Source organism: Dipodomys spectabilis, unplaced genomic scaffold (genome assembly GCF_019054845.1).
Source record: "Dipodomys spectabilis isolate Male_0828 unplaced genomic scaffold, ASM1905484v1 ptg000255l, whole genome shotgun sequence".
In the NCBI taxonomy this organism is placed as follows: domain Eukaryota; kingdom Metazoa; phylum Chordata; class Mammalia; order Rodentia; family Heteromyidae; genus Dipodomys; species Dipodomys spectabilis.
In genome coordinates this window covers 814463-1102820 of record NW_024870932.1, presented here as the reverse complement: position 1 = coordinate 1102820, position 288358 = coordinate 814463, and the positions used below count along the sequence as shown (strand labels likewise).

The window sequence follows — 288358 nt, the reverse complement described above, 5'->3', positions numbered from 1 at the left end:
CGGGGCGCTGTCCCCAAGCTCTTCAGCTTACCACTTGAGCTGCAGAGCCACTTCCAGTTTTCTGTAGGTTCCTTGGAGATCAGAGTCTCCATGATTCCTAATTGGGCTGGCTTTGAACAGTGATCCTTACATCTCAGCCTTCTGAAGAGGTAGGAGGACAGGTGTGAGCCACCAGTGCCCGGCTGATCTGGCCTTTCACCACAATAGACTAGGAGCTCCTGAAAGCTTTTCTTTATTTCATCTGTGCCAGTACGCGGGCTTGAACTCACAGCCTGGGCACTGGTCTCTTAACATTTTCCCTCAAGGTTAGCACTCTACCACTTGAGCCACAGCTCCATTTCGGGGTTTTGGTAATTAATTAGCAAGAAGAGTCTCACTAACTTTCTTCCCCTGAGCTGACTTGACCCACGATCTCTTTCTCAGTCTCCTGAGTAGCTAGGATTTACAGGGGTTGAGCCACCACTGGCATTGGGCTAGAAGGTTTTCTTAAGCAAGCTTTCTTCCTTGCATTTGCCTTGACTCCTCCATGCACAGGAGGTCTGAGGGTCAGGATCTGTGAAAAATAAGCTTCCAGCCACAGGAAATGGCTGGGGTACCTGGTAAAAAGCAAGCTAATCTTCCCCCTGGTCCCCTTTCTGGGACCCAACCGTGTACCCTATGTGTGACTCAAGTACAAACCTTGACCCAGCCTTGAATGTCCTCCCAGACTTGTCTGAAGCCACAGAACCTTCATCCCACCCACACCATCTGCTCTACACCACACCTCAGGACCTTTGCCCATGTTGCACCTTCTGCCTGATACCTTCTCTCCTGAATCCACAACTTAGAACTCCTATGGAATTTTGGCACTGGTTATATCACCTCGTGGAGCATGTCTTTCCTTCCCTTCTCCATCTTCTTTTTAATATTGAGTTGCTAGAGATGGAACTTTTGCAGGCTGACTGACAAATGCTCTATCTTGGTGTGTGTGTGTGTGTGTGTGTGTGTGTGTGTGTGTGTGTGTGTGTGTGTGTGTGTGCATGTGCATGCCAATCTTGGGGTTTTAATTCATGGCCTGCATACTATCCTATCCCTGAGCTTTTTTGCTCAATGCTAGCACTCTACTACTTGGGCCACAGCTCTACTTCTGGCTTTTTGGATGCTTAATTGGAGAAAAATGTCTCATATAGACTTTCCTGCTTGCAATTGGGATCCTCAGATCTCAGACTCCAGGGTAGCTTACAGGGGTGAGCCACCTGCACCGGCCATCTACACTACTTCTTACCTATAACCTCGGTCCTCCTCTGAGTCCCAGAAGAATATGTCTCACCAGGCTCACTTTTTTTTGCCAGTCTTTGAGCTTGAACTCAGGTTCTGGGCATGTTTCTGAGCTTCTTTTGTCAAGGCTAGCACTCTATCACTTAAGCCACAGTGCCACTTTTGGCTTTTTCTGTTTGTGTTTACTGAGCAATCAAACTCAGGGCTTAGTGCGTGCTAGGTAAGCACTCTACCACTAAGCCATATTCACAGATCAAGGCTCACTTCTAATAGGAATTATGAGGATGAGATTGATTGGCATACCCCTTTCAGCATAGATATTGCTGACTATTTCTTATCTTTGCCAAGATTTGGGACCAGCCTGTGATTCAGCATTGAGGAATGATAAATGAGTGATAGCGACCATGCCCCAGAGGTATAGTCTCACATTCTACAGAGGGATAGAGAATATGGAGCCAGAAACTTTGACAACTCCTACAGTATAGGTACTGTGGTCTCCCTGGAAGCAGTGGCTGGCTGCTAGGTGTCCCATCAGGCTTCATTTATTAAATGGCAGAAAAGGATGCTATGTTCAAGCTTCCGGCTCAGACTTAGTACAATTCAAGGCTTGTCCCAGCTTGCCCAGGTTGGAGAGCTGGGCATGGGCAACCTGCTGAATGCTTTTCATCCATCCATCATCCATCCATACACAGAGACATGGAGTTATTGCCTCTATTTTTGGGGTAGGGACAGTTCTAGGTTTGTACTATGAGCCTAGACCCTGTCCCTGAGCTCCTTTCCTCAAAGGTAGTGCTCGGCCCTTGAGCCACAGCCCAATTAATGTTCGTTTGTTTTTTTCCTGTGATCTCTTAGAAATAAGAATGTCTTGGACTTTCCTGTCCTGGTTGAATTCAAATTGGCCTTCTCTATATCTCAGCCTCCTGACGAGTTAGGATTACAGGCAGGAGCCCGTGACTCCTGGGTTTTTTTTCTTCTTGTTCTTTTTTGTAATCATAACAATCTGAAATCTTCACGCTGTCATTCCAATGGTTTGCATTATAAGTAAACTACCCAAGCCTGGAGTTCTAATGCCAAGACTGCCCACAAATTGAAGGTGATCCTGACAAACTCATTCCTATTCATGTGAATGCTAATGGAATGCTATAAAAGTAATAATTAAATTTGCAATTAATTCATGATTCTATTTTAGAATGCCACGTAAAAATTATTGGATTTATATCTTCCATTCTAGCACCATGGTATGATTCCCCTAATGGAAGGTTATTGACTAATTTTTAATTAATGCTTTTATAAGTATTCAAACATGATACTTCATTAAATGGAGGCATAATTTGATAATTAATAATTGGTTATTATATATATAATTTAATATCCTCACATTCCCTCTCTCTCTCTGCATATATATATCTACACGTCTATTTTTTATCTCTCTATCTATCTATCTATCTATCTATCTATCTATCTATCTATCTATCTATCTATCTATCTATCAATTCTTTCTATCTATCTATCTATCTATCTATCTATCTATCTATCTATCTATCTATCTATCTATCTATATTGAGTACTTCTGTGGATTGATCACAGGTCCTCAGAACTTTCTGGCAGCTCAGGTTGCTAGAGGCTTGTGTGCTAAGACTGTGACCCCATTTAAGGATTGGTCATTGTAGGCTATAAGTTGAAATCTCAGCATGTCCAAAAATTTATTTGGAGTAAGAAGTCAATTTTGACACATTTTTTTTCCTTTACTGTGAAAGTCCTGGGTCTCAGTATGATGTATAATCCATATGCAAATATATTCTATGTGATATGATGTAATAAAAGATCTGTTATATGTGTAATAATACTAAATAAATAAGGGTAATAAACATCATATGAACTAAACCCATGTATGTAAATAGATCTCATATATTAATATTATTTTTCCAGTGCTGGGGCTTCATTTCAAGGTCTGGGAAGAGGTCTGAATTTCTTGTCTTCAAGGATCGTGAGCCTTTCCCCTTCATCCACAGTGCCACAAAGTTATCCAGACCCTGAGATCAAATACAAGGCCTGCCAGAAAAATAGTGCAAATTCCAAACAAGGGCATTAATATTATTATTGTTAGCTGAGCACAGGGCTTGCTCTCAGGTCTTGGCACCTCTGCCACAGCCAACCCTTGGATCCTAGAACCTCAGTTCAAATCTTGGGGCTGCTCCTTTTTGTTCCTTTGTATTGTGACCATCCTGGATGTAAATGACAAGGCAAAGAAAGAGTACATGACCTTGCATTGCTGATGTTTGGTGGACTATTAAGGAAGCCATAGCCGAAACTGGCAAGTTAGGTGTGGATGACCACAGTGTACCTTGATAATGACGTTATAATGGAAAAGGAAAAAAGTTTAAATATATTTGAAGCTTTATTTCCCACATTGGATACGTAGTAATAGACAGCGTTGGATTATATACATCAAGAATAACAAGAGGAGAGTTTCAATATCAAGAAATACAATCACATAAACAGGTAGAGACAGTAAAAACCCTAATGTTATTCCTGCAGTCTCTCTAATGTATACTCACTTTTCATGGTGGTATTGTTTTCTTATAAATAAAATTATTTATTTCCACATTTTGATGGACTAAGATGTAGTTTTCAACTTAGTGTGATTAGTTCAAATAACATTCTCATATAGATACTATTCAATAACCAATGTTTTCTAATGATATATTGAAAGAATGCTCAATACAGCTGTATACACATGACATAATTTACCTAATAACACGTTCATATCTGTAGTTGCTTTAAAGGGTCACAGTTCTTAGAGCCAGGAGCTAAAATTTATTTTTATTTCTGCATGAAACAATTTGTGACTTTATATCAGCAAACTGAATTTGACTCTTTCCTTATTTGTAAGCTAAGGTGGAAAATGTAAGGACTCTTCACTTTTCTTTTTTCTTGCTCTAGAAGTCAACAAATATATCCTTCAATAATTCTGGTAGATTACATCCATTTACAGATGAGAAATGTAAGGCCAACAGTCAATACTGAGTAAATAATGATAATAGAATTTGTGTCTGAGCTCTTCACTCTGTGTGCTTACAAGGAGAATAATTTGGTGATGGAGAGGACCAATATGAAAATACTATGGGGAAAAAGCATACTTTGTAAATAGTTGTTTTAGGACTAGGTGACCAGTGATTAGTACTTGAAACAGGCTCGTGTCAGGGGCATAAAAAGAAGTACATAGAAATCATATTAGTGAGAGAAATTGAGAAAACCTTCATCATACATCTGACCTAATGTACGGGAATAGAAGGGTAAGGAGAAATCTAAAGGGCTTCTACATCTCTGGCCAGGCAACTGTGTGAGTGATATTCTTGGTGATAAGGACTACATGTGCAAATGATGGATGCAGGAGGAAAACCCCTCTGATAGTTCTAAAGTTTTTATTGAACAGATGGAAAGATAGGTCTGTTTTGACATCATGAAAATATCCATGACCATGAATGTGAAAAACAGTAATAAAATCTGGTGAATTATTAAAGGGAAGAGGTAAAGGAAAGTTCTGACACAAGTGTGAGCAATATGAGCAACAGTGTGAACAATTTCTAAGAAAGAGATAAATAAGGAAACAAAAATGTAATAAAAACAGATTTACGGAAGTAAAGAAAGGATAGAATTTGCAAGAAGGTATTGGAGGAAATATAATATTTGGATATGAAAAGTAAAAGGACATAAACAAGTTCAATAAGAACAGTGTTTTGGTGAAAGTCGTATTGATAAAATTTTGGGATATGAATATGAAGACATAAAATTCTTGATCCATGAATTCAACAGATCCTATTGATTTTAAGTGTTGGGAACAAATGCTTTTATCCTGACCTTAAAAGAATTATACAGATATAACTCTCATGAACTTTAATTAGAATTATTTTGCGAATATTTTGGAAGACTTTGTTTAGCCACGAGATTATAGATTGAACTACAGCACAAGTGACCCATGTATCCACATTTGTTTGGGATTTTATTGAAATATCTTTAGAAATGTTTGTTATCTTATCAGCCTAGTTATTATAAACGTAGGAAAAGAAACACCAAGTATTTGGTTGAACATACAGCTTTACTGATGTTAATGAAAACTCCTCAAGTTGATTTTTCTTTAGAACAGAAAATGCCACAATAGCCATTGACCCATCATAAGTGCCATACACTCTACTTAAGTCAAGATATTGTTAGAGATATCTCCATACTGAAATAACCCTGTCAATCAACCTGCCAGAAATTATTATATGTAGGAAGTGCTCTTATATACTTCAAGCTTTTACTGAATGGAAGAGTTCAGACATTACCGTCCCCACTAAGATTAAATGCTTAAAAAGGTAAGACATTTTGCTTTAATGCCTTTCTTTCATTTTCTCATACACATTTGCAAGTAAGGAATGATTCTGATGTAATAATAATACAAGGGTGATGTGTATCAACACAACATCTATGATCTAGTCTTAATTTGGTTAGTTACTAATTGGCTCCAAAGTTTGTGGATATTTATATTTTTCCTGGGCAAATTGAGCTACAAAAAATGTCCCAAAGGAGCGTTTCAATTCTAGTATCACTGTTTGTGTCAAACTGCTTTACATTCTACATCCTCTAATGTGGACATAGGGTTATACTGTGGAACTTTTCTCCTCAGAGAGTGAGTACTACTCTATTGCTTAACATGGTCAAAGTACCTTCTTACATAGACTGGGTGTGTGCACACAAGAAGTGGTAGTTGAACCATGTTCTTAGAAGTTTGTACAGATGAAATGGCAATAGGACAACTATAAACTGAAAAGGAATGTATAAAAAAGAAGGAAGGCACAAAGTCGAATGTGTCAAGGAAATGCTGAAGTGTGAATTCAAATAATGTGCTCAGGTATGATGGTGTTTTCAAAGTACAGCTTCAGAAAATGTAGTTGGATACCGTGAGGAAAACTGTTTTAAATTATTCTGAGTTAATTTTACAAATAGAAGCCCCTAACTCTGACTCTAATTAGCCAAAACATCATCAACATAGGGACTATTTTTCAAGTGCAAAGTGAGAAAAAGAGGGCTCATTACAGTTAGAGTTCAGGTTGAAGTAATGACAATCACATAACTTTTCTTATGTCTTCTTTATTTTGAAGCATTAAAGTAGGAAAAAGCCAAGTAAATATTTTGCATGTACCTAAATTAAGTGGGACATATTATATTGGTCTCTTTTTTACTTGGAATTTATAGATTATTTCTTTTGTACTCTAAGTTGGGACAATGATTTGCTGTCAGTTATTTTCTTCTCTCTAACATCTTTTACCCTTCCACTTACATAATTTTTATTTAAAGAGACATACTTGAACTTGCAATTCTAAATTCTTCAAAATTATCTGAATTTCTTCATACTTCTGGCAGCCTCCTATATTTTTCTCAAGGGAATATTCTTCACTACCATTTTTGTCCTATTTGATATTGGATTTCTTTCTGCCTAATTCAGTCCAAGATATACATTAGACTCATGCAGATATCTCAACACTTGTACTACCATAAAATCCTATCTTACTTAGAAATCGTGATTTTAGAACATCTGGAGAAGTGGCATTTCTCATGTTTGAATGACCCTAAGTGACACTTACATGCAATCAGGTTTTACACAAATATGGCACTCAGTCGATGACTGAATTGACAAAATATGATATATACACACACAGACACACACACACACACACACACACACACACACACACACACACACACACACATATATATGTATACATACACATATATATGTACACAGTGGAAAACAATGCTTCTAATTCATAAGGAAATTGAAAGACTTGCAAAAATCCTACTAAGTAAAATAAACAAGACACAAAGAAACAGATTCCATGATTTCTGTCATTTGCAATAACTAGGAAATGTCTAGGATAGTCCTAGCAGATGAGCAGAATATATCAATAGCTATGTATATATAACCATATAAGATGATGCTGAGCAACATGAGGTCCTAGATATGGAAACAGAGTTTTTACTTTGTCGTTGTTCTTTTTAATGTACTATGTGATTTCTTTTTTGTTTTGTGTTTTCCCCTATGGTTTATCCCCTGCTGTATTTGATTTCAGTATTCTGTGTATTTTATATACATTTATCTTAATTTGGCAAGGGAAGAGGAACAACAAAATGGAGAGACAAAGGACAAACCAATACAATAGAAATACAAGACAACATATTGGAAATTTACATTAAAACTTCTGAGGGCTATGAGGTGAGGGAAAAGTGTGAGAAAAATGAGGGAGGGGCAAAATGTTTGACATATTATGTGCTCACTACCTTACAAGTACTGCAACCCCATCTATATATCACCTTGACAATAAAATTAAATTAAAAAATAAGCTACAAATAATTTCACTGTAATGCTATAGTAAATGTCATTCTATGTGTATTAACTTTTTTAGAAAATGAACACTATATGGCTTCTAATTTGAATTAATTACCCCTTTATCAGAGGATCATCAACTTGAATGTTATCTAAGTATACAATATTTTCACAATATATTTGCCATAATTTTGAAAAAAACATTATTTTAATACTGCCTCATACTAAACAGAAAACAGTTCAATTCTATGGAAACTCCTAACTTTTAAAACTGAATAATTGTAAGAGGATAGAATATACGTGTTCTTCAAAATTCCTATGACTACTATTTATTCATTTTCAAATTCTGAACATGCCATACCAGAGACATTCAAAACAGTACCTATTTGCATTTTATTCAGTTCTGCAATAGATGCAGTTTCCAATGGGGCATTGCATATTTAAAAGAGATCAGAAAAAATAGCCACATTCTGGTAGAAGATAAATCTATGAAGTATATATAATAATTAATTCCTCAAGAGCACACATTCGTTCATCAAAGTAAGTTATTATTTCTATGACAATCAATCCCAAGGTTTTATGCCGTAAAGTCAAACTAGCCTAACAGGTTCCAATATGTAAGGTACACCTTAAAATCCCTAAATTCACATCATGACTAGCTTATCACTATTGTGAAAAATTATTACACTTCTCCTAATGGGATGCTGTTCCTTTGGTGGAAAGAATGCTACACTAAACTTTCCTGCATCTCCTTTTCTCCCCAGTGGTATTCTTGAAATCCGAACACTTGCAAATATTATATATACTTAGATATATTTTTTTATCTATCATAGACATTCAGGAGGATAAGATCTGAAAATTATGGTTCAAAGCCCACCGAGGCAGGAAGGTACCTTAGATTCTTATTTCCAATAAACTTCCCAGGAAAAGCCAGACACAAGTGGCACTGAGGTTCAAGTGAAAGAGCAGTACCCTTGAGCAAAAACAAGCTCAGGGATAGTGCCCAGGGCCAGAGGATAAGCCCTAGGACAAACCAAACAACAACAACAAAAAAATAAAAACAAATCCCAAACCTAGCATTTTTTATCATTGTATACAAAGGTACGTAATTAAGGAAATTTCTTCCTGTGTTAAGTGTAGGTAGAAAAAAAAAGATGTCACACAATTACACTCTTCATACCATGTTATACTAAAGTCTCAAAAATTGCTCTTTTTCTAAATTTATAAATTAGTATCATCCATTTGTTGGCAACTCTTGTCTAGATTATCACATTATCATACTATATATGAACTGTTGGAATTATCTATTAACTCAGTTCTAATTATATCTCACTTGAAAGAATATTCTAGGCAAATAGAATGCCAGAATTATTTCTGAATTTGCAAATTAAATCTTTTACTTGAAAAGAATTTTGTATCCAATAGAATATGAAATTACAAAAAAAATATTTATTTTAAATCTAAATTCCAATTAGCCAGGTCTACAAATTCCTACATTAGAGGAACTTCTCTATTTCTCCATGCTTAACATTTTGTAATCCTTCATCATTTCTTTGGAATCCAACAGAATGATACTTACTTTTTCAAATTTTTGGTTGGAAATCATGAACCATCTAGGAATATTCTGTAATGAAGAGAGCATTTAAAACACAACTGAGGATTATATATGAGTTGCATTTCAATAGGAAACTTGACTTCTCAAAACATAATGACAAACTTCCCGACTCTGTATTATGTTCTTCTTCTTTGGTTTGTTTTATTGACACGAAATTATACTATCTGGTCCAGGGAAGGTATCACTTTGTAATTCCACTCCTGTCTTAGTCTGAGTGCTAGAATTCCATACTTGTATCACATTGCCCTGCTATAGTTAGATGGTTTATTTAATCTAGAAACAGACTAGCAATTCTGAATTTCTCTGATGATCTTATCCACTAGACTGACTGCTCAGGATGTTTATGTACAATTTAAAAAAGATGTTCTAACATTTAACACAGGATATTAATATTATCAGATGCACGTGCAGTGGTCTCTGATTCATTCCTCCATGGATGGATCTGATCCCTTATGATAACTTGATTTTCTTACTATCTCTGCGACCTATCTATGTAATATTCTCAACCTTTTTGGGGGAAAGTTCACTTAAGGACTTTTTTTATGTTTAGTTTTTTATATTGTGAAAATACCATAGAGAGGGGTTACAATTACACTGGCAAGGTAATGAGTACATTTCCTATCAAGCATTGTTGCCTCCTACTTGATGACTTTCTAATATTAAAAATTATCACATGTTGTAGTCTTCCTCAGGACAAATTTTCTATCATTTTTTAACATTTATATACATTCTGAGAGTTGTTGCATATATGTGTTTGCACATATAAGTGCTTCTGTTTGTATGTGCATGTTTGTATGTATGTATGCAAAAACCTCAAGCTCTTATTCAGCAATCTTGCTCATAACTAGTACTCCATCCCTTGAGTAATTCTTCCAATGCAGCTTTTGGCTGGTTAATGATAGGTAGTGTCTCAAAGACTGTTCTGCCCAGACTGGATGCAAACTGAACTTCCCAGACCTCTTTAAATTCTTAGGTTTTATTTTTACAGGAGTATCAACTTTTTAACTAGAAACATTTTTGTAAGTGTAAAGTCTAATCTGTAGCACAGATTTTTAACACAATAATTCATATAAAGTTAGATGAACATACACATTACATATCCTGAATGTACATTGTTAGAAATGTGATCTTAAGCCTGGTGCCAGTGACTCAGGCCTAATCCTAGCTACTCAGGAGCCTGAGATCTGAGGATTGCAATTCAAAGTTTCCGAGGCACTTATCTCCAATTAACCACCAGAATACTGGAATTGGCGCTGTGGCTCAAGTGATAGAGAGCTAGCCTTGAGCTGAACAGTGGAGGAACATTGCCCAGGCCCAGACTTCAAGCCCCACAACCATCAAAAAAAATAGGAAAAGGAAAAAAGAAATGTGATCTTAGCAACCAGTTCATTGCTAGTATAATTCCTGCTCTCTCAACATGATATTATTTCCAGTTAAGTCCATGCTCTTATATCCGACATTCGTTGGAACCAGAATTATTCTTCCATTCTTCTTTTTACAAATTTTCATGATTAGCTACCATGATTTAGCCCTGGTAGATGAAAGAGAGTGGCTTCATCCTTCATGTTCCACTTAGTAGTAATGTCTCTCTATATCATTCCCATTAATCAACATACTGGTCTTAGCATTATTGTTTCAAAGTTGTCTTATATGCAAATTCTTCTAAAGTGGATTGAACCATTATACTTAAACACAGAGCTTCTCTTTCTCCTATGATTCCTATTGTTTTTCCTACTGTTAACTTATGTACCCTTGGGAAATAATGCACAACACACACACTCACCCACAAAATATATTTCTGAGAACCTTCTTCCCACTTAAAATTGGTTTTAATTTACAGAGCATTTATGAAATTTGAACATAATGTGCTCCAGGAAATGGTTTTTCATGCTTTTAAAAAAATAGTGTGCAGAGGGGTTAGAGTTACATAAGTAAGTTAATGATTACATTATCTATCAAGCATTGTTACCTCCTCTTTTGTTTTTCCCCTGCCATCCCTTTTCTTCTCACAGTCCCAACTCCCCCCTCCCTTCCCCAAGTTGTAAATTTTCTACATAGTGTCTTGTTCATCTCATTGTTACAATGGGTCATACTGTATCCATGTTTCAGCATTTTGTTATTTACCTTCCCCTCTCCGTATTAGAAAAATTTATATGCAAGGTACAGGTCAATGACATCAAATACAGTGAAAACAGGGGTATACTGTGGAGGAAGAAAATAGAAGAGAAACAAAAAAAATCACATAGTATATGTTAGATACATTAAAAAACAATAGCAAGAAAGAAGAAAACAAGTTTTGTCCCTATCTTGGGGTCCATTTCACTTAACATCATCTTATATGACCATATGTACTTAGATAATGTTTTATAAGCCATTTAAATATCAGATTTCTCCTTGCGAATTTTTTTCTGAAACACGTGTTACCTCATGTCCAAAAATATACTTGAGCTATTTCAGTGAGGCCAGAAAACATTCATTTTACCTGGAGAAGCACTATAGATTGTTAATGGAAGTAAGTGGAAAGAACTGTTACTGCAAGTGGAAACTGAATCCAAAAGAGGAATTGAACATAGAGAAATGACAAATTCCAATTATTTTGTGCTGTCCTTTTACTGTACAAGAAAAGAATAGGCTTGAAGTAAATTCTATCCCTGACTTCTTGGAGTGTGGTTGCTCTTTACTCATATAAAACCTTTCTGTAAATTTCTAGTTGAAAGTATTACTAAAGAAAGGCCAGAATAGGAAAAATGGAAATAACAATGAGATGTACCAGAATTCATGTTGAAAACAAACTTTACAACTTTGGAGGGGGGTGTGGCAGTGGGGATGGGGAGGAAAGGGGAAGAGATGGAAAGGGGAAACAAAGGAGGAGGAAACAATGCTTGATAAGAAATGTACCCATTATCTTGGTCATGTAATTGTAAGCATTCTGTACGGTATTTTCACAATAACAAAAAAGAAAAAGGTGAAAAACAAAACACTCAAAATAAAAAAGTGTTCTACTGCAAAGAAAGAAAGAAATGGTGGTTTTAAAGTGTCTTGTGCATGGATATTTCCCTCCTGAGATGATTCTCTTGTTGCAGAAGTCAGTTGTCCATTCCTTTAGTATGTTCCTGAGTTCTCTATAGTAATAAGGATTCCAAAAAGCAGGATCCAGTAAGTATGATCAACAAAATGATCCTCTTTTCAAACCAGTGCTTTAAGGAAGGTCCCAAAGAAATATGTGGGGGGTTTTTTTGTTTGTTTGTTTAGTTTGTGCTGGTTGTGGGGCTTGAACTCAGAGGCTGGACCCTGTCCTTGAACAGTTGTCTTTCTTGCCCACTTGCCCCAATGCTTGTACTCCACTGCTTGAGACAAAAATCCACTTCTGGCTTTTTTGGTGTTTAATTACAGATAAGAGTTTAACAGACTCTCCTTCCTGGGTTGGCTTTGAACTAAGATTGTAAGAAAGCCAACTGACATCAACTCTAAAGACTTCTCTTTTGAAACAAGAAATATTAGATGAAGTTTATTATAAAGATAATATTTGACAATTTTTAAAAGAAGAGAATACGTTCAGTAAAAAAGGCATATCTTAAATAACTCAGCAAAAGTAGGTGCACTGAATCATTTTAGAATTATATTTTTTTCTGCCTGGAAAGATTACTGTTGACCTTGTTGTTCCTTTTGGGGAAATTCAAAGTCATATTTGCACATTTTAGTTGGTTGTGGGACTTGAACGTTCATCCTGGGCGCTGTCCCTAAGCTATTCAGCTCAAATTGAATACTCTACCACTTTAGCTTCAGCACCACTTCCTGGTTTCTGGGGGTTAATTGAAGATAAGTGTCTCATGGGCTTTCCTGACCAGGCTGACATTGAACCACAATCTTATGGTCTCAACTTCCTGAGTAGCTATTATTACAGGCGTGAGCCACTAGTGTCTGGCTCATATGTCCATTTAGTGCACTTAATGACACTATGAAGACAAAGAATGGAAATTTGAAGCAAAGGATGACATTGCAACTTTTCAGAAAAATTGAGGTAGTAACAAATAAGTCCTCCTTTTGCATGTTGTTTCATTAATGACTCATGAGCTATGAGACTCTTACATTACCATCCTCCACTGTCTGTGTATGTGAATATAGTATCAGATATTGTTCATATAAAAATAGAGAAAAACTGAGATTTTTAGAAAACAAAGTAGATCAGCTATAAAAGAACAACATAGAAGGATATATCATTTATCACACAGAGAAATAGCCTAAGAGATTTAGAATTCTAAAGGCAATGAGGAATAAGCCTAGTTGATAACAAGTTCTTCAATAACCAAAAATGGTTCCCTAGAAGAGTTTCTGGTATGCGTTAGTTATTATTATTATTTATTCCTTCCATCTGGATTTATTCCTTGTCTTCTGTCAAAACTGTTTTTTACCCTCTGATTGACTTTCTTTTTTATATTCATAAGTTTATTTTATTGTGAAAATACTGTACAGAGGGGTTACAATTTCATGAGCAAGGTAATGAGTACATTTATTATCAAGGATTGCTGCCTCATCCTTTGCTTCCCTTTACCATTCCTGCCCACGAATTTCCCCCCAATCCTCCTCCCCCTGCCCTGTGCCAAAGTTCTAAAGTTGCAATGGGAATTTTTAAGATGGCATTACTTTTTCATTCTTTTACTATATGTTATAATTCAGACCAGGTGGTAGATAAGGAAGTGGAAAACAATACTAAGTCCAGTAAGGCTGACATTCCTATCACATAACTAAGGAAATATAGTGTTACGAGCTGCAGGACTCATAGGACTGTTGTATGTGACATTATTATGGAAAACACTATTAACAGTCATCTCCAACATCCATAGCATTCTGCTTCCACTTTCAAAGTCAAGAGTCAAATATCGTAGCCTTTTTATAGATTGGGTGTGTCCTGGGAAGGAAGAAGGAGGATGTAGAAGGTGATGGTGGAAAAATACGTATATTGGTTCCCTATCCACATTTTTTTGCATTTTTAAAAAGGGCTACTGATGAACTCCCACTTACATCTAATTGCCTATGCTCTCTGCACAAGATGCAGATAAATGAAGACATTTATTAATATATGTGGATAGTCACATATATTAACAAAAACAAGTTCTGGAAAAAAAGATATTAGGTAAGAAAATATAAAGTGTTGTCTATAAAATGATTTCCTTTCCTAGCAGAACAAAATGTAGTATTTAAATGCTTACTCCAGCTTTCTAGAGATTTTTTTGCTGCCTCAGTATGCAAATGTTCTCTAATTCCTGTACTAGCCAAGAATAAAAGGCAGGATTTGAAGATCTCAGTACTTTTAGAAACAAAAGTAAATAATATCTTCCTTCCGGAAGTGACATGTTATGGCAAGTATGATTGATTGTATTATAGTTTTCTTCTTTTTCTTCCTTATGTCAAGTGTTGCATAACTTGGCATGTTACTTTATGTCCTGCTTCAGCTTCCCGTAGGTGAGATTTATCTCTACTCTGAAGTGTCAAGATAGGTCATGTGACTTACTTCAGGTTACAAATATAAATGGTGAAAGGGTATTTCTAGGGAAAGATTTCTATCTCATTGTCTGTGTCAAACAGCTGACTTGTTTTCAATTAGCTATAAAAATAGCATATTTCCAGAGGGAGTCTTCTTTCAACTTATATACTGGAAGAATATAGCATGTAAAATTGAGGCAAAACTCAAATACAGCCACATATATATAACAGGCAGCACTAAGCTAATATTAGAATTTGATATTAAGAAGTTAGTTGCGGGGCTGGGAAGGTGGCTCAGCGGTAGAGTGCTTGCATTGCATGCATGAGGCCCTGGGTTCGATTCCTCAGCACCACATAAGCAAAAAAGAAAAGAAAAAAGCCAGAAGTGGTGATGTGGCTCTAGTGGTAGAGCTGAAGAGCTGAGGGAGAGTTCAGGCCCAGAGTTCAGGCCCCACAACCAGACCCCCCCCCAAAAAAAGAAGTTAGTTCTTTACCATTCTTATATACCTTTATGATAGTTGACGATAGCACATCAGAATTTAACAAATACTAAACAAGAACTAAACAAATAGATAACATTTCCTGTTTGATGCTATTACATATTTTATAAATAAGCATTCTTCATGTGATCACTTGTGGGGTTATCTTTTTTCTTTTTTTAATTTTTATTTATTTTTTATTGTGAAAATACTGTACAGAGGGGTTACAATTAGATGGGCAAAATGAGTACATTTCTTATCAAGCATTGTAGCCTCCTCCTTTGTTTCCCCTTCCCATCCCTTCTCAGCATCCCCCACCCACCCTATCCTCCCCCCCACCAAAGTTGTAAAGTTCGTTTTCGACATGACAACTTGTACTTCTCATTGTTGCAACGGGTCCACCTGTATCCTTATTTAAATGACTTGTTTTTCCCCTTCCCCTCCACAAATTATACCGACATCAAATATAGTGAAAGCAGGGGTTATATTGTGGGGGGGACATACAAAGCAACAAAGAAATAATCTTATAAATGCGTTAGAAACAAATGCATGAAAGAAAAAATACATTTGAATACATATCTTAGGGTTTATTTTCCTAACATCACCTTATCTGACCTTTTCTGCTTGACTCATACATATACTAGATATTGTAAATAAGGGAAACCATGGGACCTATGTTTCTTTGGGCCTGGCTTATTTCACTTAATATAATTTTTTCCAAGTCTTTCCATTTCCTAGCAATTGGGGCAATGTCATTCTTTCTGATGGAGGCATAGAATTCCATTATGTTTTTAATCACTCTAGAGCATGTATCTAAAATCCACAATCATTATCCAAACCTTGTGATTGAGATGAGGAAGAACAAAATATCTAGAATTCTCCTTCTCTTTTCCTCTTCTCCTTTTCCTAGTGTGAATTCTCATCCTTTCTCCAAATTCTCCTATTAATAAAGGAAGAATGACACATTGTGGATATCAAGCAAAAGGCTTCACATCAAGAATTTCATTCTTCCAGAAATAGATGAAGTAAATTAGAGTGGCTCAAGGAAGTATAAAAACATGATTTTTTTTCTCTTTCTGGCTTCCACCACAAAGTCTGAACATGACTCTAAATATCTAATAAACCATTTGCCTTGGCTAACTCTTTAAAGCATAGTTTATTTCTCACTGTTTGTTGTCAGTGGTGGGGCTTGAAATCTGGGCCTGGACACTGTCCCTCAGCTCTTCAGATCAAGACTACTGCTCTTCCACTTGGACCACTGCCAGTTTTCTGGTGGCTAATTGGAGATTAGAATCTCACAGACTTTCCTGCCTAGGCTGGTTTTGAACCATGATTTCAGCTCTCATACTCCTTAGTAGTTAGGGTTACAAGCATGAGCCACAGGCACCTGGCTACATAATTATGTTTTAACATATTTACATTTTATATTTTACATATTTACATATTCATTCATATGTTCTGTAATGATCAATCTACATCCATTAATTTCTGCATGTAACTTCTTTTTTTTTTTAATTTAATTTAATTTAATTTGTGAACATACTGTACAGAGGAGTTACAGTTACATGGGCAGGATAATGTGTACATTTCTTACCAAGCATTGCAGCCTCCTCCTTTGTTTACCCTTCACATCCCTTCCCAGCCTCCCCCCTCCCCCTCTAATCCCAATCCTTCTCCTTCCTCCCCCCCCAGCCCCCCCCCACCAACGTTGTAAAGTTCGTTTTGGACATGACAACTTGTACTTCTCATCTGCATGTAACTTCTATTTTTAGTGAGAATTCTCAAAAACATAGTTTCTGACTGTAATGAAATATCTATTCTTAACTAAAATCACTTTGCTTCTTGTGGTTTACAATTAATATATTTACTTTTATTCATGGATGTCTGCTAATCAAAATTATATAAAACATGAATTGTAACGTGAAAAAAATCATGGTTCCAGTACTTGTATTAAGAAAATAATTATGTCTTTTGTTTTCAATTATATTTCTGTGGGAGTGTGTAAAATTAATTGATTTAGCTGTTAAAATTGATAACAGTTACATTATATCAAGATGATTCAAACTTGTATTTGAAAATTTCACACTTAACACAAATATACTTCAACTTTCTTCTAACACATACTTAAAATAACAGTAAAGCAAAGGTTGGTGTTAGCCGTTTATGTGTAGAATCCTAGAAACTCTGGAGGCTAAAACCTAAAGATTTTGGTTCAATGTCAGTCCAAACAGACAAAAATATGAAAACTTATCTCCAATTATCCAGCAAGAAGAAGATGAGGATGTGGCTCAAGGAATAGAGTGTCATCAGCCATGAGCAAAAAATACAAGGGAGCCCATTAAACATTTAGCTCAAGCCCTAAAAATGGCATATACACACAAGATAACAACAAAAACGTTCTATGGATATCAATAATGAAGACAAAATAGTAGGAAAAATCATGAGAAATGTATAATCAAATTTGAAGACAGAAATCATTTGACAGAATTTTGATTCATGAGAGGGAAAAGTCGCAGTCTCATTTCCACAATCTCTTCGTAGTCATTTGCGTTGAAACCTGGCTATTGGGTAATGTGAAAGGGCAGATTGGATTACCTGACATAGCAGACATTCGTGTGACTATGCACCATCCCACTCTGCAATCATGTAAAATCGTGCTTGTTAATTTAAATAAAACCTCATGTTAGAGACATTCCACACAGACTGGGGTCTTTAATTTGAGGCTTCAGACCAGTGCTTTTGTTTATAACCATTCCTGTTTTATTCCCCTTCCCTGGTGCAGATATAGCTTACTTAGCTGGTACCAAGCCAAGACTTTGAACTAGACCCCCCTACCTTAATTCCTCCTTTCTCCAGTTACAATTCATTTCACATGCTACCTCTGTCTTAGCATTAGCTGTTTTCATTCTAATCCCAACCAGAAAACTCTTGCATTCATGTCAACCCACTATAAATAACCTAGATAGAAAAGGGAGTAAGGATTTAGTATTGGGTGAGGCTTTCATCTATAGCTTTGCATCCAAATAAATCTGTGCTACACTATCTCTTTTTTCTTCATTTCTTTTGAGTCTGACAAATAATTGATTTGGTTTGATGTAATCCCATTTATCCACAATTACATTGGAATTTTTGACCAGTGCCAAGGAGCCCTCCTGTTTCCCCTAACTCTTCCTGTAACAATCTCAAAGAATCCGGACTTACATTGAGGTCTTTGATCCATTTGGAATCAATTCTGGTGAAGACGGATATATAACGATCTAACTTCAGTTTTCTGTGTGCAGACAATTCTACCAGAACTCTTTTTTGAAGAGGCTGTTTTTCTTCCATCCTTCATTTCTGCTTCCTTATCAAAGATTATATGCCAATTTCTGGGTCTTCAGTTCTGTTGTATTGTTGGAATTCTGTGCTTTCATTGGAAAGTATGGCATTACCCCATTCTTGAAGAAATGGAAAGCCTGGAAAAAAATGATATTAAGTGAAATAAGCCAGATCCAATTCATTATATGCTGCATGGTTTCCCTCATTTGTAATAACTAGACATGTCCATATATCTACAAGTTAATCCAATAGATAGTAAAAGACAAATAATTACAATTGGACATGCTTAACTAACAGCACTCTAAGCATTCACATGGCAAGAACAAGGGAAGCTATTCTTAGTAGAGGATCACAATGGCTCAGTAGCTCTGTGTATATGACCATATAAATGTTTCTTATTGAAATGAACTCTAAGAATCAATCATACATGTGAAATACATATATTGCTATATAATTTAAATAGATGTCATAAAATAACCAACTTCTCTGTAAACTTAAAACCAAAATTCTAAGTTTAGAAGATAAAATTGAGGAAAAATTTCAACACATAAACTAAAATACATAGGGGGAAAGGTAGGAGAGAAAAGATAAGATGAAAAGTAGAATAGATAACTATTGAAGAATTCATAAACAATTTCTAAAACTATACAAGAGACCTGCAGGTACAGCTCAGTTGTAGAACTAGACTAATATATATATATATATATATATATATATATATATATATATATATAAGTCTCTCTCTCTCTCTCTCTCTCTCTCTCTCTCTCTCTATATATATATATATATATATATATATATATATATATATATGTACAAAGCCATGGGTTCATTCTCCATGAAGGCCTAATAATAAGCTAATAAATAGTAGTAATAAAATAATTACTTGAAATAAATACTTTCATATTAGAAAGGCCTGAATCTAAAAACAGTAAACAAAATACTCTCAATTCTTGTACCCAATGACATGAAACTACAAGAATGAAGAGTAAATAGTTGCCTTTTTTATCCTTTCCTTTCCTTTCTGTTGTCTTCTTTTCTTTTCCTTTGGCACTACTGGTGCTTTACGTTGCTAAGGCTTTAATCACTTTATATTATTTTTCAGGCCAAGCCTCCCTTAAGCAAAGATCTCTTTCCTATGGTTTCCACAAATGTGAGATAACAGGGAAATTACCCTATATCTAGCTTTCTTTGTTTTTAGTTTCTCATGAATTTTCTTTTGTCAGAACTGGCTCTGATATCAGTCTTCTAAATCTCTGCCTTCCAATTATCAAGGTATATTTCAAGCTTGATCCCCATTTATCAATGTAACTTCTGTTTTCTATATTTCATTAAGTTTTATTGAGGTTAGTATGGATCTTTATGATCTTAGAAGAACACAGAGAAATCTTTTGAATACTTTTCCAATTTATTTTAATATTTCTAGTATGATATCACAAGTGGGACACTAATATTTCACAAGTACCTTATGAATACTTCAGTTATTTTAATTATTTTCTAAATATATTAAGTCCAATATAATTTTTATCAACTCTATATGAATATACCATATTTACAGATACGTTTTTTTACCAAAAATAAGTCTGTCTCATGCTTCCCTTTTTATAATTAAACCCACTACTTCTCATTTTCCCATCCCAAACCTGTTTCATCTTGGCAAACAACACATTTTTTTCTTTCTGACTTCTTGATCATGTAATAATTAAGCTTTTAAGATTGAATTCAAATCTATGGTAGATTATTCCCAGTTATTTTATGCTTTAATATTATACTGTATTCTCTGGAGTTGCTTTTTGTTTCTGTTATTAGAGAATGTTGCACAATTCATTTCCCACTCACTTGAAGAAAGCTTGAATTGATTTCCATTTCTTCGACTAGAGTACATAATGCTGCTATAACCCTCTGTGTTTTGGCTTTTGAGTGAGTGTTACATTTTATTTCTATGAGACAAATCCTGAAGAGCTCAATTCCTGTGCTATACTGTGGGTATTTGCATATTCTTCATTCTAGGAACCTGCCAAAACATTTTCAGGAGTGTCTTTCCCATTTCACATTCCTGCCAGGATCCAGTTTCTCTGTTTCTTGGTAGCGTTCAGTATGGTCATTATTGTATTATGTGAAGTAATACTCATACATGACTTATGATGTCATTTTAGTTTTAGTGTGCATTTATTTGATGACTGATGATGCTTCTCTTGTGTTTATTTTTCACAACATGTATTTTGGTGGTTTATACTTGGTGTTCTTTTTAACATTGTTTTGAGAGTCCTATACAGAGTCTAGATTTGAGACATTCTTTAGGTACAGGATTTGCAAATATTTTATCTTTGACTATGGATACCCTTCATCATAATCAACATCATCATCATCATCATCATCATCATCATCATCATCATCATCATCATCATCACTACTATTACTTTTGTACATGCATGTATGCTCCTGGGGCTTGAACTCATGGTCCCTGAGATTTCTTGCAATTTGTTAACAATTTACCATTTGAGTCATGCCGCACTTACAGCTTTTTTGCTGTTAATCAGAGGTAAGATTCTCAGGGAGTTTCTTTTGTGGGCTGCCTTCAAACAGCAATACGCAAATCACAGCCTCCCAAATAGCTAGGATGAGATACATGAGCCCCCAACTTCCAACTTCTATTCACTACTTGCATATGAGCTTTCAAAGACCAAATTATTTTACACTTGTATTGAGTTCTGCTATATCAAGTTTTCCTTTCCTGTAATTTTAATGCCAAATTTAAGAGTGCTTCATCTCCAAAATTGTCGATATCTTTCTTTGCTTTACATTTACATCACTCTTTTTGTTTTATATGCCACATTTTAATCCTGCTTGAAGTTAACATTTGAATAAATTATGTTTAAGTCAATGTTCACTTTTTAATTCCCCCCAATACGGTCTACCTTATCACCACTTATTAAAGAGAATTTAATTCCACCAATGTTTTCTTTTACCCCTTATTAAATATCCCTTGATAATATTTATATGGATCTAATCTGGTGCCCTACAGACCCATTAAGCTGTATAATCTTCCCTTACAAATATAACAATTTTACACTTTCAGTTTTAATATTGGATAGAGAAATATATTCCAGTTTATTTTCTTTGTCAGTGAGCCAAAAATAGCTGGTCAGGTGTTTTTAGAAATTGTCATAAACTTATAAATGAAACTGTGAATCTGGGCAGTATTGCCTAATGCTTATGATCCTAGCTCCTTAGGAGGCTGAGATCTGAGGATTGTGGATCAAAGCCAGCTGAAACAGGAATGTCCATGTGACTCTTATGTCAAATTAACCACCAGAAAACCAGTAGTGACACAGTTGCTCAATGAGTAGAAAACTCACTTTAAACTGAAGAGCTGAGTGAGAGTGCCCAGTACCAGATTTCAAGCCCAATGGATGACCAAAACAAAGGGAAGGGGACAATTTATATCTTTTTTCAATTGTATTATCCAATCTACAAGAATGATATATCTCTATTTGTTTAGATTTTTGCTTTTATGTTCAGCATTGTATAATTTTCAATGACAGAGGGTGAACAACACTATAATACATTTTGACATGTGTGAAGATAGCACAAAGAAGTTCACAGAAAACAGTTGAAAAATAAGGGGCAATGGGAATGAAGAAAGTCAGAAACAAGTTAATCAGGCCTTTGATCAATATGTGAGTGTGTAAAATATTTCAATAAGATTGCCTTTTACAAATAATATACACCAATTAATAAATATCTTCTTAAGGCATTGATATTCATGTATGACATAAAGTATAAATACAGATTCTGTGGTGAAATGAAAGATAGATGAGAAAATACATACTTATATTAATTGTGTAAATGAACCAAGAAATTTGGTCAACATCCTGAGGGCTCATGCCTCAAAGGAATAGAAAGTTATTGGTATCTAAGATAGTAGTAAAATGTTATACTTGAAACAATTTAATTTATAAAATCTGCTTTTTATCCCAAAATAAACAGCATGTAATTAACTGTTTAGTAAATGCAAGTTTGCAATTTTCACTTATCTGCATGTTCTCCATGCATGAATGAAACCAACAAATGAAGGGTCAGAAATAACCAGGTGAATCTCTTTGCATATGTAGTAAATATGTACACAAATGTTTTTCTCATTTTTTATGCATCATCAAATATCTATTTGCAAACAATGTACATTTAATTCTAACTATTCAAAAAATTGATGTAACCAAAGGATGTCAATATATTTAAAAATGAATACTAGTATTTATAGTGCTATTAATATTACAGTTTTCATGTTATATTAATTATAATAAATTTTATTATGTATTTTATCAGAGAAATTATCATCCTCTGATTGTGATGTCTGTGGGAGTCCTAATAACAGACCGAAATTAAAATCAAGGACATCTAAATTTGTTGGCACAAATGAATATTTCTGACAGCAAATAACTCATCGGAGATTATTCAAACACATCAGAAGGGCCTTAGAAAGGCTGTACCACATATAAATGATTACCTATGATGTGATTCAAGAACCACTAAGCAATCATACTTCACTTTGCCATCACTATAATTACTCCCATTGTAAGAAGAATCATTCACATAATTCACATGATATAAACTTGTCCTTAACTTGTTATCTTCTATGAAATAATATCCAAATGACGCACCACACTGAGTTAAAGAAAAAGTTGCAAAGTGTATTGGACGATGTAACTCCTTCCAGATACACATGTTGAAAATCTATTCTCCTGTCTGGTGACATTAGAATCATCCTTTCAGAGATGACCCTGCAATAATGATCTTGATAAAAGAAGTCCAATATAATTACTCTGCCATGTGAAAGTCCAGCAAATAAATTTTAATAAACCAGAAAGCAGGCCCCCATAAAGCAAGGAATTGCTTTGAATAACCATTTTTATAATCAATATTCAACCTTCTGGAGTATGGATAATATACTCCTGATTTTTTAAGTCACTTTGAAATATTCTCTTATAACAGCCCAATGGCTGACATGAAGCAAAGTAGTTTTGATTCTAATTTCACAAATTCTGATAAAAAAGATTCATAATATTTAATTATTTGAATTTTTCTCCAAACTACCAGGTTAAAAATAGTTTTAAATGTGAATTTAATTGAGGTTCAATTCTCTATTCAACTATCATAATTTTTGAATACTTTTATCTTTAATTATTTGTACAAAGGAGTTGCCATTCTCTGAAATAGTTTATGCATACAGTGCATCTTGACCAATGTCACCCCTTTTAACATTCTCATCCACATCTCCCAATCAACCCCAATCCTTATGTATCCCAATATTATGTTATGGAATTACTTGCCATTTAACAAAGCAGTTTATGTGTACAGTGCACTTAGAATTGTGTTACCATTTCAAAATCTTCACTCCATTTCACACTACCCTTTCCTTTGTGTATTCCAATTCTGGGCACAATACAAGGGATTCTTGCCTGTATTCTATCCTTTTTCCCTTCAATTTCCTACCCCTCTCACTTTTCCCCCACTGTCCTCTCCTGTACACATTTACTGGTATTTAATTTGTTGGGCTTTGACTTAGTCTTTTAAGAGAATTATTGTATTTTCACTCTCCATGGACTCTGACACTTCAGATAATTCATTTGTACATCCTTGCATACCATCCAGTGTGTTTACTTTTACATTTATAGGCACTTTCCCTGTACCACAAATGAGGAAAATCATGTAACCTATGTTTCTCTGGGTCTAGTTTATTTCACTTAAGATTAATATTTTGTCTTTCACTTTCGTTAAGAATGGGGAAATATTATTCTTTCTGATGGATGAACAGAAGTACATTATATATGTATAGCTGTATGTTTGTATGTATATATATGTATATAAACACATACACACTTGTAAACAGGATTCAATAAAATAAAATATATATAAATTTATATATATATATATATATATATATATAAATTCTTGATCCCTTTTTACAATGAGAGGCATGTGGGTTGATTCCATATTTTGGCTACAAAAAATAATGCAACAATTAACATGATTGTGCTGGCAGCTTCAGTGTGGCTTTATTTCTACTCTATTGGATAAATGCCTGTAAATGGAATTGCTGGATCATAAGTAGTTGTCTATTCTTTTTTGTGAGCAATTTCCATGGTGTTTCCCAAACTGCTTGAAGAATATTACATTCCTACCAACAGTTTAATAGAGTTTCCTTTGGTCGACATCTCTATCAGTTTCTGTGATTGTTCATTTTTTCAAAAGACATTGTAACAGGGGTGAGATGAATCTCAATGTTGTTTGGATTTGCATTTCTTTTATGGAGAGAGATATGTCTATTTGTCAATTTTCTTCTGAGAAGTTTCTCTTTAAGTGTTTATCCCATATATTAACTGGGTTCTTGTTTATTTTAGGGTTTATTTTCGTTGGGTTTAATTTTTTATCTTTAAATATGGGTTATGTTTGAAAACCCTTGTCTGATGCTTAGGTAGTAATAATCTTCTTCCAGGTGCCTCAGTGGTAGAGCACTTGCCTAGCATGCATGAGGCCCTGGGTTCGATTCCTCAGCACCACATAAGCAAAAAGAAAAAAAATAATCTTCTTCCATTCTGTTGTATTAGAATGTGCCTCTAATTCTACAAGTAAACACACTTGGAAGGTAAAGGAGAAACCATTACACTTGGACATGATAAATTATATAGGATTCTAAACATTTACATAATAAGATCTAAGGAGGATGCCCTTTGGAGAGGATCACAAAGGCTCAATAGCTATATCAATATTATCATATAAAATAATGTTCATCCCAATGATCTCCAGGAATTGGATATGTAAGGTTTTATTTATTATTTTGCTTTTTCCCTTCTGCCTTCTGTTGCTGTTTTCTGTTTCTACACCTTAGGTCGTATATGTCAGTTTGGAAAGGACAATAGGGAACACAGACATAGTGGGACAAAGAGTCAACAAATGCAGCAGTGCAACTCAATAGACACTACATTGAAAATGAACTATACAACTTGTGGGGGAGGGAGGTTGGAAGGGAAAAACTGGGAGAACATTAAGGAAGACGTGCCACTGTTCAAAAAGAAATGTGCTCATTATCTGACTTATGTAATTGTAACAATTCTATACATCAACTTTACACATGAAAAATCGACTTCGTAAACAGGCCTCAGTAGCTATACTAATATTGGATAAAATAGGTTTAAAATTCAAGTGGTATGAAAGTAAAAAGAGACAAAGAAGGACATTAAATATTGATAAAGAGAACTATCCATCTGGAGATATAACAATTCTAAATATTAATGCCCTGAATCCTAGAGATCCCAAATTCATCAAACAAATGCGAATTGACATAAAAACATGCATACATCCAAATACATTGTTGGTTGCTTGAACACATCATTCTTACCTCTGGACAGGCCATCCAGGTCAAAACTTAGCAAAAAACTTCAGAACTAAATAACTGCATTGACAAGCTATACCTAACAGATATCTACAGAATATTTTACCTAGCAGAGTCACAATATATATTTCTCTCCGCAGCCCATGGAATGTTGTCCAAAATAGATCATATCGTAGATCACAAGGAAAATATGTGAAATTCAAAAATAAAAATGAAGTTATTCCTTGCATCCTGTCAGACCACGATGGGACCAAATTAGATCTCAACATCAAAAGGCATCACAGAAAATTGCGAAACTCACAGAGACTGAATAACACATTGCGAAATCATCAATGAGTCACTGAAGAAATATGGAGGGAAGTTCCAGCATTTATGGAATTCAGTGCAAGTTAACACACAAAATTCTACCTCCTCTGTGACACAACAGCAAAGGTAATACTCAGAGGAAAATTTATAGATTTGAGTATGTGAATTTCCCGTTCTTTTTGATATTTCAAATGGCTTGGAAGTAACATAAGAAATAATTCAAGTTGTTAAGAAAATTTAATTTAGAATAAGGAAACAAGTATGAGTCAACTCCATAGCATAACCTTTAGGAAAAATTAATTAAGAATATGGCATGTCCTTTGTAACTTAATATTAGACATTAGGGCAAATGTCAGAAACACTCTACAAGAAGCAAACAGAAGTCTTTGATAAGGTATATTAAAGACAAGTAATTTCACCTACATTTTGTATTTTATGACAGCATATTTTTGTTTGCTAATCAGAGAAACAAAAATATTTTTAAATATGATATGAAAAATGCATCATCATGAATGAATGAAATCAGGGAATAGATAGCTCAGGAGCTGGGTGGTTCTGTTAAATATTCTCCTTTTTTAATGATCAGGTGTTTTTGCATGTTTGGAACTATAAATGTATTTTATGTCTGGGCAAGAAAGTTTGATTATTAGATCATTGTCTGAGACCCAATATCAGGAACCTAACTCGAGTTAGAGTGGTAAATATATGTGTGTGTATGTGTGTGTGTGTGTGTGCGTTTGTGTGTGGGTGTGTATATGCCTGCAAGCATGTATTTAGAAGGAAGAATCTTCTTTCCATCACGATATATACTTAATTGTATTAGTTATACTACATTAATGACAGCAGATAAAGGTAATTAACATTTTTGCCATATGTTTATGTCCTATGATTGCATGAACAAACTAAAAAGTTATGTTTGAAGTATGAGCTTTATGAAAGGTCAGCTGAAAGTACAAACATTTGCAATCTTGAGAAAGATATCAATGGGAATGATTTTATTGTAGACCAATTTTAGACAACACTTGAAAGGATATGTAATCCAATATGAAAATGCAATATTTATTTATCTTTCCTTAGCTACACTATTCTATAAATTTGTAGGAAAACCAGTTAAAGTTGTGGACTGATTCTAATGTACATAATATACTGTGTTTATGTAGAGAATTTGAGTATCCAAAGTTTTAGTATGCCTGTGGTCCTAAAACCAATACCTTATTGATATTGAGTGATAAATACAACTTCATATAAGTACAGAAGTTTTCCTTGTATCTTTTTAATATATATTTTTATTGTAAAGATACAGTACAGAGGGGTCACAGTTACATAACTAAGGTAATGAGTCCATTTCTTACTGAATATTTTTAAGCCCTCCTTTGATTTTCCCCTCCCATCCCTTCTCTTTACACCTCCCCAACCCCTCCTCCACCATCCCTCTGATAGTGTGTCTTGTCGATATCATTGTTATAATGGGTCAATCTGTATCTTTTCCATTTATTTAAGTGAAGAAATAATGGTTTGATTTAATCTGATTCTACTTGTGTAGACAGAAATAAAATCACTCACCAAGTTCAAAAGCACATAAATGAAACGCACATCATTTTTTGTCAATTGCTTTAATTGTGTTCTACATATTTATTGACAGGTTACAAATTATTTTCAAATTTTAATACATTAAAAATACTTACTTTTTTTCTTATATTCTTGGTCAGGAAATCAGCAAGACCTCAGTCAACATTTCTCACATAGGACTTTTCACATGCCTTGGTTAAATGTTGGCCTGAGCTCCAGTCTTCTGAGGACTCACGCATGTGCTTAGGAAATGATGCTGGCTGTTGGAAAAGAGGTCAAGGAAGGATGCCATTTAAAGCCTTATAACTTTATTCTATACCAGGATATTCTCCTGCTGCTTTGGTTGTTGAGAGTGTCTACAAGAGCAAGCATTCCATGCGAAGCAGGGAATCAGCATATGACCTTTACTTACTGAGATTTCTGATTAACTTGCTATCACTTGTACTGAACTTTGCAAGTCAATTTGTCAAAACCTACCAGTTTTAAGAGATAAGAGGAGCGGTAAAAGAACTCTTAGAGACAAATACATCTTCAACATATTTTGTTCCAAGCATTCCATCTAAGGCATATTCAGCAAGTAGTGAAATTTGTGTTGGCTGTGACTATGTGTCTTTCTCCAGGTGTGCATGTATACATGTGTAAATGTATGTGTGTATTTGTGTATATAGTAGCATAAATGTGTACATACATAATGGCATATACACATATATATGCATATACAAATATATATATATATATATATATATAGTGCATATATATGAAATGTTCAGTGACTTAATCTCTAGTTCCCAGCACCTTGCCATTCTCACAAAGTGTTTATGATAAACTGCTATGAGGATCTGTGCTCTATGATGGGCATCCTTTGTAGTTACTTCCCCCATTACCTTGTTCTTCATCCCTGTGAACAACTTCGGTCTAATTTCCATAGGATAGATTTGTTTTCATTACATGTATTTCCTTACTGATAATAAAATAAAAATGATGTTTTTAAAAGAAAAAAGACATTTAGGTCACAGGTTAAAAGTATCTTATCTGTCACAATGATTCCTATGAGATAAAATATATTTTATATAAAATATATAAAATTTATAATAGTAGTAAAAGTGAAAGGGAATTCTTGTCATTTAGAATGGCAAAGAATAATATCACGTCACTGTTACAACTCTCGAAGAATGCAAGGATAACTGATGGTCCCTATCATGTTCCCCCAAAACCAGTGGATCCTGAAGTATAATAGTAGACCAGCAGAAATTCTAAGTAGAAGACATGGAGCTAGAAAGAGAAAGAGAATGAATGAGAAAGAAAAAAAGACAGAAAAATATCATAATACTGAAAGTGCATAATAGATAAGCAAGAGTTGTATGAGAATATTCATACTGCTATCTTTAGACCCTAAATGTACATTTGTCGGTATCTGATGTATGATAACATATCAACATAAAATGTAAAGTGATTTTGATAAAAAATAAAAATGGCTAAGAAGAAATTATAAATGCAAAAACAATCTGCACAGAAGCAAACTCTCAGAGATATTTCATGACTTTGAAAAGGATAAAGTGGCCGTAGTTAATATAAATTTCGAAGTACAACAATTCACAAAAATATAAAAAGAGCTGGGTGCCTGTGGCTCCTGCCTGAAATTCTAGCTACTCAGGAGGCTAAGATTTGAGGATCATGGTTCAAAGCCAGCCCAGGCAGGAAAGTCCATGAGATTCTCATCTCCAATAAACCACTAGAAAACTGGAAGTGGCTCTGTGGCTCAAGCGATAGAGGGGTCGCCTTGAGCTGAAGATCATAAGGACAGTGCCCAAGCCAATAGTTCAAGCACCATATCAGACTATAGATAGATAGATAGATATAGATATATATTCATATTCATATATTTTATTTTATAACCCAAAGCAGAAAGCAAATAATTTTTAGATTATTTTTTAAAACACAGTCTCTCAGGATCTGGGAAGGTTGCTCAGTGGTAGATTACTTGTCTTGCATGCATGAGGTTCTGGGTTTAATTCCTCAGCACCACATAAGTAGAAAAAGATGAAAGTGGCGCTGTGGCTCAGGTGATAGCAGTAGCCTTGAGCTGAGGAAGAGTACCCAGGCCCCGGAGTTCAACCCCAATGATCAACAAAATCAAAATATAAAACAAAACAAAACAGAGTCTCTCACATTTGTGGCTTCAACTCTGTAATACCGCTGCTTCAGCCTAGGGCTAAGATTTTAGGTGTGGACATTTATCAATACTCCTGATTTACACTTTACTTGAAGATTTTTTAATAAATATTTTGTTCTTAATTTTCCTCTTTATAAATTCACATGCACCTATAAAAAATGGTTTTGCCAACCCAGTAACCTTGTCAAAGTATCTCCTGATGACGACTTACAAAAAGTTGTATTATGTTACAACAAGGGAAACAATGCTACAAATAAGGAAAGCCAATGATTAAATATTAATGATTAATAAAATAAAAAAACAAAACAATTACCAGTTTTTTCAGTATTTGATGGTGTACTACATATTAGGTTTTACTATTTTCTCATATTCCTGTATATTTAAAACTGGCTAAGATTATGATGTTCAACAAGAGTTTTATAAGCTATGTGTAGTCTTTAAAGTTACCCACTAAGATGACTATTTATGACTCATCTCATGATTTTTATATGGCTTATATCATCCTTTGTTCCTCGCTAAAATATAAAGTAAGGAAGCCCTAAAGTTTTAACATAAACTGTGTAGTTAACAAAGTCTTAACTCTTCACTCGACTTCTTTACACAAATACTTTGCAACTTCTCATTAGTAAAGTTTCTGAAAATGAACATACTTAGTGGTGTGTCTGCTACCGTCAATCTTAAATACTTTATAGAAATATTTTATGACCTGCCAAACAGTCCTAATTATGGCATATATAAGCAAATTCCCAAAATTAAATATATTTAAAACTTTAAAATTTTTAACAAACCTTACCACTTGCTGCAGTGTCCATTAAGACAGGTGCTTGTATAGAATAGTTGAATTTCTCCTCCTACACATCTCTTGAACAATAAACATCTGGACTTATTTTGTTTTTGTCATGTCAATCTTGCCTTTATTCTCACATGGTTCTAAAATATCACGACTTACTTTTTGATGAATTGTCTAGTTTCAGAAAATCGTACTTTCTCTCAAAACTCACATATCTCCAAAGGCATTAATTGTTGGGGACTTTATCACACTAGATAGATCAACTCGGCAAAAACTCAACAGAGAAAGTGTAGACCTTAACAATTGCATAGATCAACTAGATTTAACAGAAATCTACCGAGTATTTCACCCAGCAGCATCAGCATACACGTTCTTCCCAAGAGCACATGGAACATTTTCTGAAATAGAACACATTTTAGGTCACAAAACAAACTTGTAAAGAAACATTGAAATATTGAAGTTATACCTTGCATTCTCCCAGATGTCAAGGAAAAAAATTGAACTCAACACCTAAAGCCACCAAAGAAATTCCTGTAACAAGTGGAGCCTGAACAACACACTGTTGAGCCACCATTGGGTCATGGAAGAGGTTAGAAATGAAATTCAAGTGTTTATGACATTCAACAAAAATGAACACACAAACTCCCAGCTCCTCTGGGAGAGAGCAAAGGCAGTACTCAGAGACAAGTTTATAGATTTGAGTTCCTACATCAACTAACTGGAGAGATCTAAAACCAATAATTTAATGAGACATCAAGCATCCTTGAAAAAGAGCAGCATGATAAACCCCAATCCAGGAGATGGAAATAAATAATCAGAATTAAATGAATTAAAATCCAATAACAACATAGAACAAATTAAAAAAAAAAAACAAAGAGTTGTTTCTTCGAAAAAATTAACAAAATTGAGAGACGGTTAGCAAATCTTCTTAGAAAAACAAGAGAACACATCCAAATAAACTCAGAGAAGAGAATGGAAACATCACCACAGAAACAAACATGATTCATAACATTATAAGGAAATACTTCTCAAAACTTTATGCTAATAAGTTTGAGAACTTGGCAGAAATAGGCCTTTTCCAAGCAAATATGGACATGCCGAAACTGAAACAAGATGAGTCATGCCATCTTAACAGGCCCATATCAAGCCTTGAAATAAAAACAGCCATAAGAGACCTCCCATCTAAGAAAAGCCCAGGACCAGATGGTTTTAGAGCAGAATTCTACAAGGCCTTCAAAGCAGAGCTCACACCAATACTCCTCCAACTCTTCAATGAAATAGAAAGAGAAAGTTCACTAGCAAACTCATTCTTTGAAGCCATAATCACCCTCATCCCAAAACCAGGAAAGGACTAATTAAAGAAAGAGAACTATAGACCCATTTCTTTGGTGAATATTGATGCAAAACTTCTGAACAAAATGTTGGCAAATCGACTTCAGCAATTACTCCAATAAATTATACACCATGATCAAACAGGATTCAATTTCAGGGATGCAAAGCTGGTTCAATATTCACAAATCAATTAACATTATTCATCACATCAAAAAGAGCAAGGATAAGAACCATATGGTTATCTCAATAGATGCAGAAAAAGCATTTGACAAGATCCAACACCCCTTTATGATGAAGGTTCTGGAAAAATTAGGAATCCATGAAACATTCTTCAATACAATAAATGCTGTATATGACAAACCTACAGCCACTGTTATACTCAATGGTGAAAAACTAAAGCCAATTCCTTTAAAATCAGGAATAAGACAAGGATGTCCACTCTCTCAACTGCTCTTCAATCTAGTATTAGAATGCCTAGCTACAGCAATAATACAAGATGCTAACATAAAGGGGATCCAAATAGGGAAAGAAGAAGTAAAACTCTCCCTCTTTGCAGATGACATGATTTGTATTTAAAGAATCCCATAGACTCCACTCCCAAATTACTCAAGCTGATTCAAAACTTTGGCAAAGTAGCAGGGTATAAAATTAACCTTCAAAAATCAATGGTTTTTATGTATGCCGATAATGAGAAAAGAGTGGCTTGAATAGCAAAGTAACTCCATTCATAATAGTCTCACAAAAAATGAAATATCTAAGAATTAACTTTACCAAAGAATTGCAGGACCTCTATGATGAAAACTTAAAAAACCAGAAAAAGGAAATCAAAACAGAACTTAGAAAGTGGCAAAAAACACGCATGCTCTGTGATTGGAAAGATCAACATCTTGAAAATGGCAATGTTTCCCAAGGCTATCTATAAATTCAATGTGATACCTATTAATATTCAAACTTCATTCTTCAAGGAAATAGAACAGGCAATCCAAAAATTCAAACGGAACAATAAAAAACATGGAGTAGAAAAAAATGATATTTAACAGAAAGAACAGTGCTGGAGTAATATCAATATCAAATTCCAAAATCTACTACAAAGCCATAGTAAACAAAACAGCTTGGAACTGGCACAAGAACAAACCTCGGGACCAATGGAATAGAATTGAAAACCCAGAAATGTACCTACAGACCTGTAGCCATCTAATATTCGATAAGGAATCTAAAAAATAGAACAGAAGAAAGACAGCCTCTTCAGTAAATGGTGCTGGCACATTTGGTTAACTACTTGTAGAAAACTAAAGCTAGATCCTTATATATCACCCTGCACAAGAATCAACTCCAAATGGAACAAACACCTCAGAGTTAAAACAGACAGTCTGAAAACATTACAGGATGCAATAGGAGAAACTCTAAGTCTCCTTGCACATCCCAAAATTTTCTTAATAGAGACTCAGAAACACAACAAATCAAAAAAAGTTGGACTTATTGGATTGCATGAAATTGCAGAGCTTCTGCATGGCAAAGGACATAGCTAGCAAGATAAATAGAAAACCCACGGATTCTGAGATCTTCATTAGCCATACAACGGACAAGGGTCTCATATCTAAAATATGCCTAGAACTCAAAAAACTATGTTTTCATAGCATTATTTACCATAGCTAAGATATAGAACCAACTCAGATGTCCCTCAGTGTATGAATGGATCAAGAAAATGTGGTATATATACACAATGGAATGCTTTGCTTCCATCAGAATGAACGACATTGTCCCATTTGTTAGGAAATGACAAGACTTGGAAAAAAATATGTTAAGTAAGCCAGGCCCAAAGAAACAGAGGTCCTATGGTTTCCCTTATTTGCAATAACTAGTATATGTCTGAGTCAAGCAGGATAGGTCAGATAAGCTGATGTTAGGGAAATATACCCAAAGATAAGTATTCAAATGATTTTTCTTTAATCCAATTGTTTCTAATATATTTATGAGATGATTTCTATGTTGCTTTGTATGTCCCTCCCCCAAGGTTTAACGCCTGCTTTCACTGTATTTTATGTTGGTATAATTTTTGGAGGGGAAGGGAAAAAATATCATTTAAATTGGGATACAGCCGGGCGCTGGTGGCTCACACCTGTAATCCTAGCTACTCAGGAGGCTGAGATCTGAGGATCGCGGTTCAAAGCCAGCCCGGGCAGGAGAGACCGTGAGACTCCTATCTCCAATAAACCACCTGAAAACCGGAAGTGGCGCTGTAGCTCAAGTGGTAGAGCGCTCGCCTTGAGCTGAAGAGCTGAGGGACAGCGCCCAGGCCCAGAGTTCAAGCCCCACGACCGACAAAAAAAAAAAAAAAAAAAAAAAAAAAAAAAAAATTGGGATACAGTTGGACCCATTGCAACAATGAGATATACAAGTCGTTATGTCGTAAAACGAACTTTACAACGTTGATGGTGGAGAGGATCAGGTGTCAGAGCTAGTGGGAGTTTGGGAAGGGAGAGGAAGGGGAAACAAAAAGGAGGCAACAATGCTTGATAAGAAAGGTATTCGTTATTTTGCCCATGTTATTGTAACTCCTCTGTACAGTATTTTCACAATAAAAAGAAAGAAAATGAATTACACTTCATATATAAAAAATGTTCTGTGCTCAATTCAGCAGGAAATACACTAACATTGGAACAATACAGAGAAGATTAGAATGGCCCCTGTGCAAGGATGACATGCAAATTCTTGAAGTGTTCCATATTTTTACAACAGGTGCTGGAGGGTATGATGACAGAAGGGAACCCTACCGAATCCTTGGTGGGAGTGTAAACTTGTTCAACAACTTTGGAAAGCAGTATGGAGGTTCCTCAAAAGGCTCTACATAAAGCCCCCCATGACCCAGCAATCCCACTTTTGGGCATTCACCCAAATGATCAGAAACAAGACCACAATAAAACTAACAGCACAACTATGTTTACTGCAACATTATTTACGATAGCTAAGGTATGGAACCAATTCCGATTCCCCTCAATTGATGAATGGAGCAAGATAATGTGATAGATAGATAGATAGATAGATAGATAGATAGATAGATAGATAGATAGATAGATAGATAGACAGATAGATTCATTCTATGCCTCCATCTGAAAGAATGACATCACTCAATTTGTTAGGAAATGGAAAGACTTGGAAAAAAACTTATTAAATGAAGTAAGACAAGTCCAAAGAAACATAGGAATCCTGCTTTCCCTTATTTTCAGTTACTAATATATGTCTGGGATAAATAAAAAAGGTCAAAAGCTATGTGCATATGACTAGATAAGATGATGTTAAGGGAAATGTACTCCAAGATATTGATACAAGTGGTTTTTTTCTTTCGTGCTATTGTTTTTAATGGACTTACAATGTATGATGTGATTTTTTTTGTTTCTTTATATGTTCCTCCCCCACTTTATAACACCTGTTTTCACTGCATTTGAAGTTGGTGCACCAATATCTTATATATATGCTTCTCTAATTTGGGTAGGGGAAAGGTAAAAACACAATGTTTAAATAGGGATACAGGTTGACCAATTGTAACAATGAGATGCACAAGACACTATGATGAAAAATGAAATTAATATTTAGGCAGGGTGGGGGAGACGGGGAGGAGAGGCTACTTGAGGAGGTTAGAGAGAAAGGATGGTGGGAGGAAATAAAGGAGGAGGTAACAATGCTTTTTAGGAAATGTACTCATTACCTTTCTCATGTAAATGTGACCCCTGTATACGGTATTTTTCCAATAAAAATGTATGAAAATGATCTGAGAAGGAAAAGTTTATTTTCCCCGTTTTCCCTATATAATATCGTTAACAAAGAAATTAATGCAAAACACTGACATGAAAGTATTTTGCAAAAGTGTGTGTGTGTGTGTGTGTGTGTGTGTGTGTGTCTGTGTCTGTGCACACCCGCGCACATGTGAGTACTCGTGCATTTGTGTTGGCATGCTCAGAGTTTGAACTCAGGACTTCAAGGTCTTGCTAGGCATTTCCTCTCTAGATTGATGAGGTTCTATATAAGCTACATCACCATTCCTGGCTCTTTGGTAGTTCATTAAAAGTTTTGAAAAATAATCTTATGAATTTTTTTTTTGCTATGATTGTCTTCCAACTGTTATCCACAGATCTGGCGCTCCTGAGTAGATATCTCAAGTAGACAGGATTACAGGTGTGGCCATCCAGCACAAGGCTTTAAAAATAATTTTAAAAGTAGTAAAATATTTACTTCACGGGAGCCTGTTTTATTATCTACTAATTTTAAAGCATTTTGCACTGATTGTATGTGAATTCATTTCGCTTCTGGATTCTTAAAAACTGTAAGTGATGATATTTGAAAGTTTTATTACTTTTTAAAAAGGAAACGAACTATGGGACAGAAGAAATTTGCCCCTCCTTGGACCTCAATTTATGCGCTCAGTTCTGTGCATGATAAGCCAATGTCACCAAAACAATCTGGGTTGAAGACAAAATGTAACAGAAAAAAATAACCATGGGCATTGCTATGCTATTATTTCTTGGATAACATGAATATTGAATTGAGAGTGTAAGAGAATGGAGAGATTTTACTTATCATTTTGTATTGCTGAAAGACTGTTGGAAACTTTAACTCATTTCCTTCCTCACTGTGTGTCTTTGGGCCATACAATTCGTGCCTTTAATTACAATTTTTCCCAACATTAAAATGGTAATAACATTAGCATTAAAGCAAATTTTTTCTTAAGAATTAAGAAATAAAACTTGTGAAATACTTAACATAAAATTCTATGAATGAGCTTTGAGTTTAGCCAGCAGTTTTTTAAAATACTAAATAGTACGCAATAAGTATTACAGAAACCATTACATGTAGTGAATAACCAGATGTAATGTTATCTATTTACCATGCTCTGCTTCGAAGGAAGCCAGATGGATAATTTCCCATGCTGCACATCAAGTTGATTATCTTATATCTTGGTAGTTTAAAAATATCAGGGACAGAATCATGAAGTAATGTTGTAGATTGAGGTTAAGCCCATATAAAAAAGTACAAACCTGATAAAACATAAACATATCTCAGCAGTATATTGTTTTTTACATCATTTAAGTTACATTGTAAAGATAGGGAAAATCTAGCAGAATGAATTCTCTTTTTGATATATTTTCATAGGTCCTAAGAAGGATGAACTCTTTCCTCACTCTTGTAGAGGCATCATCAGATGAGAGGAAATGTATTTTTTTATTTGCTTCCTTCCATTTATTCTTCAGTTTGAAATCTGAACTACATGAGACTGAAAGAAGCTAAGGGAAATTAGACTCGCAGGCTTTGGAAAGAGCAATCAACATAAAATAAATAAAATACGTATAGCCTTGTAAAAGGTACAACTAAATTGAGTTATATAGTCTCAAGTGTAAACAGAAAACGATTTAAGCAATATCATGTTATTAAAAATTGAAAAATGTTAGGAATTTAATTTTTTTCCTTTCTACTATATTGAATTAAGTATTGATTTTGTATATAGAGATTAAAGATGAGATTAAGAAAAGTTCTGAATAGACCTGTTTTCCAAAAATCCCTGAAAATCACCAGTGGGTTTACAAAGTTGGGTTTAATACCACTTCCATGTTGGCTTAATGCTTTGTGAGCAGAAGTCATTACAGAGAAATGCAATTTAAAATTACTATGATACTACTTCATAACAATTAAAACTAATCAAAACATCAAAGGAGTCAGGTGTGATGGTAAAGGCTAGTAAGTGCAAGCAGTTAGGAGGTTGGAGTAAGAGGATTTGAGTTTAAGGCCAGTCTGGGGTACTGAACATCGTAAAAACCTGCCTTTATAAAAACTCTAAAGGTAATAATGTTGGTGAGAGTGTAGAGAAATAAAATTTTCTTCACTCTTGTTCAAAATACAGGTTAGTATTCTCATTGTAGAAAGTAGTATGCAGTTTTCTAAAGAAATGCAAAGTTGAAATATCATCTGACCCACCAATCATATGATTATTTCTGTATGAGTAACTCTTAAGTATATCTGTATTTCATTGTTATTCACATTATTCACATCAACAGCCAAGATATAAATCGAAGTTAAGTTTTCAACTACAGACTAATAAAACAACTGTGGTACATGAACAAATATATTTTTCTGTTTCATCTTTTAAATAGCAAAATACTTCTCCCATTAGCCACAACTTACAATGACTTGAAAGATGTATTCTAAATGAAGAAAAACGTTGTCTTCTGATCTTTGTAAAACCACACACACACACACACACACACACACACACACACACACACTCACACACACACACTCACATACCCCAACCTCAAACATTAAGAGAGAAATTTTTTAAAAAGTAAAGCAAATGAGAATTGCTTAGGCATTTAGTTTACAATGTAGAAGGTAGTAGATAGACGGGATGACCAAGTATAGATTTGTAATGTACAACATGAGGATAAAGGAGACAACACTGTCCTTACATAGGAATGAAGCTACGTAAGTCGGAGTTGCTCTTCCTAGTAGGGGTTGCTCTTTTAGTTGTTCTTCCTTCAGTAATGGATAAGATGAACGTAATTCTTTAAATATGCCTGCCTGCAGAAATACTAACAAACAATATAGCAATAATGTTGTATGCTCAGCACAGAACAAAATGTCAAATTAAAATGCATGCGATTATCCTTGATGTAAACTATTACAAATAAGGGAAACCAGGGGACCTTTGGTTCATTAAGTCTGGCTTACTTCACTTATATTTTTTCCCAGATTTTCCATTTTCTTTCAAATGAGGTGATATCATTCTTTCCCATGGAAGCATAGTATTCCATGTGTGTGTATGTGTATGTGTGAATGTGTGTGTGTGTGTGTGTGTGTGTGTGTGTGTGTGTAGGTGTGTGTGTCACATTTTTTGATCCATTCATCTACTGAGGGGCAACTGGGTTGATTCCATATCTTAGCTATGGTAAATAATACTGTGATAAACATAATTGTGTTGGTAGCTTTAGTGAGGCATTTTTTGTGGTCACTTGGGTAAATGCCCAGAAGTGGGATTACTGGGTAATAGGGTAATAAGGAGAGCATTATTTTGTACATCAAGGATAATCTTAGTAGATGAGCAGAATAGTTCAATAGCTATGTACATATGACTGTATAAGGTGATTCCAAGTGAAGTGAACTCCAAGATATGTTTTTGTTGTTGTGGTTCTTAATGTGTTATGTGATTTCTTTTTATCCTTTTGTGTTTTCCCCACCTATAGTTTATCCCATGTAGTCACTGTATTTGATTTGATACCTGGATATTGTAAATATGTTGATCTGAACCAGGGAAAGAAAAGGGAAAAAAACAAAATGGTGAGACAAAAGGGGAACCAATGTAACAGTGATATTCACAAGACAATATGTTGGACATAATCTTGGGGGTGGTGGGGGGTGGTGTTGGGAGGGAAGAGGGAAAAAATGGGGGAAAACATAACAAGTGAGAAAAGAAATGAATTCATTACGTTACTTACATAACTATAACCCCTCTGTACTTTACCTTGACAATAAAATTTAAAATAAAATAAAATAAATGAGAGCAGCAATACAGGAGATGGGAGTGGGAGAAATACTATACTATACAAAGAAGAGTAGAACAGCTATGAGAGCAGTAATTTTACTTTAATATAGGAAGCAATAAACTAGCATACAGATTTTCAGATGTCAGTCACTAAAAATGGAAAACAAAATGCACAATCAGTAGACCATGAAAGATAAAATAGAAAACTAAACAATTAAGGTGAAAGAATGACTTGGATCAAGAATATCAAATGACACAATTAGGAAACAAAGAACAAGCTAGTAAGTTTAAAAAATATTGCCCATAATTATATTAAATGTTTTTTACATCACAATTTGTTAGAACTATAGTTCAAATCATAGTTTAATAGTATATAATTTTAATAATAGGTTACTTATTACTGATTCCTTAATATTGAATATTTAATATATAATTTATTAGCTATAGAAAAGAAGAAAGTGAAACTAATTTTAATAATATATTTCATGAATTGAAAAATTGAGAAGCATTAAAATTTAAACAAATAATATATCATTATTGTTTCATTTCTGTGAATTAATGTAATATTTCAAAGTGTATCCTACACTTAGCGCTCATCTTAACATCAAATAATAAATTATTGCACATGACTCTTTGTATTAGATGGGAGGGTTCAGCACTATGGTAAAATTCACACCACATAGTACACGAGGGTATGACTCCTCTCATATCACTTAAGTTATAGAAATTTGATTTCTACTTGCATGTTAAATTCCTGTCTAGGTGACATCGATAAAATTATATACAATTATATAAACGAGGAGTATTTCAGATGAGAGTTAAAAGTCACATTAATTAATTAATTTTTTTTATTATTTTGAACCAAATAAATATTTATAGAGAGACTGAATTTCTGAGTAGATGATGGTGTATGTGTGCCAGAGTATACATTGTTTCTACAATTTGATTTAATTTTTCATAAGGGGTTAAATGTATAATATTAGATATATAAAAGTAAACTGAATGTTTATTCCATTAGTATTTTGCCACGTGTCTAATCCCAATATAAATTATCCATGTGTTTGAAGTAATGAAATTAACAACAGATATAAGCCAGGTGAATCAGTCTGTAGTAGACAAGTATTTTCCCCTTTATTTTGATAGTTAGTCCTCTTTTACACGACGGAATATTCTTGGGAAAAGGTGCTCCAGGCTGACCACGACTGCAGAATATTATGGTTTGATCTATCAAAAGAGAAGGAAGAAAGGGAAACCTTCCTTCCAAAAGTATGCTCCAAGGGATATGATCTGTTCTATGGTGGTGACTTGGAAATGAACACCTTTCACAGTCAACCTTGAAAAGCCACCTTGATAGATCATTTCTGTAAGTGGTTACACAGGATCATTTATGTCTTTGCAAGGAAGCCAGATTGCCTCATTTTGTGACAATTAAAACAGCAATTTAGTCAGCTATTCTTTGTACCCTTAGGAGAAAAACCCCCTGACTCTAAGCCAGGGAATCACTGGGGCCAAGAGAAGCTATTACATTGAATAGTAATCCTAGATCTCTTAAAAACTAAAACTAAAACCAAAAAAAACAACAACAAACCCACAAAACAAAACAGAACAACAACAACAACAAAATTCCGGTAAGCACAGCCAGGCAGTGCTTCCATCACAGCGTACATGAAGTCAAGCAAAAAACAGAAGCTCAGAGTCATGTAGCAGATAACTAAATAATTTTATGAGGCAGACTGAAATGAGACTCGAGAGAGAGTCTGAAAGACTAATCAGAGAGACTAAAATTGGACACTCATTGATTAAAAATAGAATTCCTTGTAGAACAAGTAAATCATAAAAAGCGTGTGTATGTGAGAACAAGACAACAGACCAAATTCCAGAAATGCACATTTTCTTAGAGGTCAGCTTAATGAATTATCAATGGAAATCTTTGAATTCTTAAATATTTGACCATTTGTGAGTAAAGGCCAATTGTTGAAGAGAAAGAAAATGTCATCACTCTGTTAGGAGGTCCAATATCAAATTAGGAATAATCAAGTACATATTTGTAATAAAAAGAGAAAAATATCTTTCCAAATGAGGGTTTCATTTGTTTTGATGTAACAGTTCTTGATTTATGTGGTAGCCATTACCATACAATTGATCCAGTCTCATAGCTGAATTGATATTGACTGCAGTTTTCTCACATGAAGGTAAAGAGAAAATTTACAAATGTCTGATGAAATAAGTTGAGAGTGAAGTGTTCTAATAGTGATACCTGAGGTTTAGACAAAGGTGAACAGGTGGATTTTATTTTCTAAAAATCCCCCATTTTTAGCCTGGTGCCAGTGGATCCCAGCTGTAATCATAGCTACTGAGGAAGCTGAGATCTGAGGATTGTGGTTCAAAGCCAGCATTGGCAGGAAAGTCCCTGAGACTCTTATCTCCATTTTACTACAAGAAAACCAGAAGTGGCACTGTGGCTCAAAAAGTAGAGCACTCACCTTGTGTTGAAGAGCTCAGGGACAGTGCCCAAACCCAGACTTCAAGCTCCTCGACAAACAATAACAACAAAAAAAATCTCCCTTTTCTTGGACTGCCTACATCTTTTCCTGATATTCAACAAAGAGGCCATTTTATCACCCACTACATTTAAGTCCTATCCTAGCTACTGTAATACAATGAATTGGTACCTTATATCAAAAGATTCATCTTTGCAAAAACAAATAATAGCAGTGGTAATTTTTTTCCAGTCCTTAACTTTGGGCCTGGGCCCTGAACATGGTTATGCTGGTAGCTTTAATGTGAGCTTGTTTGTTATTTATTGGATTACTGCCCATGAAGGGAATTACTGGGTCATACGTGAGATCTATATTTAATCTTTTGAAGAAACTCCATACTGCATTCCAGAGTGGTTTAACAAGTTTAATTTCCCACCATCAACGTAATAGAGTTCCCATTTGGCTACATCCACGCCAGCTTATGCTATTGTTAGTTTTCTTGATAATAGCCATTCTAACTGGGATGAGGTAGAATTATAGTTCTCTTTCTTTGGTGAGTTCCTCTATGATTTGGGAATGAGTCTAATTTCTAGCTTCATAGAATGTTTAATAATTCCATTTACCTTTCTATTCCATTGAAGACTTAGATCTGTGTATTGTAAGTTCTTTGCAGGCCTTAATTTCATGGTTCATTCATTGAGTCCTAGATTTTTCCGATATGGGAAGTAGTTTATAGACATTTCATTTTCATTACTTCTTGTGTGTTACTTCTTGGTTCAGATCGAGTACAGGAAAGCATTAATTTCTCTAGGATTCTCCAGGTGATTGGCATAAGGTTTGCAAATACGCTCTTATAACGTTCTCAATTTTGCTTATTTCTGTTGTGATATCTCATTTTTGTCTCTAATTTTCTCTATTTGGGTGAGTTCTCTTATTCTATTTTGGATTTTATATTATGAAGGTGATATACAGAGGGGTGGGTTACATTTACATAAGTAATGAGTACATTTTTAACAGTGTTACCTTTCCTTATTTTCTCCTGCTTCCTCCAACCACGACAACCCACTCCCCCAAAGTTGTAAAGTTCATTTCTAACATAGTGTCTAGTGTATAGCACTGTTGCTTTGGTTAAACTTTTTCCCGCCATTTCTGTGATTTTCCTTCCCTTCCCCAAATCATATTAACTTATGTATAAGAGAAAGGATACAGAAATCAAAAACAGTGAATACCAAAGGGTAAAACTAAATATACATAACTAAAAACAGTTCACTATACAATCATCTTGTATCCATTTTTGGAACTCATTTCTATAAGCATCATTTTATATGGTGATATGCATATAGCTATTAGTGCTATTGTGATCTTTCCTAAGAATATCCTAAACACATTCTAGTTTTTCCAAATGAGTAAAAACATGTACTCTTATGTTTCTTTTGGGCTGGCTTGTTAAACTTAACATGTTTTTAAGTCTTTCCATTAACTAACAAATTGGGCAATGTCATTCATTCTGATGAAAGCATAGAGTTTTGTCGTGAATATATACAAAATTTTCTTGATCCATCATTGCTGCGTCATAGGTGAGCACTATTGAGGAATCTCTGTACTTCTTCACAGATTATTTGAACAAGTTTAAATTTCCACCAATAGTGTACTAATGTTCCATTTTGGCCACATCCCCACAAGCCCAGCATCTGTTATTATTAGTTTTCTTCATAATGGTCATTCTAACTGGCGTGGGGTGGAATCTCAACGTTACCTTGATTTGCATTTTTATGGCCAGAAATGTTGCATATTCATTCATGTGTCTATTGGCCTTCATATTTCTTCTTCAATTAGTTTCCTCTTTAAATCTTTATCCCTCTTATTAACATGGCTGTTGTTTCTGTGAGGATTTGTTTTTTTTGCGGGGGGGGGGTTAACTTTTGGGGCTTTAAATGTATTTGAGTACCATTACCTGTTGCAGAGCAAGTAAAGATCTTTATCTGCTGGCTTTCTATTTATCTATCTATATAATTTCTCTTCTTATATTTGGTAAGGGACTCTCAAGTCTGTTAAGTTATTGAAAGATACAATTCTGTTTTGTTGATTCTTTGTAAGTTTTATTTTGTCTCTATTTAGTTATTTTTGACTTAATTTTTTATTTGTTTCTGTCTACAGCTTTGGGTTTTGCATTGTTCCTGTTTTCAAGGAGCTGTGGTACATAATAAAATATTCATTTGAGATATCCCCAATTGCTTGATGTAGGCACTCAGACCTATAAATTTTCCTCTGAGTACTGCATTTACTGTATCCAAGAGTAGCTGGTATTTTTGACTTCCTTTTTGTTAAATTCCCCAAAATTCCAGATTTCTATTCTAATCTCTTCAGTGTCCGACTGGTCATTCAGCAACGTGTGGTTATCTTCATGGGTTTGAGAATTTTTTTGCTTAAGCTATGTAATTCTAAGTTTATTCTGTTGTGGTCTGACAAGATATGAGAATTCAAATAATTTTTCTTTCAATTTGGACAGAATTTATGTGTGAAATAGATTATGTTCTATTTTGGAGGATCTTCCATGAGCTGCTGTCAAAAATGTATATTCTGATATATATTCTGTAGATGTCTGTTAGGGCTAGGTTGTCAATGTAATTCTTTAGGTCTTCAGTTTTTTGGTTGAATTTTTCCTGGATAGGTCATCCATGGATGACAATGATGTGTTGAGATTTGTTTTCAGGTTAATTAGTATTTGGTTGATGAAGTGGGGTGCTCCAGGATTCAGGGCTAATGGAGTTGCATTTATTAATATGTAATGTCTATTCCTACTAATTTCAATCTGAATTTTATTTTATCTTATGCTAGCAATTCGACTGTGGTCTGTTTATGGTGTCCATTTGATTGAAATTTTACTTCCAATCTTTCAGTTTGCGTATGGGTTTGTTTTTGTTAATAAAATGTGTCTCTTGTAGGAAGTAGATGGATGTGTCTTGTTTTTTAATACTGCTATCTTATCTATGTCTTCTATTTGGAAATTTAAGTCCAGTGATATTGAGAGGTAAGACTGTGAAATATCTGATAAGTCCTGCTATGTTATACACCTGTTCTTAAGAACTATGAGTCATCTACTTACTCTTAATATATTTACCTTATTCTTTGGTAGGGAACATTGTATATAACCAGTTACTGTTCTTGATCTTCTCTATGTAAGATATATTTCATTAACTCCTATACTGTTGAGTTGGTGGAGATACATTTTTTCAAATTTTCTTTGGCAAGAAATATTTTTATATATCCTTTAAACGTAAAGGAGATTTTTGCTTGGTACCATGTTCACATTTGGTAGTTGTTTGCCTTTATGTTTGACATATATCATGCCAAGCTCTGTTTTTACCATATCAGCTAAGAAATCTATATTTATTCTGACTGTATATCCTTTACAAATAATCAATCTTTTCACTATGGCAGGTTTAAAAATGCTTTCCTTGACCTTTAATGATCTTCTAATGGATTATGATGTGGTGGTGGGCTGTTCTGTTCTGGAATTCTCTGTTTGGAGTTCTAAAAGCTTCTCTTCTCTGAATGAGCTTCTTTGGATGTTTGGCCTGATCTCTGCTAGAATTCTGTAATATGTTTTCCATGCATTTAGTTTCCTGCTCTTCTCCTTCTTGAACCTATCTCCCCCAAATTTGATCTTCTGAGTCTTGAAGTTCTGGCAAGATCACTTCATATTTCTTGGATTTGTTCTAAGTGATTATTTCCTCTTTCCTAGTAGACCTATTCTGTCTTTGACCCTTGAGATTATCTTCTATGTCATCTATTTGCTGTGGATATTTTCTACTTTGTTTTTTATTTCCCTGTCTTCTAATTGGTCATTTTTCAGAGCATCTATCTCTTTATTAAAGCTTTGTTTTAGGTCTTGTATGGAATTTCTTTACATCTTTTCTTTGAGTGGAAGGGTTGGGAGGGTTGTTTTATCATATGTGTCTTCTGTTATATCTTTTTTTTGGGGGGGGGGGGTCGGTCATAGGGCCTGAACTGTGGGCATATGCGCTGTCCCTCAGCTCTTCAGCTCAAGGCTAGCACTCTACCACTTGAGCCTCAGCGCCACTTCTGGCTTTTTTCTTTTTTGCTTCTGTGGTGCTGAGGAATTGAACCCAGGGCCTCATGTATGCTAGGCAAGCGCTCTACCACTGAGCCACCTTCTTAGCCATTCTTTTATATCTTTTAAGTAGGCATCCATTTTTTCCTTGGACTCTCTTGACTTCCAGAATTTATTCAACATTTTGTTTGTAGTCACCATGAATATTTTACTAATCTGTGGTTGGTCTCATCTTGTTCACAAATTTCCTTGTAGAGCTTTGTATCTTTTCATTAATCACATTGTTTAGCAGTATTTGTAATGTATTTTGAAAACTATCTTCTATGTTCTTGATTGGGTATTCTAGTGCCTGGTTATTTCCTGTGAATTATACTACCTTGACATCACTTTTCTTGTACTTTTCAGAATAGTTCTCATCCATTTGGAGGATTTATTTTAACGGATCTACGATATTAATAGGTGATTCTCTATGTTCTTGGTTGATTTGCAAGGTGTTGATTTGATATTCTGTTGTGATTTGTTTTTCTGGAATTAGGTTTTTGTCTAGACCATTAAGTGTAGGAATAGAAATCAGTGTGATGTTAATACTTGTGGTTCCAGTGACAGTTCTGACTGTCAGTGCTCTGGTGAATTGTGTCTGTGTTTGGATGGGCTGTCACTGTTCCTACTTTTTTCCCATGTGGCATTTTTATTTCCACACTGCAGTTGTGTTTTTCAATATATTGGCCAACACAGTCACAGCAATCACCTGCCTGCCTGGTCACCTTTTCATAGATTTCTGTTTTCTTGTGAAGACAATATAAAATCTTCTTTTGAATTGTGTATCTATATATAATTATAGCTGACTTGATGTGATCCTCTATAAGTGGAGTACCTGGTAGGACCCCAAATCTCTGTTTCACTAGAGAAAACTAAGGTAGTTTTTTTGTTATTATGCCATTGTTTTTCCTCTTCCTCGGACTTATTTTATATATTGTTGATTTTTTTAGGTAATTTAGGATTGTGATTTTTGTATCAGATTATTTTGTTTTGCTCTTTGTGTTACTGTGAAATAGTGATTTCAGGCTTCTTTGAAGAGACAGAAAGAATATGAAATGTATGTTACTACATTGAAAGAAAGAGAGTAGGCATTTTAAACTATTTGCTACAGGGAAGAATTGTGTTAAAATGTTTTTTCCACATCTTTCTGTCCTCAGAAATTTCAAGTATGTAGCAGATGGTATGAGTTTGCCTTAAAAGATACCTTATGAATAAAGTTGGTATATAATTGTTGCCTTTGATTTACATTAAAACTAGCATGTCATTCTCTATGTCCATCTACGTCAAGTGTCTTTAACCGGTCTGTATATAAATATGTAATCAACTACCCAGGAGATTTGAGAATTCATCTGAGGGATTCAGTCTAGCTCAGATCCTGCCTAGACCATCCTTGCCTCCACCATGGAAACTGGACTGCTGTCTGACTCCATCACACACAGCTGATTTTTGGTATAAGACTGCTTTACATTTACAAATTTAAGACTCTTGTGGAACACACTCTGTAAACCTTACACAGCCTGACCTGAAAAAGCCAGCTATGTTGTTTTGCTATTGAAACATGTGTAAAGCCTCTTGTAAGAAAGCCTCTTGTAAACTTTGATTTTCAGGTTTCACAGGCATCCAAGCTATGCTGAAACTCTCATCCCATCTATTGAGTTGTATCATTGCAGTGTTCTGGCAAGTATTTGTTGATCAATTCTTGACAGGATGCATGTAAGCTATACTTGTTCCCATTGATCTCCTTGTTGCTTTAATTGGAAATATTAAAGGGTTTTTTGGCAAAGATTGCAGTTCAAACCAGCCCTGCAGAAAAATCCCTCTGATACTCTATCTCCCAGCTAACCAGCAAAGAGCAGTCTGGAAGCTGGCTCAAAAATTAACCATCAAAATGCTAAATAGGGCCCTCCAACTCAAAGTTGTAGGTCACTAGCCTCGAGCAGAAGTGCTCAGGGAAAATGCTCAGGCTTTGAGTTCAAAGCCCAGATCCCAGCCACAAGCACCTAGACCACCAGACAAGGTGGAAAAAAGTAAGGGGAGATGATGTCACATCAACCACTTTGTGCCTGCCCTTTCAAAATTCACCAGAGCCAGGAGGTCAATAGAAACAAGTTGAGAAGCTTGTCCATCTAATGTCCATATCTGTGTAACTTCTAACTGGACAGGAATTTATATTCTTGCCTTTGTTACCTGCTATTTATAGGAAATGATCAAGCTCTCTCACCAGGCCCTTATCTACTCCAATTCAGCTCTGGCTTCTGACTAGTTTTCGACTCATGATCCAAATGGAATTTTTTCTGGCTTGTGTCCATGGTGTGTTTTCCTGTGTCACTCGTATCTAGTCCTGCCACCATGTCAGCCTATTGCCTGATCTCAGCATTTTCAACTTTCTCTCTAACAGGATAACAGCCCTCACTTAGACCTGGGACCAAGTCAAGGCCATCCTATTACTGCAGGCAACCAAAGGCTTTGGCTTGGACCCAGCACAGACCTGGACCTGAAGGCCCCGGCCCCAATGACTCCTCAACATTCCCATGCCAGCAGGACTTTGCCAGAAATGACCACAATGACCTCCACATTTTATACTCCAGGGTTCAAAACCATTGGAATCTGCTTTGTTCTCATAACTTAATGATACTCCACTCTCAGCCCAATTCTTTTTGTGTTTCCAAAGATCCTATATGAAGAATAGCCTCTCCCCTCTTGGCCCTATCATTTTATGTATCTAAAAATGGAATATGAGGGATTGACCCCCATCCTTTTGTTCTAGGCTCATACAGATTCCAGGCAAAATTCCAGGTATGTGTGATTTGCTTTGAAGTGAAGGCAGGGCAACCCAAATAGGCCTAGCTGTAAATATGCCATTGTGGGCCCAACTGAAAGGCCCCCACCTTCTTTGACCAAGGGGTTTTTCAATAACCTCTCCTTGCTCAGACCTCCTATAAAAACACAAATCCTGTCCCAGCTCCCTCATACAACCTTCAAACCCTTTGGAATGGCTGTGCCTCTAGCTGTTCCTTAATAAACAATCCTCTCCCATTGATGATTGAGTCTGTCCTATACCTTTTCCATTTTCCTCCAATTTCCTAATAAGGTCAGTCTGTATTCTATGATCCTGCAGAGAGATAATTAGGTAAACATTCTTTTACAGCCTTCTGAATAATTCTGATTCTGCCCACATCAGTTATCTATCCAGACCTGTGCCCGAGTGAGAGGATTTTTAAAAGAATTAAGTGATTTAAAATTTAAACTTAAATGTAGAATAAAATTAGTTCCAATGCATTACATTAAGATATTTATAAACACCTGAGAAACCTAAAGGTGTATAAGATTTTTTTTATTGAAAGTGAAGGAATAGTGGCATTTGGTTCTCTATATTTTAAGAAATTTGCAAAAAGGATTGGCAAAATAAGATTTATATTTGCAGCAGGCTTGACACATTAAATTTTGCATATTGAAAGGAGCCAAACCTCAGTAATATGTCAAGGCTATCCTCTTATTTATTTCTGAAGGTTTATGCTTCTGGTCTCTTAATATTAAAACTTAAAAAAATTAATTTTTAGCTAGTTGTGCAAAGGAGTTTCGCTTCATCATGTCAGTGTTGAATAGAGTATATGTGCATTTCAATATACAACACATCTGGATCATTGTCAAACTTTCTATTTTTCTTCCTTCCCTTACGCCAACCCCATCTATTCCTTCAAGTTTCCTACTTATATTCTCACATGTGTATGATTGTATTAGTCCACCATTTCCCTCTCCATTCTTATGCCCTACTCCCCTTAAGCCCAACTCTCCCTTTTAAGTCTTGTTTGAACTTCATGGTATTTTGTTAAATATCTCTGACTTTGGTATTTGGTTTTGGGCTTGCCACATCCTCTCTTCCATGTTTGGCCTACATGAATGAGGAATTTTCTCCACATTACTAATCTCTGAATGGCTGAAATAGGTCTCCTTTACTATTCACCTTCAGTCCTAAATTCAGAATTGGAGCTTTTTTTCTTCTCTACACACTGAAGATGGAAGGAAAATAATTTCCATGCTCTTAGTATTGTGCTATCCATCATGAATTTCCATTGCTTATCACTTCAGCAACCTAAATTTAAAGTCATGTTTTCTGCATCGTATTCACACAGTTTAAGTGAATATCGAGGGTAATTAACCTAGTATTGAAAGTTTAGGAACGGTCTTCAATTTCTGATGATAGACACTTGAGTAAGTTTAATTATACAGATTCCACTATGTAGTGAGTCCTGTAGTCTTTTACATTTTCAAATAAATTTACAGTTAGTTTTTATTAATAATTACAATCGTTTTATTTCAGTATTTGAAACACTGTCCCAATTATTTTACAACTTTCACATTAAGCAAGACTGAACTTCCCTCCCCCCACTTTCCCCACTACTTCAGGTTAAGTCTCCTTGGGCTTTATTGTTTGAGAGGCCAAAGGAAGAGAAAACAGAGAGGTGATCATTACTCAGATATCTCCTTCCTCTTCTGTTTCTGCTATTCTTGTTGAGAGGAAGACTGGAGCAGGGCACAAGAGTGATGCTTGACTTCACCATACAAAGGAGCATTCCTGGCATGTCAATTATTGTTTCTCAGAATCACTAAAACTGCTTACTCTTGCCTTATCTGTAACAATCTAACTGTGGCGCCCTTGGTGCAGGAGGAAGCACACTAACAGGATATTACCTATAAATTGGTATTTTATATCTCAACATACTACTATCATAAATATAAATCTTTGGCTACGTACATGCAAAGGCACTGATTGTCCAACAGTACCTTAGTGAGGAATAGACAATTCTACTCATCTCCCCAATCCTCTCGTCTCCTCCTTTTCCCTTTCCTCACTTATCCTCCCCTACCTTCTTTCTTTGTGTCTCACTCCTCCATATTCATCTTTACTTGTTCTATTTTCTATTCTAGTAGCAAGTGATTTGGCTTATCAGACAACACATAAATATTTGAATTTTTCTCTTTTTTGTGATTATTTACTCTTGAGAATAGAACCAGTGGCTTACACCTATCTACTGGGTAGCTTCAAATTTGACAATTGATATTCGAAGCTATTCCAAATAAATAAAATCTAAGGGATTCTTTCTTCCACTTTTGATAAAAGGAAGAAGTGAAGGTGTACAGGTGATATAGTCCAAACATTGAGAATTAAAGCCCAGAGCTCAAGGCCAGGAGTTCAAACCCCATTACCAGCTCAATAAAAAAAAAGAATCATTCGTTTTTGAATGGGGATATTTGTCCAGAAATTCATACCCAGGACAATATTCAACGTCAAAGACTCTTTCACAGGCTCTTTCACATCTTAAACGGATTCCTCTGCTTTATTCACCTTATAAAAAATAGGAGCCACACTTCACATTAAAAAGAGTGAGTGAAGTTTCAGAGGAAGAGGGTGGAGGAGAAGATGGAGGCTAAACAAGCTCTCCCATAGAAAGCAGTTTTAGTGTTCCAGTGAACAGTCCTAGGCTAAAGAATCACACCAAGTGTGCCATCACAGTACAGAAAAGTTGGCAAGAGAAGGAAAATCCAGGCAAGGAGACAGATCTGAGCACCTGTCAGTAACCACAGCTGCAGCAGCAGCAGTGGCAGCAGTGGCAGCAAAGGGGCTTCCAAATCTATGGAGAGAGTCTAGAACAAAGGCAGCAGATATGGCGGGCGAGTGATTCTACCCTACACCAGCAAGAACAGACAAGCAGCAGATTCCTTCATCCTGCAGATCACAGACCAGAGACGGCCCAGGGACCAAGACTCTGGCATGATAGAACCCTGACATCCTCCCTCCTTCTCAGGGAGCAGAGTAGGAAAGGCCACCCCTCACCCCCAACACCGGAGATCTCCATCTTTGATACTGACAAAGGCCTGGCTGAGCAACTAGCTCCAACTAAGGCCTCAAGAGTCATTTAGCAGGTCATAAGAACCCAACCTGACCTGGCAGGCTCAGCTCCACCCAGGGGAAAGTCACCCTGCCCAGGCAGAAATAGCTCCGCCCATAGAGGAGTGACTTTCTACACTTGGAAGAGCCAGAGGCTAACACTCCCTACAGCAGCCTGGACAAACTGTTGAAACTCAGTAAACATAAATCCTAAGAATGGCTCCAGCCTGCACTCTGTGAGAGTCTCAGGAGCTAGCCCCTCAGGGATAAGCCACTGTATGCTGAAAGGCCTCAACCCTACCCAGAACCTAGCCTCATCACAGCATCTCCAAACTAGAGGAAAGAGCCATCTCCCTCTTTTGTGACTCAAAGTAGATATCCCTCCCACTGAACTAACCTGGGAGGAGGATCCCAAAATTGTGGGTAATGCAGAGCATTTTTCTGCTGCTCAAACAAATTGACTTAAGAAACCAATCAAGCCAAACACCAAAAGCAGACCAGAGGCTCCACCACGAGACTGGTTATGGATACAGGGGAGATACATAATCTTTCCATCACTCCACCAAAAAAAGCCAAAAATCAAAGAACTCTTTTTTGAACCTTTTTTAAATTTTTATATTTAAACAATTGTTTTCTATTAATCTTTTTTTCCTCTCATAATTTTTATTTTAGCTGTATATGTGTGTGTGTGCTTTTAAAAAAATCTCTTTGGAACTTTTGGTCCTTTTTTGTAATTCTTTTCATTTTTTCCCTTTCTTTTTACTTTGTTGGTTGTTTTTCCAGCTGTGGTAACTTCAACATATGTGTGCATTTTATTTCAATTTTTTGTGTCTATATTTTATTTCATATAACACGAACTACAAAAAGACTTAGTGATTTAGAAATTTACAAATAGAATTCTAAGATAGACACTCGAAATTTTGTTCCTACTAAGAATGGGCAGGTCTTCTTAGTGGAGGGGATAACAGAATAACAGGGACATTGTTTGACATGATTTGACTTCTTCCCCCTTTTGCCTCACTATTTCCAATAGTATTACTTCAAAGACTTTATTGGAAAGAAAATAATTTTTTCTGTGTGAACTCAGAAATTTTGGTTTAATTGGGACACACTACACTTTCATATTTCATGTTAACTCTAAAATCTTCTTTCCTTGATTTAAAATCACAGATATGAATTTATAATGCTAAAATAGCATCTACGAATTTATATGAAATAGTCCAAACTATTTTCACTTCACGCTATATGTAATATATAGTGTAATAATAATAGTGATTAATATAGTCTGTAATAATGGACTTTGGGGAAATCAATTACAGTGGATTTTGTGAGATATTAAATAACAGGAAAATTATATTTGACTCTATTTAAAAAAACTCACAGTTACATCTAAAAATAACTCATAGTTATAAACTAATGCTGAAAAAGCAAGATTGCTTATTGGAAAAAGCCAGAAATTTCAATAAGTATGTTTATTTAATATACTTGGATCTGTGCTTTAGTGGCTCATGCCTATAATCCTAGCTGTTCAGGAGACTGAGATCTGGGGATAGTGGTTCAAAGCCAGCCTGGGCAGAAAAGTCTGTGAGACTCTTATCCACAATAAACCAACTGAAAACTAGAAACCGCACTGTGGCTCAAGTGGTAGAGTGGTAACCTTGAGCTAAATAACTGAGGGACAGTGCGCAGGCCCAGAGTTTCAACCCCACAACCGAGAAAAAAATCTGACATGGACTTTTATTATTTAATGGTTTTTTAATTGTGAAAATGTGTACACAGGGATTTCAATTACATGAGCAAGATAATGAGTACATTTCTTATCAAGTATTATGCCTCCTCCTTTTTTTTCCTCTAATCATTCCTTCCCATCTCTCCCCCACTCCCACCCCCGGGTCACCCCTCCGTCCCAAAGTTGTAAAGTTCGTTTTTGATATAAGCTCTTATATATCTCACTGTTGCAATGGGTCCACCAGTTTCTCTATTTGAACAATTTATTTTTTCCTTCCCCTCCCCAAATTATAGCAACATCAAAAGAGCGCCTATACCATGGGGAAGGGACATAAAAAGCGACAAAGAAATCATCATATAAATATGTTAGAAAAAATAGCAAGAAAGAAAATCCATTTGAGTCCTTATCTTGGGGCTCATTTCACCTAATATCAACTTATCTGACCCTTTCTACTTGCATCAGACATATACTAGCAATTGCAAATAAGGGAAACCATGGACCTTTGTTTCTTTGGGCCTGGCTTACTTCACTTAATATAATTTTTCCAAGTCTCTCCATTTCCTAACAAATGCTGCAATGTCATTCTTTCTGATGGAGGCATAGAATTCCATTGTGTATATATACCACATTTTCTTGATCCATTCATAGACTGAGGGGCATCTGGGTTGGTTCCATATCTTATCTATGGTAAATAATACTGCAATAAACCTAGTTGTGCTGGTAGCGTTAGTATGGTCTTATTTTTGATCATTTGGGTAAATGTCCAAAAGTGGGATTGCTGGGTCATAGGGAAACTGTACATAGAGTATTTTGAGAAACCTCATACTACTTTCCAAAGTGGTTGAATATGTTTACACTCCAACCAACAATGCAACACGGTTCCCTTGTGGCCACATTGCCTCCAGCATCTGTTGATATTAGAGTTCTTGATTATACCCATTCTAACTAGGGGGAGGTGGTATCTCAATGTTGTTTTGATATGCATTTGTTTTATGTCTAGGGAGGTTGAGCATTTCTTCATGTGTCCATTGGCCATTCTTTCCTCTTCAGAAAAGTTTCTCTTTAGTCCACTTATTTATTGGGCAATTGTTTCTTTAAGGATTTGTTGTTGGGGGATTTAATTTTTTGAGTTCCAGGTATATTTTAGATATGAGATCCTTGTCTGTTGTATGGCTAGTGAAGATCTTCTCCCAATCCGTGGGCTTTCTATTGATCTTGCTAGCTATGTCCTTTGCCATGCAGGTCTGCAATTTCATGCAATCCCATTTGTGCTACCTTTCTTTATTTGTTGTGTTTCTGGGTCTCTATTAAGAAAATTTCAGCATCTGCCAAGGAGACCTATGGTATGTTCAATTCTGTCCTGTAATGTTTTTAGGGTGCCTGTTTTGATTACTAGGTCTTTGGTCCATTTGGAGTTGATTCTGGTGCAGGGTGATATATAAGGATTGAGCTTTAGTTTTCTATAAGTGATTCACCAATTTTGCCAGCACCATTTATTGAAGAGGCTGTCTTCCATTCTATTTTTTAACTCCCTTATCAAAGATTAGATGGCTATAGGTCTGTGGGTTCATTTCTGTATTTTCACTTTCATTCCATTGGTCCTGAGGCCTGTTCTTGTGCCAGTACCAAGCTGTTTTAATTACTATAGCTTTGTAGTAGAGTTTGAAATTTGGTATTGATATTCCTCCAGCACTGCTCATTCTGTTAAGGATCATTTGTTTTATTCAGGGTCTTTTATTGTTCTTTATGAATTTTTGGATAGCCTCTTCTATTTCCTTGAAGAATGAGGTTGGAATTTTGATAGATATCACATTGAATTTGTAGATAGCCTTGGGAAGTATTGCCATTTTCACGATCTTGATCTTTCCAATCCAGTAGCATGGGAGTTTTTGCCACTTTCTAAGTTCTGTTTTGATTTCCTTTTTCAGGTTTTTATAGTTTTCATGATAGAGATCCTTCATTTCTTTGATTAATTCCTAGGTATTTTATTTTTTGTGGGGCTATTATGGATGGAGTTCCTTTTCTGATTTCAGCCACACTTTTATGATTGTTGGCGTACAGAAAAGCCATTGATTTCTCAGGGTTAATTTTATACCCTGTTACTTTGCCAAAGTTTTGAATCAGCATGAATAATTTGAGAGTGGAATCAATGGGATTCTTTAAATACAAGATCATATCATCTGCAAGAGGGAGAGTTTTACATCATCTTTCCCTATTCCTATATCTTTTAGGTTTGCATCTTGTCTTATTGCTGTAGCTAGGCATTCTAATACTGAATTGAAGAGAAGTGCAGAGAGTGTACAGCCTTGTCTCATTTATTAGTTAAGAGAAAATGGCTTTAGTTTTTCACCATTTAGTATAATGCTGGCTGTAGGTTTCTCATATACAGCCTTTATTGCATTGAAGAATGTTCCCTGGATTCCTAGTTTTTCCAGAGCTTTCATCATGAAGGTAGGTTGGATCTTGTCAAATGTTTTTTCTGCATCTATTGAGATAACCATGTGGTTCTTATCCTTGCTCTTTTTGATATGATGAATTATATTAATTGATTTGTGTGTATTGAACCAGCTCTGCATCCCTGAAATGAGTCCTATTTGATTGTGGTCTATAATTTTTTGGAGTAATTGTTGAAGTTGATTGGCCAAAATTTTGTTGAAAAGTTTTGCATCAATGTTCATCAAAGAAATGAGTCTCTTTGTTTCATGAGTCCCTGCCTGGTAATGGGATTACATTTATGATGGCTTCATAAAATGAGTTCGGTTTGAACTTTCTTTTAAAATTTCTTTTAAAATTTCTTTGAAGATTCGGAGGAGTATTGGTCTTTTATAATTCCGTTGTAAATTCATCTTGTCTTGGGTTTTTCTTAGATGGAGTTCTCTTGTTGCTGTTTCTATTTCAATGTTTGATATGAGCCTGTTAAGATGGTTTAACTCATCTTAGTCTAGTTTTGGCGTGTCGATATTTGCTAGGAGAAGTTCCATTTCTGCAAGATTCTCAAACTTATTAGCAAGAGGTTTGAGATGTATTCCCTTATAATGCTCTGAATCTTGTTTGTTTCTGTGGTACCGTTTCCATTCTGATCTCTGAGTTTGTTTATTTGGTTGTGTTCTCTTGTTTTTTCTGGTAAGATTTGCTCAGGATCTGTCAATTTTGGTAATTTTTTCGAAAAACCAACGCTTTGTTGATTCTAGGGTTTTTTGGGATTTTAATTCATTTAATTCTGATTTAATTTTAATGGTATTTTTCCATCTACTTGATTGGGGTTTATCTTGCTAATCTATTTCAAGGATATTCAGATGTCTCCTTGAATTGTTGGTTTCAGATCTCTCTTATTTATTGACTGCCTTTGCTGGGTCCCAGAGAAGCTGGTAATTTGTATGTTCATTTTTGTTGAATATCATGAACATTTGAATTTCCTTACTAATCTCTTCCACAACCCACCGGTGATTCAACAATGTGTTGTTCAGGCTCCATGTGTTACAGTACTTTCTTTGGTGGCTTTTTCTGTTGAGTTCAAATTGTATTCCCTTGTGTTCTGTGAGAATGCATGGTATAACTTCAATGTTTCTGAATTTGCACGTTTGCTTTGTGACTTAAATGTGGTCTACTTTGGAAAATGTTTCGTGTGCTGCTGAGAAATATGTGTATTCTGATGCTGCTGGTTGAAATATTCAGTAGATTTTCTGTTAAATCTAGTTGATCTATGCAGTTGTTTAGATCTGTTGAGTTTTTTTTTCTTCTTTTATATAATTTTTTATTGTAAAAATACCTTACAGAGGGGTTACAATAACATGGGCAAGATAATGAGTACATTTCCTATCAAGTATTTTTGCCTCCTCCTTTGTTTCCCCTTCCTTTCCCTTCGTAACCCCTCCCTCCCCCTAACAAAGTTGCAAAGTTCGTTTTTCGACATAACGACATGTACATCTCATTAACATCCTAACAGATCAGCATTCAAATGTTTTTCAAATGAAACTTATTCATAGTTGATGAAGTTAGTTTCCAAAAGTTAAATATAATTTAGCTTGTTATATTTCAGGTGACTGATTTGATGAAGAAAGTTGATAACACCTACATTAACTGATAGTTTAAATGACCTTTGAGCTTTTTTATTTTTTTTATTTTTATTTATTGAATTTTTGCTGAGTTGATCTATCTAGTGGGGATAGTGGTGTCCCAGACAATTAATGGCTTTGAATCTATGTGAGACTTGAAGGAAAGTAATGTTTCTTGGATAAAATTTGGGTGCTCCATTGTTTGGCGAATAGATACTTAGAATTGTAATATCTTCCTGGAGGAGAGATCCCTTAATTAGTATGTAGTGTTTTTCTTTATATTATCTCACTAGTTTTATTTTGAAGTCTATTTTATCTGATATTAGGATTGCAACTTCCATCTGTTTATGTGGGCCATTTGCTGGGTAGATTTTGTTCCAGTCTTTCACTTTCAAAATGTGTTTTTGTTGTTGTTGTTGTTTTCTTTTTTTTTTTAATTTTATTGTAAGAATAACTTACAGAGGAGTTACAATTACATGGGCAAGATAATGAGTACATTTCTTATTAAGCATTGTTGCCTCCTCTGTGTTTCCCCTTTCTATTCCTTCCCACACTCCTCCTCTCCCTCCACTGATCCTCCCCCCCCACCCCCCACCAAGTTTGTAATGTTCGTTTTTGGACATAAAGACTTGTACATCTCGTTGTTGCAATGGGTCCACCTTAATGAACCCCTAGATAAGTATTCAAATGGTTTTTTGTTTTGTTTTGTTTTTCTTTTCCTTTCATGCAAAATGTTTTTGTTTTATGGGCAAGGTGTGACTCCTGAAGGCAGCAGATAGAAGGATCTTGCTTTTTAATCCAACTAGACAGTCTTTGTCGCTGAATTGGAGAGTTAAGTCCGTTAATATTGGAAGTTAGGAATGAGAGGTATTTGGGAATTCTTGCCATGTTATCCACCTTCTTGGGGGTTGCGGCAACTGGGTTCTTCCTATGGTTCTTGGATTCTCAGTTTGGGTGCGGTTTCTTGGCCTTTATTGTGGTCTTTTTGATTTTCTATATGAGGAAATCTTTTGTAGGGATGGTTTGGTGGAGACATATTGTTTAAGATTGTCTTTGCTATGGAAGGTTTTTATTTGACCTCTGGTTATGAAGGAGAGTATAGCTGGGTACAGTATTCTTGGATGATAGCTGTTTGTTTTTAGGGAATGATATAAATCATTCCATTCTTGTTTTAATTGTCTCTGCTGACAAACCTGAGGTTATTCTAATTTATTTCCTTTTATAAATGTTTGATCTTTTCTCCTTGACAGCTCTAAGGATCTTATTTTCCTTGGTCTGAATTGATCCTGTGGGGATTATAATGTCATGGTGGGATATAATTTTCCAGCCGGGTCTATTTGGGGTTCTTGTACCCGAATAGGCCTATCTTTTTGCGTGTTTAGGAAGTTTTATGCTAGGATTCTTTTAAAGAAATTTCCTAGACCATTAATTTCTGTCCGTAGCTGCTTCTCTAAACCCATTATCCTCAGATTAGGCCTTCTGATGATGTATTCCAAATGTTGAATAGATCTATCATATTTCCTGGATTTGTCTTGGATAGTTGTGTGTTCTTTCTCTACAATATCTAGGCTGTCTTCAATCCCCAAGATTAGATCTTCTGCATGGTCTAACCTACAGTCAAGACTTTCTACTTTGTTTTTTACTTCTTTTCCTTCTAATTGGTCAGCTTTGATGGTTTCAAATTCTTTGTTGGAGCTTTGTTTTAGATCTTGTATGAATTTCTTTACCTTCTTAATTTGATGGTCAGTATTTATTCTCAAATTTGATTGGTTATGGTTTCCTTGGACTCTAATTCCTCTTGTTGGGCTCCATTCACCATTGCATTTGGGGTCTCCCAGAATTCCTTCAGCTGTCTGTTTATGAATTCCATGAAAGCCTTGATTGATCTTTTCTAGTCTCATCCCGCTCTCGCAATTTCTGTATTACTCTTTGATTAGCTTCCTCACGTTCACACAATTTCTGTCTTTCTCTTGACTGTTCTCAACCTGGTCACCCATTTTTTTTATTTCTCTTTGACTGTTCTCAACCTACTCACACAAGTACTGTATCAATGTTTGAGTAGCTTCCTCACACTCATGAGATTCCTGTATTAATCTCTGGTTTGCCTCCTCTCTCTCCCTATCATACTCACACTGAGTCCATTACAGGTTTTCAATCATTTCATTCACCGTGTTTACCAGTAGTATTTGAAGAGCTTTTAGGGAACTCTCCCCTGAATTATTAATTAACTGTTCTGTTACCTGATTATCATGAGTGAGAGTTGAGATACTCAGACTTGCCATTTTTTCTTGTGTTTTTCTGGCTTGTTTTGCCCATTTGGTATGAAAGTACCATCAATTTCATGCTAGAACACTATTTTAAGGCAAATGTTACTTACCTTTATCTGCTGTCATTAATGTAGTATGACTAATACAATTTAGTATATACCCTGACGGAAATAAGATACTTCCTTCTAAATAAAGACTTGCACACACACACACACACACACACACACGCACACACACATTTGCCACTGTGACTCAGGTTTGGTTCCTGACATTTGGTATCAGACAATGATCTATTAATCAAACTTTCTTACCCAGACATAAATACTTTCATAATTCCACACATACAAAAACACCAGATCATTCAAAATAATGAGAATATTTAGCAGAACCTCCCAGGTCCTGAGCCATCTACTCCCCGATTTCGTTCATTCATATCATAATTAAAAATATTTTTGAGTCTCTCTGATAAGCAGACAAAAAAATGTTAGCAAATAATGGAAAATGTAGGTAAAATTTCTTGTCCCTAGGTAATCTTTAATATATCCTATCAAAGACTTCTGTTTCCTTCTTGCAGAGTCTGTTTCCAGCAATTTACCCTAATGTCTAATATTAAATTACAAAGGCCATGCCATATTCCTTAATTCATTTTTTCTAAAGTTATACTATGGAGCTGACTCTAATTTGTTTGCTTGTTCTAAATTAAATTTTCTCAACAACTTAAATTACTGTTAATGTTACTCCTGTGCCTTTTAAAATATCAAAAATAACTGGAAATTCACTCTGGCAATGATTTGTGAATGGCAGTAATGTTTGAGGGGAGATGAAGGACTTGAATTATCTAGAGTGCCTTAAAAATGGCATTAATATTTAAAGGGCTGATCGTTTAGTAAGCTTTTAAAGTGTGGTCTTCTTATTTCATTTTTGAAGATAAAGGTATATTTATCATCACATTCTTGACTGCAAAGCACTAGAATTATTTCCTTTCTACAGTTTATGCCCTGCTGCTAGTGTAGTGAAACCCACTTACAACTACAGGGCTGTGTTAGCTGCTCTAAATTTTGAAACTTTCTTCCAGTAGCACTAGTGATTTGAGCCCAGATTGATGGGATAGTCACATAATTCACAATTACAAAGCACCACAATATACAAAGACCATGTGCAAAATGGGGTTTAATTTTTTTCTTTGTTGTTTCTTTTTTTTTCTTATTGGCTGTCTTTTAAGGAGCTAGGGGCTGTTTATTTCTCATTATTGTTGATGTGACTTAAATAAATTTACCAGATTTTTAAAATAAAATAAAGAGATATTTAAAAAAGACATATTTAATCACAAAATAAAGCTAAAAGTTTGAGTGAATTTTTTATTCTACTCCTGTTCTCAGTTATCTTCATATAACATTGAGATAAGCCAAGCATATGTGTAAATTGACACGTAATAATAATTGTGAGGGTCTGACTCTTTCAAAGTCAGACTTGCAAAGAGAAAGTGTATTTGTTTTAGTGTGCATAATAAAAAATGTAAAAAAATATCCTTTATTAATATGTTACATATCTTGCCTAGGACTTGTCATGTTGGAGAAAAGGAAAGGTATGAAAATGCTGAAGATTGACTATTCCCCAATATCATTCTTATTTATCAGCGATAGCAATGGGAGTAGCTTTGGTTACTCTTAGTATCATGATTGTGTACATTTAGAAGCATTATTTGTTGCTGGAGTAAAAGCTGCAAACCCTTGTGTCATTTCCTGACCGGAATGTTGCTGTGTAAACAAAAATAAAATATCAAAGACTTAGCATAGTAGAAACTATTTTCTACCTATATCACAATCTATAGGTGTAGATTTTGTTTCCATTGTATCAGGAGATGCATTTTTGTTAACTTCCTTTGCACTATATAGTGATCCTATAACATCCTATACCATCCTAGGATTGCTGTATCTTTACTCAATTCCAATTGAGTTTCTGTTTCTGTTTTACTTTTTTTTTCTTATTTTAGAAAGTGTAACTCAAAATTATGTAATTTATCTTTATAATATTAGGAGACAGATTTCATTTCCATATCCTTACCCTAGCCTTCTACATAACTTTGGTACTTAGTGATCCCCAAATGTGAAAATAAAGATAGGCAGCTTCTTATTTAGATATTATTTAGAATTTCAAGACTTCATTAATGCAAGGCCCTTAGTATGTACATCATACATGTGTACAATGCCGGTGGCAACTTTTTCTTATTCTCAGAAACAAGGACATGTGGTGTACCTGTACTTGCATCAGGAAAAGGCTGTAGTTGAGTTAGTTTAATAAACCAAATGTACTGTAACAAATTTTTTTATTTTTAATTACATTTTTATTATCTTTTTTATTTTTTTATTTTTTATTGTGAAAATACTGTACAGAGGGGTTACAATTACTTGGGCAAGATAATAAGTACATTTCTTATCAAGCATTGTAGCCTCCTCCTTTGTTTCCTCTTCCCATCCCTTTCCAACCTTCCCCCCGTCCCCCACCCCAACTTTCCTCCCCCCCATCAAAGTTGTAAAGTTCATTTTCGACATGTCAACTTGTACTTCTCATTGTTGCAACGGGTCCACCTGTATCCTTATTTAAACGACTTGTTTTTACCCTTCCCCTCCACAAATTATACCGACATCAAATACAGTGAAAGCAGGGGTTATACTGTGGGGGAGGGACATACAAAGCAACAAAGAAATAATCTTATAAATGTGTTAGAAAGAAATGCATGAAAGAAAAAAAAACATTTAAATACATATCTTAGGGTTCATTTTCCTAACATCACCTTATCTGACCTTTTCTGCTTGTCTCATACGTATACTACATATTGCAAATAAGGGAAACCATGGGACCTATGTTTCTTTGGGATTGGCTTATTTCACTTAATATATATTTTTTCCAAGTCTTTCCATTTCCTAACAAATGGGGCAATGTCATTCTTCCTGATGGAGGCATAGAATTCCATTGTGTATATATACCACATTTTATTGATCCATTCATCTACGTAGGGGCATCTGGGTTGGTTCCATATCTTAGGTATAGTAAATAATGCTGCAATAAACATAGTTGTTCTGGTAGCTTTAGTGTGGTCTTGTTTGTAAACATTTGGATAAATGCCCAAAAGTGGGATTGCTGGGTCATAGGGGAGCTCTATGTGGAGTCTTTTGAGGAACCTCCATACTACTTTCCAAAGTGGTTGAACAAGTTTACACTCCCTCCAACAATGAAGGGTATACAATTAACCCCCCAAAATCAATGGCTTTTCTCTATGCCAACAACGAGAAAAGTGTGGCTGAAAGTAGCATAAAATTTTTAGAGGAAGTTTGTCTTAAGAAGTATATATAGATAAAGAGATAGATAGATCGATAGATATAGATATAGATATAAAGGTTATGTGTAGAAAGCCATACATTTTTAGAGAGAATTGTCATCAGCAATATTTTCATATATCTAAACGTATGTTTAGAACAATGTGCATTATAATGAAACAAACATCTTAAACCATTATTAAAATTTAACAAAATACATCAAACCAAGTTCCGGTAACTCACACATATAATTCTAGCTATTCTGGAGGCTGAGATCTTACAATTGTTTTCAAAACTAGTCCAGACAGAAAATTAATTGTTAGATTCTTATCTCCAATTAACCACTAAAAAACAGGAATTTGCTCTGTGCTTCAAGTAGTAGAGTGTTTTTCTTGGGCAGAAAAAGGCTTAGGTACAATGCCAAGGCTTTGCAAACAACAACCACAACAACAAAATATATCACATTAATTTCGCAAAGCATCTTTTAACTGCTGTGAAAATTTCTTAGAAAAATGAATACATTCCTTTGGAAAATATATTCTAAAAATTATAGAATATTTACGTCTGTGTTAAAGACATGACTAGTTTGTTTAAGATATTTACATAATGATTACAAATTAAGAATAATGATAGGTAGGTAATACATTGGGACTGATCTTTTATTCTATTTTATGATAGTAATAAAATGATATTTGTAATAACTATATAAAATTACTCTTGTTTGGTATTTGTATGATAATAAGTGATAAACATTTTTAAATGATTTCCATAGAAAGGATAATTTTTTTAATGGTATTAATACTTTTGTAATTTAAAAACAATTAAGAACATTTTTCTGAGGCTGGTTTGCTATAAGACTATATTTGTTTCCTTGTTCTAGTTTTCATATGTTCGTAAAAATTAAAATTCCAAAAAGTCAATGGATGTTGGCACTTAGGAACATGTTCATAGACAATAACATTGGAGTCCCTTAAGTGGAATTGTTTTATTTTATTTATTATTTTCACAAATGAATCAAGATGATTGTGTATTTTGTTTCTTTTCACTGCTATTCGTTCTTATCTCGAGAACACATTTTTCCTAGCAAAGTTGACAAAAGCAATTGGATAGAGCAAGTAACATACGTCTTTCATAAAATGCAGATGCATAGATTTGTGTCTTCTGTCATTAGTTAAAGTTTCTTCCAGAAAATATCAATTACTTATAAGCGATACATAATTCCTACATATTCCAGTCATCACATACCCTTGTTGATTGAGTTATCTCTGTATACATTCAAAATAAACAGAATCACAGCTTTGTTTCAAAAACTGTAGTTGACAAATTTTTAGCCAACATAGAAAACATCTTTCTAGGTATTCTGATTTTGTGTGGAGTATTTTTAACAACAGTTTTTTTTTGGTTGACATGTAATTCACATAAAATATTTTATATCGTTTTATTATATACATTTTAGAACTTTGGAAGTGAAATGTAAAATCATAGGTTTTCCAAGCCTATTTTTCACAAACAGGCATTTCTTCACATAGAAATGTTGTAAACTTTAGAACAGACATTAAAATAGATATAATTCTTTTATTTTTTTTGGGGGGGGGCCAGTCGTGGGGCTTGAACTCTGGGCCTGGGCACTGTCCCTCAGCTCTTCAGCTCAAGGGTAGCGCTCTACAACTAAGAACGCCACTTTCGGCTTTTTTCTTTTTGCTTATGTGGTGTTGAGGAATCGAACCCAGGGACTCTAGCATGCAAGGCAAGTGCTCTACCACTGAGCCACCTTCCCAGCCCGATATAATTCTTTTAGTTCCAAGTATATTTTAGATATGAGACCCTTGTCCATTGTATGGCTCGTGAAGATCTTCTCCTAATCCGTGGGCTTTCTATTGATCTTGATACCTATGTCGTTTGCCATGCAGAAGCTCTGCAATTTCATGCAATCCCATTTGTCCAACCTTTCTTTGATTTGTTGTGTTTCTGGGTCTCTATTAAGAAAATTTCAGCCTGTGCCAAGAAGACCTAGGGTTTCTACTATTGTGTCCTGTAATGTTTTCAGAATGTCTGCTTTGACTCCGAGGTCTTTGATCCATTTAGAGATGATTCTGGTGCAGAGTGATATCTAAGGGTCTAGCCTTAGTTTTCTACAAGTGATTAACCAATTTTGCCAGTACCATTTAGTGAAGAGGCTGTCTTTCTTTCATTTTATTTTTTTAACTCCCTTATCAAAGATTAGATTGCTAAGAGTTCCAGGAATATGGCGGAGGAGAAGCTGGAGGCTAAACAAGCTCTCACATAGAAAGCAGTTTTAGAGTTCCAGTGAAAAGTCCAAAGCCAGAGAATCACACTAAGTGTGCTATCACAGGACAGAGAGTTAGCTCAGAGAAGGAAAAGCCAGGCAAAGAGACAGATCTGAGCTCTTGCCAGCAGCCGCCACTGCTGTGACGGCAGCGGTGGTGGAGGTGGCCAAACCTGCCATACCTGAATCACAGAGAGTCTGGGACAAAGGAGCCAGACGCAGCAGGGGAGCGGATTCTACTCAACACCAGCAAGAACCAACAAGAAGCAGACATCTTCATCCTGCAGTTCACAGACCAGAGACGACCCAGGAACCAAGATGGAGTGAGTAGAAGCCTGACGTCCTCACTCCTTCTCAGGGAGCAGAGGAAGGAAGGCCACCCTTCCCCTGCCCCCACTACCGGAGATCTCCATCTTGGATATTGACAAAGCTCGGCAGAGCTGCTAGCTCGAACTCAGGTCTTGGAAGAAATCTAGTCACTTAGCAGGTCACAAAAACCTAAACTGACCTGCCAGACTCAGCTCCACCCAGGGAAAAGTCACCCAGCTTGGGCACCAGCCCCAGAAGTGGCTTTCTTCACTGGGTAATCAGAACCATAGGCTGTGCCTCCCTTTAGCAGCCTTGACAATCAATTGAAATTCAGTAAACATAAACCTTGAGAGTGGCTCCAGTCTGGGCTCTGTGAGTTTCTCACAAACTAGCCCCCCGGGAAAAGCTACTGTTTGCTGAAAGGCCTCAACATTACCCAGAACCTAGCCTCATCACAGCATCTCCAAACTTGAGGAAAGAGCCATCTCCCTCTTTTGTGATACTAAAAGCAGATCTCCCTCCCATTGAACTAACCTGGGAGGAGGATCACAAAATCCTGGGTAAAGCAGAGCATTTTTCTGCCTGTCCAAACAAACAGACTTAAGAAACCAACCAAGCCACAGGACCACAAGCAGACCAGAGACTCCAACAAGAGGCTGATTACGGACACAAGGGAGATACAGGATTTTCCCCAACCCTCCCAAAATAATCAAAGAATTTTTTTTTCTGCTTTTTCTTCTTTTTTTTTTCTTTTATAAAATTTTTTTTCTTTACTAAAACTTTTTTTAATTTTTAATTTTTACCTTTTTTGAAAAAAATTGTTTTCTAGTAACTTTTTTTTCCTCTTATAATTTTTATTTTATGGATACATGTGTGGGCGTTTTTCTTTCTTTTTTTTTTTTTAAAAATCGTTTTGTTTTTTGTTTAGCTCTATTGAACTTCTGATCTTTTATTCGTTCTTTCTTATCCTTTTCACCTTTTCTTCTCTTTCGTTCTTCTTTATGTGACTTAATTGTTGTTCGACACATCCTCAGATAAACCCGGAGTTGACTATTAGAGCCTATCTCCCATTGTGTACACACATAATCCACAAATTTATTACTCAATTGAAAACTTATGAGACTTAAATCCCTTAATAGCAGTACTACCTCTTTATACCTATATAATATTTTAGGTAATTTTATTTTTAAATTTTTCACATCACCTTTATATCCCTCCCCTTCTCTCATTATATTCACGTTCTTTGAATGGTTTGTTCTCGATTCTGCATAATATTTTTAATTTTTACTTTTCTATTTTTTCTGGTCTCTATTTTTCCCTTTCTCTTTCTTCTTTTTTTTCACTCTACACTTTCATCCTATCCAAACTCTTTCTTGCTTTGAGATTAGTACTTAGTTAACTCTCCCTGCACCTTCCCAGATCACTCTATTCCTACATTCTACCCACATCACTCCCTAAACTTAATAATTTCTGGTTTTCCAAATTCTTCTCTGCGGTTGGTAGCCCATTAATATATAGTTGTTTGATGTTGAATACAGGTATCTGTTGAACTAGATTGTATCTGCAGACTATTGACTGCAAATTCTGACTTTGGTTGATGCTTGCCTTAAGATAGTGTTCTAGCACAAAACTGGTGTTATTTAAATCCCAAATGGGCAGAGAAAGCCCAAAAAGACAAAAGAAAAATGGCAAGTCCAGGGATTTCCACTCCCACTCATGATAATCAAGAGACAGAACAGATAATGAATAATCCAGAGGAGAGTTCACAAATAGCTCTACAAACACTGCTGGGAAATATGATAAACGAAATGATTGAAAACATACAAAGGACTCTGTATGAGCATGATAGGGAGAGAGAGGAGGCAAACAAAATGTCAATGCACGAAAAGATTGAAAACCTACAAAGGACTCTGTATGAGTGTGATAGGGAGAGAGAGGAGGCAACCCAAAGGTTTATACAGGAATATCATGAGCTTAAGGAAGCTATAAAAAACTGATACAGGATTTGCGTGAGCAGCTTGAGAATACTCAAAGGGAAAGGCAGGAATGGCGTGAAAAGGTTGAGAACACTCAGAGAACTACAGGAATGGCTTGAATGGGAGGAAGCTAAGCAAAGTTTAATACAGGAATTGAGAGAGCAGGATGAGAATACACAAAGATCACTAAAGGCATTCATGGCATCCACTAACGAAGAACTGAAGGAAGTCAGGGAGACCACAAAGGGAATGCTGAATGGAACCAAACAGAAGGAATGGGAGTCCAAGGAAACCATAACCAATCAACTAAGTGATTTGAGAATAAACACTGAACACCAAATTAAGGAAGTAAAGAAGTAAACACAAGATCTAAAACAAAGCTTCAACAAAGAATTTGAAGCTATCAAATCTGACCAATTAGAAGGAAAAGAAATAAAAAACAAAGTAGAAATTCTTGACACAGGTTAGACCATGAAGAATATCAAATCTCGGGGATTGAAGACAGCGTAGATATTATAGAGAAAGAACATATAACCATCCAAGACAAGTCCAAGAAATATGATAGATCTATCCAACACTTGGAAGACAGCCTCATAAAGCCTAATCTAAGGATAATTGGTGTAGAAGAGCACCTAGAAACAGAAGTGAAGGGTCTATGAAATTTGTTTCACAGGATCCTAGCAGAGAACTTCCCAAACATGCAAAAACGTATGCCTATTCATATACAAGAAGCTTTTAGAACTCCAAATAGACCAGAATAGAATAGGACATCCCACCATCACATTATAATCCACAAAGGATCAACTCAGACCAAGGAAAAGAGCCTTAAAGCTGTCAAGGAGAAAAGATTAATAACCTGTAAAAGGAAACCAATTAGAATCACCTCAGATTTCTCGGCAGAGACAATCAAAGCAAGAAGAGCCTGGAATGATGTATGCCATGCCCTAAAAACAAACAACTATCAACCAAGAATACTGTACCCAGCTAAACTCTCCTTCATAACTGAAGGCCAAATAAAATCAATCCATAGCAAAGAAAAATTGAAACAACACATCTCCACCAAATCAGCCCTACAAAAGTTTCTTATAGATGTGCTACTCATAGATCACTAATAAGACCACAATAAAGGCGAAGAAACTGCACCCAAACTGAGAATCCAAGAGCCATTGGAAGAACCCAGTTTTTGCAGCCCCCCAAGAAGGTGGATAACATGGCAAGAACTCCCAAATACCTCTCAGTCATATCTATCAACATTAACGGACTTAACTGAAAAATTAAGTGGCATAGACTGTATAGTTGGATTAAAAAACAAGATCTTCTTTCTGCTGCCTTCAGGAGTCACATCTTGCCCATAAAAACAAACACATTTTCAATGTTAAAGGCTGGAACAAAATCTACCAAACAAACAGCCCCCATAAACAGGCAGGAGTTGCAATCCTAAAATAAGATAAAATAGATTTCAAAATAAAATTCGTGAGAAGAGATAAAGAAGGTCGCTACATACTAATTAAGGGATCTCTCCTTCAGGAGGATATTACAATTCTAAATATCTATTTGCTAAACAATGGAGCACCCAAATTTATCCAAGAAACACTACTTTCCCTCAAATCCCACATAGATCCAAAGACATTAATTGTTGGGGATTTTAACACTCCATTCTCCCCAACTCGGCAAAAATTCAACAGAGAAACCGCAGATCTAAACAATACATCTACCGAATATTTCACGCAGCAGAAACAGAATACATGTTTTTCTCAGCAGCACATGGAACATTTTCTAAAATAGACCACATTTAAGCCACAAAGCAAACTTGTTCAAATTCAGAAACTTTAAAGTTATACCTTGCATTCTCTCTGACCACAAGGGAATAAAATTAGAACTCAACAACAAAAGCCACCAAGGAAAGTCCGGTAATAATTGAGGCAGAACAACACACTGCTGAATCACCAGTGGGTTATGGAAGAAATTAGAAAAGAAATTCAAATGTTGATGATCTTCAACAAAAATAAGCACACAAATTACCAGCTCCTCTAGGACACAGCAAAGGCAGTACTCAGAGGCAAGTTTACAGCTCTGAGATCCTACATCAACAAATTGGAGAGATCTGAAACCAACAATTTAATGACACATCTAAACCTCCTTGAAAAAGAGCAGCAAGATAAAACCCAATCCAGTAGACGGAAAGAAATAATTAAAATTAAACCAGAATTAAATGAATTAGAATCCAAAAAAACTTTTGAAAAATCAACAAAACAAAGAGTTGGTTCTTCGAAAAACTTAACAAAATTGACAGACCCTTAGCAAATCTTATCAGAAAAAGAAGAGAATTCACCTAAATAAGTAACTCAGAGATGAGAATGGAAACATCATGACGGAAACAACCAAGATTCAGAACATTATAAGGGAATACTTCTCAAAACTTTATGCTAATAAGTTAGAGAACTTGACAGAAATAGACCTTTTCCTAGCAAATGTTGACATGCCTAAACTAAACCAAGACAAGCTAACCCATCTTAACAGGCCCATATCAAAGATTGAAATAGAAACTGCAATAAGAGACCTCCCAGCTAAGTCCAGGACCATATGGTTTTACAGCGGAATTGTACAAGGCCTTCAAAAAAGAGCTCACACCAATACTCCTCCAACTATTCAATGAAATTGAAAGAGAAAGTTCACTATGCAACACATTCTATGAAGCCATCATAACCCTCATCCCAAAACCAGGCAATGACTCATCAAAGAAAGAGAATTATAGACCCATTTCTTTGATAAACATTGATGCAAAAATTCTCAACAAAATTTTGGCCAATCAACTTCAACAATTCATCCAAAAAATCATACAACACGAGCAAACAGGATTAATTTTAGGGATTCAAAGCTGGTTCAATATACGCAAATCAATTAATATTATTCATCACATCAACATTAGCAAGGATAAGAACCACATGGTTAACTCAATAGATGCAGAAAAAGCATTCGACAATATCCAACACCCGTTTATGATGAAGGTTATGGAAAAATTAGGATTGCATGAAACATTCTTCAATACAATAAAGGCTCTATATGACAAACCTACAGCCAGCATTATAATTAATGGTGAAAAACTAAAGCCATTTCCTCTTAACTCAGGAACAAGACAAGGATGTCCACTCTCTCCACTTCTCTTCAATCTAGTATTAGTATGCCTAGCTACAGCAATAAGACAAAATGCGAACATGAAAGGGATCGAAATAGGGAAAGAAGAAATAAAACTCTCCCTCATTGCAGATGACATGATCTTGTATTTAAAGAATCCCATAGACTCCACTCCCAAATTCCTCAAGCTGATTCAAACTTTGGCAAAGTAGCAGGGTATAAAATTAACCCCCCCAAATCAATGGTTTTGCGGTATGCCAACAATGAGAAAAGTGTGGCTAAAATTAGGAAAGCAACTCCATTTGTAATAGCTCCACAAAAAATAAAATACCTCGGAATTAACTTAACAAAGAAGTGAAGGTCCTCTATGATGAAAAATTTTAAAAATTGAAAAAGGAAATTAAAACAGAACTTAGAAAATGCAAAACCTCCTGTGCTCCTGGATTGGAAACATAACAATATGAAAATGGCAGTACTTCCCAAGGCTATCTACAAATTCAATGCGATACCTATCAAAATTCCAATTTCATTCTTCAAGGAAATAGAAGAGGGAATCCAAAAATTCATATGGAACAATAAAAGACCCCGAATAGCAAAAATGCTCCTCAACGGAAAGAACACTGCTGGAGGAATACCAATACCAAATTTCAAACTCTACTATACAACCATAGTAATCAAAACAGCTTGGTACTGGTACAAGAACAGACCTGAGGACCAATGGAATAGAATTGAAATCCCAGAAATGAAAATTCAGATCTATAGCCATCTAATCTTTGATAAGGGAGCTAAAAAAGTAGAATGGAAGAAAGACAGCCTCTTGAGTAAATGGTGCTGGCAAAATTGGTTAACTACTTGTAGAAAACTAAAACTAGATCTTTATATATCACCCAGCACCATAATCAACTCCAAATGGATCAAAGACCTCGGAGTCAAAGCAGACACTCTGAAAACATTACAGGATGGAATAGGAGAAACCCTAGGTCTCCTTTGCTCAGGCGGAAATTTTCTTAATAGAGACCGGAAACACAACAAATCAAAGAAAGCTTGGATAAATGCAATTGCATGAAGTTGCAGAGCTTCTGCATGGCAAAGGTCATAGCTAGCAAGATCAATAGGAAGCCCACGGATTGGGAGAAGATCTTCTCTAGCCATACAACCGACAAGGGTCTCATATCTAAAATATACATGGAACTCAAAAAATTAAATCCCCCAACAACAAATCCTCAAAGAAACAACTGCCCAATAAATAAGTGGGCTAAAGACAAAGAGAAACTCCTCTGAATAAGAAAGAAGGATGGCCAATAGACACATGAAGAAATGCTCAACCTCCCTAGCCATAAAAGAAATGCAAATCAAAACAACGTTGTGATACCACCTCACACCAGTTAGAATGGCAAAAATCAAGAACTCTAATAACAACAGATGCTGGAGGGGATGTGGATAGAAGGGAAACATACTTCATTGTTGGTGGGAGTGTAAACTTGTTCAAACACTTTGGAAAGCAGTATGGAGATTTCTCAAAAGACTTCACATTGAGCTCCCCTATGACCCAGCAATCCTACTTTTGGGCATTTACCCAAATGTTTACAAACAAGACCACACTAAATCTACCAGCTCAACTATGTTTACTGCAGCATTATTTACCATAGCTAAGATATGGAACCAACCCAGGTGTCCCTAAGTAGATGAATGGATCAAGAAAATGTGGTATATGTACACAATGGAATTCTATGCCTCCATCAGAAAGAATGACATTGCCCCATTTGTTAGGAAATGGAAAGGCTTGGAAAAATTATATTAAGTGAAGTAAGCCAATCCCAAAGAAACATAGGTCCCATGGTTTCCCTTATTTGCAATATCTAGTATATGTATGAGTCAAGCAGAAAAGTTCAGATAATGTGATGTTAGGAAAATGAACCCTTAGATATGTATTTAAATGTTTTTTTTCTTTCATGCATTTGCTTCTAACGCATTTATAAGATTATTTCTTTGTTGCTTTGTATGTCCTTCCCCCACAGTATAACCCCTGCTTTCACTGTATTTGATGTCGGTACAATTTGTGGAGGAGATGGGGAAAAACAAGTCGTTTAAGGATAACTGTGGACCCGTTACAACAATGAGAAGTACAAGTTGACATGTTAAAAACGAACTTTACAAATTTGGTGGGGGGGGGAGATTGGGTGGGAGGGCAGGGGGAGGCTGGGAAGGGATGTGAAGGTTAAACAAAGGATGAGATTGCAATGCTTGATAAGAAATGTCCTCATTATCTTGCCCATGTAATTGTAAACCCTCTGTACAGTATGTTCACAATAAAAAATTAAAATTAAAAAAAAAAACCTACAAACAGTGTAATAAAAAACTTCTTTTTTCCATTTCCTGGAAAAAAATATTATATTGCTATATGTCTGTAGGTTCATTTGTGGGTTTTCAATTCTATTCCTTTAGTCCTGAGGGCTGTTCTTGTGCAAGTATCAAGCTGTTTTAATTACTATGGCTTTGAAGTAGAGTTTGAAATTTGGTATTGATATTCCTCTAGCACTTTTCTTTCTGGGAAGAATAGTATTTTGATATTTGCGTTCTTTTATTGTTCCATATGACTTTTTGGATTGCCTCTGCTATTTCCTTGAAGAATGAGGTTGGAATATTGATAGGTATCGCATTGAACATGTAGATAGCCGTTGGAAGTATTGCCATTTTCATGATGCTGAGTCTTCCAATACAGGAGCATGGAAGGTTTTGCCAATTTGTGCCCAATAAAAAAGTGGGCTATAAACAAATAAGTGGCTATAACCAAAAACTCTAATAACAACCGATGCTGAAGGGGACATGGACAGAAGGGAACCTTACTACATTGTTGGTGTGAGGGTAAACTTGCTCAACCACTTTGGAAAGCACTATGGAGGTTCCTCAAAAGACTCCACATAGAGCTCCCCTATGACCCAGCAATCCCTCTTTTCAGCATTTACCCACATGATCCCAATCACGACCATACTAAAGCTACCAGCACATCTATGTTTATTGCAGCATTATTTACCATACCTAAGATATGGACCCAGCCCAGATATCCCTCAGTAGATGAATGGATCAAGAAAATGTGGTATATATATACACAATGGAATTCTATGCCTAAATCAGAACGGATGACATTGCCCCATTTGTTAGGAAATGGAAAGACTTGAAAAAAAGTATATTAAGTCAAGTAAGCCAGGCCCAAAGAAACATAGGTCTCACAGTTTCCCTTATTCGCAATAACTAGTATATGTCTGAGACAAACAGTAACTGTCAGACAAGTTGATGTTAGTTGACATGAACCCCAAGATAAGGATTCAAATGTTTTTTTCTTTCTTTTTTTTTTTTTTTGGGTCCGGTCGTGGGGCCTGAACTCTGGGCCTGGGCGCTGTCCCTCAGCTCTTCAGCTCAAGGCTAGCGCTCTACCACTTGAGCCACAGCGCCACTTCCGGCTTTTTTCTTTTTGCTTATGTGGTGCTGAGGAATCGAACCCAGGCCCTCGAGCATGCAAGGCAAGCGCTCTACCACTGAGCCACCTTCCCAGCCCCCAAATGTTTTTTTCTTTTTTGCGATTGTTTCTTATATATTTATAGCATGACTTCTTTGTTGCTTTGTATGTCCCTCCCCCACGGTATAACCCCTGCTTTCACTGTATTTGATGTTGGTATAATTTGTGGAGAGGAAGGGAAAAACTAATTGTTTAAATAGGGATACATGCGGACCCATTACAACAATGAGACATACAAGTCGTCATGTCAAAAAACAAACTTTACAACTTTGGCGGGGTGGTGTTGGTGGTGGTTTTGCTGGTGGTGGTGAGGTGGGAGGGTAGGGGAGAGCGATGGGGAGAGGGGAAGGGATGGGAAAGGGAAATAAAAGAGGAAACTACAATACTTCACGAGAAATGTAATCATTATCTTGCCCATGAAATTGTAACCCCTCTGTGCTGTAGTTTCAAAATAAAAAATATGTAAATAAAAAATATATAAAATTCACTTATAGCAATTTGTCCAGCATATATCGTCTATAGTGTGTCTTTTTAAAATTTGGCTTTGGGGATTATTTCCAGGGTTGCACATATACTGTTCCAGTGCACTGTCAATGAAGTACATTACCTGTCCAAAAAAGTTTTTTACTTCTCTTCAATACATACATAGAAATGTAATGGCTGGATCATACACAATTCTCTTTGACCTTTTGAAGACTTGAAAACTTGCTTGCTAATATGATTGCAGTATTATACAACTTCATACGCTATGTGGAGTATATCAATTTCTCCACAAATGCATTACTATATTTTGTGTCGTCTTTTTATATAATGGTCACATTAGTGACTTTTCTTTTAATTTTTGTTAGATACTAAAGAGGAGCTTATTTCATATGCTCCTCCTTTTGACTATTAATTTACATATGTTCTTTAAAGAAATATCCTATTCAGAAAAAATGTATATAGAATTAGAAGATATAAAAATACTTAAGATTCAGGATAACTGTAGTATTAACATTGTAGTATTAACAAATATGTGTCCTCTATCTGTTAGATATGTTTTCACTTTGATTATAGTGTCCTTTGAATTATTCAAGGTAATCACTTGATGTTTTCCAGTTCATTCTTGCTTTTCTTTATCCATTAATGAGCCTCCTGACCATCTAGGATTGCAGGTATGACCTATTGGTGAAAGTTTGTCTTTCAGTATTTTAAATGATTTCTTCTTTCTTTTGAATGCAAGTATTGTCCTTTCAGTAATTCTGCACATTCTCAGAGAGTTGTTTTACACCTGTCAAGATGATAAGCATCTGTTTGATGGGTAATTGTCCATTTTATTGTTTGACATATTTTTCATTGTTTCTAATGCATACAATGATTCGAATATTTAATCTATAGACTTCAGCCTTGCCTCTAAGGAGATGGTAAAAGTCATATCAGAAGAATGTTTTAAAAGATTCTTATAGAGGCAGCATTGTGAACTTTATACATAAAATTGACCAAAATTTTTAGTTGGTCTTTGCTCCTTTGAAGAAATTTTTAAAATAGGATTTAAATTATATGTTAACATATTTTTAAATGCCAACTGAACAAAAATACTAAAATATGATAGTCAGCAAAGTTTTCCCTAGATGACTCCCATTTTTCCCCCGCCACTTTTCCCAGTGTTGGAGACTAGAAAGGAAAAGAAAAATTTATGTTGATTATTAAACATCGATAAACTATCAAACTAGTTTTTAGAAGCTCTAGAGGGTTGGGATGTAGATCTGTGGTAGAGACCAAGCCTAGAATGTGGGAGGACCTGGGTTGGATCTTCAGCACTGAGAAAAGTAGAAGAGGAAAAAGAAGAAACGAAGAAGAAGAAGAAGAAGAAGAAGAAGAAGAAGAAGAAGAAGAAGAAGAAGAAGAAGAAGAAGAAGAAGAGAAGAAGGAGAAGAAGGAGAAGAAGGAGAAGAAGAAGAAGAAGAAGAAGAAGGAGAAGAAGAAGAAGAAGGAGAAGAAGGAGAAGAAGAGAAGAAGAAGAAGAAGAAGGAGAAGAAGGAGAAGAAGGAGAAGAAGAAGAAGAAGAAGAAGAGAAGAAGGAGAAGAAGGAGAAGAAGGAGAAGAAGAAGAAGAAGAAGAAGAAGAAGAAGAAGAAGAAGAAGAAGAAGAAGAAGAAGAAGAAGAAGAAAGAAGAGAGAAGAGAAGAAGAAAGAAGAAGGAGAAGGAGAAGAGAAGGAGAAGAGAAGAGAAGAGAAGAAGAAGAAGAAGAAGAAGAAGAAGAAGAAGAAGAAGAAGAAGAAGAAGAAGAAGAAGAAGAAGAAGAAGAAGAAGAAGAAGAAGAAGAAGAAGAAGAAGAAGAAGAGAGAAGAAGAAGAAGAAGAAGAAGAAGAAGAAGGAGAAGAAGAAGAAGAAGAAGAAGAAGAAGAAGAAGAAGAAGAAGAAGGAGAAGAAGAAGAAGAAGAAGAAGAAGAGAAGAAGGAGAAGAAGAAGAAGAAGAAGAAGGAGAAAAGAAGAAGGAGAAGGAGAAGAAGGAGAAGGAGAAGAAGAAGAAGGAGAAGAAGAAGAAGGAGAAGAAGAAGAAGGAGAAGAAGAAGAAGGAGAAGAAGGAGAAGAAGGAGAAGAAGGAGAAGAAGGAGAAGGAGAAGAAGGAGAAGAAGGAGAAGAAGGAGAAGAAGGAGAAGGAGAAGAAGGAGAAGAAGGAGAAGAAGGAGAAGGAGAAGAAGGAGAAGAAGGAGAAGAAGGAGAAGAAGGAGAAGGAGAAGAAGGAGAAGAAGGAGAAGAAGGAGAAGGAGAAGAAGGAGAAGAAGAAGAAGAAGAAGAAGGAGAAGAAGAAGGAGAAGAAGAAGAAGGAGAAGAAGGAGAAGAAGAAGAAGAAGAAGAAGGAGAAGAAGAAGAAGAAGAAGAAGAAGAAGAAGAAGAAGAAGGAGAAGAAGAAGAGGAGAAGAAGAAGAAGAAGAAGAAGAAGAAGAAGAAGAAGAAGAAGAAGAAGAAGAAGAAGAAGAAGAAGAAGAAGAAGAAGAGAGAAGAAGAAGAAAGAAGAAGAAGAAGAAGAAGAAGAAGAAGAAGAAGAAGAAGAAGAAGAAGAAGAGAAGAAGAAGAAGAAGAAGAAGAAGAAGAAGAAGAAGAAGAAGAAGAAGAAGAAGAAGAAGAAGAAGAAGAAGAGAAGAAGAAGAAGAAGAAGAGGAGAAGGAGAAGAAGAGCAAGAAGAAGAAGAGCAAGAAGAAGAAGAGCAAGAAGAAAAAGAGCAAGAAGAAGAAGTAAAAGAGCAAGGAGGAGGAGGAGGAAGAGGAGGAGGTACAGAATCAATTTATCTATGTTGTATTTAGTGAATAATTATGGCAAAACAAGAGGTTCAAGTTTCTTGTTGATCTTTACAGTGGTTCCTGCTTAGCCTCTGGATATACATTCCAAGTGGATACCTGAAACCAATGAAGTACTTTATAGAGATAATCTTCAGTATCCAGAATTCCCACATCTAGGTGTTTAACCAACCAGAAATTTGAAATATTCAGGAAAAAATTTGTTTCCCAAATATGCAATAAAACTACTATTTACATACTGTTACATGTATGATGGTAATAGATATAACTTTGATGTGATTTAAAGTATATCTGATCTTTCTTTCTTTCTCTTTCTTTCTTTCTTTCTTTCTTTCTTTCTTTCTTTCTTTCTTTCTTCTTCTTTCTTTCTTCCTTTCTTTCTTTCTTCCTTTCTTTCTTTCTTCCTCTCTTTCTTTCTTCTTCTCCTTCTCTTCTTTCTTTCTTTCTTTCTTTCTTTCTTTCTTTCTTTCTTTCTTTCTTCTTTCTTTCTTTCTTTCTTTCTTTCTTTCTTATCCTTTTCACCTTTTCTTCTCTTTCGTTTCTTCTTTATGTTACTTAATTGTTGTTCTGCACATCCTCAGATTAAAATTAAAATGACATCATAAAACATGTATGAGAATTACTACTCATAATACAATAATGACCATACTAAATTCTATCAGGAAACAGAGAAACTGGATGCAGGAAGGAATGTTAAATGAGAAAGCCACTCTAAAAACATTGTGACAGGTTCCTAGAATATGAAATATGCAAGCACGCACAGTAGAGCACAGGAATTGAGCTCTTTAGGCTTTGTCTCATTGAAATAAAATGTATCATTTACTGAAAGGCCAAAACACAGAGGTTTATAGCAGCATTACTTCCTCTAGTCAAAGAAATGGAAATCAATTCAGTCTTTCTTCAGGTGAATGGGAAACAAATTGTGCTACATTCTCTATTGACAGAACCAAAAGCAACTCGAGTGAATACAATACAATATTAAATCATACAATAACTGGGAATAATCTATCATATATTTGGAGGCAATCTTAAAAGCTTATTTATTGCATGATCTAGAATTCGGAGAAAAAAATTGCTGTGGTTGCCAGGATGAAATAGGTTTGGGATGGGACAAAGAGAAGTAGTGGGTTTAATTATAAAAGGGAAACATGAGACAGACTCATTTTTGGTAAAGAAACATATCTGTAAATATGGTATATTCATATAGAGTTGATAAAATTATATTGGACTTAATATGTGTGCAAAATAAAACTACTGAACTCTGCATAAAGTACTTGTGAAATATTAATGTCCTAGTTGTGATGTCATACTATAAATATTTAAAGAAATCGGGAAAATTATTCCAAGGATATCTCTGTGTTCTTCTTATAACTTCATAAAGATCCCTACTAACTTCAATAGAATTTATTGATATCTAGAAAACAGAAGTCAATATTGAATGTTTACATTGAAAAATAGTCTGAGTCCAAGCTTCAGATGAAATATACCCTGCTAATTAGAAGGCAGAGCTTTAGAAGACTGATATCAGGGCCAGTTTTGACGAAAAAAATAGTGAGAAATTACAAAACCAAAGTAAGCTAGATATAGTGTAATTTCCCTGTTATCTCACGTTTGTGGAAGTCATAGGTAAAAGATCATTGCTCAAGAGAGGCTTGGCCAGAAAAATAATCTAAAGTGGTTAGAGTCTTAGGAAATTCAAGCACCAGTAGTGCCAAAGGAAAAAAGAAAAGAAGAAAAGAGAAAAGGAAAAGAAAGGATAGAAAAGGAAACTATTTCCTTTTCATTCTTGTAGTTTTATGTCAATGGGTACAAGAATTGAAAATATTTTGTTTACTTTTTGAAGACTCAGGCCTCTAATGTGAAAGCATATATTTCAAGTGACTATTGTATTACTACTATTTATTAACTTATTATTAGGCCTCCTTGGAGATTGAACCCATGGCTTTGTATATATTAGTCTGTTTCTACAACTGAACTGTACCCCAGCTCTCTTGTATAGTTTGGAAATTGTTTATGAATTCTTCAAAAGTTAGCTATTCTACTTTTCATCTTATCTTTTCTCTCCCCCTTTTCCACTGTGTATTTTAGTTTGTGTTGAAAACTTTCCTCAATTTTATCTTCTAAACTTAGAATGTTGCTGTTGAGTTTACAGAGAAGTCGGTTGTTTCTATGACATCTTTTAAAATTATATACAGATATATGCACTTCACATGTATGATTGATTCTTATAGTTCATGGCAACAGCAACATTTATATGGTCATATGCACATACATATTGAGCCATTGTGATCCTCTCCTAAGAATAGCTTCCCTTCTTCTTGCCATGTGAATGCTTAGAGTGCTGTTAGTTAATCATGTCCAAGAGGAATTATTTGTCTTTTACTATCTATTGGATTAACTTGTAGATTTATGGATATAGTGTAGTTATTTCAAATGAGGAAAACCTTGCAGCATATATTTAATTGGATCTGGCTTATTTCACTTAATATCGTTTTTTCCCCCAGTCTTTCCATTTCCTCAGGAATGGGTAATGCAATTCTTCCCAAAGGAAGCCCAGAATTTCATCAATACAACAGAATTGAAGGCCCAGAAATTAAACCGCTCCCATAGGCACATAATTTTTGATAAGTCAGAAACCCAGGATGGAAGAAAGACAGCCTCTTCAAAAAATTGTGCTGAAAGAATTGTCTGTACACAGAAAACTTTAATTATATCCTTATATATACCACTGCACCAGAATTGATCCCAAGTGGATCGAAGACCTCAATGTAAGTCGGGATAACTTGAGAATGTTACAGGAAGAGTTAGGGGAAACACGAGGGCTCCTTGGCACAGGTCAAAACTTCCAAAGTAAGTTTGGATAAATGGGATTACATCAAACCAAATCAATCATTTGTCAAACTCAAAAGCCATGAAGAAAAAAGAGATAGTGTAGCACAGATTTATTAGGGAGCAAACCTACAGATGAGAGCCTCAGATAATTCTAAACCCTTACTCCCTTATCTACCTAGGTTATTTGTAGTGGGTTTACATGAGTGTAAGAGTTTTCTTGTGGAGAATAGGAAGACAATGTTAAAACATAGATAGCATGTGAAATGAGTTGTAGCTGAAAAAAGGGAAAGATTTAGGCAGGGGGGCTAGTTCAAAGCCTTGGGTTGGTGCCATCTAAGTAAGGTATAGCTGCACAAAGGAAGAGGCATAAAATATGAGTGGTTATCAACAAAAGCACTGGTCTGAAGCCTCAAAATAAGGACCCCAGTCTGTGTGGACCAGTCTCTAATGATGTTTTTATTTAAAAAAAAATTAACAAGCACTATTTTAGATTTTTGCAGAGTGGGATGGTGCATAGTCACAGGCAATGTCTGCATTGTCAGGTAGTCTAGTCTGTTCTTTCACATGTTACCCAACAGCCAAGTTTCAACACAAATGACTACAATGAAATTGTACAAATGAGACTGTGACTTTTCCCTCTCATGAATCAAAATTCTGTCAAATGATTTCTGTCTGCAAGATGTTTACACATTTCTCATGATCTTTCCCATTTTGTCTTCATTATTGATGCTCATACTACATTTTTGTTGTTGTCTTGTGTGTATGTGCCATTTTTAGGGCTTGAACTCAATGTTTAATGGTCTCTCTTATATTTTTTGGTGATGGCTGATGACACTCTATTCCCTGAGCCACATCCTCACCTTGCTGGATAATTGGAGATAAGTTTTCATATTTTTGTCTGTTTGCACTGACATTTAACTAAAATATTCAGGTCTTAGCCTCCTGAGTTTCTAGGATTCTACACATGAACGGCTAACACCAAGCTTTGCTATACTGTTATTTTTATTATGTGTTAGAAGAATGTTGAAGTATATTTATGTTAAGTGTGCAATTTTCAAATACAAGTTTGAATCAACTTGACATAATGTAATTGTTATCAATTTTAACAGTGAAATCTATGAATGTTACACATTCTCAAAGAAATATAATTGAAAACAAAAGGCGTAATTGTTTTCTTAGAACAAGTAATGGAACAGTGAATTTCATTCACATTATAATTCATGTTTTATGTAAATTTAACTAGCACCCTTCCATGAGTAGGTTCAATTCCTCAGTACCACAGAAAAAGAAAAAGCCAAAATTGGCACTGTGACTTAATTGATAGAGTGCTAGCCTTGAGCAAAGAAGCTCAGGAACATGCCAGACCTTGAGTTTAAGCCCCAAGACTGGCAAAAAAAGGGACCCTGGTGAGACATATTCTTCTAGGACTCAGAGGAGGGCCGAGGTTAAAAGTGAGGTAGAGGTCAGGTGCCCTGTAATCTTAGCTACTCAGGAGGCTGAGATCTGAGGATCAAAATTACAAGTAGGAAAGATTATATGAGACACTTTTGTCCAATTAAACACCCAAAAAGGCAGAAGTAGAACTGTGGTTCAAGTACTAGAGTGCTATCCTTGAGCACAAATCTCAGGGATACTGTCAAGGCCATGAATTCAAACCCCCCAGACTGGCACAAACACACGCCAAGATAGAGCATTTGCCAGTCAGTCTTCACAAGTTCCATCTCTAGCAATTCAATATTTTAAAAAAGAGGGAAAAGGGAAGGAAAGACTTGCTCCAGGAGGTGATATAACCATAGGAGTTCTAAGATGTGGAACAGGACAGAGATCCTCAGGCAGAGGGTACAGCATGGGCAAAGTTCCTGAGGTGTGGTTTAGAGCAGGTGGTGTGGGTGGAATGAAGGTTCTGTGGCTTCAGACAAGTCTGGCAGGACATTCAAGACTGGGTCAAGTTTGTACTTGAGTCACAGGTAGGGCAAGGGTGGGGTCCCAGAATGGGGCCCAGGGGAAAGATTAGCCTGGCTTTTCATCACGGACCCCAGCCATTTCCATTGGCTGGAAGCTTATTTTTCACAGCTCCTGACCCTTACAGGCCTCCTTTGCATGGAGGAGTCAGGGCAAATGCAGGGACGAACTCTTCTTTAAGAAAAGTTTCTAGCCCAATGTCACCAGTGGCTTAACCCCTGTAAATCCTAGCTGCTCAGGAGACTGAGATCAGATATCGTGGGTCAAAGCCAGCTCAGGGGAAGAAAGGTAGTGGGACTCTTTTCTTGCCAATGAACTACTAAAAGCCAGAAATGGAAATGTGGCTCAAGTGATAAAGTGCCAGACTTGAGAAAAAATTAAGAGACCAGGGCCCAGACTCTGAGTTTAAGCCCCAGTACTGGCAGAGAAAAAAATAAAGAAAAGCTTTCAGAAACTCCTAGCCCACTGTGGTGAAAGGCCAGATCAGCTAAGCCCATGTGGCTCACATATGTCCTCCTAGCTCCTCAGGAGACTGAGATCTGAGGGTCGTGGTTCAAAGCCAGCCCAGGCAAGAAAATCCAGGAGACTCTGATCTCCAAGGAACCACCAGAAAACCAGAAGAAGCTCTGTGGCTCAAGTGGTAAGCTGAAGAGCTGAGGGAGAGTGCCCAGGCCCAGAGTTCGAGCCCAGTGACCAACACCTGCTTGGACCTCACCCTGTGGCTCTAGGCAGACTACTTTCCAATGGGCCCCTGAGGGCTGGGTCACCCAATGTCTAGGTGTCTTCAGAGCAGCCTCTTTGGTGGCCTTTGTGTATGGAACAGGCCAGAGTATCAGAGAAGGGTCCAGCCTTGGTGCATGGAGGTCATCACCTGGGTCATCAGAATGGCATCAATCATGGGTGCAGTGTGCATCTGAGCAGTAAACTGACATCTCAGATCATAGTTCTGGGCCAGGAGGGGTAGCAGCTTCAAGATGGCATAGCAGGTGATATCCACGTGAGTGCGAATCTGTAGGCACACTTTGAGCAGGGGGTTGAGTTGGGCTCATGGAAGACTTGTAGGCTCAGGAATCCACAGCCGGCTGGCTGATGCTTGTAGCAGTCGCTATGACAGGAGTCCCAGGGCTTGGAGCCCTGTTTTCCTCTCCAGTGCTTGGGGGTAGATAAAGGTTTGCAATTGTGGACCGATGTGAGGGCGATCTGGCTGCGACATCTGTCACCCCATTGATCGCCAGGGTTGATTCGGCTGATCTGGCTGGCAAGGCGGGTGTCCCCTTCCTCCCTCACCGCTCCATGTGCGTCCCTCCCGAAGCTGCACCCTCGGTCGAAGAGGACGACCATCCCCGATAGAGGAGGACCGGTCTTCGGTCAAGGGTATACGAGTAGCTGCGCTCCCCTGCTACAACCTCCAAACAAGCTCTCAAAGGAGCACCTATAGTGTCCTTCCCTCGGTCCTATGGCACCATGCACGGATGGAGAGGCAGATTCCATGGAACTTACTGCCATGGCCCAGACCCACTCAGCCCAAGAAGGACTTAGGGAGAAACCACTTGATCTGCCTTGAGAGTTTACTGTGACTATGCTGCTGGACTGCCCCCAGTTCTAGCTCAGCTCATCATTACCACCTTCCTCTCTGTGTGTGTGGGGGCTGTATGTGTGTGTGTGTGTTTGTGTGTGAGCGTGTGTGTGCGTGCACGGGCACCCATGCATCTTGTTGCTAGGGCTTAAACTCAGGGCCTGGGCTCTGTCCCTCAGTTCTTTCATTCAAGGCTACCACTTTACCACTTGAGCCAGAGTTTTCTTACAGCTTTTCGTTGGTTATTTGCAGAAGAGAGTCTCACACACTCTTTTAGCTAGACTGGCTCTGCATGGTAATCCTCACATCTAAGCCCTCCAGGAGCTAGGAATAGGACAGCTTCAGCTATTGGCATCTGTCCACACCTTCCTTCTTGGCTAAAACAGAGTACCTCTCTCCCAGCCCAGCACCCATCTGCAGCTACCCCTTCTGCCCCAGGCTTCAGAGGAATCATTCCCTCCCCTGAGGAAAAAGAAATAGGATCAAGTTTGAGCTTTATGTTCTCCACACAGTCAGCGGCTTCTGGGAGCTGATGTGAAGGTCAGAGGATCTAGGCCAGGGCAAGTAGACAATGTGTTGACACAGAAGAGAGTATGAGAAGACATCCTTGTACCTGGATGCCAGTGGCTTATGCCTATAATCCTAGCTACTCAAGAGTGACACCTGAGGATCAATCAAGATTCAAAGCTAGCCTAGGCAGACTCTTCTCTCCAATGAATCACCAAAAACCTGGGAAGCGGAGTTACTATATTTCCAGTGGTACAGCACCAACCTTGTGCAATAAAGCTCAAATATACCACCTAGGCTCTGAGTTCAAGCCCTCGTAAACACACACACACACACACACACACACACACACACACGTGCACATACATGCACGTACACACGGTATCAACCTTAGCAGTTGCCAATGGCTCATACCAGCAATCCCAGCTACTCAAGAGGCTGAGCTCTTAAGATGGCAGCTTGAAGCCAGCAGCCCTGCCAGAAAAGTCCATGAAACTGTTCTCTCCACTAAACTACTAAAAAAATGAATGGTGAGCTGTGGCTCAAGTAGTAGAGTGTTAGCTGAGTCACAGTGGCTAGGCCCTGAGTTCCAGCTCTGAGATGTTTTTTCTTAATTGACACCCTTTGCCATCCCCATCCCCACAGACCATAAATCCAGATTTTGGTCATCCTATATCTCACTTCCGTTCCTGTCACTTCCACACCACTGCCACAAGTGGCCAGTGTGTGTCCAGCACTGGATTAAGAAGTGAACATACACAAGGGGGGCATCACAACATCAAGGCTGATGCCCCAGAACATTGAGGTATTAGCCATACCAGTCTCTCATCCCCCAGTTCCCTGGCCCAGGAATCGAAAGTCTGTGCCTCTGTATTCTGGGCATCTGGCATCTGGAATTGTCTAAAGGACCTAGAGAGGCCCAGCTGGGGACGAAAGATAGACTTTCCTGTGTTAAAGTACTTTGACATTTCCTAGACACAGTCGGATACTTCCAAGCCACCTTGGCCTCACCTCGCATGTAGCCCTGGATCCTCCTTGCTTGGCTAGCCTACAGTCAGCTATCAGGTTCGAGTTGGCCAGAGCCACTGGCAACCACCTTTCCCCCACCACTGCTAGCCTCCAGGGAGGGACATGAAGCCAGAGGTCCAGCAGAGGAAAAGGACAGGACATCTCATGACTGAGCCACCGCCCCCCCCCTACCCTGTGGCAGGGGAGAACCTGTGCCAGCCAGCCCTGCTAACCCAGAATCCCCTGGAGGTTGCCAAAGATATGGACAACTGGACTTGTGTCCAAAAGAGAAGCTGGAATATTCAAGCCTCTGGCAATTTAAGCCATGTTGTAGACACTGATAGGGGGCTAAAGGCAAGGTTGCTGCAGAGTAGGGGCACCATCTGAGGTCAGAGAGAGGCAGACAGGAACCCAGGATGGGGACAGAGAAAGATGAGGGAAACACACACACACACACACACACACACACACACACACCACACATGAGTAGCCCAAGGCCTCAGCAGTTCCTGAGCACCTGAACATCCCAACCCTTGAGAAGATGGCACTACCATCCTCAGACCAACTGTAGACAAAATTGAGAGCCTCACATGTCTGGAATGGCTCAAGACACAGCATGCCATTTCCTGCTGTACACACCACTATGTAGTAAACGCACCTACCTTATTTTGGGTTGTTGGTCATAGGGTTTGAACTTTGGACTTTTGCACAGTTCCTCAGTTCTTCAGTTGAAGGTGCATGCTCTACCACTGGAGCCACAGCACTACTTCCAGTTTTCTGGTGGTTCACTGGAGATAAATTCTCACAGATTTTCCTACCCAAGCTGGCTTTGAAACGCAATCCTCAGATCTCAGTCTCCTGAGTACCTGGGATGACAGTTGTGAGCCACTGGCAGCACCTGGTTTCAGCGAACTTCTTACACCCAGGGGAAACCCAACTTGTCAGGCCACAAACCACATGCAACCCTTCACTTCAAATTTTGACACCAGCATACAAAAACATTCTTCCATGGATGGAGAGATATAATTGACAATACCCTCCCACCCCTGTTCCCATTCGCCCACTCCCTGCCTAAGAAAGGCCACGACCTCTGGAGTTCTTGGTAAGGCAACGCCCACCATGCTGTAACTTCACACTTGGGCAAAACTAGGGAATTCTTAGAAATGTCTGTACACTAAGGCCAGCAACTGGTCTCCCAATCACAGCAACCCCACTCCTTCACCATCTCTTGCAGGCAAGGGGTGTCTTTCTTTCTTGGTTTTTTTTTTTTTTTTTTTTTTTTTTTTGGTTGAGGAGCTTGAACTCAGGACTTGGATACTGTCCCTGATGATGAATTTTGCTCAAGGCCAGTGCTCTACCATTTGAGCCATGGTGTCACTCCTGGTTGGAGATTGGAGATGAGTCTCTCATGGGACTTTCCTGCCTATGCTGGGGAAACAAGATCCTCTGGATCTCAGCCACCCTAGTAGCCAGGATGACAGGCATGAGCCATTGGCGCATGGTTTATGGTGTTTGGTTCTGTAGAATTTCCAACTAGTCCTCCTCTAGACACTACCAACTAGTCACTCCTCTAGATCCTTCAGGGACAGCAAAGGAGAGGCTCAGAATCTGGGTAGGGCCATAGGCATTAAAGGGACCCTTCCATATCACTACCCCTCTCTAAGCTCCCATCTGCCTCCTCTGGATGGTCTGGTCATCTGGGGCAGATCAGACCAACTAGGACTTCTAGGGCCTGCCCTGTATCCCCCCCACCCCACCCAACTGGTATCTGAGGATTTCTGGGGCCAGCTGCTCAATTTCCTGGTGGAAGATGATGGGAGGGTTGTTGATAACTGGGTCCAAGGGGTGCCAGGGCAGAAAGTGTGTCCAGATCCCCTCTGTCAAAGAAGGAGACACAAAAAAATGGATGGATCTACTAAGAGCTACAGGGCATAGCCATCCAGCTGTCACCAAGGTCCCGCGGAGTGCTGTTTTATGTTGACAGTCCTGGGGCTTTACTTTGGGGAGCGGCACTGTACCCATGATTCTTTTGCTCAATGCTAGTGCTCTTCTACCTGAGACACGGTGCTACTTCTAGCTTTTTCTGTGTATGCAGGACCTAGGAATCGAATCCAGGGTTTCCTGTGTGCCAGGCAAGCCCATCATTTCTAAGACACAATTCCAACCCTAGATAGCTGTTCTTCTGTAACCCCTCGGGCCTGTCTCAGGACAGTCTTGCACATCTGTACCAAGTTTCTCAGCAGCAGCCCTGGCAGGAAATGAACATACTCCTCTATGTTGTCCTTTATGTATAGCATCTTTACTCTCTGTGCTTCCTTGTTAAGCCAGACCCCTTTTAAGTGCTGCTTCTAAGAAGCCTGCTCCAATCACACTGGCAGAGTGGGGGTCTTCTCTGCTCTGCAGGCTGTTGGCCTTTTCATGCTCTGCCTTCCTGCTGGTGTGGGTTGAGAGCACATGAAGGGGAAGAAGGCCTGGCTTCCACCACCCAATTTCTGAAGGCTCTGATACAATACCAAGGAACTGGTGCTGTATCATACTCCATGAGAGGCCGCTCGAGGCCCAGGCAGTCTGGGGGCAACAAGATGGGTCCATTTCTTTGTGTGGGCTTGAACTGAGGATCTGGGAGCTGTCTCTCTGAGTTTTTGTGCTCAAGGCTTGTGCTCTACCCCTTGAGCCAAAGCTCCACTTCTGACTTTTTGGTGGCTCCATGGAGATAGTCTCACCAGCTTTCCAGCTTATGGCTGGCTTCAATCTTTGATCCTCAGATGTCTGCCTCCCAAGTAGCCAGAATGTCAGGTGTGAGCCTGAGCCAGAGGTGATAGGCACCAGAGCCTTTCTTTTGAGCTTCTGTTTATTTCATGTCAACTAGCAAGCCCTAGTTTAAATACTCAGTTACAGGGAATCAAGTTCTTCTCCTAGGTCAGTTAATAATACAAGGGGATAAAGTGTCTTTGGAAAAGGCTAGTCTGATTTGGTCTGGGTGAGTGTATGTGAGTGTGTGTGTGTGTGTGTGTGTGTGTGTGTGTGTAAGTTTCGGGGATACCTACCCTATCTCTCCGGTTACTCATCCTCCCAAAGGTGACTATATCCAGGATCCCCACCCTAAGGAAGGCGGGTAGGGGAGGATACATAAGGTCACATCGAGTGGAATGATCTGAATTCTTTCCTGCAACTGAAGCCTGGAAAGAAAATGGAGAGAAGGAGAGGTTTAGAGGAACATCAAGAGAAGCCCATTACCTTTGGCTATAAGAACCAGAGAGAAGATTGAATCCATACTTTTTGGTAGTAAGATAACAGGTACCACAATTCATTTATTTCATTATTTTTTTTTGTGAGTCTTAGCGCTTGGATTCAGGGCCTGGTTGTCATCTCTAAGCTTCTTTTACTCAAGGCTGAGGCTCTATTCACTTGAGCCACAGCACCACATCTGGCCTTTTTTTTGTGTGTGGGAGGGTTGTTCGTTTATGGGAGAATTTCACAGACTCTCCTGCCTGGGCTGGCTTTGAGTCATGTCCATCAGACCTCAGCTTCCCCAATAGCCAGGAGGATGTGCGGGAACCACCGGCACCTGACCACCACCATCCATTTATAATCACCTAGGGCCAGTGCTGGACCACCTGCACTGCACCCCCCTTGTTGTGTGTGGGAAGCAGACATGGATGGATTTGATATTTCAACAGCCTACGTACCTTTGAGCATTGTTCCAGGTCAGTCTGATGGCAGCTTCCTCGTCATACACAGTAATGACTTGGCTCTGTCACAAGAACAAAGATCCCCCAGGAGGTGTCAGTTCTTGGGTCTTTCCTCTTCACACCACCTCCACTCCCTGAAACGACACACCCCAGCAAAGCGAAATAGACATGGAGTGAATTCATTTTCTTATAACCAGGGTCTGGCCAGAAAGGTAGCAGTGGGGAATCCTGATCCAGACCAGGCTGAGTATATATTGAGTCTCTATCTTGGAAATGCCCAAGACAGAAAGTCTTTGCTCAAACGGTAGAAGACCTTAAGCCTTGAATTCAAACCGTAATATACCAAAAAGAATCAGAGGCTGGGTACCAGAGGCTCATGCCAATAATCCTAGCTACTCAGGAGGCTGACATCTGAAGATCACAGGTAAATATTAAAAATAGGGTTGGCCTCGCCCATCAGACATCATGATGAGAAGACCCAAAGACTGACCCATAACGGTGCGCTCCATACTAACAGGGCTCTCATCCTTACTAAGTGCTGGCCATGCTCTCTGTCCCCCTGGGGAGCCATTCCCTGTGGGCATAACCCCCACGTCCTCCAAGCTCCCTCTGCCACCAACCAGGCCCAAGGGAGTAGATAGCTCTAGGGCACACAGATCCCTTGGTCTTATAATTTAACAGTACTGAGTCCCCATCAAGGATCTCACCTTTCCAGGTCCCCAGACCTCAGCCACAAAGCCCATGTACCTCCCCAAAGAAAGCAGTCAGAAGTTACCAAAGGGTCCAACACTCCTTGTTACAGCCCACTCTACACACACATACACACATACACACACACACACACACACACAGCAGGGGTGGTTCATGTTTGTCTTCCTTGCTACTCAGGAGGCTGAGGTTTGAGGATCACGGTTCAAAGCCAGCCCATGTCAGAAAATCTGTGAGACTCTCATCTACAGTGAACCACCAAAAAGCCAGAGGTGGAGATGTGGGTCAAGTGTCAGAGCAATAGCTTTGAGCACAGAATCTCAGGAATAGCACCTAGGCCATGAGTTCAAGCTCCAGGTCTTCTACCTCCAAACACACACAGACACAGACACAGACACAGACAGACAGACAGACACACACACACACACACACACACACACACACAACACACACACACACACACACAACACACACACACACACACACACACACACACACACACACACACACTGACAGCCCAGCCCCAGGCTTCAGCAGTCCCTGAGAACAGAACCATGAACTCTCTCCATTAGGATCACATCCCACCCTCAAGAAGTTGGCACTACCCTCATCAGACCTACTATAGACAAACCAGTAGGCCTCTCACATATCTGGAATGTCTCATAGTCCAGCATGGCAGTTCCAACTGTACACACCGCTGTGCAGAAAACTTAGCCCCTTCTTTTTTTTGTAGCTGGTCATGGGGTTTGAACTCTGGGCCAGGGCACTGTCCCTCAGATCTTCAGGTGTTCACTCTCCCACTTGAGCCACAGCACCAATTCCTCTTCTCTGGTGGTCCAAGCTGGCTTGGAACCACGGTCTTCATATCTCAGCCTTCTGAGTAGCTAGGATGACAGTTGTGAGCCACCAGCGGTTTCAGGCTTCAGCCACCTTCACATACCCAGAGGAAACCCAACTTCATCAGGCTACAAACTTCTTGCAACCCTTCACATCAGACTTTGTCACACAGCATCCAAATCCATCCTTCAATGGAGAGAATACAGACACAACGATCCCACCCCTGCACCCATTCGCCCACTCCCTCCCTGCCACAGGCCACGTCCTCTTTAAGCTTTGGCCTCAAACTGGGGAAAAATTGGTGAGGAAATGTCTGTACAGTGAAGCCAGTACCTGGTCTCCCAACCACAGCACCCCCCACACAGCTCTACCATCCTTTGCAGGCAAAGATGTTTTGCTTTTTTTTCTTTTTATCGGTTGTGGGGCTTGAACTCTGGGCCTGGGTGCTGTCCCTGAGCTCTTCAGCTCAAGGCAAGCACTCTACTACTTGAGCCACAGCACCACTTCCAGTTTTCCGGTGGCTCGTTGGAGATAAGAGTGTCAAGGTCTTTTTTTGCCCATGATAGCTTTGAACCGTGATCCTCAGATCTCAGCTCCTGAATACCTAGGATGACAGCCATGAGATACTGGCACCCGGCCAAAGATACTTTTCCATCCCTTTCATTCTATCCCCTCAGGAAACTGAGATCTGAGGACTGCAGTTGGAGGCCACCCTTGGCAGCAAAGTCCATGCGAACTCTTTATCTCCAATTAAACACCCAAAAAATTTGGAAGTGGAGCTTTTGTTCAAATGTTAGAGTACTAGCTTTGAGCATCAAAGACAAGGGACAAGACCCAATCCCCAGTTTTAAGTTTTTTCTCACAAAGACCCACCCAAGAAAGGAAAGCAAGTAGGCACACGGGAGCTCAAAGCTCACACAAAATACTCAAGCCTCCCAGAACAGACCCCATCCTGCTCTGATTGTCTATATTCTATGTCCTACATCATGGCAGTCTTAGATGGGACTGACCATGCACCAAGTTAGGACATTCAAGTACAATCTCACACTGAGGATCCCCTGATCTTATCAACGACTCAGGATCTCTCACTGTCCTGCCTTGACACTGAGCAGCAAGGTGAGTTCTAGTTATTCAACCACAGGATGTGAAAATGAAAGGATTTCTCAGCCAAGGGACTCAGACTGAAGGCCTCTAGGTCCCCCTCTCTCAGGATGGAGAAAAGGGCTGATCCATCACAGCAATGTTCCTGGGTTGTGAATTTCCTCAAAGAAACAACCCTTCTCAGAGCCCATTGTCTTTTGTTTTCCCACTAGCCTCTACCCAACCCCGCCCCACCTTCAGTCAGCCCTCTATGAATCCCAGATCTGCCATGTAGACTAAAGTCTGAGCCAGCAAAGAGCCCCACCTCTGCCTCTGAGAGTGGCAGACACGTGGTCCTAACGCCCCCTAGAGGAATCCTCGAAGTAACTCAGGTCCCGACTTCCGTCCTCATTCCCTGGCTCTCCTGTGCCAGTGGTCCACTTACCTCTGTCTCTGGTGGAGGAATGAACACCGGGGGTGTCATCTTCAGATTGAGCCATCGAAAGTCCCAGTCTCCAAGGATGTACTGCACAGGCACCCTGCAGTGGACGACAACCAGGCAGTCAATGGTGAACCAAGGTGCTAGGACTCTTAATAGAAGTGTGCCTGGGTCAAAGACTGTATAACTGGTGGTCCATGTTGTTTTGCAAGGTCATGGCTCCAATGTCCTGACACACCTGACCTGGGCTCATCCTCCCTTTTCATCTTCCTGCTTATCTTTGCCCTGCCCTTGACACTCCCTCACTCCAACACCTCCCTAGCCCTTAGACATTTTCTTATTATCTGACCAGAAAATAAACTTGCTGGGGCAGAGATGACTGAAACCTGGTGACCCACCCTGAGCCCTAGTGTCTACCTAAGGCTGCTTCCTCCTGTTGTTGGTGACCACAGAGCTCCTAGATGTCATGAAGTTGCTGAAGGGTCAGTGGCTTAGTCCTACATACTGGCTTTAGGCTCTGAAACGTTACCCACAGAGATTGTGAATGGTTGGCTCCTTTGATCCAGGGACTCCAAACCAAGGCTCGCATGCTCTCTTCTTCCTTCCTTTCCTTTTTTCCCCTTCGTCCTTCCCTCCTCTCTCTCTATTTTCTTTCTTTGTCTCACTCCTGGCCTTGAACTCAGAGCCTGGGTGCTGTCCCTGAGCCTTTTTACTCAAGGCCACCAGTCTACGGCTTGAGGTACACATCTATTTCTGGCATTTTCTTTTCGGTTGTTAGTTGCATTAGTGGAAATTGCCAGCTTCAAGAAAAAAAAAACTGGAAAAGGTGGCATTTCACTTGTCCCAATCAATCTTAAAGGGTTCCAAAGTCAGTGGTCCCCTTTTCCTTCCAGGCAGCCTGGAGCATGTTACAGAAATTGGCATTCAGAGAGCCCTAGCTAACTGTCACAGCCTGATATTGAGCAAGCTCCAGGAAGGGAAACACACTTACCTACCACTGCCCAGCTGGAAATGGCCAGGTGGGACACAGATTGGAGACTGCAGGACTCCAGGGAGGACTGCACATGGATGCACTGGCCCAGGAGGGAATCCACGCCACCAGTGGGGGTCCAGAGCCCCCTTCTCAGATGCCCACAGACACCGTCAATGCCCTGGGTAAGGTTCTCCTCTCATCCTCGGTTGTGGTGAACCATGTCACACCGTTCACCACTCCCCAGACACTCCTAGCTACACAGCCCCTGCCCTACTCCCACCTATCTTGTTCCTTAATTATGTTTAGCAGACACATTCCCAACCCTTGAATTACCTCCAACTATACACATGAGAGGAGAATGTCTGGCTGGATGAGTGAGCTGTGGTCCCACTAGCCTCACAAGCCTTCTGGCTGAAGACAGAATGATAGGTGTCCACTCTGTTCTGCAGTTCACACAGGCATCCTAGGAGAGACCCACGCAGGTCCAGCAGCTACTGTGGGCTACAGGAAAGGGGAAGAGGGAGGTGGAAACCTTCCCCAAAGGAACCATGAAACGGTGAAGGAGAAAGCAAAAATTGTGGCTGGGCTCATACTGGGCATTATGAAAAAAGAACAACAAATGCACACATACACACAAATAAAATGCTTTTCCTCTTTTTAGATATGGTGACTTAACTATATTTTCATTTTTATCATCTCCCTGCTCTCCCAACACACACACACACACACACACAAACACACACACACAAATCCAAACTGGTCACAGAACACTCACCATGCAGCACCTGCAATATGCCAACTGATCACTCACCTAAGCACTGTCAGGCTGTACAAGGAGAAAGATGATCTCTGTCTGTCTGTCTGTCTGTCTGTCTGTCTGTCCGTCTGTCTGTCTGTCTGTCTGTCTGTCTGTCTCTCTCTCTCTCTCTCTCTCTCTCTCTCACACACACACACACACAGACTTAGAGCAGTGCCTCTCCTGAGTTTGTTGTTTCCTCATCTGGGCAATGTACAAGCTCCAGCATGGGGGTTCCCTTGTCAGAACCAGAGGCTCCCACCCAAGGGGAACACCATTCTAACAACACAGAACCACCTTGCCTCTCCCTTTCCCCAGGGCCAAACCCTTCCCATTGGGAACAACCACCTTTGACTCCTCATTCACCAAAACCCTACGCCAGGACACTGTGTGAAGGAATGCCGAGACAAGTGACTCCTCAGAGCCGGGACAGAAAACAAAGCAGGAGGTCATGGTGCATCCAGAGGGGTGTCTGACCTTGGGTGGGAGCATTGTTGGGGAATTTGATGGGGTCCTAAAGGCTACATATATGGATGGACTCCCTACTTCCAGCCTAGATGCTTCTGGGTGACTGGGGAGGACTAGGAGACCAGATGGACCAGGAGCACCAGCAGAGGCTGGCAGAGCTGGGAAATTTGATCACCTTGTGAGTACTGTTGACAACTGGGGTGGGGGAAAGAAAAGGACAGGTGTATGTGTGTTAGAGGGGGTGTGTTCCTCCCAGATAGTTACCTTCTATCTGACCCCCAGTGCCCTCACCTCCCTAGTGGGCTTGTCTGGGACCCTCCTCAGGTGAAAGGGTAACCTAGCACAGAAGACAAGGGCTCACACAGCAAGGGAGGCCTATATTCTGCATCCAACACCCATCACCTCCAGCAAAAAGGAAAAGACCCGAGAAGGCAGGTGTGGAGGTGCTGCTTCCCACTTCTGACTAAAGCCACGAGGTTCCCACCAGGGAGAGGAAGGGTGCAGATGTGGCTGTGTGGCTTCCACTGCTCTATTCCAAGGGTTCTCTGGTACCCCCTCCGCGCCCATCCCTGCATCTGCTCTTTTCCTGGATACTGGCCACTAGGGATGGGGGTGGGATCCCCGGGTCGACACCCATCCCCCACTCCTGAGGCGCATTTGTGGCAGAGCCAGGGTGGACTGTTGGGCACAGGAGAGGCCTGGGCAGGATGGGAGAGAGGAGGCAGGAGGCTCTCTGGGTCTGCGGGGGAGGGAGGGAAGAGGTTAGCAGGATGTGGGAGTCCCCAAGTGCGAGCCCATGGAGTGGCCACTCAAGCCTGCTGGTGGGAGAAGCTGTAGGCAATGGCTCTGGGTGTACCCAGGCTCAGAGTGCAAGGACCAGGGGCTGGGACCGGGTCAGGGTTGCAAGTCAGCCAGGGACTTGCCATCTCCGCTGGGACAATGCCAGAGGGCCACTGATCTGAGCCCACAGATCCATGTTTGTAATGCTGTGCTGCTAGGAGGGGTAGAAGCATCTGCAGGCAGGCTGCACCAGCTGCCACCCCTACCATCACCGCTGCCACCCCGCCTCAGCTGCCTGCTTCCGCTGCCTCCACAACCGAAGCCGCCGCCACCATGCACCCCATGCCAGATTCAGGGTAGCCATGGCCACTGGTCCCCCGTGGGGCTGCCCAAGGTGATGTGCCTGCCTTGCTGGCTTTGAGTGCTCTGCGCTCCTGTCCAGGACTGTGCTTTGATTGCAGCGGCCACCAGCCACTGAAAAGGCTTCCCCTCCTGCGTGTGCTTGCTCTTCTCTCTGCTCTCTCTCTGTTTGCCCCCCCCTCCACTCCTGGGCCACCATGCAGGTGCGGCTGCTCCACCCCATCGCTGCAACCACAGTGCACCCCAGGGCCAGGCCTCCTCCTCTATTCGGCCCCCCTACCCCCTAGGCCACACCTCCTACCCCTGGCTGCAATCACAGCCCTGGCTGGGCTCTAAGGCTTCCAGGCCATGGCAATTGCAGCCTTACCTCAGCTTAGCACTCCCCCCCCCCAACCCCAGTACCTGACCCAGGGATCGAATTTCTCCTCAGCCCCACCTCTGGAGGAGACTCTCCTCCATCCCCCTTCACTCCACATACTAAGCAGGTGCATGATGACCCTCCTGTGTGTGTATGTGTGTGTTTGTGTGTGTGTGTGATTGTTGAGGATTACCTCTCAAGGACTCAGAACATAACACCCTTTGGGATGACTCAACACACAGCACACTTCCAAAAACAGCACAAAGTACCCATGCAAAGGACTCAGCACACAGCTCCCTTTGAATGACACAGCATATAGTACCCTGTGTAATCAGCATACAGCATCATTTGAAGGAGGGAGTCCATAGCTTGCAGTGTAAAGGACTCAGCACATTGCATGCTTTGAAAAACTCAGTACATAGCACTCTTTCCCAGGGCTCATTACATAGCACCTTGTTTTAAGACTCTACAAACAGCCCTTTGGAGGGCTGAGTACAAAGTACCCTGTGTAAAATACTCAGTGCACAGCACCCTTCAAAAACTCAGCACATAAAACAATTTTGAAGGTTTCAGCACATACCACACTGTGAAAGCACTCAGCACACAGCAATATATGAAGGACAGTGCAGAGCACCCTGTGTAAAGGACTCAGCACACAGCGCTAAAAAAACTCACTTCATCCCTCTCTTCTCAAGGGCTCAGCACATAACAGGATCCTTTGGGATGAATTAGCACACCACACCTTTTGAAGGACTTGGCATACAGTACGTCGTGTAACACACTCAGCACACAGCACCCTTTGAAAAACCGAGCACGGCCCACTCTTTCAGGGACTCAGCACATAGCACCCTTTGGGATGACTCAGTAAACAGCACCTTTTTGAGGACTCAGCACAAAACCCTCATGTAGGAAGGACCCAGTAAATAGTGCTCTTTGAAGGACTAAGCACATAGCTGTATGTCACAGGTTCAGCTTTCATTAGAATTAGGGTGCTTTCTTCAGTATCCCCATTCTTCAGAAACACTTCACAAATCCTACTAGTTCACATTTAGCCAACCTGTGTTTTATGGGGAGGGTCAGCTGGGGGTCTTGAACTCCAAGTTTGGGGGCCCTGTCCCTGAGCTCTACCATTTGGAGGCACAGCTCCAATTTTGGTTTTTTGGGGGGTTGTTCTTTGACAGGTTTTATGGTGATAAGAAAGGCCAAGTTGGGGTGTCTGTGGGCAAAGGCTCTTAGCTCAGCCTGGAGCTGACCTCTCTCTTCCTTGTGCCCCTGGGAAGCTTGGCCTCCTGGAGCTCTCTTGGGCTAGGGTGGAACAGACCTGCTCTGGCATCAGCACCCAGGGTGAGCAAAAGTCATCTCTGCCCTGGTCACTTCTCAAAATTGAACTCTAGAGGACAATGGCACAGGGCCTCATATCCCGCATCTGGACACCAGGGGGCAGGAGTCACCCACCATAGGGATTGTACCTGCGCGTTTTGTTTACTCTTGCTTCCCTGGGGTCTCCATCATGCTTCCAAGTCACCCTGGACAGGACAATCCTTGAGACACTTACCTACAATTAACAATTGAAAAGCAAGTGGGGCTGTGGCTCAAGTGGCAGAGCAGTAGCCTTGAGCAAGAAAACTCAGGAATAGAGCCTAGGCCCTGAGTTCACACACACACACACACACACACAAACACACACACACACACACATACACACCACATGCATGCAAAATAGAGATTTCTACACTGCAATCTTTGGGTATTCTCTACTTTTTCCCCACTAAGCCTGGTGGCTGCTGTCCTAGGTGTTTGATGCATACACCACTACCTGGCATCTTCAATTTTGGGGAACAGAATGGGTAGAAGGTCATCCTTATCCGATCCCAGTTCCTTGATTGGGTCATGGTCTGTCCAGGCCCTTTGGGGCTCCTTTACAAAACTGCCAAGATGCCTTCAAAAGTCATGACATACTGGGCACTGGTGGCTCATGCCTAGCATCCTAGCTACTCAGGAAGCTGAGATTTGGAGGATCACGGTGCCAAGCCAGACTCTTATCCTCGATGGACCATCAGAAAACAAAACTCATCCTGTTACTCAAGTGGTAGGGTGCCAGCTTTGAGAATAAGAGCTCAGGGTCAGTGTTCATGGCCAACAACAACAAGGAGAGGCTTTGCACTTTGGCTTTGGGATTGGCATTGGCCAAATATATTTGGAATTTTCAAGTGCTCCACGACAAAGCAGTGCCTCCTTTAGTCCCATGCTGGTCCATCTTGTCTCAACCCCTGGCCTTGTCCATGCTTTGAGTCAGCATGGCTCTGGATGGAAGGGAGGGCTCCAAGGAGGAAGATCCCAGAGCAATCACCCCACCTCCTTCTGCCATGCTCACCTTGCTGCTTCTGCTCTTTGCCATAGACCTTCTTCCTGGAATCCATCCATGAGGTCATCACCACCAACATAGTGGTGAGGGGTGGGTCAGGCCTAACTCCGGGCAGTAAGAGGTGGAAGTAGGTCTGGGATTAGGAGCTTCCACCCTGGGTGTGGGCTGAGCCCAGGGTTGACTTTTATTTCATCCTGAGCCTTGCAGTGGTGGGAAAACAGTGTAGACTCCACATTGAGTCAGGTAAGATTGGAATCTGGAGGACCCCTTGTGTGGGGGAGGATGTGGGGCTCAGGGAGCCACTGTTGTTGATACTCCGCTCTTGGGACTCCCCTCTCCCTCCCTCATTCCTCAATGGTAGAAGAGGAACTTCAACTAAGGATGTGGGAATAGGGGGCGGGGAAGTATTTTGGTGTGAACCAGAAGTGCTTCATATTCATCCTAGCCCCTACTTCCCATTTATCTGAGGAATGGCCATATGTGTTTGGGAGTGGTGAATCATCTTAGCTGAGAATGTGGCTCAGTGGTAGAGTGTTTGCCTAGCATGACTGAAGCCCTGGGCTTGATTCCACACAGAAAAAGCTGGAAGAGGAAGTGGGGACCAACTGGTCGAGCACCAACCCTGATCTAAATGAGCTCAGGGACAGTGGCCAGGCCCTTAGTTCAAGCCCCAGGACTGAAGAACAAATCTTTGTTGGAGGCTTTTTCCCCTTTGAAAACAATTTATTCTTTGTGATAAGCATAACATGGGCCTCTTCCCTGGCCACCAACAGGCCATTAGATGTCCCTTGAGCTTGGGCCACTCCTGGCAGCCGATGCCGTACACGACCCCCAGTTTAACTTCCCATCACCCAGCAGATGGAGGCCTGAGAGAAGGCCACCTGACCACCTACTTCTGGTCCCTGCCAAGGCTTTTGAGAGTCAGTATGTCACATGGAGAGTCATTATCTGCATCAGTCTACAGAAGAAAGGGAGGGAGCACTCCTCACCTGAGCTGTGGGCAGATCTGTTTCTGGGGCATCTGCAGCAGGACATGCTCCTTGGGGGAGTCCTCTATGTGACGAGAACCCTGACCTATCCTCTGGCAGTTTCCACGCTGTCTTCAAGTTGCAATTCTTCAAAACCTTTCTGCTCCTCCCTCATTTCACCCACCACAGGCCCTGATGCATCTGAAGCAGCATTGTTGGTGGGGGGCTCAGCCTGTGCTGGCATCTGGAGCCTGCTGTCCATGCCTTCCCCTGTGAGGATTGACAGCAGCTCCTGCAGCACTCTCCTCTTCTCCATCTTCTTCTGGGACAGCCACCTCACAAACTCGGCTTTCTCCCAAAACAGCTCATTCAGGACCAACATCTGCTCTTTATACACCATGAGGGACTCCTCAATAGTTTGGATCTGTGCTGACAGCTGGCTGCATCGATGGTGGAGCTCACCTGGTGGATTCTGGAAGTCCACCTCATCAGGCAGGTTGTGGATGAAGCAGATTTTCTTCTTGGACGCCCACATGTCCCATTTCCCATCATCATGAATGCTGTGGTGGCAGCTCATGGGGCTGGGGGCTGTAGCTCCAGCTCAGTCTGGCACTGAGCTGCCAGGTGGGCCAGGTGCCTGCAGCTCCTGTGGTATGATTTCCCCCCTGTGGATATCAGGCTCAGTGTATCCATCTACCAGGCAACATGGAATGTGGGTGTGGCCACAATTTTTGTATCCCACTGGTCGGAAAGAATCATGAAATAATGGGGGTGTGGCCAGAATCCTGTGATGCAGGCAGAATGTGCAGAGTTAAGATGACAGTGGCTCCCCCAGCCCCTTTCACAGGGAACTCTGTCTAATTCAGTTGGGGACAAGCGGGTGACCTGCTTGAGCCGCATGGCTGCACAAATTGTTGTGTATGTCTGTTTGTTGCCAGCCTCGGAACTTGAACTCAGCATCTGGCACAGTCTCTGAGCTGCTTTGCCTCAAGGCTAGCCCTCTACCACTGGAGCCACACGGCTCTACTTCTGGCTTTGTTGGCATTGAAGTTGGACAGGGGTCTCAAGGATTTTCTGGCTTAGAGTGACTTTGACCATGATCCTCCTATATCAGCCTTGTAAGTATCAAGGAGGAGCCACTGGTGCCTGCCTCATCATGGTTTTGCTGATGTTCTTGGACACACCCGTGAGTTCCCTATCCTCAGGTTTAAGTGGTGGGAGCTGGAGCCCACAGTTGGAATTCTGGTCCTGCCACTTCCAAATGGCAGGAGATCCTAAGAAACTCATTCCTATCCATATGAATACCAATGGAATATGATGTATGTCATGATTGAATGGGCAGTACTTGCATGATTCTAGGATAAAATTATACACAATTGTATTCTAGGACACTGATGGATTTTAATTAATACTTTATAAAGCATTTAAACAATCACATTCATTAAACGGAGGCAGAATGAAATACCAAAGAATTGGGGGTCATATAATATAGAGATGCGATTTTTTCTGCCCGGACTTTATTTACTTAATTGCTATATACCATTTTCTGAATGTACTTTGGTATATGCAAGTAGGATATATTATACTTGATCTGGAAATCAATTATTCAAACTGTTTTATCAAAAATGCTTATAGCAAAATAAAGAGGTAAATAAAATTTATGTATATTTGAAGACAATGCTTGGTTAGTCCTCTTCTCACATTACCCATTCCCTTCTTGAGAATAATACACGTTGTAAGGAAATGCTTAGAATGTTTTGGACAAATAGGTTGACTTTAAACCAGAGTTACTCTGTGTTGCATTTTGTTTACTTTATATCTAGAAAAGCTAAATTCTTACCGTATCATTTTCCTTAGGCTTTATATTCAGGTTTAATCTCTTATGGGTGACAGAAAAAGATATAAACATTTTTTAACAGTTGTTAAATTTAGGCTAAGTAATCTAGGTACAATTATGCTCATGCAGATAGGCCTCATCAGTCATGAGACCATGATACCAAATGTTAACCAATGTTTACTGGTGTCATGCTTATGAGATTTTGTGTATTATAAACAGTGGTTATAACCATTTGTTTTGTAATCAACAAATCATTTCATGGGTTAGGAATTGATGTGAGACATTATACTCAGAACTATATTGAAGGAGGAATCCAAAATTAGTTACCAAGATATACACTTAAACCAATGTTTTAAAAATGCAAGCTAAAGGAAATAATTTATGAAAAAGTCAACATTTACAATAAATACAGAATCAATATGACTGATTTTTCTTTTATCCCAGTTGCAATATGGCTTGCATGATGACTTTTCTGGTTAAATGTTTAGTTAGGTCTTGATATTTAGTTGAAGTTCTGTTTTTTCATATATTCATTTGTCAGATCAAAGAGGAAATGAATTCCATGCCAGAGTCAACATCCATAATAATGTTACAGTTGTATCCTGCTACATTGCCAAAGTTTCAAATGAGCTTGCGTGTCTGCGGTCTTTTTTAGATCTAACTAAATATGTATGCAATTTTGTCAGTAGTAGAAAGATTTTTTGACCAACATTTATTAAACTATTATTTTCCAGAAATTACTACTCTCTTTTCATTAGATTTTTGTTTAGGGTCCGGTCATGGGGCCTGAACTCTGGGCTTGGGTGCTGTCTCTCAGCTCTTTAGCTCAAGGCTAGTGCTCTACGACTTAGGCCACAGCACCACTTCCAGCTTCTTTATTTTTGCTTTTGTGGTGCTGAGGAATCGAAACCAGGGCCTCATGCATGCAAGGCAAGCGTTCTACCACTGAGCCACCTTCCCAGCCCTTTTCATGAGATTTTTAATGTCATTTAAATCATGGGTTGATATTTTCTTTTAGATAAACCACATTCTATCTTCTACAAAGTGTAATTTGGAGTAGTTTAAAATTATGTACACTCCGGTACACTGCTTAGATTCTACTATTTGCATATTTTGTTCTTGTTAAATCAGTAGGATTTAGGTCTCAATATGGATACTATTAGACATTCATTGCATTTCTGAATTTTTTAAGATGTCATGATTTTTGTTATTTTATTCTCTTAAATATGTGCAGATCTCACTCCACTTACAGTCACATTTCTTTTAAACAATTTGATCCATTCAAGGGATTTGCTATATTAGGTTCATCTAGATGAATTTAATTACAAATGAACACAACTGTATTTCTGAGACACAGTTATCTTTATGATTCTAGTCAAGGGTAACATGTATTTGAGGTTTTTGTGCTTAAAAATAACTGAGCACAACATGTTTTTGTTCCTGGGGGAGTTCTACTTTTTTGGTTGTTTTTCCAGCTGTGGTGACTTCAACATATGTGTGCATTTTATTTCAATTGTTTTGTGTCTATATTTTGTTTCATATAACAGAAAGTACAAAAAGAATCAGTGATTTAGAACTTTTCGAAATAGATTTCTAAGAGAGATACTTGAAGTTTTGTGACATCTGGGACCAGATAGGTCTTGTTAGTGGAGGGGGTAGTAGAATAACAGAGACATTGTTTGGCATGATTTGAATACTTACTCTTATTGCCTCACTATTTCAAATAGTATTACTTCAAAGTCTTTAGTGGAAATAAAATAATTTTGTCTGTATGAACTCAGAATTTTTGCTTTCATTGGGACACGCTACACATTTATAATTGATTTTAACTCTAAAAACTTCTTTCCTTATTTTCAAATCACAGATGTGAATTTATAATGCTAAAATAGCATCTACTAATTTATATGAAATGTTCCAAACTATTTTCGCTTCACACTATATGTAATATAGACTGTAATAATAGTGAGTAATATAGTATGTAATAATTGACTTTGGGGAAAGTCAATTACAGTGGATTTTGTGAGATACTGAGCAATAGTAAAAATTATATTTGATTCTATTAAAGAATTCACAGTTACATCTAAAAATAACTCATAGTTATAAACTAATGCTAGAAAGTAAGATTGTTTATTGGAAAAAGCCAGAAGTTTTAATAAGCTTGCTTCTTAAACATTGACTTGGATCTGGGTTTTGGTGGCTCATGTCTGTAATCCTAACTATTCAGGAGTCTGAGATGGAGGATAGTGGTTCAAAGCAAGCCTGGGCAGAAAAGTCTTTGAGACTCTTATCTCCAATAACCCACTTGAAAACTAGAAACGGCACTGTGGCTCAAGTGGTAAAGTGGTATCAATGAGCTAAAGAGCTCATTGAAATCTGCGACCAGGCCCAGAGTTCAAGCCCCAAGACCACCAAAAAAAATTGACATGGATTTTTACTTTATTATTTCATGATTTTTTATTGTAAAAATACATACAGAGGGGTTACAATTACATGAGCAAGGTAATGATTACATTTCTCATCAAACATTGTTTCCCCCGCCTTTGTTTCCCCTTACCATTCGTTCCCATCTTCCCCCCAAAGCAACCCAGGCGCCAAAGTTGTAAAATTCATTTTCCGACTTAAGTTATTTTATATCTGATTATTGCATGGGACCACATGTATACCTAATTAAAAACTTGTTTTTCCCTTCTCCTCCACAAATTATACCAACATCAAATACAGTAAAAACAAGGGTTATTTCACGAGGGAGGGACATAAAAAGCAACAAAGAAATCATCTTATAAATATGCTAAAAACAATAGCAAGAGAAAAAAAAACATTTGAGTCCTTATCTTTGGGTTCATTTCTCCTAACATCAACTTATCTGATCATTTCTTCTTGTCCAAGACATATACTAGTAATTGCGAATAAGGGAAACCATGAGACTTATATTTCTTTGGGTCTGGCTTACTTAAATTAATATAATTTTTTCCAAGTCTTTCAATTTCCTAATAAAATGGGGCAATTGCATTCTTTCTGATGGAGGTATAGAATTCCATTGTGTATATATACCACATTTTCTTTATGCATTCATTTACTGAGGGGTATCTGGGTTGGTTCCATATTTTAGCTATGGTATATAATGCTGCAATAAACATAGTTGTGCTGGTAGCTTTAGTATGGTCATGTTTGTGATCATTTGGGTAAGTGCCCAAAAGTGAAATTGCGTCTTTTGAGGAACCTCCATAGTACTTTCCACAGTGGTTGAAAAAGTTTACACGCCCACCAACAACACAATAGGGTTCCCTACTCTCCCCATACCCTCCAGGTTCTGTTGTTATTAGAGTTCTTATTTATAGCTATTTTAACTGGGGTGAAGTGGTATCTCAATGTTGTTTTCATTTGCATTTCTTTTATGGCTAGGGAGGTTGAGCATTTCTTCATGTGTCTATTGGCTATCTTTCTTTCTTCTTCAGAGAAGTTTGTCTTTAAGTCTTTAGCCCACTTATTTATTGGGCAGTTGTTCCTTTGAGAATTTGTTGTTGGGTGATTTAATTTTTTGAGTTCCAGGTATATTTTAGTTATGAGACCCTTTTCCGTTGTATGGCTCGTGAAGATCTTCTTCCAATCCGTGGGCTTTCTATTGATCTTGATAGCTTTATCCATTGCCATGCAGAAGCTCTGCAATTTCATGAAATCCCATTTTGTCCAACCTTTCTTTGATGTGTTGTGTTTCTGGGTCTCTATTAAGAAAATTTTGGCCTATGCCAAGGAGACCAAGTGTGTCTGATATGACTCCAGGACTTTGACCCATTTGGAGTTGATTCTGATGCAGGGTGATATATAAGGACTAGCCTTAGTTTTCTACAAGTGATTAACCAATTTTAAGAGCACCATTTACTGAAGAGGCTGTCTTTCTTCCATTCTATTTTTTTAGCTCCCTTATTGTAGATTAGATGTTTATAGGTCTGTGTGTTCATTTCTAGGGTTTCAATTCTATTCCCTTGGCCCTGAGGTCTGTTCTTGTGCCTGAACCAAGCTCTTTTGATTACTATGGCTTTGTAGTAAAGTGTGAAATTTGGTATTGATATTCCTCCAGCACTGTTCTGTCTGATAAGGATCGTTTTTCTATTTGTGGTCTTTGATTGTTCCATATGAATTTTTGGATTGCCTCTTCTATTTGCTTGAAGAACAAGGATGGAATATTGATAGGTATTGCATTGAATTTTAGATAGCCTTGGGAAGTATTGGCATTTTCATGATGTTGAGCCTTCCAATCCAGGAGCGTGGGAGGTTTTGACACTTTCTTTTTTATGGGACTTTTTATTTTTAAGATTTTTATGTTATTGTGAAAATAATGTACAGAGGAGTTACAGTTACATGGGCATGATAATGAGTACATTTCTTATCAAGAATTTTAGCCTCCTCCTTTGTTTCCCCTTCCCATCCCAACCGCCCCCCGCCACTCCACTCAGCCCTCCCCTCCCACCAAAGTTGTAAAGTTCTGTCTGTTAAGGATCATTTTTCTATTTGTGGTCTTTTATGTTTCCATATGAATTTTTGGATTGCCTCTTCTATTTCCTTGAAGAATGAGGTTGGAATTTTGATAGGTATTGCATTGAATTTGTAGATAGCCTTGGGAAGTATTGCCATTTTCACGATGTTGATCTTTTCAATACAGGAGCATGGGTTTTTTATTTTTATTTTTATTTTTTATTTTTTGCCAGTTTCTAAGTTCTGTTTTGATTTCCTTTTTCATTATTTTCATCATAGAGGTCCTTCACGTCTTTGGTTAAGTTGATTCCTAGGTATTTCATTTTTTTTGTGGGGCTATTACAAATGGAGTTGCTTTCCTGATTTTAACCACACTTTTCTCATTGTTGACATACAGAAAAGCCATTGATTTATGAGGGTAATTTTATACCCTGCTACTTTGCCAAAATTTTCAATGAGCATGAGTTATTTGTGAGTGTAGTCTTTGGGATTCTTTAAATATAAGATCATGTCATCTGGAGAGTTTTACTTCATCTTTCCCTATTTGGATCTCTTTATTGTTTTCATCTTGTTTTATTGCTGTAGCTAGGCATTCTAATACTAAATTGAAGAGGAGAGGAGATAGTGGACATCCTTGTCTCGTTCCTAAGAGGAAATGGCTTGAGTTTTTCACCATTAAGTATAATGCTGTCTGTAGGTTTGTCATATACAGCCTTTATTGTATTGAGGAATGTTCCCTGGATTCCTAATTTTTGCAGAGCCTTCATCATAAAGGGGTTTTATATCTTGTCAAATGCTTTTTTTGGATCTATTGAGATAATCGTGTGGTTCTTATGCTTGCTCTTATTGATGTGATGAATTATATTAATTGATTTGAGTATATTGTACCAGCTTTGCATCCCTGAAATGAATGCTGTTTGATCATGATGTATGAATTTTTTGGATGAATTGTTGAAATCTATTGGCCAAAATTTTTTGAGAAGTTTTGCATCAGTGTTCAAAGAAATGGATCTATAGTTCTCTTTCTTCGATGAGTCACAACCTGGCTTTGGAATGAGGGGTATGATGGCTTCCTAGAATGAGTTCGATAGTGAATTTGCTCTTTCAATTTCATTGAAGAGTTGGAGGAGTATTGGTGTGAGCTCTGTTTTGAAGGCCTTGAAGAATTACATTAATTGCTCTGTCACTTCCATACTTTATAACAACAGCATTTGACAAAGGTGTACATTTTAAATTGTTTACCACATTTGGTTTGTTTTCACCAAGGACTGTCTTCAGGGAAGATGGTAATAGATGAGGTTTGTAATTAAATAGTTTAAAAGGGCTCTATGTTGTGGATATAGAATATCCATTTCAGTGAATAAATATTTAAATTAAATCCTATAATGTATACTCCTTCAATTTTCTGGCTAAAGTGTTCTACAATCTCTCTCTCTCTCTCTCTCTCTCTCTCTCTCTCTCTCTCTCTCTCTGTATCTATCTATCTATCTATCTATCTATTGAGTATGGTCATGGGGCCTGAACTCTGGGCCTGGGCACAGTCCCTCAGCTCTTCAGCTCCAGTCTAGTTTTCTACCACTTGAGCCACAGTACCACTTCTGGCTTTTTTCTTTTTGCTTATGTGGTGCTGAGGAATCGAACCCAGGGCCTCATGTGTGCAAGGCAAGTGCTCTACCACTGAACCACTTTCCCAGCCCTAGATTAAAAAAAAATTTGGGGTCCGGTTGTGGGGCCTGAATTCTGAGCCTGGGTGTTGCCCTTCAGCTCGTCAACTAAAGGCTAGGGCTCTAACACTTGGTCCACAGAACCACTTCTGGCTTTCTTTTTGCTTATGTGGTGGTGAGGAATGGAATCCATGGCCACATGCATGTAGGCATGTGCTCTACCACTGAGCCACCTTCCCAGCCCTAGATATTTTTAACGGAAATATTGTACATTGTTTCCTTGGTGACAACGTAATTGGAAGACTTAAAATTTTCATAAACCATTGCCGTCTTAAATGAGGTGGATGTACATAGGCTTGCATACAGAACTTTTGGGACAACATTAATGTTTGAATCTTGGATGGGATCTGATTAGGAACTGTGGCAGGTTTTCATGATATGAGAAGAAAAAGAAGGCCATACTAATACTTTTATCTGTTACATTGCTTTATTAGTTTATTATTAGTTTATGTGTATTTACAGACATACACACATACACACAGATATACACATGTGAAGTATGAAGACCCAGTCTTCAATAAAACATTTCAATAGGAATTCCATAAACCATTTAGTCTGCTGAGATCTGATTAGAATTTATAACAATATCTAGTTGCTTCAACCCCTGGGCAAGTCATTATCATTGGTGAAGATGAAAGACATATGTGTTAAAGAAAAATGACTTTCCACTTCCTCCCATGCTGTGGAGAATACCTGAATAATTTTTCTGGAAATTATGTTCTTCAGAGTGAAAACTATGAGAACATGGACTCTCATCTACTTTCTTCTTTTATCTTTTAACCATTCTAGGTCAAAAACTTTTCTCTTTGACATACTACCCACCTTGACATTGTCTTGTCACGGCCCCCCAAAGCAATAAAACCAACTGAACATACACAGAAACCTTCCAAATTGTAAATCTGAGTAAGCCTTTCTGCTTAATAAGTGGACATTATCACTTATTATGGTAGGTTATAAAGCTAACACAGAAGTCTAGTCTTTCTAACAATGTAGAATATATAAAAATGTGCTTCATTATAAAATATCTAACTCCATGTTGTATTTTGTGTTTTTGTTTCTGTAGATCTTACGGCTTAAACTCAGGGCCTGGATGGTGCTTTTGTGTTCAAGGCCAGTGCTCTACATAAAATCTGATCTGGAACTCCATTTCTCCTCGTGGTTAATTGGAAATAAGAATCTAATGAACGTTCCTATTCAGGCTGGCATAGACATGTTGCATACTTTATGTAATTTCAATTCTCAGCATTGTATAGATGCTCCAACTACAATATAAAAAAAAAGCTTAAAACATACTAAGGATATTTGTGAAGTATAAAATGAAGGAAGAAATTTCATCCTTTACAAATCTATGCAAAATCTATGCTAAACTATTGATATTTTACTGTATCTTTCCTGCAACCAGTTTGATATAGTTTAATACTTGTCACACCAAATCTTTCTATATTCTACTGGAGATTTACTTTTTCACGTATGTGTATATGTATAAGTACGTGTATCTATCTATATATGTTTCTGTGTGGATTATCTGACTTGAAACTGTTTTGTTTTGCTGTTCAGCAACTGAACTTGTCAGCTCATTCTGTGACAATATCTGTGCTCATTTTCATCATTCTTTATTTACCAAACCATTAGCCTTCTAAAATCTGCTTCATTTCCTGGGTAAGGTTACCAATCAGTCCAACCAATATCTACCCAGAGGGTTTTATATTATTTTTATTCATTTTATATTATTTTTTGGGTCCAGTCGTGGGGCCTGAACTCTGGGCCTGGCTGCTGTCCCTCAACTCTTCAGCTCAATGCTAGTGCTCTACCTCTTGAGCCACAGCACCATTTCCAGCTTTTTTCTTTTTACTTATGTGGTGCTGAGGAATCAAACCCAGGGCCTCAGGTATGCATGGCAAGCACTCTACCATTGAGACACCGTCCCAGTCCCCAGAGGGCTTTAATAAACCAAGCCTTAAGGAAGAAAGATAACATGAAGTGAAAACTACAGAAATTCTACAGAGACTTGACACCTTTCACATTTCTGCCTTCGTTCTCTTCTCATACTTCAGAACCCATTGACTAACACTATAAATATATTGCAATTATAACTTAAGGATCAGTGTTTTTATTCCAACCTGAAGCCTTCTTTTCCATGATTTTTGACATAAACTTTTGGGAGATTTTTTTGATTGTGAGGGGATTCCACCCAAAACAAAGCCATGTATATCAACAAAGTCAATGTTTACAACTCAGACTACTAAACAAAAGAGGGAGAAAATTAAGGTTAGCAATATATGTTAAGCACAAATATAGGCAATATCAAGATGTTTTGTAATTGTACACTTTTACTGAATAAAGTGGCTCAAACCTGTAATATTATCTGCTTGGAAAACAGAGATTAGAAAAGTCCAGTTCCAGGCAAGCCCAGACAAACAAAGAAGTTCCAAAAACTCTAAGCATTTGTTGGGTGCAAAGTGTTTTGCTTGTGTTAGGAGGACCACAGTCCAAGCAGGCCCAGGAATAGTGATACTACTTCTAAATATGCAATCCAATTACAATCTGCAGGCATGGCAGTAGTAGACATGCTGTTTCACAAGTATAGGGTTTTTGGTTTAATCCTCCAGTAACAGTAGGCACTTAAGAGTATGACAAGGTAAGAATTAGGCATGTCTAAGGTCAAGACTTCGTACTCATTTTACAAACTCTAATGAAATCTTTACCCCTTTTGATATTTTTACAAAAATATACCATAACTTTCATGCCCAAATCAAATAATTTCCTATTAGAGATTTTTTTTCCTATCCATTAATTAATATGTTATCTGTTGAATACTGTCCCATTGAAATCATGCTAATGATCAAAAAACCAATGCCTTAAAAATTGACTGCATTTGGAAACAGAATCTCAAAGGTAGCACTTAAGTTGAAGCTCCTCGACGAGAAGCAGAAGGCCTTGAAAATTCAAGGGAAGAGGACTCAGAAGAAGAAAACACTGATCTTGGAGTTTTAGTTCCACAACCTCAGAGGAAATGTGTTTACAGTATTAATGTTACTCAATCTGTGGTAGTTTATTATTACAATTACTAGCAAACATGTGTAATCTATAAAACATGAAAAGTCATTGACTCTTGGGGCCCATGACTTATCTATAATGGTAGTGATTAAATAGGGTGAGACTTGGGGGACAGTTCATGAGGTTGTGCCTCCAAATAACTACAAAAATTTCTGGGCTAGGGCCTGGTTCAAATGATAGACTGACTACTGTTAGCAAACTGAGCATGAGTTATGTTCAAGCCCCAAATTGTGAGAAAGAAAAGTCCTTAGAAAAGTACTATGAGAAATAGAATTATGAATAGGAAAGCAGAAAAAAAAGAAATAATCTTATTAATATAGACAAATCTTCCCAATGTGAAATATGTCACAAACTGTAATATTTAGGGTTTTACTTCCTATACAGTAGAAATAAAGGGTATTTTGATTTGACAAAACTAAAGTGTAAAACTGCAATAATCACATTATTTTTATGTTTCCATAATTTAGCTTGTTTTTCTACAAATTTAGAGAATAGCGTAGCTTTGGAAAATCAATAAATGTTGCATTTTCATATAGAATTAAATATCCTTGCAAGTGTTGCCTAAAACTGACCTACACTAAAATGATTGCCATTGATAGCTTTCTCAAGATTCCAAATGTTTAGACTTTCAGCTGACCTCCCATAAAACTCATACCCCAAACATAACTTTTTAGTTTATTCATGCAATCATAGAAACATAAACATATGACCAAAATGTTAATTTTTTTTTGGGGGGGGGCTCCGGTCGTGGGGCCTGAATTCTGGGTCTGGGCACTGTCTCTCAGGTCTTCAGCTCAAATCTAGCACTCTACCACTTGAGCCACAGCGCCACCTCTGGCTTTTTCTTTTTGCTTATGTGGTGCTGAGGAATCAAACCCAGGGCCTCATACATGCAAAGCAAGTGCTCTAGCACTGAGCCACCTTCCCAGCAATGTTAATTACTTTTATCTACTACGATTAATGTAGTATAACTAACAGAATTGAGTATATACCTTGAGGAAAATAAGATTCTTCCTTCGAAATACATGCTTCCAGGCACACACACACACACACACACACACACACACACACACATATTTACCAATCTGACTCAGGTTAGGTTCCTGACATTGGGTATCAGACAATCATCTAATAATCAAACTTTCCGGCCCAGACATAAAATACATTCATAATTCCACACATACAAAAATACCAGATCATTTAAAATACTGAAAATATTTAACAGAATCACCCAGTTCCTGTGCCATCAACTCCCTGATTTAATTCATTTATGACAATGCATTTTTCATATCATAATTAAAAATATTTTTGAGTCTCTCTGATTAGCAGACAAAAATATGTTATATAATAGAACATGTAGGTAAAATTACTTTTACCTGGGTAATCTTTTGTATATCTTATCAAAGGCTTCTTTTTCCTTGCAGAGTCTGTTTCTGGCATTTTCCCCTAATGTCTAATATTACATTACAAAGGACACCCCATATTCCTTAGTTCATTTTTTCTAAAGGTTATGCTATGGAGTTGAATCTGATTTGTTCGCTTATTCTAAATTATATTTTCTCAACAACTTGAATTATTGTTTATGTTACTCCTAAACCATTTGAAATATCAAAAAGAACTGGAAATTCACCTTGGCAATGATTTGTGAATGGCAGCAATGTTTGTGGTTGGAATGAAGGACTTGAATTATCTAGAATGCCTTAAAAATGGCACTGTTCTTTAAAAAGCTGGTCATTCAGTAAGCTTTTAAAGTGTGGTCTTCTTATTTCATCTAAGAAGATAAAAGTATGCTTTTCATCACATTCTTGCCTGTAAAGCACTAAAATTATTTCCCTTGTACAGTTTATGCCCAGCTGCTACTGTAGAGAAACCCACAAACAATTGCACAGCTATTTAGCTGCTCTAGATTTTGAAACTTTCTTCCAGTAACCCAAGTGATTTGAGCCCATATTCATGGGATAGACACATAATCTACAATTACAAGCCACCACAATATACAAAGACTACATGCAAAATGAGGTTCAATATTTTTCTTTGTTGTTTCCTTTTTGTCTTATTGATTGTCTTTTAAGGAGCTAGAGGGTGTTTATTTCTCATTATTGTTGATGTGACTTAAATTAATTACCAGATTTTTCAAATTAAATAAAGATATATAAAAAAGACATATTCATTCACAAAATAAACATTTTCAATGATGTTTTTTATTCTAGTCCTGTTCTCAGTTATCTTCACATAGTGTTGAGATGAGTCAAGTATATGTGCAAATTGACACATATTAAGCACACAGAACTCTGAAATCTTTGGGTTTTGATTTGTATATCAACTTCACCTGGAAAAGAAAATTATCATTTGCTTCATGTCTTAAGTAATCTACTTAAAACAAGTTTTATTAATTTTTTTCTCTTAAAATAATTTCTTTTGCCAGTCCTGGGTTTTATTATTTATTTATTTATTATTTTTAATTGTGAAAATACCCTACAGAGGGGTTACAATTACATTGGCAAGGTAAGAAGTACATTTCTTATCAAGCATTGTTGCCACTTCCTTTGTTTCCCTTTCCCATTCCTTCCCATCTCCCCATTGGTATAATTTGTGGAGGGGAAGGGAAAAAATAAATTGTTTAAATAGTGATACAGGCAGACCCTTCACAACAATGAAATGTACAAGATGTTATGTCGAAAAACCAACTTTACTAGTTTCAATAGATCTGTTAATATATGGAATTGATTCATTGCATATGTATTTGATTTCTTATTTCCACTGAATTAATATTACATTTATTTTACTTTTGTGCATATGAAATCATGACATTATTGAGGATAAAACATCCCTGTTTTCCATTTTGGTTGCCAAAATGGAACTATTAGACATTTTGAAAATTTAATTTTAAATCTGAAAATTTCACTAGGACTTGAATTGTGTTACTTACAATTTTAATGTTAAAATAAAAAGCATTATTAAATAGAAAGCAACATTATAAGTTATCATATTTTAGTGCCTTAGTTGACTTTATGATAAAAAACAATTATATTTATATAACATGATATACATACTCAAACAAACTATAAGACATGGAAACAGAAGTCTCCTTTTTTGTTTTGTTTTTATTGTTCTTTATAGTTTGTGCTGATTCTGTCTTTACTTTATGCCGGTATAGTCATTGAAGGTCTTCAGGAAAGTGAGGGGTGGAGACAGAGCTTTAGGGAAAATGGTGAAAAATTGCAGCAGTGGAGTTAATTGAACATTGATGAAGGTGAACTATTTAACACATGGATGGGGACAGGAGGGAGGGACTTTGAACAAGTGAGGGAACCAAAGACATTTCATAAAAGGAAATGTACTCATTACCTGACTCATGTAATCGTAATCCCTCTATGAATCAGCTTAATAATAACAACAGAGAATTTCTTTAAGTCAAACAGAATGTTGCTTCTTAGAATTCTAGAAGATTTTTTGTTCACTAGTTTGAGCTGGTTGAGTCTATCTCTGAAAATAGCTGCATTGACATTCATTGGGCAAATTTCTGAGTTACTAGTAGATAACAGTCAATTATGATTGCTTGTATGTTCTTTTAGACTGATTTATTTACTTCTTTAATCTAATTTGTATTATTTGTCTTCCGGTTTTTGGTTTGGCTTGTTCCTTTTTTTCAACGACCTAGTGCTGTGATACAAGATTGTTCTAATTTATTCCTGTACATACTCAAAGCTATAAATTGTCCTCTGAGTATTGCCTGTGCTGTTGTGTCCCAGAGGAGGTAGTATTTTGTGTGTTCACTTCCACTGAATTCCATAAACGTTGGAACTTCCCTTCATATCTCTTCAGTGACTCACAGATGTTTTAGCAATGTGTCATTCAGTCTCTGTGAGTTGCAGAATTTTCTGTGATGCCTTTTGATGCCAAGATCTAATTTGGTCCCGTCGTAGTATGACAGGATACAAGGAGTAATTTCATTTTAATTTTGGAATTTTCACAGATTTTCCTTGTGATTTAAGATATATATATTGGAGAACATTCCATGGGCTGCTGAGAGAGATATATTTTGTGATGCTGGTAGGTGAAATATTCTGTAGCTATCTATTAGGTTTAGCTTGTCATTGCAGTTATTTAGCTATGAAGTTTTTTTTTTTTTTTTGATAAGTTTTTACCTGGCTGGCCTGTCCAGAGTTAAGAATGATGTGCTCAAGCAGCAAACAATGTGTTTGGATGTATGCATATTTTTAGGTTAAGTAGTATTTGTCTGATCAACTTGGAAGCCCTAGGATTCAGGGCATTCTTATTTAGAATTGTTATATCCCCTTGATGGAGAGTTTTCTTTGTCAATATTTAATGTCCTTCTTTGTCTCTTTTTACTTTCATACCATTTTAAATTTAAAGCCTATTTTATCTAATGTTTGCATACCTACTCTGGCCTGCTTATGAAGTTCATTTTTAATTTTTGAACCCTAATATATGTATTCAAATGTTTTTTTTTCTTTCTGCGATTGTTTCCAACATATTTATAAGATGATTTCTTTGTTGCTTTGTATGTTCCTCCCCCACGGTATAACCCCTGCCTTCACTGAATTTAATGTTGTTATAATTTGTGGAGGGAAAGGAAAAAACAAATTGTTTAAATAGGGATACAGGTGGACCCATTGCAACAATGAGATGTACAAGTCGTTATGTCGAAAAATAAACTTTACAAATTGGATGAGGGGGTGGAGGGGTGAAGGTTGATTCGGTGTGTGGGGGGGAGGATAGGAAGGGATGGGAAGGGGAAACAAAGGAGGAGGCTACAATGCTTGATAAGAAATGTACTCATTATCTTGCCCATGTAATTGTAATCCTTCTGTACAGTATTTTCACAATTAAAAAAAATAAAAAAGATTATGTAAGAAGGGTTACAATTCCATAATCAGATATTGGGCACATTTCTTTTGAACAGTGTCACCTCTTCCATAATGTTCTCCCAGATTTTCCCTTTCAAACTTCCTCCCCCATAAGGTGTATAGTTCATTTTTTTTATTTTAATTTTTATAATTAGTGAGTAAACGTTTAATGAGACATAAGATATTTACATAATCTCAAAGTACCTTTCCCAGTTTTTCATTATTACAAAAGGAAAAAGGGAGTAACTTCACACTGAAGGATGCTGGTAGTATAGTTCATTTTGAATGTAGTGTTTACTGAATAGCACTGCTACATTTGTTCACCCTTTGTCCCACCATTTGTGTTTCCCCTTGCCCTTTACAAACTTACATATAAGACCAAAGGTACAAAAATCAAAAAAGCAACAGAAGACAGAAGGAAAAAGAAAAATAATAAAATTATCATCATTTCTTTGGAGATCATTTTGCTGAATATTATTTTATATGATATTATTCATATAGCTATTGAGCCTTTGTTATCCTCTCCCAAGGGTATACTCCATTTGATCTCACTGTATAAATTTTTAGACTCCCATATATTTTATCTTGTCCAAGTCTAATGTTTTCTCTTTTACCATCCAAGTTTGTTTACTTGTAAAATTATAGGCACATTCTAATACAACAAATGAACGAAATCAGGCAACTTACACATACTCATACACACAGATACATATGCACATATGTACATATATACATATATATACAAGTCATATATATATAAATTTATTGATCCCTATTTACAAGTATGTATATATGTATGTATATATACACGTATATATACATATATATACACATATATACATAAATAATCAAATTTCATTAATCCATCAGAAAGAATAATATTGCACTATTCTTAAGGAAAATTAAACACTTAGAAATAATAATGTTAAGTGAAATTAATTGCACCCAGAGAAACTTACGTTGCATGATTTTCCTCATTTGTGGTAGATACAAGGGGCTTATAAAGGTAAAATTATTTTTTAATTAATTAATTAATTAATTAAATTTTTATTGTGAAAATACCGTACAGAGGAGTTACAATTACATTGGCAAGATAAAGAGTTCATTTCTTATCAAGCATTATTGCCTCCTTTTTTCCCATTCTCATCCTTTCCCATACTTCCCCCCTTCTCCCCACCTGATCTCCACACCAAAGTTGTAAAGTTCCTTTTCGACATAACAACTTGTACATCTCATTGTTGCAATGAGTCCACCTGTATCCCTAGTTAAACGATTTGTTTTTGCCCTTCCCCTCCACAAATTATACCAACATCAAATGCAGTGAAAGCGGGGGTTATACCGTTGGGGTTAAACATACTGGATTGTATGCAAGCAGTTACAAATGAATTATCTGAAGTGTCAGAGTCCATAGTTAGTGGAAATACTATTATTCTCTTAAAAGATTAAGTCAAAGCCCAACAAAATAAATACCATTAAATATGTACTGCAAGAGAGGACAGTGAGGGGCAGTGTGAGAGGGGTAGGAAATTGAAGGGGAAAAGGATAGAATACAGGCAAGAAACCATTGCATACTTCCTAGAATTGAAATATACAAAGCAAGGGGTAGTGTGAATTGAGAATGAAGATGTTGAAATGGTAACACAATTCCAGGTGCATTGTACACATAAACTGCTTTGTTAAATGGCAAGTAATTCCATACATAACATAATATTTAGATACTTAAAGACTGGGGTTAATTGGGAGGAGTGGATGAGAATATTGAAAGAGGTGACATTCATCAAGATGCACTGCATCCATAAACTGTTTCAATGAATGGCAACTCCTTTATACAACTACTTCAAGATACTAAAATATTCAAAAAAATATGATAGTTGAATAGAGAGTTGCCCCTCAATTATTTCTCATTTAAAAATATTTTTAACCAAAAGGTTTAGAGAATAAAATTCAAATAATAAAACATTATGAAATTTTTTTCTGAAAATTTGAAATTTTAATCAAAACTACTTTGATTTTTGTCAACCATTGGGCTGTTATAAGAGAATACTTCAAAGTAAGTGGCTTAAAAACATCAGGAGTATATTACCCATACTCTAGAAGCTTGAACATTGATTATAAAAATGGTTATTCAAATGAATTCTTTGTCTTATGGCGGTCTAATTTCTGGTTCATTATACTTTATTTGCTGGATGTTCACAAAGCAGAGTAGTTTTATTGGGCTTCGTTTATCAGGATCATTATTTCAGGGTCATCTCTGAAAGGGTGATTATAATGTAACCAGACAGGGGAACACAATTACAAAATGAGTATCTGGAAGGAATTACATCATCCAATATATTTTGCAACTTTTGCTTTAACTCTTAGTGTAGTTTATCATTTGGATATTATTTCATAGAATATAATATCTTAAGGACAAACCTATATCATGTCAATTATGTGAATGATTCTTCTTACAATGGGAATAATTTTAGTGATGGCAAAGTGAAGCATGATTGTTTAGTGACTCTTGAATTACATCAGAGGTAATCATTTAAACATGGTGCAAACTTTCTAAAACCTTCTGATGTATTTGAACAATTTCCATTGATTTAATTGCTTTCAGAAATACAGATCTCCTTTGATTTTAATAATGTCTGGTATTAGGGCTCCCACAGACACCAAAATTAGAGGATGCTAATTTCTCTGATAAAATACATAATATAATTGCTATAATTAGTATAACATGAAGACTGTACTATTATTAGCATTATAAATACTAGTGTTCACATTATATAATACATTGACATCCTTTGGTTACATCAATTTTTAGAATACTTATAACTAAATGTAAATTGTTTGTAAATAGTTATTTGATAATGTATAGAGAATGAGAAAACGATTTCTGTGCATATTTACTACAGATGCAAACATATTCACGAGTTATTTGTGATATTATATTTGTTGGCTTCATTCATGGATAGAGAACAGGCAGAGAAGTGACAATTGCAAACTCGCATATACTAAAGGGTTAACTTACATGAAATTTATGTTGGGTTAAATAGCAGATTTTATAAATTAAATTGTTTTTGCCCCTTCATTCATTCATTCCATTTTTCTTTCCTTCCTTCCTTCAATTTTTCTTTCCTTCCTTCCTTCCTTCTCTCCTTTCATTTTTTAAAATATTTTATTATGAAAATACTGTACAGAGGGGTTACAATTACATGGGCAAGATAATGAGTACATTTCTTATCAAGCATTGTTGCCTCCTCCTTTGTTTCCCCTTCCCATCCCTTCCCAGCCTCCCGCCGCCCCCCACCCAAGCTTCCCCCACCACACCAAAGTAACTTGTACTTCTCATTGTTGCAACGGGTCCAACTGTATCCTTATTTAAACGACTTGTTTTTCCCCTTCCACTCCACAAATTATATCGACATCAAATACAGTGAAAGCAGGGGTTACACTGTGGGGGAGGGACATACAAAGCAACAAAGAAATAAGGGAAACCATGGGACCTATGTTTCTTTGGGCTTGGCTTACTTCACTTAATATATTTTTTTCCAGGTTTTTCCATTTCCTAACAAATGGGTCAATGTCATTCTTTCTGATGGAGGCATACAATTCCATTGTGTTTATATATCACATTTTCTTGATCCATTAATCTACTGAGGGGCATCTGGGTTGGTTGGTTCCATATCTTAGCTATAGTAAATAATGCTGCAATAAACATAGTTCTGCTGGTAGCTTTAGTGTGGTCTTGTTTGTAAACATTTGGGTAAATACCCAAAAGTGGGATTGCTGGGTCATAGGGGAGCTCTATGTGGAGTCTTTTGAGGAACCTCCATACTACTTTCCAAAGTTGTTGAAGAAGTTTACACTCCCACCAACAATGAAGTAAAGTTCCCTTCTGTCCACATCCCTTCCAGAATCTGTTGTTATTAGAGTTCTTGATGTTTGCCATTCTAACTGGGCTGAAGTGGTATCTTAATGTTGTTTTGATTTGCATTTCTTTTATGGTTAGGGAGATTGAGCATTTCTTCATGTGTATTGGCCATCATTCTTTCTTCTTCAGAGAAGTTTCTCTTTAAGTCTTTAGCCTACTTATTTATTGGGCAGTTGTTTCTTTGAGGATTTGTTGTTGGGGGATTTAATTTTTTGAGTTCCAAGGATATTTTAGATATGAGACCCTTCTCCGTTGTATGGCTAATGAAGAACTTCTTCCAATCTGTGGGCTTTTTATTGATCTTGCTAGCTATGTCCTTTGCAACGCAGAAGCTCTGCAACTTCGTGCAATCCCATTTGTCCAACATTTCTTTCATTTGTTGTGTTTCCGGGTCTCTATAAGAAAATTTCAGCCTGCACCAAGGAGAACTAGGCTTTCTCCTATACCAACCTGTAATGTTTTCAGAGTGTCTGCTTTGACTCCGAGGACTTTGATCCATTTGGAGTTGATTCTGGTGCAGGGTGATATATAAGGATCTAGCTTTAGTTTTCTACAAGTATTTAACCAATTTTTCCAGCACCATTTACTCAAGAGGCTGTCTTTCTTCCATTCTATTTTTATTAGCTCCCTTATCGAAAATTAAATGGCTAAAGGTCTGTAGGTTCATTTCTTGGTTTTCAATTCTATTCCATTGGTCCTGAGGTCTCTTCTTGTGCCAGTACCAAGCTGTTTTGATTACTATGGCTTTATAGTAGAGTTTGAAATTTGGTATTGATATTCCTCCAGCAGTGTTCTTTCCGTTGAGGAACGTTTTTGCTATTCGGGGTCTTCCATTGTTCCATATGAATTTTTGGATTGCCTCTTCTATTTCCTTGAAGAATGAGGTTGGAATTTTGATAGGTATTGCATTGAATTTGTAGATAGCCTTGGGAAGTATTGTCATTTTGACGATGTTAATCTTTCCAATCCAGGAGCATGGGAGTTTTTGCCACTTTCTAAGTTCGGTTTTGATTTCCTTTTTCAAGTTTTTTAAGTTTTCATCATAGAGGTCCTTCACTCCTTTGGTTAAGTTAATTCCGATGTATTTTATTTTTTGTGGATCTATTACAAATGGAGTTGCTTTCCTCATTTCAGCCCCACTTTTCTCATTCTTGGCATACAGAGATTTTGGGGGGTTAATTTTATATCCTGCTACTTTGCCAAAATTTTGAATCAACTTGAGTAATTTGGGAGTAGAGTCTATGGAATTTCTTCAATGCAAGATCATGTCATCTGCAAAGAGGGAGAGATTTATTTCTTTCCCTATTTGGATCCCCTTTATGTTTTCATCTTGTCTTGTTGCTGTAGCTATGCATTCTAATACTAGATTTTTCCTGAGTTAAGAAGAAATGGCTTTAGTTTTTCACCATTAAGTATAATGCTGGCTGTAGGCTTGTCATATACAGCTTTATTATATTGAGGAATGTTCCATGAATTCCTAATTTTTCCAAATCCTTCATCATAATGGGGTGTTGGATCTTGTTGAATGCTTTTTCTGCATCTTTTGGGATAACCATGTGGTTCTTATCCTTGCTCCTATTGATGTGATGAATAATATTAGTTCATTTTTGTATATTGAACCAACTTTTCATCCCTGAAATGAATCCTGTTTGATCGTGGTGTATGATTTTTTGAATGAATTGTTGAATTCGATTGGCCAAAATTTTGTTGAGAAGTTTTGCATCAATGTTCATCAAAGAAATGGGTCTATAGTTCTCTTTCTTTGATGAGTCCCTGCCTGGTTTTGGGATGAGGGTTATCATGGCTTCATAGAATGAGTTCAGTAGTGAACTTTCTCTTTCAATTTCATTGTAGAGTTTGAGGAGTATTTTTGTGAGGTCTGCTTTGAAGGTCTTGTAGAATTCCGCTGTAAAACCATCTGGTCCTGGACTGTTCATAGATAGGAGGTCTCTTATTGCTGTTTCTGTTTCAATGCTTGATATGGGCCTTTTAAGATGGTTAAATTCATCTTGGTTTAGTTTTGGCATGTCAATATTTGCTAGGAAAAGGTCCATTTCTGCCAAGTTCTCAAACTTATTTTCATAAAGTTTTGAGAAGTATTCCCTTATAATGTTCTGAATCTTGGTTGTTTCTGTGGTGATGTTTCCATTCCCATCTCTGAGTTTATTTATTTGGGTGTGTTCTCCTCTTTTTCTGATAAGATTTGCTAAGGGTTTGTCAATTTTGTTAATTTTTTTGAAAAACCAACTGTTTGTTTTGTTGATTCTTTCTATAGTTTATTTCGATTCTAATTCATTTAATTCTGATGTAATTTTAATTATATCTTTCCATCTACTGGATTGGGGTTTATCTTGCTGCTCTTTTTCAAGGAGGTTCAGATGTCTCATTAAATTGTTGGTTTCAGATCTCTCCAATTTGTTGATGTTGGAATTCAGAGCTCTAAACTTGCCTCTGAGTACTGCCTTTGCTGTGTCCCAGAGGAGCTGGGAATTTGTGTGCTCCTTCCTTCCTTTCTTTTCTTCTTTGCTCCTGCCCTCCTTCCCTCCATCCCCACCTCTTTCTTTCTTTCTTTCTTCTTTCTCTCTTTTTCTTTGTTTCTTTCTTGGTTTCTTTGTTTCTTTATTTTTGTCTCCCATTCTCCCTTCCTTTCTTTCTTTTATTCAGAATAATTCTTAAGACTATAGAAAACATACCAAATGTTGCACTCCAAAGTGTTATGAGGAATTATAACTATTAAGTAGATTGACATTAATTTTAATAACCTATGCTATACCTTAAAACATATTGTACTAAAAACCACTTCACAAAACTTGCAGTATATGTAACAAATATTACTTTTCATGATACTGTTTATTTCTTCAAACTAAAATAAAGAATTAATCGTTTAACTAGGGATACAGGTGGACCCACTGCAACAATGAGATGTATAAGTCATTTTGTCAAAAATGAACTTTACAACTTTGGTGCGGGATGGGGGAGCAGGGAGTATTGGGTGGGGATGTGGGGAGTATGGGAATTGATGCGAAGGGGAAACAAAGGAGGAGGCTACAATGCTTGATAATGAATGTACTCATTATCTTGCCCATGTAATTGTAACCCCTCTGTACAGTATTTTCACAATAAAAAAATAACAATTTACTTAAAAAAAAGAATTTAGACATAATATTGTATGTGTCTCTGTGTATGTGTGTGTGTGAGTGTGTGTGTATGTGTGTTGTTCTTGTAATTTGAACTCAAGGCCTATCCCTTACTTTTATTCACTCAAGGATAGTGCCCTAACATTTGATCCACAACTCCACTTGTGGCTTTCTGTGTGTGTGTGTGTGTGTGTGTGTGATTTAGATGTGTCTCACAAAATTTCTTGCCAAGGCTGGCTTTGAACCCCAGTTTCCAGTGTAGCGAGAATTAGAAGATTGAGATACTCGTGTTCAGCACATAATATACCAGAGAATAAAATAATTTTTTTATTATTTGAAATCCAGAGGCCAATTTAACAAATTAACATTTAGATATTTATTTAGTTACTAAATCTGAACCTGCACTGTGGAAAAATACTTTCATTTTTATTAAAAAATATACAATCGAAGGTTTAAATGACAGAATCTTTGGACAAATTGAAATACTCTATTATTCAAAAGCTACAAAAGGATCATTAATCAAATGTCTCATGTAAGCTAAAATCAATAGGCTCTGTCAGGCTGAATGAGACAATTTATTATTAACTTTAAATTTTTTCTACTGTGGCTACATGATTTTTTATTGTTTTTACCCTAAACTTTTTTGGTATAAAAATGTAGATTCAGGGGCTGGGAAGTTGGCTCAGTGGTAGAGCGCTTGCCTTGCATGCCTGAGGCCATAGGTTCGATTCCTCAGCTCCACATAAACAAAAAGAAAAAAGCCGGAAGTGGCGCTGTGGCTCAAGTGGTAGAGCGCTAGCCTTGAGCTGAAGAGCTGAAGGACACCACCCAGGCCCAGAGTTCAGGCACCACGACTGGACCCCCCCCAAAATGTAGATTCATACATTTTTTGAGTATGAAGAAATCTTAGTTACTGGTTATGTATTTCTGAGGTTCAAGTACCAAGTCATTTCAGAGAAACACTGAATTTTATGTATTTTATGTCAACACTGATTTTAAGAAATTGAATCAATCTCAATATGAGATAACTAAAGCAAGATATATGACTTATCCAATTATTCCTATAGATTTGAATATATCTTATTGTTGAATTGCAGGAAATCCATATTATAACTATTCTCCTTATAAGTTATAGTATTCATTTTTCTTTCAACTTGAAAGTATGAACCTCATTAAAGATGACAAAAAGCTGAATAAAAATGCCATAAAATTATGAAAAATTCAACTCATTATGAGTTGAATGAAATAGTCATTTTTGAATATCAAAAATGAAATATCTTGAAGCTTCCTTATCTGTTAAATAAAATGTATTTCCATTTTAAATATTTCATTCATCTCTCCAACAATTGTATAACCAAACCAACTCCATGCCAAATAGCTCCTCTGATTAATTCAAGTAAATATTTAGAAACAGAAGTTTTCACAATTGTACAGAAATATCTACCCCCCCATTCTAGAAATTAAATCTGAAATCATAAAGGATTGGGATTAATAATTAGTTTTCACTATGTTACCATAAAGAGGTGGTGAACATTTTCAAGTGGGCACAATTGTAGAGATTTGGTCACTGAGAACTTGTGATCAAAGAGGACAATAAGATCAAAGTCCTTTCCTCCTTTTCCTTCTGTTTCTTCCCTATCTCCTTCTCCTTTTCCTTCTCCACCTCTCTCTTCCCCTCCTCCTTTTTCTCCCTCTCCCACTCCTATTCCTCCTCTTCTTTACTTCCTGGCTTCCATGAATACACATACTCCATCTCATGTTCCTGACATGGGGTACTGTTCCACCACCAACCCAAAGCAATGAGGATAAAAAACATATACTGAAATGTATAAAATCAGAAGCCAAGATTAATCTTTCCTCCTTTTAGTTGATTTTATAAACTATTTTGTCATATTAATAGGAGACTGACATAGCATGCTCTCATTTATTATAAGGGATAAGATTTACTGGAAAAAAAATCTGACCAACATTACCCTAATGAAATGATAGATTAAATTAATATTATAGAATTGTAAATCTACTTTAAAATATCAGATATATATCAGCAAGAGCCAAAAAATTCACCACTGTCATTTGCTATGAAAAGACAGCAGAATTCAATCTGTTCCTCAATGAAATTGACCTATAATTGGCAGTATTGTCAATTTTAAAAATGATTTAATAAGAATGAAGAACAAATTTCAACTCAAACTGCGTGATATAAAATTTAGTTTGCCCCTGTAAACAACTTTTGAATTCTATCTATATTTGGTCCCTAAAATGACTTGTATTTTATTCTAATCATATTTTTAATGACCTTTAAGTACATGATTGGGGGTTGCTCTTTGACCATGCAGTTTATAAAGAGTGTTTAGTGAGTTATTTTGTTTTCCTTTTTTCTCTCCTGAGGCTTGAGCTGTAGGCCTGGGTGCTGCCCCTGAGCTCTTATGGATGAACACTAGAACTCTATGACTGTACGAACAGCAGCACTTTCAGATTGTTCTGAGTTTTGATTGGAGATAAGAATCTCACAGACTTTCCTGGCTGGCTTCAAACCTCAATCCTCAGCCTCCTGAGTATCTAGGATTACGGGCATGAGCCACTAGTGCCTCTCTTAATACAATGCTTCCTTCTTTTTTTTTTTGGACAGTCCTGGGTCTTGAACTTAGGGTCTTTACAATGGGCAATGTCCTTGAGCTTCTTTTCCTCATCCTAGCACTCTACAACTTGTGTCACAGTGACAATAGCAGCTTTTTTGTTTGTGTAGTACTGAGGAATCAAACCAGGGCTTCACACTACCACGAATTCTACCACTAAGCCACATTCTCAGCCCAGTACAGTGCATCTTGATGATCATTTTCCCTCATCCTTCTCAATCCTATCTCATCCCTCAATTTACATAATTTTGTAGAATATTCACTGACTCTCAATATCATATATAGTCACGTAGAGGATATGCCACAGATCATATTTTATTGATTGTCTCATTCATCAACATACTAAACTTATTACAGAATTCTGTTATTTTAAATCCTAAATTACCACTGAGATTCACCCACTACTATTCTAAAATTTTTCGCAAGGTTAATGCAAATGCATTCTGTAATACTTCGATAAAGTACAATGATTCTTAGAAAGTTAGAGTTGGACTATGAACATCACCTTCAGTTCTAGAACATTTTATCGTCATTACTCTCTCAAATACTCCAATATTTATTAGTAGTCACTTCCTGTCATCATTTCAACCTACCCTCCATTGTCCAACCATTACTTCATAGTCTACCACTACAGATGTGCCAATTTAAAGAAGCTCATTTAATTAGAAAATGCAGTATATTTCATCCATTTCTCCCATATAATATTAGTGTTTCCCAAGTAAGTTCAAGTAAATTTTTCTCACGGATAGAGCATATGGTTTTGTATGCATGTGTATAATTGTATAACGTCCTCAATGGTCAGTTCAATATTTTATTATATATTATTGTAAAAGGTTTTTCTATGTATATTCTTGTACATGTGTTTCATTGGGCATGTGTTGAAATCTATTTTGGATATCAAATTATGATTCAAAATGCTGGAAAATAAGAGCAAGTATTTGTGTAATATCTTAAAGTTTTCCAGTATGTTTAACAAACTGACTATATCATTTTACGTTCTAAACACCAATGTATAAAGATTCCAATTTCTACATAGTGGTTGTGCAGTGCTATCATATTGTTGTTTCTATTTTCACTAATCTCTATATGTATTCAATGTCTAGGTATGTTATGATCTTTCCATATGTTCTTTGGTTGTTGGTATATTACAGAGATATGTATTTGGACTTCTGGATAACTTATTCAGGATGGTTAAAATTTTTCATTGGCATTAATATGCTCTTAATATATTTCTGATTCAAGTCTCTTTAAATAAATGTATATGTATAAACACTATGTGTACATATGCATATATTCATACTTCTTAGGTGTATATATACAAATACCTATATATATACATATATATGAATATACAGATGTGTACATACATGTATATAGACATATATGTATATTATTTATTTTCATTTGTCTCTAAATTATCATTTCACTTTATTTGCCAAACATGTCCTTTATTGACTTTACTTTAGCATTAAGCAGTCTTAAAGACAGGTTCAAGTCTAACATTTTAATATTATCTTAAATACCAATGGCCTTCTACTCTAATGAGCCATAAGCCCTCAGTATGTTGACCAAATATCTTAGTTTGTTTACACAATTACTATAAGTATCTATTTTCTCATCTATCTTTGTTTCATTCACCATGCAATCTGTATTTAGCCTTTATGTCATACTTGAATACCAATGCCTTTGGAAGATATTTATTAATTGGTGTATATTAATTGCATGAAGAAATCTTATTGAAATATTTTGCACACTCATATATTGATCAAGGGCCTGATTAAGCTGTTTCTCTCTTTTTCCATTCCCATTGCCCCTTATTTTTCAATGGTTTTCTGTGAATGATTTTGTGCTATCTCCACACATCGTCAAAATGTATTTCACCCACCATCATTGAAAATTATACCATGCTGAATATAAAGGCAAAAATATGAATAAATGGAGACATGTAATTTTTATGGATTGGAGGATACATATTTTCTCCTACTTCCTCGTCCCTTTTTTGGTCATTCTTGTGGCTTGAAATGTGGGCCTGGGTACTGTCCCTCAGCTCTTCAGCTCAAAGTGAGTGCTCTACCCATTGAGCAACTTTGCCACTTCTGGATTTCTGGTGGTTAATTTGAGATAAATGTCTCACAGACATTCCCATTCCAGCTGGCTTTGAACCACAATCCTCAGATCTCAGCCTCCTATGCAGCTAGGATTATAAGCATGAGCCATCAGCGCACAGCTTCACAATTTTATTTATAAGTTTTTGACAATTTCTTAAAACACCTGACCAACACTCATTGACTCATTGACAAAGGAAAATAAACTGGAATATATTTCTCTGTCCAATATTAAAGCTGTTAGTGTAAAATTGTTATATTTGTATAGGAAAGATTATACAGTTCAATGGGTCTATAGGGCACCAGATTAGAGGAACATACATATTATCAAGGAATATTTAATAAAAATGTAAAACCAAACACTTGTGGAATGACATTCTCTTGAATAAGTGGTGATAGATTAGACAGTATTGGGGAGAATTAAAAAGTGAACGTTGACTTAAATAGAACAATTTATTCAAATATTATCTTAAAGCAGGTTTTGAAGGTGGCATATAAAACAAAAAGAGTGATGTAAATATAAAGCAAAGGAAGATGTCTTGACAATTTTGGAGATGAAGCATACTTAAATATGGCATTAAAATTATACGAATGGAAAACTTTATATAGTAGTAATCAATAAAATTGTAAAATAATTTAGTCTATGAAAGGTCATACAAGTAGTGAATAGAAGTTGGGAGCAGGGTACTCATATATAACAACTTAGCAAATTGGTAGGTTGTGATTTGAGTATTTCTGTTTGAAGGCAGCCAAAAAAATAAAGTTCTTGAGAATCTTATGTCTGCTTAACCAGTAAAAAAGCCAGAAGAGAGGCATGACTCAAATGGTAAATTGTTAACAAAAGGCAACAAATCTCAGGTACCCTGAGTTCAGTCCCCAGGACCATACATACACGTACAAAATTAATAGTAGTAATACTAATAGTGATGATGATGATGATGATGATGATGATGATGATGATGATGATGATGATGATGATGATGAAGGGTATCCATATTCCAGGATAAAATAGTTGCAAATTTTGTACCTGAAGAATGCCTCAAATCTACACTTTACATAGAACTCTCAAAACTTAATGTTAAAAAAATCAATTAGGGGACTGGGAAGGTGGCTCAGTGGTAGAGCGCTTGCCTTGCATGTCTGAGGCCCTGGATTCGATTCCTCAGCATCACATAAGCAAAAACAAAAAACAAGCTGGAAGTGGCCCTGTGGCTCAAGTGGTAGAGTGCTAGCCTTGAGCTGAAGAGCTGAGGGACAGCACCCAGGCACAGAGATCAGGTCTCACGACTGGACAAAAAAAAAAATATAAATTGGAACCTAGCAAAGTACATCTTGTGAAAAATAAGCACAAGTAAAGCATCATCAGTCATCAAATGAATGCACATTAAAGATAAAATGACATCATAAAACATGTATGAGAATTACTTCACATAATACAATAATGTCCATAATAAATGCTATAAAGAAACAGAGAAACTGGATGCTGGCAGGAATGTCAAATGGGAAAGCCACTTCTGAAAACACTTTCACAGTTTCCTGTAATATGAAATATGCAATCACCCACAGTATAGCATAGGAATGGAGCTCTTCCGGCTTTGTCTCATGGAAATGAAATGTAACATTCACCCAAAGACCAAAACACAGATGTTTATAGCAGCATTATTTCCTCTAGTCATAGAAGTGGAAATCAGTTCAGGCTTTCCTCAGGTGAGTGGGAAATGAATTGTGCTACATTCTATAATGACAGAACCAAAGGCAATTCGTGGGAATACAATATTAAGGCATACAACAACTGGCAATAATCTACCAAAGATTTGAAGGCAATCCTAAAAGCTTATTTATTGCATGATCTAGTAGCTGGAGAAAAAAAAATGTGTTGGTTGCCAGAATGAAACAGGTTTTGGATGAGACAAGGAGAAGTAGTGGGTTTAATTATAAAAGGGAAAAATGAGACTCATTTTTGGTAAAGAAACGTATCTGTAAATATATATTAATATAGAGTTGATAAAATTTTATGGGATTAATATGTGCACAAAATTATTAAAACAACTGAAGTCTGCATAAGGCACTTGTGAAATATTAATGTCCTACTTGTCATGTCATAGTTATAAATATTTAAAGAAACTGGGAAAATATTCAATGGATTTCTCGGTGTTTTTATTATAACATCATAAAAATCCATACTAACCTCAATAGAATTTAATATCTAGAAAATAGAAGTCAATATTGAATGTATACATTGAAAAATAGTCTGAGTCCAAACTTGGAATGAAATGTACTTTGCTAATTAGAAGGCAGAACTTTAGAACACTGACATCCAGGGACAGTTCTGACCAAAAAAATAGTGAGAAACTACAAAAGCAAAGACCGCTAGATATAGTGTAATTTCCCTGATATCTCACATTTGTGGAAGCCAGAGGTCAGAGATTATTGCTCAAGAAAGGCTTGGCCAAAAGGTAAGACCTCATCTGAAAAATAATGTAAAGCAGTCAGAGCCTTAGCAGCTTCAAGCATCAGTAGTGCCAAAGGAAAAAAGAGAAGAAGAAAATAGAAAACTAAAGGAAAGGATAGAAAAGGAAAACTATTACCTCTTTATTCTTGTAGTTTCATGTCATTATATACAAGAATTGAGAGTAATTTGTATACTGTTTTAGGATTCAGGCATCTCTAACATGAAAGCATTTGTAATTATTTTATTATTACTATTTATTAACTTATTATGCCTTCTTGGAGATTGAACCCATGGCTTTGTATATATTAGTCTAGTTCTACAAGTGAGCTCTACCCAAGCTCTCTTGTATAGTTCTGGAAACTGTTTATGAATTTTTCAATAGATAGCTACTCTACTTTTCATCTTATTTTTTCTTTTCTCTTCCACTTTTCCCCTATGTATTTTAGTTTTTGTTTTAAAAACTTTCCTCAATTTTATCTTCTAAACTTAGAATTTTGCTTCGAGATTACAGGGAAGTCGGATATTTTTATGACACCTATTGAAATTATTTACAGATATATGTATTTCACATGCATGATTGATTTTTAGAGTTCATTACAATATGGTCATATGCACATAGATATTGAGTAATTGTGATCCTCTCCTCACAATAGCTTCACTTGTTTTCACCATGTGAATGCTTAAAGTGCTGTTAGTTAATCATGTCCAACTATATGTATTTGTCGTTTACTAACTACTGGATTAACTTGTATATTTATGGACATATTCTAGTTATTACAAATGAGGAAAACAATGCAACATATATTTAATTAGATCTAGCTTATCTCACTAAACATCATTTTTCCCAGTCTTTCTATTTCCTCATGAATGAGATAGTGCCATTCTTTCCAATAGAAGCACAGAATTCCATCAATACAACAGAATTGAATACCCAGAAATGAATCCACTCCGATAGGCACATAATCTTTGATAAGAGAGCCAGAAACAGGATGGAAGAAAAACAGTCTCTTTAAAAAAATTGTGCTGGTTGAATTGGCTGTACACAGAAAACTGAAGTTAGATCCTTATATACCTCCTTGCACCAGAATCCATTCCAAATGGATCAAAGACCACAATGTAAGTCAGATACTTTGAAAATGTTACAGGAAACATGTTAGGGGAAACATGTAGGCCCCTTAGCATAGGTCAAAACTTCCAAAGATCACGAAGCACAACAAATCAAAGTAAGTCTGGATAAATGGAATTACATCAAACCAAATCAATCATTTGTCAGACTCAAAAGCCATGGAGAAAAAAGAGATAGTGTAGCACAGATTTGTGGGAGCAAACCTAGTGATGAGAGCCTCAGCCAATGCTAAACACTTACTCCCTTTTCTAACTAGGTTATTTATACTGGGTTTACATGAATATATGAGTTTTCTGCTGGGGATTATAATGGAAACAAGTAATGTTAAGACATAAATAGCATGTGAAATGAGTTGTAGCTGGAGAAAGAGAGTGATTAAGGCAGTGGGGTTTAGTTCAAAGACTTGGCTTGGTGTCAACTAATAAGGCAAGGGAAGGGGGTAAAGCAGGAGTGGTTATAAAGAAAAGCTCTGGTCTGAAACTTCAAAATAAAGACCCTTGTCTATGTGAACCAAACAATCTCTAACATGAGGTTGTATTTAAATTACAAAGCACAAGTTTAGATTTTTGCAGAGTGGGATGGTGCATATTCATAGGCAATGTCTACTAAGACAGGTAATCCAATCTACTCTTTCACTTGTTTCCCAATAACCAGGTTTCAACACAAATGAGTACAATAAGATTGTACAAATGAGACTTTGATTTTTTCCCCTCATGAATTAAAATTCTGTCAAATGATTTCTGTCCTCCAGATGTTAACACAACATTTCTTAGTAACTTTCCTACTATTTTTTCTTCATTATTGATGCTCATAGTACTTTTTATTGTTGTCTTCTGCGCATATGCCATTTTTAAGGCTTGAACTCAATGTTTAATGGTCTCCATTGTATTTTTTGCACATGGGTGATGACACTATTCATTGAGCCACATCCTTACCTTCTCCTTCTTGATGGATAATTGAAGTTAAATTTTTACATTTTTTTTTCTGTTTGGACTGACATTGAACCAAAATCTTCAGTTCTTACCTCCTGAGTTTCTAGTATTCTACTCATGAGCCACTAACACCTATCTTTTCTTTACTGTTATTTTAATTATGTGGTAGAAGAAAGTTGAAGTATATTTGTGTTAAGTGTGCAATTTTCAAATACAAGTTTGAATCAACTTGATATAATGCAACTGTTATCAATTTTAACAGTTAAATCAATAAATACAACACATTCCCACAGAAATACAATTGAAAACAAGAGGCATAATTGTTTTCCGAAAACAAGTAATAGATTCATGAATTTCTTTCACATTAAAATTCATGTTTTATATAACTTTAATTAGCAGACTTCCATGATTAAAAGTTAATATATTAATTGTATACCATAGTAAGCAAAGTGATTATAGCTAAGAATAGACATTTCATCAAAGCCAAAAGATAAGGTTTTGAGCAGCTTCACTAAAAAGAAATGTTACATACAGAAACTAATAGATATGATATAGCTTGATCATTACACAAGTTATAAATGAATGGGATTACCATTCCACACTTCATAAATGTGTAAAAAATAATTATGTAGCTAGGTGCCAGTGGTTCATATTTGTAATCTTAGCTACTAAGGAGTCGGACAGCTGAGAATCATGGTTCAAAACCAGCATAGGCAGGAAAGTCCATGAGACACTTATCTCCAATAAGCCACCAGAAAACTGGCAGTGGCTCAAGTGGTAGAGCACTAGCTTTGAGCTGAACAGCTGAGAGAAAGCGTCAAGGCCCAGATTTCAAACCCCAGGATCACAAAAATTAGAAATAAACAAATATTTTGATTTAAATGTTAAAATATCTATCTAAATCTTTAAATCTTCACTAGATATAATAGTTTACATAAATGTAGAGAAGTGTTTTCTAGTTTTAGTTGTCATTGAATCAACTGTGTAAATCACACATTTCTCACTCAATTCATATTTACATGTTTGTATACTTATATGTCATAAGTATAATTAACTGATAAGTGATAGCCAGTGCTGTTTTAGGAATCTCCCTTGGCTTTCTAACATTAACTCTTCTACCCTAAAATCGATATGCCCTCCAGCATTGTCAGAGGTTTCATAAGTTACTCATCTCATTGAAGGACAAAAGTACAAGCCATAATCATTGTTTGGAACAACTGTCACATTTACATGCATTTCACTTAGTTTAAGAACCATTCCAGTAATAGCAAAATATCTTCTGAGCTTTTCAATCTCTTAAGTGATGAAAATCTTTAATTATACATCTATTTTTTTGACTAACATCGTATTCCTTAGAAAGATCTTTTTGTGTAACCCTGTGTTCCTGATTAGAGGATGGAACAAAGGCAGTAATGAAAATAGCCAAGGAAAATACTTGAAAGCATTTTAAAAAAGCAATCACAGACATTCCTGTTTTCACTGGTTTCAATGAGAATGTACATTAAAGTATGACATATTTGTTATCATTTAAACTTCAACTAGCAGTGTAGAAGGGAAGAGAAAACTTTGTTTGGAACAATTCAACATAAGCATAATGGATTTATCTTGTTTTTCTGTGTAGTTGCCAAAATAATAGAGAGCAATGCCCAAAGGCTTGAAAACATCTAAGCCAAAGCGGTAAACTTTTGTCTATAAAATAATTGTGAGGGTCTGACTCTTTCAAAATCAAGCTTGCAAAGAGGAATACTGTATTTGCTTTAGTGTGAACAATAAAAATATAAAATCCTTTATTAATGTTTTGCTTATCTTGATTAGGATTTCTCATGTTGGAGAAGAGGAATGGTATGAAAAAATCAAAATCGTTTGACCATTCACAAAAATCATTCTTATTTATCAGCTATAGCAACACAATAGCCTTGGTTACTCTTAGTATCATTCTTTTTTTACATTTAGAAGCATTATTTATTGCTGGGATATATGCTGCAAACCCTTGAGTATTAATAAATAGTCATTACTTAAGAGAGGAAATTTGCTGGGTAAACAAACCTAAAATATCAAAGAGAGAATAGTGGAAACTATTTTCTAGCTATATCACAATCTTTCAGTGTGGAGTTTGTTTCCCATTGTTCCAAGGGACGCATTTTTGTTATTTTCTTTTTCAACATCTAGTGATCCTATAACATCCTATACCATCCTGGGATTGTTGTATCTTTACTGGATTTTCTATTTTCTGTTGGCAAGTTAGGAAGGATAAAAAATTGAGTTTCTGTTTCTGTTTTACCTTATTTTTTTATTACTTTAAAGACTATAATTCAAAATGACATAAATTATCTTTATAATATTAGGAGACAGATTTCATTTCTATATTCTTACCCTCGTCTTCTACATAACTTTAGTACTTAATGAATCCAAATGTGAAAATAAAGATAGGGAGCTCTTTATTTAGATATTATTTATAATTTCAAGACTTAATTAATGCAAAGCCCTTAGTAGTATGAACACCACACATGTGTATAAAGCCATTGGCAACTTTTTCTTATTCTCAGAAACTGGGATATGTGGTGTCCCTGTAGTTGCATCGGGAAAAGGCTGTACTTGACTTAGTTTACTCAGTCAAATCTGTTGTAACAAATTTCTACAAGTTAAGTGGCTTGTATAATCCGTATTTATCATTTTGCAGTTCTAAAGGACAGAAATCTAAAAGAAGTCTCACTAGATTAAAATGGAGCCACCGACAGAGCTGAAATACTTTTCAGATGATTCTAGTGGAAAAGGCATTTACTTCCGCTTTCCAGAAACTTCAGAATCTGGGTTGTTGTCTTTTCCTTTATCTACTAATGTAGCATCTTTACATCTTTCTGAGGGTTCTTACCGAATCATGTCCCTTTCCAACTACAGCTGGGACTTTTAAGTACCCATTTGAATATACTTTTCCCATCTGATAATTATTCAAATTTGCGTTCCTTGGGTAATGAAGGGTGATTATTTTACAAACATGTATGTATAAAATGCAAATCTACATTTGAGGGATTAGATATTTCAGGGTGATAGATATTTTGGGAAGGTATTTTGCTGCCTACCACAAGAGTGTGTAGCATTCTTTCTACTATAAGCTGTTATCCTTTAATTAAATTTGAACAACATATTTCTTATATGAAATATAACTAAATATTTTAGTCCCTGAAAGCAAATAATCTTGGTTAAAACATTCTCATGTACTAAAAACTCTAAATCCCAGAGAGCATCTCCTGAAGCAGTGCAGGCACTGTCACTTCTGATACATTCTGTTTAAAATCTTCTCTTTTCAAGAAAATTTGACTGCTATTATTTTGGAATTATGGTTAATATTTATTTGACAGCTATTTTTAAAGAATGCACCACCCAATACTGGTTCTCTTTTTCTAAGTTTTTGTAGTCTAATCTGTTTCTGAAACACAGCTATTTGAATTACATTAACTGCTTATTGAAGTTGAATCAGTGTGGATAGAAAAAGAAGAAAAAAGCTGTCTCTGTGTGTATTTCACGTTAAAAATGTAACTACCAGCTATTTATCTTAAAATCATTTTTTTAATTATGTTTTGATTCTGATAAAATTTAGCCTCTCAACTCAAAAAATAATGCAGTCTTATTCAAACAACAAATTACTATTTATTTTAAAATTATTTTTAAAAAATTTTTAAAATTACTATTTATTTTAAAAACTATTTAAAAAATTAGCCAAGGCAAATGGTTTATTAGATATTTAGAGTCATGTTCTCACCCTATGGTAGAAGCCCGACAGGGAAAAAATTCATATTTTTATACTTCCTTAAGCCACTCTGATTTACTTCACCTATTTTTGAAAGAATGAAATTCTGGCTTTGAAGCCTTTTGCTTGATATCTTCTATGTGTCATTCTTACTTTATTAATAGGAGCATTTGGAGAAAGGATGAGAATTCACACTAGAAAAAGTAGAAGAAGAAAAAAGGAGAAATCTAGATATTTTGTTCTTCCTCATCTCAATGACTAGGTCTGGATAATGATTGTGGATATTAGATACAGTGGTCTATAGTGATTAAACACATGTTTAGAAAAAGATAACCACACAAGTGATCACATAGAGAATGCTTATTTATGTAATAAAAAGCATCAAACAGGAGAGAATGTTTATATATAAAACAAAAAATTAATAGCATCAAACAGTAAATGTTATCTATTTGTTTAGTGCTATACTCATCTATCATAAACGTATACAAGAATGGTAAGAAACTAACATCTTAATATCATATTCTAATATTAGCTTAGTTCTGCCTGTTATATATATATGTGTGTGTGTGTGTGTGTGTGTGTGTGTGTGTGTGTGTGTGTGTGTGTGTGTGGCTGTATTTGAGTTTTACCTCTATTTCACATGCTATATTCTTACACTATATAAGCTGAAAGAAGACTCCCTTTAGAAATATGCTGTTTTTTTGGCTAAGGGAAAACAAATCATCTGTTAGACACAGACAATGGGATAGAAATCTTCCCCTAGAAATACCCTTTGACCACTTCTGTTTCATTTTTGTAAGCTGAAGTAAGTCACATGACCCATCTTGACATTGCAGCGTAGAGGTAAATCTCACCTACAGGAAGCAGGACAGAGAAATATGCCAAGATATACAACACTTGAGATAATGAGGAAAAAGTATATAACTATAATACAATCAATCATACCTGCCATCACATGTCTCTGCAGGAAGGAAGTATTATGAACCTTTGTTTCTAAAATTACTGAGATCTTCAAATCATGCTTTTATGCTTGGATGTTACAGGAATTAGAGAATATTTTTATACTGAGACAGCATAAAATCTCAAAGAAACCTCGATTAATCATTTCAATACTACATTTTGTTCTGCTAGGAGAAGAAACCATTTTATATACAATACTTTGTACTTTCTTACCTAGTATTTTTTCCAGAAATGGATTTTGTTAACATATGTGACTCTCCACCAGAATAAATGCCTTCATTTATCTGCATCTTGCGCAGATAGCATAGTCAATTATATGTATGTGGGATTTCATCAGTAGCACTTTTTAAAAATGCAAAAAATGTGGACAGGAAGCCAATATACATATTTTTCCACCATCACCTTCCACATCCTCCTTCTTCCTTCCTAGGAAACACACCCAATCAATAAAAAGTCTTAGGTATTTAGCTCTTGACCTTGAAAGTGGAAGCAGAATGTTATGGATGTCAGAGATGACTGTTAATGGTGTTTTACATAATAATGTCATATGTAACAGGCCTATGAGTCCTGCAGGTCTTAACACTGTACTTCTTTAGTGATGTGATAGGAATGTCAGCTTACTAAACTTAGTATTTTTTGCACTTCTTTTCTACCACATGGCCAAAATTATAATACATAGTAATGGAATGAAAAAGTAATGCCATCTTAAGAAAGTCATTTAGGGCTTTGGGAATGTGGCTTTGTGGTACAGTTATTGCCTAGAATGCATGAAACCCTGGGATCCATTGCTCAGTATCACATACACAGAAAAAGAAACACTGGAAGTGATACTGTGGCTCAAGTGGTAGAGTGCTATCTTTGAGAAAAAAAAAAAACTCTCAAGAACAGTTCCCTGGCCATGAGTTCAAGCTCCAGGACTGGCAAAAAAAAGTCATTTTGTTAGTAAATGGAAAATAACCCATACATAGAATATATAATTGCTCCTTCCATACTGATACCTGACAATAGTCCTTAATTCATGTTTTGTTTTGTTTTTTTTTTAAAAAAAAAACTGTGTTCAGCAAAAAAAGTTTTGTTAATAGGTCACGGCAAATAATGACAGGAATGTGTTTAGATAACAGTTGAAAAATAATCCTGGAAATTCAAAGATTCCAAACCTTTGAGTGTTCAATGATAATCACAATGAGAAGGGTAGTCTAAGTGAGATTTTGGAAATGTTTTTGTCAAGCATGGCACCAAAAAGGCTCAGCATAATTAATAGTTTTGACAGAAGAGAAGGAATAACTCCAGATGGAAGGAATAAATGATAATAATAACTAAGTTATAACAAAAACAGTTCTAGGGAACAATTTTCAGTTATTGAAGAACTAGTTATCAACTAGGCTTATTCCTCATTGCCTTTGGCATTCTAAATCTCTTCAGCTAGTTCTTAATCTCTCTGAGATAAGTTTTAAATCCTTCTTTCATACCTGATCTCCTTTGCTTTCTAAAAGTCTGTCTTTCTATATTTCCCTATGAACAATTTCTGAACAATTCCCTATGAAAAAATTCCTAACCAGTATGAATTAACTTCCTCTCTCCCAGCACTACACACAAATATTTAAGAGTTTGAACGGGATCATTTCAAGTAATATACTGCAAATATTACTACAATATCATGTGTATATCTAAAATTCTCTTGAAAATAATAAACTCTACTTTCTATTGAAGGTTAGTTATGTTATTCTAGGAAAGTTTTGAAAAATTGACAGTATATCTTTGAAGTGAAAGAAGGTCAAAAATTAGTAGCATCAAAGTTTTAGAATGTGTCTGTCTTCAGAAATATATATATATATATATATATATATATATATATATATGCACATATGAGTGTATAGAAATACATACATTTTTAGAGATTATTTGTCATCATATATATCATTATATATCTAAATTTATGTATAGAACAATGTACATAATACTGAAACAAAAATCTTCAAATACAATTAAAATTAAAAAAATACATCAAACCAAGTGCCAGTGACTCATGCCTATAAATGGAGCTTTTCTGGATAATGAGATCTTAGAATTGTTTTTGAAACTAGCCCAGACAGGAAAGTACTTGTTAGATTCTTATTTCCAATTAACCATTAAAACCAAGAATTAGCTCTGTGCCTCAAGTTGTATAGTGCTGGAACTGAGCATAAAAAGGCTTAGGGACAATGCCCAGGCCTTATAAACAACAAAACAACAACAGCAACACAACATATTACATTAATTTCACAAAAGCATCTTTTAACTGCAGTGAACATTTCTTAGAAACATGAATACATGCCCCTGGAAAATGTTAAGTAAAAGTATAGAATATTTACATCTATGTTAAATACATGACTATTTAAATTGTTTAAGATATTTAGGTAATGATTAGGAATTAAGAATAATGATAATATATTGAGACTGGTCTTTTATTCTATTTTACAATAGTAATAAAATGATATTTGTAATGATTATGTAAATTACTTTTATTTGGTATTTGAATTATAATAAGAGATAAACATTTTTACGTGATTTCCATAGGAAAGAATCATTTTCTTAATGGTATCAATTCTTTTGTAATTTCAAAACAATTAAGAAAATTAGGCCAAGGTTTATGCTAAGGCTATGTTTGTCCTAATTCGTAGGAATTAAAATTCCAAAAATTCAATGGATATTGACATTCAGGAACATCTTCATAGGTACTAATATTGGAGTCGCTTAAGTGGAATTGATTTGTTTCATTTGTTATTTTCACAAATAAATCATGATGATTATGTATTTTGTTTCTTTTCACTGCTAATGGCCCTTACCTTGAGAATAATTTTTTTCCTAGCAAAGTAGAGAAAAGCAATTGGATTCACAAAATAACATATGGCTTTCATAAAATGCAGATGCACAGATTAGGGTCTTCTGTCATTTGCTAAAAATTTCTTCCAGAAAAGGATATCAATTACTTATAAGTGATGCACAATTCCTAGGTATTCCAGTTATCACATACACTTTTGATTGAGTTATCTCTGCATAAACTCAAAATAAACAGACCAAAAACTCAAAATAAACAGAAATCAAATCTTTGTTTAAAAAGTTGTAGTTTACAAATAGTTTTTAGCCGAAACTGAAAATATCTTTTTAGGTATTCTGCGATTTTTGTGAAGTATTTTTAACAATAGTTTTTTTTATTTGACTGACATGTAATTCACATGCCATATATGATCTCCGTCTGTAGTATACATTTTAGTGCTTTGGAAGTGAATTGTACAACCATAGTTTTGCCAAGCCTAATTTTCACAAACTTGCATTTCTTCCAATAGAAATGCTGTAAATTTTAGAATACACATTAAAATAGATATAAAATTCACTTACAAGAATTTGTCCAGCATTCATCCTCTCTAGTGTGTCTCTTCAAAATTCGTTTTTGGGGATTATTTCCGGGGTCTCACACAGACTACTGAATTGTACTGTCAATGAACCACATTCTCTGTCCAAACGAGTTTTTTTTTTTTTTTAATTCTCTTTAATGCATACATAGAAGTGTAATGGCTGGATCTTATACAATTCTCTTTGACCGTTTGAAGACTTGACAACTTGCTTGCTAAAATGATTGCAGAAATATACAAATCAATCCAATATGTGGAGTATATCAATTTCTCCACAAATGCATTACTATATTTTGTGTCATCTTTTTATATTATGGTCATAATAGTGAGTTTTCATTTTATTTTTTCTTAGATACTAAAGAGGAGCTTATTTCATATGCTCCTCCTATTGACTATTAATTTACATATATTCTTTAAAGAAATATCCTGTTCGGGAAAAAATTATATAAAATTAGAAGACATAAAAGTACTTAACACTCAGTATCATTGTAGCTTTAATATTGTAACATTAACAAATATGTGCCCTCTATCTGTTGGATATGTTTTCACTTCTTTCATAGAATTATGAAAACTTATCAGGTGATATTAACCAGTTAATTCTTGCTTTTCTTTAGCCACTAATGCTTTCCATGTCAAATTTTTAGAAACCTTTACTGATTCAATGTCATGAATTTTTACATTTATGTTTTATAGGTTTTTACATCTCACATTTAGTTTGATAATCATATTTTATTTTAAATTTTTGTTTAAATTTTGAGGAAGTAGTCTAAGATCTAGAAAGGCAATAGTGCCAATACACCCATTTAAGATTCTATTTTTATTTCATAAAGTCATGGCATCCTTTTCAAAATCTATTGACCATAAATCTAAGAATTTATTTTTGATAAATCTGTTACATTCTTCTATGTGTCTGTGCTTATAGTAGAGCAATGTTGTCTTCACCACTAAGCATGGTAATAAGATTCAAATCTAGTATGGGGGCTAAAGCTACACCATTTTACAAAATTGTTCTGGCTGACCTGTATTCCTTGAATTTACATATGAGTTTATTGAGCAGGTGGACCAATATTCTACAGAGTTATCTAGATGTTTGATAGTCACTCATATTGTGCACTTTGTGAAAACACAAGACCCCAGATATTATATATAGAAAAAGTCTTAAGAGAATGCTTGAAACAACTAAAATTAATTTAGGATTGAGTTAAAATTTAGATATAGATTTATATATATAGATAACACTATAGCATAATAAACCCGAATGATAATGACTTGAGCTGTACTACAGAAGAGAGTGAGAGGGGAAAGAATAGAATGATGGACCACATAGGAGCTGTATGTCATTGGTATTGTATTTCAAAAAATCAGAAAGTCTTCACAGAAGAGAAGGAGGAAAATAATCAAAGGGTCCTGAATCAAGTTTCTTTTTAATCCACTTAATAGTATGGACTGAGAGTCAGAGAAGATGGGAAACAATAAAATAGAAAATAAAGCATTGTATAGACCACTTACAATGTAAAGAAATTTTAATAGGAATATGGAAAATAATTTCCAAATTAATAAGAGAAAGAATAGGTAGTCTCTAAAGAGAAAAAGAATGAAGCAAATAAAAAGAAGAAAAGTAAAACCTTTATCAACAACAAATGCAAGAGTTTGGAAGTGAAAAGGCATCGGAAATATTCTAAATACAATAAAATAACAATAAAAATTGCTAACATGGATAGAATATGGATCACATTTTAGCATATATAATTTTGAAAAAACATACTAGGGATGAAAATTTAAAAGTCATAATTTAAAACACTATTTACATTATAACTACACAGTATAGTTCAGTGGTTAAACCTTGGCCTAGCATATGTGAAACAATGGTGTGATCTCCCAAGCATTACAAAGTACACACAAAGCATACACACACAAAAACCACATAAACACACACACACACACACACACACAAACACCACATACACACATTTGGAATATTGTTATTATCATATTAAACAGAGGAAATTATCACAAATAGTAAAAGTAAGTTAATATATGAAATCATAATATTGCTCATGCTATTTAAAAATTTAGTAGAAACAAAATAGTCACAATATACTTGGATTTTTATAGATTAAGTTAATTGAAAATTAAGAAATAGAAGACACGAGAACCTTTGCAAACAAGTTTTAAATAATAAACATTTTGAAATATTTATCCTTTTATTTTGACAAAAGATTGATGTTACTGGTGTTTTAACTCAAGATGTAGAATATGATAACCAGCTGCTCTATATATCACTAGGGATGGCTATATCTCTAATCATGTCAATGTGAATATTTTTATAATTAGGTCTCAGTTTCTCAGGCTCTCCCGAATTACAAACCCTATTAGCAGTTCCTACCATTGCTAAAAAATGGAAGCCACAAATCACCAAACCTTTTGTTAATTCAAGTACAAATGCCAAATACAAGTACCAAAAAGTGAACAGAAGCATTTCTTATTAAAAGTATGTGCTTCTTAGAAATACAGTAAGTATTTGTTACCTGGAAAATATGTTTAGCACTATAAGAAAATAAATTTATTTAAATTCACCAACCATATAAAATTCAGAAAATAATTTTAGATATTCACATGTTAAATATTTTAAAAGTAAAATATATATGTCTGAATAATTTACATTTGTTAAAATTATGCAAATTTAAATTAACTAATCCTACAACCATGAAAAAAGAATTACCCTAAAGAAACAAAAGAAAATAATTAATTAAGTTCAAAATTTGAAATTTATGCAATAAAACGGATTGTACTGTTTGTTGACTTAAGTAACTGCAAACCATCTGTATATCAAATTTAATAATAAAAATACACGAAAAAAGAAACAAAAAGTACAGTAGTTGAGTGTATAAATAAAATTGATGGAGGGGATAACAATGTTCCTTCCATGAGAAATGTATTCATTACCTTATTATGTAACTGTAACCCCCTCTACATTACCTTCATAATAAAATTAAATTGAAATTAAAAATGAACCAAATATTATACCAATTAAGAATTCTTAGAAACCATTTGTTTAAAAACTTTGTAAAATCTGCCCCACGTACCCAAGGGATATATTTTGATGATAATATTTAAGTACATAAAATTCAGCAGAAAAGCAAAATGTTTAAAAACTGTTACAAAGTAAAGTAGTAAATCAGAATATATTACTATAATGATCATTATATAAATTTTTAATGGTAGTCAAGTATGTAAGAAATGAGGCAATTTTCCATTCGTTTGCACTTAATAAGTGAGAAATAATTTTCTAGGTCTTTTTAAATATATCATAAGTTTAATAAAGAACTATTCTGTCACATCATATGATAATCAGTTAAAGATGATATTAAAACAAAGAACAGATTGTACTAAGTTTTGGGATGTTAATGTATGTACATATTTTGGTTGTGGGAAATTGTGGGGATTTCAACTTTGGGTATTGTTCTTGCTAGGCTGGCATAATATCAGTGGGTAATTTTAGGATAGGGATTCCTTTCCACAAGAACATGAACCTGATCTGTCCTTTTATCCTTCCCATCATCAATGGCATCAGAGTTGCAAACCAACGTCTCTAGCTTCCTACCTTAGCTTGCCTGGATCCTGCAGTCCTTCAAATTTTAGTGTCTAGATGGTGCAGGATGGTGTAAATGATCCAATGCATCCAGCATTTAGGATATGCAATGTGATGTATTGATGTTCATTGTGTTGGTCACTTTTCTTTTTTTTTTTTCTTTTTTTTTTTTTTTGGGTCCGGTCATGGGGCCTGAACTCTGGGCCTCGGCACTTTCCCTCAGCTCTTCAGCTCAAGGCTAGCACTCTACCACTAGAGCCACAGTGCCACTTCCGGCTTTTTTCTTTTTGCTCATTTGTTGCTGAAGAATCGAACCCAGGGCCTCATGCATGCAAGGCAAGCGTTCTACCACTGAGCCACCTTCCCAGCCCCTGTTGGTCACTTTTCTGTCATTATGAGGAAAATACCTGCAAAGAAAATTTCTATGGAGGAAACTATTATTTTGACTCATGTTTTAAGAGAACACAGTTTAAGATCCAGATGTCTCCGTTGTTTTTAATTATATTGTTATTAAATAGTTGTACAAAAGAATTTCCATTCAACAAATCAGTGTATAAGTACAATGGATTGAGAAGAAAGTCCACTAAAATTTGACCTGGGTTCTGTTCTCAAGCCTCCAAAATAGTTAAGAGTTCAGATGAGAGCCCATGGTGCCAAGCAGTAACATTATTTTTAAAGCAATTAGACATATATATGACTTAGGTTTGTGATTAACTCAGGAAAAGAATAAAAGAGCTGTGAAGCATAAAGGACAGGCAGAATTTTAATTAGCTACTCAGAGGCTGAATCAGCTAGCTAGCTAGCTACTCGGCAGGCTGAGATATGAAGACCACTGTTCAAAGCAGGTCCAATCATGAAAATACATGCGATTATCTCCAGAAAACCAGAAGTGGAGCAGTGGTTCAAGTGGTAGACCACTATCCTTGGGTACAGAAGATTAGTGATAGTGCCCAGGCACTATCAAGCCTCAGGAATGATGAATGCATGCATGAGCACATACACATGCGCGTGTGTGTACACTCACATGTATGCACACACACAAAAATGAGTATTTAATGCAGAGTTCTTTATTTTGTTACCTTGCTGTGCTTTATTTCCCTGTATTAGTTCACCAATTAAAAAAATCTGCTAAGCACCTATTTAGTCATCATGTTTCTCTGAAGTCTACTCTCTATTTGGAAGCCTGCTCTTATTTTACCCAAAAGTAAATCATTCAGAGTGTCACTTTATCTCCCTTAACTCTGTAGTGTTAGATGATTGTTAAGGTTCTTCCTAGCAATATGATTTTGTGAAATCCTGCATAAAGCAGCACATTTCTTTCACTAGAAGGGAAGCCTCTGTCAAACAATTAATAATAGGTTTTTCTCCTCCTGGAAAGCATCTGTAGTTTTATTATCTTCATATAATTCATGATCTGTTTGTGTATGCCAAAGACGGCTGTGAAAATAAAAACACACTTCTCAGCACTTAGCATTCGTATACCATCCATATATATGAAGGTATATAAATATTACTGAAATTGCTTTGGACTAAATAATGTTCACCTTGACTATCTTGAGAAAGAAGAATTGGTTTCTCAGCACTTTAGGTAAGAACTCCAGTGAAAGAAACAAAAGGAAAAGTGAGGAACAACTCAACACATACATTCAAATGAAACAAAACAACACAAGAAAACACAAATTAATTCAGTACCCAAGAACCTGCAGGAATTGCAAAGATTTTTTTAAATCAGCTATAATAAGCTTATGAAAATCCTGACTATATGGGAGTCTACTGTTGTGAGGATAGTGCTTAAACCCAGAATGGACAGGAAGATCTGTACACAATTCAAGTCACCTGTTATTCTAAATTTCAGGGAAAATAACATCAAGTAGACTGAGCCCATGATCATACACAAGTAGGAAGCCAGATTTATCTGAAAATTTATCAGGATAATTTAGGGCTGGGGGCATGACAAAGTGGTAAGAACACCCACTTAGGAGAAACAAGAAATTCAAGTCAAATTCTAATATTATGACTTTTAATACTTGGAATAATTGTAAGATTTGAATATTTGAGTGGAGAAAAATCCATGAGAGAGATAGAGTAAACCCATGGTGCAATATTTCTACTTAAGTTGTAATGTTTTGTGGTACTCCAGACATAACAGAGTTACCTTGCAAATGAGCATGGATGTGCATTTGGGTAATGGAAATACTCTACTTACACAGGTGTAAATTAAATAGATTTTTTCGTGTAGATTGTAGTTAAACTAAGAGTTTGGGTGATGCTCCCTGAGATTTCTCTCTCAAGGCTATCACTCTAATACTTTGAACCACAGTTCCAAATCTTATTTTCTGTTGGTTGTTTGGAGATAAGAGGCTCATGGACTTTCCTGCCCAGGATGACTTCAAACCATGATCATCAGATCTCAGCCTCTTGAGTAACCAGTATTCCCAGCATGAGCCATGGATGTTTTTAATAATTTAGTAAAGTGTACAGTTACAGAAGTTATAAATTATCATTATAGCCTATGTAATATATGTGTGTATGTATATATAAATGCATAGTTATAGAAATATTTTAATATATTTTTGCATCTACAGTTGATTTATGAAATCATACTTGGTTATAAATTAGAAACAAAAGTTAATAAAACTAAGGGAATTGTCACATGTTTCTTGTTGTTGAATAGAATATGAATTGCAAAAATCAATTTGGGAAAACCATATTTAACAAAATGGATAGTGGCTATTAATTCCAATCCATTTATTTGCCCATATTGTGCATCCTCACACATGAGTGTCAAAATCAAACCACACTTTTTTACCTTTGTATATAAATCACCTGTAATAATTTAGGGGATAGATGAATTAATCAAATAAAGACTAAAATAATAGTAAGTGGTACTGTGAGTTAGAGATGAAAAGGATTTTAAATATGATAATTAAATTGCATATTTCTTACTTTGACTCTATTGTTATAACCCTCATTCCCACATTAAGAAAGTAAATAGAAGGTTCTCACTAAATTATGTGTAAAATTATGAAAAAAAAGTATTAAAAGAATATGGCACAGTTTGGTTTTAGCCTATTGAGTCCTGTAAGGGATAATGTGTTTTTGAGGATTTGCAAAATGATGTGATGGAGATGAAAGGAATGATGTGCGTATTCTGGAAAATTGGCTAGAGGATTGCTCCCAGAAAGATAGTGATAAATTCTTCCAAAAGCTTACAGTAAATCACTTTCACAACCATGTTCACTGCTGCACTCTTCACCATAGCCAAGTTATGGAAACAGATGCTCTTTGGCAGAGGGGTGGTTGGAGAAAGTGTGACACATATACACAATTGGATTGCACCATCCATTATGAAGACTGTTACATCATTTGCAAAGAAATGGATAGATCTAAAAATATGTTAATTAAACTAAGTCAGAGCCGGACACACAAAGGACCCATGTTCTGTCGCGTATTTGGAAGGTAGGATTTTATGCAAGTTTACACAACAGTATTAACCAAAGCATGCTATTTATAGGAGTATTTAAAAGGTGTAATTTCTTATAAAGTTGAACTTTTAATCCAACAAAATGAATACCAGGAAACTACCATTTGGAAGATGTGAGCGGAAGTCAAAAGGAGAAGAGAGTTATGGAGGAAGAGAGGGAAGGTATAATATTCAATGCAGTTAGTATGAAACTAGAAAAAATATAATTGGGGTGAGGTTTGGAAGGGTGTTGGAAAGTTATGTAAAGATCCATTGTACTTATACACTGAGTTGTTGAATAGAAATTCTTTCGTACAATTATTTAATAACAATATAATTAAAACAATGGAGACATCTGGATTTTAAACTGTGTTCTCTTAAAACATGAGTCAAAATAATAGTTTGCACCACAGAAATTTTCTTTGCAGGTATTTTCCTCATAATGACAGAAAAGTGACCAAAACAATGAATATCAATACATCACATTCCATATCCTAAATAGACACAATATAAAAATCATGGTAAAAATATTAGAATTCATCACATGACAAAATAACAGGTAGAAAGGATCAAATGTTGATTGTTTTTCCAAGAACGTTACCTATAGTATCTAATTTAATCCTCACAATAATCCCATAAAGTAGAACTACTTCTATTTCTAATGCTCAGATGATGATATTGAAGTCTTCAGAGTTGGAATTACTAGTACAACATTGCACACATGGTAAATGCTAGCCTGCGGCCCATTCCCACTGTATCAAATAACTTCATTCTATTTTATGACTAAAATACCAGCACTTAGTCTACTAATTCTAGGAAAATTTCCCAGAATTATTGTTCACACTGTAATAATATTTCACTTTATCTTTGTTAGAAAATAAGTAACTGAGCCGGATGCCAGTGGCTCACGCCTGTAATCCTAGCTACTCAATAGGCTGAGACCTGAGGATGGTTGTTCAAAGCCAGCTCAGGCAGGAAAGTCTGAAAGATTCTTATCTCTAATAAACCACTAGTAAACCAGAAGTGGCATTGTAGCTCAAGCGGTAAAATGCTCGCTTTGAGAGGAAGAGCACAGAGACAGTGCCCAAGCCTAGAGTTCAAGCCCCACGACCAACCAAAAAAACAAAAAGGAAATAAGTAACTGTAATATGAAAACTCCAAGTTCATAATCAATTTATACCTCCCTGGCGAAAGGAACTGTTAAACTATAACATCCTTTATTTCTAGCTCAAACTTGTAGAAATCATATTCTATCCCATGACTCAAAACTGCACTGCCTGGAGACCCCCATCACTCCTTAACACAGTCATACTGAAAGAATGACCTGCCCAATTCCTGATGGAAACAGACTGCAGTTCTTATGCACCAATCATTTCCACATTGTAGCTCACCTAAATTGTTTACCATTAGAAGTATTTTGATTGCTTTCTTACGTAACATTTTGAGAGAAAGGTACTACTTTAAAATGCTATTAAAGCAAGACTGACATAAAAATCAGCTTTGACCCCAGATAAATATTTTACCTTTCATATACCCAAAAATGCAATCTGACCCATCATTAATGTTAGGAATGAGAGGTTAAAAATCATAGACACCAAGACCTAAGCATGAATTAAAGACACTCAAACTTGTGAATACAATTGATTTAAAAAGACATCAATACTACTGCATATTTTCAAAATTTCTTGGATATTGAAGATTCAATCATAAAATATTAACACTTGAAAATAACTCATTTTCTTGGGAGTAGGACACAAAACCCAAGATTAATCCTAATCATTTTCAAAGACCTTTATTTATCCTAAAAATTCACTCATAACTACAAAGATTCCAAAACTAACTGAAGTAGAGAGACACAAAGGAAATAATTTAACTGCATCACGTACATTCAAAGGACTGTGTTAATAGAAAACAAAGTTATATAATAATTAGCTTAACAAACTCACTTACATTCTTTTATTCTATTTAATTTACTTTCATAAAAACTGTGTTTTCATAAAATGACGCATAAAAAAGCTTATATAACCACTTACATTTTCACTTACATCTTACAAATATTTATTTCAGAAATTTTAGCTCTATAGTCAATGAACTGAAAGAATACTAAAATATTCAGAAGCCTTTCAGAAATTGCAAGAGTCTCTCTGGGATGTTATGTATACTGGAAAAGATATTCAAAAAACCTTATTTGTTAAAGTTGTGATAGTTCCTCCCACAAAAGAGCCATTAGTGAATATCCCTGTGCATGTACAAAACAACTTCAAATACATCCATAATCTCAAGATGACACATGTTTTTTGTTTGTTCATTTTTGAAAGGAATATCTAACAAGCATATCCACAATACTTATTTTCACTCAATTAGATGGAATATTCAAACGTAATATGGGGTTGATTATCTCTTAGTGAGAATAGATATGATTTTACAAAGAAAGTTATTTTCAACAGAAATCCGGAAAGAGTTTATCCACCTTTTCAGCCTCTTTTCAGCCTCATCCTTCCACATTGGCAAGCAACATTGCAACAGCATGAGCACACATATACACATACACACGTGTGCATATGCACACACAATTACATGCATGCAAATTCAGGATTTAGTACAAAAAAAAGTACAAATAAAATATTGGTGATTAGGACAAATGATAATTTGCCTTATTACAAAATAATACACAATCCAGTCACCATGGGTGTTACATTTTCCTTGCCTCGCCACATGTGACAACTTAATTTATTTTAATTATTTAATAATTCATTTGTTCCGTGCTAATACTCAGGCTTGAACTCAGAGCCTGGCTTTGTCCCAGAATTTGTTGGGTTTTTTTTGTTTTAGTTTTCTCAAGCCTAGAGTTTTACTGCTTGTACCACAGCTCCATTTCTAACTTTTGCTGGTGACTTTCAAATCAGAATCTAATGGACTTTTCTTTTCTTGGTCTGCTTTCAAACCACAATCCTCAGATTTCATCTTTCTGATTATCTAGGATTAAAGACATGAGCCAACAGTGTGGCTTCTACTTTTTCCTCTGTAGTTATTTAATGCAAATACTTAGATAATAATTTAAAACTTTATAGAAGCAAGATGTACAGTGATGATATTGTCCTGTCAGAAATTTAAGCTCGTAAATTTCTTCTTAAGACCACAAACAAAAAATATCATGATATAGTATAAGAGAACTCACTATTGAACATATGAGCTTTAAGAGCTTTCTAATAGATCCATTATTTGTTACCCAACATTAGGAAAAACAAGTGTATAATGCAGTAGTAAAATAGAAGTCTTTTGTAGGCATACTTAAATTCCTTGATTTTTAAAAGACACTTGTTTTCATCTAAAAAAGTAGGCCTGTCTATGTCTTCATGTGATTTTGATGATTGAATGTGCTTATTGAGAAGTCAAAGTGTATTAGTATTCCTTTGCTATCAATTAAATCTCACCTATTCTTCTTGGAGAATATAATAGTTAAAGCAATAGTTCAGAATCAGCAAGCAATAGTTAAGATCATGCATCCAGTGCAAGTGGATCACCAGTAAGTAATCCTTGATGCCATTTTCCACAAAGTTTTGTCCCAGATACAATCGACCTGACTTCTCTAGCTGCTTTCCTTCACTCCACAGGAAAAATGTGATTCAACTGATTTCAGTCCTATCTGTTATTAGAATTATCAGGGATTTAGATTCTTGTCTGCGATTTGCTCCAAGCTATGTCTCTTTATGTACGCTACTAAAAAATGTATTTATTAATTTCAAGTAAATAAATAAATTCTATTTCCATCTCTTTTATTATTATTTTTTACTGTGAAAATACTGTACAGAGGGATTACAATTACATAGGCAAGATAATGAGTACATTTATCAAGCACTGTAGCCTCCTCCTTTGTTTCTCCTTCCCATCCTTCCCGTCCTTCCCCTGTCCCCCCTCCCGCTGCACCAAAGTTGTAAAGTTTATTTTCGACATAACGACTTGTACATCTCTTTGTTGCAATAGGTCCACCTGTATCCCTATTTAAATGATTTGTTTTTCCCCTTTCCCTCCACAAATTATACTGACATCAAATACAGTGAAAGCAGGGGTTACACTGTGAGGGAGGGACATACAAAGCAACAAAGAAATAATCTTACAAATGTGTTAGAAACAATCACATCAAAGAAAAAAAAACATTTGAATATATATGTTAGGGTTCATTTCCCTAACATCACCTTATCTGACCTTTTCTGCTTAACTCAGATAATATACAATTGTTTACTCTATAAATTGATCAGAGGCATGGATTTTGTGGCTAGCTAGGTTATTGCACATCTATCTCTCTCTTCTTCTCTTCCTTTTATGGTTCTCATAGATAATATGACTGCTCAATAATTATCCTAATTTATTTTGTTTTTATATTTTTGTGGAATCATTTCACTTTTTGCTCTGCCAGTTCCCAAATCATTTACATAGAAGGCATTATTTCATATTTTCTCTTTCTTAGAATAAGCTTCACATGAAGACACCACTGGCCCTCATTTTCAGTATCTTTGAAGCTGGGTTAAGGTTAGAGAGGCTGGAATATCCAGCAAAGGCTTAAGGGGGCTGGCCTGAGTCAAGGTAAGGTGCGTCCGAGCACCTTAAAAGGAGGTACCTTTTGAATTTTATTAAGGGCTATGGTAAACACCCCCTTTTTTAATATAGCGAGAATCTGAGCCAGAAGGCCCTCCAGGCAGCTTGGGTTTTGAAGCCCCAGAATTATATCATCCATGTAGGCATAGGCAAGGGAGGTATCTGAACCCGTAAAAGTGTGGCCAAGTATTGTCGGTAGAAGGCCGGGCTATTGGCCATTCCCTGTGGCAGCACCATCCATTCAAATCTCTAATCAGGCTGGGAAAAATTAAGAGAAGGGATGAAGAAAGCAAACTTCTCGCAGTCATCTGAATGCAGGGGGACAGAAAAAAACCAATCTTTAATATCTGCCGGAGCCTGCCGGCAATGAAAGGCAATCCTGAATTAGGGGGCGAGGATGCAGAAAAATAAAGACATAAGACACAGGATGGGGTTGGGAGGTCTTCAGCTCAAGACTGCAGCACCATTTATTTTTAACTTTCCCTAATATTTACTATTAGAAGTCAAGAGGTAACATAAGGTTACAATAGTCCAGAAAAACAAGGTAAATTTCAGTAAAAACAGAGTGCAGTAAAAACAAGACAAGGTCAACTGGTAGAGAGTAAAACAAACTCTGCAGACATAGCAAAGCAATCCCGGGCACCTAGAGTTTCTTCAGTAAGCCAGCTCCTTGTATGTGCCTCCAAGTGAGCACAGGGGTCAAGATAACCTTAGAGCTTTACTGTAGGCTCCCAAAAAATATCAATTACAACCAAGGTATATTCTGAAGGTAGAGAGGAATTCCAGGGCATGCTTCTTAGGGGCGTTCCTACTAGCTCCATCCTTTCATTAACCTTACTTCTTGGAGCATAAGCCAATCCCCTGAGGCTTTTTGAATAACAAATATGGGTGTGTTCCAAGGACTCATAGAACGACGTGTGTGCCCAAGATTTATCTGTTTCTCCACCAGAAGGTGGAGGGCTACAAGTTTAGCTTTGTTCAATGGCCACTGCTCCACCCAGATTGGGCTTCCGGGCTTCCACCTAATGGGAGGTACTCGGGGGGGGGCAGTGGCTTTTAGGATTGGGGGTGCACCCAAGCGGGTCCCCTTTGTTCTTCTCTGTAATTATGAAAGCTAAAAAATCCTGTTTCTTAACTCCCTCTAGATCCTGTTTAAGACTTTGTGCTTCATCTCCATCCAGGATATCATCATAGGATGCTCGATGGTCTGTAGTGAACATGGCATCCATTTGTAGGGCGGAGTCCTTCCACCAAGGGGACGATCCTATGGGCTTAGGATTTTCTGCCACGAGGCTGCCTGGGCCTCACAGCAGTGGGGATTCCTCCTTGAGTTAATTGGGCTAGAGGATGCCCTTCCCCTAGTTTAAAGGCTTTCCATCTAAATCAAACTTGGATACATTTCTTTTTCTAATGGTATCCCTCCCTGCCCCTGGGGCTGGGTGTGGGGGGCGGTTTGCCCCCAGGCTGGTTGGCAGGAGATTGTTGTGAACAGTCCCTCTTAAAGTGCCCCTCCTGGCAACATTTGAAACAAGTCCTTCTCCCCGATGGTCTTGGGGTTCTTCAACCCTGGGCTGCCAGTGCCTGGGTAATAGCCTCAGTCATTACAGATGTCTGAGCCTGTAAAGCTAAGATAGTGATTGGGACTGGTGCTTTTGCGTGTCCACATCCTGCGAGGCCACCACCCATCTGCCCAGGGAACTCTCTCTCAATCCTATGCAGGCCATGTAGTGGTCTGCATTCATCTCTTCCCAGACAAGCAGGTTTACAAACTGATCTTGGAGGTTCCCTGCTGGCAGCTTCCAGTGAACGCTCTGTTGGACTTGGTCTATAAAATTAGGTAGAGGTTCACCTGGTTTTTGTCTCTCTCCTGCTATGGGGGACTCAGTAGGCACATCATCCAGTTTGTACCATGCGGCAAGTCCTGCCTGCCTCACCTGGTCATGGTACAGGCCAGGTATTGCGACCTGTTGGATGCCAGTGGAGTACCCTTCCCCCGTCCCTGTTAACATGAATAAGTAATAGGTATAGCGGGTTGAGCCTGCCGGTTATTCTCCGCTCACACTCTGCATTCCTCCTTAAAGAAAGCACAACATTTAATAACTGAGAACTAGTAAGGACGGCTTTGGCCACATCCAGCCAGTCCTTAGGGACACACAGGTGATAAGCAATGTCCGGTAATAGGGTCTGGGCCCGAGGAGTTTGGGCCATCCTCCACCACTGCCTTACAAAGTTCTTTAAGATCCTTAGCTTCCCATGGATACCATTCCAAGGGCCTGTTAGCTCCTGGTGCCAGATTGACTGGATACACTTGGGGAAATGAATTCTGTGGCCTAGGGTCCAGGCTCTCGGGTGGTGACCCTTTCTTTCCAGGGGAGGCCTCTGAGTAGGCTACTTCCCCAGCCCTCGGCCCCTCCATGGAAGGTTGGTAGGGGTACAGGTCTTGCAAGTCCCTTTCGCAGGTTGCATAGGGCACCATACCTCCCCTCTAATCGGGGGAATAGGGAGGGGGCCTACGACCATCAGCGGCATCTGAGTTAGAAGGAGTAACATTCACCCCCGTTTTGACTTCCACTGTGCATGTGTCAGTGTGTTCTTGATCGAATTTGACCCATTCCTTTTCCTTCTCACTTCCCATGTCCTCATGTATTCTTTCTAGGCCTAATGTTGCCTCCTCCTCCTTCTTCTGTGAGATAGCATTACCCATAGTAAGGGTTTCACTTACCCTGAGAGACCGCTTAGCCTCGGCAAGTATCTTTTACTTTTGTGCCCCATGTTGGGTGCCAGATGTCCGGACTTTGTCCATCCCATGAAAGACGGACAGGGTCTGAGGAAAGGTAAGTGCTGCCGCTCGCCCGTTCCCCAGCCTCCCTCAGCCCAGGAGACAATCAGATGCAGCGGAGAGTCAAGTCAAGCAGGAAGAAACTCATTTATTAACAGAGCAACACCTTTTTAAAGCAAAAAAGAGTGGGAGGCATGGCAGGGGAGGAAGAGGAACCAATCACTGTCAAGGTCACACCCTATCATGCACCTAAGATTCCACAGGCTGGTTACGCACTGAACGTAAAGCAAATTGGGCTCTGCCCACTCAACTCCCTCTCAGCACCATCTTTGCTGCCCATGTGCTCTACCGTAAATTGGGCTCTGCCCATTCAACTCCCTCTCAGCGCCATCTTTGCTGCCCATGTGCCCTACAATCAAGGAAAGGATTCTTAAAGGTGTCATAGAGAAAAGATTGATTATTTATAAAGGATATACAGTCAGAATAAGTACGGATTCCTTAGCTGATATGGTAAAAAGGAAAAAAAGAGGCTTGCATGATAGATGACAAACATTAAAGGCAAACAACTACCAACCGTGAATATGATCCCAAGCCAAACTCTCCTTTACATTTAAAGGATATATAAAAATAATTCATGTGGCTGGGAAGGTGGCTCAGTGATAGAGCGCTTGCCTTGCGTGCCTGAGGCCCTGGGTTCAATTCCTCAGCACCACATAAGAAAAAAGAAAAAAGCCGGAAACAGTGCTGTGGCTCAAGTGGTAGAGTGCTAGCCTTGAGCTGAAGAGCTGAAGGACAGCACCCAGCCCCAGAGGTCAGGTCCCATGACCACACCACCCCCCAAAAAAATTCATGACAAAGAAAACTTGAAACAATTTATCTCCTCCAGATCAGCAGGATAGAAGTGAATCAAATATATCCTACATAGAGAAGATCAAGAAGAAAAGAAACTGGTTATATAAGATGCTCCCTACCAGAGAACAAGATAAATACATTAAGAGTAGATGAGGCACAGCTCCTAAGAGCTCATAAAAAACTCACCCAAATATATAAAATTAGTGGGAAAAAATGAGACATCATAACATAAATTAGCAAAATTGTGAATGTGATAAGAGAGAACTTTGAAAACCATATGCCAATCACCTGGAGAATCTTGGAGAAATTGATGCTTTCCTATAGTTGAATTGAACCAAGAAATGATACATAAGAAGAAATGAAAATTAAATGTCAATAAACAATTTTCCATACCAGAAAAATATAGGACTCAATGGATTTACCATGAAATTAAGGCCTGCATATAACTTACAATACTCAGATCTAACTCTTCAATGGAATAGAAAGGAAAATGGAATTATCAAAAACATTCAATGAAGCTAGAATTAGACTCTTCCTCATATCAGATAGGGACTCATCAAAGAAAGAGAACTATGAACCAAGCACTTTGATAAGCATTGATGCAAAAGTTGTTAATAAAATTCTCACCAACCAATTTTAGCAACTATCAAAAAAATCATATGCTATGATCAAACAGTATGCATCCTAGGATACAATTGGATTCAATATACTTGTCAATAAACATAATGCACACCATCAGCAGAAGCAGGGACGTGATCATCTATAGGGATGTAGAAATAGCTTTTAACAAGCTCAAATAGCACTTTATGATTAAAATGAGAAGCTAGGAACGCATGGAAATTTCCTCAATATAATATAAAGTATGTATATGAAAAAGAGATAATAAGCATGTACCTAATGGTGGAAACATGAAGATATTAAAATCAGGGATAAGAAAAGGATGTCCACTCTCTCTATTATTCTTCAAAATAGTAGTGGACTTTCTAGAAGGGCTATAGGTAAGAGAAAAACATAAAGGGAATTTAAATAGAGAAGAAGTAAAACTATCACTTTTCACAGATGAAATGATCCTGTATTTAAAGGACACAATAGCTTCCTACCTCAAGTTAGTAAAGGTGATGCTAACCTTCAGCAATGTAGCAGGGTATAAAACCCACAAGAATCAGTACTTTTTTTGTGTTACCAACAATGGGAAGACACAGGCTGAAATCCAAAAAACTACCTCATATGTATTAGCCTCAAAATCAAATCAAATCTAAACAAAACAAAACAACAACAATAAAAGTAGGAATTAATTTAACTAAAAATGTGAAGGACCTCTACTGTGAAAACTTTAAAACTCCAAAAAAGGAAATTGAAGGAGATTCAAGGAAATGGAAAGCCTTTCAATGCTCCTTGTTGGAAGAATTAACATTGTGAAAATTGCAATACTGCCCCCAAAAAATTGACAATGCAATACCTATCAAAATCCCAACAATATTCTTCAATGCAGTAGAGAAAGCAATCCAAATTTAATATGGAATTACAAAATTATGGTTGAATCAAAAGGCTTAGAAAGGAACTCATGGGCCTATTGTCATGTTACACACAAACACACACACACACACACAAACACACACACACACACACACACACACACACACACACACACACCACACACAATGGAATTCTATTCACCCATCAGAAAGGATGACTTTTCACCAGTCTTAAGGAAAATGAAAGGCTTGGGAAAATTACAAAGAGAAAGGAATGAAGACTCAGAGCAATATAGGTTTCATAGATTCATTCATTTATGGTAGTTAGAAGGTGCCAACAAATGTACAAGTAAACAAGACAGATTCTACTTCGTCCCACTTAGAATGGCCACTATCAGGAAAACTAAAAATAGCAAATGCTGGCGTGGATATAGCCAAATAGGAACTCTATTACACTGTTGGTGGGGAATTAAACTTTTTAACCTATCTGGAATGCAGTACGGAGTTTCTTCAAAAGACTAAACATAGATCTCTCTTATGACCCATTAATTCCTCTCATGGGCAGTAATCCAATAAATAACAACCAACCTCACATTAAAGCTACCAGCATAACCATGTTCAGGGCCCAGGCTCAGAGTTCAAGGATGGGAAGCAAAGTTACCACTGCTGGTATTTGTTACCTCAAATATAAAACTTTTGACATAAGATACCAAATCATCCTATTTGCAGCAGCTAGGATAGGACTTAACTGTAGTGGGTGATAAAATGGCTTTGTTGAATGTTAGGAAAAGATGTAGGCAGTCCAAGAAAAGGGAGATTTGTTTTTATTGTTGTTGGTCCAGGGGCTTAAAGTCTGGGCTTGGGCACTGTTCCTGAGCTCTTCAACTCAAGGTGAGGGCTGTACCTCTTGAACCTCAGTGCCACTTCTGGTTTTCTGGTGGTTTAATGAAGATAAGAGTTTCAGGGACTTTCTTGTCCAGGCTGGCTTTCAACAGCAGTCCTCAGATCTCAGTTTCCTGAGTAGCTAGGATTACAGCTGTGATCCACTGTCATCAGGCTAAAAATGGGGTGGGGGTTAATAAAAGAAAACTCATCTCTTCACCAGTGTCTAAACCTCAGCTATCACTATTAAAACACTTCATCCTCAACTCATTTCATCAGACATTTGTAAATTTTCTCTTTTCCTTCATGTGGGAATACTGCAGTCAATATCAACTCAGTTGTGAGACTGGATCAATTGTATGGTAATTTCTATCACCTAAATCAAGAACACTTACATCAAAACAAATGAAACCCTCATTTGGAATAATTGTTTTCTCTTTTTATTACAAATCTGTGCTTGATTACTTCATTGGACCTCCTAACAGAGTGATGACTTTTTCGTTCTCTTCAGCAAATGCCCTTCTTCCACATGTGGTCAAATATTTAAGAATTCAAAGAGTTCCATTGATATTTCATTAAGAAAATGTGCATTTCTGGAATTTGGTCTGCTGTCTTGTCCGTACACACACAGGCATTCTATGATTCATTTGTTCTACAAAGAATTCTATTTTCCAATCTTTGTATTACCAATTTTAGTCGCTCTAATCAGTCTTTCTGACCCCCCCTTGGGACTCTCATTTCAGTCTGCCTCATAAGAAATATATTAGTTATCAGCTAAATGACTTTCAGCTTCTGTTTTTTGCCTGATTTAATGTAGGCTGTGATAGCAGCCCTGACTGGCTGGGCTCACTGAAGTTTTTTGTTTGTTTGTTTTGTTTTTAGAGGTCTGGGATTACTATTCAATTTATTAGCTTCTCTGGGCCCCAGTGATCCCCTGGCCTACAGTCAATATGTTATTCTCCTAAAGATAAAAAAACAGCTGGCTAAATTCCTGTTTTATTTGTCTCAAAATGAGACAATCTGGCATCCTTGCAAATCCATGAATAATCCTCTGTAACCACTTGCAGAAATAGTCTATCAAGATGGCTTTTCAAGGTTGACTGTGAAAAATGTTCATTTCCAACTTACCACCATAAAACTGATCACATCCCTGGGAGGAGCATTTTGGAAGAAATGTTCTCCTTCCTTCCTTTTCTTATGATAGATCAAACCATAACATTCTGCAATTGTGGGCAGCCTCGAGCACATTTTCCCAATAATATTCTGTAGTGTAAAAGAGGACCAACCATCAAAATAAACGTGAAAATACTTGTCTACTAAGACTGATTCATATCTGTTGCTTTTATCTGTTGTTATTTTCATTACTTCAAGCACATGGATAATTTATATTGGGATTAGACATATTGCAAAGGATTAATGGAATAAACATTCAGTTTACTTTCATATATCCAACAAATACACTTAATCCCTTATGGAAAATTAAATCCAACTGTAGAAACAATGTCAGGAATATAAAATAAGCCTCAATATGTATAATCTGGCACACATAACCCATCATCTACTTAGAAATTCAGTCTCCATAAATGTTTATTTTGTAAAATAATAAAAATTTAATTAATGAATATGACTTTTAAGTATCATCTGAAATACTCCTCATGTATATAATTTAATAGATATCACCTAGACACGTATTTAACATGCATGTAGAAATCAAATTTCCACCATTTAAGCTAGATGAGAGGAGTCATACTCTCGTGTACTGTGTGGTGTGAGTTTTACCACAGTGCTGAACCCTTCCACCTAAAACCAAGTGTCATGTGCAATAATCTATTATTTGATGTTAAGATGAGTGCTAAGTATAGAATACACTTTGAACTACTACATTTTTAATTCACAGAAATGAAACAATAATATATATTATTTAAGTTCTAATGCTTCTCAATTTTACAATTAATGAAATATATGATTAAAATTAGCTTCACTTTCTTCTTTTCTATAGCTGCTGAAATTAAAATTCTATATTAAGCATTCAATATTCAGAAATCAATAATGAGTAACCTATTATTAAAATGATATACTATTAAACTGTGATTTGAAGTATTGTTCTAACAAATTGTGATGCAAAAACGTTTATTAGAATTATGGGTAATATTTTAAAAACTTACCAGCTTCTTATTTGTTTCCTAGTTGTGTCATTTGTTTCTCTTCGTCCAAGTCATCTCTCCACCTTAATTGTTTAGTTTTCTATTTTATTGGTTTCCTGATTGTGCATTTTGTTTTCCCTTTTTAGTGATTGCCATTAGGCTGAAAATCTGTACGCCAGTTTATTACTTCCTATGATGAAGTAAAATTCCTGTTCTCCACAGCTTTTGTAGTCTTCTTTGTATAGTACAGTATTTCCCCCACTCCCATCTCCTGTATTGCTGCTCTCGAATATTTTATTTTATTTTTTATTTATATTTTATTGTCAAGGTAATTTAAAGTAGGGTTATACTTATGTAAGTAAGATAATAGATTTTTTTCTTTTCTAACTTGTTACCCCGTCCCCCATTTTTCTCCCTCTTCCCTCCCAATGCCCACACCAAGATCATTTCCTACAGATTGTCTTGTGAGTATCACTGTTATGTAGGTTCCACCTTTTTCCTTTGTCTCACCATTTTGTTTTTTCCCTTTCCCTTGCCTACTTCAGCTCAACATATTTACACTACTCAGGGTATCAAAATCAAATATAGTGTCTGTCTTAAGTGGGTAAAAAACAAAAAGTTAAAAAGAAATCACGTAGTACATTAGAACAACAACAACGAAGAACATGTGTTAGAGTTCATTTCACTTGGAATCACCTTTTATGGTCATATGTACATAGCAATTGACCTATTCTGCTCATCTACTAAGATTATCCTTGATGTACATAATCATGATCCCCTATTACCCAGTAATCCCACATCTGGGCATTTACCCAAGTGATCACAAACAAGGCCACACTAAATCTACCAGCACAATTATGTTTATCACAGTATTATTTACCACAGCTAAGATATGGAATCAATCCATATGCTCCTCAGTAGATGAATGGATAAAAAAAATGTTACACACACATACACACATACATACACATGGAATACTATGCTTCCATCATAAAGAATGATACCACCTCATTTGTAAGGAAATAGGAGATCGTCGAAAAAAACCACATCAAGTGAAGCCAGACTTAAAGAAACATAGGTCCCATGGGTTCCGTTATTAGTAATGATTAGTTTATATCAAGGATAATTTCATGTACATTAATTTGGCATATTGTTCCATGTTGAGCATAAAACATTATTGCTCTATTGTTTGTTATTATTTCTGCAAACAGGCAAGTATATGTAAAGAATTACGTTCATCTCATCCATTACTGAAGGAAGAACACCTAAAAGAGAAACCCCTACAAGGAAGACCAACTCCCACATATTTAGCTTCATTCCTATGTAAGGCCAATGCTGTCCCCTGTGTCCTCACGTTATACATTACAACTCTATATTGGTCATCCTGTATATCTAATATCATCTATATTGTGACCTAAATGCCCCAGCAATTCCAGTTGCTTTACTTTTTGAAAAATTTCTCTGTTGCTTAAGTTGGTGTGTGTGTGTGTGTGTGTGTGTGTGTGTGTGTGTGTGTGTGTGTGTGTGTGTGTGTGGTTTTACAAAGATCAGAAAGCAACATTTTACTTCATTTAGATTACATCTTTTAGGTCATTGTAAGTTGTGGCTAATGGGAGAAATCTCTTGCTATTTTAAGGATGAAAAAGAAAATTATATTTGTGCATGTGCCACAGTTGGTTTATTAGTCTGCAGTTGAACACATCACTTTGATTTATAGCTTGCCTGTTGTGAATAATGTGAATAACAGTTAACTACAGATATATTTAGGAGTTACCCAGAGAGAACTAATCATATGATTGGTGGGTCAGATGATATTTCAACTTTGCATTTCTTTAGAAAACTGCATACTACTTTCTACAATGAGAATACTAACCTGTATTTTGACCAAGAGTGTAGAAATTTTCCTTTTCTCCACACTCTCACCAACATTATTACTTTTTAAGTTTTTTTTAAAGGGCATGTTTTTACTATGTGCAGTATCCCAGGCTGGCCTTAAGCTCAAATCCTCTTACTCCAACTTCCCAAATGTTTGGAATTACAAGCCTTTACCACCAAACCAAGTTCCTTCGAATATTTTTAAGAGTTATAATAGTTATGTAGTAGTATCATAGTAATTTTGAATTGCATTTCTGTAATGACTTCTGTTCACACAGCATTAAGCCAGCATAGAATTGATATTAAACACAACTTTGTAAAGCCACTGGTGATTTTCAGGGCATATTGGAAAACATGTCTATTCAGAGCTTTTATCGATTTTTAATCAAGTTCCTTGTTAATCTCATCTTTAATCTCTCTATACAAAATCAATAATACATTCCAGGTAGTAGAAAGGAAAAAAATTGAGCAACACCTAACATTTTCCAATTTTCAATAACATGATATTGCTTAAATCATTTTTGCTTATACTTGAGACTATATAACTCAATTTAGTGAAGCCTTTTACAAGGCTATATGTATTTAGTTTATTTTACTCTGATTGCTTTTTCCAAAGCCTGTGTGTCTAATTTTCCTTGGTTTCCTTCAGTCTCATGTAGTTCAGATTTCACACTGAAGAATAAATTGAAAGAAGCAACCAAAAAATAGAGTTCCTCTCATCTGATGATGCCTCTACAAGAATGAGGAAAGAGTTCATCCTGCTAAGGACCTATGATAGGTTATCAAAAAGAGAACTCATTCTTCTAGGTCTTCCCTTTCTTTGCAATTTAACTTAAATGATGAAAAACACAATATACTGCTTAGTTACTTTTAGGCTTTATCAGTTTTGAACATTTTCATATGGACCTCAGATCAGTCTACAATTCCTTCATTATTCTGACTCTGATAGTTTAGCTTGAGCTCTAGGCATGGCAGCTGTCCCTGAGCAATTCAGCACAAAGCTCATGCTCTACCACTTGAACCATAGCTCCACTTGTAGTTTTGTGGTGATTTTTTTTATTGTGATTAAGTGATTACAAAATTTCCCAATTTTCACGGTATTTTGGGATGATGATGCTCATTTAAAGTCATAAACTCATTCTAACTTTCCTGGAGCAAATTGTCTATCATGGTCTGTAACATACAATGGTGTACACATATACACCATACATGTGATCAGCAGCATGGGGTTATTTAATAGTGGATTGACCAGAGGAGTGAAAGTTCTTTGTTTCTTTGTTACTTAAGTCCTTCTGCTTGGGTGATCTGCAGGCAGCCCCCTTTGTCTCTGGGACTCCAGCAGCCCCTGCTGGGCCTGCTTGCCACCAGTAAGCATTGGGGGAGGAGTCTTCGCACTTCTCTGTTCTGAAATTCTTTTTCTCTCTTTCTTTTTTGTTATTTTCCACCTCCTGTATTTCTATGGGTGTTCATCTTTTTTTTTTTTTTGAACATACTGTACAGAGGGGTTACAATTACATGGGCAGGATACTGCATACATTTCTTACCAAGCATTGCAGCCTCCTCCTTTGTTTATCGTTCACATCCCTTCCCAGCCTCTCCCCTCCCCCAAGTCCCAATCCTTCCCCCCCCCCCCCGCACCAACATTGTAAAGCTCGTTTTCGACATGAGAACATGTACTTGTCATTGTTGCAACAGGTCCACCTGTATCCTTAAAGGACTTGTTTTTCCCCATCTCCTCCACAAGTTATACTGACATCAAATATAGTGAAAGCAGGGGTTATACTGTGGGGGAGGGACATACAAAGCAACAAAGAAATAATCTTATAAATGAGTTAAAAACACATGCATGAAAGAAAAAATCATTAAAATACATATCTAAGGGTTCATTTTCCTAACATCACTTTATCTTACCTTTTCCGCTTGACTCATACATATACTAGATATTGCAAATAAGAGAAACCATGGGGCCTATGTTTCTTTGGGCCTGGCTTACTTCACTTAATATAAAGTTTTCCAAGTCTTTCCATTTCCTAACAAATGGGGCAATGTCATTCTTTCTGATGGAGTCATAGAATTCCATTGTGTATATATATATCATATTTTCTTGATCCATTCATCTACTGAGGGGCATCTGGGTTGGTTCCAGTTCTTAGCTATGGTAAATAATGCTGCAATAAACATAGTTGTTCTGGTAGCTTTAGTATTGTCTTGTTTGTAAACATTTGGGTAAATGCCCAAAAGTGGGATTACTGGGTTATAGGGGAGTTCTATGTGGAGTCTTTTGAGGAACCTCCATACTGCTTTCCAAAGTGGTTGAACAAGTTTACATTCCCACCAACAATGAAGTAAGGTTCCCTTCTGTCCACATCCACTCAAGCATCTGTTGTTGTTAGAGTTCTTGATTTTTGCCATTCTAACTGGGGTGAAGTGGTACCTTAATGTTGTTTTGATTTGCATTGCTTTTATGGCTAGGGAGGTTGAACATTGATTCATGTGTCTATTGGCCATCCTTCTTTCTTTTTCAGAGAAGTTTCTCTTTAAGTCTTTAGCCCACTTGTTTATTGGGCAGTTGTTTCTTTGAGGATTTGTTGTTGGGGGATTTAATTTTTTGAGTTCCAAGTATATTTTAGATATGAGACCCTTGTCCGTTGCATGGCTAGTAAAGATCTTCTCCCAATCCCTGGGCTTTCCATTGATCTTGCTAGCTATGTCTTTTGCCATGCAGAAGCTCTGCAACTTTATGCAATCCCATTTGTCCAACCTTTGTTTGATTTGTTGTGTTTCAGGGTCTCTATTCAGAAAATTTCGGTCTGAGCCAAGGAGACCTAGGGTTTCTCCTATTCCATCCTGTAATGTTTTCAGAGTGTCTACTTTGACTCCGAGGTCTTTGATCCATTTGGAGTTGATTATGGTGCAAGGTGATATATAAGGATCTAGCTTTAGTTTTCTACAAGTAGTTAACCAATTTTGCCAGCACCATTTACTGAAGAGGCTGTCTTTGTTCCATTCTATTGTTTTAGCTCTCTTATCGAAGATTAGATGGCTATAGGTCTGTAGGTTCATTTCTGGGTTTTCAATTCTATTCCATTGGTCCTGAAGTCTGTTCTTATGCCAATACCAAGCTCTTTTGATTACTATGGCTTTATAGAAGAGTTTGAAATTTGGTATTGATATTCCTCCAGCAGTGTTCTTTCCATTGAGGAGCGTTTTTGTTAATCGGGGTCTTTTATTGTTCCATATGAAATTTTGGATTGCCTCTTCTATTTCCTTGAAGAATGAGGTTGGAATTTTGATAGGTATTGCGTTGAATTTGTAGATAGCCTTGGGAAGTATTGTCATTTTGACGATGTTAATCTTTCCAATCCAGGAGCATGGGAGGTTTTGCCATTTTTTAAGTTCTGTGTTGATTTCCTTTTTCAAGATTTTAAAGTTTTCATCATAGAGGTCCTTCACTTCTTTGGTTAAGTTAATTCCTAGGTATTTTATTTTTTTGTGGGGCTATTACAAATGGAGTTGCTTTCCTAATTTCAGCCACACTATTCTCATTGTTGGCATAGAGAAAGGCCATTGATTTTTGGGGGTTAATATTATACCCTGCTACTTTGCCAAAGTTTTGAATCAGCTTGAGTAATTTGGGAGTGGAGTCCATGGGATTCATTAAATACAAGATCATGTCATCTGCAAAGAGGGAGAGTTTTATTTCTTCTTTCCCTATTTGAATCTCCTTTATGTCTGCATCTTGTCTTATTGCTGTAGCTAGGCATTCTAATACTAGATTGAAGAGAACTGGAGAGAGTGGACATCCTTGCCTTGTTCCTGAGTTAAGAGGAAATGGCTTTAGGTTTTCATCATTAAGTATAATGCTGGCTGTAAGTTTGTCATATACATCCTTTATTGTATTGAGGAATGTTCCGTGGATTCCTAATTTTTCCAAAACCTTTATCACAAAGGGGTCTTGGATCTTGTCGAATGCTTTTTCTGCATCTATTGAGATAACCATGTGGTTCTTATTCTTGCTCCTGTTGATGTGATGAATAATATTAATTGATTTGCGTATATTAAACCAGCTTTGCATCCCTGAAATGAAACCTGTTTGATCATGGTGTATGATTTTTTGGATGAATTGTTGAAGTCCGTTGGCGAATATTTTGTTGAGAAGTTTTGCATCAATGTTCGTCAAAGAAATGGGTCTATAGTTCTCTTTCTTTGATGAGTCCCTGCCTGGTTTTGGGATGAGGGTTATGATGGCTTCATAGAATGTGCTCGGTAGTGAACTTTCTCTTTCAATTTCATTGAAGAGTTGGAGGAGCATTGGTGTGAGCTCTGCTTTGAAGGCCTTGTAGAATTCCGCTGTAAAACTATCTGGTCCTGGAATTTTCTTAGCTGGAAAGTCTCTTATTGCTGTTTTATTTCATCGCTTGATATGGGCCTGGTAAGCTGGTTTAACTCATCTTGGTTTAGTTTTGGTATGTCAATATTTGCTAGGAAAAGGTTCATTTCTGTCAAGTTCTCAAACTTATTAGCATAAAGTTTTGAGAAGTATTCCCTTATAATGTTTTGAATCTTGGTTGTTTCTGTGGTGATGTTTCCATTCTCGTCTCTGAGTTTATTTATTTTGGTGTGTTCTCTTCTTTTTCTGATAAGATTTGCTAAGGGTCTGTCAATTTTGTTAATTTTTTCGAAGAACCAACTCTTTGTTTTGTTGATTCTTTCTATAGCTTTTTTGGATTGTATTTCATTTAATTCTGATTTAATTTTTATTATTTCTTTCCGCCTACTGGATTGGGGTTTATCTTGTTGCTCTTTTTCACGGAGGTTTAGATGTGTCATTAGATTGTTGGTTTCAGATCTATCCAATTTGTTGATGTAGGCGCTCAGAGCTATAAACTTGCCTCTGAGTACTGCTTTTGCTGTGTCACAGAGGAGCTGGTAATTTGTGTGTTTACTTTTGTTGAATAGCATGAACATTTGAATTTCCTTTCTAATCTCTTCCATGACCCACTCGTGATTCAGCAGTGTGTTGTTCAGCCTCCATGTGATACCAGACTTTCTTTGTTGACTTTTGATGTTGAGTTCTAATTTTATTCCCTTGTGGTCAGAGAGAATGCAAGATATAACTAAATCTAGTTGATCTATGCAGCTGTTTAGATCTGTAGTTTCTCTGTTGAGTTTTTGCCGAGTTGATATATCTAGTGGGGAGAGTGGTGTGTTAAAATCCCCAACAATTAATGTCTTTGGAGTTATATGGGATTTGAGGGAAAGTAGTGTTTCTTGGATAAATTTGGGTGCTCCATTGTTTGGCGAGTAGATATTTAGAATTGTAATATCCTCCTGAAAGAAAGATCCCTTAATTAGTATGTAGCGAACTTCTTTATCTCTTCTCACGAGTTTTAATTTGAAGTCTATTTTATCTGATATTAGGATTGCAACTCCTGTCTGTTTATGGGGGCCGTTTGCTTGGTAGATTTTGTTCCAAACTTTAACATTGAAAATGTGTTTGTTTTTATGGTCAAGATGTGACTCCTGAAGGCAGGAGATAGAAGGGTCTTGTTTTTCAATCCAACTAGCCAGTCTATGTCGCTTAATTGGAGAGTTCAGTCCGTTAACGTTAAGAGAAATGACTGAGAGGTATTGGGGAGTTCCTGCCATGTTATCCACCTTCTTGGGGGTTGTGAAAACTGGGTTTTTCCTATGGTTCTTGGATTCTCAGTTTGGGTGCAGTTTCTTGACATTTATTGTGATCTTGTTGGTTTTCTCTGTGTAGGATATCTTTAAGAATCTTTTGTAGGACTGGATTGGTGGAGATGTATTGTTTCAATTTTTCTTTGCTATGGAAGGTTTTTATTTGGCCTTCAGTTATGAAGGAGAGTTTAGCTGGGTACAGTATTCTTGGTTGATAGTTGTTTGTTTTTAGGGCATGGCATACATCGTTCCAGGCTCTTCTTGCTTTGATTGTCTCTGCTGAGAAATCTGAGATGATTCTTATTGGTTTTCCTTTATAGGTGATTAATCTTTTCTCCTTGACAGCTTTAAGGATCTTTTCCTTGGTCTGAGTTGATCCTGTGTGGATTATAATGTCACGGTGGGATGTCCTATTCTGGTCTGGTCTGTTTGGAGTTCTAAAAGCCTCTTGTATCTGAATAGGCATATCTTTTTGCATGTTTGGGAAGTTCTCTGCTAGGATCCTGTTAAACAAATTTCCTAGGCCATTGACTTCTGTTTCTAGGTGCTCCTCTACACCCCCTTAGATTAGGCCTTCTGATGGTGTCTTCCAAGTGTTGGATAGATCTATCATATTTCTTGGACTTGTCTTGGATGTTTGTATGTTCTTTCTCTATAATATCTAGGCTGTCTTCAATTCCTGAGATTCGATCTTCTGCATGGTCTAACCTGCTGTCAAGAATTTCTACTTTGTTTTTTATCTCTTTTCCTTCTAATTGGTCAGCTTTGATGGCTTCAAGTTCTTTGTTGAAGCTTTGGATTAGATCTTGTATGAACTTCTTTACTTCCTTAATTTGATGTTCAGTGTTTATTCTCAGATCACTTAGTTGATTGGTTATGGTTTCCTTGGACTCCCATTCCTTCTGTTGGGTTCCATTCAGCATTTTCTTTGTGCTCTCCCTGACTTCCTTCAGCTCTTTGTTAATGTATTCCATGAATGCCTTCAGTGATCTTTGTGTATTCTCTTCCTTCTCTCTCAATTCCTGTATTACTCTTTCATAAGCTTCCTCCCGTTCGTGGGATTCCTGTAGTTCTCTTTGAGTGTTCTCAGCCTGTTCACGCCATTCCTGTCTTTCTCTTTGAGTATTTTCAAACTGCTCATGCAAATCCTGTATCAGCTTTTGAGTAGCTTCCTTATGCTTATGATATTCCTGTATAAACTTTTGAAATGTCTCCTCTCTCTCCCTATCACGCTCATACAGAGACCTTTGTATGCTTTCAATCTTTTGATTTATCATGTTTGCCAGCAGTGTTTGTAGAGCTATTTGGGAATTCTCCTCTGGATTATTCATTATCTGTTCTGTCCCCTGATTATCGGGATTGGGAATTGAGATACCCGGATTTGCCATTTTTCTTGTGTTTTTTCCGGCTTACTCTGCCCATTTGAGATGAAAATAGCACCAGTTTTGTGCTAGAACACTATCTTAAGGCAAGCATCAACCCAAGTCTGAATTTGCACAATCAATAGTCTACAGATACAATCTAGTTCAACAGATACCTCTATTCAACATCAAACAACTATACGTTAATGGGCTATGGACTGAAAAGAAGAATTTGGAAGACCATAAATTATTAGGGTTAGGGAGAGAGGTGGGTAAAAAAATAGGAAAAGATTGATGTGGGGAGGCTCTGGGTGAGTTAACTAAGTCTTAATCTCAAAGCAGGAAATAGGTTGGGTAGGATGAAAGTAGAGAGGGAGAGAAAAAAAAAGAAAGGGAACAGGAAAAGAAAGAGACCAGAAAAAATAGAAAGGTAGAAATTAATAAAATTATGTAGATTCGATAACAATCTATTGAGATAAGAACGTGAATTTATTGAGAGAAGGGGAGGGATATAAAGTAGATGTGAAAAACTTAAAAATAAAAATGCTTAAAATATTATATAGGTATAAAGAGGTAGTACTGCTATTAGGGAATTTATGTCTTAGAGGTTTTGACTTGTGTAATAAATTTGTGGATTAAGTGTGTACACAATCGGGGATAGGGTCTAATAGTCAACTACAGGTTTATCTGAGGGTGTGGAGGACAAGAATTAAGTCACATAAAGAAGAACGAAAGAGAGGAGAAGGTGAAAAAGATAAGAAAGGGAGAAGAAAAAGATGAGAAGTTCAGTAGAGCCAAACAAAAAAACGAAAAGATAATTTAAAAAGAGAAAAAATTAAAAAGAGGGAAAGAAGACCAAAAAAGAAAGCAAAAATGCACACTCCCGTATCGCCAAAATAAAAATTATAAGAGGAAAAGAAATTTTCTGGAAAACATTTTTTTTTATCAAAAAAGGCAAAGACTAAAGATTGAAAAAAGTTTTAGAAAAGAAAAAAATTATTTTTTTCATATAAGGTACCAAAAATAAAAACAAAAAAACAAAAAAGAAGAAGACGAAGAAGAGTAAAAAGAAAAAAAAAAAAAAACACAAAAAAACCAAAAAACAAAAAAACAACAAAAATTTCTTTGATTTTTTTTTTTTTGGGCGGGGAGGAGTGGGAAAAATCCTGTATCTCCCTTGTGTCCATAACCAGCCTCTTGTTGGATTCTCTGGTCTGCTTGTGGTCCTGTAGCTTGGTTGGTTTCTTAAGTCAGTTTGTTCGAACAGGCAATAAAATGCTCTGCTTTACCCAGGATTTGGCGATCCTCCTCCTAGGCTAGTTCATTGGGAGACAGATCTGCTTTGAGTATCACAAAATAGGGGGATGCAGTGATGAGGCTAAGTTCTGGTAGCTTTTCTGTGGCTGGTTTGTGAAAACCTCACAGAACCCAGCCTGGAGCCATTCTCAGGGTTTCTGTTTACTGATTTTCAATTGCTTGTCGAGGCTGCTAGAGGGAGGGGCAGCCTCTGGCTCTGATTACCCAGTGAAGAAACCCACTCCTTGGGCTGGCACCCGAGCTGGGTGACTTTTCCCTGGGTGGAGCTGAGTCTGGCAGGTCACGCCGCCGTTAAGTTCTTGTGACCTGCTAAATGACTCGTTTTATTCCAAGGCCTGAGCTGGAGCTAGCAGCTCCTCTGAGCTTTGTCGGTGTCCAAGATGGAGATCTCTGGTCCTGTGTGGTGGAGGGGTGGCCTTCCCTCCTCTGCTCCCTGAGAAGGACTGAGGACGTCAGGCTTCTACTCACGCCGAATCTTGGTTCCTGGGTGTCTCTGGTCGGCGAACTGCAGGATGAAGATGTCTGCTCCTTGTCGGCTCTTGCTGGTGTTGAGTAGAATCCACTCGCCTGCTGCATCTTGCTCCTTCGTCCCGGACTCTCTGTTGCTCAGGTATGGCAGCTGCACTCGCCCGCCAATGCCACATCTGCCGCCGCCGCGGAGGCTGCTGGCAAAGGCTCACAAGTGTCTCATTGCCTGGGTTTCCTTCTCTGTCCAAACTCTGTCCTGTGATGATTCACTTGGTGTAATTCTCTGACTTAGGACTGTTCACTGGAACTCTAAAACTGCTTTGTATGTGAGAGATTACTTAGACTCCAGCTTCTCCTCCGCCATCTTCCCGGACTCCCCCGGGTGTTCATCTTTTTGTTTTTGCCTGTCTCTTGGGGAGATTAAGCTTAGGAACTGGAACTCTCTTTTTGGTTGTGGAGAACTGTGGTGTTTCCCTACTGCCCTGTTGCCATCTTGGTCCCCCCTCCCATTTTCATACTTCTAAATTTATACTAACTTCAGCCACTTTATCCTTTTCAAAGTCATGAAATAGCTCTGAGAATTTGCTTCTGTGAAGATTGTTTTTGCATTTATTTCTTCTGCTCTCTATCGATTCCCTACTCTCCAGTTACAATAATTTCAAATAGTAAAAATGGAAAAAGAGAAAAAAATCATGGTGAAATAAACAGATGTAGATAATTCACTGGATTTTTCTGACTACTTCAACCAATGTGAACTGTTGGGGAAAACATGTACACCTCATTCCCACTCGTATTCAACGTCTCTAGTTAGGCAATTCTGATGAAGACAAGGAACTAGATGAAAAAGTGAGGAAAGGTATCATTTGCTAGAAAAAAATGGAGAAGTATCCAAGCAAATTTCTTCATTGGGCTGTTGAAAATAATCGGCTAACTACAGTGCAAAGACTACTTTCCAAAAAGGCCACTCATGTGAAAACTAGGGATGATGATGAGAATAGCTCTCTTCATCAGGAAGCCTACAGTGGACACTTAGACATTGTCCATGAGTTGTTGGCTCAAGGCAGATATTCATGCAATAACTGTGAATGGCTGGACACCCCTGCATAGTGCTTATATGTGGAATAATACCAGAGTGACTTCTTTCTTACTTCATCATGATGCAGATACCAATGCCCAAACTAAAGAACTCTTGACAACCTTGTATCTTGCTGCTGGGAATAGAAATAACAAAGGTACGCGGACTCTCCTTCTATTGAAATATTATATTAAACCAGGTCAAGAAAAACTTGGAAGAAGCTGCATTTGATATTGCCAAAAGGATAAGTATGTATCACTACCTCTTTGAAGTTGTGGAAGGCTGCAAAAATTTTTCTCCTAAGTCATAATGGTTTGGTTAAGTTTCTTAAATTTCAAAAATGCCAATCCATCTTTGTGTCCGTACAAAATATTTTCACAATACAAACCCACATTAATATCTTACTTTAAAAATTCATGGATTCCATGCTATTCTTCCAAGCGAATTGCCGGACTTTGATGTCAAAATGTATTCAAGATTTGTTTGTATACATCAATAATGATTTCTGCAGAGTTTGTGATTTTTATAATCAGAAATAATTTTAACTTATCTGTTGAAATGATTAATACAGAAACTAAAGATATTTCTATTGCTTGTCTGAAAAAGGATATTTTAATGTAATCTGTATTCTGTTTGTATAATATCCATAATCTATTTCATTCTCTCCTAGATATAATACTTTTAATTCTACATTGTTTCATAATATATAGGTTCATTAATAAATGTGTCATTTCAGATAGCATTCCATAAAGAAACAGTTTAAGATTCCTTTTTTTCCCCTAGGTCCTTGTAGTATTTTATTTCTTTGAAATAAAATGAAAATGTTATCTAATTTCAAAAGTTTTGTAAAGGTTATGCTATGTAAAGGCCTTTCTAAGGTGATGATTTAATAAACTGATGTCAAACTAACTTTCAATTCAATGAATTGCATGTATCGTTACAACTGTATTTTTGAATCAATTTTTAATAACTTTTTCATTTCTTGCATCTGAAGAATGAAAAATATGGAATACTACACAAATTTTCATATCATCCTTGTGCAAGTGCCATGTTAATCTTTGTATTGTAATTTGGGTAGACGTGCTGTTGAAGCATGTAGTATCCTCTAAATTTAAGTAGCTAATGATGCAATCTTTATACAGGCATATATCCTTGGTTGACTATTTGTAACTAGGAAACCTTATTGTTCCTAAAAATGCTATTGATATTACTTCTCTAAAATTCTGTGTATATTGGAAAAAAACTTATATTGTTTGGTCGATTGCTCACATTTGCAATTTTTTTTGTCAATGAGTATTTTAAGTGTTTTCCATTTTAGATTTCATCATACTTTGAAGAATTTAAAGCTAGGTCCAAAGGTGATGGCTTTTCAAGTACTTATTTATCAGCTGAGTTAGCTTTGTGAAGCTAATGGATTCAAAGTAAGCTTTGCTTAAGAGCTACTTCTAAATTTCTGCAGCTTAAAAATTCCTAAATGAGATCTTATTGGCACAAATGTCTACCTGACCCTTTACCTTTCTTCCATTTAGGAAGAGACGAACCAGAATATCTTACCCTGACAGTATAGATTTTCTTACTGGAACAAAACTAATCTTAATTACAAGGAATCATAGAGACAGGAACAGTTCAGATAGAAATGTTTAGACTAGAAGGTATTTTATCAAAATATAATTGGTTATTATACCTAATATTTCAAAAATATCTAAAGCCAAGAAGTTGAAAAAATTGTTCATATGCATGAATAACTAATGTCCTGGCCTGACTACCATCCAACCAGGCAGGAATTTACACTACTGCCTTTCTATCACCAAATATTTTCAGAGTTACAAGAGAAGTCTATATATCTCTCCTCGATATTAAGCCTTAAATTGTTAATGTTTTAATGAAAGTGTTTCCTCTTGCCACTAGGCTGTAAATCTTCAAATGGTAAAGCTTTAGGTCTAACTCTACCAAACACTGAGGTAGAGATAATGAAATAATACTTTAAATAATTTAAATAATTTGATACTCTAACAACAGAATATTGCAAAACATGTGCCTTTTTCTTGTATATAGTTATACATTTTATATTTATAAGTGCTGATATTTTAGTTCACACAGTGAAACTTACTAGAATTAGTTGATAATTTGACAAATAAATAGATATTTATTCCAATAAGTAGTATTGGAATATAAATAATTAGGTTTAGAATACATATTAGAAATAAAAATATCAATGCAATATCTTTGGTATAAACTTGTGATACATTCTAAGTGTTCTTGGTCTTCTGAATTCACATTGCAAAAAAAATTAGTTTTCCTCTAATCTATTAGGGATTTTACCCTGCTACTCCATTTATTGTTTTAACTCACTGGTCCCAAAATGATTTTCTCCATATTTCTGAAGCATTCCTAATGATTATACCCAAATTTTGCAGATATGATGTCTAAAAGCTGTTATTCTTCTGCAGGACACACGTGTCCTAGGATCCCAGGTCTCAGTTATCCGCATCATCAAATAACAAGGGCAAGACTTCTCATCTAGGCCCATGCAACGTGCCAACAGAAAGTAATTGAAAATCCATCTCAATTCCTGACAACACTGGAATTAGCAGTAAGCAATTGTGAAATGCAAGGCAACTTAAAATGAATATTGAGATCACAAAATCTGAAAGAAAGTACAGTAATTCAAACTTACAATTTACAAATGACCAGCCCATATGAGAGAACAAGATCACAAATGTCACAAAATTATTTTTAATACCCCTCTCCTAATGATTACTGAAAGATTTCAGTCCAGTATAAATAGGCCAAAAAAATTGTTCTGGGAACGATAGATCCATAATTGGTCTACCAAGGCTAGGAATACTTGACATACAGGTCAATTATAATTCAGAAAAACATTAATTGAGAAGATCCTTAATGCTTCAAACTACTGGTACTACAGTAAATCTTGGTTCTGTAGTGTAAAAATGCTATCATTCTCAAGCCAATGATAATCTGCATTTAATCTCCTGAAAATATATTCTTTTTCAAAACTTTTTAAAATCACATTCACCAAAATAACATTTGTCAAGTAGATGATAATAAGTGACATTACAAGTTTTACAAGTGTAGGGAGCAAGTTAAAATAGAGTTGAATTATTTACCCAGCACTAATGCCAAACACGTTCAACCATTCATTAAAGTGTAGAAATAGTACCCCCCCACCATTTGTTTTGTTCAGTAGCTGCCTTCCAGAAATGTGTTAAATAGATCAACCTCCCATAATTCAAACCCAAACACTGGCTAATAAAGTAAATTTCATCATTTAATAAGGTACATTTTAAAAAGTCACAAATAGTTGTCTTATCATATGTTGTTTTATGTTTTCCCTATCAGTCTAACATAGTATGAAATAAGACTTTAAATCTTGATTATGGGTACTCATCAGAGATGTGACAAATATAAAATCTGTCTTCTATTTCTATCATATTCCTCTATAGTAGTAAATTTATTTTTTTTCTTTTTCCAAAACTTATAGGTAGTAGAAAATATTTTCCCATGTCAAATAAAATAATCACAAAACTTGTACAAAGCCATTTATAAAAACTGGTAGCTAGGAATACATTCTTAGCCATTTTTAAACTTTCTTGTTGACTAAAGATTAATCTTCCAAATGAATGAGAATATTATCATGTCTAGGGGCTGCACGTCTCCAGTCTTGCAAATTGTTATTGCAGATGAATGAAATATGGAAATATAAGCTGACATAAGTTCAAGTATATGCAGGATTGAAACTCCATGGAATGTATATAAACCTTTCAAAGTATTAACAGATAGCTTAACAGAATGACTATCAGGAAGTTGAAACCAGAAAGGAATAATAGTAAAAACATAGAATGAATGAAAAATGGAACAAGGGGCAAGTACAGCTAGAATACTCAATGTACACATGTGACAAAAGAAGTGGTAAATCTGAAATAAATCTTGGAGAAGGGGTTGGTTGAGAATGATAGAAGGAGTCACTCTGACCCACGAGCATTGGACAATTAGATAGACATATTTATTGTAATACACTTGCACAACATTTTGAAATTCAGTTAAAAACATAACAAAAAACAAAAACACACAAAAATCACAAGCAAACAGCAACTTCTAGAGAGGATAAATATGACCTCTCAAAATTTTAAATATTTAATGAAGGGTAGTCTTGGGAAAAGCAAACAAAACTGTTCAAAGAGGGAAGTTTGGGGTAGCAGAGAATTTTGAACAGATTTAAATAGACTGTCTAAGGTTATAAATCACCTGCATCTGCTGCAAATATTTTCTTCTGTGAGTTCTCTTTCACTTCACAGGATACTCCAGTCCTAAGCCACACTTGATAGCTTGTGAAGATAGATTGGAAGAAACGGATCAAGAACCCATTACACTGCTGGAGACAGAACAGTCCTCTATATTTTCTCTCATCTCTCTTCACTACTCTTTCGTCATTCTTTCAAGTCAAGTGATTTTGAATTATATCTTTCCTTTTTGTTCTGGCAAAGTAATTAGTCAAACTAATTCACTAAATATTATTTACCATTTTTTCTATCATGCTGTTACCTTGTCCAAGAGAGTGCATTAAACTTCACCCTTGCATTTGGTTGCCACGAAACCCCAACATCTATATTAATGAGGACAAACTCTAATGTAAAACTTTGTCTCTGAAAAAACAGTCCAAGAAGCTGTGATCACAAATATTTAGCTATACTTTTTCTTTTACCGTGAAAGTCTTCTTGTATTTAAAGTGCCCACAAAAATGAGGACTCCACCACTTTTTGATTCAATAACTTCTAACCTCAAAGATATATTTTGCTAACAAGATGCTTCGAGGAAACCGAAGAGTACTCCACTTTTATCTTCTCTCTTAAGACTTTCCTTAGACTTGGAAAAAATTATGTTAAGTGAAGTAAGCCAAGCCCAAAGAAACATAGGTCCCATGGTTTCCCTTATTTTCAATAGTTAGTATATGTATGAGTCAAGCAGAAAAGTTCAGATAAGGTGATGTTAGGAAAATGAACCCTAAGATACGTATTTAAATGTTTTTTTTTCTTTCATGCATTTGTTTCTAATGCATTTATATGATTATTTCTTTGTTGCTTTGTATGTCCCTCCCCCACAGTATAACCCCTGCTTTCACTCTATTTGATGTCGGTATAATTTGTGGAGGGAAATGGGAAAAACAAGTCGTTTAAATAAGGATACAGGTGGACCGTTGCAACAATGAGAAGTGCAAGTTGTCATGTCGAAAACGAACTTTACAACTTTGTTGGGGGGTTGGGGGGTGGGGGGAGGCTTCGGTGAGTGGGGAGTCTGGGAAGGGATGGGAAGGAGAAACAAAGGAGGAGGCTATGATGCTTGATAAGAAATGTACTCATTATCTTGCCCATGTAATTGTAACTCCTCTGTACAGTTTTTTTCACAATAAAAAAAAGACTCTCCTTAGATACCATATGAGGAATAGTGAAGTTATCCTTTGTAAAATTATTTCAATATATTATTTTTCTCTTGGTCTTGCATTTGCTCAACAAGATGTATGGAGAAGAATAGAGTTAAATCATCCATACTTTGTGACAGTGTCTGTTACAACGGACAATAATTCTTTGTCCTACTTCTATGTTCTCCTCTTAGCTCTTGCTTGATTTCCAATTAATCACAGCTTCTTGGCTTCAAGTCTAGTGAAGCTGAAGGACTATAAGGCATCCCCCACTGCTCCATCATCATGGTTTTTCTTTTTAAACTCTTTTATTTGGATGTGGAATTTATTTTCATGTCTTCACTCAATCTGTTCTGCATTGTAGTGAGCCAAATAGGCTCTGTAAAATCACTTTAGGTAGCAAAAATATTAACACAGTCTATTTCAAAAAGTTTTGGAATCCCTCTACTGCTGAAATCAATACACTTAGCCAGGGCTTCTAAGAATGTGTTTTCTTATTTGCTCAATTATTTTCTGATCCCAAAACTTTTTGGCTTATGTAATAAGAGAAGTCTTCACTATGTCATGTCAATAAGGATATTATATTTTGTGAGCTACTTAGAAATGAGAAATCCTTGGTTTAAGATATCCAATCAGATTTTTTTTCTGTGTTTCAGTGCTTCACATGCAAAGACATTGTGGAAAGTATTATAAACAGGAAAGTGTGTACCCAATACCTGCTTTCATTGTGGAGGGCACTTTCTCCCTAAATATTTTGACCCAAATTATCTCTTTCAGAGAATTACTGTTTGGTAATTAAAGGTCAATTCATAAATTTGATGCCTTTTTAAAAAGAAATTTGAATTTAAATTCCAGTACAACATTGTTTCACAGTGAGAATATGTTTCCTGGGTAAGGACAATTCTCAAGGGAACCTACAGGATTTACAGCAAGGTTTGTGAGGTTTGTTTCTTTACTGTGAAAATGAGCCATCTTCACCCACATTGCTCCCTCTCAGCTTAGTCTCCATGGATTTCTTTGCATGAAAGTCTATTTTCCCAGTCAATTTTAAATTTTCCTAATAGGCAAAGCTGTTAAAAAGTTTGAACAGTTAAAATTTACCTGTCAGAATGTTTTAACTTTTTTGAAATTCCTTTATCAGAATTGCGAATTCACCAATCCTAATTCCACCTTTACCATCAAAAACACTTATATTGTTGTCATGATATAGTGTCCGCGAAAATATTATTTTCCAGTGGTTTTGTAATGCATATATATGTTCATATAAGCTGATGCTGAGCAAAATTAACTCCAAGTTATGGAAACAGATATTTATTTGCAGTTGTTGTTTTTAATGTACTATGTGATTTCTATTTTCTTTGGGGTTTTCCCTTATGGTTTATCCCCTGCTGTATTTGATTTTGATACCCTGTGTATTGTGTATACTTTTACCTTAATTAGGGAAGGGAAGATGAACAACGAAATGGCGAGACAAAGGACAAAGGGCAAACCAATGCAATAGAAAAACTCACAAGACAATATGTTGGAAATGTACATTACAAATTGTGAGGTGTACATTACAAATTGTGAGGGTAAAGGAAAACTGTGAGAAAAATGAGAGAGGGGTAACTATTTTGATAGTGATGTATTCACTACCTTACAATTACTGTAACCCCACTGTACATCACTTTGACAATAAAATTAAATTTAAAAAATAAGCTGCATGAAATATAATTTCACTGTATTGGTATAGTAAATATTCTTTGTGTAGTAACTTTTTAAAAAACAATACTATTTGGCATCTAATTTGAATTAATTACCCCTTTTTAATCAGAGGACCATCAACTTGAATCCAACTAGACAATAATTTCACAATATACTTGCCAATATTTTGAAAAAAGAATAAATTTAGTACTTTCTCATACCCAAACCAAAAACATTGTAATTCTATAGAAACCCATAACTTTTAAAAGGAAATACATTGCTAAGAGGAGAGAATATATGTGTTCTTCAAAATTCCTATGACTGATAACTACTCATTTTCAAATTCTGAACTTTCCATATTTGTTTTCATGTTATGAAATTCTGCAATAGATTCAATTTCCAATGGGATGTTACAGATTGAGAAGTCAACAGAAAAATAACCACATTCTGGTATAGGATAAAACTATAAACCATCTGTAATAATTAATTCTTCAAGAGTAAGCAATTGTTTATCAGAGTAAGCTATTATTTCTATGATCATCAATCCCAAGTTTTATGCCATAAAGTCATCCTAGCCCAACAGTTTCCAACATGTAGGGTGTACCTCAAAAATCCCTTAATTCACATCACGAATATCTTATCTCTATTATGAAAAAATACTACACCTCTGCTAATGTGATGCCCTCCGTGTTCTGGAAAGACCACCACAATAAACTGGACTGTATCATTTTTCCACCAGTAGTATTCTTGAGATCAAAATACTTTAAAATATTATTTATATTTATACTTTTTTAACTATCATAGATATTCAGGATGCTAAGATCGGAAGAGTACAGTTCAAAGCCCACCCAGGCAGGAATGTTCCCTAGATTCTTATATCCAATAAACTTCTCTGAAAAAGCCAGACATAAGTGGCACTGAAATTGAAGTGGAAGGGCAGGAGCCTTGAGCATAAACAGGCTCAGAGACAGTATCCAGGCCCAGAGTTCAAGCCCTATGACAAACCAATAAAACAAAAACAAAAACAAACTCCAAACCTAAGCATTTTTTCTCATTGTACACAAAGGTACCTCATTAAGGAAATTGCTTTCTGTGTTACATGCAGGTAGAAGAAAGAAGATGTCACACAATTATTCTCTTTATAGCATGTTATACCACAGCCTCAAAAATTGCTGTCTTTCTAAATTTATAAATTTATATAATCTATTTATTGGCAACTCTGTCTATATTATTCACATTATCATTTCATACATGAACTGTTAGAATTATCTATTAACTAAGTTCTAATTAAAACTCACTTGAAAGAATAGCCTAGGCAAATAGAATGCAAGAATCATTTGTGAATTTGTCAATTAAACCCTCTATTAAAAAGAATTTTGTAGTATCCTATAGAATATGAAATTAAAAACATTTAATTTAAATCTAAATTCTAATTTAGCAAGATCTACAAAGTCCTTCATTAGTCGAACTTTGCTTTTTCTCTGGGCTTAAGCTTTTGTAATCCTTCATTAATTCTTTGGAATACAACAGAATTATGATAACTTTGGATGGGAATTTTGCATGGGAATAATGAGCCATTTTGCATCTTGTAATGTTTAGTAATGAAGAGAGCATTTAAAACACAACTGAGGATTATATATGAGTTGCATTGCAATAGGAAACTTGACTTCTCAAATCATAGTGACAAAATTAGCCCAAACTTCCAACTGTACACTCCTTTCTTGTTTGGTTTGTTTCATTAAGACAAAATTATATTACCTGGTCCATGGAAGGTATCACTATGTAATTCCACTCTCTAATCTCCTGTCTTAATCTAAGTGCTAGAATTCTAGCCTTGTATCACACTGTCTTGGCATAGTTTCTTGGTTTACTTAATCTAGATACAGACTAGCAATTCTGAACTTCTCCAGTGATATTATCCACTAGACCTCTCAGACTGTTCATGTACTATTTTCAAAGATGTTCTAACATTTGACACAGGATACGAACATTTTCAAATGCACCTGCGGGGTCTCTGATTCATTCCTCCATGGATCTGATCCCCTTAATAATGATTACTTGACTCTTACTATTTCTGGTCCCAACCTAGATAATATTCTCAAACTTTTTGAAGAAAGTTCACTTGAAGACTTTCTAATTTTAAAAATTATCACTTGATTCTAGTCTTACTCAGGACATATTTTCTATTGTTTTCTAACTTTTCTACAAACTCTGAGAGTTGCTTCATTTGTGTATTTATGTGTGCATATATAAGTGCCTCTGTGTGTATGTGTATGTTAATATGTATATATGCAAAACCTCAAGCTCTTATTCATCATTCTTGCTCATGACTCATATTACATCACCTAAGCCATTCTTCCAATCCAGATTTTGGCTGGTTAATTATATATAGTGTCTCAAAAACTGTTCTGTACAGGCTGGATGTAAACTGAACTTCCCAGACTCCTTTACATTCTTAGGTTTTATTTATCCCGTAGAATCAACTTTTAAACTACAAACATTTTTGTGAGTGTAAAGTCTAGACTGTAGCCCAGATTTTTAACTCAAAAATTCATATAAAGATAGATGAACATACACATTACATATGCTGAGTGTACACTCTTAGTAATGTGATCCTAAGCTGCGTGGTGGTGAGATCTGAGGACTGGGGTTCAAAGCCAGCCCAGGTAGGAAAAGTCCCCGAGACTCTTTTCTCCAATTAACTGCAAGAAAACTGGAAGCAGCACTGTGGCTCAAGTGGTAGAGCATTAGCAGAGGGACAGTGCCCAGGCCCAGAGTTCAATTGCCAAGACCACCACCAACAAAAAAAATATATAAGTAAAGGATAGAAAAAGAAATGTCATCTTAGCCACAAGTTCATTGCTAGTATAATCCCTGCTCTCTCGAGATGGACTTTTTTTTCCAGTTAAGTCCATGCTCTAATATCTGACTTGCATTGGAAGCAGAATTATACTTCCATTCTTCTTTCTACAAAGTTGCTTTATTAGCAAGCATGATTTAGAAAAGGAGTGCCCTCATAATTAGTGTGCCACCAGAGAGTAATGCTTTCTCTATATCACTCCCATAAATCGAAATACTGGACTTGGCTTTATTGTTTCAATGTTGTCTTATTTGTAGAGTCTTTTATAGTATACTGACCCCTTATACTTAAACACAGAACTTCTCTTTCTCCTATTATTGCTCTTGTTTCCCTTACTGTTAATGCATGTACACCTGGGAAATAATGCGCAACATATACACTCACAAAAAGAATGATCTGAGAACCTTCTTCCCATTTAAAATTCGCCTTAATTTACAGAGAACTTACAAAGTTTGAACTCAATGTACTCATTGATAATGTATTTATATGCAACATAAATTTCATATTTTCTCTTTACTAAGTTGTCTCTGAAAGACATGTTACCTCAGGTCCAAATGTGTCCTTGTGTTATTTCAGTGAAGCGAGAAAATATTCATCATAACTCAGGCAGCACCATCTATTGTTACTGGAGGTAACTGCTACTGGATGTGGAAACTGATCCCAGGAAATGAAATGAACATAGAGGAATGACAAAGTTCATGTTAACTTGTGCTTTCCTTTTTACCGTACAAGAAAAGAATCCCAAGGTTTGAACGAAACTCTGTCCCTGACTTTTTTGAGTGTGTTCTATACTCATATAAAACTTTTCTGTAAACTTCTAGTTGAGAAGATTACAAAAAGAAATAATGTGCCATGTGAAGTCCAGCATAGAACAAAGGAAATAACGTTGTTTTAAAAGGGTTCTACAGCAATGAAACAAAGACATGGAGGTTTTAAAGTGTCTTATGGATGGATGTTTCACCTCTGAGATGATTCTCTTGTTGCAGGAGACAGTTATCAATTCCTTTAGTCTGGTCCTGAGTTCTCCAGAGCAATAAAGATTCCAAAAAAGCAGGATCCAGTAAATATGATAAGTAAAAGTAGCCTCTTCTCAGACTAGTGCACCTTTAAGGAGGGTCTCAAAGATATATCTGGGATTTTTTTCTTTGCTTGTTCATTTGGTTTGTCCTGGTTCTGGGGCTTGACCCAGAGGCTGGAGCCTGTCCCTGAACAATTGTCTTTCCTGCACACCTGCCCCCAAAGCTAGTACACTACTGCTTGGGCCAAAACTCCACTTCTGGTCTTTTGGTGTTTAATTAGAGATAAGAGGTTGACAGACTCTCCTGCCTGGGTTGACATTGAACTAAGATAGTAAGACAGCTAAGTCACATCAACTGTATTGCTTTCTCTTTTGAAACAAGAAATATTAGATGAAGTTTATTATAGACCTAATATTTGACAATTTTTAAAAGAAAAGACTATGTCCAGAAAAAAAGCCATAACTTAAGTAACTCAGCAAAAGTAGGTGCACTGAATCATTTTGGAATTTTTTTTTTCTACTTGGGAAGATCTTGTCGTTCCTTTGGGGGAAAATTAATGTCATATTTCACTTTTTTTGTTGGTTGTGGGGCTTGAACTCTGATCCTGGGTGCTATCCCTATGCTCTTCAGCTCAAGTTGAGTGATCTACCACTTTAGCTAAAGCACCACTTCCAGGTTTCTGGAGGTTAATTAAAGAAAAGTGTCTCTTGGACTTTCCTGACCAGGCTGGCTGTGAACCACAATCCTCAGATCCCAGCTTCCTGAGTAGTCAGGATTACAGGCATGAACCACCAGGACCTGGCTGATATTTGCATTTATGTGCACTGAATGACACTATGTAGCCAAAGAATGGAAATTTGAACCAAATGATAACATTGCAGCTTTTCAGAAAAATTGAATTAGCAATAAATATATCCTTTTTTTCCATTTGGTTACATTAATGACTCAACCTATGGGACCCTTACATTAGCATCATCTGCCATCTGTATAGGTGTGGTGGGTCTTCGTTCATCCCATGAAAGATGGACGGGGTGAAGGAAAGGTGAGTGTGGTACTCAACCTGATCCCCAGTCTCCCTCAGCCCAGGAGACAATCACACACAGCAGGTAGCCAAATCCAGCAGGTAGAAAACTCATTTATTAACAGAGAGCCACCCTTTTTAAAGCCAAAAGGGGCGGGTGGCATGGCAAGGGAGGAAGAAGAACCAATCACTGTCAAGATCACACCCTATCATGCACCTAAGCCTACACGGGCTGGTTAGGCACTGATCAGAAGGTCAATTGGGCTCTGTCCACTGTACTCTCTCCTAGTGCCATCTTTGCTGCCCATGTACTCTACAGATTCCCCCTTTTTTTGTTTTAATGGCAGACCCATCTCCCAGTTAGTTATGCTTTTCCCTCCTCTGTAAAGGTTGTTTTGACAGGATTACATTGGTAAGGATAGCATTGGCTACACAGGGGTTCCAGGCAAGTCTGGGGGTCGAGATTCAACAGACAAGGATAGGGAGGACCCTTGTGCATGATCCAAGAGCCCGTCCCAGTTACCTCACATCCCCACCTAGCACAGTAATAAACATCAGTCCCACCACAGTTAGAAATGTCCGAAGCAGTTCAATTAATTCCTGGTGTCTTTTAAGTAAGCCATTTCCTTGTACGTGCCTTTAAGCTAGCACAGGGGTCAAGATGACCTTTGAGCTTTACTGTCAGCTCCCAATGGCTCCCAACATCATCTCTCCCCCACCACACCGTCTTTGTTTAAAGAAGCGAACCGGCCTGTCCTAGATTGGGTGGGTTGCCTTGTCTGCCTTACCTGTCATCGGGAAATTCTTCAGAGAAAAGCTGAAGGCCCTGTCTTAGGTTGCTCAGACTGACACACCCTCTTACCTGTCTCTGGCTGCGATTCCTCTCGGTGGGGGAGGGGGAAATTCATTCAGTTGGAGCTTGATAACTGGCTGGCTAAGCTCATGAGAGTTTTGCAGTGCACGTATAATGCAAGGAAAGCATAGAAAAAACATCAGCAAAAGCATTACTAGGCCAGGAAATGTCACTACTAGCCCTTTAACACTAGTGAAGGATGGGATAGCAGTCTTTGCCACTTCAGAGTCCAGAGGTGGGGATTGTTTAATCCAGCTATTTGCCTGTGGGGTTGGACAAGATCTAAACTGGAAGCATAACAAAAGGTGGTTGTTTAACAATAAGTATGGATTCAATGCCACTATACAAGCAATTAGTAAAAGAACAATTAAAACAGGTGACATTAAAATAATTAACTCCTACAAAAATATTAAACAGTCCATAGGGTGGTGATCAAAATGAAGGTCAGGCCACCAGGTCAAAGGGACAGCTTCTCTTGTGGTGCTATTGACGATTTCTGCATTGCCAGCGTTGGTCACTGCCCAGGTCACCTGTTGAGGTTGATGCAGATTCCATAGTGCCGTTCCCAGGATTCAGAGAGTCAGGATAGCCAACAGCTGGAGTATCGCCATCTGCAATTGTTAGAGAACACAAGAGCTTCTCAAGGGTTGGTTGCCCTTGGGGATGGTTAGTAATTCTTTCTGGCTTTTCTCTTTAAAACACAAGCCTCAGCCATGGCCGTTTTTCTTTCCTTGTTAGTTAGCTTATTCTTAGGCATCCTCTTGTATAGAGGATATGGGTAAAAATGTAAGGTTCCTGGCAGGGATCCAAATGGGGGCTGTCTCCCCTATGGGAAAAATGCATCCAAATCCCCTGCCCATAGTAACTAGGGGGTGAAGTCCTCTCCATTGTTGTGTCAGGGGGTCCTTCCACCTGATTTTCACTTGGGGCTTAGGGTTTAGTTGTCCCCAGTGCTTCTGAAATCTGGATTCAGTTGCCTCTTTTGAAAAATTTAAAATGTTAATGGTAAACAAAGCTCTATGTAACTGTATATGGGGGCTAACTCCCCCTTTTTTGTTTTATAGGCTATCAGAATACAAATTAAAGGGTTTTTGAGTGTCCTGAAGGGCCATAATTATGGCCAGCATTTCTTTATATTGTGCTGACCCTTGACATGGTTGAAATCTTTGTTGCCTTGGGGTGTTTTGTTGCTCCTCAAAGGCTGCATACGCAGAGCCTGCCTTACCTCCATCAGTAAAAACATGGAGGGCGCCAGGAATAGGCGTAGAAGAAAATAGAGATGGCATTTTGAGGGGAAGTCGCCATAAAATGACAGTCCATTTGGATGGCCCATAATGGCAGTCAATTTGGCCTAGAAACCCCTCCAAGGAGAGAGCAAGACGAGCATTGGCTCGAGTGAGCCACTCAACATATGGCATCCAAAAAGGAAAAACAATGGAGTGAGGGTCAAGGCCATAATATCTTTGGGCTTGCATACTTCCCTTCAAAATAGCATCTGCAAGTTGGTCTGCTTGAGTGTACTCCCAGGGGAGTGTGAACCCACTCTAATGGCTTCCCATTTTGAGTTAAAACTGCAGAAATAAACATGACACCTGCAAATAACCAAAGGGAAAAATGGTCTCACTAATAGAGTACCTCTTTAGAGAAACTTTATCCAGGGCTTTTTGGAACTGCAAAAATATTGCCCTATGGCTATCTGTAACTGTAATAACTTCTTGTGGCGTCCTGTCTTTTAACAGGGCAAATGAGGGCACAAGACTATCTTTAGGGACAGAAACCCATGGCAACAGCCAATATTTTTCCCCTAAAAGACTCTGAAGTTGGGTTAAGGTAAGAAAGGCTGGAATATCCAGCAAAAGCTTAAGGGGGCTGGCCTGAGTCAAGGTAAAGTGGGTTCCGAGCACCTTAAAAGGAGCTACCTTTTGAATTTGATTAAGGGCTATGGTAAAAAAAAACAACTTCTTCAACAACTTTGGAAAGTAGTATGGAGGTTCCTCAAAAGACTCCACATAGAGCTCCCCTATGACCCAGCAATCCCACTTTTGGGCATTTACCCTAATGTTTACAAAAAAGACCACACTAAAGCTACCAGCACAACTATGTTTATTGCAACATTATTTACCATAGCTAAGATATGGAACCAACCCAGATGCCCCTCAATAGATGAATGGATCAAGAAAATGTGGTATATATACACAATGGAATTCTATGCCTCCATCAGAAAGAATGACATTGCCCCATTTGTTAGGAAATGGAAAGGCTTGGAAAAAATTATATTAAGTGAAGTAAGCCAGGCCCAAAGAAACATAGGTCCCATGGTTTCCCTTATTTGCAATATCTAGTATAGGTATGAGTCAAGCGGAAAAAGTCAGAGAATGTGATGTTAGGAAAACGAACCCTCAAATATGTATTTTAATGTTTTTGTTTCTTTCATGCATGTGTTTCTAATGCATTTATAAGATTATTTCTTGGTTGCTTTGTATGTCCCTCCCCCACAGTGTAACCCCCGCTTTCACTATATTTGATGTCAGTATAACATGTGGAGGAGATGGGGACAAACAAATCGTTTAAGGATTCAGGTGGACCTGTTGCAACAATGAAAAGTACAAAATGTCATGTCAAAACCAGCTTTACAATATCGGAGGGGGGTGAGGGGGGGTATGATTGGGTGGGGGGGAGGGGGGAGGCTGGGAAGGGAGGTGAAGGGTAAACAAAGGAGGAGGCTGCAATGCTTGGTAAGAAATGTATGCATTATCCTGACCATGTAATTGTAACCCCTCTGTACAGTATGTTCTCAAATAAAATAAAATAAAATTTAAAAAAAACAAAACAAAAAAAAAAACAAAAAAAAAAACAAAAAAACCCTTTTTTAATATGGCAAGAACCTGGGCCAGAAGGGCCTCCAGGCAGCTCGGGTCTAGTTGCCCCAGAATTATATCATCCATGTAGGCATAGGCAAGGGAGGTATCTGAACCCAGCACAGGCCCTAAAACTGTGCCCAAGCATTGTTGGCAGAAGTCCGGGCTATTGGCCATTCCCTGTGGCAGCACTGTCCATTCAAACCTCCGATCAGGTTGGGAAAAATTAAGAGCAGATATAGAAAAAGCAAACTTCTCGCAGTCATCTGGATGCAGAGGGATAGAAAAAAAATCTTTAATATCAATCATAACCAAGGTATATTCTGAAGGTATAGCAGGAGTCCAGGGCATGCCTTTTAGGGGCGTTCCTACTAGCTCCATCCTTTCATTTACCTTAGGTAGGTCTTGGAGCATACGCCAAGCCCCAGAGGCTTTTTGAATAACAAATATGGGTGTGTTCCAAGGACTTATGGAAGGGTGAATATACCCTAGGTTTATCTGTTCCTCCACCAGAAGGTGGAGGGCTTCAAGTTTAGGTTTGGTCAATGGCCGCTGCTCCATCCAGATTGGGCTTCCGGGCTTCCACCTAATGGGAGGTACTCGGGGGGCAGTGGCCTTTAGGATTGGTGGTGCACCTGAGAGGGTCCCCTTTGATCTTCTCTGTAATTATGAAAGTTTAAAAAATCCCTTTCCTTAACTCCTTCTAGATCCTGTTTAAGCCTTTGTGCTTCTTCCCCATCCAGGATATCATCATAGGATGCTCGATGGTCTGTAGTGATCACGGCATCCATTTGTCTTAGCATGTCTTGCCCTAGTAAATTGGCAGTGAGGTTCTTTGCCACTAAAGGGCATATCTTTCCCTGTTCTCCATCTTGGCTAGTCCATGTCATAAGGGCAACCATTTCTTTGGACTGGGAGTTGCACCCTACCCCCAATGTTGGGGGTCCAGGTGCAAGCTTCCAGTCCAAGGGCACTTCCTCTCCCTGAGTATGGTTCGGTCTGCCCCAGTGTCAATTAAGCTGTGAAACCTCTTTCTGCCTATAAGAATACTCATTTTAGGGTGGAGTCCATCCACCAGGGGGACAGTCCAATGGGCCTGGGCTGCCCTGCTACGAGGCTGCCTGGGCCTCACAGCAGAGGGGGTTCCTCCTTGTGTTAACAGGGCTAGAGTATGCCCCTCCCCAAGTTTAAAGGCTTCCCATCTAAATCAAACTTGTATCCCTCCCTGCCCCTAGGGCAGGGTATAGGGGGCGGTTTGCCCAAGGGCCAGTTGGTGGAGGATTGTTGCAAACAATCCCTCTTAAAGTGCCCCTCCTGCCAGCATTTAAAACATTCCCTCTCCTCGATGGTCTTAGGGTTCCTTGGCCCTGGGCTGCCAGTGCCTGAGTAATAGCCTCCGTCATTGCAGATGTCTGAGCCTGTAAAGCTAAAGCTAGTGATTGGGTCTGGTGTTGTTGCATTCCCCCATCCTGTGAGACCACCACCCATCTGCTCAGGGAACTCTCTTTCAATCTTGCACAGGCCATGCGGTGGTGTGCATTCATCCCTTCCCAGACCAGCAGCTTTACAAACTGATCTCGGAGGTTCCCTGCCCGTAGCTTGCAGTGAATGCTCTGTTGGACTCGGTCTATGAAATCAGGTAGAGGCTCACCCGGTTTTTGTCTCAATCCTGCTATGGGGGACTCAGTAGGCCCATCAATCCAATTTGTACCATGTGGCAAGTCCTGCCTGCCTCACCTGGTCATGGTATGGGCCAGGTATTTCAGCCTGTTGTATGCCGGTGGAGTAGGCTTCCCCCGTCCCTGCTAACATGACATAAGTAATAGGTATTGTGGGTTGAGCCTTCCAGTTACTCTCCGCTCCCACTGTGCATTACTCCTTAAAGAAAGCACACCATTTAATTAACTGAGAACTAGTTAGAATGGCTTTGGCCACATCCATCCCGTCCTTAGGGACACATGGGTGATAAGCAATGTCCTGTAATAGGGTCTGGACCAAGGAGAGTTTGGGCCATTCTCTGCCACCGCCTTGCGGAGCTCTTTAAGATCCTTAGCTTCCCATGGATACCATTCCAAGGGCCTGTTAGCTCCTGGTGCCAGATTGACTGGATACTCTTGGGGAAGCAAATCCTGTGCCCTAGAGTCTGGGCTCTCGAGTGGCCCTTCCTTTCCAGAGGAGGTCTCCGAGTAGGTTACTTTCCCGGCCCTTGGCCCCTCCATGAAAGGTTGGTAGGGTCTGGGTCTTGCAAGTCTGTCTCACAGGTCTTGTAGGGCACCATACCTCCCCTCCATTCCGGGGAATAGGGAGGGGGCCTAGGACCGTCAGTATCAGCTGAGTCAGAGGGGGTAACTTTTACTCGTTTTCACTTCCACTGTGTACATTCCAGTGTGTTCTCGGTCGAATTTGACCCATTCCTTTTCCTTCTCACTTCAAAAGTCCTCCTGTACTCCTTCTAAGCCTAATGTTGCCTCCTTCTCCTTTTTCTGTGTTATAGCATTACCCATATTTAGGGTTTCACTTACTCCGAGAGTCCGCTTAGCCTTGGCCAGTATCTTTTCCTTTCGTGGCCCACGTTGGGCACCAGATGTTGGGTCTTCGTCTGTCCCACGAAAGACAGACAGGGTCCAAGGAAAGGTAAATGGGGCGCTCACCGGTTCCCCAGCCTCCCTCAGCCCAGGAGACAATCAGACACAGAGGGTAGCCAAATCCAGCAGATAGAAAACTCGTTTATAAACAGAGAGCAGCCCTTTTTAAAGCTAAAAAGGGCAGGTGGCATGGCAAGCGAGGAAGAGGAACCAATCACTGTCAAGGTCACACCCTATGATGCACCTAAGCCTTCACGTACTGGTTAGGCACTGATCGGAAGGTCAATTGGGCTCTGCCCACTCTCTCTCCCAGCACCATCTTTGCTGCCCATGTGCTCTACATAGGTGTATTTAGCATTAGGACATTTTCATAGAGAAATACAGAAAGACTGAGATTTTTAGAAAGCAAAGGAGATCAGGTATGAAAGAATAGCATAGAAGGAGATACATTTAGCACACAGAGATTAAGATAACTAGTTAATAACTAGTTCTTCAATAACCAAAAATGGTCCTTTAGAAAAGTTTCTAGTATACCTTAGTTACTATCATTTATTCCTTCCATTTGGAGTTATTCCTTCTCTTCTGTCACAACTCTGCCTTTTTGGTGTCATGACTGACCAAAAACATTTCCAAATCTCATTTAGACTACCCTTCTCTTTGTGATTAGCAGTGACCACCCAAAATCCCGGAATCTTTGAATTTTGAGAATTAATCTTCATGTGACATCTAAGCATATTCCTGGCATTAATTTCTGTGACCTAATGAACAAAACTTTTTTTTCAACACAGTATCCTAATATAAGTAAAGCATATGAATTAGGGACTATTGTCAGGTGTCAGAATGGAAGGAGTAATTCTATATTCCAAGTATGGGTTCTTTATTTTGCATTTACTAACCAATTTTATTTTTGCCAGACCAGAGACTTAAACTCAGGGATAGGGAATTATTCCTGAGCTTTTTTTTTTTTTTTCCTCAAGGCGAGACAGCTCCTGACCCACAGACCAGACCAGCTCCAGAATGAGAGAGCCAACTTGGGTTCCAGCCACATGGGGATGCTTTGCCACCTCCTGCAGCACCCATTCAACCAGTTCCTGTGAGAGAGAGAGAGAGAGAGAAAGTAAGTCAGAATTACACGTAAGTCGGGTGCCGGTGGCTCAGAACTCTAATCCTAACTACACAGGAGGCTGAGGATCATGGTACACACCAGCCCAGGCAGGAACCTCTGTGAGACTCATCTCCAAAGAACTACCAGAAATCCAGAATAGGCTCTGTTGGCTCAAGTGGTAAAGCACTAGCCTTTGAGCTGAGAAGCTTGGGGACAGCGCCCAGGCCTAGAGTGCAAGCCCCACGACTAACAATATGTGGACTTCCCACCACAAGAAGTGGACTGAATAGCACCCATTGTCCTAGGGAGCAAGGTAGAGAAGTCAGGCTGAGCTTCCTGTGAACTTGAGGTCATAGGTAGGTCACCTGGCTTCTCTGTGCCTCGGTTTCCCTAGCTGCAAAACTCAACAGAGTGAAGGATCCCCTTCCTTATGGGGATAGGGTAATGATGAAAGAGAGCTATGTTTTGTTTCATAATTCCCACCTGTTGCACAATTAATAACTGGCCCCACTTGAGTTCTTTCCAGGTATCTTCCTGTCATATGCTCACGGAATTGCTAAGAACCTTATCTGAAGGCTGCTCCCTCTGTGCTTAGCCATGCTCCAGAGATCCCTCTGTATAAATCCATTGTTTCCTCACAACTGTCCTGTGAGCAGACTGAGATCCGATGGTTGAGGCCTTACCCAGAGCTTCACCAGTGGTCAAGAATTGGCTGCTGTGGACTAAGAGTTTGGGATAATCCATCAAAACCTATGACTGAGCATGTCACTACATGTCTGCTATTCCAATTACAGAGGACAGGACTGGTGGAGCATACCTGTTACAGATAGGAGGACCTCAATCCAGCCCAGCCTGAGCATATATTGAGTCTCTATTTCAGAAATGCCCAAGACAGACAGGTGGTTCTCAGAGCCAGGGAGGGGAAACAAGCAGGGGGTCATGGTACCCCAGAGGGGTGTCTGACAAGCATAGGAGTGGTGCTGGGGCAGTCACTCACCTATGCTGCTGGAAGAAGCTGTTGGTGTCTGCTCCAGGTGGGGCAAGCAGCCATTGTGGCAGCCTTATGGACATATGGGCCCAGAGCAGAGGACCAGAGGCAGAGACCTGGTAGGGGCCTTAGGTCAGTTGGCAGCACACCATTGTCTGAGGATTGAATCTGGCACCAAATCCGGAAGGTAAGGAGGGGGCTGGGCAGTGGGCTGGCTCATCAATTTCCTACTGTACTCCAAAGTCACATCGAGTCTCTTGCTCACCACTTAGCCACCTCTACATTCCTCAACTGCTGGTAGTGGTGTAAACTAACAGAGGGAATCTAGGTGCTACTGGGCAGTATGGAACTTGGGCGTGGCCACCATTCTTGTATCTCATTGGTCAGAAAGAAACATGAAAGAATGGGGGTGTGGCTGGAATCCTGTGATGCCAGCATCATGGGCAGAGTCAAGATTATAGCAGGTCCCCCAGCCCTTTCCGATGGAACTCTGTCCAATTCAGTTGGGGACAAGAGGGTGACCTGCTTTAGCTGGATGGCTGCACTGATAGTTGTGTATGTCTGTTTGTTGCCACTCCTGGACCTTGAACTCAGGATCTGGGCACAGTCTGTGAGCTGTTTTGGCTCAAAGCTCACCCTCCACAGTGGAGCCACAGGGCTTCTGGCTTTGTTGGCACTGAAGTTGGACAGGGGTCCCAAGGACTTTCCTACCTAGGGTGACTTTGACCATGATCTTCACAACACAGCCTTGTAAGTATCAAAGAGGTTTGCTGAGAGCCACTGTTGCCTGCCTAATAATTGGTCTTTCTGATGTTCTTGGACAGACCTGTGAGTTCCCTCTCCTTGGGTTGAAGTGGTGGGAGCTGGAACTCACAGTTTGAATGGCAGGTGATCCTAAGAAACTTGTTCCTCTCCATATGATTACCAATGGAATGTGATATATGTCATGATTTAATGCGCAGTTCTTGAATGATTCCAGGATAAAATTATGCACAATTATATTACAGGACACTGATCCATTTTAGTTAATACTTTGTGAAGTATTTAAATAATCACATTCATAAACTGGAGGTATAATGAAATACCTAAGAATTGGGCCTCACACTGTATAAAGGTGCCATTATTTTTGCCATGACTGGGATTGGAACTCATGGTCTGGGTAACTCTGTTGCACTGTGTGAGAAGGGGAAGCTTGCCTCCTTGAAGTCAAGAAATTCAAGTCTGTTCCTTAGGCCTGAAATCAATCCCCACCATTAGAAAACATCCTATTCATGTACAATTAATATATATGATTTATATTTGTATACATATGTTGACTCCATATTGTGTTCAGTGTAGTTATTTTATTTTTTGTTTTATTCATGGATTGACCATTTATTTTATTGACTATTCTGGCACATAGAATATTGATTACATTGATTACATAGGATATAATTCTGCATATACATTCCACTTCATACCTGACACCAACGATATTCAGGGAAAAGTAAAACATGGGTCACCATCAGCTTCTTACTCCATGATTCATTGTTTGGGAGTGCTGGCATCTGAATTCATGGCCTACAAAGCCAAATTCATGAATGGGTGAGTGTCAACACGATATCCTGGGGCAAATTGAGTGAACAGGCAATTCCCAGGACCTGAGATCGTGCCCCAGGTGTTAACAAAATGAGAATAGATTGACATGCAGATGGCAGTATGCTAATAAATATATATCTTTATAGAGTGCCAGAGATGTCTATACATTATTCCGTTATATAGACTACATTACTAGCAATTCTTTGGTATTTATTATGCCTCCATATAATTAATGTTATTGTTCTCATCTTTAAACTATTAATGAAATCAATCAGTGCCATGAAATTATTGTGCTCCTTTAAGTAATAATATTCTTTTAATGCTTAATAAATAATAAATAAAATGAATCATCCTCCTGAAATGATGCAGTCTAATTTTATAGGAGCATCATTCATGATCAACTCATTCAACCATGATATTGATAACATTCCATTGTTATTCCTATGGATTGGAACCAGTTTCTTAATATCTCCTGTCATTGGTGGGTGTCAGGACGGGGATTCGAAATCAGGGTTTATGTTGCCACGTGGTCCTATGGCTTCCCTGATAGTCTGCCAGCCTTCAGCAATGCAAGGTGAAGTACCCCAGGAGGGTGACCGTGCAAAGGAAGAAAATTTTAAAAGGCCATATTTTTTTCTGTGCATTGTTTTCCCTGCAAGGCCTGGGGTCTAGGATCCCAGTATCAGCTGTGGGTCCAGTGGCTGCACCCCCGTATAGGGTGATAGAAGCTGAGGCAGAGTTGCCATGACCTGAGATCAAGCGCCGTACTGAGAAAAGAAAAAAAAAAATTAACTCCCTGGCTGGCAATTCACACTGTTTTTTTCTTCTAGACTCTAGATTTGAACTCAGGATCTGGGTAAATCTGCAGAAATGTGGATGAAGGGGAAGATCACTGTACTTGAAGATAAGAAAGTCAGGCCTGTTCACTAGTCCTGAATTCAAGCCCCAGCCCTGTAAAACATACTATTTATATACATTGTAAAGATAGGATTTATACTTACTTATAGACGTTCAGTCCATACATGTTTGGTGTGGTTGTTCCTTGTATTTTTTGTTTTATTCATTTAGTTACCGTTGATTTTACTATGATGAAACCCATCCAGTTTATTACATTGATGACATCCTATCACAGAGCATCTAGATTTGTAGAAATGTTTTCCATCAGGCCTGACACCAAGGATTCTCAGAGAAAAGGAAAACAAGTTTCACACTCGGCTTCTTACTCCACGATCCACGTGTTGGTAGTACTGGGATCTGATTTCAGGGCCTAGCAGGATCCATTGGCCAATAAGTCAAGGTGAACATACCAACCTGTGAGCAACTAAGGAGGTAGGCTATTCCCAGGATCTGACATAGATCCCCACAATGGTCCACTGTAATCATAAATTCATAATTTAAACATAGAATCTATATTGACATACATGTGTGTACAGCATCTTGTATTCAGTGCACTTCTCCTTTTTTGTATAATTCATGGAGTTATTGTGTATTTTACTAAGTATGGTGACACGATATCAGCATACTAAGTGTGCTGACATGGATGATGACTCATTCCCATGGTTATAGGGTTGCCTATGCATTCTCCATCCTACTTGAGACCTAGGACTTTCATGGGAGAGGAAAACGTGTGCAACAACTGGCTTCTGACATAAGGATGAATCTTTTGTCAGTGCTGGGATGTGAACGCATGTCTGGGTAGCTCTGTTGCATTGTGGAGGAAGGGGAAGCTCACCATCCTTGAAGATGAGAATGTCAGGCCTGGTCCAGGGCCTGATTTAAAACCCCAGCACTAGACAAAATAGCAAGCTCACCTTTTTTAAGCATAGGATGTGTCTTTACCTACAGGTGTGGTATGCATCTTGCATTCAGTGTAGTTATTCTTTTTATTTTGTGTCTTATTCATGGATGTTATTTTGTATTTTATTGAGTATGGTGACAGATATAACTGTGCTGACATGGATGACAACTTGTACCCATGTCTATAGAGTTGCCGATATAGCATTCTCTGTCCTTGATGAGACCCAGGACATTCACAGGACAGGAAAACATGTGAAACCTTGGGTTTCAGAATTCGAACTCAAGGCCTAGCAGGCCCAATTGGTGAATGGGTCCTGGTGAGCACAGCAGCCTGTGAGCCACTAAGGAGATAGGCCATTCCTAGGACCTGAGATGGAGTGCTGGTGGGGGCCAATATAGCCATAAATTCACAATTAAACATAGGATCTATATTTCCAAATATGGGTGGGCATCATCTTGGGTTCGATGTAGTCACTCTCTTTATTTTGTGTCTTATTCATGGCTGTATTGTGTATTTTCTTGAGTATAGAATGACAGATATAACTCTGGTGACCTGGATGACAAACTATTCCCATGAGTATAGAGTTGTCTATATATTTTCCATCCTAAGTGAGACCGAGAACTTGGACAGCATAGGAAAACAGGTGCAATGACTGGCTTCTCACATCAGGGTGAATTATGGCAGTGCTAGGATTCGAACTCAGAGCCTAGGAGGCCCAAATGCCCAATGGATCCACGTGATCACACCAGACTGTGAGCCACTAAGGAGCTAGGCCATTCCCAGTAACTGAGATTGAGACCCAGAGAGACCAAATTATTCCTCAATGCATCATTTAAACATGGTATATGTATCCACATCTGTGAGTGGACTGCATCGTGCATCGAGTGTAGTTATTCTCTTTAATTTGTATGCTATTCATGTATGTATTGTGTATTTTCTTTAGTATATGATGACAGGTATAACTGGACTGACATGGATAACCACTTATTCCCATGGCCACAGGGTGGCCCACGCATTCTCCATCATAGCTGAGACCCAGGACTTGCACTGGAAAGGAAAACAGGTGCAATAATTAACTTCTGACATGAAGATGAATCTTTTGGCAGGGGTGGGATCAGAACTCAGAGTCTATCAGGTCCAATTGGTAAATGGGTCCACATAAGCAAACCTGTCTGTTAACCACGAAGGAGCTAGGCCATTCCCAGGACCTAAGATTGAACCCCCCCCCCACGGGGGAAGAGTGGGGGACACAATAGTCATCCGTTCATAAGCTGAGGGTAGAATACAAATAAGTACATATTTGTATAGAGTAGTAGATATGGTGACCTGTGATGGAATCCAATCTACCGAGTGACTACCGATTCTTGGATCTTTCCTGATGGCTCCATTTCATGACTGTGATGATTATTGTCATGCTTCATCAACTCTTCTTTACAAGTAATCTATACCCCATACCTATAATTTGCTACTCACATAATGCAATAACTACTCATTCAAGGATGGGATCGATAGCATTCCATGACCCTTTCTAGGACCAGAAACCAGTATCTCAGGATCTTCCAACATTCTCTCCTCATAGTAGGGCTGAATTCAAGCCTCAGGCCTGGAAAAGATACTCCTTATATTCATTTTAAATATAGGATTTATACTTCTATACAGATGTTCAGTCCATACTGTGTTTGTTGTGGTTATTCATTTTATTTCTTGTTCTATTCATTTATTTACCATTTTTTTATTGACTCTGATGACACCTATACAATTCATTATATTGTTTACATCCTATCACATAGCATCTAAATTTTAGATATGTTCTCCATCATGCCTGGCAGTGCAAGGATCTGAACTCAGGGCCTAGCAGGCCCAATTCATAAATGAGTGAGTTTGAGCATGGCAGCCTCTAGCCAATGAAGCTGTCAGGTGGTTTCCAGGCACTGAGATTGACTCTCATGTTTGGCCAAAACAGCGATACATGAATAGGCAAACGGTGGTATACAAATAAATACATATTGGTAAAGAGTACCAGCCCTCTATGATTGAATGACACCTACTACATTCCTACCAACTCCTAGGTATTTATTATACCACCACGGAAGGAATATTATTCTTTTCATGCTTAATAAACTATTAATTAAGATCAATCAGCATTCTAGGATTATTGCATCCAATTTTAGACTAGACAGATGCATGAACTTCTCTTTCAATCAGTATTCCTATTTATAGGAATGAGTCTCTTGTGATCTCCTGCCATTGGTGTCAGGACTGGGATTTGAACCCAGAGCCTATGTTGACACTGATAGCCCACCAGCCATCAGCAATGGCAAGTCAGGTCCACTTTGCAGCCTTGTCATTCAGAACCAGGATGGCCACTGTGCAAAGAGAAAAATTGAAAAAGCCCAGCCCTCTGCAGCTCGCCACTTTTTGTGCTTTCCAGCTTTTTTTTTTTCTTCCTGAAAGCCCTCTGGGCCTAAGATCTCAGGATCGACTGTGTGTCTGGAGACTGCACCCCAGCCTAGGGAGATCCAAGCTGAGGCAGAGTTTCCACGACCTGAGGTCAAGCCCCATGGTTGCCCCTCCAAAAAAGAATAAATAAATGAATTAATTGAATTAATTATTTACCTAACTAAATTAAAAAAAATAAAGCTCCCTGGTTTGGAATTTCTACTAGTTTTCTTTCCTAGTGTGGGATTTGAACTCAGGATCTTGGTAAATCTGTAGCAATGTGAGGGAAGAGTTGCCACTACTTGAGTTCAAATCCCATGCCAAACAAAAATGAAAAACTAAGTCACTGACTTAGGGGAAAGTAGTTGTGGAGATGGGAGGGAAGGGATGGTAGGCTGAAAACAAAGGAGGAATCAACAATGTTCAATAAGAAATATACTCATTACCTTGCTCCTGTAACTGTATCCCCTTTGTACAACATTTTTACAATAAAAAGGTACAAAACACAGAAACAATATAGTTCTCTGACAAACACTTTGGAGGTAAAGGAAGGTTGTGTGAATAGCTGTACAAAATTCTCCATAGCAGCCTCTAGCCAATTCAGCTGCCAGGCCTTTCCTAGGCCCGAGATACAGCCCCAGATACTGACGCCCATATTGCACTTAGTAAGTATAGTTATTAATTTTATTTTTGTATTATTCATTTATTTACTATTTATTTTATTGATGGTTATTACACATGAAATATTTATTACATAGGATATAGATTTGCCTATGTATGGAACTTAACATCTGACATGCAGGACTTTCACAGAAAAGGAAAACATGAGTCACCATGGACTTCTTACTACACGATTCAATTTTTGTCAGTGCTGGCATCTGAACTCACAGCCTACAAGGCCCAATTCATGACTGGGTGAGTGTCAGCATACCAGCCTGGAGCATATTTAGCTGACAGTCATTTCCAGCACCTGAGATCGAGCCCCAGGGATGGACAATATAAGAACAGATTGACATGCAGATAGTATTACACAATAAAATATAGATCTTTATAGAGTGCCAGAGATGTCTATACATTCTTCAGTTATATTGACTACATTTCTACCAATTCTTGGATATTTAGTATACTTCCATATAATTAACATTATTCTTTTCATACTTAATGAATTATTAATTAAATCATCCACTGTCTGGAAACTATTGCATCCATGTAATAATATTCTTTGAATGTTTTAAAAAAAACTCATTAAAATCCATTGGCCTTCTAAAATCACTCTGTCTAATTGTATAGTAGTATTCAGAAACAACCAATTCCACCTTGCCATTCATAATCTTCCATCGGTATTCCTATGAATAGGAATGAGACTCTTAAGATCTCCCTCCATTGGTAAAGGACAGGAAGAGGCATCCAACATAGGGCCTATGTTGCCGTGTTGGCCTTTGGCTTTCCTGGTAGCCCGCCAGCCTTCAGCGAACCCAGGTTACCGACATTTTTCAAATGTGTCATTCAGACACAGGATGGTCACCTTGCAAAGCAAACAAATGTAAAACTGGCAACCATCTGCAAGTTGCCTTTTTTTTTTTATTTTTCTGTGTCACATTAATTTTTTTTTCCTGTCAGCCTTTGGGGCCCAGAAACCCAAGTTCGGCTGTGGGTCCAGTGGCTGCACCCCAGCCTAGAATGATCAAAGCTGAGGCAGAATTGCCACGACCTGAGTTCAAGCTCTGTGCTTGACAAAATAAAAATAAATAAACAGGTACATATATTCATACATTAAAAATATTTAAAATATTATGAGGCTCCTTGGCTTGAAATTCATGCCCTTTATTCTGCCAGGCCTGGGAGTTGACCTCAGTATCTGGGTAAATCTGCAGCACTGTGGGGGATGAGGAAGTTCACCGTGCTGGAAGACAAGAAAGCCAGGCCTGTTCCTAGGGCCTGGATTCAAGTCCTAGCACTTAAAAGATTAATATACATATACATTTTAAACAGATGATTTATATTTACATACACATATTTACTGCATATTAAGGTTAGTGTATTCATTTTATTTTGTGTTTTATTTATTTTTTATGTATTTTAGTGAGCATGATTATATATACCATTTTTTGCATCCTATTACATAAGACATAAATTTGCCTATGTATTCTACATCATTCCTGAGACCCAGGACTTTCACTTATAAGGAAAACAAGTGGGACAATTGGTTTGTCCACCAGGATTAAGTTTTTGGCAGTTCTGTGACTTGAACTCATGAATTCACTTCATGAATGGTTAAATGTTAGCACAGTAGTCTGATGCAAGTGAAGTTGACAGGCAAAATTGAGGACCTGAGATCAAGCCCTAGGAATGGCCAATATATAAACAGATAGATATTTAGATTGCAGTGTGTGTGTGCATTTTTGTGTGTATTTACATATGTATATACATCCATAAATATATACAGACAGATAGATATTTATGTAGATTCTAGTGTATAACCCTATATAAAGAGTGCTGTCTATATCTTATTTTTAATATATTCTATTACTACCAATTATTTGGTCTAAAATTATGCCTCTATTAATTAATCACGGTAGAACAGTTAGTAAAGAATTAATCAATGACATATTACATACAATCTTATACTAGAATGACTAGCTAATTAGCAATTCAATTAGTACATTTCAAACATTTTATTAGTGTTCCAATACATAGGAACAAGTTTCCTAGATCTTCAGCCATGGGCAGATGCAGTCCCAGGATTGAACTCAGGGCCTACGTATCTGGGTTGGATTCAGGCTTTACTGATACCCCACCAGCTTTTGTCATGCAAGATCACATACAATTAAAAGACTAGTCATTGAGACCAAGGAGGGTAACATTGCTGAGGAAACAAATGTAAAAGTGTTGTGTAAAACTTCCTGAGTTTTTCCTCCTCCATTTTTGTTGGTTTGATGTACTTTTGCCAGTGCTGGGAGTTGAACTCGGGTCCTAGGTTCCCTGGATCATCTGTGGGTGTAGAAGCTGTATCCCAGGCTATCATAATCATGGTTTAAGACACAATAAAATGGTTCGTTGAGTAAAAGGAGCTCAGGGAAAATGTCTAGGCTAACAGTTCAAGCCTCAGAACCTGCTACAAAAAAGAGCCTTTAACTCCATATGTCTGAGTAGGTATGCATGTATTTGTATCAGTGAATATCCAGAGGTTCTATGAAGAAACCCAGCTAGGAAATTTGCTTTGAATAGAATGGTTTCATAGCACAGACAGTGCTTCCAAAACAGTGCATATTCCGGGGTTACCCTCACTGTTCCCAGAGTAGCATGAGGGGTTCTCCATACCCCAGTCTGCTACAGGAGGTCTGCCTCACTTTTGGAACAGGCAAACAAAAAGCCTCACTCCTGTACAGCTGTGTAACAAACAATTCATCTGGGCCATTTAGTTAGGATGAGTGTGGGCAGCTCTGAAGGTCAGGAGAAAAAGGCCTCTTTGTACCCCAAGCTATCTCTCTCCCCAGTGCTCTGTTTTGACAGGAAGCCTTCATTTGTGCCACCTCCTATGGCAGGCCAAGTTCCCTGCACTTATTCTGTCTTTGTGACTATGTTTCAGTGTTGAAACAAACTACTACCATTAATTCAAGAGTCCTTCTGGCAGACAATTGGGGAGCTGAACCTAATGAAATGATTTATTATTGGCAACTGTGCCTCCGTGTGTGTGTGTGTGTGTGTGTGTGTGTGTGTGTGTGTGTGTGTGTGTGCATAAACCAGTCCTGGTGCTTGAACTCAGGACGTAACCACTGTATCTGAGTTTCTCCTGTACAAGGACAGCACTCTACCACTTGAGCCACAGTGCCACTTCAGGGATTGACCTTTTCTATGGATGTGGTACTGAGGATTCAAACCCAGGGTGTCACACATGCAAAGCAGTCTACCCCTAGGAAAAATTCCCAGCACTCTACTTCAGGTTTCTTTCTTTTCTTGTAAGTTGGAGGAGTTGAAGTTTGGGCCTGAGTGCTGTCTCTCATCTCTTCAGCTCAAATCTAGCGCTCTAGCACTTGAGCTACAGGGCCCCTTCAGGCTTTCTGGTGGTTTTTGGAGATAACCATCTCAAGGAATTTCCTGCCCAGGCTGGCTTTGGACCATGATCTGAAATTGCTTTGAACCAAGATCTTCAGATTCCTGAGCAGACAGGATGATAGACCTCAGCTAAAGACACCTAAGCCCTGCACTTTGCTGCAAGGAGGTCCTTGGCTCAGCATGGTAGAACTTTAGCCATGAGCCCAAGAAGAAATTCAGCACCTAGGCTGTGAGTTCAAGGTTCATGAAAATTAAACCAAAACAATTGTCTGCAAGAGACAAGTCACTAGAGCTAAATATATACATAAATTTGGCCCTGCCTTGGGGACATATCTGAGCCTCAACTTTCTCATCTGCACAATCATCTTACTTGTGTAGCTCTTATAAGGACCAGATGAAAGAATACAACTCGTGAAGGACTCAGCACATAGCACCCCGTGAATGATTCAGCACACAGTACCCCATGAATGATCCAGAACCCCATGAAGGACTCAGGACCCCAGGAAGGTTTCTTCACATAGATGTATCGTATAAACTGTCATTAGATTTAAGATGCTTTCATCAGTATCACCACTCTTTCACATACACGGCACAAACCACACAAGTTCACATCTTATCGTTTAGGGGGGTGTTTTTTTGTGGGGAGTATCATCAGCCTCGGGGATTTCACTCATAGGTTGGAGGTACTTTCCGAAGATCTTTTCCTCAAGACTAGAGCTCTACCATCTTGAGGCACAGCTCAGAGTCTCGCAGACTTCCTGTCAGGGCTGAGTTTTCAACCCACCAGTGTCTGATCTCATCCCCCAAGCAGCAAGGGGTGAGCCAGCAGCATCTGGTTCCATGGTGCTGGGTTGCAGCTGTTGACCTCTGGCTAAGTCATGTTAGGTGGCATCCATTGGCTTCAGACTCCCAGCTTGCTCTGTGATGAGGAATTTGAAATCCTGGCCTTCTATACTTGCAGTCAGAATATTCTAACTTGTTTTTGGTGCCAGTCCTGGGGCCTGAGTAAGAGCCTAAACACAGTCCTTAAGCTTCCATGCTCAACACCAGTGCTCCACTTCTTGAATGACAGCACTACTTGCCGTTTATTCTGTGCATGTGATATTGTGGAATGGATCCCAGGGCTTCATACATACTGGGCGAGCACTCTACCACAGAGCCCCAGGAATGACAAGTGTAGAAATAGATATGTAGATTGTTACACACACACACACACACACATACACACACACATACACACACATATACACATACATATATAAGTATATATATGTATGTATAAAACAAGACAGGGATGTCTGTACATTAATTAATTATATATACAATATTACTACCATTTATCAATAAATTATTCCTTCCTTTATTTAAGTATTATTGTTGAATACATAACGCAGTATTAATTGAAAATTAGTCAATATACTATAATTATTGTGTATAATTTTATAATATAATCATAAACTAACTACTAATGTAATTATTACTTTGCAACATTCCATTTGTATGGATATATATCAGAATGCATATCTTAGGATCTCCCACCATTCATAGGTGGCAGTCCTGGGATTCACACCCGGGCCTACGTTGTTGATTTTGGCTGTGGCTTCCCTGATAGCCCACCAAACTTCAGCAGTGCAAGGTCATGTACACTTTCCAGGCTCTGTCATTTAGAACCAGAATGGTTGCAATGCAAAGAAAAAACATATAAAACCACCTTCTGGAACTTCCCAGTTTTATCCTTCTCCTTTGTTTTCAGTTTGGGGGCCAGAACTCTGGGTCTGGGTGCTGTCCCTCAACTCTTCAGCTCAAAGCTATCGCTCTACGACTTGAGCCATAAGACTACTTCCAGTTTTCTCTGCTTATGTGGTGCTGAGGAATCTAACCCAGAGCCTTATATATGCAAGACAAGCACTGTTTACTGAGCCATCTTCCTAGCACTTCTACTTTTTTTTTGATGGTCCCAAGGTTTGAACTCAGCTCCTAGGATCTCAGGATGGGCTGTGGGTCCAGAGGCTGCACAGCAGCCTAGGATGATCAAAACTGAAACAGAGTTGCACGAGCTGAGTTCAAGCCCCAGGCATGGCCAAGAAAATATTAAGGCCCTGGCACTGTTTTTCTGTCAGGCCTGGGATTTGAACTCAGGGTCTGGGTAACTCTGTGGTACTATGGGGGAGAGGAAGCTCACCATCGTTGAAGACAAGAATTTCAGCAAGAATTTCTAGGGCCCAATTTCAAGCCCCAGTACTGAAAAAAATAATATCTATATATGAGATCTATTTACGTGCATGGGTTTAAAACTTATGACATTTATTACCCTTATTTTTATTTTATTTGGTAATATTACATATATAGCATCTATTTCATTTATTACATCTTATCACATGGATCTATTTGCATATGGATTATGCATCATACTGAGACCCAGGACTTTCACAGACAAGGAAAAAATGTGTCAAAATTGGCTTCTGACTCAACATATAAAATTTTGGCCATGCTGGGATTTGAACTCACAGCCCACAATGCCCAATTCATGAAATGGTCAGTTGTAGAACAAAAGCCTTTGGCAAACTGAGCTTCCAGCCAGTTCTGAGGACCTGGGAACAAGCCATAGTAGTGGCTGATAGAGAGAGATAGAGATAGAGATAGAGATATATCTGTATCTATCTATCTATCTATCTATCTATCTATCTATCTATCTATCTATCTATCTATCTATCTATCTATCTATCTATATTTCTACAGAGATATAGATATATCTCTATCTATCTATCTATATCTCTACAAAGATATAGATACATATCTCTACAGAGATATAGATAGACAGACAGATAGATGCATGAAACAAGAGAGAGATGTCTGTATACTCTGAAATTGCATATACGATATTACTATCTATTACTGGGAATTAAATTATTCCTTCCTTTTTTAAGGATCATGATTGAATACATAATAAAGTATTAATTGAAAATTAGTCATTGTATTATGAATGTTGTGAATAATTTTATAATATAATCAAACACTAACTACTAATTTAGTTGTTACTTTTATAACATTCCATTTGTATAGATGTACATGGGAATGGGTTTTTAGAATCTCTGCCATTCATTAGTGGCAATCCCAGGATTCGACCTCCAGACCTAAGTTGCCAGTTTTGGCTATGGTTTCTTTCTTTTTTTTTTTAAATTTAATTTAATTTTATTTGTGAACATACTGTACAGAAGAGTTACAGTTACATGGGCAGGATAATGCGTACATTTCTTACCAAGCATTGCAGCCTCCTCCTTTGTTTACCCTTCACATCCCTTCCCAGCCTCCCCCCTCCCCCCCAATCCCAATCCTTCTCCTTCCCCCCCTTCCCCCCCCCCCCGCACCAACGTTGTAAAGCTCGTTTTGAACATGGCAACTTGTACTTCTTATTGTTGCAACAGGTCCACCTCTATCCTTAAACAACTGGTTTTTCCCCATCTCCTCCACAAGTTATACTGACATCAAATATAGTGAAAGCAGGGGTTATACTGTGGGGGAGGGACATACAAAGCAACAAAGAGATAATCTTATAAATGTGTTAGAAACACATGCATGAAAGAAAAAAAACATTAAAATACACATCTAAGGGTTCATTTTCCTGACATCACATTATCTGACCTTTTCCGCTTGACTCATACATATACTAGAAAAACTTGGAAAAATTATATTAAGTGAAGTAAGCCAGGCCCAAAGAAACGTAGGTCCCATGGTTTCCCTTATTTGTAATATCTGGTTTCTTTAATAGTCCGCCAAACATCAGCAATGCAAAGTCATGTACTCTCTCTTGCCTTGTCATTTACATCCAGGATGGTCACAATACAAAGGGAAAAAAAGTAAAAAACCACCTCTTGAACTTCTCAGATTTATGCTTCTCCTTTTTTTTTTTTTTGCCAGCCCCAAGATTTGAACTAGGGTCCTAGGATCCAAGGGTTGGCTGTGGCAGAGATGCCAAGACCTGAATGCAAGCCCTGTGCTTGGGCAAAAAAATAATAATTATTATAAGGCCCTGATTTGGAATTTGCACCATTTTTCTTGCAGGCCTTTTATTTGAACTGAGGGTCTGGATAACTCTGTGACACTGTGGGTGAAGGGGAAAGGCTCACCGTCCTTGAAGACAAGAAATTCAGACTAGTTCCCAGGGCCTGAAATGAAGCCCAGCACTGGAAAAAGTAATATTAATATATGAGATCTATTTTCATGCATGGGTTTACTGCGTATGATCTTTATTACCCTTGTTTATTTAGTATTATTACCCATATAATAGTTCTTTTATTACATCATATGACATAAGATAGAGAGATCTATAGGTATATAGATATAGTTACATAGAGAGATATATTTATATATCTCTCTCTATATATCTATAGATATGTCTATAGATATATATATAGAGAGAGATCTATAGAATATAGATATATATCTATATATAGAAAGAGACATAGATATATAGATAGATAGATAGATAAATATGTATATATATGCATACAGAGAGAGAGGGAATGTGAGGATATTAAATTATATATATTATAACCAATTATTAGTTATATTATGCCTCCATTTAATGAAGTATCATGTTTGAATACTTATAAAAGAATTAATTAAAAATTAGTCAGTATCCTTCCATTAGGGGAATCATACCATGGTGCTAGAATGGAAGATATAAATCCAATAACTTTTCTGTGGCATTCTAAAATAGAATCATGAATTTACTGCAAATTTAATTGTTACTTTTATAACATTCCATTAGCATTCACATGAATATGAATGAGTTTTTCAGGATCTCCTTCCATTTGTCGGTGGCAGTCCTGGCTTTCAAACTCCAGGCCTGATTAGTTTCTTTAGAATGCAAACTATTAGAATGACACCTTGAAGATTTCAGATTATTAAAATTACAAAAAAGCACAAAAAGAAGAAAAGAAACGAAGGAGCCAGAGCTTCTGCCTGTAATACTAGCTCCTCAGGAAGCTGAGATGTAGAGAATGACAATTTGAATTCAGCCGTGGCAGGAAAGCCTGAGACACTTATTTTTAAGAGATCACAGGAAAAAAAAACATGAATGGGGCTGTGGCTCAAGGACAGAGTGCTACCATTGAGCAAAAGGAGCTCAGGGACAGGGCCTAGACTCATAGAACAAACCTGGAACTGCCCTCCCTGCCCCCCCCCAAAAAAGGAGGCAATAACTCTATATCTCTGTGTATGGATGGATGATGTATGGATGACGGGCATTCAGCAGGTTGCCCATGCCCAGTCCCCCAACCTGGGCAAGCTGGAACAAGCCCTCAGAGAGTATTAAGTCTGAGCTGGAAGCTTGAACAAAGTATTCTTCTCTGCCATTTAATAACTGAAGCCTTATGTTCTGTCTGAGGTGTCCAATCAGGACACCTAGTAGCCAGCCACTGCCTCCAGGGAGATCACAGTACCTAGACTGTAGGAGTTGTAAAAGTTTCTGGTTCCATATTCTCTATCTTTCTGTATCGTGTGAGCCTAGACCTCTGGGGCCTGGTGGCTATCACTCATTTATTATTCCTCATTGCTGAGTCACAGGATGGTCCAAAATCTTGGCAAACATATGAAATAGTTAGCAATATATATGCCGAAAGGGATATGCCAATAAATCTCACCCTCATAACTCCCGTTAGAAGGGAGCCTTGGGCTGCAAATGTGGCTTAGTGGTAGAGTGCTTACCTAGCATGCACTAAGCCCTGGGTTCGATTGCTCAGTACCACAGAAAGAGAAAAAGCCAAAAGTGGCACTGTGGCTTAAGTGATAGCGTGCTAGCCTGGAGCAAAAAAGCTCAGGAACATGCCCAGAACTTGAGTTCAAGCCCCAAGATTGGCAAAAAAATAAGTGAGCCTGATGAGACATATTCTTCTGGGAATCAGAGGAGGGCCGAGGTTATAGGTAAGAGGTAGGGTAGAGGGTAGGTGTTGGTGGTTAACCTCTGTAAGCTACTCAGGAGGCTTAGATCTGAGGATCCCAATTGTAAGCAGGAAAGTCTATATGAGACACTTTTCTCCAATTAAACACAAAAAACCAGAAGTAGAGTTGTGGTTTAAGTACTAGAGTGCTAGCCTTGAGCACAAAAACTCAGGGATAGGATAGCATCCAGGCCATGAAATCAAACCCTAGGACTGGCACGCACATGCACACACACACACACACACACACACACACACACACACACACAAGATAGAGCATTTGCCAGTCAGCCTGCACAAGTTCCATCTCTAGCAACTCAATATGAAATGAAAGTGGGAGAAGGGAAGGAAATACTTGCTCCAGGAGGTGATATAAGCAGTGCCAAAATTCCACAGGAGTTCTAAGATGTGGATTCAGGGCAGAGGGCCTCAGGCATAAGGTACAGTATGGGCAAAGGTCCTGAGGTGTAGAGCAGATGGTGTGGGTGGAATGAAGGTTCTGTGGCTTCAAGCAAGTATGGCAGGACATTCAAGGCTGAGTCACAGGTAGGGCAGAGGGTGGGGTCCCACAATGGGGCCCAGGGTGAAGATTAGCTCGGCTTTTTACCAGGGACCCCATCCATTTCCTGTGGCTGGAATCTTATTTGTAACAGCTCCTGACCCTCAGACCTCCTTTGCATGTAGAAGTCAGGGCAAGCGCAAGGAAGAACGCTTGCTTGACCCATTGCAACAATGAGAAGTACAAGTTGTCATGTCTAAAACGAACTTTACAACTTTGGTGGGGGGGGAGAGGATTGGGTGGGGTGCCGAGGGGAGGCTGGGAAGGGATGGGAAGGGGAAACAAAGGAAGAGGCTACAATGCTTGATAAGAAATGTACTCATTATCTTGCCCATGTAATGTTAACACCTCTGTACAGTATTTTCACAATAAAAAGAAAAGAAAATCTTCTAGCCCAATGCCACCAGTGGCTCAACCCTTGTAAATCTTAGCTACTCAGGAGACTGAGATGGAGATCTTGTGTGAAGCCAGCTCAGGGGAGGAAAGTTAGTGAGACTCTTCTTGCCGATGAACTATTAAAAGCCAGAAATGGAGCTGTGGCTCAAGTGGTAAAGTGCTAACCTTGAGGGAAAATGTTAAGAGACCAGAGCCCAGACCCTGAGTTCAAGCCCCAGTACTGGCACAGAAAAAGTAAAGAAAAGATTTCAGGAGCTCCTAGTCCACTGTGGTGAAAGACTAGTCCTCAGAAGACTGAGATGTGAGGACCACGCTTCAAAGCCAGCCCAAGCAGGAAAGTCCGGGAGACTCTGATCTCCAAAGAACCTCCATAAAACCGGAAGTGGCTCTGTAGCTCAAGTGGTAAGCTGAAGAGCTTAGGGACAACGCCCAGGCCCAGAGTTCAAGACCCATGACCAAACCCTGGCCTGCTTGTACCTCTGTGGCTCTAGACAGAGTACTTTCCAGTGGGCCCCTAAGGGTCTCCCAATGTCTAGGTGTCCTACAAGTCTTGAGAGAAGCCTGTTTGGAGGCTATTGTCTACAGAGCAAGACATAGTACCAGAGAAGGGTGGAGCCTTGGGGCATGGAGATAATCAGAATGGCATCTGTCATGGATGTGATGTGGATCTGAGCAGTAAATTGATGTCTCAGACCACAGTTCTGAGCCAGGAGGGGCAGAAGCTGCAAGATGTCATACCAGATAATGCCCATTCATGAGGGTATCACAAGAGTGTGAATTTGTCAGGCACACCTTGGGCAAGTGTTGAGTTGGGCTCATGAAAGACTTGTAGGCTCAGGAATCCACAGCCAGCTGGCTGATGCTTGTAGCAGTAGCTGTCCCTGGAGTCCCAGGGCTCAGAGGCCTGCTTTCCTCACCAGTGCTCAGGGACACATGAAGGTCTGCAATCGTGGGCCGACTACAAATGAGCATCCATAGTGCCCTCTCCTTGGTCCTGTGGCCCAGTGCACAAATGGAGGGACTGGTTCCATGGAACTTACTTCCATGGCCCAGACCCCTCAGCCCAAGAAGGATTTAGAGAGAGAACACTTGATATGCCTGTAGAGTTTACTGTGACAATGCCTCAGGACTGCCCCCAGTTCTAGCTCAGCTCATCATTACCACCTTCCTGTGTTTGTGTGTGTGTGTGTGTGTGTGTGTGTGTGTGTGTGTGTGTGTGCATGCGTACGTGAACGCATAAGCACCTTGGTTCTAGGGCTTGATCTCAGGGCCTGGGCTCTGTCCCTCACATTTTTCATTCAGGGCTAGCACTCTACCACTTAAGCCACAGCTCTTCTTCCAGCTTTTGGGTGGTTATTTGCAGAAGAGAGTCTCACAGACTTTTCTAGCTGGGCTGCCTCTGAATGGCAATCCTCAGATCTCAGACTCCTGATGAACTAGGAGTATGAGAGCATGAGCTATTAGCATCTGGCCACACTTCCTTTCTTGGCTAAAACAGACAACCTCCCTCCCAGCTGAGCACCCATCTACAGCTACCCCTCCTATCCCTGGCTTCAGATGAAACATAACCTCTTCCCCTGAGGAAAAAGAATGGGATCAGGTTTGAGTTTTATATTCTTCATAGCCAGAGGCTGGTGGAAGCAGATGTGGAGGTCAGAGATCTAGGCCAGGGCAAGTAGACAGCTGTTAGAACAGAAGAGTGTAGGAAAAGACATCCATGCAGCTGGATGCCAGTGGCTCATGCCTATAATCCTAGCTACTCAAGGCTGAAGCCTATGGATCAATCAAGATTCAAAGCTAGCCTGGGCAAACTCTTATCTCCAAAGAATCATGAAAAAGATGGGAAGCGGAGCTACTGTAGTTCAAGTAGTACAGCACCAACCTTGTGCAAACAAGCTAAAGGTACCTAGGATACCACCTAGGCTCTGAGTTCAAGCCCTAGTAAACACACACACACACACACACACACACACACACACACACACACACACACACACACACACACACACATCATTAGCAGGTGTCAGTGGCTCATACCAGAAATCCTAACTACTAAAGTGGTTGAGCTCTTAGGGCAGCAACTTGAAGTCAGCCCAGGCAGGAAAGCATGTGAGACTCTTCTGTCTACTCAGCTACTAAAAAAGATGAAAGGCTTGAACAAAGGAAGCTCAGGGACAGTGCCAAGCTCTGAGTTCCAGCTCTAAGATTTTTTTAAAGACACCCTACACCCCATTCAGGCCATGAATTCTGATTTTGGTCTTCCTAAATCTCACCTCTGCTCCTGCCACTTCCACAGCACAAATGGCCGGTGTGTGGCCAGCACTGGGTTAAGAAGTGAACTTACACAAGGGGGACATAGCCAGGTCAAGGATAATGCCCCAGAACATTGAGGCACTGGCCATACCAGTCTCTCATCCCGTAGTTCTCTGGCCCTGGAGTTCAAAGTCTGTGCCTCTGTATTCTGGACATCTGGAATTGTTTAGAGGCCCTGCTAGGGTCGGAAGATAGACTTGCCTGTGAAAAGATTTGTTGACATTTCCCAGACGTCGACCAATATTTTCAAGCCACCTTGGCCTCACCTCCCATGTAACCCCGGATCATCCTTGCTGGGTTAGCCTTCAGTCAGATATCAAGCTCGAGTTGGTCAGAGCCACTGGCAACCATCCTTCCCCCACTCCACTGCCAGCTGGCTGGGAGTGGGACATACAGTACAGCCAGAGGCCCAGCTGAGGAAAAGGACAGGACATCGCATGACTGACGCTGCCCCCCAGAGGCAGTGGAGAACATATGCCAGCTGGCCTTGCTGACCCAGAATCCTCTGGAGGTGGACAAAGATATGGATAGCCAAACTTGGGCTCCAAAGGAAAAGTGGAATATTCAGGTCTCTGACAATTTAAGACTCATTATAGATCCTGATAGGGGGTTAAAGGCAAGGTTGAAATGGAGAAGCGGCACCATCCGAATTTAGGAATAGGCAGACAGGCACTCACGAAATGGACAGAGAAAAATGAGGGAAAAATACACACACACACACACACACACCAACGGGTAGCCCAAGGTCTCAGCAGTCCTTGAGCACATGAATATTCCAACCCCCAAGAAGATGGCAATATTGTTCTCCGAACAACTGTAGACAAAACTCTGAGTCTCTCACACATCTGGAATGGCTCCTAACACAGCAGAGCATTTCCTACTATACACACAGCTTTTTGCCAGAATTTGTTATTTTTTATTTCAGTTTTCTCAAGGCTAGCATTTTATTGCTTGTACCACAGCTCCATTTCTTTCTTTTGCTGGTTACTTTCAAATCAGAATCTAATGGAATTTTTTTTCTTGGTCTGCTTTCAAACTACAATCCTCAGATTTCATCTTTCTGATTAACTAGGATTAAAGACATGAGCCATCAGTGTGGCTTCTACTTTTTCCTCTATAGTTATCTAATGCACATACTTAGATAGTAATGTAAACCTGAGAGTATAGAAGCAAGATGTACAGTTACGATACTGTCCTGTCAGAAATTCAAGTTAGTAATGTAAATTTCTTCATAAGACCATAAACAATTTATACCATGATACTGTGTAAGAGAACTTACTATTGAACATATGAGCTTTAAGAGCTTTCTAATAGATCCATTATTTATTGTTACCTAACATTATTAACATGTATGAGGCATTAGTAAAATAGAAGTCCTATGCATGACTACATAAATTCCTTGTTTTTTTAAAGACACTTGTTTTCATCTAAAAAAGTAGGCCTGTCTATTGTCTTCATGTGATTTTGATGATTGAAGGTGCTTAGTGAGAAGGTGAAAATGTATTAGTAGTCCTAAACTATCAATTCTCATTTTTTCTTCATGGAGAATATAATGATCAAAGCAATAGTTCAGAATCAGCAAAGCAATATTTCAGAATCATGCTTCCAGTGCAAGTGGATGACCAGTAAGAAATCCTCAATACCATTTTACACAAAGTATTGTCACAGATACAATCTGCCTGCCTTCTCTAGCTGCTTTACTAGCTTGGACCTATTTCTTTATTGTACAGGAAAAGTGTGATTCAACTGATTTCAGTCAGATCTGTTACTAGATTTACCAAGGATTTAGATTCTTGTCTGTAATTTGGTCAAAGCTATGTCTCTTTATGTAGGCTACTAAAAATGTATTTACTAATTTCAAGTAAATACATAAATTCTATTTCAATCTTTTTTAAAAAATACAATTTTGTTTGCTCTATCAATTGATCAGAGGCATGGATTTTGTGGCTAGCTAGGTCATTGCACATCTCTATCTCTCTTCCTTTCTCTATTTCATGATTCTCATAGATAATGTTTGCTCCATAATTATCCTAATTTATTTTGCTTTTATATTTTTGGTTGCATCATTTCACTTTTTGCTCTGCCACTTCCAAAATCATTTATATGGAAGGTATTATTTCATATTTTCTCATTCCTAGAATAAGCTGCACATGAAGACATCACTGGTCCTCATTTTCAGTCTGTACCTTTGAATAGGGAGGAACATCTTTCCTCTGTTCTCCATCAATTCCCTACTCTCCAGTTAGAATAATTTCGAATAGTAAAATTAGAAAAAGAGAATAAAAATCATGGTGAAAAAAGTTATGCAGAAAATTCACCGGATATTTCTGACCAGTTCAACCAATGTGAACTATTAGGGAAATACATGGAAACCTCATTCCCACTGGCTCTCAAAGTCTCTGGTTAGTCAATTCTTAGGAAGATGAGGAACAAGATGGAAAAGTAAGCAATAGTATCAATTGCAAAACAAAAAATGGAGAAGGATCCAAGTAAATTTCTTCATTGGGCTACCGAAAATATTCAGCTTACTACAGTGCAGAGACTACTTTTCAAAAAGGCCACTCATGTGAATAATAGGGGATGATGATGAGTATACCCCTCTTCATCAGGGAGCCTACAGTGGACACTTAGACATTGTCCATGAGTTGGTGGCTCAAGTGGCAAATGCAATAACTGTAGATGGCTGGACACCCCTGCACAGTGTATATATGTGGAATAATACCAGAGTGGCTTCTTTCTTACTTCATCATGATACAGATACCAATGCCAAATAAAGGCCTCTTGACCACCTTACATCTTACTGCTGAGAATTGAAATAGCAAAGATACACTGGATCTCCTTCTGTTGAACCATTATATAAAACCAGGTGTGAAGAACAACTTAGAAGAAACTGCATTTGAAATTGACCAAAGGATAAGTATTTATCACTACCTCTATGAAGTTGTGGGAGGCTGTACAAATTGTTCTCTTAAGTCCTAATGGTCGGGTTAAGTTTCTTAAATTTCAAAAATGCAAGTCCATCCTTTGTGTCCATACAAAATATTTCCACAATCCAAATAAGGGCAGTATCTTTTTTTTTTTTTTGCTCGGTCATGGGGCTTGAACACTGGGTCTGGGCGCTATGCCTGTGCTCTTCAGCTCAAGGTGAGTGCTCTACCACTTGAGCCAGAGCTTCACCTCCAGTTTTCTAGTGGTTTATTGGAGATAAGAGTCTCACGGACTTTCTTTCCCGGGCTGGCTTTGAACCGTGAGCCTTAGATCTCAGCCTCCTGAGTAGCTAGGATTACAGGAGTGAGCCACCAGTGCCCGGCAACACCAATACTTACTGTAAAAATTCATGAATTATGTGGAATTCTTCAAAGTGAATTGCCTGCATTGGATGTCAAAATGTATTCAAGAGTTTTTGTATACATGTATAATGATTTCTGCAGAGTTTGTGATTTTTTAATCAGAAATAATTTTAACGTATCTGTTGAAATGAGTAGTACAGAAACTAAAGTATTTCTGGTGCTTGTCTGAAAAAGAATATTTTAAAATATTCTATATTCTATGTTTGTATAATGTTCATAATTTATTTTATTCTTTCCTAGATATACTTTGAATTCTATATTATTTTATAATATATAGGTTCATTAATGTGTCCTTTCAGATTGTATTCCATATAGAAAGTTTTAGATTCCTTTTTTCCCTAGGTCCTAATATTAATTTTGTTTGGGATAAAATGACAATTTTGTCTAATTTCAAAAGTTTTGTAAAGTTTATGCTATGTAAACGCCTTTCTGAGGTGAAGATTTAATACACTAATGCCAATCTAAATTTAATTAAAAGTAATTACGTTTGTTGTTACATTTGTTATTTTGTAATCAACTTTTTTAATAACTGTTTTTCATTTCTTGCATCTGAAGAATGAAAAATATGGAATACTTCACAAATTTTCATATCATCCTTGTGCAATTGCCATGTTAATCTCTGTAGTGTAGTTTGGGAATACGTGCTGCTGAAGCATGTAGTATCTTCTAAATTTAAGTAGTTAATGATGCAATCTTTATACAGGCTTATATCCATGGGTGCCTACTTGGAACAAGGAATCCTTATTGTTCCTAACAATGCTATTATTTCCCTAAAATTCTGTGAATAGGGAAAAATTATATGTTCAATTGATTGCTCACATTTGCAATTTTTTTTGTCAATGACAATTTTAAGTCTTTTTCATTTGGAATTTGATCATACTTTCAATAATTTATAGCTAGGTCCAAAGGTGATGGCTTTTTCAAGTACTTATTGATCCAACTGACTTAGGTTTGTGTAGCTAATGGATTCAAAGTAAGCCTTGCTTAAGAGCTACTTCTAACATTCTGCAGCTCACATTTTCCCAAATGAGGTCTTACTGGTACAAATGTCTACCTGACCCTTTACTCTTCTCCCATGTAGGAACAGACTAATAGGAATATCTTAAAATGACAGCATAGATTGTTTTACTTGAACAAAACTAATCTTAGTTACAAGGATCATAGAGAGATAAACAGTTCAGTCAGAACTGTTCAGACTAGAAGGTATTTTATCAAAATATAATTGTTTATTATATCTAACATTTCAAAAGTAGCTAAAGCCAAGAAGGTGAAAAATTGATCATATGCATGATTACTTAATGTCCTGGCCTGTCTACCATCCAAGCAGGCAGGAACTTACACCACTGCATTTCTATCACCAAATATTTTCATAGTTGCAGAAGAAGTCCAGATGTTTCTTCTAATTATTAGGCCTTAAATTGGTAATGTTTTAATCACAGTGTTTTATCTTGCCTCCAGGCTGTAAATCTACAAATGGTAAAGCTTTAGGTCCAACTCTGAGGTAGAGATAATGAAATAATACTTTAAAACAGAGTTGCCTTTGATATTGTAACCACAACAGAACAATGCAAAACATGTGTCTTTTTCTTATATTATATATAGTTATATATTTTATATTTATATGTGCTGATTTTATATTTCACACAGTGAAACTTACTAGAATTAGTTGATAATTTCACAAATAAATTAATATTTATTTATTCCAATAAATAGAATTGGAATATAAATAATTAGGTTTAAAATGTATATTAGAATATAAAAAGTATCAGCGCAATGTCTTTGGTATAAACTTGTGATACATTCTAACTGTTCTTGGTCTTCTGAATTCACATGGTAAAAAAAACAATGTTGTTTTCCGCTAATCTAAAAGGGATTTTACTCTGCTTCTCTGTTTATTGTTTTAACTCGCTGGTCCCAAACTGTTTTTCTCCATATTTCTGAAGCATTCCTACTAATTATGCCCAAATTTTGCTGATAAGATGTCTAACAAATATTGTTCTTCTGCATGACACAATGATTCCTAGGATCCCAGGTCCCAGTTACCGGCATCATCAGATAACAGAGGCAAGACTTCTCACCAAGGTCCATGCAACATGCCAACACAAAGTAATTGAAGATCCATCTCAATTTCTAATTTCCTATATTTCAGGGCCCCAATTCCTTGAGATGCAGGAATTAGCAGTAAGCAATTGTGAAATGCATGGCAACTTAAAATGAAAGATGAGATCACAAAATTCAAACATTCAACTTACAGATGACCAGCCCATATGAGTGAACAAGTTCACAAAGTGTCATAAGATTATTTTTAATACCCCTCCCCTATGATTAATGAAAGATTTTAGTCCTGAATAAGTGAGCCGAAAAGTAGTTCCTGGAAGGATAGATCCATAATTGGTCTACCAAGGCCCAGAAAAACTTACTTAGAGTTCAAATGTAATTCAGAAAAACACTGAGAAGATCCTTAGTGTTTCAAAACACTGGGACTTCAGTACAACATGTTTCAGTGGTATAAAAATGTCACTCTCAAACCAATGATAATCTACATTTAATCTTCTGAAAGTTATTCCTTTTCAAATTAACTTTTTAAAATCACATTCGCCAAAATAACATTTGACAAGTAGATGATACTTAGTGACATTACAAGTTTTTCAAGTGTAGGGAGCAAGTTACAATAGAGTTGAATTATTTACCCAGCACCAAAGCCAAACACGTTTAACCATTCATTAAAGTGTAGAAATAGTACCACCCACAATTTGTGTTTTTCAGTAGGGGCCTTCCAGAAATGTGTTAAATAGATCAGCCTCCCAAATTTCAAACCCAAATATTAGCTAATAAAGTCAATGTCATCATTTAATAAGGTACACTTTAAAAAGTCACAAGTAGTTGTCTTATCATATGTAATAATATGTTTTCCCTATCTGTCTAACATAGGAAGGAATATGACTTAAGTCTTGAATATTGGTACTCATCAGAGATATGACAAACATAAAATCTGTCTTCTATTTCTATCATATTCCTCTATAGGAATAAATTTTAGTTTTCTTCTTTTTCCAAAACTTATAGGTAGTAGAAAATATTATTCCATGTTAAATAAAACAATCACACCATTGTACAAAGCCATTTATAAAAACTGGTAGTTAGGAATACATTCTATGCCAATTTTTTTACTTTCTTTTTGACTAAAGATTAATCTTCCAAATGGATGAGAATAAAATCATGTTTAGGTGCTTCACGTCTCCTGTCTTGCAAATTTGAATGAATTATGGAAATATAAGCTGACATCAGTTCAAGCATATGCAGTATGGAAACTCCATGAAATGTACATCCTTTCAAAGTATTAATAGACAGTGTAACAGGATGACTATCAGGAAGTTGAAAACAGAAAGGAATTATAGTAAAGACATAGAATGAATGAAAAATGAACAAGGGGCAAGTACAGCTAGAATACTCAATGTACAAATGTGATAATGGAAGTGGTAAATCTGAAATAAATCTTGGGGAAGAGGTTGGTTGAGAATGACGGAAAGAGTGACTCTGATCCAAGAGCATTGGACAATTAGATGGATATATTTAATTGTAACACTTGCACAACCTTTTGTAATTCAATTAAAAAACACAACAAAAAACAAAAACACACAGAAATCACAACCAACCTGAAATCTCTAGAAAGTATGAATATGGCCTCCCCAAATTTTAAGCAGTTAATGAAGGAAAGGTCGTCTTGAGAAAACAAACAAAGCTGTACAAAGAGAGAAGTTTGGTGCCGCGGACCGGGTTCCGTCGGGACGACGGAGGACACCTAAGGGAGGAACCTGGAATAGGATGGGGAGATGGCAAACAGACAACTCACACACATTAGGAGTGGATGCTGAGTGCGATTTAATGCAGAGGATAACAAACTTTTATAACAGAAGTCTTCATGAGAAAGGGCAAAAGGTTACACAATCTTGCTGCATGGCTTCATTCTTGGGTGGTCACCAGCTGGGCACCTGATAGGCATTTGTCTCTGGCTTATCTCTAAGGAATACAATGGGTTTGGGTTTCCATGTTTGTCACCAATTAACCATTACCTATTTTTATAGAGGCCTTAACTTTCCCATAAGATCTTTCCTGTTCCTTTTTTAATAGTAAACTTCAAGGAGACCTGGATCTAGCAAGTCTCTTAGTAAATAGCAGGAAATTCTTTCTCCTAAATAATTATCTCAGCAATTGCCATACATTCTTTCTGTTCTAGCTGAGCCTACTGCTTCTTGTAAGTCCCTTACAAACAATTCCTTCTGCTGAAGTGACTTTGTGAAACCCCCAATACAGTAAAAGATTAATAGGCACTCTTATACAGTGAAGAAAGGCAGAAACACATCTTTTCCCAGGGGTTTGGCAGCCTTTTCCCAGGAGTAGGCTTCTTAGAAGCCCTATTCTCCGAGGTAGACTTCGGTGAAGTCCCAAAACTTGGAGATAGGTTCTGTAAAGCCCCATTCTCTGAGGTAGACTTCGGTGAAGTCCCAAAACTCAGAGATAGGTCTCTGAAGCCCCTATCATGGTCTGATAGATGGTTTCCCATGCTAAGCAGACTCTACTGGAGTCAGTGTGGCAGTTTGGGATAGGGGAGAATTTTGAACAGATTTAAATAGATTGTCTAAGGTTATAAATCACCTACATCTGCTGCAAATATTATATTTCTTCTTCGAGTTCTCTGTCTGAACTGGATAATCCAGTCGTGAGACACACTCGATAGCTTGTGAAGACAGAATGGAAGAAACAAGATCAAGAACCCATTACACCACTGGAGAGAAAACAATCCTCTAAGTTTTCTCTAATCTCTCTTCACTACTCTTTCTTAATACTTTTAAGTCAATTGATTTTAATTATATTTTTCTTTCTTTCTTCTGACAAAGTAATTGGTCAAAGTAATTCCTTAAATATTATTTGCCATTTTCTTCTTTCATGCTGTTTAATTGGCCAAGCGAGTCTATTAAACTTCCCTCTTGCATTTGGTTGCCATGAAACAACATCTATGTCAATGAGAAGAAATCTAATGTAAAACTTTGTCTCCAGCAAACAGTTCAAGAAGCTGTGATCACAAATATTTGGCTGTATTTTTTCTTTTACCTTGAAAGTCTTCTTGTGTCTAAAGTGCCCACAAAAATAAGTACTCCATCACTTTTTGGTTCAATCAATTCTAACCTAAAAGATATATTTTGCTAAGAAGATGGTTAGAGGAAACTGAAAAATACTGCACTTTTATCTTCTATCTTAAGACTCGCCTTAGATACCATATCAGGAACAATGAAGTTATTCTACGCAAAATTATTTCAATAGATTATTTTGCTCTTGTTCTTGCATTTGTTCACCAAGATGTATGGAGGAGAGGAGAGTTAAATCACCTATAACTAGTAAGACAGTGTCTGTTACAAAAGGACAATGCTTCTATGTCCTGCTTCTATGTCCTCCTCTTAGCTCTTGCCTGATTTCCAATTAATCACAGCATTTTGGCTTCAAGTCTAGTGAAGCTGAAGGACTATATGGGCTCCACCACTGTTACATCTTCATGATTTCTCTTTTAAAACTCTTTAAGTTGCCTCATTTGGATGTGGAATTTATTTTCATATTTTCATTCAATCTGTTCTGCATTGTAGTGAGCCAAATAGGCTCTGTAAAATCACTTTTGGTAGTAAAATTATTAACACAATTTAGGGCTCGGAAGTTGACTCTTTGGTAGAGCGCTTGCCTTGAATGCCTGAGGCCCTGGGTTTGATTCCTCAGCACCACATAAGCAAAAAGAAAAAAGCCGGAAGTGGTGCTGTGGCTCAAGTGGTAGAGCGCTAGCCTTGACCTGAAGAGCTGAGGGACAGCGCCCAGGCCCAGAGTTCAGGCATCACGACCGAACCTCCAAAAAAAATATTAACACAATTTATATAAAAAAGTTTGGCCTCCCTTCACTGCTGAAGCCAATACGCTTAGCTAGGCTTTCTAAGAACTATGTTTTCTTACCTTTTCCATTTGGTCAATTCTTTTCTGAACCCAAAACATTTTGGCTTATGTAATAAGAGAAGTCTTCACTATCTCATGTTATTAAGGATATTATTTTTTGTGAGCCACTTAGAAATGTGAAATCATTGGTTTGAAGTATCCAATCAGATTTTTTTCTGTGTTTCACTGCTTCACATGCAAAGACATTGTGGAAAGTGTTAGAAACAGAAATGTGTAATCCCAACACCTTCTTTCATTGTGGAGGGCACTTTCTCCCTAAATATTTTGACTCAAATTATCTTTTTCAGAGAATTACTGTTTGGTAATTAAAGGTAAATTCCCAAATTTTGATGTCTTATTTTTTAAGAATTTGAATTTAAATTCCAGTATATCCTTGTTTCAAACAGTAAGAATATATTTCCTGGGTAAGGATAATTCCAAGGGAACCTACAGGATTTACAGCAACGTTTCTGAGGTTTGTTTGTTTAGTGTGAAAATGAGCATCTTCACCCACATTGCTTCCTCTCTACTAAATCTTCGTGAATTTCTTTGCATGAAAGCTTATTCTCCCAGGCAATTTTAAATTTTCTTAATAGGCTAAGTTGTTAAAAATTTTGAACAACTCAAATTTACCTGTCAAACTTTAAAACTCTTGAAATTCCTTTATCAGAACCACGAATTCACCAATCCTAATTCCACCTTTACCATCAAAAAGTTAACATGCTGTTTTCATGATATGGTGTCCATGCAGCTATTATTTTCCAGTGGCTTTGTACGGCGTATACATAACCATATAAACTGATGCTAACAAAATGAATTCCAAGATATGGAACCAGAATTTTTCAATTGTGGTTGTTGTTTTTGATGAACTATGTGATTTGTTTTCTCTGGGTTTTTCCCCTATTGTTCATTCCTGCTGTATTTGATTTTGTATACTGTATGCATTTACCTTAAATAGGGAAGGGAAGATGAAAAGCAAAATGGTGAGACAAAGGACAAAGGGAAAATCAACGCAATAGCAACACTCACAAGACAATATATTGGAAATGTACATTACAGCTTGTGAGGGGTGAAGGAAAACTGTGAGAAAAATGAGGGGAGGTAACAAGTTTGAAATGTTTTGTATTCACTACCTTACAATTACTGTAACCTCACTGTACATCAATTTGATAATAAAATTGAAAAAATAAGCTGCATAAAATGTAATTTCACTGTACTGGCACAGTAAATATTATTCTTTATGTAGTAATATTTTAAAAATCAATACTATTTGACATCTAATTCAAATTAATTACCTCTTCTTTATCAGAGGGTCATCAACGTGATTGTTATCCAACTAGACAGTATTTTCATAATATACTTGCTGAATTTTTTGAAAAAGAATAAATTTAATATTTTCTCATTCTAAAACAGAAAACCACTTTAATGCTATGGAAACCCATAACTTTTAAAATTAAATAAGTTGTTAAGAGGACAGAATACATGTGTTCTTCAAAATTCCTATGAGAAATAACTACTCATAATTACTCATTTTTAAATTCTAAACATTCCATACCTGAGAGATTCAAAACAGTACTTTTTTGCATATTATGAAATTCTGCAATAGATGCAGTTTCCAATGGGGGTGTTACAGATTGAGAAGTCAACAGAAAAATAGCCACATTCTCATAGAGGATAAAACTATGAAGCATCTGTAATAATTAATTCGTCAAGAGTAAGCAATTTTGGGGGCTGGGAAGGTGGCTCAGTGGTAGAGTGCTTGCCTCGCATGTATGAGGCCTTGGGTTCGATTCCTCAGCACCACATAAGCAGAAAAAGACAGAAGTGGAGCTATGACTCTAGTGGTAGAGTGCTAGCCTTGAGCTGAAGAGCCAAGGGACAGTGCCCAGGCCCAGAGTTCAGGCCTCACGACCAACAACAACAAAAAAAAGAGTAAGCAATTTTTTTTTTTATCAGAGTAAGCTGTTATTTCTATGACCATCAATCCCAAGATTTATGCCATGAAGTCATCCTAGCCCAACAGTTTCCAACTTGTAAGAGGCACCTTAAAATTCCTTAATTCATATCATGAATAGCTTGTCTCTATTGTGAAAAATACTATACCTCTGCTAATGTGATGCCCTCCGTGTTCTGGAAAGAACACCACAATAAACTGAGCTGCATCATTTTTCCTCCACTGGTATTCTTGTGATCAGATCACTTGCAAATATTATTTATATTTATACTTTTTTAATTATCATAGATATTGAGGAAGTTAAGATCGGAAAATTATAGTTCAAAGCCCACCCTGGCAGGAAGGTTTCTTAGAATCTTATCTCCAATATACTTCTCCGTAAAAGCCAGACACAATGTGGCACTGAGGTTGAAGTGGTAGGGCACGAGCCTTGTGCATAAACATGCTCCTAGACACTGTCCAGGCCAAGAGTTCAAGCTCTAAGCAAACCAATAAAACAAAAGCAAAGTTGAATACAAGCCCAAGACCTAGCATTTTCCTCAATGTATACAGAGGCACATAAATAAGGAAATGGCTTCCTGTGTTACTTATAGGTTGAAGAAAGAAGATGACAAACAATTACTCTCTTCATACCATTTTAAACCAAACCCTCAAAAAATTGCTGTTTTTCTAAATTTATAAATTACTGTCATCCATTTGTTGGCAACTCTGTCTACATTATTCACATTAACATGGTATACATGAACTGTGGGAATTATCTATTAACTATATTCTAATTATAACTCTCTTGAAAGAATATTCTAGGAAAATAGAATGCCAGAATCATTTGTGAATTTTTCAATTAATCCCTCTACTTAAAAAAGAATTTTGTAGTATCCTATAGAATATAAGATTACAAATAAAACCAAAATATATATTTTAAATCTAAATTCTAATTTAGCAAGGTCTACAAAGTCCTACATTAGATGAACTTTGCTATTTCTCCAGGCTTAAGCTTTTGTAATTTTTCAACATTTCTTTGGAATCCAAAAGAATGGTGGTTACTCACTTTTGCAAATTTTTGGATGGGAATAATGAGCCATTTTGCATCTAGAATGTTCTGTAATGAAGAGAGCATTTAAAACACAAGAGAGGATATATATGAGTTGCATTTCAATAGGAAACTTGATTTCTCAAAACATAATGAGAAAATTAGACCCAAATTCCAACTGTGTATTCCTTTCTTGTTGTTTTGTTTGTTTTATTGAGACAAAATTATTCTACCTGGTCCAGGGAAGATATTGCAGTGTAATTCCATTCTCTAATCTCCTGTCGAAGTGCTAGAATACCAGGCTTGTATCACATTGTCCTGCCCTAGTTTATTTACTCTAGAAACAGACTAGCAATTCTGAACTTCTCCTATGATCTTATCCACTAGACTGACTGCTCAGACTGTTTATGTATTATTTTCAAAGATGTTCTAACATTTGACACAAGATATGAACATTTTCATATGCACCTACAGGGTTCCCTGATTCATTCCTCCACGAATCCTATCCCGTTAATAATGTTGCTTGACACTCTTACTATCTCCGATTCCTACCTATGTAAGATTCTCAACTTTTGGGGGGAAATTTCCCTTGAGGGCTTTCTAATATTAAAAATTATCACTTGATTCTAGTCTTACTCAGGACATATTTTTTATTGTTTTCTAACTTTTCTACATATTCTGAGAATTGTTTTAATTGTGTATTTTTGTGTGCACATGTAAGTCCCTCTGTGTGTATGTGTATGTTTGTATGTATGTATGCAAAAACCTCATGCTCTTATTCAGCAATCTTGCTCATGACTGGTATTCCAGCTTTTGGCTGTTTAATTATAGGTAGTGTCTCAAAGCCTGTGCTGCCCAGGCTGGATGCAAATTGAACTTCTCAGACTCCTTTACATTCTTAGGTTTTATTTTTCCAGGAGTATCAACTTTTAAACTACAAACAATTTTGTGAGTGTAAAGTCTATCCTGTAGCCCAGCTTTTTAACGCAAGAATTAATATAAAGATAGATGGACATATACATTACATATCTTGAGTGTACACTGTTAGAAATGTGATCCTAAGCTGGGTGTGGTGAGACTGAGGATTGGGATTTAAAGCCAGCCCAGGTAGGAAAGTCCTGGAGACTCTTTTCTCCAATAACTACCAGAAAACTGGGAGTGGCACTGTGGCTCAAGTGGAAGAGCACTAGCCTTGAGCTGCATTGCAGAAGGACAGTGCCCAGTCCCAGATTTCAAGTACCATGACCAACAACTACAAAAAGAATATAAGAAAAGGATAAAAAAAGAAATGTGATCTTAGCCACCAGATTCATTGCTAGTATAATTCCTATTCTCTCAAGATAGACTCTTTTTTTCCAGTTAAGTCCATTATCTCATATATGACTTGCATTGGAAACAGAATCATTCTTCCATTCTCTTTTTTACAAAATTAGGTGATTAGCAAGTGTGATTTAGAAAGGAAGTGGCTTCATGTTCCATATAGGAGTAATGCTTTCTCTATATCACTCCCATAAATCTACATACTGGATTTGGCTTTATTGTTTCAATGTTGTCTTCTGTGTAGAGTCTTCTATATTTTACTGAACCCTTTTATATAAACACAGAACTTCTCTCTCCTATTATTGCTATTGTTTCTTTTACTGTTAACTCATGTACAATTGGGAAATTAAGGCACAGCACATACACTCACAAAAAATGATCTGAGAACCTTCTTCCCATTTAAAATTCACCTTAATTTACAGAGCACTAAAGAAGTTTGAACAAAATGTACTCATGAATAAAGTATTCATAAGAAATTTAAATTTCATATTTTCTCTTTACTAAGTTGTCTCTGAAACACGTGTTACCTCATGTCCAAATGTGTCCTTGTGCTATTTCAATGAAGCCAGAAAACATTCATTTTATCTGGAGCAGCACCATAGATTGTTACTGGAAGTAAGTGGAAGTAACTGTTACTAGATGTTGAAATTGATCTCAGGAGAGGAATTGAACATAGAGGAATGACAAAGTTCAAGTTAACTTTTGCTTTCCTTTTTTCTGTACAAGGAAAGAATTCAAGGCTTGAAGGAAACTTTCTCCCTGACATTTCTGAGTGTGTTCTTTACTCATATAAAACTTGTCTGTAAACTTGTAGTTGAGAATATTACAGAAGGAAACAATATGCCATTTGAAGGCCAACATAGAGCAAAAGGAAATAACTTTGTTTTAAAAGTGTTCTACTGCAAAGAAACAAAGATATGGAGGTTTTGAAGTGTTTTATGGATGGATGTTTCACTCCTGAGATGATTCTCTTGTTGCAGGAGTCAGTTATCAATTCCTTTATTCTGGTCCTGAGTTTTCCATAGCAATAAAGATTTCAAAAAAGCAGGATCCAGTATGATCAGCAAAACCAGCCTCTTCTCAGACCACTACTACTTTAAGGAGAGTCCCAAAGAAATACCTAGGGTTTGTGTTGTTTGCTTGTTTGTTTACTTTGTGCTGGTTCTGGGGCTTGAACTCAGAGGCTGGACCCTGTCCCTGAACAGTTGTCTTTCTTTCCCACCGGCCCACAAAGCTAGTACACTACTGCTTGAGCCAAAACTTCACTTCTAGGTTTTTGGTGTTTAATTACAGATAAGCGTTTGACAGACTCTCATGCCTGGTTTTCTTTGAACTAAGACAGTAAGAAAGCTAAGTGACATCAACTGGATGGACTTCTTTTTTGAACCAAGAAATATTAGATGAAGTTTACTATAAAGCTAATATTTGACAATTTTTAAAGGAGAGAATATGTTCAGCAAAGAAGCCATAACTTAAATAACTCAGCAAAGTACGTGCACTGACTCCTTTGGGAAGATTACTATTGACTTCATCATTCCTTTGGGGGAAACTTAAAGCCATATTTGCACTTTTTTGTTGATTGTGGTTATGGAACACTGATCCTGGGCACTGTCTCTCAGCTCTTCAGCTTATCTAGAATGCTCTACCACTTTAGCTACAGCACCATTTCTGGGTTTCTGGTGGCTAATTGAAGATAAGTGTTTCATGGACTTTTCTGACCAGGCTGGATTTAAACCACAATCCTCTGGTTTCAACCTCCTGAGTAGCTAGGATTACAGGCATGAGCCACCAGCACCCGGCTCATATTTGCATTTATGTGCACTGAATGACACTGAGTAGACAAAGAATGGAAATTTTAACCAAATGATGACATTGCAGCTTTTCAGAAAAATTGAGGTAGCAGTAAATATGTCCTCCTTTTCCATTTTGTTTCATTAATGACTCATGAGCTGTGGGACCCTTACATTAGCATCCTGTGACATCTGAATAGGTGTATTTAGTATCAGTAAATGTTTATAGGCAAATATAGAACGACAGATTTTTAGAAAGCAAAGGAGATCAGGTATGAAAGAACAGCATAGAAGGAGATACATTTATCTAGCCTAAGAGATTTAGAATGCTAAAGGCAATGAAGAATAAGCCTAGTTGATAACTAGTTCTTCAATAACCAAAAATGGTTCCCTAGAACTGTTTCTGTTATACCTTAGTTACTATCATTTCTTTCCTTCCATCTGGAGTTATTCCTTCTCTTCTGTCACAACTGTTAATTAACATCTGCCTTTTTGGTGCTATGACTGGACAAAATGATTTCCAAATCTCACTTAGACTACCCTTCTCATTGTGATTAGCAGTGACCCCACTCAAAAGCCTGGAATCTTTGAATTTCCAGAATTAATCTTCACCTGACATCTAGGCACATTCCTGGCATTAATTGACGTGACCTAATGAACAAAACTTTTTTTTCAACACAGTATCCTAACGTAGGTAAAGTACATGAATTAGGGACTATTGTCAAGTATCAGTATGGGAGGAACAACTATATATTCCAAGTTTGGGTTCTTTATTTTGCATTTACTAACTAAATGTTTATTGTTGTTGTTGCTGTTGTTGTTCTGGCAGTCCTGGGGCTGAAACTCAGCACTTGGGAATTATTCCTCAGCTTTTTTTTTTTTTTCTCTCAATTCTAACCCTCTACCACTTGAGGCACAGGACCACTTCCAGTGTTTCTTTTTCAGTTTATGTGTTACTGAGGAATTGAACCCAGGGTTTCATGCATGCTAGGCAATCATTTTACCGTGAAGTCACATTCCCAGAACCCTAAATGACTCTTAAGATGGCATTACATTTTCATTCTGTAACTATGTATCATAATTTCAGCCAGAAATTTTTGCTAGAAAAGGGCATTGATCACAGTACTGAATCCAGTAAGGCTAGATGGACAATGAATAACTGTCACGGTCTAGCCAGGGCACAGAGGGACTTACCTCATGGAGCTGGTACAACAGCCTGAGCGAGACAGCTCCTGACCCATAGCCCACCTCCAGAATGAGAGGGCCGCCTTGGTACCAACCACGTTGGGGATGCTGGGCCACCTCCTCCAGCACCCATTCCATCAGTTCCTGAGAGAGAGAAAAAAAAAGAAAGAAGGTCAGAATTACACGTAAGCCAGGTTCCTGTGGCTCAGGCCTATAATCTTAAGTACAATGGAGGCTGAGATATGAGGATTGTGGTTTATAGTCAGGAACATATGTAAGACTCTTATTTCCAAAGAACCACAAGAAAACTGGAAGTGGTGCTGTAACTCAAGTGGTAGAGTGCTAGATTTGAGCTGAGGAGCTCAGGGAGCTGGCCCAGGCCCAGAGTTCAAGCCCCACGACTGAAAAGAAGTGGACTTCCCACCACAAGAAGTAGACTGAATAACACACATTGTCCTAGGGAGCATGGCAGAGATGTCAGGCCCAGATCCTGTCAGCTGGGAGTCATGAGTAGGTCACTCAGCTTCTCTGTGCCTCAGTTTCCCCAGCTTCAAAACTGAACAAAGTGAAGGATTCCGTTCCTCATGGGGATTGGGTATTAAAGGAAGAGAGTCATGTTTTGTTTCATAATCCCATACCAGTCACAACATTAATAACACCCACCATCTGAGATCTTTCTGGGTATCTTCCTGTCATATTCTCACAGAACTGCCAAAAACCATATCTGACAGCCCCTCCCTCTGTGCCTGGCCCTGCTCCAGAGATCCCTCTGTATTAATCCCTTGGTTCCTCACAACTGTCCCATGAGGAGATTTAAGTCCAATGGTTGAGACGTAACCCAGAGCTTCACCTGTGGTCAAAAATGGCCTGCCGTGGACTGAGTTTGGGACAATCCATCTAAACCTCTGACTGAGCATGGCTCTACATATCTACCATTCCAACTACAGAGGACAGGGCCCGGTGGCTCATGCCTGTCACAGATAGGAGAATTGTGATCCACCCCAGTCTGAGCATATATTAATTCTCCATCTCTGAAATGTCCAAGACAGAAAAGCTGGTAGAAGACCTGACTGGCAAGCCTAATGCCTTGAGGTCAAAACCTAATATACCAAAAAGAACCAGAGTCCCAGTGCCAGAGGCTCATGCCTTTAATCCTAGGTACTCAGGAGGTTGAGATCTGAAGATAACAGCTCAAGATTTAAAATAGGGTTGGCCTCACCCATCCGAGGTCATGATGAGAAGACCCAGAGTCTGAACTATGCTGTTGCACTCCATACTAGCAGGACTCATATCTTTACTAAGTGTGGCCATGCTCTCTGTCCTCCGGGGAGCCATCTCCTACAGGCTGCACTCCTAGGTCCTCCCAAGCTCCCACTGCCACCAACCAGGCCCAAGGGCGTACGCAGCTCCAGGGCACACAGATCCCTTATTCTTCTAATTTAACAGTGCTGCGTCCCCTTCAAGCGTCTCACCCTTCCAGGCTCCCAGACCTCAACTATGAAGACCATGCATGCCCCAAAAATAGCAGGTAGAAGTTACAAAAGCATTCAGCCTCCTTGTTACAACCCACTTCTACACACACACACACACACACACACACACACACACACACACACACACACAAACACACATCCAGACCGGTGACAGAAGACTCATCCATGTGGCACCTGCAATTTGCCAACTGATGACTCACCTGAGCACAGTCAGACTGTACAAGGAGAAAGATGATCTCTCTCTCTGTCTCTCTGTCACTGTCTCTCTGTCTTCAGGTGAAAGGATGACTGAGCACAGAAAACAAGGGTTCACACAGCAAGGGGCATCTATCTTCTGCATCCAATGCCTCCCATCCCCAGAAAAAGGGAAAAGACCACAGAAGGCAGGTGTGGACATGCTGCTCCCCACCTCTGACTAAATCCACCAGGTTCCCACCAGGGAAAGGAAGGGTGCAGATGTGCGGCTGTGTGGCTCCCACTGCTCCAGGCCAGGGACTTTGTGGCGTCCACTCCTCATGTAACCCTGCATCTCCCCATTTCCTGGGACATTAGACGCTGGGGATGGGGATGGGATCCTGAGTCAACACACACCCCCACCCCTGAGGCACATTTATGGCAGGGAGTGGGCCAGACTGTGGGGCACAGAGGAGGCGTGGGTCCTGGTCGGGAGGGGTTGTGATATGGGGTCGCAGGGAGTGGACCTGTGTGGCCACCACTCACATGTGCTGTGGAGGCAAAAGCTGTTGGCAGCTGCTCCAGGTGGGGTGAACAGCAATCACAGTGGTATGGCGGACATCAGGCCCAGAGCAGAGGACAAGGAGGCCAGGACCAGGTCAGGCCCACAAGCTGGCTGGTGGCGCATCATTGCACCATTGCCTGAGGAATCCAAGAGGCAACATGGGTTTGAGCCAGCAGCACCAGGTTTGAAATGCTGTGCCACGGGGAAGGGGAGAAGGGGGCCGGAGCACAGGCAGGCACATGGTAGGCCTGAGCAAGACCTCTCCTCCTAGGCCTCGAGTCTCTTGCTCATCACTCAGCCACCTCTACCTTCCTTAACTGCTGGTAGTGGTGTCAACCTACAGAGGGAATCCCAGTGCTACTGAGAAGCATGGAATGTGGGCATGGCCACCATTCTTGTATCTCATTGGTCAGAAAGAACCATGAAAGAATGGGTGTTTGGCCAGAATCCTGTGATGCAGGCAGAATGGGCAGTCAAGATGATGGCAGGCCCTTTCCCAGGGAACTCTGTCCAATACATTTGGGGACAAGAAGATGACCTGCTTTATCTGGATGGCTGCACAGATTGTTGTGTATGTCTGTTTGTTCCCAGTCCCAGACCTTGAACTCAGGATCTGGGCACAGTCTGTGAGCTGATTTTGATCAAGGCTGGCCCTCTACCAATCGAGCCACATGGCTTTACTTCTGGTTTTGTTGGCACAAGTTGGACAGGAGTCTCAAGGACTTTCCTGCCTAGGGTGACTTTGACCATGATCCTCCTATCACAGCCTTGTAAGTATTAAGGAGGACTGCTGGGAGACACCGGTGCCTGCCTAATCATTAGTCTTACTGATGTATTTGTACAGACCTGTGAGTTCCCTATCCTCAGGTTTAAGTGGTGGTAGCTGGAGCCCACAGTTGGAATCCTGGTCCTGCCACCTCCAAATGGCAGGAGATCCTAAGAAACTCATTACTATTCATATGATTACCAATGGAATGTGATGTATGTTATGATTAAATGGGCAGTTCTTGAATGATTCAAGGTTAAAATTATACACAATTATATTATAGGACACTGGTCGATTTTAATTAATACTTTATGAAGCATTTAAACAATCACATTCATTAAATGGAGCCCAAATGAAATACCTAAGAATTGAGCATCACATAGAATGGAGATGCCATTTTTTCTGCCAGGACTGGGATTTGAACTCATGGTCTGGATAACACTGTTGTTGCACTGTGTGGGAAGGGGAAGCTTGCCTCCTTGAATTCAAGAAATTCAGGTCTGTTCCTTAGGACTGAAATCGATGCCCACCACAAGAAAACATCCTATTTGTGTGCATTTTAAATATATGATTTATATTTATATACATATGTTGCATTCAGTGTAGTTATTCATTTTATTTTTTGTTTTATTCATGTATTGACTACTCATTTTATTGACTATTATGACACATAGAACAGTGATTACATTTATTACATAGGATATAGGTTTGCATATGTATTGCACATCCTTCCTGACACCCAGGACTTTCACAGAAAAGGAAAATATGTGTCACCATCAGCTTCTTACTACACGATTCATTGTTTGGGAATGCTGGCATCTGAATCACTGCCTGCAAGGCCCAATTCATGAATGAGTGAGTGTCAGCATGCCATCTTGTGGCAAGTTGAGCTGACAGGCAGTTCCCACTACCTGAGATCGAGCCACCGCGGTTGACAAAATAAGAACAGACTGACATGCAGATGGCAGTACTCTAATAAATAAATATCTTTATAGAGTGTCAGAGATCCCTATACATTATTTAGTTATATAGACTACATTCCTACTAATTCTTGGGTATTTATTATGTCTCCATGTAATTATTGTCGTTTTCATTCTTAACAAAATATTAATTAAATCAATCAATATCTGAAATTATTGCATTCCTGTAAGTAATAGTATTCTTTTAATGCTTCATATATATTAAATAAAATCAGTCTCCTGAAATGATGGGTCTGATTTTATAGGAGCTTCATTCACGATCAACTAATTCAACTATGACATTGATAGGATTACCTTGTTATTCCCATGGATGGGAATGAGTCTGTTAGTATCTCCTATCATTGATTGGTGTCAGGATGGGGATTCGAAATCAGGGCCTACATCCTATGTGGGCCTATGGCTTCCCCAATAGTCTGCCAAACTTCAGCAATGCAAGGTGAAGTACCCTTTGCAACAGTGTCATTCAGACCCAAGAGGGTCACCATGCAAAGGAAGAAAACATAAAAAGGCCATCTCACCGCATTTTTCTGTATATTTTTGCCACACAAGGCCTGGGGATCTAGGATCCAAGGATCTGCTGTGGGTCCAGTGGCTGCACCCCAGCATAGGATGATCGAAGCTGAAGCAGAGTTGCCACAATCTTAGTTCAAGCCCCTGCTGAGCAAAAAAAAATTAAAAGAAATTAGCTCCCTGGCTTGCAATTCACCCCATTTATTCTGCCAGGCTTTTGATTTGATCTCAGGGTCTGGGTAAATCTGCAGCACTGTGGAAGAAGGGGAAGCTCACTGTACTAGAAGATAAGAAAATCAGGCCTGTACTCTAAGCAAAATTCAAGCTCCAGCTTTGGAAAACATACTATTTATATACATTGTAAAGCCAAGATTTGTACTTACCTATGGATGCTCAGTCCATACACGTTTGATGTGTTGTTCCTTGTACTTTTTGTTTTATTAATTTTTTACCATTGATTTTACAGTGATGACACCCATTGCCTTTATTACATTGATGACATCCTATTACATGGGATCTAAATTTGTAGATGTGTTCTTCATCAAGCCTGACACCCAGGACTCTCGGAGAAAAGGAAAAAAAGGTTTCACACTTGGCTTCTTACTCCATGATCCAATTGTTGATAGTGCAAGGATCTGAACTCAGGTCCTAGCAGGACCAATTAGCAAATAGTTCAAGGTGAACAGACCAGCCTGTTTGCAACAAAGGAGTTAGACCATTCCCAGGATCTGTCATTGATCCCGAGGGTGGGCCACGATAGTCATAAATTCATAATTTAAACATAGGATCTATATTTACATATATGTGTGGACAGCATCTTGCGTTTGGTGTACTTCTTCTTATTGTCTGTCTTATGGAAGTATTGTGTAATTTACTGAGTAAGGTGACAGATATAACAGTGCTTACATGGATGACAACCTATTGCCATGGCTATAGGGTTTCCTACGCATTCTCCACCCTAGCTGAGACAAAGGACTTTCAGAGAACAGGAAAACAGGTGAATCGATGGGCTTCTCACATCAGGATTCATCTTTTGGCAGTGTTGGGATTTGAACTCAGAGAATACAGGCCCAATTGGGGAAAGGGTCAAGGGTCACCAGTCTGTGAGCAACGAAGGAGATAGGCCGTTCCCAGGACCTGACATCGAGTACCAGGGAGGGCCAAATAGTAATAACTTCATAATTTAAACATAGGATCTATATTTACATACATGTGTGGACAACATCTTGCATTTGGTGCACGTATTCTCCTTATTTTGTGTCTAATTCATGGAGTTATTGTGTATTTTACTGAGTATGGTGACAGGTATAGCTGTGCTGACATGGATGACAACCTGTTCCAATGGTTATAGAGTTGCCTATGCATTCTACATCCTAGTTGAGGCCCGGGACTTTCACAGGAGAGGAAAACATGAACAACGACTGGCTTCTGACAACAGAATGAATCTTTTGTCAGTGCTGGGATTTGAACTGGAGTCTGAGTAGCTCTGTTGCACTTTGGGGGAAGGGGAAGCTCACCATTCTTGAAGACTAGAATGTCAGGCCTGGTCCAAGGCGTGATTTGAAGCACCAGCACTGGACAAAATAACAAGCCCACCTTTTTTAAACTTAGTATCTCTCTTTACCTACAGGTGTGATATGCATCTTGCATTCAGTGTAGTTATTCATTTTATTTTGTTTCTTATTCATGGATGTATTGTGTATTTTATTGAGTATGGTGATAGATATAGCTGTGTTAACATGGATGACAACTTATTTCCATGGCTATAGAGTTGTCTATATAGAATTCTCCATCCTCATTGAGACCCATGACTTTTATGGGACAGGATCAATTGGCTTCTCACATCAAGGTGAATCTTTTGGCAGTGCTGGGATTTGAACTCAAGGCCTAGCAGGCCCAATTGGTGAATGGGTCAGAATGGGTCATGGTGAACACACCAGCCTTTAAGGAACTAAGGAGCTAGGCCATTCCCAAAACCTGACATGAAGCCCTGGTGGGGACCAAAATAGTCATAAATTCATCATTTAAACAGAGGATCTATATTTCCATACATGGGTGGGCAGCATCTTGCATTTGGTGTAGTCATTCTCTTTATTTTGTGTCTTATTCATTGATGTATTGTGTATTTTCTTGAGTATTGGTTGACAGATATCAAAGTTTTGACCTAGATGACAACCTATTCCCATGAGTATAGAGTTGCCTATGCATTCTCTATCCTAGCTGAGACCCAGTACTTGCACAACACAGGAAAATAGGTGCAATGACTGGCTTCTCACATCAAGGTGAATCATTTGGCAGTGCTGGGATTTGAATTCAAGGCCTAACAAGCCCAATTGGTGAATAGGTCATGGTGAACACACTAGCCTGTGAGCCACTAAGTAGCTAGGCCTTTCCCAGGAACAGAGATCGAGCCCCAGGGAGGCCACAATAGTCCTGAATGGATCACTTAAACATGGGATATATATTCACATCTGTGTGTGGACTGCATTGTGCATTTAGTGTAATTATTCTACTTTGTATGCTATTCATGGATGTATTGTGTATTTTCTTGAGTATATGATGACAAGTATAACTCAGCTGACATGGATAACAACCTATCCCCATGGCCACAGGGTGACCAATGCATTCTCCATCCTAGCTGAGACTCAGGACTTGCACAGGAAAGAAAAACAAGTGCAACGATTGGCTTCTGACATCAGGGTAAATTTTGGCACTGCTGGGATCTGAACTCAGAGCCTAGCAGACCCAAGTGACAAATGGGCCCATGTGAGCACACCAGCCTGTGAGCCACTATTGAGGAAGGCCTTTCCCAGGACTTGAGATGGAGCCCTTAGGTAGGGGGTGGGGGGAGACGGCACACAGCAGTCATCCCTTCATAAGTTGAAGGTAGTTCTTATACCCAGGACTCTCAGAGAAAAGGAAAACAGGTATCACACTAGGCTTCTTACTCCATGATCCAATTGTTGGCAGTGCTGGGACCTGGACTCAGGGCTTAGCAGACCCAATTCATGAATGGGTGTGTCAGCACAGCAACTTCTAGCCCAGGAAGCTGCCAGGCAGTTCGCAGACCCTGAGATTGAGCCACAGGGGTGGACAAAATAGCCATACATGGATAGGCAGGTGGTAGTATACCAATAAATATATATATATATATTTGTATAGAGTGCAGAGACATCTACCTATCAACTACATTCCTACCAACTCTTAGGTAGTTACTGTGCCACCATTGAAGGAATAGGATTCTTTTCATGCTTAATAAACTATTCATTAAGATCAATCAGGGTGCTAGGATCATTGCATCTAATTTTAGACTAGACTGATTCACGCAGAAACTTCTCATTCAATCATGAGTTTGCTCACATTCCATCGGTATTTTAATGCAGAGGAATGAGTCTCTTGGGATTTCCCCCATTGGTAGGTGTCAGGACCAGTACTCGAACTCAGGGCCTACATTGCTGCATGGTCCTATGGCTTCCCCGATATCTCGCTAGCTTTCACCAATGCAAGGTGAAGAACCTTTTGTAGGCATATCATTAAGACCCAGGATGATCACCGTGGAAAGGAACAAAATGTAAAAAATCCATCCCGTGGCTTTTTTTCTGTGTGTGTGTGTGTGTGTGTGTGTGTGTGTGTGTGTGTGTGTGTGTGTGTGTGTGTTTTCCTGCAAGTCTTCAAGGCCTACGATCCCAGGATCGGCTATGGGCCAATGGCAGCCCACCAACCTAAGATTATTGAAGCTGAAGCAGAGTTTCCACAAACTTAGTTGAAATCCTTTCCTTGGTAATAATAATAATAATAATATAAATAAAGCAGCCTGGATCAGAACTCACACCATTTTTCTGCCACAGCTGGGATTCTAACTCTGGGTAAATCTACAGCACTGTGGGGGAAAGGGAAGCTCACCATCCTTGAAGACTACAATATCAGGCCAGGTTGCAGGGTCTGATTTGAAGCCCCAGCACTGGCAAAAATAATATACCCATCTATTTTACACATAGGATGTCTATTTACATACATGTGTGGAATGCATCATGAGTTCAGTGTAGTTACTCTTTTTATTGTGTGTCTTAGTAATGGATGCATTTTGTGTTTTATTGAGTATGATTACAGACATAACTGTGCCAACACAGATGACAACCTTTTCCTATGGCTATAGAGTTGCCTATATAAAATTCTCCATCCTCCCTGAGACCTACGACTTTCACAGGACAGGTAAACAGGCGGATCGATGGGCTTCTCACATCAGATTTCATCTTTTGGCAGTATTGGGTTTTGAACTCAGAGCTTAGCAGGCCCAATTGGCAGAAGGGTCCAGGTGAGGATACTGGCCTGTGAGCAACGAAAGAGATAGGTTGTACCCGGGACCTGAGATCGATCCCCGGAGGCACAATATTCATCCATTCACATGCTGAAGCTAGTATGCTAATAAATACCTATTTGGATAGAGTAGGAGATGTGGCGGGCTGTGTTGGAATCCTAATATGTGAGTACTGATTCTTGGATCTTTCCCATTGTCTCCAGTTCCTGAATGTGATTCTTATTGTCAGACTTCATGAACTCTTAATTAAAAATAATCGTTGTGCCATACGTCTTGCCTATCATTTCCTATGAGAATCGTGCATGAACTAAACTCTTCCCTAGGCCTGAATTCAACCCCTCATAAAATTTATAGACATGTTAAATATACAATTTATACTTACATCTATATATTCACTCTATATTTTGTTTGTTGGAGTGCTTCATTATGTTTTATTATTGATTTGTTTATTTAGCATTTATTTTATGAACTGTAAGTGCACCTAAAACACTTATTACATTTATTCTCATCTATTACATTGCATGTAACTTTGCAGACATATTATGAACTTGCACAGAAAAGGAAAACAGGTGTAACACTTGAAATCTTACACCAGGAAGAAATTTTTGACAATGATGGGACCTGATCTGAAGGCCTGAGAGGCCCAATCCATGAATGGGTGAGTGTCAGCACCGCAGCCTCTAGCCCATTCAGTTGACAAGTGGATCCCAGAACCTAGGATCAAGCCCCAGGTTTGGACAAAATAGCAGTAACTTTCTATGCTGATGGTGGTATATAAATAAATATAAATTTAGGTATTTAGGTACTGCCAGAGCTGTCTATTTAGTATTCAATGACATATACTACGTTCCTACTAATTCTCATGTATTCAGTGAGGATTCCATTTAATCAATAGTATTCTTTTTTTTCCTTTGGGTCTGGACGTGGGGCCTAAACTCTGGGCCTGGGCGCTGTCCCTCAGCTCTTCAGCTCAAGGCTAGCACTCTACCACTAATCCACCTTCCCAGCCCCCAATAGCATTCTTTTAATGCATAATAAACTATGAATTAAAATCAATCTGTGTCCTGGATTACTGGGTCTAATTTTATGCTAGACTCATCCAACCATGGCATTAATCACATTTCTCTGGTGTTCCTATGGACAGGAAATAGTTTCTTAGGCTCTCCAGTCCCTTTTAAGTGATATGATCGGGATTAGAACTCAGGTCCTAGTGTCTAGGTTGGTCTATGGCTTCACTGACAGCCCGCCAGACTTCAGCAATGCCAGGTGACCTACAGGTTGCAGCCATGTCATTCAGACCCAGGATGGTCACCGTGCAAGGAACAAAAACAGAAACTGCTGACCTTCTGTGGTTTGCGGCTTTTTTGGGTGGTGTTTTCATTTTGTTTTCCTGTCAGCCCCCAAGGCCTAGGACCCAGGATGGCTGTGGGTCCAGAGGCTGCACCATCACAGCCTAGGGTGATGGAAACTGAGGCAGAGTTGCCACCACCTGAATTCAAGCCCCGTGCTTAGCAATAAATTAATTAATTAACAATACTACTGAAGCTCCCTCTCTTGGCTTTTATGACATTTTGTTGTCTGCCAGGCCAGGGATGTCACCTTGGGATCTGGGTAAGTCTGATGCATTGCGGGGGGGAGGGGGTGAGGAAAGGGAAGCCCTCCTTCCTTGAAGACAAGCAATTCAAACCTGTTAACTAGGTCTGAATTCAAGCCCCAGCCCGGAGAACATAACATATATAGATATGTTTATTATATGATTTATACTTACATCCATATATTCAGTTTATATCCTGTTTTTTGGAATGATTCATGATATTTTATTATTTATTTGTTTATTTACCATTTATTTATGGACTGACTGTGAGTACTCCTATAACATTTATTACATTCATTCAAATCTATTCCATAGCATGTAGCTTTGGAGACATATTATATACATCATACCTGACACCCAGCACTGGCACAGAAAAGGAAAACAGGTATCACACTTGGATTCTTACTCCAAGAAGACATTTTTGGCAATGCTGGGGCCTGAATTGAGGGCCTAGAAGGCCCAACTCATGAATGGGTGAGTGTCAGCACGACAGCCTCTAGCACATTCAGATGCCAGGTGGATCCCAGGACCTGGGATGGAGACACAGGTTTGGCCAAAATAGCAAAACCTTTCTATGCAGACGGTAGTATACAAATAAATATGTATTTAGAAATGTAGATACTGCAAGTGATGTCTTTCTTGTACTCAATGACATATACTACCTTCCTAGTGATTCACAGGTATGTAGTGAGAACTATTTAATCAATAGTATTCTTTTAGGGGCTGGGAAGGTGGCTCACTGGGAGAGTGCTTGTCTTGCATGCATGAGCCCCGGGTTTGATTCCCCAGCACAACATGATCAGAAAAAGCCGGGAATGGTGCTGTGTCTCAAATGTTACAGCACTAGCCCTGAGCTGAAAAGCTGAGAGAGAGTGCCCAGGCCCAGAATTCAGGCCCCACTACTGACAAAACATACCACACACACACACACACATGCATTGTTTTAATGCATAATAAACTATCAATGATAATCAATCCACAGCTTTTGAATACTGGGTTTAATTTTATGTTAGACTGATTGACAAACTACTCATCCAACTATGATATTGAACACATTCCTCTGGTGTTCCTATGGACAGGCAATAGTTTCCTGGGCTCTCCAGCCCTTTGTAAGTGGCATGACCAGGATTCAAACTCAGGGCCTAGGTGTCCAGATTGGCCTATGGCTTCACTGCCAGCCTGCCAGCCTTCAGCAATGTCTGCTGACCTACAGGTTGCAGCCATGTCATTTGGATTCGGGATGGTCACCATGCAAGGAAGGAAAACCAAGAAACTGTCGACAGACTTCAGTTTGCGGCAATTTATTGTTGCCGTTTTCAATTTGTTTTACTGTCAGCTCCTGAGGCCTAGGATCCCAGGAATGGCTGTGGGCCCAAAAGCTGCACCATCCCAGCTTAGGATGATGGAGGCTGAGGCAGAGTTGCTACAACCTGAGTTCAAGCCCCGTGCTTGACAACATAAATAAATAAATAAATAAACAGACAAATAAATAAAATTGAAATTAAATATATAAAAATAAAATAAAATAAATTTTAAAATTTTAAAAATATTAAAAATACTAATGGAGTGCCCTGGCTTGGAATTCGTGCTCATTTTTTTTCTTTCAGGCCTGGGATTTGAACTTGGAGTCTGGGAAACTCCAATGCATTGTGGAGGATGGAGAAACTCACCTCTTTGAATACAAGCAATTCAGGCCTGTTCCCTAGGCCTGAATTCAATCCCCAGCCCTGTTAATTAATATTCATCCACATTTGAAAAAATGATGAATATCTACATACTTACGTTTACTGCATTTTGCTTTGAGGGTATTTATTTTTGTATTATTCATTCATTATATTTATTGACTATTACTACACTTATAACACGTATTAAATTCATTACATCTTATGAGAACAATACAGATTTGCATATGTATATTATAACTTACTTCAGACCCAGGACATTCACAGAAATTCTATAGTAGATGATCCCCTGCTTAGAAAAACAGAAAGAATACACCAACCAAAGTCTAATTTATCCCTAGGCACACCAATGGCTCACATCTGTAATCCTAGCTACTCAGGAGGCTGAGAACTGGAAGATGAAATTTCAAAGCCAATGAAGGCAAAAACGCCTGAGAGAAATCATCTCCAATTAACTGGAAAAATCCCAGCTACAGGTATGGGTTGAAGTGGTAGAAAATGAGCTATGAACAACCAAGCCAAGAAAGAGCAAGCTGAGTTCAAGTGCAGGGACGGTGGGGCAGAAGGACAAAAGGGAGAGAAATCTTCCAAAAACAGAGAACAAAACAGCAATACAAAAATCCCACCTAATTTATGGTACCAACCAACCTGGAAAAAAAAAAATAATGAAGCTTGTGCAGTTGTATAACTTTACATGAGCACATATGCTCTTAGGTACACTTCAAATCTATGTTTTTAATAATATATATGTATATATATTAATAATGCATATATATAATATACCTTTATATAAACTAAGAAACCAGCAAATGAATAAATACTTCTGAATTAGTGCCTTAACCATGGCATCATAATTTATTTATACTAAAATTGTATTCCAAGTTTCTTTTCTCAGAATCCATCTTTAAGAAGTTTGTTCACGTGCCTGGCACAGGTGGCTCATGCCTATAATCTTAGCTACTCAGGAGGCTGAGATCTGAGGATGGCAGTTCAAAGCCTACCTGGACAGGAAAGTTCGTGAGACTCTTATCTCCAATAAACCACTAGAAAACTGGAAGTAGCACTGTGACTCAAGCAGTAGATTGCTCGCATTGAGCTGAAGAATACAGGGATAACCCTGAGTTCAGGCCCACGACCAAAAAACAGAAAGTTTGTTCATACATATCATAAAATTCTAACATTCTAAGCTTTAGGAAACTTTTCTGCCAGAGTCTTATGCTCTTTAGGCAAATACTCCACTACTGAGCTACATCCCAGTCCCAATGTTTTTGTTTTTCATTTTACAATCCAGTTTATTCCCAAAATGCTTAAAATTACCTATGGCCTCACAGAAATGAATTTTTATTCAGAAACCCAACCTTTTGTGCTATCAGGAATCCCCTAGTGTATTTCGTGTTAGGCGCAGAGGAAAACTAACATGACACAAATGCAGAGAGTTTATAATTATAGAAATAACACTAAATAGAAATAAATCCAACTGTCCCGACCATCTAGGGAGAAATGATATCCTTATTTTCATTCTCACTCTTCGTGGCAGATGGTCAAAATAGAAACACCAATGTGCTATGCTGAAATGTAAAGGTTTAAAAACCGTTCCTGAAAAACTCATGTTATAAAATCAAAATGTATCAAATAAAGGTGAAATGAACTTAAAAACATATTAAAAATGCTAATGAAGCTCCCTGGCTTAGAATGTGTGGTATATTTTTGTCTGCAAGGCCTGGAATTTGAACACGGGGTCTAGATAACTCTGTTGCACTTTTGAGGAAGGGGAAGCTCACCATGCTTGAAGACCAGAAAGTCAGGCCTGTTCCCTAGGCGTGAATCTCAGCCCTGGAAAACGTACTACTTATATACATTTTAAAGATAGGATTGAACTTCCATACAGACGTTCAGCCTATATTATGTTTGTGGTGGTTATTCATTATATTTTTTGTTTTATTCATTTATTTACCATTTATTTTATTGACTGTGATGATACCTAACTATGTATTATATTGTTTACATCCTATAACATAGCATCTAGATTTGTAGATGTATTCTCAATCATGCCTGACACCCAGGACTCTCGCAGGAAAGGAAAACAGGTGTCACACTTGTTGACAGGTTGGCCTATGGGTTCCCTGATAGCAGGCCAGCCTTCAGATATGGCAGGTCACGTCCACTTTGCAACCGTCTGTCTCATTCAGACTCAGGATGGTCACCGTGCAAAGAAATAAATGTAAAACCCCCAGCCCTCTGCAGCTCGCCACTTTGCGTGCTATCCCACTTTTTTTCCTACAAGCCCTCTGGGTCTACGATTCCAGGATTGGGTACGGGTTCTGAGGCAGCACCCAGCCTAGAGTGTTGGAAGTTGAGGCAGAGTTGCCACGACTTGAGTTCAAGCCCCATGTTTGGCCATAAAAAGAAAAAAAATAATTAATTATTTAACTAAATTGAAAAAAAATAAAGCTCCCTGGTTTGGAATTTCTCTCAGTTTTCTTTCCTAGCCTGGGATTTGAACTCAGGATTTTGGTAAGTCTGTAGCAATATGAGGAAAGTGCAGATTTGCCACTACTTGAGTTCAAACTCCGTGTCAAGCCACAACTAAAAAGTTAAGTCACTGAGCTTGGCAGGGGGAGTAGGTGTGGAGATGGGAGGGAAGGGATGGTAGGGGGGAACAAAGGAGCAGGCAACAATGCTCAATAGGAAATATACTCATGACCTTGCTCATGTAACTGTTACCCCTCTGTACAACATTTTTACAATAAAAACATACAGAAAAGAAACAATGTAGTGTTCAGAGAAGCACTTTTGGAGTAAGGGAAGGATGTCTGAATAGCTGTACAAAATTCTACACGGCTTTTTTTAATGCTCACTATGTAACTGAATAAACATAACTGCTTCCATTAAAAAATTAAGTCACTGTCTTGGAACTGGACCAATATTTCTACCATTTTGGGGATTAGATCTCACCATCTAGGTAACTCATTTGCACCATGGGTGAAGGTGAAGCTCACTGTCCTTGAGGAAAAGAAATTCAGGCTAGAGTTCCCACGGCCTGAATGAAGACCCTGCAAAGGAAAAGATATCTCTATACATGTGTAATATAGGATATATACTTACATATGTATGCTTATTACATATTATGATTTTTATTATTGATTTTGTATTTATTTTATTTTTATTTTATTCATTCATTTATTGTTTATATTATTTAATATTATTATACACATAATACTTATTACATTTTGCACATCTATTATAAAATTATACACAATAATTTAGGACATTGACTCATTCTTCATTAAAACTTTTTGTGTTGATACATGATACATAATTAAATGGAGGCATTTGTCATAGTCTTCACATGTTTAGAGTATCTCTCAAGGATGAGCTTTGTGTTTTTATCTTTGAACACCTTCTTATAGGGATTTCTTTAATGATATATACTTAGAAGCCTTTTCTTCAGTACAGGCAAGTTGTGGGATAAGATTGTAAACCTATAAATGTGGCTTAGTGGAAATAGCTCGCTCAACATGCATGAATACCAGGGTTTGAATCTTCAGTGCCACATACTCAGAAAAAGCTAGAAGCAATGGAGTGGCTCAAATGATAGAGTGCTAGCCTTGAAAAAAAGAAGCCCCAGGACTCTCAAAAACAATAGGCCAGATGGCGGTGGCTCACACCTGCAACCCCAGCTTCTCTGGATGCTGAGATTTGAAGACCATAGTTCAAAGACAGCCTAGGCAAAGAAAGCCTGTTAGACACTTACGTTCAAGATACCACCAAAAAAATACCCCATGTGGCGCTGTGATTCAAGTGGTAGAGTGTTAGCTTTGAGCTGAATTGCTCATGGACAGGGCCCAGGCTTGATATAAGACACACAACTGGAAACAAGTAAGGATTAATCAAAGTGCTTTTCCTATTTGCTAATTAGTAGAACATTCTAACGTTGATGTACACCAGAATTGGAGTCAGAGCTTAAGGCTCAAGTATAGCACATCCATTTGCCCAGCTTCACAGTCTCTAGCATTATAACCTTGTGTGCTAAAGGGGTCTGAAAGGTCCAATGTTGAAAGGCTTAATATGCTCCCCAAGCCCTTTGAGATAAGCAGTTGACTTGTATTATCAATGTCATTACAGTTCTGAACCTAGCAGAGCACCAGTAGCTCACACTCATCACCCTAGCTCAGGGGCCTGAGGTCTGAGTGTCACAGGGTGTAGCCAACAAGGGCAGGAAAGTCTATGACACTCTGACTTCCACTTCTGAAAGGTCAGATGTTCAACAGCTTCGTGTGTTTCCCTTGGTGATGAGAAGTTACTTTCACTCTAAATGTTCTTAGAGTTCTCAAGCTATAGAAGGAAAGAAACATTACTGACCTATCAAAGATTCAAATGAAGTTCTGAGGATTCAATCCTTAGTCCAGCTAGCCAAAAGAACTCCAGAGTAACACTATATTTGAAGGACAGAAAACAGGTTCAAAAGCCAGGCTAGGTACAGAGACCTAGGCCTGTAGGATTAAGAGGCAGAATGTACACACTCAACAGGGAAATGAGCTGCAAAACCACCTCATTCATTCCAGGCACAGTCTCCAACGGGGGAAACCTGAAACATTTGTTAGAGTTACACCAGGGTCAGGCTTTTCTCAGCCTCTTCAAATAATGACTAACCTTCCTCCCTCACCCCTCAGGTGAAGGGACCCTCAGGCTATCTTTAGGTTACCAATAGAGAGTCAGTTTAGTGGGGGAGAGGGGAGGAAGAGACTAGAAAAACCTTGCTCTCTGGTCTTATGGAGTGGGTTTTTGACTCTCCATCTGTCAGGTTTGAAGGCCCTTCTTCTACCTCTGCCAGTCCTTTCTCCTTCCTTCATTCTCCACATCATTAATGCAAATCCCCAGTCCAATATGAGGTAGGGCCGTTTCTTTTCTGTTTCCAAGAACCTGAGTTAGAACCTGGCTTTGCCTTCTTGGCTCTGGGGCCCTTTGCTGCCTGAGAAGTGGGAAAGAAACAGTCTTCCTACTTTGTGGCTGTGTGAAGGTAATGCTGGTGGCCTGGCACAATAAAGAAGGCCTCATGACTGGGAATTGTTCCCTTCTTTCTTCCTGACATCCAAGATCAGATTCATGTATCATTTTTCTATCTATCTATCTATCTATCTATCTATCTATCTATCTATCTATCTATCTATCTATCTATCTATCTATCTATCTATCTATCTATCTATCTATCTATCTATCTATCTATCTATCTATCTATCTATCTATCTATCTATCTATCTATCTATCTATCGATCTATCTATCTATCTACCTACCAACCTACCTACCTACCTAACTACCTACCTAGCTATCTCTGACATTTCTTGGGTTGAACTCCAAGCTTAGGCACTTTCCCTAGCACTGTACTACTTGAGCCACAGCACCAATTCTGGCTTTTTCTGTCTATGTGCTACTGAAGAATAGAATCCAGGACTTCTTGCATGCTAGGCAAGCACTCTTTCACTAATCTACATTCCCAGCCCCCTCATCTATTTTTCTTAATCGTAGTTTTTACATAAGTATGATACAGTTTGTGTCCTCAAGTGTAAATTTCTGAATACTAGTTATTTCTATACACTATGATCTTCTTTTCCCCTGGATGATTTGTTACTGTTCCTGCACTGGCCTCATAATAAAATGTATATTAAGGCTGCTGAGAGCTTCAATGTGCATCATATAAGGACACACGCCTATAAAATAAGCATCTCCCAGGTTTTTCTGCCTGGTCTGGCCTGTATCACCTGCTCGACTTTCTCTCTCAAAACTGGAGCTCTACCCTCTAAGCCGCTGCTCCACTTCTGGTTTTCTAGTGGTTTATTGGAGACAAGAATCTCACAGAAATTCCTGCTAGGACTGGCTTTGAATGGTGATCTCCTGAGGAGGCTTCAAGTAGCTTTCCTCAGGGATTCCCCTAGGAGTCACTCCACCCAAACCTTTAGTCTAAATGTCGAGAGGTACTAGAGAAAACAGAAACATGAAGATGTTTCTAGTTTGTTCTAGATAATTAAGGTTGGAGATACAAAACACTCATAATTATTAGATCACTTTAAAGGCAAAACGAGCAATGCAGACAGTATGAGGATTGCTTCAGCTTTCAGTCTTCTCATCCTGAGACAGTAAATTCACTGCAGCTCAATATTAAGTGACAGAACTGGAATGTCCTGTGGACATTTGCTCCTGTGACACTCATTTCTCACTTTTGGCGTCAAACCTGTGACAAGAGTGGAAGATGAGGAGAGAAAATCCTTCTCAGAGAAGGCAGCTATAAAGAACATTGAGTAGTCTCTTGTAAGTTCAAACCATTGGAATGACCCATTAAGAAGTCAGATTTTCCAGATTAAAAAATGGAGAAGAAAAGAAAGTGCCAGTGACTGCTGACTGCAATTCCAGATCCTCAGGAGGCTGAGATGTAGAGAATCTGAATTTAAATCCAGCCAGGGTAAAAAAGACCTTGACACTGTTATTTCTAAGAGATCACAGAAAACTCCAGAAGTGGGGCTTTGACTCAAGCTTAATACACTGGCCTTGACAGAAAGGGGCTCAGGGAAAACGCCCAGGCTCATGGTTCAAACCCAGGACCTGCCCCCTCATAAAGAACCTGTACCTCCATGTCTTTGTGTATGTATGCATATATTCCTATAGGTGAAGCTCCAGAGTAGCTATGATGAATGGCACCAACCTAGGAAATTTGTATTCAATACAATGAGTTCATAACACAGAGACTGCTTTTATGACATTGCGTGTTCCAGGGTTCCCCTCACTGCTTCCAGTGTGGCCTGAGGGTTTCTCTGCATCCTAGGCCTGCTGGAAGAAGTCTCTCTCATTGTCTGTACAGGCAGACAAAAGCCCTCACTCCTGCATAGCTGTGTAACAAACAACTCCATCTGGGCCAATTAGTGTGTAGGAGTGTGGGCAGGCTCTGAAGATCAGGAGAAAAAGTCCTCTCTGTACCCCAAGCTATCTCTCTTCCCAGTGCTCTGCTTTGACAGGAAACCTTCATTTGTGCCATGTCCCATGGCAGTCCAAGTACTATGCACTTACCTTGCCTTTGTGAGACTATATTCCGGTGTTCAGATACAGTGCTCAATATAATTCAGTAGTCCTTCTGGCAGACAACTAGGGCACTGAACCTAATGAAATGTTTCATTGAGGGTGATGATGGGCCTATGATGCCTCTCCTAGGTTTCTGGAAGCTTGTGAAATCCAAGCATGTGTTGGATATCACAAATTTCCTGTAATCTACGTCTGGTGAAGCTCATCACGTTTTGAAACCTTTGACCTCTCGTAGCTAGGCCTTGGGTGGCTCGGTTTTGGCATTGAACACAGGGCCTGGGTGCTCAGGGCAGAAGTATAATGTTTATCATTTTGTGTCACAGATTCACTTCTGCTTTCTGTGTGTGTGTGTGTGTGTGTGAGTGAGTGTGTGTGTGTGTGTGTGTGTGTGTGTGTGTGTGTGTGTGCATACACTAGTCCTGGAGCTTGAACTCAGGACATGAGCACTGTACCTAGTTTCTCTTGTACAAGGATTGTACAAGGATTGGAGCTTGGTTGTAGTGGTATACCTCTGGCTAAGTCAGGTTAGATGGCAGCTGTCAGCACCAGACACCCGGCTTGCTCTGTGATGAGGTATTTGAAGTCTTATCTTTATAGAGTTGCAGTCACAACATTCAATCTTTTTTTTCGTGCCCATCCTGGGTCTTGAGTAAGTGTCTAGACACAGTCCCTAAGTTTTATGCTCAAAGCTTGTGCTCAACTGCTTGAGCAACAGCACAACGTCCAGATTTTTATGTGCATGTGGTAATGAGGAATTGAATCCAGGGCTTTGTATATACTAACCATCACTATACCTCTGAGCCCCAGGAGTGACAAGTATATAAAAAGATAAATGTGTACATTGGCATATATATATATATATATATATATATATATATATATCAAGAGAAAGATGTCTGTATATTATGAAATTACATATATTATATTACTACCAATTATTGTAAATTAAGTTATTCCTTCCATTTTTAAGTATCATGGTTGAATACATAATAAAGTATTAATTGAAAATTAGTCAATGTAGTATAATTTTTGTGTATAATTTTATAGTATACTCATACACTAACTACTGATTTAATTGTTACTTTTATAACATTTGTATGGATGTATATTGGAATGCATTTCTTAGAATCTCCCGCCAATCATTAGTGGCAGTCCTGGGATTCAACCTCCAGGCCTTAGTTGAGGTTTTGTCTATGGCTTCCCTAATAGCCAGCCAAACATCAGCATGCAAGGTCATGTACCCTTTCTGGGCCTTGTCATTTAGACCCAGTATGGTCACAATGCAAAGGGAAAAAAATGTAAAACCACCTTCTTGAACTTAATTTTATCCTTCTCTTTTTTATTTATTTATTTTTTTGCCAACTCTGATATTTGAACTCGGGTTCTAGATTTCAGGATCTGTGTCAAAAATGCTGAGACTTGAGTTCAAGGTCCGTGCTGGGTCAAAACTTAATAAAATAAGTCACTGGCTTGGAATTTGCACCATTTTTCGGGCAGGCCTGGGATTTGAATTCAGGGTCTGGGTCACTCTGTGGCACTGTGGGTGAAGGGGACGCTCACCTTCCTTGAAGACAAGAAATTCAGACCAGTTCCCAGGGCCTGAACTGAAGCCCCAGCACTGGAAAGAATATTCATATATGATATCTATTCACATACATGTGTTTAGTGAATATGACGTTTATTACCCTTATTTATTTAGTATTATTACCCATATAACATTTCATTTATTACATCCTATCACATAGGATGTATTTGCATATGAATTATACATTATAATGAGACCCAAGACTTTTTTTCAGGAAAAAAACGTGTCAAAATTGGCTCCTTAATCATGAATAAACTTTTGGCCATGATGCGATTTCAACTCACAGCCTACAATGGCCAATTCATAAATGGAGTTACAGTCTTAGCACACCAGCCTCAGGCAAACTCAGCTGCCAGGAAGTTCTGAGGACCTGTGATCAAGCCAGAGTAATGCCCAATATATACATTGATAGATAGGTAGATTGCTGTATGTGTGTGTGTGTGTGTGTGTGTGTGTAGAGAGAGAGAGAGAGAAAGAATGTGAGGATATAATTAATTATATATATAGTTACCAATTATTAGTTATTAAGTTACGTCTCCATTGAATGAAGTACCATGATTGAATACTTATAAAAACATTAATTAAAAATTAGTCAATATCATTCCGTTAGGGGATTCATAGCATGGTGCGAAAATGGAAGATATAAATCCAATAATTTTTGTGTTCTAAAATAGAATCATGAAATAACTGCAAATTTAATTATTACTTTGATAGCATTCACATAAATAGAAACTAGTTTGTCAGGATCACCCTCCATTTGTGTGTGGCAGTCCTGCATTCGAACTCTAGGACTAGGTAGTTTACTTCGAATGCAAACCATTGGAATGACACTGTGAAGATTTAAGATTGTCACGATTAAAAAGAAGAAGGAGTAGGAGGAGGAGGAGGAGGAGGAGGAGGAGGAGGAGGAGGAGGAGGAGGAGGAGGAGGAGGAGGAGGAGGAGGAGGAGAAGGAGAAGAAGAAGAAGAAGAAGAAGAAGAAGAAGAAGAAGAAGAAGAAGAAGAAGAAGAAGAAGAAGAAGAAGAAGAAGAAGAAGAAGAAGAAGAAGAAGAAGAAGAAGGAAGAAAGAGGAGGAGGAGGAGGAGGAGGAGGAGGAGGAGGAGGAGGAAGAGGAGGAGGCGGCCAGGTTGTCAGTGGCTCCTGTATGTAATCCTAGCTCCTCAGAAGGCTGAGATGTAGAGAAAGACAATTTGAATTCAGCCAGCGCAGGAAAGTCCCGACACTCTTATTTCTAAGAGATCACAAGAAAATATCCCCATGGGTTGGTGCTGTGGGTCAAGGGGACATCAGGGATAGGGCCTATGCTCATATTTAAACCTCAGACCTGCCAAAGGAAAAAAAAAGGAAGGCAGTAGCTGCATGTCTCTGTGTATGGATTGATGATGTATGGATGATGGGCATTCAGCAGGTTACCCATGCCCAGACCCCCAACCTGGAAAAGCTGGGACAAGGCTTCAGAGAGTACTAAGGCTGAGCAAGTAGCTTGAACAAAGCACCCTTCAATGCCATTTAATCACTGAAGCTCCGAAGGCTTGCCTGGGCTGGCATATGCAACGAGTGCATTATGTTCTGGCTGAGGTTTCCCACTGGAACATCTAGCAGCCAGCCACTGCCTCCAGGGAGGCCGCAGTTCCCCAGCTGCAGGAGTTGTGGAAGCTTCTGTCTCCATATTCTCTATCTATCTGTAGGATGTGAGCCTAGATCTCTGGGGCATGGTGACTATCACTCATTCATCATTCCTCATTGTCGAGTCTCAGGCTGGTCACAAATCCTGGCAAAGATATGAAATGGCCAGCGATTTCTGTGATGAAAAGGGTACGCAAATAAGTACCACCCTCATAGCTCCTGTTAGAAGTGAGCCTTGGGCTGCAAATGTGGCTTAATGATAGAGTGCTTACCTAGCAAGCATGAAGCCCTGGGTTTGATTCCTCAGTACAACATAAACAGAAAAAGCCAAAAGTGGTACTGTGGCTTAACTGATAGAATGTAGCCTTGAGCAAAAACAGCTCAAGAACATGCCTAGACCCTGAGTTCAAGCCCCAACACTGGCAAAAAATGTGACCTTGGTGAGATATACTCTTCTGAGACTCAGAGGAGGGCTGAGGTTATAGGTGACAGGTAGAGGCCAGGTGCTGGTGGCTGACCCCTGTAATCTTAGCTACTCAGGAGGCTGAGATCTCAGGATCATAACTACAAGCCAGTGCAGGCAGGAGAGTCTATATTAGACTCATTTCTCCAATTAAGCACCCAAAAAGCCAGAGCTGTGATTCAAGTAGTAGAATGCTAGCCTTGAGCATAAAAACTCAGGGATGGCATGTAGGCCATGACTTCAAACCCCAGGAGTGGCACACACACACACACACACACACACACACACACACACACACACACACACACACACACACACACACATACACCAATATAGAGCATTTTCCAGTCAGCATGCACAAGTTCCATCTCTAGCAACTCACTATATTAAAAAAAAAGATAGAGAAGGGAAGGAAAAATTGGATTCACTAGGTGATATAAGCAGTGCCAAAATTCCACAGGAGTTCTAAGACGTGGAACAGGATAGAGAGGCTCAGGCAGAAGGTACACAGCATGGGAAAGTTCCTGAGGTGTGGTGTAGAGCAGGTAGTGTTGGTGGAATGAAGGTTCTTTGGCCTCAGACAAGTCTAGCAGAACATTCAAGGGTGGGTCAAGGTTTGTACTTGAGTCACAGGTAGGAAAGAGGGTGGGGCCCAGAATGGGGCCCAGGGGGAAGATTAACTTTGACTTTTCTTCATGGACCCCAGCCATTTCCTGTGGCTAGAAGCCTAATTTTCACAGCTCCTGACCTTCAGGCCTCCTTTGCATGGAGGAGACAGGGCAAATGCAGGGAAGAACTCTTGCTTAAGGAAACCTTCTACACAATGCACCAGTGGCTCAACCCCTGTAAATCCTAGCTACTCAAGAGAATCCTAGCTACTCAGAGATCGTGGGTCAAAGCCAGCCCAGGGGAGGAAAGTTATCGAGACTCTTCTTGCCAATGAACTACCAAAAGCCAGAAATGGAGCTATGGCTCAAATGGTAGAGTGCCAGCACTGAGGGAAAAATTTAAGAGACCAGAGCCCAAAACCTGAGTTCAAGCCCCAGAACTGGCACAGTAAAAATAAAGAAAAGCTTTCAGGAGATTCTAGTTCACTGTGGAGAAAGGCCATTAACAGCTGTGCACCTGTGGCTCATTCCTGTCATCCTAGCTACTCAAGGCTGACACTTGAGGATCAATCAAGATTCAAACCTAGCCTGGGCAGACTCTTTTCCAATGAATCACCAATACCTGGGAAGCAGAGCTACTGTAGTTCAAGTGGTACAGCACCAACCTTGTACAAACAAGCTAAAGGATAGCACCTAGGCTCTGAGTTCAAGTCCCGGTAAACTCACATGTGCACGCATGTGCACACACACACACACACACACACACACACAAACATCCTTAGCAGGTGCCTGTGGCTCACACCAGCAATCCTAGCTACTTAAGAAGCTGATTTTAGGATGACTGCTTGAAGCCAGCCCAGGCAGGAAAGTCCATGAGACTTTTATCTCCACTAAACAAGTAAAAAAGATGAAAGATGAGCTGTGGTTCAAGTGGTAGAATGTTACCTTTGAGAAAAGGAAGCTCAGGGACAGTGCCTAGACCCTGAGTTCCAGCTCTAAGCTTTTTTTAAAGACACCCTTTGCCACCTCTACAGGCCATATATCCCAATTTTGTACATCCTAGATCTCACTTCCACTCCTGCCCCTTCCATAGTACTGCCACAAGTGGCTGGTGTGTGGCCCACACTGGGTTAAGAAGTGAACGTACACAAGCGGGGGCATAGCCAGGTCAAGACTAATGCCCCAGAACATTGAGGTATTGGACATACAAGTCTCTCATCCTCCAGTTCCCTGGCCCTAGAATCTAGTCTGTGCCTCCTGTATTCTGGGCATCCAGAATTGTGTCGCAGGACCTGAGAGGTCCAGCTGGTCCCGGAAGTTAAACTTTCCTGCAATAAAGTACGTTTACATTTCCTAGACACTGACATATACTTCCAAGCCACCTTGGCCTCACCTCTCATGTAGCCCTGGATCCTGTTTGCTTGAGCGATCTTCAGTCAGATGTCAAGATCGAGTTGGCCAGAGCCACCAGCAACCACCCATTCCCCAAGCCACTGCAAGCCTGCTGAGAGGGATATGGAGTCAGAGGCCCAGCTGAGGAAAAGGACAGACATCATATAACGGAGGCCCTCCCTCTGAGGCAGGGGAGACCTATGCCAGCTGGCACTGCTTTTCCAGAATCCCCTGGAGGTGGCAAAATATTGGGACAGCCGGACTTGGGCCCCAGAGAAAAGTTGGAACACAGGCCTCTGGCAATTTAGGACTCATTGTAGGCCCTGATAGGGGGCTAAAGGCAAGGTCGGTGTGAAAGAGGGTTACCATCTGAGGTCAGAAAGGGGCAGCCAGGCAGCCAGGAAGGGGACAGAGAAAGACGAGGGAAAATTACACACACACACACACACACACACACACACACACACACACACACAGATACACACGGACATTCCACGGCCTCAGCAGTTCCTGAGAACAGAACCATGAACTCCCTCCATTAGGATCACATCTGACCTGTGTGAAGATGGCACTATCATACTCAGACTAAGTGTAGACACAACACTGAGCCTCTCACATATCTGTAATATCTCATAACACAGTATGGAATTTCCTACCATACACACTGCTATGTGGAAAAATCAGGCCACCTCTTTGTTTATTGTTGGTCATGGGGTTTGAACTCTGGGCCAGGGTGCTGTACTTCAGCTCTTCATCTGAAGATGAGCACTCTAGTACTTGAGCCACAGCACCACTTCCTGTATTCTGGTGGTTCATTGGATATCAAGTATCACAGACTTTCTTGCACAAGCTGGCTTTGAACCGTGGTCTTTACAGCTTTATGAGTAGCTAGGATGACAGTTGTGAGCACCGGCAGCCCCCGGCTTCAGCCACCTTCATAAACCCAGAGGAAACCCAATTCGTCAGGCCACAAACTTCTTGCAACCCTTGACTTCAAAATTTTGACACCCAGCATCCAAATCCATCCTTCAATGGAGAGAATACAGATACAACAATCCCACCCCTACACCCATCTCACCACTCCCTGCCTGCCACAGGCCTCGTCCTCTTGAGTTCTTGGTAAGGCACCACCCATCCTACTGTGGCTTCAAACGGGCAAACTTGAGGAGTTCTTAGAAATGTCTGTACAGTGAGGTCAGCACCTGGTCTCTCAAACACAGCACACACACACACACACACACACACACACACACACACACACACACACACACACCTCCACATCTTTGCAGGCAAACATATTTTACTTTCTTTCTTTTTTTCGGTTGTGGTGTTTGAACTCAGGGCCTGGGTGCTGTCTCTGAGCTCTTCAGCTCAAGGCAAGCACTCTACTACATGAGTCACAGCACCCCTTCTGGTTTTCTCTTGGTTTTTTGGAGATAAGACTCTCAGGGTCTTTCTTGCCCAAGTTGGCTTTGAACAATGATCCTCAGATCTCAGCTCCTGAGTATCTAGGATGACAACCATGAGCTACTGGCACAGAGCCAAAAATGCTTTTCCGTGCTTGTCATCCTATCCCCTTAGGAGGCTGAGATCTGAGGACTTCAGTTGGATGCCACCCTTGGCAGCAACGTTCATGAGAACTTTTTATCTCCAATTAAACACTTAAAAAAGCTTGAAGTGGAACTGTGGCTCAAATGGTAGAGTGCTAGCTTAGAGCATCAAAGACATGACCCACACCATAGTTTCAAGCTTTTTCTAGCCTAGACCCATCCAAGAAAGGGAAGCAGGTGGGAACACCGGAGCTCAAAGCTAACACATAATACTCAAGTCACCTACAACAGACCCCATCCGACTCTGATTCTGTAGATTCTTTGTCCTACATCATGGCAGTCTTAGATGGGACTGACCATGCACCAAGTTAGGACATTCAAGTATAATCTCATACTGAGGATCCAATGACCTTATCAAAGAATCAGGACCTCTCACTGTCCTGCCTCAACAATGGGCAGTGAGGTGAGATCTAGTTATCCAAACACAAGATATGGGAACCAAAGGGTTTTTTGGTCAAGGGATGGAGAATGGGGGTCTCTAGGTCCCTCTTGGGAAGGTGAAAAGGGATGATCTATCCCAGGAATGTTCCTGTGTTGTGAGCATTATCAAAGAAACTACCCTGCTCAGAGCCCAGTGCCTCTGGTTTTCCCACTAGCCTCTACCCAGCCCTTTCTCACCTTCAGCCTGCCCTCTCTGAATCCCAGATCTGCCACCTAAAGACTGAGCCATCAAAGAGACCCACTTCTGTCTCTGAGAATAGCAGTCATGGGGCCCTAGCACCCTCTCGATGAAATCTCAAGGTGACATGGGTCCTAACTCCCGTCCTCATTCCCAGGCTGTCCTGTGACAGTGGTATGCTTACCTCTGTCTCTGGTGGAAGAATGAACACCAGGGGTGTCATCTTCAGAGTGAGCCCTGGAAAGTCCCAGTCCCCAAGGATGTACTGTACAGGCGTCCTGCAGCGAACAACAGCCAAGTCATCAACGGTGAATCCAAGGTGTCAGGACTTTTAATAGCAGTGTGGCTGGATCAAAGGCTCTATCACTGGTCGTCTAGGTTATCAGGCATGATCATGACTCCAATGTCCTGGTACACCTGACCTGGGATCATCTTCCCTCTTCATCTTCCTGCTTATCCCTTGGCTCCCCGCTCTTGACACTCCCTCACCCCAATACCTCCCTAGCCCTTGGACACTTTCTTTTTATCTGACCAGAAAATAAACTCATTGAAGCCGGGGCTGATTCAAACCCTGATCCCTGGGCCTACCCGAGGCTGCTTTCCTCTGCAGTCGGTGACCACACAGCTCCTGAATCTCATGAAGTTGCTAAGGGGTCAGTGGCTTGGTCATACATACTGGCTTTAGTCTCTGAAACTGTCCCCACAGAGATTGTGAATGGTTGGCTTCCTTGATCCAGGGACTCCAAACCAAGGCTTGCATGTTCTCCCTTCTTCCTTCCTTTCCTCTTTTTCTCCCTCTGTCCTTCCCTCCTCTCTCTCTCTCTCTCTCTCTCTCTCTCTCTCTCTCTCTCTCTCTCTCTCTCTCTCTCTCTCTCTCTCTTTCCTTTCTTTGTGTCAGTCCTGGGCCTCTAATTCAGAGCCTACGTGCTGTCCCTGAGCCTTTTTACTCAAGGATAGCAGTCTATGGCTTGAGCCCCACATCCCCTTCTGGTGTTTTGCTTTTGGTAGTTAATTGGAGACAAGAGTCTTACAAGCATTACTGCTTGGGCCAAAAGCCTCAATCCTCCAATCTCAGCCTCCTAATTAGCTACGATGGAAGGTGTGAAGCACCAGCATCCAGCTCAAACCAAGGTTTCTTCATGTTCTGTGGAACCAGTCCTGGAACATTTCATTGTCTATGACACCGCAAAGCCTGACGCACTCTGTAACAGTTTGTGGAAAAATAAATGAGAATCTGTCTATGACAATACTACAGAAAAGTCCCATCTTATTCAGATAAATATCCTCTGTGGGGGAGAGGGGATGAAGGCTGATGTAGTTCTCCCACAGATCTCCCTCCTCCCTCTTCTCCGCCTTCTGGTGCCACTTCACTTATCTGTTTTGGCTCCGAGGATGTGAGCCATGATGTACTCACTGGATTCTGGGGCCTCTGGGATGCCTATTTTCTCAAAGATCTCTGTCCAGCGGCTGACCAGCTCTGTGGCATTCAATTCCCCATTCAGGTGTGAACGAGTTTGCCGTGAGCTGAGTGTCTGGTTCAAGGGTCCTCCTTTCCTCCCCATGGGGCCAGACATGATGGTCCATCACATCCGCCCCCCCCCAAGTTTCATATTGCAGAGAAGGGATCTTTGAGGTAGCCTGGGGTCTCTGAATCTCTCAGAGTCCAGTACAGGTGCTGGGCATTGTCTCTGCTCACAGATGGCAGGCTGGGGATGGTGAGGTCACAATCTCTGCTCTCCAATGATGTCCTCCACTGTGGTGCTCACCTTAGAGAGAGCTGGAGGAAATTCAGCAGCTGGTAGAGAAAGGTAGTCAATGCACAACATTCAAAGCAGGAGATAATCTGGCTTGGGAACTCTGCCTGTGCTGCTTTGAACGTAATTATTTTATTATTATTGTGAGAATACCATACAGAGCAGTTACAATTACATGGGCAAGGTAACTAGTACATTTCTTATAAAGCATTGTTGCCTCCTCGTTGTTTCCCCTTCCCATCCCTTTCCATACTCCTCCCCTCTCCCCTACCTGATCCTCTCCCCACCGCCTACCAAAGTTGTTAAGTTTGTTTTTTGACATAACAACTTGTACAGCTCCTTGCTGCAATGGGTCCACATGTATCTCTAGTTAAACGATTTGTTTTTTTCCCTTCACCTCCACAAAATATACCATCAATTCCAGTGAAAGTATGGGTTATACTGTGGGGGAGGGACATACAAAGCAACACAGAAATCATTATATGAATATGATAGAAACAATTGCATGAAAGGACAAAAAAACATTTGAATACTTATCTTGGGGTTCATTCCACTAACATCAAATTATCTGACCTTTTCTGCTTGACTCAGACATATGCTAGTTACTCCAAATAAAGGAAACCATGGGACCTATGTTTCTTAGGGCCTGGCTTACTTCATTTAATAAATTTTTTCCATGATTTTCCAATTCTTAACAAATGGGGCAATGTCATTTCTTCTTATGGAGGCATAAAATTCCAATGTGTATATACACCACATTTTCTTGATCCTTCATCTACTGAGGGGCATCTGGGTTGGTTTCATCTTAGTTATAAATCTGCAATAAACATAGTCGTGCTGATAGCTTTTGTGTGGTCTTGCTTGTGATCATTTGGGTAAATGTCCAAAAGTGGGATTGCCGGGTCATAGGGGAGCTTTACGTGGAGTCTTTTGAGGAGCCTCCATACTGCTTTCCAAAGTGGTTGAAAAAGTTTACACTCCCTCCAACAATGAAATAAGTTTCCCTTCTGACCGCATCACCTCCAGCATCTGTTGTTATTAGAGTTCTTGATTACAGCCATTCTAACTGGGGTGAGGTGGTATCTCAAGGTTGTTTTGATTTGCATTTCTTTTATGGCTAGAGAGGTTGAGCATTTGTTCATGTGTCTATTGGCCATCCTTCTCTGCTCTTCAGAGAAGTTTCTCTTTAAGTCTTTAGCCCACTTATTTATTGGGCAGTTGTTTCTTTGAGGATTTACTGTTGGGGGTTTTAATTTTTTAAGTTCCAGGTGTATTTTAGATATGAGAACCTTCTCTGTTGTATGGTCATTGAAGGTCTTTTCCCAATCTGTGCGTTTTCTATTGATCTTGCTAGCTATGTCCTTTGCCATGCAGAAGCTCTGCAATTTCATGCAATCCCATTTGTCCAACCTTTCTTTGATTTGTTATGTTTCTGGGTCTCTATTAAGAAAATTTCAGCTTGTGCCAAGGAGAGCTAGGTTTTCTCCTATTCCATCCTGTAATGTTTTCAGTGTTTGCTTTGACTCCGAGGTCTTTGAACCATTTGGGGTTGATTCTGGTGCAAGGTGATATATAAGGATCTAGCTTTAATTTTCTACAAGTAGTTAACCAATTTTGCCAGCACCATTTACTGAAGAGGCTGTCGTTCTTCCCTTCTATTTTGAGGTCCCTTATAGAAGATTAGAGGGCTATAGGTCTATAGGTTCATCTCTAGGTTTTCAATTCTATTCCATTGGTCCTGAGGTCTGTTCTTGTGCCAGTACCAAGCTGTTTTGATTACTATGGCTTTGTAGTAGAGTTTGAAATTTGGTATTGATATTCCTCCAGCACTGTTCTTTCTGTTAAAGATCTTTTTCCTTTTCGGGGTCTTTTATTGTTCCATATGAATTTTTGGATTGTCTCTTCTATTTCCTTGAAAAATGAGGTAGGAATATTGATGGGAATTTCATTGAATTTGTAGATACCCTTGAGAAGTATTGCCATTTTCACAATGTTGATCTTTTCAATCCAGGAGAATGGGAGTTTTTGCCATTTTTTATGTTCTGTTTTGATTTTCTTTTACAGATTTTTAAAGATTTCATCATAGAAGTCCTTCAGTTCTTTGGTTAAGTTAATTCCTAGGTATTTTATTTTTTGTAGGGTTATTAGGAATGGAGTTGCTTTCCTGATTTCAGCCACATTTTTCTCATTACTGGCATGTAGAAAAGCCATTGATTTTTGAGGGTTAATTTTATACCCTGATTCTTTGCCAAAGTTTTGAATCACCTTGAGTAATTTGGGAGTGGAGTCTGTGGGATTCTTTAAATACAAGATCATGTCATCTGCAAAGAGGGAGAGTTTAATTTCTTCTTTCCCTGTTTAGATCCACTTTATATTTGCATCTTGTCTTATTGCTGTTACTAGGCATTCTAATACTAGATAGAAGAGCAGTGGAGAGAGTGGTCATCCTTGTCTTGTTCCTGAGTTAAGAGGGAATGGCTTTAGTTTTTCAACATTGAGTATATTACTGGCTGTAGGTTTGTCATATACAGCCTTTATTGTATTGAGGAAGGTTCCATGGATTCCTAGTTTTTCCAGAACCTTCATCATAAAGGGGTGTTGGATCTTGTCAAATGCTTTTTCTGCATCTATTGAGATAACCAGGTGATTCTTAACCTTGCTCTTCTTGATGTAATGAATTATGTTAATTGATTTGGGTATATTGAACCAGCTTTGCATCCCTGAAATGAATCTTGTTTGATCGTGGTGTATGATTTTTTGATGAGTTGTTGAAGTCGATTGGCAAAAATTTTGATGAGAAGTTTTGCGTCAATGTTCATCAAAGATATGGGTCTATAGTTCTCTTTATTTGATGAGTTCCTGCCTGATTTTAGGATGAGGGTTATTATAGCTTCATAGAATGAATTTCCTAGTGCACTTTCTCTTTCAATTTCATTGAAGATTTGAAGGAGTATTGGTGTCAGCTCTGTTTTGAAGGCCTTATAGAATTCTGCTGTAAAGCCATCTGGTCCTGGGATTTTCTTAGATGGGAGGTGTGTTATTGCTGTTTCTATTTCAATGCTTGATATGGGCCTTTTAAGATGGTTTAACTCATCTTGGTTTAGTTTTGGCATGTCGATCTTTGCTAGGAAAAAGTCCATTCCTGCCAAGTTCTCAAACTAATTAGCATAAACTTTTGAGAATTTTTCCTTCATAATGTTCTGAATCCTGGTTGTTTTTGTGGTGATGTTTCCATTCTCATTTCTGAGTTTATTTATTTGGATGTGTTCTCTTCTTTTTCTGATGAGATTTGCTAAGGGTCTGTCATTTTTGTTAATTTTTTTGAAGAACCAACTCTTTGTTTTGTTGTTTCTTTCTATGGTTATTTTGGATCCTAATACATTTAATTCTGTTTAAATTTAATTATTTCTTTCTGTTTACTGGATTGGGGGTTATCTTGCTGCTTTTTTTCAAGGAGGCTTATCTGTCTCATTAAATTTTTGGTTTCAGATCTCTCCAATTTGTTGATGTTGGAACTTAGAGCTACAAACTTGCCTCTGAGTACTGCCTTGCTGTTTCCCAGAGGAACTGGTAGTTTGTGTGCTCATTTTTGTTATATATCATGAACACTTTAATTTTGATTCTCATCTCTTCCATGACCCACTTGTGGTTAAATAGTGTGTAGTTCAGCCTCCATGTGTTACAGGACTTTCTTTCGTGGCTTTTGGTGTTGAGTTCTAATTTTATTCCCTTGTAATCTGAGAGAATGCAAGGTGTGAATTCAATGATTCTGAATTTGGACAGTTTTGCTTTGTGACCTAAAATGTGGTCTATTTTGGAAAATGTTCCATGTGCTGTTGAGAAGAACATGTATTCTGATGCTGTTAGGTGAAGTATTCGGTAGCTGTTGGTTAAATCTAGTTGTTCTATGCAGTTGTTTAGGTTTCTCTGTTGAGATTTTTCCGTGTTGATTTATCTAGTGGGGATAGTGGTGTGTTAAAGTCTCCGACAATTAATGTCTTTGGATCTATATGAGATTTGAGATAAAGTAGTTTTTCTTGGATAAATTTGGGTGCTCCTTTTTTTGGCTAATATTTAGAATTGTAATATCTTCCTGAAGGAGAGATCCCTTTATTATTATGGAGTGACCTTCTTTATCTGTTTTCACTAATTTTAATTTGAAGTCTATTTTATCTGATATTAGGATTGCAACTCCCAACTGTTTACGGGGGGGGGGGGGCGCGTTTGCTTGGTAGATTTTGTTCCAGCCTTTATTGAAAATGTGTTTGTATTTATGACCAAGCAGATAGAAGAATCTTGTTTTTTAATCCAACTAGACAGTCTATGTCACTTGATTGGACAGTGAAGTCCGTTAATGTTGAGAGGTAGGATTGAGAGGTATTTGGGAGTTCCTGCCATTTTATCCACCTTCTTAGGGGCTACAGCAACTGGGTTCCTCCTATCGTTCTTGGATTCTCAGTTTGGGTGTGGTTTCTTGGCCTTTATTGTGGTCTTCAGTTTTTATAGGACATCTTTAAGAATCTTTTGTTGGGCTGGTTTGGTGGAGACATATTGTTTCAATTTTTCGTTGCTATGGACCATTTTTATTTTACCTTCCATTATGAAGGAGAGTTTAGCTGGGTACAGTATTCTTGGTTTATAGTTGTTTGTCTTTAGGGCATGGCATACATCATTCCAGGCTCTTCTTGCTTTGATTGTCTCTGCTGAGAAATCTGAGGTGATTCTAATTGGTTTCCATTTATACGTGATTAATCTTTTCTCCTTGACAGCTTTAAGGATCTTTTCCTTGGCCTGAATTGATCCTTTATGTATTATAATGTGACCCTGGGATGTCCTGTTCTGGTCTGGTCTATTTGGAGTTCTAAAAGCTTCTTGTATATGAATAGGCCTATTTTTTGCATGTTTGGGAACTTCTCTGCTAGAATCCTGTTAAACAAATATCCTAGATCATTAACTGCTGTCTGTAGATTCTCCTCTACAATCATTATCCTTAGATTAGGCCTTCTGATGGTATCGTCCAAGTGTTGAATAGATCTATCATATTTCTTGGATTTGTCTTGGATGGTTGTATGTTCTTTCTCTATAATATCTAGGCTGTCTTCAATCCCCGAGATTCGATCTTCTGCATGGTCTAACCTACTTTCAAGACTTTGTACTTTGTGTTTTACTTCTTTTGCTTCTAATTGGATGGCTTTGTTGGCTTCAAATTCTTTGTTGGAACTTTATTCTAGACCATTTAAGGACTTCTTTACTTCCTTAATTTGGTGTTCCGTGTTTATTCTCAAATCACTTAGTTGATTGGTTATGGATTCCTTGAATTCCCATTCCTTCTGTCAGGCTCCACTGAGCATTCCCTTTGCAGTCTCCCTGATTTCTTTCAGCTCTCTGTTTATGGATTCCATGAATGCCTCCTTTGATCTTTGACTATTCTCATCCCCATCTTTAAGTTCCTGTATTTCTGTTTGATTAGCATCCTCATGTTCAAGCATTTCCTGTAGTTCTCTTTGAGTGTTCTCAGCCTGTTCACGCAATTCCTGTATCAATATTTGAGTAGCTTCCTCACACTCATGAGACGCCTGTAGTGATCTTTGGCTTGCCTCCTCTCTCTCCCTATCATGGTCACAGGACACTTTTGCAAGTTTTCACTCTTTTTATTTACCCTGTTTAATTGTAGTGTTTGTAGAGCTTTTGGGAAAGTCTCCTCTGGATAATGCATTATCTGTTCTGTTCCCTGATTGTCATGAGTGGGAGTTGTGATCCCCGGGCTGGCCATATTTCTTGTGTTTTTCAGGCTTGTTCTACCTATTTGGGATGAGAATAACACCAGTTTTGTGCTAGAACACTATTTTAAGGTAAACATCAGCGAAAACTCATAGCTGCATTGTCCAAAATCTGAAGATACAATCTGGTTCAAGAGATACAATCTATTGAATATATTGATACAATCAAACAACTGTGTCTTAATGGTCTAAGAACAGCAAAGGAGAATTTGGCAAGCAGAAATTATTAGGTTTAGGGAAAATGTGGGGAAAAATAGGATTAAAAGGATTTGGGAAGGCGAGGGAGAGTGGAATTAACCATGTCCTAATCTCAAGGAGGGAAATGGATTGGAGAGAATGATAGCAGAGAGAGTGAAAAAAGTAAAAAAGAAAACAAAAAGAAAAACGTAGAAAAAGAAAAAAAGATCCCAGAAAAAATGGAAAAACAAAAATTTAAAATTAAAAAGTGAAACCCTTAAAAACTGCAAGTTTGAAGGAGTAGTATTCAGAGAAGAATGGGGATAGATGAGAGGAGGAGAAGGATAGAAAGGAGACATGAAAAACTAGAAAAATAAAAACGTTTTAAAATATTATATGTGTCTAAAGAGGTAATACTGCTATTAAGGAATTTAAGTCTAAGAGGTTTTTAATTGAGTAATAAATTTCTGGATTAAGTGTGTACACAATGGAGGATAAGATCTAACAGTCAACGAATATATATATTTGAGGGTGATCAGAACTGCAATTAAGTCATGCAGAAAAGAATGAAAGAGAAGAAATGAAAAGAATGAGAAAAGAAAGAAAGAAAAAAAACGTTCAAAAGGTCAGTAGAGATAAAAAAGCAGAGGTTCCCGGAAGATGGGGGAGGAGAAGCTGGAGTCTAAACAAGCTCTCACATAGAAAGCAGTTTTAGAGTTCCAGTGAACAGTCCTAAGCCAGAGAATCACACCAAGTGTTCCATCACAGGACAGAGAGTCAGGTCAGAGAGGGAAAATCCCAGCAAGGAGAGACAACTGAGCTCTTGCCAGCAGCCACGGTGGCGGCAGCAAACGCAGGCGCCATACCTGAGACACAGAGAGTCCATGACGAAGGAGCCAGACACACCAGGCGAGCGGATTCTACTCAACACCACCAAGAACCGACAAGGAGCGGACGACTTCAACCTGCAGTTCACAGACCAGAGAAGACCCAGGAACCAAGACTTGGCGTGAGTAGAAGCCTGATGTCCTCACTCCTTCTCAGGGAGCAGAGGAGGGAAGGCCACCCCTCCCAGCTCCCCAGTCCTAGAGATCTCCATCTTGGATACCGACAAAGCTCGGCGGAGCTACTAGCTCCAACTCAAGCCTTGGAATAAAACGATTCATTTAGCAGGTCACAAGAACTTAACGGCAGTGTGACCTGCCCGACTCAGCTCCACCCAGGGAAAAGTCACCCAGCTCAGGCACCAGCCCTAGGAGTGGCTTTCTTCACTGGGTAATCAGAGCCAGAGGTTCCCCCTCCTTCTCGCAGCCTGGACAATCAATTGAAATTCAGTAAACAGAAACCCTGAGAATGGCTCCAGGCTGGGCTCTGTGAGTTTTTCACAAACTAGCCCCCGGGAAAAGCTACTTTTTGTTGAAAGGCTGCAACTCTACCCAGAAGCTAGCCTCATTACTGCATCCCACTCTTTTGTGATACTCAAAGCAGATCTGCCTCCCATTGAACTAGCCTGGGAGGAGGATCACAAAATCCTGGGTAAACTAGAGCATTTTTCTTCCTGTTTGAACAAACTGACTTAAGAAACCAACCAAGCCACAGGACCACAAGCAGACCAGAGACTCCAGCAAGAGGCTGGTTATGGACACAAGGGATATGCAGGATTTTTCCCACACCTCCCAAAAAAATCAAAGAACTTTTTTCCTTTTCTTCATCTTCTTCTTCTTCTTTTTGGTACCTTATATAATTTTTTTTTCTTTTCTAAAACTTTTAATTTTTGCCTTTTTAAAAAAAAAAATTGTTTTCCAGTAACTTTTTTTTCCTCTTATAATTTTTATTTAAAAGATACGTAAGTGTGTGTTTTTCTTTCTTTTTTGTTTTCTCTCTCTCTCTCTTTCTTTTTTAATTATCTTGTTGTTTTTTGTTTAGCTCTACAGAACTTCTGATCTTTTTTTCTTCCTTTCTTATCCTTTTCACCTTTTCCTCTGTTTCATTCTTCTTTATGTGACTTAATTCTTATCCTGCACATCCTCAGATAAACCCATAGTTGACTATTATACCCTATCCCCCATTGTGTACACACTTAGTCCATAAATTTATTACTCAATTCAAAACTTCTGAGACTTAAATTCCTTAAGAGCAATACTACCTATTTATACCTATATAATATTTTAAGCATTTTTATTTTTAAACTTTTCACATCTCCTTTATATCTCTCCCCTTCTCTCCAAATATTCACGTTCTTCTCTAAATAGATTGTTATCGATTCTACATAATTTTATTACTTTTTACTTTTCTATTTTTTCTGGTCTCTTATCTTTTCTCTTTCCCTTTCTTCTTTTTTTCTCTCCCTCTACTTTCATCCTACCCAACCTATTTCCTGCTTTGAGATTAGGACTTAGTTAACTCTCCCTGTGCCTCCCCACATCAATCTATTCCAATTTTTTACCCATGTCTCTCCCTAACCCTAATAATTTCTGGTTTTCCAAATTCTTTGTGGTTCATAGCCCATTAACAGATAGTTGTTTGATGTTGAATAGATGTATCTGTTGAACTAGATTGTATCTGTAGACTATTGACTTTGCAAATTCAGAGTTTGCTTGATGCTTGCCTTAAGATAGTATTCTAGCACAAAACTGGTGTTAATTTCATCCCAAATGGGCAGAGTAAGCCAGAAAAACACGAGAAAATGGCAAGTCTGGGTATCTCAACTCCCAATCTTGATAATCAGTTGACAGAACAGATAATGAATAATCCAGAGGAGAGTTCCCAAATAGCTCTACAAACACTGCTGGCAAACATGATAAATGAAAAGATAGAAAACTTACAAAGGACTATGTATGCGCATGATAGGGAGAGAGAGTAGGCAATCCAAAAGTTTATACAGGAATATCATAAGCATGAGGAAGCTACTCAAAAACTGACACAGGATTTGCTTGAGCAGCTTGAGAATACTCAAAGAGAAAGGCAGGAATGGTGTGAGCAGGCTGAGAACACTCAAAGAGAACTACAGGAATCCCATGAATGGGAGGAAGCTAATCAAAGAGTAATACAGCAATTGAGAGAAAAGGATGAGAATACACAAAGATCACTAATGGCACTCATGTGATCCATTAACAAAGAGCTGAAGGAAGTAAGGGAGACGACAAAGGGAATGCTGAATGGAAACAAACAGAAGGAATGGGAGTCCAAGGAAACCATAACCAATCAACTAAGTGATCTGAGAATAAACCCTAACACCAAATTAAGGAAGTAAAGAAGTTCATAGAAGATCTAAAACAAAGCTTCAACAAAGAATTTGAAGCTATCAAAGCTGACTAATTAGAAGGAAAAGAAATAAAAAACAAAGTAGAAAGTCTTGAGAGCAGGTTAGACCATGCAGAAGATCGAATCTCGGGGAATGAAGACAGCCTAGACATTATAGAGAAAGAACATACAACCATCCAAGACAAGTCCAAGAACTATGATAGATATATCCAACACTTGGAAGACACCATCAGAAGGCCTAATCTAAGGATAATGAGTGTAGAGGAGCACCTAGAAACAGAAGTTAATGGTCTAGGAAATTTGTTTAACAGGATCCTAGCAGAAAACTTCCCAAACATGCAAAAAGATAGGCCTATTCAGATACAAGAAGCTTTTAGAACCCCAAATAGACCAGACCAGAATAGGACATCCCACCTTCACATTATAATCCACACAGGATCAACTCAGACCAAGGAAAAGATCCTTAAAACTGGCAAGGAGAAAAGATTAGTCACGTATAAATGGAAACCAATTAGAATCACCTCAGATTTCTCAGCAGAGACAATCAAAGCAAGAAGAGCCTGGAATGATGTATGCCATGCTCTAAAAACAAACAACTATCAAACAAGAGTACTGTACCCAGCTAAACTCTCCTAGATAACTGAAGGCCAAATAAAAAAACCTTCCATAGCAAAGAAAAATTGAAACAATACTTCTCCACCAAACCAGCCCTACAAAAGATTCTTAAAGATGTCCTACACATAGAAAACCAACAAGACCACAATAAAGGCCAAGAAACCACACCCAAACTGAGAATCCAAGAACCATAGGAAGAACCCAGGTTTGCAGCCCCAAAGAAGGTGGATAACATGGCAGGAACTCCCAAACACCTCTCAGTCCTATTTCTCAACATTAACGCACTTAAATCTCCTATTAAGCAACATAGACTGTCTAGTTGGATTAGAAAGGAAGATCCTTCTATCTGCTGCCTTCAGAAGTAACATCTTGCCCATAAAAACAAACACATTTTCAATGTTAAATGCTGGAACAAAATCTACCAATCAAACGGCCTCCATAAACAGGTGGGAATGGAAATCCTAATATCAGATAAAATAGACTTCAAATTAAAATTCGTGAGAAGAGGTAATGAAGGTCGCTACATACTAATTAATTGATCTCTACTTCAGAGGACATTACAATTCTAAATGTCTATTCGGCAAACAATGGAGCACCCAAATTTATCCAAGAAACAATATTTTCCCTCAAATCCCACATAGATCCAAAGACATTAATTGTTGGGGATTTTAACACACCACTCTCCCCACAAGATAGATCAACTCGGCAAAAACTCAACAGAGAAAACGCAGATCTAAACAGCTTGATAGATCAACAAGATTTGACAGACATCTACCGATTATTTCACCCAGCAGCATCAGAATACACGTTTTTCTCAGCAACACATGGAACATTTTAGACAACATTTTAGACAACATTTAGACAACATTTTAGGCCACAAAGCAAACTTGTCTAAATTCAGAAACATTGAAGTTATACCTTGCATTCTCAACACCAAAAGCCACCAAAAAAAGGTCTGGTATCACATGGAGGCTGAACAACACACTGCTGAATCACGAGTGGGTCATGTAAGAGATTAGAAAGGAAATTCAAATGTTCATGCTATTCAACAAAAATGAACACACAAATTACCAGCTCCTCTGGGACACAGGAGTCAAAGCAGACACTCTGAAAACATTACAGGATGGAATAGGAGAAACCCTAGGTCTCCTTGGCTCAGGCCAAATTTTCTAAACAGAGACCCGGAAACACAACAAATCAAAAAAAGGTTGGACAAATGGGATTGCATGAAGTTGCAGAGCTTCTGCATGAAAAAGTACATAGCTAGCAAGATGAATAGAAAGCCCACGGATTGGGAGAAGATCTTCACTAGCCATACAACAGACAAGGATCTCATATCTAAAATATACTTGGAACTCAAAAAATTACATTCCCCCATCAACAAATCCTCAAAGAAACAACTGCCCAATAAATAAGTGGGCTAAAGACTTAAAGAGAAACTTCTCTGAAGAAGAAAGGAGGATGGCCAATACACACATGAAGAAATGCTCAACCTCCCTAGCCATAAAAGAAATGCGAATCAAAACAACATTGAGATACCACCTCACCCTAGTTAGAATGGCAAAAATCAAGAACTCTAACAACAACAGATGCTGGAGGGGATGTGGACAGAAGGGAACCTTACTTCATTGTTGGTGGGACTGTAAACTTGTTCAACCACATTGGAAAGCAGTATGGAGGTTCCTCAAAAGACTTCCCATAGAGCTCCCCTATGACCCAGCAATCCCACTTTTCGGCATTTACCCAAATGATTACAAACAAGACCACACTAAAGCTACCAGCACAACTATGTTTATTGCCGCATTACTTACCATAGCTAAGATATGGAACCAGCCCAGATGCCCCTCAGTAGATGAATGGATCAAGAAAATATGGAATATATACACAATGGAATTCTATGCCTCCATCAGAAAGAATGACATTGCCCCATTTGTTAGGAAATGGAAAATCTTGGAAAAATTATATTAAGTGAAGTAAGCCAGGCCCAAAGAAACATAAGTCCCATGGTTTCCCTTATTTGCAATATCTAGTATGTGTATGAGTCAAACGGAAAAGGTCAGATAATGTGATGTTAGATAATGTGATGTTAAGAAAATGAACGCTTAGATATGTATTTTCATGTTTTTTTTCTTTCTTGCATTTGTCTCTAAAGCATTTATAAGATTATCTCTTTGTTGCTTGGTATGTCCCTCCCCCACAGTATAACCCCTGCTTTCACTATATTTGATGTCAGTATAACTTGTGGAGGAGATGGGGAAAAACAAGTCCTTTAAGGATACAGGTGGACCTGTTGCAACAATGAGAAGTACAAGTTGTCATGTCCAAAACGAGCTTTGCAACGTTTGTGCAGTGGAGGGGAGGGGGGAAGGATTGAGTGGGGGCGTGGGGGAGGAGGCTGGGAAGGGATGTGAAGGGTAAACAAAGGAGGAGGCTGCAATGCTTGGTAAGAAGTGTACGCATTATCCTCCCCATGTAATTGTAACCCCTCTGTACAGTATGTTCACAAAAAAAATTAAAATTAAAAAAAATAATGAATGCCCTCTGTTCATTGCTACACTATTCATGAAAATCAATTTATGAAAACAGCTCAGATGTGCTACAGTAGATAAGTGGATCAGAAAATGACCCACTAAAATACACTTAGAACTCAAAAGGTTAACCCCCAACAACAAATCCTCAAAAAACAGCAATCCAATTAATTCATGAGCTAAAGACTTAAAGAATGATTTCTCCAAAGAAGAGAAAGAATAGCTGGTAGACACATGAAAAAGTGTTCATTGCCAGGTGCTGGTGACTCACACCTGTATTCCTAGCTATACAGGAGGCTGAGATCTCAGGATTATGGTTCAAAGTCACCTCAGGCAGGAAAGTCCATGAGACTCTTATCTCCAATAAACCACTAGAAAACCGGAAGTGATGCTGTGGCTGAAGCAGTAGAGCACTCACCTTGAGCTGAAGAATGCAGAGACAGCGCCCAAGACCAGAGTTCAAGCCACATGACCAACAGAAGAAAAAAAGAAAGAAAAAGTGTTCAACATCTCTAGACATATAACAAATGCAAATCAAAACAACATTGCGATTCTTCAACCCAGTAACAATGACCATTATCAAGAAAACTAACAAATAACAGATACTGGCAGAGATGTGGCCAAAAGTGAATGTTACACTACACTGTTGGTGGGAAGGTAAACTGGTTCAATCATTCTGGAAAGTAGTGTGGAGGAAAAGCCTAAACATAGAGCTTCCCTAGGACCTACCATTTCTACTCCTGGGCATTTATCCAATTGACCACAAACCAGACAAACTAAAGCTCCAAGAACAACTATGTTCATTGCAGCATTGTTTATCATAGCTAAGATATGGAATCAACCCAGATGCCCCTCAATGGATGGATGGATTATGAAAATGTGGTATATGTACACAATGGAATTCTATACTTTTATCAGAATATTGCTCCAGTCCTAAGGAAATGGAAAGACTTGGAAAATTACTAAGCAAAGTGAACCCAAGGAAGTGTAGGCTGCATGGTTTCCCTCATTTGTAATGACTAGACTGTGCCTATAACTCTACAAGTAAGCACACTGGATGGTAAAAAAAAAATAAAATTACACTCTAGACTTTCACAATGTAAATGTTTAAAGGAGGATGTTCTTAGGAAAGGATCACAAAGGCTCAATAGCTATAAAATGATGTTTATTGAAATGAACTCCAAGAAAGTGAAAAAAGAGGTTTGTGTTACTTTATTTTTTGTGTTTTTTTTTCCTCCTCTTTATTGCTGTTTTTGACTTCTGTACCTTTTGTCTTCTATGTAAGTTTATTAGTTAAAGGGTAAGGGTAAGAGATGGTGGAACAAAGGGTAAACTAATGCAGTAGTGTTACGAAACGATGTTGAAAATGAACTGTACAAGTTGGAAAAAGTGGGGTGCTGGGGGAGGGGAAACTGGGAGAAAATCAGGGAAGAGGTAACACTGTTCAAAGAGAACTATACTCATTACCTGACTTATGTAACTTAACCCCTCTGTTCATCACCCTCACAATAAAAATAAAAATTAAAAAAGATAAAAAAGCACACATACATATACACCTAAAATAAAAATTATACGAGGAAGAAAAGAAAAAAAAATAGAAAATTTTTTTTAAAAATTAAAAATTTGAAAAAATTAAAAATAAGGTACAAAAAAGAAAAAAAGAAAGCTCTTTGATTTTTTTTTTGGAGGCAATGGAAAGAATCTGTATCTCCTGTGTCCGTAACCAGTTTCTTGGTGGATTCTCTGGTTTGCTTGTGGTGTTTGGTTTTCCTGTGGCTTGACTGGTTAATTAAGTCAGTTTGGGCAGGCAGAAAAATGTTTTTCTTTACCCCAGATTTTGTGATCCTCCTCCAAGGCTAGTTCAGTTTGAGAGGGATCTGTTTTGAGTATCGCAAAAGAGGGAGATGGCTTTTTCCTCTTGTTTGGAGATGCTGGGTTGAGTCTAGGTTCTGGGTAGAGTTGAGGCCTTTCAGCAAACAGTAGCTTTTCCCTGAGGGGCTCGCTTCTGAGACACTCACAGAGCCCAGCCTGGAGCCTTTCTCAGGGTTTATGTTAACTGAATTTCAATGGATTGTCTAGGCTGCTGTAGGGGGGGGCAGCCTCTGGCTCTGTTTACCAAGTGAAGAAAGCCACTCCTGGGAGCAGATTTTCCTCTGCCTGGAATGCGTGCTTTTTTCCTGGGTGGAGTTGTGCGTTGCAGGTCGGGGCAGGTTCCTATGCCCTTCTAAATGACTGTCTTGTTTTCTCCCAGGGCCTGAGTTGGAGGTGGCAGCTCAGCCGGGCCTTTGTCAGTATCAAAGATGGAGATCTCCGGTAGTGGGATAGGGGATGGGTGCCTTCCCTCCTCTGATCCGTGAGGAGTGAGGATGTCAGGCTTCTACTCACGCCAGAGGGTTGGTTCCTGGGTCATCTCTGGTCTGCGATCTGCAGGGTGAAGTTATATGCTCCTTGTCAGTTCTTGCTGGTGTTAAGTAGTATCCGTTTGCCTGTTGCACCTGGCACCTTTCTCCCAGACACTCTGTATTCAAGGTATGGAGGCTACAGTTGCAGCCACTGTCACCACCACCGCAGCTGCCAGCAAGTGCTCAGATCTGTCACTTTGCCTGGATTTTCCCTCTCTGGCCAAACTCTCTGTACTGTGATGGCACACTTGGTGTAATTCTCTGTCCTAGGACTGTTCACTGGAACACTAAAACTGCTTTCTATGGGAGAGTTCGTTTAGCCTCCAGCTTCTCCTCCGCCATCTTCCTGACCTCTGAACGTCATTTTTGGGTGTCTGAAATCATCATCTAATTTGACCTATAAACCCAAGCGTTAGTGAAAATTGGCAACTAAAATAAAAGAAACACCCTGGAAAATGTGGCATTTAATTTGTCCCAATCAAACTTAAAGTCTTCCCAAGTCAGTGGTTCCCTTTTCCTTCCAGACAGCCCACAGCAAGTTGCAGAAACTGGCATTCAGTGATCCCTAGTGAACTGCCACCTCTTGATATGGAGAGGGCTCCAGTAGGGGGAGTGGACATGCCTACCATTACCCAGCTGGAGACAGCCCAGGTGGGACACAGATTGGAGTCTGCAGGACTCCAGGGAGGATTGAAAACTGGTGAAATGCCCCAGGAGGGAATCCACACCACCAGTGGGAGCCCAGAGCCATGTTCCGGGATGCCCACAGAGACCATAAATGCCCTAGGTAAGGTTCCCCTCTCATCCTTGGTCATGGTGAACCATATGCCATGTCACACCTTATGCCAGCCCCAAAAACCTCATAGATACACAGCCCTTGCCCTACCCTCTCCCCCATCTCATTCCCTAATTTTGTTCAGCAGACACATTCCCAACCCTTGAATTAGCTCCAAATATAAACACAAAAGCAGAGTGTCTGCTGGAATAGTGTGGCTATGGTCACACTCGCCTCACCAAAATTTTGGCTGGAGATAGAAGGACAGGTGTCCAATCTAGTCCAGGTTCACACAGGTCACCAAGGGGAGGCACATGCAGGCCCAACACAAGAAAGCTGAAAGAGAGAGGTGGAAAGAAGAGGAAAGGAATGTCTACTGAAATCTTGCATAAAGGAGCCAAGAAACTGTGAAGGAGAAAACAAAAATGTGGCTGGGCTCGTACTTGCTATTGAAAAAGAACAAAAACAAATACACACACAGAATTAAAATGCTTTAGCTGTTTTTAGACATGATGATTTAAATATATTTTCATTGCTTTCATCTCCCTGCTCTCCCAAAATACACACACACACACACACACACACACACACACACACACGCACACACACAAATCCACACCAGTGACAGAAGACTCATCATCCATGCAGAACCTGCAATTTGCCAACTGATCACTCATCTGAGCACAGCCAGGCTGTACAAGGAGAAAGATTCTCTCTCTCTCTCTCTCTCCCTCTCTCTCTCTCTCACACACACACAAAACACACACACACTCAGAGTAGTGCCTCTCCTAAGTTTGTTGTTCCTCATGTGGGACAATGTACAAGCTGAAGGACATAGGTTCCCATTCCCTGTTCCATTGTAAAAACCAAGGGCTCCCACCCAAGGGGAGCACTACTCTAATGACACAGCATGACCCATCTCCCCTTCCCCAGGGCCAGACCCTTCCCCTTGGGAACAACCAGCCTTAACTCCTCATTCACCAAAACCTTAGGCCAGGACACAGGTTGAAGGAATCCCCAGACATGTGGCTCCTCAGAGGCATGAGTGAAAATAAGCAGGGGGTCATGGGGTCCCCAGGATGTGTTTGACCCTGGTTGGGAGCGGTGTTGAGGAAATTAATTGGGTCCTAAAGGCTACATACATGGACAGACTCCCTACTTACAGCCTAGATGCTTCTGGGTGACTGGGTGGATTCTTGGGAAGGACAAGGAGACCAGATGGACTGGGAGCACCAGCAGATGCTGGCAGAGCTGGGAAATGTGATCACCCTGTGAGTAGTGTTGACAGATGGGGTAGGGGGAGAGACAGGCCGGGTGTACGTGTCTTGGAGGGGATGTATTCCTCCCAGATATTCACCTTCTATCTGACCTCCAGTGCCATCACCTCCCTAGTGGGTTTTTCTGGGACCCTCTTCACGTGAAAGGGTGACTGAGTTGAAATAAGTGATATTACAAACTAGTTTTGACATCATTAACCCATTTTTATATCATTAACAATTTGACAACCGAAACCTGTTAGGAACTTTAGCAATTTTGACAAAAAAACATGGCCTTTGTGTCATCACAGTTCATTTGTGTATGTCATTGTGATTTCATTCTCATATCCTCACTATAAACTAATGGCACTTAAGATCTGACATTCCACTGTGACATCACAAACCCTTTGTGACATCATCACCAGTGTGACATCAGATGTCATTATGACACCATCAGCTCATGGTGATATCACCAAGCTACAGTGACATCATAGCATTACAACATCGCATTGCCATTTTGCTGTCATAGTCACATTGTGAGTGTATATCCTATGATTTCATTTTATTTCAAATGTGACATATCAGTTGATATTAGAAACACATTGTGACCTCATAATCATTGTAACATTATAAAGCTTGTGTGGCGTCATAACCAGTATGACATCACATTGTTGTTATGACATCTTTAGCATATGGTGACATCACAAAGTGCCATTATGTCATTGTGACATCATAGTCACATTATAAATGCCTAATCTGTGATTTCATTGTATTTGAAATGTGGCATGTGGTTGATATCAGAAACTCATTGTGATGTAATAACCATTATCACATCAAAATCCCTTTATGACATCAATTTGGCAATGTGACATCACAATGGCAATATGGTGCTACTAAGGCACCATGATGTCACAATGGTCATGAACTCACAAAGGGTTTCTGATATCAACCGACATGCCACATTAGAAATAGAATCAAATAACATAAAGGGCAAACACAACGTGTCTATGATATCAGAATGGCAATGTAAGGTTATAGTGCTATGATGTCATTGTAGTTTTACATGTCAAAATGAGCTGATGTTGTCATAATGGCAACATGATGTCACAATTATGATGATGTCAGAAAGGATTTTTTTGTTTCAATGGTATGCCTGATGTCAGTTGTCATTAGTTCCCCATGAGAATATGGATACAAAAAATGTTCTGTGATGTCACAGAGGCCATGTGTGTTTTCAAAGGTGGTAAGAGGTCATAATAGCTTTGGAATGGCACAATGTGATTCATAATATCACAATGGAAATGAGATGTCCCATTGGGTTTTTGATGGGGTTTTGATGAGGTTACAATGGTTTTGTGATGTCACAGTTTGTAATATCAGAATGATATATCCAATTTCAATTACTCATAATTCAATATGAGGATACCAGGTGATAGAAGAAGCTTCATAGTATGAGATCATACTATGTGAAAACCCAATGGGACACTGATCTCACAATGACAATGTGATGTCTCAACATCATGTTACAATAGTGTTTTGATGTCCCAATTGGTGACGCGATACTGATGAGGAGGTCGCAATAGATTTTAAATGGCCCAAAGAGTTGGTGATGTCACAATGGCATGTGGGATCTCAACTGTCTTTAACTCACCATGAGTATATTAGTTTGGCAAGGGATTCTGATGTCCCCAAAGTATATGTAGTCAAAAAGTTGAAGAACTAACAGGTCTGAGATGTCACAAAGTGACACAATGGTTATGATGTCCAGTGGTGTGATATCATGATGTTACACTGGATTTTAGATATCTCATGTCATACCTGAAATATGAGGTCAGACACAGATTTTCAACTCAAAGGGCCTAAAATATCACAATGGCATGTCACAAAAGTTATGAGGACAGGAGAGGTATTTGATGTCACAGTGGGATAGTGATATAACAAAGGCATTGTGCTGTGAGAAAGAGATTTTGATGTCACAAAGGTAATGAGTTCACAATGGTTTCCTGATATCAACCCACATGGCACATTTGAAATAGAATGAAATCAAAGAATAGGCATTCACAATGGGTCTATGACATCAAAATGACAATATGATGTCAATGCAGCAATGTTTGATAGGATATGTACTCATTACCTTACTCATGTAACTGTAATCCCTCTGTACACTATATCTACAATAAAAAAACGTACAGAAGAAAAAAAAGAAAAAATTGGTATGGTGTCATTGGGGTTTGGTGTTGTCACAATGAGATGATGGTATCATGATGGCAATGTGATTTCACAGTCATAATTATTGCACAAAGTATTTGTGATGATACAATGCTATGTGTGTTCACAATTTTCATTAGTTCACTATGAGAATATGGGTACACAAAGGGTCTGTGAGGCCACAGAGGTCATGTGTTTTTTTAAAGGTGCTAAGAGTTCACAATTGCTTTCTGTTGTCACAATTTGAATGTGAAGGCACAAGAACAATGTGATGTCACAATAAGTTTGTGATGTCACAGTTTTGATGAGGTCACAATGACTTTTTGATGTCACTATGAGTTTGTATTATGAAAATGATATGTCCAATTTCAATTTCTACTAGTTCACAATGAGAATACAATTTCAAAGAAAGAATCTTCAGCTCCAAAGACCATGAGTTTTTAGTCATAACTTCTGTGATATGCTGCCATTAGGATATTTTGGGTCTTTAGTAAGCTTATATTCTGTTTTCAAACTCAATAATTCAGGTCTGACATAGGATATCAGTGATTGACTCTCACATTTTGAATATTGTGATATCACATTGATAGACATCAAGACCATGGTGTCACATTGTGAACTCACAAATATGTTAGGATTTCATCACATTTGTGTGATGACACACATTTGTGTGGAGACAACACAGTCCCTTTGTGAACTCATATCTTCATTGTGAATTAATGACATTTGAGAATCGGCATGCCATTGTGACATTTCCAATCAATTGTGACAGCACAAACCTATAGCCATTGTGGTAGCACAATCCCTTTGTGACCCCACATTTCCATAATAATATCACTAATCCACTGTGAAATTCCAGTCCTCTCTTACCCAATCCACCTATGAAATGTGATACCCGAATCCAGTGTGAAATCTAGATCATGGTGACATCACACTGATAGATGATATGAGCATTTTGTCACATTCTGACAACACATACCTGTTAGGACTTCACCACTTTTGAGACAACGCAAGCCTTTGGAGACATTACAGTCCTTTTGTAAGCTCATATACTCATTGTGAGTTGACAATTGAGATCACATGTGTCATTTTGATGTCACCAAGCCATTGTGACATCACACACCTCTTGTAAACTCATCACTAGTGTGGCATCACCAATTGTGGTATCAATACATTATTAAGTCATCATATTGCAACCTCACATTGCAATAGTGATATCCGTTCCATTGTGTTTTCAAAAACATAGTATATCTTCATAGCATTTTAGAAAATTCAAAGCCTTTTATATTTGTCTTCTTCTGTGTACTCTTATCCTCATTGTGAAATAGTAGCAACTGAAATTGAGCATGTGATTATGAGATGTGACTTCACAAAACTTTGATTTCATCACCAGTGTGACATCACAAACCCATTGTGAGCTTCCATAGATAGTTGATATCACTATCACATTGTGACATCCCAAACTTATTAGGACCTCTTAGCAACTTTGAAAAAACACATGGCCTTTGTGACATCACAGTCTCTTTGTGTAACTATAACTCATTATGAACTGACAATTGATATCAGACATGTCAGTGTAACATCATGAACCCTTTGTGACAGCACCAGTGTGACATAACATTCTCATTATGACAGCGTCAACTACTTTTGACATCACGAAACTACGATAAGTTAGTATTATGAGATCACATTGTCATTGTGATGTTATAGACAGATTGTGAATGCCTGTTTTTAATCTTTTTTGTTGTAGTTGGTAATGGGGCCTGAAATCTGGGCTTGGGTGCTGTCCCTGCTCTACAGCTCTAGGCGAGCACACTATCATTTGAGCCACAGCACCACTTCTGGTTTTCTAGTGGTTTTTATTGGAAATAAGAGTCTCATGGACTTTCCAGCTGTAGGTGGTTTTGAACTGCAATCCTCAGATCTCAGCCTCCTGAGTAGCTGGGATTACAGGCATGAGCCACCGGTTCCAGGCTTTTTCATTCTATTTAAAATTTGACATGTGTGTTGATATCAGAAACATAATATGACCTCATAACCATTGTAACATCATAAATCAGCAGTGATACCAAATTGTCATTATGACACCATCAGCTCATTGTGACATCACGAAACGACAATGGCATCATAGTATGATAAATCACAGTGACATTGTTACATCATAGACATAACTGTGAAGGCCTATTCTGTGAATTCATTCTATTTCAGAAACCCATTTGAGCATATAACCATTGTGATATCACAATCCTTTGTGACATCACATTGCCATTGTGACATCATTAATCTGCTGTGCCATCACAAACCAGTCCTTATAAGTTTTGTGACATGCTACCATTGTCATATATTAGGCCCTTTGTGAGCTCATAATCTGTTTTCAATCTCATATTTCCGGTATGACATGTGATATCAGAAATCCCCTGTGACATCATTCTGCCAGATATCATGCCCATTATGTCACATTGTGACATCACAAACCTTTTAGAATGGCATCACATTTGTGACAACAAATGCCTTTGGAGACATTACAGTCCCTTTTTGAACTCATATATTCATTGCCAATTAATGACAATTGAGATCTGCCATGCCACTCTGACATCATGAACCCATTGTGACATTACAAACTTATTGTGACCTCATCACGAGAATGGTATCAAAAACTAATTGTGGTATCAAAGCATTATTTTGACATGATATTGTGGTATTGTCATTGTGATATCACTGTCGCATGACCTTTGAGACTTCAAGCTCTTTCTGTGAACTCTAAGGCAAGGAGACAAACCATGTAGTCACATTTAATATAATAAACCAATTTACACTAGAAAGGGGACTGTGATCACCTTATCCTGGACTGGATACCCAGGTCCAGACTTCCAATGGGCAACCCCACCCTTTCTTAATTGGTCTGCAAACCACCAGCCAAAAAATTATGATCTCCAAATCTCCAAACCTTAATGGGCAAGGCTTTTTACTTTTCCATTCCTCCCTCCTTCACTACAGACCTGTCCTTCCGTCCTGGTGTTTCCCTTTTTCCCTTCCACCACTTCCTTTTTCTCTTTAGGTCTCTCTACTCTCCACAGGCCTGCCCTACTCTGCCCCAGTGACCACTTGCCAACATTCTGCTCAACCTCATCTTCCTCTATTCTCAGGTTTTTCCCTTCCTGCTGTCTCATCACTTTCTTCATCCTGGTAGCTCCCATTTTTATACCCCCCCCCCCTTCCAATGCTCTGAAAATGCAACCTATATATAGGTTGTACCCCTCCTCACTCCAACGGGTCTCCTGCCTAACAATTTTCAACCATCTCTTCCCAATCTGCCCAATGCTTAATCTCTTCTGGACAGCTCACCATGTGAGGCGTCACACCTCCATCTTTGGCGGCATTCTCCACATTCTCCCTTTGGCCAGGCCAAGAATTTACAATGATTATTCGCTCCCACAGATAACACTGGTTATTACAGCATCCTCATAGTGAATTAGAAGAAATTGAAATTGTATATGTCATTGTTATATTGCAAACTTGATGAGACATCACTAACCCATTGTGACCACATCACCGTGGTGACATCACAAACTTATTGTGATATCACATTGCCATTGTGCCACCATGATCATATTGTGACATCCCAAACTTATTAGGACCTCAGCAGCTTTGAAAGAAAGCATGGCCTTTGTGTCATCGCAGGCCCTTTGTGTACCCATATCCTCATTTTGAGCTAATTGAGATCAGACATGCCACTTTAACATTGCAAAACCTTTGTGACATCATCACCAGTGTAACATTACATTGTCGTTATGACAGCATCAGCCCATTGTGACATCATAAAACAACAATGACTTCATTACATTATGACATCACATGGTCATTGTGATGTCATAGATACATTGGAATGCCTATTCTGTGATTTCATTCTATTTCAAATATGGCAGGTGGGTTGATATTAGAAATAGATTGTGTCAACATAACCATTATGACATCACAATACCTTGACAGCACATTGCCATTATGATATCACTAACCCACTGTGACATCACAAAACTGTCCTATCCTCATAAATGTTTTGACATGCTGCCAGTGTGATCTCTGGCCTCTCTGAGCTCATAAATTGTTTAACTCATAATACATCAGGTATTACCTGTGATATCAGAAATCCGCTGTGATATCATGACCACTGTGACATCACACTGCCAGATGTCATGAGCACTGAGTCACATTGTGACATCACAAACCTGTTAAGACTTATTACACTTGTGCCAAAATATGCCTTTGGATACATCATTATCCCTTGTGAACTTATATATTCATTGTCAATTAGAGACCTAGCATGAGATTGTAACATCACCATCCCATTGTGAAATCACAAATCTATGTGACCTCATCACCTATATGGCATTACCAAATATTTGTGACTTCAAAACAATACTATCTCATGTAATGGCAACATTATATTGCCAATGGGATATCTCTGTCCTATCGCATTTCCAGCAATCTATTATGTACTAATAATATTTTACAAAATTCATGGCCTTTCTGACTTCTAGCTCCTTATGTGAACTCCTATCTTCATTGTGATCTAGTAATATCACCATTGATATTACAAATTCATAGTGACATCACTATCCAAGTGTGATCTTATCCGCATTGCGACATCACAAATCCATTGTGACATCATGTTTCCAGTGATATCATGATCACCTTGTGACATCCCAAACCTGTTGTGACTTCTTAGCACCTTTGGAAAAGCACATGGTGTTTGTGACATCACAGTCCCTTTGGATAATTATATCCTCAGTGTGAACAAAGGACAACTGGTATGACATGCCATTGTACCATTACAAATGCTTTGTGACATCATCTCCAGAGTGAGATTACATTGTTGTTAGGATAACATCAGCCCATTGTGACATCCCAAATGACAATGACATCATAGCATGACATCACATTTTCATTGTGAGGTCATAGAGACAATGTGATTGCCTGTTCTGTGATTTCATTCTATCTCAAATGTGGCATATAGTTTGATTTCAGAAATCCATTGTGAGCACATCACCATTGTGACATTACAATCCCTTTGTGACCTCATATTGACATTGTGATATAATTAATGCAATGTAACCTGACAAACCTATCTTGTCCTCATAAATTTTGTAACAAGCGACTAACTTGACCTGGACTGGATGCCCAGAGCTAAATGCAGCCTCAACCATGAACCCTCCGAACTCCAAAGAGCAGCCCAGCCATTTGGTAACTGCTCTGCAAACAACCATCCCCCAAATAATGATCTCCAAAATTCCTCACTTCAAAGGACAAGGCTTTTCCTTTCTCTTCATCCTCCTTCTCTCCAGACCTGTCCTACCTTTCAGATCTTTTCATTTTTTTCCTTCTAACATTCCCTTCTTCTATTCAGGCTGTTCTACTCTTGACAGTCCTGCCTGCCCTGCCTTATCCAAGTGGCCAGCTGCCATCCTTCACCTCCTGCTCTCCCTCAATTTCCTCTCCTCCCAGGACTTTACCTTCCAGCAGTCTTATCACTTCTTTCCTTCCAGGCCTTTTCTCCTTTTCTCTCCCCTTCTGTTGCTCTGAACATGTACCCTTCCCCCACTGCAATATGTTTCCTGCATAACAATTTTCAATCATCACTTCCTAAATGCTCATGTCCAATCACTTTTTGGCAGCTCACCATGTGGGGCTTGACATCCTATCTCCTTCAGCAGCATGTCCTGCCCCCTCCAGTGGCATGCAACCCCCCTTTCCGGTGGTCCAGACCAAGAGGCCATGATGACTGTCTGTTCCCGTGGATTATAGGGGCACTGCTCGTTTTTACAGTGTCCTCGTGGTGGTTTAGTACTAATTGAAATTGGACAAATAATTGTGATATTACAAAATCGTGACATAACTAATCCATTATGACCTTATCACCAATGTGACATCACAAACCCATTGTGACATCACATTGCTATTTTGACACCAGGATCACATTGTGACATCCCAAATCTATTATGACCTCTTATATCCTTTGAAAAAATATATACCTTTGTGACATCACATTCCCTTTGTGTAGTCAAATCCCCACTGTGAAATATTGACAATTGAGAATCAGACATGACATTTTAACATCAAAAATAGTTTGTGAGTTCATCAAAATTGTGACATTACATTGTCATTTTGACATCTGCTCATTGTGAAATCACAAAACTAAAATGATATGATAGATTTATAACTTCACATTGTTCTTGTGACACCATTGACACATTATGAATGCCTTTTCTGTGATTTAGTTCTATTTAAAATGTGGCCTGTAGGTTGATATCATAAACAAATCGTGGACTCATAACCATTGTGACATTACAATCCCTTTGTATATCACGTTGGTGCTGTGATATCACAATAATCCACATATCACAATATCATATAATCCACTGTGACATCACAAACGTATCCTGTCATCATAACTTATGTGACATGCGGAAATTCTAATATCTTAGGCCTTTTTGTCCTCATAATCTCTTGTTGACCTCATTAAATTTCACATATGCCATTTGATATCACAAATTCCCAGTGACATTATGACAATGGTGATATCACACTGCAAGATTTCATAACCATTGTGTCAAATTCTGACATCACAAAACTTTTAGGATCTCAATATATTTGTGACAACACATACTTTTGGAGAAACCAAAGTCCCTTTGTGAACTCATATACTCATTGTAAGTTAAAGACAATTGACAACCATCATGTCATTGTGACATGTCTAACATATTGTGACATCATCAATCTTTTGTGACCTCATCACCAATGTAGCATCATCAACTAATTGTGACACCAAAACAATATTTTGACATGATGTAGTCAGTTGACATTGCCATGGGGAAATCACTGTCCCATTGTGTATTCACAAACCTAATATGACCTCATAACATTAAAAAAAAATCATGTCCATTAAGGCTTCAAGCTCCTTCTGTGAACTTGTATGCACATTGTGAAATACTAACAGTTGAAATTGGACATGTGTTTGAGATATTACAAAATCATTATGACATCAAAGACCCGTTGTGATCTCATCACAACTGTTTATCATAAAGCTATCATGACCCTTAAGTACCTTTGAAAACACATATGGTACTTGTGACATCACAGTCCCTTTGTGTACCCATATCCTCATTGTGAACACATGACAATTGGATTCATATATGCCATTGTAACATCACAAATACTTTGTGACCCAATCACCACTGTGACAACACATACTCATTATGACACCATTACCTCCTTGCAACATCACCAATTTACAATGACCTCATAGCATTATGACATTAAATTGTCATTGTGATGTTATAAACACATTGCAAATGCCTATTCTCTTCGTTCTATTTCAAATGTGGCATTTGAGTTGCTATCAGAAAACCATTGTGATCTCATAAATATATGGCATCACAATTACTTTGTGACATCACAGTGCCATAGTGATATCACTAACACAGTGTGATATCACAAGCCTGCCCTGTTCTGTCCGGTCTTTGTCCATCCCACTACAACTTGACAAGGTCTGAGGAAATGTAACTGCGGCTGCTCATCTGTTCCCCAGCCTCCCTTAGCCCAAGAGACAATCAGATGTGGGGAGTCAAGTCAAGCAGGAACTCATTTATTAACACAGAGCAAGCCATTTTTAAAGCAAAAGACTGCAGGGGAGGAGAGGAAATGGAACCAACCATTCACTGTAAAGGTGACACCTTATCGTGCACCTAAGCTTCCACAAGCTGTTTACACACTGAATGTAAACAAATCAGGTTCTGCCCACTCCACTTCCTCTCAGGATCATCTTTGCTGCCTGTGTGCCCCACAGATTACCCCTTTTTGTTTTAATGGCAGATACACCTCCCAGTTAGTTATCCTTTTCCTCTACTCTGTAAAGGTTATTTTAACAGGATTACATTGGAAAGAATAGCATTGGCCATGCAGGGAGTTTGAGGCAAGTCTGGGGGGCGAGATTCGCCAGACAACGATAGGGCCTTTGTGCGTGATACAAGAGCCCATCCCAGTTACCTCACATTCCCACCTAGCACAGTAATAAACATCAGCCCCACCACAGTTAGAAATGTCCGAAGTAGTTGGATTAATTTCGGAGCATATGTAACAGTCACTATCTCGTCCTCTTCAGAACATGGGAGCAGGCTGGGTATTGGGAATTCCACACAAGCGGCATGGTGTATCCTCATGGGCCCCCACTCTCAGGCCGTTCTACTATAGTTCAGAAAAACAAGGAAAATTTAAAACAAACTCTGCAGACATAGCAAAGCAATCCCGGGTACCTGGTGTCTTTCAAGTAAGCCAGTTCTTTGTATGTGCCTTCAAGCGAGTACAGGGTTCCAGATGACCTTTGAGCTTTATTGTCGGCTCCCAACACCACGTCTTTTTTAAAGAAGCGAACCCCCCTGTCTTAGGTTGGGTGGATCACCTTGTCTGTTTTACCCTTCATCTGGAGCTTCTTCAGAGTGAAGCTGAAGGCTTTGTATTAGGTTAGTCAGACTGGCACCCCCTCTTACCAGACTCTGGCTGAGGTTCCTCTCGGGGGAAATTTAAACCTGGCTGGCTAAACTCATAAGAGCTTTGCAGTGCACGTATAATGCAAGGAAGGCATAGAAAAACCATCAGCAAAAGCATTCCCAGGCCAAGCAATGTCATTAGCAGTCCTTTAACGGTTAAGGATGGGATAGCAGTCCTTTTCCACTTCAGAGTCCAGAGGTGGGGCTTGTAAAAGAAATATTAGAGCAAGTAGCATTAAAATAAATAGCTCCTACAGAAATATTAAATGGTCCATACGTAATGACATAGGGTGGTGAACAAAATGAAGGTCAGGCTACCAGGTCGAATGGACACCTTCTCTTGTGGAGCTATGTCTTTATTGCCAGCACTGATCACTGCCCAGGTCACCTGTTGTCGTTGATGTGGATTCCTTAGCCATTGCCAGGACTGGGAGGGTCAGAACAACCAACAGCTGGAGTATCGCCATCTGCAATTGTTAGAGAACACAAGAGCTTCTCAAGAGCTGATTGCCCTTGGGAATGGTTAGTTATCCTTCTTGCTTTCCCTCCTTTAAACATAAGCCTCTGCCACCATAGCCATTTTTCTTTCCTTGTTGTTTAGTTTACACTTGGGCATCCTCTTTTATACAGGAAATGGGTAAAACCTTAAGGTTCCTAGCAGGTATCCAGATGGAGGCTGTCACCTCTATGAGAAAAACGCATCCAAATCCCCTGCCCATGGTAACACAATGTCCTCTCTATTGTTTGTGTCAGGGGTTCCTTCCACCTGGCTTTCACTTGGGACTTAGGGTTTAGTTGTCCCCAGTGCTTCTGAAATCTGGATTCAGTTGCCCCTTTTGGAAAATTTAAAATGTTAATGGTAAACAAAGATATCTGTAACTGTATATTGGGGTAACTCCCACTTTTTGTTTGTATAATTGCCCCTTAAGACATTGGTGATTTCTTTCTAAAATTTCTTGGCCTTGGGGATTATAGGGAAATCCTGTCATATGATTAATGTGCCATTTGTCAAAAAACTCTGACACAGCTTTACTAACAAAACAGGGTCCATTATGGGTTTTAACTTGTGCTGGTAGAGCTAAGGTGGCAAAGCAGTGAAGAAAATGTGCTTGTAAATATTTACTTCTTTCTTCTCTATGTGCTGTGGCCCAGCATGCTCCTGAGTAGGTATCTATAGAGACAAAGATATATTTAAACTTACCAAAGGCTAGTAAATGAGTAACGTCCGTTTGTCACGTTTAAGGCCTCTGGGATTTACTGCTGGTGGTTGTAACAGGGGGTACTTTTAAGAAGGGCTGGCATGTTTTGCCAGTATGTACTATCCTTTTGAGGTCCTTTACAGGAATCTGAGAAAATCTATGTTGAAGACCTCTCCAGGTAATGTGGGTTAAATCATGCAAACAGGTGGCCTCTTGTAAGGTTAATGCTTGTGGGCCAGTAGCTAACTGGTCTGCCCAATTATTGCCTAGGGATAAAAACCCAGGAAATTTTGAATGCCCTCTCAAATGTTGAATATGAATAGGGGCTCCCAGCCCTTCTAATAGATCCTTAAGGGTAACCATAAGAGGGGAAATAGGGTTTTCATCCAGCTTAATATGTGCCTAGGGAATATGGGGGAACAAGTTAATCATATATAGGCTATCAGAATACAAATTAAAGGGTTTTTGAATGTCCTGAAGGGCCATAATTATGGCCAGCATTCTTTATATTGTGCTGACCCTTGGCAAGGTTGAAATCTTTGTTGGCTTGGGGTCTTTTGTTGCTCTTCAAAGGCTGCATACACAGAGCCTGCTTTACCTCCGTCAGAAAAAAACATGGAGGACACCTGGAATAGTCGTAGGAGAAAATAGAGAAGGCATTTTGAGGGGAAATCGCCATAACATGACAGTCCATTTGGATGGCCCATCATGGCAGTCAATTTGGCCTAGGAACCCCTCCACGGAGAGAGCAAGATGAGCATTGGCTGGAGTGAGCCACTCAACGCCTGCCATCTGAAAAGCAAAAACAATGAATTGAGGGTCGAGGCCATAATGCCTTTGGGCTTGGGTCCTTCCCTTGACAATATCATCTGCAAGTTGGCCTGCCTGAGTACACCCAAGGTGTGCCCCCCCTCAGGAGTGTGTGAACTCACTGTAACGGCTCCCCCCTTTGAGTTAAAACTGCAGAAATCAATGTAACACCTGCAAACAACCAAAGGAAAATGGGCTCAAAAATAGAATACCCCTTCAGGTAAACTTCATCCAGGGCTTTTCGGAACTGCAAAAATATTGCCCAATGACTGTTTGAAATTTTAATAACTTCTTAGGGCATTCTGTCATTTAGTAGAGCAAATAAGGCACAAGACTATCTTTAGGGAGAGGAACCCATGGCAAGAGCCAATTGATTTCCCCTAAAAGGCTCTGAAGTTGGGTTAAGGTCAGAGAGGCTGGAATGTACATCAAAGGCTTAAGTTAGCTGGCCTGAGTCAAGTTAAGGTGGGACACAAGCACTTTAAAAGGAGGTACCTTTTGAATTTTATTGAGGGCTATGGAAACCCCCCTTTTTAATATGGTGAGAACCTGGGCCAGAAGGCCCTCAAGGAGGCCTGGGTCTTGGTGCGCCAGAATTATATCATCCATGTAGGCATAGGCAAGGGAGGTATCTGAACCCAGCACAGGACCTGAAAGTGTGGCCACATATTGTTGGCAAAAGGCCTGAATATTGGCCAGTCTGTGTGACAGCACCAGCCATTCAAACCTCAGATCAGGCTGGGAAAAAATAAGAGAAGGATTGGAGAAAGGAAACTTCTCGCAGTCACCTGGATGCAGGGGATAGAAAAAAAGTCTTTAATATCAATCTCAACCAAGATATACTCTGAGGTAGAGTGGGAGTCCAGGCCATGCCTCTTAGGGGCTTTCCCACTAACTCCATCCTTTCATTTACCTTACTTAGATCTTGGAGTATACGACAAGTCCCGGAGGTTTTTTGAATAACAGGTATGTGTGTGCTCCAAGGACTCATAGAAGAACATACGTGCCCAACGTTTATCTGTTCCTTCACCAAAAAGCGGAGGGCTACAAGTTTAGGTTTAGTCAATGGCCTCTTCTCCACCCAGATAGGGCTTCTGGGTTTCCACCTAATGGGAGGTAGGATTGGGGAGGCACCAAAGCGGATCCCCTATATTCTTCTTTGTAATTATGTTTTCCTTAACTCCCTCTAGATCTTGTTTAAGCCTTTGTGCTGTTCTCCATCCAGGATATCATCATAGGATGCTTGATGATCTGTAGTGACCATGGCATCCATTTGTCTTAGCATGTCTTGCCCTAGTAAATTGGCAGTGAGGTTTTTGCCATTAAAGGGCATATCTTTCCTTGTTCTCCATCTGGGCTAGTCCATTTCATAAGGGCAACCGTCTCTTTGGATTGGGAGTTACCCCCTACCCCCAATATTGGGTGCCAGGGTCCAAGCTTCCAGTCTAAGGGCACTTCCTCCTCCCTGAGTAAGGTTCGATCTGCCCCCGTGTCAATTAGGCAGTGAAACCTCTTCCCGTCTATGAAAATACTCATTTTAAGGCAGAGTCCTTCCTCCTGGGGCAAGGTCCTATGGGCCTGGGTTGTCATGCCATGAGGCTTCCTGGGTCTCACAGCAGAGGGCGTTCCTCCTTGAGTTAACAGGGCTGGAAGACAACCCTCCCCTATTTTAAAGGCTTCCCATTTACATCAAATTTGGATCGTTAATCCTTTTTCCAATGGTAACCCTTCCTTCACCTGGGGAAGGATGTAGGGGGAGGTTTGGACCCCCCGGGACATTTGGCGGGGGGATTGTTGTGAAAAGTCCCTCTTAAAGTGCCCCTCCTTCCCGCATTTAAAAGAAGTCCCTCTCCCTGATGGTTTTCCGGTTCTTCGGCCTTGGGCTGCCAGCACCTGGGTAATAGCCTCAGTCATTGCAGATGTCTGAGCATGTAAAGCTAAAGGTTATGATTGGGACTGGTGCTGTTGTGTTCCCTCATCCTGTGAGGCCACCACCCATCTGCTCATGGAACTCTCTCAATCCTGCACAGGCCATGCAGTGGTCTGTATTCACCCCTTCCCAAACAAGCAACTTTACAAACTGATCTCGGAGGTTCCGTGCCAGCAGCTTGTGGTTAATATCCTGATGGACTCGGTATGCAAACTCAGCTAGAGGCTCACCAGGTTTTTGTCTCACTCCTGCTATGGGGGATTCAGTGGGCCCATCATCCAGTTTGTACCATACAGTAAATCCTGCCTGTCTCATCTGGTCACGGTAAGGACCAGGTATTGCGGCCTGTTGGATGCCAGTGGA

The 288358-nt window shown here is 38.3% G+C and overlaps 1 non-coding gene and 3 pseudogenes across 1 annotated transcript; 1 reads left to right on the top strand and 3 right to left on the bottom strand.

Moving 5' to 3' along the window:
• Window positions 1-34704: 34704 nt before the first annotated feature.
• On the top strand, window positions 34705-34815 carry LOC122124960. Its single transcript, XR_006150702.1, has one exon. It is a non-coding gene; the product is annotated as a U6 spliceosomal RNA (small nuclear RNA).
• Window positions 34816-87629: 52814 nt separating this feature from the next.
• LOC122124944 lies at window positions 87630-256364 on the bottom strand (annotated as a pseudogene).
• Window positions 172606-172702, bottom strand: LOC122124951 (annotated as a pseudogene).
• On the bottom strand, window positions 215007-215103 carry LOC122124955 (annotated as a pseudogene).
• Window positions 256365-288358: the final 31994 nt, after the last annotated feature.